General features: G+C 39.3%; 7 protein-coding genes across 37 annotated transcripts; 5 read left to right on the forward strand and 2 right to left on the reverse strand.

The window, feature by feature from the left end:
- Positions 1–37,806: 37,806 nt before the first annotated feature.
- Positions 37,807–43,269, forward strand: fzd10 (frizzled class receptor 10). Its single transcript, XM_032578757.1, has one exon. The coding sequence runs from the start codon at positions 38,621–38,623 to the stop codon at positions 40,370–40,372; it is 1,752 nt and encodes a 583-aa protein (XP_032434648.1). The 5' UTR covers positions 37,807–38,620; the 3' UTR covers positions 40,373–43,269.
- A 21,496-nt stretch (positions 43,270–64,765) lies between these two features.
- On the forward strand, positions 64,766–72,691 carry piwil1 (piwi-like RNA-mediated gene silencing 1). Its single transcript, XM_032577621.1, has 21 exons — positions 64,766–64,837; positions 65,061–65,365; positions 66,322–66,424; positions 66,685–66,813; positions 66,924–67,138; positions 67,410–67,531; positions 67,612–67,692; positions 67,966–68,163; positions 68,290–68,398; positions 68,593–68,719; positions 68,988–69,105; positions 69,312–69,426; positions 69,507–69,694; positions 69,870–69,942; positions 70,334–70,534; positions 70,742–70,845; positions 71,004–71,074; positions 71,178–71,331; positions 71,563–71,688; positions 71,769–71,916; positions 72,349–72,691. The coding sequence occupies exons 2-21, from the start codon at positions 65,297–65,299 to the stop codon at positions 72,463–72,465; spliced, it is 2,568 nt and encodes an 855-aa protein (XP_032433512.1). The 5' UTR covers positions 64,766–64,837; positions 65,061–65,296; the 3' UTR covers positions 72,466–72,691.
- Positions 72,692–72,730: 39 nt separating this feature from the next.
- Positions 72,731–168,717, reverse strand: rimbp2b (RIMS binding protein 2b). 14 transcript variants are annotated; one of them, XM_032578495.1, is made up of 29 exons: positions 168,652–168,717; positions 168,438–168,566; positions 153,563–153,685; positions 119,021–119,104; positions 110,959–111,048; positions 108,514–108,636; positions 104,300–104,404; positions 101,584–101,634; positions 101,177–101,197; positions 98,237–98,441; positions 97,841–97,989; positions 96,524–96,603; positions 95,725–95,834; positions 94,764–95,636; positions 91,537–91,688; positions 89,868–90,539; positions 89,527–89,676; positions 88,477–88,638; positions 86,399–87,178; positions 83,998–84,106; positions 83,428–83,553; positions 81,897–82,078; positions 80,978–81,146; positions 80,741–80,803; positions 80,054–80,157; positions 79,588–79,614; positions 78,979–79,050; positions 77,398–77,532; positions 72,731–74,800 (listed from the first exon to the last, which is right to left on the reverse strand). In XM_032578495.1, the coding sequence occupies exons 1-29, from the start codon at positions 168,715–168,717 to the stop codon at positions 74,603–74,605; spliced, it is 5,310 nt and encodes a 1,769-aa protein (XP_032434386.1). In that variant the 3' UTR covers positions 72,731–74,602. The 14 variants fall into 14 exon arrangements, with proteins under 14 accessions (XP_032434386.1, XP_032434387.1, XP_032434391.1 ...); XM_032578503.1 differs by adding an exon at positions 76,472–76,516 and having other exon boundaries at positions 74,687–74,800; positions 168,438–168,667; XM_032578496.1 differs by having other exon boundaries at positions 110,959–111,045; positions 168,438–168,666.
- Positions 168,718–184,321: 15,604 nt separating this feature from the next.
- Positions 184,322–190,674, reverse strand: stx2b (syntaxin 2b). Of its 3 annotated transcripts, none has more exons than XM_032577472.1 (12): positions 190,578–190,674; positions 190,259–190,420; positions 190,111–190,185; positions 189,928–190,027; positions 189,020–189,094; positions 188,869–188,942; positions 188,534–188,642; positions 186,731–186,804; positions 186,402–186,539; positions 186,211–186,321; positions 185,983–186,102; positions 184,322–184,949 (listed from the first exon to the last, which is right to left on the reverse strand). In XM_032577472.1, the coding sequence occupies exons 2-11, from the start codon at positions 190,286–190,288 to the stop codon at positions 186,007–186,009; spliced, it is 882 nt and encodes a 293-aa protein (XP_032433363.1). In that variant the 5' UTR covers positions 190,289–190,420; positions 190,578–190,674; the 3' UTR covers positions 184,322–184,949; positions 185,983–186,006. The 3 variants fall into 3 exon arrangements, with proteins under 3 accessions (XP_032433363.1, XP_032433362.1, XP_032433364.1); XM_032577471.1 differs by having other exon boundaries at positions 184,322–184,952; XM_032577473.1 differs by having other exon boundaries at positions 184,322–184,952; positions 190,259–190,513; positions 190,578–190,658.
- A 2,969-nt stretch (positions 190,675–193,643) lies between these two features.
- adgrd1 (adhesion G protein-coupled receptor D1) lies at positions 193,644–232,368 on the forward strand. 4 transcript variants are annotated; one of them, XM_032579328.1, is made up of 26 exons: positions 193,644–194,075; positions 194,153–194,192; positions 194,515–194,631; positions 195,723–195,821; positions 196,121–196,243; positions 196,613–196,789; positions 199,978–200,235; positions 201,413–201,480; positions 203,833–203,982; positions 204,101–204,151; positions 205,158–205,278; positions 205,437–205,544; positions 206,725–206,800; positions 208,369–208,510; positions 221,107–221,180; positions 221,769–221,892; positions 224,507–224,610; positions 224,786–224,897; positions 225,496–225,649; positions 228,054–228,120; positions 228,341–228,407; positions 228,508–228,599; positions 228,695–228,821; positions 228,913–228,954; positions 229,502–229,594; positions 229,687–232,368. In XM_032579328.1, exons 1-26 carry the CDS (start codon positions 193,968–193,970, stop codon positions 229,780–229,782), a joined length of 2,790 nt encoding a protein of 929 aa, XP_032435219.1. In that variant the 5' UTR covers positions 193,644–193,967; the 3' UTR covers positions 229,783–232,368. The 4 variants fall into 4 exon arrangements, with proteins under 4 accessions (XP_032435219.1, XP_032435217.1, XP_032435218.1 ...); XM_032579326.1 differs by having other exon boundaries at positions 193,645–194,075; positions 205,155–205,278; XM_032579327.1 differs by having other exon boundaries at positions 193,645–194,075; positions 194,153–194,189; positions 205,155–205,278.
- A 1,504-nt stretch (positions 232,369–233,872) lies between these two features.
- Positions 233,873–248,822, forward strand: ulk1a (unc-51 like autophagy activating kinase 1a). 3 transcript variants are annotated; one of them, XM_032579434.1, is made up of 26 exons: positions 233,873–234,368; positions 234,462–234,554; positions 234,649–234,690; positions 236,292–236,324; positions 236,468–236,504; positions 237,708–237,881; positions 237,969–238,042; positions 238,128–238,229; positions 240,169–240,227; positions 241,405–241,487; positions 241,571–241,621; positions 241,700–241,791; positions 242,547–242,688; positions 242,790–242,850; positions 242,956–243,045; positions 243,162–243,379; positions 244,536–244,636; positions 245,000–245,124; positions 245,299–245,414; positions 245,555–245,653; positions 245,823–245,977; positions 246,072–246,247; positions 246,860–246,978; positions 247,404–247,561; positions 247,673–247,808; positions 247,909–248,822. In XM_032579434.1, the coding sequence occupies exons 1-26, from the start codon at positions 234,267–234,269 to the stop codon at positions 247,956–247,958; spliced, it is 2,688 nt and encodes an 895-aa protein (XP_032435325.1). In that variant the 5' UTR covers positions 233,873–234,266; the 3' UTR covers positions 247,959–248,822. The 3 variants fall into 3 exon arrangements, with proteins under 3 accessions (XP_032435325.1, XP_032435327.1, XP_032435326.1); XM_032579436.1 differs by having other exon boundaries at positions 246,075–246,247; XM_032579435.1 differs by having other exon boundaries at positions 241,703–241,791.
- Positions 248,823–248,996: 174 nt separating this feature from the next.
- ep400 (E1A binding protein p400) lies at positions 248,997–280,128 on the forward strand. Of its 11 annotated transcripts, XM_032577787.1 has the most exons (55): positions 248,997–249,171; positions 250,972–252,320; positions 252,675–252,782; positions 252,897–252,981; positions 253,240–253,347; positions 254,965–255,344; positions 255,553–255,682; positions 255,770–255,846; positions 256,153–256,338; positions 256,431–256,571; positions 256,654–256,726; positions 256,840–256,859; positions 256,972–257,029; positions 257,112–257,201; positions 258,272–258,385; positions 258,486–258,673; positions 258,759–258,936; positions 259,009–259,145; positions 259,261–259,430; positions 259,521–259,695; positions 259,808–259,944; positions 260,337–260,523; positions 260,757–260,923; positions 261,013–261,200; positions 262,511–262,813; positions 265,340–265,516; positions 265,831–265,983; positions 266,125–266,195; positions 266,695–266,984; positions 267,331–267,533; positions 267,684–267,853; positions 268,120–268,316; positions 268,485–268,596; positions 268,720–268,995; positions 269,109–269,183; positions 269,274–269,411; positions 269,490–269,534; positions 270,754–270,907; positions 270,989–271,218; positions 271,325–271,498; positions 271,573–271,620; positions 271,719–271,855; positions 272,271–272,327; positions 272,408–272,486; positions 272,987–273,154; positions 273,241–273,286; positions 273,370–273,476; positions 273,620–273,818; positions 273,910–274,022; positions 275,746–275,946; positions 277,393–277,537; positions 277,664–277,815; positions 277,993–278,157; positions 278,255–278,329; positions 279,075–280,128. In XM_032577787.1, exons 2-55 carry the CDS (start codon positions 251,004–251,006, stop codon positions 279,375–279,377), a joined length of 9,177 nt encoding a protein of 3,058 aa, XP_032433678.1. In that variant the 5' UTR covers positions 248,997–249,171; positions 250,972–251,003; the 3' UTR covers positions 279,378–280,128. The 11 variants fall into 11 exon arrangements, with proteins under 11 accessions (XP_032433678.1, XP_032433670.1, XP_032433675.1 ...); XM_032577779.1 differs by having other exon boundaries at positions 255,553–255,846; XM_032577784.1 differs by having other exon boundaries at positions 255,553–255,846; positions 273,379–273,476.
- The last annotated feature ends 8,230 nt before the right edge of the window (positions 280,129–288,358 follow it).

Genomic DNA, 288,358 nt, shown 5'->3' on the forward strand with positions numbered 1-288,358 from the left:
ATATATTGACCATTTTTGCAACATGCCATTATTAATTGATGTCACAGAGCAAACAAACAATGTATCCAGCATGCAAACTGCTTAATTTTGGTGACCAAAGATGATTATGTAAAATGTTTTAATTAAAATGAAAAACATTCTTTTAGAATGTTTCAATCCAAAGTTTTACTGACGCTTTAACAAAGTTGATTGTCACTGAAGTACTGTAGACAAAAGGCCTCGGTTTGTTTTGGTAGTTTTGCATAAACAGGTTATTGAGTCCAGGGCAGATTGTCCAAGAAATCTGAAAAGTTAGAAATGAAACAATAGAGAAAGTAGGCCATTCTGAACATTTGCAAAGCAATGGATTGCTGATATTTTACAGTGAAGACTATAATTTGCTTTACAAGTCTTTCTTGTGCAGCTCCAATCTCCAAAACATGGCTGCTGCGTTCTCAAGTTGTTGAAATATGCCTGGTTAACTGAGCTTCTGAGACGCTATAATCTATTTTCTTTATTTCTTAATGTTGCTTAGTTTTTAATATCCAATTTATCACTCACAATGTTAGTGTTAATTTCCTTTTTAAAGGGTATTACTAATTATAGGACTGATTCTTCACAAGTTCCCACAAATGCTTGATTGTGTTTTTTACCTGCAATAATGGCACAACCAGTATTCACCTGAATTACATTTTTTATATAGCATTAGTAAATGGCTTTGCATTTGTATTTATTCTTTTGTATTTGATATAAACAATTCTTTAATTGTGTCAGTATGGCAGAAGATGAAAATTAATAGAAATCTGTATAACAAACATAGAAATTATGTTTTTACAGCACTGTCGATCAAGACAGTGTCGATCAAGAGACACTTTGTTTTAACATGAAGATAATCTGTTTATTTTAGTTCGAACTTAGAAGCAAAAGAGGCAAAGACACTAAAATTCAAACTTTCAAGTCTTTCCCTGCTGGCAGTCTTTGAGTTACTCTGAAGACCAGAGGAACTACGTATCTTAAGCCCAATTTCCTTTCAAAGATAGGGTGCCAAGTTCCAAGAATTACCTGGCAAACTGTGATCGGGTCTGAAGGATTAACGGAATTATTCTGTTCCAAAAGTCAGATTTATTTTCCATTTCCACAGGCATTTTTTTTTTTTTTTTTTTTTTTTAGGAAAAGGCCAATGAAGGGATGTCAGTGCACTCAGCTTTAATTTATGCACAGTTCTTTTCATGCAAACCCACAACAGCAAGACATGCAGGCTGAGCAGCTAGTCAGCCATGTTATTAGATTTTTTTCTTTTTCTTTTTCTTACCGGGGATGACGGCATGCACGTCAGGAGTTTTGTTTTTTTGACAGCCAACATGTCACTCCAGCAGTAGGTGAACATGTGGATATGACTCTCTGTGTGTAATCAGGTTATGTCATATAAATGATCGGGTGAGATGTGTGGATGTTTAAATGTGCAATCAGTCAGAGGTGCAGCAGCAAAGCTCTGCTGCCATCTAGTGTTGCAATACAAAACGCTTAATAGGACAAAAAGTATAATTTCCCCCTAATCTTTCTCTCTTTCTGTCTGTGTGTGTGCGTGCGTGTGTGTGGGTGTGGGTGTAGGTGCGTCTGCGTGTGTGTGTGGGTAAGAAATATGCCTGAATGCATGCTTTTATTAAGAGCATCTCACAGTGCCAAAGAGTAAACATGTCTCTAGTGAGGGTAATCCCAGAGGGAATCAAAGCTGCAGTTCTGGCAGAGTTTCTACGCTCTATCCATTTAACTTCACAAAGTGCATCTGGGTTAGTCTTTTAGATGTTTGCCACCTCCGCCATATATTAGAAATAAAATTGTATAAAACTTAATGGAACAATTTTTTTTATAAAGAAAGATAGTTTTCACAGTGCTCTTGGACCATTTGCTGTTTACAGGAATGTCCAAAGTCCAGCCAGGGGGGCATCTGTGAAATCTTAAAATGGATCATTTTAGGAACAGCACAACTTATTCATCTTTTAGTAGTCCCATTTGTTGCTTTATAAAAATAATTATGGGAAATAGGACCTCAAATGTCATGCAACTTTGACTCAAAAGCGTACCTGGGTGGACTTAAATGTGTATTAAATTAAATTACTATTCTATGGTAATTATATTACACTTTTTTGAAGAAAGAATGATTCAAATAGACAAGAAAATAAAATCTGTCACCAAAAAATATATGTGTAAGTTGCATGCTTTTCTAAGTTTTTAGAGCTGCTTTAGGATTGTTTGCCGGAGAACCTGGTATTAACAGAAGAACCCTGACTGGTCTATCTCTATGCAGTAACTTTGCAAATACAACAAACTGCGACACACTTTGTTTTGACACTTTTCACTGAGAACCAGCATTAACTTCTCCAGCAATTTGAACTACAGTAGTAGTTCATTACTACAGATCTGTTTTGGTTCAGATCCCACCAACCAGCCATTAATTCCCATGTGCATTATTGAGTCTCTGGCGCACATGACCCCACTGGCACTGCTTCACCACCGCCACTTCTGATATACCAACAAGGACTCCACAGTATAATTAAAACTCCCAACTGCAATATTGGGAAATATTGCAATGACTATGTCCCTAAATTTACCTTACTATTTTTTCCCCATCACAATGATCCTAATCGGTGAATTTTGGCATGTCAATCCCTAAAAATACAAAATCCATTCGGTTGACCAAATAGCTTATTGGCATGTGTGTGGTCAGTGTATATAACTCAAAATATCTTAACCAATGAGATGTTACATTCTAGCTGTGGACTGTCAATCAATCAATCTGTTTTGCTAGCTAGCTGTCTAGCTATACCTGTTTGGAGTCACAAAATAATTTCTCATTAAGCTCTTAAAAACATTTGAATGCAGTGCTCTGTTTGAGCCATTAGACATCCTTTGCCACTGAAGTCAATGAACAGGTGTCCAACGTGCTCAGAGGTCAACACTGACTGTCCTCCACTTCTTTTTTTCCCCCTCCTAAGCCTCCAGTTTAAACACTATGTGAGAGTTATTACCACTCCGGCAGAGGCAGAAGTCCTTTTTCTAACCCACAGGGGGAGAAATTCTGCAGTCACCTCAGGTGATACAGATGTCGCCTTGACTTCTGTTATTGCTCCGCTGGCCTCCACACGCCGCTATTGTATTGCGCCTCCGCTGTGTGATTGACTGTACTTGCAGCAGGCACCAGGACAGGGCCACTTATCACTCCGGGGGCAATGGATGACCCAGGAGACGAGATGCAGCCTGGACCGCACGCTGCTTCATCAGTCACCCGGCCACATAGGTGAGGCAGAGGAGGAGAGGAGATGAGCACGAGTGTGATTTAAAGCCAGCCCTCCTAACATTATCTCCCCTCGCTCCATCGCTCATGTTGTGAAACTGTAGCTACTGCTAGAGCCACTAAAAAAAGGCTCTAACTACCGGGGGAATAAAGGGGACAAATAACACCGTCGGGGGCGTCCTGCTTTGATTGCGTTCTAATTACATTTAGCCTCAAACTCTCAGGGTTCACCAGGTTTAATGAAAGTCAAAGATTTTGTCTCGTCAGCACAGACGCAAGGACATATTGACGCCTCCGCTCTCGACATGGCTTGACAGATGTCACAGCATGTAGTTTAAAAGGAAAGCAAGTAAAAGTTTGATGATAAATTTCACCTCTGTCCTCAACCACCTATTTTCTGTAATTAAGTTATTACAGTGGGACGGTTTTAATGGCCCTCCGTGGGGAGTCAATGTTCCATCCCACATTTATATCACGTTACTGTAAACTGAAGAATGTAAAAGGACTCTGTCTTCATCTGCCTGCACATGCAAGCCTGTTGGTTGTTCAGTCTCTTTGTTTGTGTGAGCCAGATGGCCACTTACAGACCCACAACATTTCATCCAAAGAGAGCAGAAGGAGGGATGTGGCGCGTTCACTGGAGCTGACAGGTACCCATCTCTAATTCAGCATGATTCATTCCCACAGCAAACTTGGACCTGGACGGTGCATGAACAGCTCAATTTGGTTTGGGCAGAATAGGGACTTTCAGGTTGACAGAAAGGGGGCCGGTGGCGTTCTTTACGCTTGGCTCCCTCTTCATTAGGGCGCCCGCTTGGGCCGATTAATCCTGTACGTCCAGGACTACTGCAGGTGTGTGCGATGCTTCGTATCTGACCTGAGACTGCCTCCTCCTGGAAGAGAGGGAACGTGTGGGCGGGCTGGTCGTTTTTAAAGAACCCAAGGAAATGAATGGCATACGGTGGCTTGCAAAACTATTCATATGCCATTACCTCTTTCACATTTTTGTCACCTAAGCAAAGTGATCAACGAGGTCCCATCAATGAGAGTTGGTTATTGTGAAGTTGAAAGAAAATAGTGCAAGGTTAGCAAAATGTGCTGTGAATGAAAATCTGAAAAATGTCAAATGAATTTGCATCCAGCCTCTTTTAGCCAATACCTTGAAGAATATACACTTGCAAAATATTCCATACCCCAGCACATTAAGACTTATTTATTTTATTTGCACAAACAAACAATAAAGGTAGATTTCAAAGCAGCTTTGCAGAAAATGTTAAAGGGGCAGTATTACGTATAATCAACTTTTTTGAGCTTTGCATCATGTTATAATGTTATTCCTTCATCATATACATACATGGAGTGTTGCCTTGATTTTTTCATGCATGTTTGGGAAATCCTTCAATCTCCTGCGGCAACCATTCAGCTGTGCAAAACTACTCGAAGCTGCAGTATTAAGCTCCTGCCTCACAGAGCACCCCATCCACCACTCCGCTCCTTCAGACTAGCCAGCAGCAATTAGCAAACACCTGGTGGAACTCCGCATCAGCTGAGCTCATTATATGAGCAACTTCTAAGTGCAACACTTAGAAATTTTGTTTTTATACTTGTGCATATGTATTAATTGTTTTTATCTTGTAACCAGGTTTCTATGTTTTGCTAATTTTTTGCCCAGGTCCCTCTTGAAAATGAGATCTAGATCTCAACGGGGTTTACCTGGTTAAATAATAATAAATAATAATAATAAATAATAAATAAATAATAAAACCCTTTAACAACAGGACGTCAGGGATGTGCTGACTTCCTGAAGATGGAGTTTCATAAAGAGTAGGCGTTTTTTAAAGAGGCAGAGACCCAAATTTAAGCCATTAAATCATGAAGTCAATTTTCTTTTAAGTCATATTTGATATAGCTATGTAGCATTTTTATAACCACTGAAGGTGACGTAACATTATTTGATTGTACTCTATATTGGCATGATGTGCCTGGAAAATACTGCACCTTTAAATCATTCTTTTCAAAACAGAAACATGCATAAATGTGGCTACATTAATATAAAATACAGGTACTTCTCAATAAGCAGAACATTTAAGATTTAAAAAATAATTTTTGAATATAAGGTATAAGAGCGGAATGAAAACTCATTATGTGCATGAAAACACGATTAGCACTGGAAACAATGTAGTACACATTGCAGGCCTGGTGGAGGCAGTAAAGCTTTGTGAACTTTTTGATCCATCTGTGTTTTTGTAACTCTTTGCTTGTTCAGAGATGCTCAAAACAAAAACCTGTGCATCATAACGGTCTTAGATAACAATGACTTTGTCATCAAACTGAACATGATGTTGCAAAGTGTACAGTTAATGACCAGTGTGTTTATTTCAGGTGTTGCTCACATATTCCACCTTGTAACTCTGCTGTTCATGAAATTTGCCGTATATTTCACCTGGTTAAGCCAGACTCTGAGTCAGTGCAGGTTTAAAACTTGTTTCTGCCTAAACACTTCTCACGCAACAGAAGTCAGCTTTCCTTCGCTCCGTCCTTAAATTCCTGCAGCACCTTCAGCAGCAGCCAGTAGCTTTTGCTCTTATTGTTCAGGTGCATCAAGCCAACAGTTGTGTTTCAGGGGAAACTGAAATATGAATATAGTGTCTTGCAAAATAGTATATTTTATATGATATAGCAACTAATTGTGAAGCGGAAGGAAAATTTGACATGCTAGTTGTTGTTTTTTGTTTGTTTTTCTTAAATAAAAATCAGAAACACATGGTGGGGATTTGTACTCAGTCTCCCTGAGAAGATACCTAGTTGAAGCACCTTTGGAAAAATTAAAGTTGCAAGTGTTTTGGGTCATGCTGTTTCCAGATTTGCACTTTGAAGACTGACATTTTTGCCTATATTCTTAAGCGAAGCACCTCAATCAGCTCAATCAGATTGGATGAAAACATTTTGACTGCCAATCCATTGTAGCACTCAATGTATATTGAATAAATTGTTGTCTTTCTGCAGAGTGACACCTATTTTCTTTGTTTGTTTTGCAATCTCTAAACTATGCTCTCCCTGATCTTTCCTGTATTTAGCTATACATACCTTCCCATCAACTCACCAGCTTCCCTGTCCCTGCTGTGAAGGGGATTCAGTGCTGCTAGCAAACTGCAAATAGGACCTTCTTTAGATTACCTTCAGCAATTACTCTTGCTTTGGCATTCTTGTGCTAAAAAACACAAGCAGAGTTTAAGAGCTACATCTGAGTTGATGCATGTTGATATATTTTTTTCTTTAGCCAAGCTTCAAATTCAGTTTCTGAATCCTTGGAGCTTCTTTACTATCTCCCCTCAAAAGAAGCAATCTCTATGGTGCAAAAGCCAAGGTCTGGAATCATTTGAAATTTCACCAGCTTTGTGGTTTTCATTCAAGCAATCAAGAAGACAAAAAACATTCCCCCGCTTCCCAAAAGTGACTCCGTAGCATCTAAAATAGGCAAATGAAGCAGAGCAAAGTGCTGCTGACTCTCTCCTTTATCAGTCTCAGCAGCAATCGCTCTCTCCTGGAGCCTTCTCTAAGAGAAGCACATCCTCAGCCTGGATGTGTTGGCTGAGACTTAACAGGATCTCTGCCCCTCCTAACTTCAAGGCTCGGAGTGGTCAAAGTGCTGCCTGACGTCCCATCGACCCGGCCCACCTCTGAGTATCCCCCCATGGCTTTTTTTTCTTTCTTTTTCGTGCAAACGCCACCCCTTAAAGGCTCTCTGTCCCCTCATCCAGGCATGACATCAGAACTCCAGATCAGAATTAGGATCACTATCAAGATCAGTTGTATCAGAGATCTATTGAAGCATATCTCTCCATCTCTTTCTCTCCTCTTTCACTTTGCTGGCCTAACCAAAAAGACGTTTTATCTCGTGTTCTCCTTCTCCCCTCTCCTGGAGATGACTGACACATCAGAGATGGCCTTCAACTAATCCTATCCTTTATGGTCCGCGAGAGTAAGTTGCGAGCCTGTAGCCCTTTTGCTCGTTATTTGTTGCCGTTTGAAATCAAACCTAATGTCATGCTCGGCAACAGATGGAGGAATCTCTGTGCTCTCCTATTTTAAATCCTCCCCCCCCCCCCCCCCCCCCCCCCCCCCCCCCCCACACACACACACACACACACACACACACACACAGCTAGTGAAGAACTACTCAGGAACAGAAAAAAAACTTCCACACTTCAAAGGAAGACGAGGATCTTTCCTTGTCAAACTGTTTGTTGTTGTCAAAGCTGATTCTGGAGGAAGCTAATGAAGGGAGCAGGCAGAAACAAAACACAGACTCAATTTCCAGATTGTGGTACTTTACAGTATCATGCTGTAGGTTTTGGAATAATCTGTGCTTGAACTCAATGGTAAACATGCAGATCTCTCCAGCAGATGGTGCTGCTGAACTGTTTTTTTTTTTCTTTTCTTTTCTCCATCCACACCGCTGTATTGAGAGATTGTGGTTGCATCCCCAGAGCTTTCGCTGACCTGCCATTCCCCCTGCGCTGCACACACCTTGTCAGGCAGTTGAGCCTTATCTCTCTGTGACTGAACTCAGCCATTGAGCACACACTTGACCTTGTCATTATCTTGTACCTGGCTTTGTTTCCACTCTGCTCTCTCCCTTTTTTGTGTGCCTCCTGACTTTCCCTTTCCACGCTATTTGAACAAAGATAAGAAGAGAGCCTATTTGCCCCCACTCCACCCCGCCCTCCAAACACACGCACACACTCACACAGAAATGTGCTCTCTTTTCTGGTTCTCTTCTTTTTGTTTGTGAAAGAAGCCCTGTGTTTTTCTTCTTTTCTTCTTCTTCTTCTTTTTCATTTCCACAAAGACAGGCTGGGACTACGACCTTTCATGGTGGTTTGAGGTGTGCCATTCAGCACCGCCACATCTTCTTTCTCTCGTTTGCAACAAAGAGGAAGGACACGGGATCAAACTTTTCATTTGAAGTCCAAGGCGCATTTAACGTGCCATAAGGATCCTCTTCCTGTCAAACGTTTCGTACAGTCCCTTGGACAATGAAATAGATTTAATGATAAAGAAAAAGCGGAAGAGGAAGAGGAAGGAAAGTTAGGCCTTTAATTCCACCCATTATGAACGGCAAAAAAGCCCAAATAAAGGGAGGAAAATTATTTTAAGTGCTCACTATAGCAGACACAGATTCTGCATTTGGAGTAGAAGATTGTTTGATTATAGTCATAGTTAACACTGAAAAGTCTAATACCTTCATGAAAGGGAAAAGTTTGACATTTTGTGAAATGTGCTTATTTGCTTTCATGCTGGGAGTTTGACGTAAAGGTCGATGCTGCTGTCATGTGCGGATCAAACAGATGCTGCTAACTAGGAATGGCTGATATAGACTTAAAAATTTTGAAGTGTTTGATAAAAGTTGTGATGAGAAGTAGCACGAAATCCATCACTGTCTTCTGGGATGATTTGCTCGCTGTGTAATACAGCATAGAGCCTAAACAAACACAAATATCAGCAGGGTTGTCAACTTCTGAGTGGAACTTGGAGTTGGATGGGGGATACGGCTGGTATTAGTGTTTCCAAAAAAAAACAGTAGTAGGATGAATAGATTTAAGCTACAATACTTGTGTGTGTTACATAAATGAGAAGAAAACAAACTGCATCAGATTCGTCACATTTAAGGCACAAAGTCAACATGCACAGATAAAGAAGCTGCTCATAAGATGACAGAGTTTATGAGCAGCTGGGATTACAGTGGTATCTAATATAAGACAGCTTCTACTCTGCTATCTTTTGATTTTTGCTTTATTGTCACACTTGAATGTTTCATATTATTAAACCATCTACCATATCAGACAGAGGCAACGACAGCAAAAGCAACCAAGCACAGCTCCTCCTGGGAACTGCATTTTCCAAGCAATCCTGACTCACGACTCTGCCACTCAGCTCCTTCAGACTAGCCACCAGTAATTAGCAAACACCTGATGGAACTGAGCATCTGCTGAGGTCGTTATACACTGGTAAAAACATTGTTAAAGGGTTAATGCGGAATGATGTTGCCATGACTTCCTGGAAGCGGAAAGAGCAGGAGTTTTTAAAGGGACAGTGGCCTGATTTCAAGGTGTTATTAACCCTCTGATGCATGAATTATGATCCTTTGTGTCAGAATTTTTTTTCCATTTTTTAAAATTCTTTTCTTAAGGCATAAAAAAGGTAGGAACATTTTTTTGTAAAAATATTTTTTTTTTTATTTTTTATTTTTATGTGATCAATTGTAATTTTGTCCAAATACAAAGTTGTTATTTGAAAAATACATCAGTAGTATTGTTCCTTAGGGGTTATCTGATGTCACAATATTTTTTTTACTTGCAAGAGTCGTCTACAGTAGAAGGAGGACCGGGTCGGTTCTCATGCTTTTTTGTCTGTCGGCCATATTGTATTTAACAAAAATAATTTCTTGCATTTGCAGCTGATGGCCAGTAGTTGATGGTATATTTTATGATGCATTAGTGTCCACTTCAGTGGTCTGTGTGCATTTATAACATAAAAATCCACAGGAAGCACAAGAAAATGGCTTTTAGATAGCTGTCCACTGTAGTGACCACTATGCATGAAAGGGTTAACTTATGAAGTAAACACATTTTTAAGCCAAGTTTGATATATATAGCAGTTTTACAACAACTGATGGCAACATGGTTACTTGATTGTGCTATGAAATGCCACTATATGCCTGGAAAATACATAATACTGCCCCTTTAAGTTAAGGAAATCAAGGGAAACTCAGAAAATGTTCCTCACTGTTGCACATTTTCTGAGTTTCCCTGTGATGGACTAACAACCTGTCCCCACCTCTTGACCAAAGACCAGCAGAATATTGAATACATCAAATAGCAGACATTGTTTCAATTTGGTCGTGGCACATACAGCCATTTTTTTATAGTGGACTTCTCATATATGCTGAATTAATTAAAGCAGTGATATCACGGTGTAGAAGATTGTTCCAACTGTAAGCGAGGGATGTAGCCGAGTTTTAAAGTCGCTTTCAGAATCCTAATACATATGCTGCTCATACAGCCAGCCTAAAAAATATCTGTCCATCAAAAAGCTCACTGACAGCAAGAGGAGGGCTGCTGCTTGCCTTTGATTCTAATGCTAAGAGCATAATTTATGTAAGATGTTTGAATGGTTTTTTGAGTAAGAATAGATTAAAGGAAGTTTCATGTTTGAGGAGCCAGAAAAAAAAAAAACTGCATGCAAAGCACTGTTTTTTAAAACTCCAGGGGCTGTGAGGAGGGTTGATGAGCGGGGCAGGTGCAATAGCGTTTAGCTCAAGCCACTTATTGCACCAACAAAACAGTTTGCCAATCACAGCCTTCCCTTGAGTTTTCCTTTTTTTCTCTGTAAATATGAAAGGCCTTGTCCCAACACTGACTTCAAACGTGGCAGCAGCAGGCCCCATACCAGGCCATGGCGTCTCCCTAAGCACTTCCCCTCCACACATCAAGCCCCAGCTGACAAAAGCAGCTGTAGGTGGCATAATGAGATGCACTGCTCCTTTCAACTATATGTGAAGTGTGACATTTTCTGTCTTCTAGCCTTGTGTGTTGACACTGCGGCCTGTGTGTAAAGAGTTGACCGGGCCATCCGCAAAGCCTCCCTCCCATTGGACGCTGGCCACTGAAAGCAGCATCAAAGCCCTGACAATTCCTCAGGTCAACAGTCAGGGCTGTGTACACACAACGCCGACACAAAGGGAGGTCTGAGTGGTTCCCTCCCCGCTGCAGCTTCCTCAAGACATAATTGTTTCAGACGGTTCCAGAAAAGGTTTCCGTCACACTTTTTTCAAGCGGGTAACGCTGGAGTATTAAACTAATCTGTTTATGTTTCAGGTGACGTGTCTTTGATTTTAGATACTTGAAGGAACGCTTGTGTCTTGTGACTGACTCTGGTATTTTTGGAGATGATGAAAGCTATTATCAGTGGATTAACAGAAACTAAGATGGTGATCTGGACTCTAAGTGTTGGAACATGTTGCCCAAATTTGCATTCACCCTTATTTAATGTATAACTAGAGTTTTCTTTTTCCAAGCTAGCAGTTGGAAAACCTCACGAAGCTAAAAGCTACAAGATTCCAGATCTATACGGACTAGCACAGGATTTCTGTAAACTGTTGTCATAACTTTGCAGAAGGATGCCCAGTTTAAGAGGCAACTATAACAAATTTCAACAAAAATATATATATACCGTTCTAAATTTGAGAAAAACTTTAAAGTGTTTTTTATAATAGTAATCTTTGACTTTTATGTGAGGAAGAGAGAGAAAAGGGTTATGTGTCATTTCACAGTTCATACCATGTTTAAGTATCTGGTATCAACTACATATATTACTAACAATCAGAAATGGAAAGATCAAGCTATGAAATACAATAGCCTGCAAAATATTGCATCATGGCAGTCATGTGACATGGGGATATTGCTCACATTGATTCTGTGGTGGCGATAGCAATTCAATACATTGTTCTGATGTAACGCTGCAAGAAGCAGGTGCTCTGAAATTTACAGCCAACTTCAAGAAACGGAAAACAGAGAAAGTCTTTGAACCTGCTGAAACGTGCATTAAAAATGCCACAAACTCATCCAAAACAGCACTTTCTGCTCCTTGGACAACATTCCCATTCAGAGATCATTCATCTCAGCTCTCAGAGTAATACAGTCAGACAGGTGGATTGATAATCTAATATGTCTTCTTTTTTTTCCCATCCCATTCCTCTACGTTTTTTCAACAAAAAAAGAAAACGTTTGCTCTGAGCCCGAGGGTGTGAGCCATCCCGTTTTCTATGGCTGCCGAATTACCTCAGAGCGCGCACAGTGCCGAGCTCGCTGCCAGAGAGGGAGGCGAGCATTGTTTCCATGACAGAGATCAATGGGTGGGTGAATGTGCTTTAATTCTGCAGGAGCTCTTCTCCCAGGCTAATAAATGCAAGCCTCCCCGCTGACTGGGCTGTCGTGCTGAGCCCAGCGGGGGTCAGGCTTTTTGTGTTCCTGTGCCCAAATTATGGAACCATCAATACGCTCCCTGGAATCAGTCAATGGAAACCCGCTTTGTGGCTGAGGGGAGACCAACTTCAAGGGAGGAAAAAAAGAAATAAAAAATGAGAGAGAGAGAGAAAAAAAAAATCCCTAAGCTCTGACACATTTAGCGGAAAAAAGATGGCGATAACTGCTTTGTATGTTATATGTTTAAAATGCTGTACTAGTTATATCCAGTGCTGCTGGTGAATTGTTAAATAACAAAGAATAAAACCTTCTATTCTTTTGGAAGGATCAAAATGGCATCCTTTCATTAAACTTCAAAGTCATGCGTTTCCATTTAATCTTATTTCAGATGTGACATAACCCACCACAGTAGGATTTTTATGTGCAGTTAGTACACCGACAATGCAGACGCTCTTTGTGCAGGCGTACCAAACAAAATTATTATCCAGTGACAGAACCTAAACAATACAGTATATGGACCTAATCCAAAAAAACAAGGAAACGTGAAAATAAACTTCAACTCAAAATTGAAAAAGTACTAGTCTATGGAGAAACAGGAGCTAGTTCTCTCAAGAAACCTGGTTTAGATCACAAAAACATCACTCAAATCTTTCTTTCATTTCCATAATTCTTGAAAAAAACAATACCTCAACGTCATGCTCATCTATCTTGGAATAATTTATATAAGCCAGTTTCAGCAGCTCCACAGAACTGAAACAGCACTCCTCAAAATCACCAATGGCCTCCTTGCTGCTGATTCTGGTTCATTATCCATGCTGCTTCTGGTTGATCTGACTGCGACCTTTGGCACTGTTTCACACAACATCCTTCTGGACAAATACGCCTCTCTAATGGTTCCACTCATACCTTTCTGTCTGTTTTTATGTTAAATGAAAGGCACCTACAAATAAAATGTATCATTATTATTACTATTATTATTAAATGTGACCGCAATTAGAGTTGTATGTGAACAATTTACGAACTCGTAAACACAAAAAATATCCATGTTTAGAAGAAGATTGTATGTTTATGGAGGTAATGATGGATGCTAACTGCTATGGACGGATTTTAAAGCTGTTTAGCGATGGGAGCCGACGGTGTTGTCACGAGAGCAAAACATGGTGAAGAATGCTAAGAAAATAAAAGGAAACGCAACTAACAGCAATGGCATTTTGTGAAGCATTGCAGGCAGCTTCTGGAGAAAAGTCGGTTTGGATTTATGGTCAGATTAAGTAAAAGTCTAACTAATGCAACAGGGTTGCTCTGACTGCAGACACTTTGAAAATTACACCAAGTGGCACAAGTTAGATTTTTGGGGGGGGATGAAAAGATTGGAACTGGACATTTCACACTTCCATGAAAAAGTTGATTATAGGCCGCATATGGGCAAAAACAAATTGAATTCAAGTAGCATTTTCCTGCCCTCTGAAATTAGACTTATTGGTTAAAACATGAACATAATTTACTTGATCAAATTAGCAGTCAGCTGGACTCAGAGCTTCTCTCTCCACCAATGGATGACATGCACCAGCTTCTTTCCAGCCTGCTAATATGATTTGTCTAAATGGATGAAAGCCTAAATTTAAATTTCCTGGAGAATCAGAGTGCTCACACACTTTACTGTCAAAAATTAAGGTTAGGGTTATCTCGAAATCAGATCGTGGCTATTGATCATAACATTTAAGAACCCCTCACATCCCTGAAATGTGAAGCTAGGACTAAACGGGGACTTTAGTTCTTTTGATTTTGAGCTTTTAATGATGTTTCTGTTGAAAGCCGACTTGCTTTGGAGGATCCCTGAAATTAAGTCTCTCATCGAAGTGCCACAGTTCTGTCCCGAACCGGAGGTTGTGACAAACTTTTCTTTTGACGCCACACAGGCACTGAGGACCGTTGTCACGCACGGGTGTGCGTCTCCACGATGCCTCACTGCTGCTTGTAGCATCAAGTGAATTATTAAGCATCCCAGCTTCAAATAGCTTGTAAAACTCTGTCCTCCTGAAAAAAAAAAAAAAAAAAAATCTGAAACTTTTCTCCCCTCTTCTGCAACCCTCTTTTCTCCCTCTCTCGCCTTCTTTTATTTTTTTTGTCGACTCCTCAAACATCAAGTTGTCTCCGGCTTTTCAAACGGCTCGAAAAATAAGAGTTTCCCGAGCTCGCGAGCACGCTCAAAGGCTGCGCTCCTCAGATGTGCCACCTTGCAGCGTGGTGGCGGCTGCGCAGGAACAGGATCATTCAGATATGCTAATGGAGCAGCGGGGTAGCTCCGAGCGCGGCTTACCCCGTTTTAAAAGACAGCTGCCTTCTCCCTTTCTTTTCATGCCCTGCTCTGAGCCTAGCTGCCTCTCTCTCTTCCCCCCCCTACATTGATACCAGGTTGAAATTTAATAACCATTACATTTCCACTAATTAGACAGATAGAGCAATTAGCCCAGTGCATGTAAATCCACGTTGCGAAATATGTCGGACAAAGGGGAGTTCAGGGGATGAGTTTGGGCAGCGGCTGAGGATGGTGTCGGCGCGGCGCAATGATATCATGCTCAATGAGGAGAGCTGCACATAATGGAGCCAGTTGCCCGGCGGCCCTCCCCCTGGTGAAGTGGCCCTCTGTGTCAGTGCCTGTGCATTCGCCGTTGGCTCTGCCGCTGTCCCACACTCTCCAGGGCCATCTATTCTCTGCAGCCAGAGTCATGCTGCGCAGGAATCCTGGGTGATTGGGTTTCTTTCAGGGGCCTCGTAGTCAGTCATAAATCGGAGGGGAACCTGCCCGGCCCCTCGCTCTCGCCCCTAACCCTGGCTCCAGCTGGCAGGGGACGATTGTTGGAGAGCCGAGGTCATTGCAGGGTCGCTTTCTGTGGTGTTTCTTAACTCCCTTTGCCTATTTTTTCTACCCCTCCTCTCCAGTGCTGCCACCCCTCCGCCCCCCACCCACTCCTCTTTTCTCTGTCTCCCAACTGAGGTTGCTAGGGCTTGGTATTTGCTTTTTAGGACCATGTTGTAATTACAGAAGAGCTCTACTACCCCTGCCGTCTTTGGCTGTCTACTGACGCTTTTTTTTCTTCTTCTTCTTTTTACCACTTCTGATTGGTGCTAAGAAGTTATATTGGGGGCTATCTAAAAGCTCCACAACTGGCTTTTGTGCTGGTCTAACAGACGACTGACTCATTCACACCTACTAACCTTTACAGAAGTAGAAAAAGCTCGCCACCTCCTTGTCCTGAACAGCAGTCAAAGGAGAGTCTCGCACAGCTTTCTCCTGCAGAGTGAGGATGAAAAACAATCATCATGTATTATGACTGTAGGCTTAAAGTGAGCGGGCATTGGTGCGTATCACTTTTTACGAATATACTGTGGTATAAATGGCACAGCTGGTTTAAAAAAATTTTATTTCCCGAAAAAGGACCTAAACCGTCTGCTGTTTTTGCATCGTGAACATCGGCTTCTTCAGCACCGGTTGATGTGGATTCTGGTCCAATCTGGCTCTTTACGTGAGGAATGCATCTTGAACTCAGAAAACATCCCAGATGTAAGGAGTTAAACCTTTTATACTTGGACCTCAGCATGACTATAACACTTTGCAAGCCAGCTAAAGAGGAGGCCAAGGCTGAAGCGAATGGTGACCAATGCATGTCATATCAAAATGGTTCACGCATTCCACTCCACAGTTATATAACACCCTATAAAATGCGTAAACTCAACGGGGAACTTAATTTTGTTATGTGTGAATCGTTAAAATCGGTGCTGCAATTTAAAAATTGGAATAGCTGCTAAACAATTTAAGACTTTTATTTGGTTTTCTTCACTTTAGCGCTGCATTTTTGAAACCAGACCAAACCAGAAATTCACTTACGCAGCAACACGACAACAGCTTCAATTTACACATATGATCGAAACCAGATATTCACACAGCAATGAGAGAAATTGTTGTGATTTGAGTTTCTCTGTGTGTTTGTTTTGAGTCCCTGTGTCTCTGTGTCTCCGTGTTGTCCTGTCTCCCCTTGATTATTCCCAGGTGTGTCTTGTTCCCTGATTACCTCCTGTGCATTTAGTGTCACCTGTGTCTCTGTGTCTTTGTCGGGTCCTAGTCATTGTTTCGTGTGCTGTCCATTCGTAAACCCTGTTGCTACCAGTGCTGAGCCTTTGCCTTGCGCTCTGCTGTGCTGCCAGGATTTTGGACTTTGAATTGTGTTCTTCCCTCATTAAAACCATCATTTCTCACTTCAACCTGGGTCTACAGCGTTTGCCTCACCGCCTTCATCCACCATTTCATGACAGAAATATAACCTTTCACTTTTGGCAGGATTACCACAATTACTTAAATGTCAAAATTTTTATATGTCAAAATAAAAAGCGAGAGAGGATTATTTTAGAGTTCATCTTCTTCCGTTTCTTCAAATTCAGAAGTTCACATGCCTATCCTTAGGACTTTAATGACCTCTTCAGAACTGACTGATCTGTTTTTAAACCACTTTGCAGCCAATGTGGGTCATTGTTCAATTGGCAGAACCAAACTTTAACTTTCTCGCTGCTGTCTTGATATGTTGCTTCAACATTTCCTTTTTTTTTTTTTACTTGTATGATGCCATTTATTGAGTGAGGGTCACCAGTGCCTCCTGGATTTGCAAGCTGTAATCAGCCTTTTTTTTTCTTATATTGCTCTTGGCATGTTAGAGTGGCCCTCAGCAGCTGGATTAAGCAGGAGGCTTGAGGCAGAGATAAGTTACAGACACACTGGGTGTTTATTCACCAACATCAAAACAGCGACACAAACAGGCAGAGAACCCTGCTCTCAGGTCAAGTAAGGTCACAGTGGCAGGATTTTAACAGGCAGCCTTATATGGCCTCCAATTAACAGACCTGCCATGAAACAGGGTAAACAATATATGTATACATACAGGATGAGTAATGACACAATGACTTCTTCCTTCCTGGTTGGCCTTTCAGCTCCTACATGACTCATTTCACTTTGCATAATGAAAATATTTTACCAGTTTTACCCAGCGTCTTTATATGTTGTTTTGCTTTTGTTCTGTGGAGTAAGATGCAAGTTTTGCGTCAAAAGTGGTTAAACTTTTCTCATTCTAAACATGGCTGGACGTTCCCATGGGGTTTGCTTCTGTATATCTGTTTAAATATATGAACATCGAGGCATCTGGACTGACAGAGGTCCACAAATCTCGATTTCCAGCCTTATTTCTTTGGATTTTTCTATTAAGTCACACAAAGGAGCAGCGTGTTTGAGGTCTTGTCTTAAAATACATCCACAGGTGTTTCTCCGTTCAACTCAAGTGTTGTAAACAGAAGCCAACAAATTCATCTGCTCATCTGGGTTTTCATTAATTGCTTAAAAAGATTGTAATTTTAGAGTTTGTAAACGTTTGACCCAGTAAGAACTAAAAACAAATCTCTAAAAAAATATGCCTATTTCATTATTCTGGGATTTAGTATATAAAAATAGTATTTATAGCTAAATAAACTGAAACAGAAAAGTTTCAGGTAATGTCAAAAAAAAAAGTGAGAAAAAGAAGTATGCGTATGCTTTTATGCGTTTTTATAGTCTATTTAAATATCTGGTTCCAGGCGTAAACACATAAATCATGCAAATAAAGGACGTCATTTCCTCCCGGCAGCCAAGTTCACTTACAAACTCTGCTGCAGAAGAGTTCTGGTTCTTTTCAGCCGGGCCAGAACTCATTTGTTTGTTCCAACCGCGCTTTGCATCTGCCTAAACGAAGCAGACGGTCTGAAGAAACAAGCGTCCCATTTACAACATGCCAGACAGCTCTGGCAGGAAAGACCCCAAAATATTAATAATTATTAACAACATAACCTGGATCATATTTCATGAGCTGGTGTGGTTGTGCTTACCGTTTTCATTGAGGCCTTCAAAAGATGCTGGGGAAGTGAGGATGGATGATGGATGCGGCAGTTTTGCAGATCTGAGCAGGAAATTGTTAATTTGGCACTTTCAGTCCACAGCCTTTCAGAAAACCAGTAAACGACACTGAAGAACAAACGACATGCAAAGTCATACTTTGAGCACACAAGACTAATATTTTTCTGATTTTACAGAGGGTGAATATTGTTGTGTTAGTTTTGTTTATTTTGAATCAAAGCCTGGCTATTATATTTAACATTTTGCTGATTAAAAAAAACTTGCTGATTTGGTGAGCAAGGCACACACAATGCCATCACATTTGTTTCTAGTAAAAAATAACAAAAATAAAAAAAAACTTTGGCTCCAGGTTTTGGTTTCGTGCTAGCGGATGGGTGTTTGTTGTTTTTAGCAGAACTTCACAGCAGGGAACACCAGAACTGTTGTTTCTGTGGGATTGCACCCCTCTGCCAACATCTGGGGACATAAACTAAGATCAAAAACCGACAACGAATACAGAAAGAAATACCACAGTGACAACAAACAATCTCGCCATCGGACAATGTGTGTAGGAAGGGTCACCGTAAATCACACTGCGGCTGGGAGGAGGGAAGGATGGCGAGGGGGGGCTTACATAAAAGACGAGAGCATTCTGTGAGCTATCAGACCTCTGCAGTGCTGACTCTGTTATTCGTCTTCAAGATCATTTCAATTATGATTAAAAGGAAACTGGGCCACGGGTGGAAAGTGCAAAACAATGTGAACAACTCACATTAGCTGCAGCTGCTGTTCAAATTTTCCTAGCATAGAGGCCAGAGAGACAGCAGCTAATCTCAAAAAATACTGTACATATCATCCACTGAAGCGCAGTCTGGAACTAAATGATTATATCCGCAGCACAAAATCCTTTCAAATAAGTGAAGCATTTGATGCTATGCAGAGGCGTGTCTTTTCCCCAACGCACTTCAAAGCAAACGGAACTAAAATATCACAAAAATGCGCACGGAGTATAACTAAAGAAGCATGCCTTGCCTTTCATGTGAATGGAAAAGTGCCACAAACAAAGCATTGTTCCCTGTGAAATGGGATGCGGGATTGGAGAAAGCCATTGTTCTATTTCAGTTTGCTTGAATCTCCTCTGTCGCATCCTGGCCCGCTGCTTCACCATTCTGACTTCTGACAAACAGCATCTGCACCAGGGATGCCACTTCCTCCCAGGAGGCATGTGGGAACAAACCCAATGTAATCACTTCAAATAAACAACAGGCTTTTTTTTTTTCTTCTTCTATTTTTTTTTTTTTTTTTGCCCCCTCAATTGAAACACTCCTCTTGGTATTCAACAAGAATTTGATTAAGCTTTTTTGATGGTTTGACATATTTGGTGACGTTGAGTGGAGATTAAGCGTCCCATAAGGAGCTCACTGATGGCTGGGAGCTAATCTGAATCAGCAAAGTGGTTGGGACGTGGTAAAACTTTGACTTTCTGATTCGTATTCAGCATCCAGTGTTCTTGAGTTTGCACCTGAGTAATCAGAAAAACGTTGAATATTTCAGTTTTTTGTTGTTTTTTTTACATTTATATTCTACAAGGGATCAAAATGACCTCATTAATCAAAGGTATCAGTCAAGAGAACTTTATTTACATATATACTGTGGCAGGATGAAAAGTCGAGACAAAACGTGGTCAGGGTGGCTTCCATGATGCTTCCATGAGGCTGATAGTAGCACCAAAGAAGCTGCAGGAAGAGTATTAGTTGTGTTCTAAATGTAACAACAATCTTCTGCTTTCACTATGTGTATAAAACTTAACATGGCTAAAATCTTCCTAAACCTTGTGGAAGTACGGACAACTGTGCTCTGATAAAACAACAACAACAACAACAACAACGGCAACTTGAAGTTTTGTTTTTGAAACAAGAACATCATAGGCACATTGAAAGATGGAGGCGGGAGCACCATGATTGTCGATACTCACTTTCAGCATCACTGTAAGTCGCATCCTACATCCAATTATCAAAAAAATAACATCAAACGACTTGGATCCTAAGATCCGTCCCTGTGTCGCTTCAGATTACAAAACTCCTGTGAACGTCAACAAACAGCACCTTCCAGACAGACGTGCAAACAGTTATCTAGAGGTCTGTGTCGGACTTCCGACACAGACCTCGTCTGTTGCGTCTGCCTGCTCGGACATCATCACCGAGGCAATCTAACACCTCGGCTAAGACCAGACGACGCGGTCTTTGACGCTTAGATGAAAGGGCCTCGCCAAGATGTGCTAATGGAAACGTCTGAGACCCAAAATGCCAGCCTCGCTGTTAGAAAAGGTGGTGAATGAGAGAGCCAGAAAAGAGAGACTGCATTTGTTTGTCCAGACTGAAAGAGCTGCTGTTCTTTACAGCTTGATTGCTGGAGAGTTGAGAAGAGTGAAAGAGTCGCAGGAGGGCAAGAGGGGGAGGATGAGGAGACACCCACTAGTTTGGGTCAAAAGTTTGAACCTCAGTAGATAGCTACCAGTCTAGTGTGGATCTACACTTGACATCCAACATGGCGCTTAGTTTTGTTTTGCTCCAGCTTTTGTTTCTCATCTTATACAGTAAAGGTGTATTTCTTTTCCCCTAAGGCTGAAATAACAATCATAATAACTGCAGTTGTTATTAAGATTATTATTAATAATAATATTTTACTTCAACAAAGACTGCACACATCAGTCTTGAACCACTTTCATCTTTGGAGCAAATATAACAAATTTAAAAATTAGATATTTAACCTTGTTAGCATAAATATTATTGGCTATTAGAGTAAAGTCTGAAACTGCCCAAGCAAATCAAGCCGGTTTTTTGTTCCAACAAATGCGGATGAGTGTTGTCAGATCAAAACTGGGATCCGCTGCTCTGGGTAATTCCTCCTCCTTCGTTGGCAGATGCAGATTAGAAACGGGCCGATCTTATCTGTGTGCATCAAAGTCGGATATCTACTGGACAAATATTCAAGCTGACTTTTATCCTCTGTTCTATGTGATCTGCCTGGATCATGTCTTCATGAACATCTCGCAAATCCCGTACATGAGCTGGTAAATTGGATGATTTCGAGTCATGAGACCCGAGTTCAAGGCAGCTACATTTATGCTTACTTTAAGGGAGAGAAAAGGCTTCTTTTTTTTTTTGAGGTGCTGAGGGCTTATTACAGCAATTATCTCACTTCAAGTTGATAGCTCTTCTAGCATCCTCACTTTAATTAAACATATATGCAGGCGAGATGTTAAAAGCATTCAACTAAGGATATATTTTATCTCGACGTTGGATGCTATCGCCTCCTGACAGAATGGGAGTGTATAGTACTCTTCCAGCTGTAGCATCTTGTTGTGCGTTGCCGTCCTGTTTACTCAGGTATGGAGACAGACTGGGAGTTCAAACTCGATGAGTAAAAACTGTTTGCATGTCTTGGTTAGACAGTTTGTTGGCAGCAACTGCTATAGACACACATGCTGTAAATATTCGCTTGATTTTTCGATGCTTGCATGTGACCTCAAAGCACCTCTGTTAGTGAAGGAGGTGCACACTGTTACATCATACCTCTTGCTAATGAGAACATTGATGAGAAACAGAAGAGCAATAAAAATGTTGGTTAATTGCATTGCAATATTTATCGGTGACATCAAAGCTAAAGTTTTTCCTCTGCGTTGTGCAGTTTCATTCTGTATGACAAAAACGCTTTGTCTTCTTAAACCTCAGGATGTGAAAATTTAATTCTGTTTTACCTGTCTTTTCTGTAGAAGATGAAATATTTAATTTTACTGCATATTCCTTTGTAATTCTAACACTGGATTTCTGTTTTTGACATATATATCAAGCAGTGTAATAATCACTTGGGGATGTCCAATTAATCATTCAAGAATAGTGCTGGTGTTTTTCATTGACTAAGGCACTTCTGCCTTTAAGGTAGGTGTAATTTTGTAAAGTCTATGATATACTAAAGCTGCGTTGTGAACATTTCCCAACTGAGCCTATAGTGAACTTTATGTTACCACTGTCTGAATAATGTGACAGAACATCAAAACCCAGATTCTTTTTGGAGGTTATCATTTGGGTGGACAGACGACGACCAAACATTACCAACCATAATAAAGCATTGACTAAACTCTATTCTGTGTGTATTGTGTCTGAATAGCTCATTTAGGTTTTATGCCTAGACTTTGTGGCACAGACATGTTTCTTAAGGTCGAATGAACAAAAGCAGCTGAAAGGCAGGTGAGGAGTGCAGACATCCTCTTTGCTCTGTATGACTTAACACTTTCATGTCTCAGTCTGCCTAAACGCTCAATTGATGTTTCACATGTCTGAGGAAGACATGAAAGTTTACAGTATCTGACCTCGCACTATCGCTGCCATAAACAGAACATGTCAGGTCGGCATTTCACAGACAGAACAAATTCCTTCATGCAGCTGCTCTTCTTTTTTTCCCCACTTCGCTTCTACTGTTTTTCATTGCAGATGTCACCGTTGCTAGGTTATGTAGGCAGCTAGGATAGAGTTTGTATTCGTGCATTCTTGTTGTAAATCAGTTATTCTATCTATCTATCTATCTATCTATCTATCTATCTATCTATCTATCTATCTATCTATCTATCTATCTATTTATTCTAGTTTTTAGCAACAAAAAAATGTCAGCCCTCGCTGTTGCTGGTCAAACTCATTATGCCACTCTAGCACATGGCCAACTCAGAATAACTTCAATAATCTGTGGTTTTATTGAGCTGAGCACTGCAGATTTTACCAAATCCATATTTACTCCTTACAATGTTTACCTTGTTTACATTCGGACCACTTTTCTGAAGTAATATGCTTATGCTAGCTCGGTTTTCACTTGTTGTTGGTCAGACATGTTTATTTTGACCCAAATTCACAGACGCCAAATAGTTGCAGTGGCCCAATCAAAGTCAACTTGACTGAAATACTGTGGTGAGACCATATGCTGAAAAATTATCTTCAAACCCCATGGAACTGATTTAATATTGGAAATAAAAAGAAAAAAAAGACAAAAGCAGGGCACAGATTAGTTAATTAATCTATTAATTAATTACTAAAACCTCTGGATGTCAGATTTAAAAACAGAGAAAATGACAAATTGAAATTACTGCTACTAAAAGTGAATCAACAAAGTTTTGAATGCCAACCTTACATGTTAAATTAGCTGAACAAGGAGTTGAAAAATTCGCAAGCACGTGTTGCATTTTTCTACTGATGGCTCTGTCTTACATATGGGCTCTTATCTTACATTTACTTTGCAACAAAATTATTTAAAACAAAATGAATGAACTCCTCTCAAACTTCTTTGAGTATTACACACCCAGTCGACAACTTCAGATTGTCACATTCAGCACGTGTGAGGATTCAGTATGCTCTCTGTCATTGTTCTTGGGGCTCTTTTTGCTGAGAGCCTGGACCAATAAAACAGCTTTCAAATCCACTTCTTAAGCCTCTGCATTGACCTCGTTTTCTTTAGCATGAAGCAGCGTCGTTCTTCTCCGCAGGAACTGCGACGCAAAAGGAGCAACGCGTGTTGGAGATTGAGATGAATACATATTGTTTAATCTTTTGTTTAATCTGAGGAAAAACAACCGTTCCCCGAAGACAGGATCTAGCATGCTTTAAAAACTGAAGCGTATCAAATAGGACGTTGGAAACTTGCATGTCAAACTGCTGTGAACCGGATGGCTTTCAACTGGCTGTCGCAGTGGCTTCTTTTGACAGACCTGCGCATGTTGCAGGTTCCCTGTGCGATCACTCGGGAGCCGCTGAGGCATCATGTGAAATGGAAATCATTGGAAATTTGGTTTGATATTACTGTCTGAAATGTTCCTTTAGCAAGATGGATGCATAAGTTAAACAGCCATATCACTTCTGTAGAGTGTCGGAGGGGGGAGCTCAGAGGCACATCCCATAACTAGGTTACCCACAGCTGTCTGTTTGACAAAGGCTTAGCTTTATTAAAAAGAGACAATATTTGGTTGTCCACATGGTTTAGTTCAATTCTGAACCAACCATTTGCTTTTCAGTCTTTACATTTCAAACACAATGTACTGAAAACAATTCTTTTTAGATTTTTGCTCTCCACAGCCACAACTTAAAACCTTTGTGTATTTTTTATGTGACTGTCTAAAGCAAAGTACCGCACAACTGCAAAAGGAAATGAAAATTGTACATTTTATTTCACAAACAAAAATGTTTGCTTTTTCACCCCCTTTACTCGGACACTACTAAATAAAATGAAGTGCAAGCGATTGTCTTCAGAAGCTACCAAAAACAAAATTCCCCTGGGGGTTGTTTAATATCAATAAAGGGGTGGATTTTTTTATGACGTGGTCATGTAGGGAGGTCAGCAAACATGGAATGAGGTGATCTAGTCAGATGAAAATTTATATTTTCATCCTACATGCGAACACTATGTGTGGTGGAAAGCGATCACTGCTCATCCACTGCGAGACGGTAGTGGCAGGATCATGCTGTGGGGATGCTGTCCTTCAATTCTGAAAGAAAACCTGGAAGAAGCTCCTAAAGATTTGAAGTTGGGACACGGGTTCACCTTCTAGCATATTTATTTTTGAATGGCCCAGTCAAAGTCCAATCCTAACTCCAGCTGAGAAGCAGTAGTAAGTCAGCAAACCAATATTCACAGACATCCTCCACTGGTGTCCACAGTCTGTTTTCACAGGCTAGTGTCTCACATATTCTACTGGCTCATGCAAACACCTGGAATATATGTTTGTCAAACAAACGCTTCAAATAACCTGAAACATGGAACTTCCTTTCCCTTGAGGACTGGAGCTGGACACACCTGGTTTAATCTGACTGAGATTGAGCTATTTCGAAAAGAAGAAAATGAAAAAAGTCAGTCTTTAGATGTATAAAGCTGATAGGAACCTAGGATTTCCAGACATAAATGTAGCAAAAGACTATGAGAATGTTGACTCATAGGAGGAAACATATGTGCACCGAACCTTTGAAAACCATTCATCCTTTTTCTTCGCCTGTAAAAATATCAACTACTTTGTATTGGTCTACTGGTCTGTAATATCAGTGAAAAAAACCATCAAAGTTTTCTGTTGTAACATGAAAACGTTCAAAAAGCATGATTACATTTGTAAGACATTGTAAAAACACTTTTTAAAAATTCTTATTAGGATAGAAATCTACATTAAAATGTTTACTTCTTTCAGTGGAAAAAAAAAAAAAGGACAGCGCGCTTCATCAAGCGGCAGTAACATCCACGTTCAGAAAAAGACGACTGACAGATGATTTAGTTCTGTTTTGATATTTGAGCCTGAGGAATGCCTACAGATACAGCAACGCCTCTGTCTGAGAGGGAAGCTTCACAGATGAGGTAAGACTGCTTACAGCTATGAAACAAAATCTGAACCAGATTAAAAGACATTTTCCTCAGCGTGATTCATGTCTCTTGCAGTTTGCCCAGGTGTTACACCTCAAAACAACAAAAAAAAGTGAAGACAGCAGCACAGATCCGCGAGAGCTGTTGAAACGTTATATTTTCTCTCTGAGGTACATTAATCTGCTGTTTAAAAAACAGCAAATATATATATATATATATATATATATATATATATATATATATATACAAGACTGTGAGAGGAGAATTACACCAGGATGACATCTAGCACAGTGGGTCCGTGTGCTAAGCTTTTGTCTTGTATTCAGCACTATTATGGTTTCATTGCAATGCATGTCGGTAACTCGCAAAACTTCAAACATACACCTTAGTTCGTCCCTCTACACCTCACCGACAACCTGCAGCACAAATGGAGGAATGCTAAATTACCCATAATTACTGTCATTTGGGCTGAAGTGACAAAGACATGTTGCTAGCCGTTGTGTTATTATCAGAGCATCACGTTGCGGTGAGTCCTCCCTCATTAGAGAGACATATTTCTAATTTGACACTATGAGAACACTTTATCTGTTCCAGTTTTGTGTGTGTGTGTGTGTGTGTGTGTGTGTTTGCTCTGAAAATTAAATAAAAATGGTCGGAGTCCCTCTTCTGTGGGTCAGACATTTAGCAAAACTGCACTGAAAAGAAAATTTTAGTTGTCTTCACAATGAAAATGCTGCTCGATAGTCATTCAGGGGGTAAACTTATATAAACCTGCTCTAACATCAGTTCGCGGCTGTTTTGGGTAAAACAATACAGCCAGAACCTACAGATCAAAGGCCAAGTCCAACTTGAAGCATGTAGGCCGCCTGCTAACGTTATTTATCTCTGCTGTAACTGGAAAATGTCAGAAAGACTTGTAATCTCGCTCAGACATTTTATATTCTTTTGCAGAGAGAGAAAAGAGGAAGCTCAAACCGATCATCGATCATAATGAGCAAGGATCAAATCCCCGACTCCAACATCACACTGTCCGGGTTTTAACCACATTTACAGAGATTTAAAGAGGAGTGGCAAAAGCAAGTGAGGTGGATCAGCAGTGCTTGACAACAACTACCATCGTACAGGACATGCTACTGCGCAAGTGGCTTCCAAGATAAGAGTTCATCCTGTAACCAGTTGGTTACTGTTAGCTCAACATGAGCCATGCAGCAACAGTCTTCAGTCAGAGGCTTCTTCAGATTTGTTGCAGGACTGACTGTTACCAGAGAGATCCTTCCTGCCCACAGCATCACCATCCACAACAACGTTTTGATGATACTTGGCTGATATGAGCAACGACAACATTTAATTTCCCTTTGGGATAAGTAAAGTATTTTTGAATTGAATTTGAATTTGAATTGAAATATGACCTTCTTCATTGAAGGACTGCCCAGTTGCTGCCAGGGGCAATTATGTGACCCCATGACCCGGTGACATCATATCAAAGGTAAGTAATACTGTACATTTATCAATCTCGATCCTGATACAAACACACTATTCAGAACCAAACATATACTTCAAAGACGTCACGGGACTTGATGTTCCACAACATCTCATGTTATTCGTCTTCTTTAGACACTAAAACGCGCCTTTTTCAATTTGGCAGCATACACCGCAAGACAACAGCATGACAGCAGTTTAAAAACATTCGTACAAAAAAAAAAGGATTCATACAAATCCACATAAATGTTAGAAATGTTTCTCAGCCCTCCTTTGCAAAAAAAAGAGGCTTTTGTATGGGATGAATAAGCAAAAGAAGAAGAGAAAATAGATCTTCTCTGCATGCCTTTCTACATCCAAAAAGATCAAGGCTAACTCGGTACAAGTCGACACCGCTCCCATGTTCAGTCGTCACTGCCACTCTCGCACACTGACCATTAGAAGCTCTCATTATTCTCCTCTGCGTCTGTGAAACGTGGAAGCGGATTTGGACGGCGACAAAGCACTGACCAATCTCTCAGATCTCGGAACGCTTTGAGAGATCTGTTTATTCCCGATCATTACGACAGTGTTTTTTTTTTTCTGTCTGCGTCGACAGTCATTTCCTTTCTCCCCCTGCAGCAGCCTTCAAGTCTCCGACGCTGCCGCTGAGCACAGCACAGCCAGCGCAGTCCCATGGAGTGCGGAGCAAAGAAGGAAATCAATAGAGAAAATATCGCTGCAGGCTCACACATTTTTATCTTGCTTTGAACGAGTCAGCTTTAATTTCCCTTTGATCTCAATTTGCGGCTTTTGGGATAGCTTTGGCTGCACACTGAACCAGGAGGAATAAGCTTCCACCAGGGCTTTCTTATGAAAGACCCTTTCAACTGCAGGGGCCTTTATTTTTGCCTATGTGCGTCACTGTCCATTACTGGCTTACAAGGAATAAAGACATAAGAAATCAAAGCAACTACTACTAGAGGACTCTGTTACATTTCATGCAGACGGTTTTGACGGCTAAATCGACTTTTTTTTTTTTTGTTTACTTCCGGGAGGATTTACGGGAAAGCACATCAAAATGCCGGACGGTGTTAGCGAGGGGGGCTACGACGGAGAGAGCCGCCGTTGGGGAACCTCTCGGTTTCGTCGTGGCGTTAAAACGGGTTGATGCGACGCACAGCTGGCGTGGATCTCACTGCGCCAAACCTCCTCCCTTCGCCCCACACCCCATTAGAACCGACACACCAAAGAGGACGGCGGTGTTATCGCGTCACCTCAGGTCCGCTAAAGATGTCTGCCCTCTTCTTCGTACTTTACCTAAAAAAAAAAAAAAAGTACTGAGCATTCTCTTGAGAGGAGTTGTTTGGGAATTTGTTTCTCTTTTCTAAAGCTGAGACAAAAGCAGAGGGTAGTGGGGTTGGGGTGGAGGGGGGTTGTAGGATAAATGACCAGGCAGAGAAAAGACGAGCGCCTTGCTGGGGAGAAAGGGAAAGGTCTAATCTAATTTGGTTAGAGGAGGACAGGCGTTGGTGTGTGCGTGTCGGCGTGTGTGTGTGTGTGTGTGCAGATGCACGGCCGTGCTGCACAGTGTGACAGGACTGTGGGAATGGGACAGGAGGGCCGCGCTGGTGAATGGAGCCTCCAGAGCCAGAAGCAGTGGGGAGTCTCCCCAGACGCGCTGATTCCAGCCCGGCCACTCAAAGAGGGATTAGACCAGAGAAGGCCTTCCTGATTAGCAATTCACACTCAAGTGTCCCCCACAAGGACCTGGGGTAATAATATCAGTGTCCTTCAGTGATACAGGCAAGATTTCTTTCTCCTAAAAAGCTGTAATGTAAAAAAAAAAGAGAAAAGTTTTCAGAAAAAGCAGACAGCTCTTGCACAGACACCGTCGGACTTTCTTCAGCCAAACTTGATTTTGCAAGCAGCTGACAGAAACAGTTTTGGTTCATTGCTTCATCTAACGGACTCCCCGCCACCCTTCTCCCCCTTTTTCCTCCTCTTCCATTGCTTCCTCCTCTCTTCCTCTCGTCTTCGCTGTTAACCAAGCAGCACTTAAAAGAGTATGATGTAAGAACACCGCACTAAACTAATATTGCTGTTTCAAAGCATGCCATTGCGCAGATGTCGTTGAGCCTCATAACAAACTAAATTCATTACAAGTCTGTTTATTGCAGATTGGTCAACACTCATATAAAAGTCCTCCAAGCTAGTAATTACACTGATCTAGTCCATAAACCCTCGAAAAGTTCACAATAATGAATTGACATGCTCTTATCGAGGGAGGGGGGAAACAAACAACTGACGCAATGCTGCTCACCACAAAAATAAAGAGGATTCATACATGACTCTACTGAACCGTTCAAACTATATGAGAAAGGATTAATGACGAGCTTTAATGTCAGCAGGACTCTTCAGTTATGGATTGTTTTGTTTATTGGCGTTTCCTCAAACGTCCAGCCTTTTTACACGAGCTGTTGCCTTCGACACTGCTGCCTCATTTTGAAGCACGATGAACAAATAACGTGTGCTGTGTGACTGATTTGTCTTCATAGATGATGCGAATAATGCCTTTGCTATTCAAGTCTCATTTTTATGGCGTTAATTGCTGTTTGCTACTTCTGGCAATGAGTTTTAAATAGACAACGCATTGTAAAACTTCTGAAGTTTGTTAAATGTTTTGTCACATTGCGACAACAGACTTCAGTGTTTTTCTTTACTGAGAAGTGTCTGGTGTGTTTGTTGGTGTTTTTAATGTTTTCGGCTCACCGGTGTTCTTGCAGAGACTTATCCGACTTTCACAGAACAGCTGTATTAATGGTTTAGTCTCTTTGGAAGCTGGAAATCCCAGTTGGAAATACAACAATAGTACTTCCTGAAGTCAAAGTTCCAGCTTGGATAGTTGGGACGTCCCACATCAGTCTTGAGTTCTTGATTCAAAAAAATGAAGCTCGCAAGTATGAACTATTTATTACAACTCATAAAACTTAATGCATCTTATTCAACCAGTGGCACCAATATTTAAGTTTTACCAACATGTTTCTTCTGATGGCGTTATTACTTTTGGAGAGACTCGTCCCGGCTTTATTTGACAAAGTATCTGTGAGAAAAGCTACAGGTGGTGGTGAGGAGACCTCCCAACCTCTGAGAGGTGGAGCTCATCACCAAAGACAAATCATCTGAGTACCAGTGGAAACCTGCAAAAAGTCAGTCCACAGTTATAAGAACGGTTTGTTTGCTGCAAGGCCCAAAAAGATTTTCCTATTGCTTATTGAGTGAGGTATAAATAACTTGAGACATACCATTTTTTTTAGAACGTAACTCAAAGAATTTTTGGGTTAAATGAAAATAAATTTAAATCTAAATTTATCAGGATGTATGAATAAGTTTGGGCTTGACTATAGCACTGTACGACCTCTGTTTGGGATTATATTATTTAATGTTTTTGCCACATAAAATACACAATATTCTATAATGCTATCGCACTGTAGCAAACTCCACAGGTTTTCTTCTGAGCTACGTCCCAAAACTGAGCTCTGCCTTCTAATACCAATTAAACACACCATTATGCCAGTAGTTACTTCTGAAGTTAACTCCTCACACTGGATTCTGTTTGGGGGTATCAGATTAAATGGGGTTGATTATAAATGCCATTTATAGCTCTACTTGAAAACAACAACAACAAAAAATAAAGCCATGTATCTTTTCCACTTCTTTGTGTTGGTCTGTTGAAATTTCCGATCAAACTCGTTGAAGTTTGTGGTTTTAGTGTTGGAAAAAAAAAAACTGGGGGGGAAAAAGTTGTTGGAAGACATATCGCATATGTTTTATGGCAGCAGCCTCTTCCTACTGCTGCATAACAAGAGGGTGGGGGACAAAAACGCCAAAAAATGTTGATAAGTAGGATCCGCCAGAGCTAAACGCCGAGTGCATGCGAGCGGGAGGAAGAACAGGATCCCCGAACAATGTGCAGGGCATGTGGACAAATAGTCTCACCTCCAGCTGAGTGTGTTGTTTCTTCTCATTGTGCCCTGTGAAAGAGCAGAGGAGGGCCATGGTTAAGAAGATTATAGACCTACCCCACCCGTACGTTTAATCAACATGCCCTTTCAACACCGGCAACAATGCCAAACATGTCTGAAACGTCTCCCCCCTCCATCCCCCCCTATGCCCTCCACATCTTCGCCTGTAGCATACCTCACATGTTGGAGCAGCAGCGAGCGAGTCATCTGCGCAGCACAGCAATTAGCAGAAATACGAACAGCCCAGCCCTCTGTGATGCCGGGCTGGCGTGAGCTTATCGGGTTTCCACATGAAAGAGCTCGACGGCTTCACTTTTGAAACATTTTTTTCCAAAAATGTCACCATCGCAGTGACATGTTTGATCTTAATTTCAGGCCGGGCAAACAACAAGAAAAGAAAAAAAAAAAAAGGAAGATTACCTTCAACTCATTTTATTTCACTGATCAAAATTCCCTCAAGAATCGAAGGAGCTTTGCTTCCTCACCCTTTATTTCTTTCATCCGTGGTTAAATATGTAAATAAAATGTCTAAAGTCATTCTTCAAAGGGGAACAAAAGAAAAAAAAGAGGGCTGAGGGAAAAGACAGCCATAAAATTCCTCCGATTCTCCATAACATTAGCCAGAGGGGGGCCAGCTTCCAGCCAGAGCCTAGCAGCAGGGGAGCGAGTGAGCTCCATAGAATCACACATCTTAAATCCCCCCCACCCCCAACACACACATACACACGCATCCACACACACACACAAAAAAAATAATAAAATATCTTTTCAGCTTCAGCCATCAAAGGGCCCTCCCTTTCACTTTATTAGTTACAGAATTATCTCACAGTTGCTGATTTCTCAGAGATGGAGCCACACTGCTTTCCTTCATCGCACTGTTGTGCTTGCACAGATGAGATAAAGTTGCAGCGTGTGCAAAGAAGGGGTGTGTGTTTCATATATGTAGAAAGTGAGAATATGCTATAGGTGGGGGTATATGAACAAAAAAACGTGTTGGGAAAAAGTGTGGGGGGGCGAATCATAAAAGAAAAAGGCGAAGGAAGCTGAGGCTGTAGATGCAAAAGGCTGGACATGCAAGATTCCTCTTTTTTTTCCCCCCTCCACCCTCATTATCAAAGCAATATCATCATGACTGGCAAAACAGTCATGAAAGGAAGGCAGGCTGGAGGAAAGACAGGAATGAGATCAGAACAAAGGCGATGAATTACAGCCAGCAAGAAGGCTGTGTGTTCTTATTAGACTCTGTGACAATTGTATCTTGTCTGCTTTATTACACCAAAAGACAGCGATAATGAGGACAAATATTTATTTATTTATTTGCTTTATTACATGCCAGAAGTGCGTTTTCTGAATATTAGGAGGGAACTGACCTCAGCTCTGTGAAGGAGATTGATGTTACATTCGTCCTTTTCAAATCAAAGCTGCCATGTCTGTTTTGTCCTAGTCCTACATGTCAGCCATAATGAAACTCTAGTGCAGAGGGAGGGACGGAGCAGGCATTTCAGCTGTTATCTTTGTGTTGGGGCCACAATATGCTGGCTGAACTGCATCTGGACTGACGTTTTTGTTTTTGATTGTTTTGTTTTGTTTTCCATCATGTTTGCATTTCATTCATAATTACCCACTAGGACGATGCGAACGAACAGAATCTTTTAAAAAATTAAAAAATAAAAATCATGTATTTTAGTCCAGCTCAATCCTCCTTCACTGTTTGACAGCTGGATATGCGAAATGCGAGGCACACATATGGCAGAGGGTATTGTGTTCATGACTGTATTCATCCCACAATATTTATTCTCCTGCCTCACACGCTGAGCACCGACAGCTGAAGTGCCACCGCTAAGATATGCTGCGCTTAAACCATTTAGGCACGCTGGTGCCAGGTTTCTCATCTCTCCCGAACACATTTCTGAAATACTTCTTAGAGCTCTTTGGTGACTCTTGTAAAAATGCAGTAAATGCTCCCCCCACACCCCCAATCTTCCCCCTGTTTACAAGCGATCAGTGTTTGGTTCTTGATGAAGACCATGGCCAGGCTGCGGTATGAATCTTACAGCCGCAAACGTTTTACAAGGTAACATGAGAGAGGTCTGGAGAATCTCAAACGCACAGACATTAGACAGACAGAAAGCCTCGTAAACACTTTTTTCCTCCCCAGTCATCACCAATCTGCCCTCACATGATCAAGACGCTGGTTTAAAGCTACCAGCGAGGCCTATCTTAAACTCATTTTAGATGTAGTTTGTCATTGGTAGAGCCACATGTCATGATCAGATTTTAAATGGTTCTATTTTATAGGAAAATTAATTTGCTCAGGAGGAAACCTGCCCTATATCAAATACATGTCTCCGATGACATCACACAAGGCACGAGGGAACCAAGCACCGTTCTTCTAGTATGTCTGCTCGTTTTCTTTCTTCTTTTGTCCCTCTCTGTATGTTTTTAAACATTTTCCTTCTTTAAAGTTGCAGAAGAAACAAAGAAACAACCTGGATTTAAACCTGGACTGGTTATATTACATTATCAAATATAACCAGCCTGAGCCAAGTTGTTAGGGAAAAAAATCAAAACACTGGTTGGTCCTTTTTGTTAGGGTGCTCTTCCAGTTCCAACACTATTTCCTGCAGAGCTGGAAATAGATCATTTTTGCAACTCCGCCAAAAATGATCACTCAACCATGCTTACACCCGCATCACGGCCTGAGCTACCACTATCTTTCCAGTCAGTATCAGAGGTAAGAAGTATTGCTCAGTTCATGCAAAAAGAAAAGGTGTTTGCGTAAGTTACAGTAAATTGTGTACAGGCAAATCGCAGAAGTATTTAAGGCGAGATAATTGTTAATTAATTTTACAAGGAGCAAAATATGCAAAGAAACTCAACAGATGCAACAACCTGAACAGGAAAGTAAACACATCTGTACCTGTAAAATACTTAACACAATTATTGCTATTTTCACCAATTATTGTATCCATTATAGTATCAATCAACTCCTTGCAGTCCATCACAATGCATGGACTGCAAATGCATCTGAAAATGCATTTCAGATGTTTCAGAATCCATGCTGAAATTTCTCAAAAGTGGCTCTGCTGCCATTATGATTACTAATGCCAGTAATTAGTAGTCATCATTACTACTGAAATCAAACTGGATCAGTTTGATTCCAGTACTTCTTGTGATGTCAGAAGTACACATAAACCAGTTTGCAGTCTTTTTTTTTTCATCTGTGTTCAATTCAAAAGCCTCCACATTTGTCATCCAATTATTTATTTATTTATTTATTTATTTATTTATTTATTTTTGCTGTCATTGCACATTTGTTAGCGGAAAAAATACGCTTTAAAATGAAACTGACAGTACTACCACGCATCAACAAGTTTAAATCTCCATCATATTCTTCATGCTATGACCTTTATGACTTTTAAATTCCTGACCGTTTGCTCTCGTCTGTGCTTAATTCTTTGTCATGTCTTACTCTATTTCAGTGACACACATGCATGAACCAAGATGCATACAAAGGCAAAGACAGAGCAGCACATGCATTTTCAAAGAAGGGGTAAAAAGAAAACATGCCACTACAACAAAAAGTGCAGGGACACCTGCGTGGACACAGGGGAAACCTGCAAACTCACTGAAAGGACCCCACTGACTAGAACTGAGCTGACACACACAGTTATTTTGAAAAGACATTCCTTGAAGGAACAAAATAAAGGAAGAAAATCTGCTGACCCCAACAGTGACCACATGTTGATCGTTTGTTGTCAGCAGGGTGAATGGAACAAGGTTCTTAAGCGATCATATGTTCTTCTTCCTTATATAGATAAGGATAGTATCAATCTAGGGTAAACTCCTCCTGGTTCTTCTACTTCACCGTCATCATATTATTATCTTTTTTACCTTATTATTCTAATATATTTTGCCTCGTCAGTCAATCGCATTAATAAAAACACAATCTATACATAGACGTATAAATAAATCACAACTGCAGAAGTGGATCTCTAAGCAAAACCACAAAGGCAGTGTCCAGATCTGATGAGAATACAGATCTCAAAGTTACAAAAAAAAAAAAAGGCTAAGCAATTCCTGAATTATTGATGTAAGCTTTGCCTCTCTGGGAGAACAATGTCACTGCTTTGAGGCTGACATATTCAAAAGGAATGTAGCCTACTTCTTCTTATTTGTTTGTGTGTGCAACTTCCCTCATTGGAAAAGAAAAGAAAAAAAAAAGGCAGGAAATGAATGCAAGGTGTTGTTGAAATTTTGCAGTGACAATGCTGGCAAGAGCACACCGATCTGAGACTCCTTGAAGTGGATGTGGTTTAATCAACATCCTTATTTCTGCGTAAACGCTTTTGCTTGAACTGTTACACCTCGGTAAGTGTAGCCTGGACAAGAAGCCAGCTCGAGGTATAAGCAGTCTTTGCAGCTGCAGACAGAACAGAACACATTTACCAAAGCAGAAGTTGTACATGTACTAAGAAAAACCCTTTATAACTTCAAAGTTAGATTAAAATAACTGTATTTAATGTAGCATAAATGACATGTAAACCTTTGGGGATTTTTGTAGAGGTTGCCATCTATGAGACGGGACTGTACATTTTAAGGGAGTTTTGGTCCTTCAGCAAAATATCACATATCTTCTGCAAATGTGGTGTGGAGGTTTGCACTGTCGTCTGCCATCTGCTGTGGTGGCAGCACCAGAGCTAGTGACTTAAAAAGCCTCAGCAAAGTCTGGTTTGTTAAAGTTTGAGATTTTGTTTTAAAAAAATGCAACTATTGGAAAACGATGGAATCACAAACGCAAACCTAACCCTCGGCACTGCCATACTGGATCTAGTAACATGCTATGGGCTCGTCCACCACATCTTCCTTTTCTTTTTCACATATTTCAGTGTTTGGTTTATGTGGCCACACAAAAGCCTGCAATATTTTATTGTTTTTGTATGGCTGAAGACATTAATGCTCCACCTCTAATCGTCAGATCAGCTTTTATCTTGCAGGCCTTTCGGAGCTTAGACCTCCAAGAAAAGGTTTGTTTATACCAAAAGATCTTGGTCATGCTCAAAAATATTTTATTTTATTTTATTTCCCATCCTATTTATCTAAAATTTGATAAAACTTTGTACATTCTTGTCATTTTACATGTATTCACAAATGCTTTGATCTTCATTGTTCTGGTTACTATTTTCGAATTAGATTGTATCATAAGTTTTGTTTTTTATTTGTCTCCTCACAGTTTCATGTCTAGAGTGTTTTTCTATGTGTTTTTCAGTGTTTACATTTTGTGTTAGAGATATAATGGATCCCCAAAGTCTACACACTCCTGACAAACTGCCAGGGCTTTAGTTGTGTTGTTAAAAAAAAAAAACTATGATTATGGAAAATCAGTTTGACTGAGAAACAAAAATTCCTCACAGAGAAAAATCACAAATTATAAATTATATGGATGCATGTGGATACTCATACACAAACAACTCTCTAAGTACATTTTGACCTTGTGCTTTATCGTCTCAGAAACACCATTGACAACAACTACAGAGAATCTCTAGTTTCTCTAATTTCTGCGAAACAGATGAAAACACAAGAAGAAAACTAGTCACAGAGGCTCACAGAAATATCACAGAATCTGCAGGAATTTCAAATGAGCACTTCTTGGTTCTAAGTGTAACTAAGAGTCGTGTTTATTCTCTTTAAGTCTGCACTGAGAAGGGTTGAAGACTGAAGTCTTTTCTTTCAAAGAAAACCTCCCAAAATCTTGTAGGATAATGTGGTGTAATCTTATGAAACCACATTTAAACTAACTTAAACTGTTGGGTCACAATTCCAAAAAGCATGTTTGGTATAAAAACAACACATCATACCCAGAGTGAAACATGGTGGTAGCAACACCATTCTCCAGAGTTACTTTTTTTTTTTTTATCTTCAACCTTTTGCTGACTTTTTTTTTTCTTGTCAAGGTGGATGAAGTTAATTACCAGTCAGTTCTGACCCAAAACTTTCTTGTGTCTTTTAGAAAGTTGAAGATAAAACAGCATTTTATTTACTGAGTCCAAGATGCATTCAAGTCAATAATAAAATGGCTTAATGAGGCCATAATTAAAGTTTTTGGATGGCCTATCAAGAGTTCAGAACACAATCTGACAGAAGATTTGTGGGGCCTCCTGAAGATTGTGGAAAATAGATGTCTCATAGATTTTGAGAACTTTTGCAAGCCAATTGCGCCAAGTAAAGATAATTAAAACACACTTTAAGGATGTGCATACTTATACTTACTGCAGTTGTTTTCTATTCATAAAATATGAAACTGTGGCATCGTTTTTCTTTAATGTATCTGTTTGTTTTTGCTTAAATTACATTGTATATGTTTTATTAAGGGTTAAAGGTATTTTAAAATGATATTAGTTTAAAAAAAAACAAGAAAAAGAAAAAAAAAACAAGGTTGGTTTGGGGACCTAAAATGTCTCTAGCCCAGGGACCTGAATTCTCTTACATCCGGCACTGTGTGTGTGGATTATTAAAAACTAGCAGTTTCCACCTAAACTTTAACGTCGGCGCGCCTTCGAACTTGTGCGCATCCATGCTGCGCAGCATTTCGGGTTTCTGCGAAACAAGCATAAAGGAAAGCCGGGAATAAAAACGCTTCTTGTATCATTTTATTGACCGAGTTTCTTGCAGAGAACAAACAAACAGAGCGAGTAGGAAGTTTGCTGCGAGGCTTTGAAAAGTGCTGCACTGAACAAGCTGTTCCGCACGATTTGAAAATAATCTGCGTGTCAGTGTCATCTTTCTTATGCAAAGCAGCTGTCTTTGAAGGCGGATCTTTTGGCAGGTTAGACCGGGACGGAGACTCTGACCAGCTCAGACGAGCACAGCCACCAAACGCATCGAGCGCCTGACACGGGGAGGAGCGTAAATCCTTCGTTTCTTGGAAAACACTTTACATGATCCCGGAGGATTTTTCTTTCTGTCTCACTTATTTAATTTAGAGTGCTTCGCACAAAGGGCTGGAACAGCTTTTATTATTATTATTATTATTATTATTATTATTATTATTATTATTATTATTATTATTATTATTATTATCTTTTTTTTTTTCTTTTTCGGGGGGAGAAGTTGTTTCTCACGGACCGAAATCGCACTGCAGCAGGCGCGGAGGAGCACCTAAATGCCGATAAAGTGTCAGGAAGCGTGGAAGCGGACCGAACCGAAAGGAAACTAAAAAAAAAAAAAAAAAAGCGCATGGGGAAATTTCATGCACGGTGTCAGAGAGAAGTAACGAGGAGGCTACTTCAGCCGCCAAAGTGAACGTTTTGGGGAGAGCATGGACCTGACAGCGCGCTCGCAGCCAGGAAACACCGTCTTTCCATCGCGGGATTTCTCTTTTCATTCAACTCTGCAACTCTGAGCTGAGGAGAGGATGATGTTGCAGTGGATAGTTAAGTAAGTTTCTCTACGCAGCACCTGCTCTGTTTCGGTTCAGACTTTTTTTTTTGAAAGAGAGAGAGAGAGAGAAACTTGTGTTTTCCTGGTTGCATTGAACAGTTGACTGCATTTTTCTTCAAACTGAGGAGGGAGAATGTGTTCAGCTGTGATCCCGGTGCCTCTGCTGCTGCTGCTGCTGCTGCTGTGGAGCAGGGGCAGCTCCTCCATCAGCTCTATAGATCCTGACTGGTCAGGAGAGGGAAGATGCCAGCACATCAACATCCCTATGTGCAAGGACATTGGCTACAATATGACTCGCATGCCAAACCTCATGGGTCATGATGATCAGAAAGAGGCTGCGCTGAAGCTGCAGGAGTTCGCAACGCTCATCCAGTTCGGATGCCACAGTCACCTCAAGTTCTTCCTTTGTTCGCTACATGCGCCCATGTGCACAGAGCAGGTGTCCAACCCCATCCCAGCGTGCAGGGTCATGTGCGAGCAGGTCAAGCTGAAGTGCTCCCCGATCCTGGAGAGGTTTAATTTCCCCTGGCCCGACTCTTTGGACTGTTCGCGCCTCCCGACCAAAAATGACCCAAACAACCTCTGCATGGAGGCACCCAACAACGGATCGGACGAGCCCCCCAAAGTGTCCCACACTCAGCCTCCAGATTTTAGGCCGCAGCAGCCTCTGAGTGGGCAGGACCTGCACCTTAAGGACAGCGGTAGCAAGCAGACGTGCAATCCCGGCAAGTTCCACTTTGTGGAAAAAAGCCAGTCTTGTGCCCCAAAGTGCTGCCCCAAAGTGGATGTTTACTGGAGTCAGGGAGACAAGCAGTTCTCCCTGGTGTGGATGGCCATCTGGTCCATCCTCTGTTTTGTCTCCAGTGCCTTTACTGTTCTTACTTTCCTCATCGACCCGCAGAGGTTCAAGTACCCCGAGAGGCCGATCATCTTCCTCTCCATGTCCTACTGTGTTTACTCCGTGGGCTACCTCATTCGGCTTTTTGTGGGAGCTGACAGAATAGCCTGTGACAGAGACAATGGCGTGCAGTATATAATTCAGGAGGGCCTGGAGAGCACCGGCTGCACCATAGTGTTCCTCATCCTGTATTATTTTGGCATGGCCAGTTCCCTCTGGTGGGTTATCCTGACTCTAACTTGGTTCCTCGCTGCCGGGAAGAAGTGGGGCCACGAGGCCATCGAGGCCAACAGCAGCTACTTCCACCTGGCGGCGTGGGCCATCCCAGCCATAAAGACCATCATGATACTGGTGATGAGGAAGGTGGCCGGTGACGAACTGACGGGCGTTTGCTACGTGGGCAGCATGGACGTCAAAGCTCTCACGGGCTTTGTGCTCATTCCTCTTTCCTGCTACCTCATCATCGGTACGTCATTCCTGCTCTCCGGCTTCGTGGCCCTCTTCCACATCAGGAAGATCATGAAAACCGAGGGGGAGAACACGGATAAGCTCGAGAAGCTGATGGTGCGCATCGGCATCTTCTCCGTCCTCTACACTGTCCCCGCCACCTGCGTCATCGCCTGCTACTTCTACGAGAGACTCAACATGGACTACTGGCGCATCCTCGCGGAGGAGCAGAAGTGCGTGGACAGGAGCGGGCCGGAGTCGGACGAGTGCATCATGAAGGCCTCAATCCCCGCCGTGGAAATCTTCATGGTGAAGGTCTTCATGCTGCTGGTGGTGGGCATCACGAGCGGTATGTGGATCTGGACCTCGAAGACGCTGCAGTCGTGGCAGAACGTGTTCAGCAGGAAGCTGAAGAAGAGGACGAGGAGGAAGGCGGCCAGCGTCTTCACCAGCAGCAGGCCTTACATCAAGCCTCATCCATCCCTCAAAGGACAGAACACCAAGTACGAGCCTACGCGGCAGCCCCCGACATGCGTGTGAAGCGAGCCCAAACAGACTTTTAAAACCCTAAAAGCAAGACTGATCCAGAGAGCCATTAAAAGCACAGAGGTTCATGTTTTATTTATGCCTCAAGCATTGAGAACATACATGTTCTTTGTTTTTTTTTGGGGGGGGGGGTGTATTTTCTGCAGTGTCACCCAACAAGAGCAGCCTTTGTTTGAAAAGAAATCTGCTACTCCTTCATTCACTTGTTCATTTGAGGAACTTGGAATAACAACAAAAAAAAAAAAATCCTATTATTTCCTGGACAAAAAGAGTGGAGTAAACCGTTTGGATGTGCCACGGCGTTACTTGAATAATGTGCAATAGATGTTTTCCTTTCTGGCTAAACGACACTTGTACTGTTGGTGACAGATTACAGACAATGTTAGGGCCCCAGTACACAATGGAGGCAAATGGTCAGAGAGATGAGTGCTGTTTCCAGGCTTTTTTCATGGAAATTCAGCCTGTTTTCATATATGTTTGAACTGGACTGAAAGCAGCTGTTGAAAGGCGCTCGAGATCCTTATGAAACGCCCATTGTGAGGCGAATCCTCGCCATAAATTAATCAAGCACTCGATATTGAAACGATATTTGTCCACTGTGTTCTTCTTCTGTTGTTGTTCTTTTTTTCATTTCTTTGCTGTTTTATAGTGCAAAGGAGTGTTTATATATGTTTCTAAAAAAAAAAAAGCTGATATTTTATAGAAAAATTAATAATAAAAAAAGAACTAGTTTTCATTGTTTTTTCAAAGCTGGAATCTCTATTTGAGTGAGTGTCTGTTGATCAGATGGCCGCTAAAAGCTCACTGCTTTAATTGGAGTTATGCTTCTGCCACTCAAAATATTTTAATACTTTGCTTAAAAGATTACCTGTATCTTTTTTTAAAAAAAAAATAGAATAACCATAAACATAGCTAATGAGGGCCTCCAAAAACCTATTTTGGCTATCTGGTAAATGTTCCAAATGTACGCTGGCTTTCTGAAACAGAAATGGCAGTTCTGAGCTGAATATCTCGCCTCACTTTGTAGAAAATAGGACATTGTTGCGAAATGAGCTGCAGGCAAAGAGTGGCATCTCCATTCTTGTTGTCGAGTGTTTGAAAAAGAAACTGCTGTACTTTTGTACTCATTCAATTTTGGCCTTATCCAAAGGAAAAAAAAAAATCTAAAAGAGAAAAAAAAAAGAAGAGAAGGCCGAGTGCGGCCTTACTTTGTTCTCTGCGTCAGACAGATGGTTTAATTTCTCCATCATATTTTAATATCACACAACATAATGGCAAAACAAAAGAAAGCCTTTATTCCAAAGAAATCTGGATCATCCTCCTGTCAGGATAAGTGGCATTCCTTTAGATGTTGAAAATTATTTATTAATCCTTAACAACATGGATGACTGTTACAAAGGTGTTTCCCATTGTCTGGATCGCATTTTTCATTCAATATGACATTTATGGGCGTCTTTTTTGGGATTTTTTCTAGTTTCTTATTGGATCAGCACAAAATACAGTTTTAATTTAAATCTTGTTTCTTTCTCTTAAACCTTTGTTTCTCTTTTATCGACTCATCCGCATCCGTAAAGCGATTAAACAGTTTTCCTCATGTCACTCAAGACCGGATTAGAGTGTCTGAAGTTGGAGGAACACTTTAAAGCTGAATGTGTCGTTTCTTATCAGTGTTTGTGACATCTTAAAAGGAATCGAGCATTGTTTTAAAGCAGCTATTTTAATTATCCACAGGGATTAAATAAACTAAATAAGTTGATGTTGGCATCGTCACACTGATTCACATGCTGAGGGGCCACAAGTCTGGTCTTGAACGCACGTAACGGCAATTGTCTCTGTGGTCCTGTCGGAAAAGCACGGAGGCTTCATTCATATGTCAGCTTTTCTTTATTTTATTTTTTTTACACGAGGTTTAAAAATATGCAGGGACACTGAGCGTTTGTCAGAAGGTAGGACTCGTTTTGGGTTTTTGATGTCCGAACGACCTTTTCTTGAAGACGAAGAAAGAAAAAAAGAGGGTTTTCTCTGGTTTGTTAACCTTTCTGAGGAGTAGTGTTCCTCCGTCCCCGAGGGCATTCAAGTTCCAGCGTCAACCCGACCAGTTTCAACAGTCAAAAAGCACATGACTCACAACCTCTATGAGGCTGAATCAAAGTCAGCCAGTGTCTATTGATACTCTGAGCAGCAGAAAAGGTGTGAGCGTTCCTCAGAGCCTCAACAGAGGCCACCTGGATAAGAGCCCCCGAGGTGTCTGCGAGGCTGTAAATTTAAATGACAGTTACCACCCCTCTCCAGGACTTCACTTCTCTTCTTGTCCGCTCTTCAAAGGAGGGAGGGAGAAAAAAAGTCTGCTCAGAGCAAGGGCATAACACTTTTTTTCATTTTTTTTTTTCAGCTTAATTCACTCTCAGCTGTGCTTGGGCTTTTAGAAGTAGAAATGTTGATTTGTTAACCCGACGTTATCGAGATGGGAGTGTTTTTCAGTGGGTTGGTATGAATTTTAAAAAGAAAAAAGGTTCAAGCTGGGCTTCTTCCAGGGACGTATCAAATAAGATGTTACCTTAGGAGGGAATGAGGGGAATCCCAGTTCAACCTGTACATAAATTACGTACCCATGATTTATATCAGTCATCTGCAGCATGTCAATTCACCTCTCTCTTTTTACCAAACTAAAGAGAAAATGGCAGCTAAATGGTGTGTAAAGTGAAATATTCTGAATGAAAGAGATTTGTTTGTAACAGGTGTTGCTAATCATTATTTGATAACTGAAGACAACGTTTCGGCTTTTCACCAGTGACACGCCTTTGCAGAACCGAGTCATTTCTTGAGAGAAAGTCCTACAGAAACATAATCCGTCCCTTGCTTCCGTAATAATAATAAATGACTTAAATTCTGCGGTTCTCACAGGTCCTTTTTTTTTCTTTTTATGACAAGTACCACAACGGTACATGTCAGAGCCAGCCCAATATTTTAAAAGCCCCTGAGCAGATTTTCATTCGAGGGCACACTTCCAGACAAACTTGGTAGAGTTGGGGAGGAGGAGCAGGTTTTTATGTTCTTTTGTTCATGAGCAATCACAGTGGAAAAATGCTGAACAACTGTGAAACACTTACAGTGTAAATGAAACGTGAAACCATAACACGCGTATTCACCAGAAATACTTAAATTAGCTTTAATATATGACGGCAAAATAAATGAATAATACAACAATAATACAATAATACAAATCACATAGATAGGCAGCAGTTTACCTTTTGCCATTTTATGATAAAATTATTTCACAGCTCAAATAGGATTGATCTAGCCCAGTTTTCTTTTTCAAATATCACTTTCTCGAGAGACATTATATGATAAAAATGACTTTACAGTTCAAATGATACAGAGTTTGCTTATATGTCAGGTCAACTCCTGTCCGTTTTATAAAAATGTAATAATTTTGAAAGACATTTCAATTCTGACTTTTCCAATTTACGCTGGTATTATGCAGAAATATGAAAAATATTCTTAGCCATTCACACTCCTACAATGGTTGAGAAAAATCAGTTTAATATACACTAATTCTTTAACAAGAAGTACATTTTTTATGCATTTTGATGTAACTTGTAAAATATACAAGTAGATCCCTAAAGTGACCTCAAAATCCAATATGGCTGCCTTGTATAATCAACCATTAGCCATAACTGCAGTGAAAAAATGTTTTGTTTGATGTTTGAATCTTACTTTCACACAAATAATAGTGCTATGCACCCTCAGTTAGTGAAAATGCTGAAAGTACAAAATGTATTGATTTGCAAATCAATACAAGCTTGTTTATTAGTTTGTATTGTCTGAGGTGTTAGTGAAGACATCAGTTAGGAAATCCTACTGGCTTTCTAACTTTTCATTTGACTACTATTAATTGGAAACTACGTCATCCAAGTTTGGACTGCAAAGGTCAGTCTGACTCTTACCACCAGCACTTGTTCCTGGTTCTCTTTTTTTTATATTCTGCTTAAGTATATCATCCTTTTTCTATGTAACGACTCCTGTATTCCAAAGTTTTTTTCAAGGAAGCCAAAGTGCCGCTGGCGGCCATTGTTCCACAGATTTAGGGGCGTGGCTTTGACCTTTTGTTGTTTCAGTCGTTGTATGCAAGGATTTGCGGGGAACTTGTGTGGTTTTATGTCCCTTCTTGCGAGCCGTCATGAAGGCCTCCAATGGCAGTGGCATAAATCAAGCTACTGGGGACGACTGGCAACTGAGACGACCTCACTTTGATCTGACTCTGAGGCGACGCCCCGTGTCCTCATCCTCAGCTGCTCTGCTCCTGCAGCACCTGTTTGCCAGTTGAGGCTTGTCTGGTTTGAAGGCAACGCTCAGCCTCTCAATGTCATACGCTCAAACGTGACGCGTGTATACACGCTCAACGCACGCACAAAGGAATGCGGCTGGTCTTCCGGGACAGGCGGGTTTGCTCAAATGCTCCGGACCCCGATTGATTCAAAGGGCGGTTTTTGTGAAATGATGAGAGAAGCGACCGTAAGATGTCCAGGTCCATAAATACTGAGTGTTGTGTGTGAAATGTGCTTCGCGCTTTGAATAGGCACTCAGAGTGTTGAATCTAGGGCAAAGAGCACAGTATATGTGCGCAGTCTGCAATGAGACACACTAATAATAGCTCAAAGTCTCCAGCACATCAGTCTGATCTGGAGGTAATTGTTCCCAGTCACATGCTGAAGGTGAGAGTAATTACATAAAACCCTGGCAACAATATGCTCTCCCCTTTCTTTTATAAATGCATAATGAACTGGCTCACAGGCCCTCTGCTGATCAAACAAGTGTTTCATAGTGGCTTTGGTTTGAAAGAAGCCTGAATATGTTTATTTGCATGTGGAGGAGCGAGTGACTTTGAGGTGGAGATCAGGCAGATTAGCGTTAACTGACACAGACCTGTGCAAACAGACACTCCCCCTGAATGCAGGCGCTGCAGCGGCACTTCCTCTGAGGACCGGAGCACGGCGGCTCCTGCTCCTTTTCAGACATGTCTCTTTATGTGCAGCCTCCTCCTCTGGGCTTGATGTTCTTCGTGTTCGGTTTTGCCTCATTTGGCGTTTCGTAGGGTACTGGGTGCGAACTGATGAAGTGGAGAACAGTGCGAGAGAGGGGATTTTTTTAGTTTTGTTTTTTTAATGATAATTAGGAAATAATTTTTTTTTTTAAATAAGACTTGGAAATTTTGACAAGTGAAACATCTTGTCTGATGAATGGCGCTCAATTTGGCAAGTGCAACTTTTAAATCGGTTGTCTCAGCCTAAATTAAAAAATAAACGAATAAACATAGCTGTGCAAATGTATTTAAACAACATTTCACAACCAAAAGGTATTGCTTGAGTTAACATGAAATTGAAGTAATGAATGATTTCGATTTTTTTCTTTCAAATGATCCAATTCTCTGAATTATTTCTTTCTGGAGCCATCTTTCACTGCAATCACAACGTGAAGTGTTCTGGGTTATATCTCTAGCAACCTTGCTCATTTAGAGACAGAAATTTTCGTACTTTTTTTGGCGAAAATACTCAAGCACAGTTTGATTTTGTATCTGTGAATATCGACGTTTGACATTCTGGCAAAGATTCTCGATAGGATGCTGCAGGTGTGGCCTTTGACTGGATAATGAACCACAGCCCAACTTGTAAGTTGAGAAGGTTTTTTTCCAGGATAGTCTGGCATTTAGCTCCATCCATCCTCCTATCAACTCTGACCAGCTTCCCCATTCCTTCTTAGGAAACACATACCCACAGCATGATACAGCCACCACTGTGTATTCCAGTAGGGATAGCATGTGATATGCATTTGTAGTTTTCCTCCAAACATCATTTTCCCTGTTGGTGAGCACTGTGGGGGGTTTCTTTTTATAAACAAATTAATATTTTTAAACTTGTATTCTGATAAGTGAACTTAAAAGCTTTAGTAATCATGTTCTTGCTCTCCAGAAAACGTGAATTTCGCACAAGATATCACATCTAAACAGAAAATATTACACACCATGGTTGCAAATATGTACAATTTCTTGTTTCTGATTCAAATAAGGTTGTCAAACATAATAACTAATCTCCATGCCACTGATATATTTTATATAGAAGAGATATTACTCCTAAATTCTTATACTTGAGTGTATGTAAAAAAAAATAAAACATTAATGCTTCTCAGTAATGTTACAAAGGCAGAGACACGTCTGGAGCGGGGAAAGCAAGCACAGCGTGAGATTGTCCACATTTGTATATGTTTATGTTTCTGTGTGTGGGGTTTGTAGGCAGCATAGGAGCTATAGAGAAATTTAAAAAAAAAAATGGATGATGAAGAATCTGGCAGAGCTCATGAACGCCACTGAGAGAAAATGTCTGTGGTTCAAAGCCTCTTCTCGGCAAACTTAACAAAGGAAGATGGCACAGAGGGGGAGAACATCAATGGGAGCTACACAATCAGCTGTCACATAAACTGGGAGAAAACCTCCCAGCCTTTCTAGCTGACTCTATTGCATGGCATTTGACTATTTTTATAGTCAGTTAACTCCATTAAATGGACCTGGGGCAAAGCAAGATATGAGATGACACATTTGTAGATAAAACAGGGAGATGTATCAGAATGCATTAACTCTAAAAGAATTGCTGTGAATTTGCTCTATATTTTTTGGTTAGTATACGTGAATTGTAATTATTCCAGTAGGGAGAGTAATATCAGAAGACACTTTAATGTCTGTACAGTGTCCGGTATTCATCCAACATACCATACAATAAAAACCATTTGGCCAGACTTTGATATTTAAACAAGTATGGAAGTTACATTCTTCATCTGCGTCAATCAAGAAAAGGACAAAACGTACAAGAAAAACATAGATTTGTTTAAGTGTAACTTAACAGAGAAAAGTAATCACATCCTTTGGCACTTGACACATTTTGCATCGTTAAAGTCACATCCAATAGACTGACAGGAAGAAGTGCATCATAGTGAAGTGGAAGGAAATCAATACATGCTTTCCAAAATGTATTTACAAGTAGTAATCTGAAAATAATGCTAGTATTGGTTTTGAGAGCTCACTGCTGTCCTCATGACAATTAAGGGGTAGTAAAAAAAATTGGCAAAAAATGTCAGTGTCTGGGTGTGTAAAGGAGTGTTTTTAGAGACTCACACTTGTACCTACAGCAAAAGGTTGTTTCCACAAAGCATAGACTCACGGGGGCTCAAGACAAATGTACGCCACACTTTTCAGGTTTTTGTCTGTCGCAATATTTTGAAAACCAAGTATTTCTTTCATGATATTGTACTACATAAATTCCCAATGAAATTTGTGGTTCTTAAACAGCCAAATCTGAAAACATTTAAGTGCCTTAAACTCTTATTGAGGCCCTGCATCGCAAAGGGGATACAAAAGCACTTGATGACAAAGTAAAGCAGAGTTCAAATGAGCCTAGCTAATTAAATGTAGACTAATTTACTTATATTCCACTAACAGTAGCAACATGCTGAGTGTGTTTAAGTATTTTGACATTTCTGCTTATTAATCACGGTCTTGATTAAGAGATTAGAAGCAGTTTAGATCACAAGTAAACGGTTCAAAGCAAAGCACAAAGTAGCTTAACTCCACCATTTATCAGCTTGATGTTTGTGTTTTGCCACATTTTTGTGGCCAAATGTTATGCAGAGTATCGTTTTTTTTTTTTTTGGTCTCCCCCTTTGAGACATCAGCTTAATAAGAACGGGCACACACAACACATAACATGTGCTGGGCTACAGCTGTCCGGGACTATGTCTCGTTTTGCTCCCAGCTTGCTTTATGGAGTGACAGGGCTGGAAGCAATTTGCGGTAAGCGCCGAGGAACAGTTGGGGAGATTATAAACAACTCCATTGTTGGGCATTGCAACTGTATCTGATAGTACATGTGTTCCTTGGAGTAATCAGGCTATAGGCTGCTTGAAGAATCTGGATTTCCTGGACACTGGTGGCAGACGAGATTGTCTGGTCCTGATAAAAGTAATGGGAGTGATGGCAGAAGCGACTAATCTGCCCAAGGAAGGGGTCAGGACCCACTTATCTGGGCTGAGTGGAAAATAACAGCCCACTTCAAGGGCCAATCTGTGAGTTGCAGTCAGAAAACTTGGTAAAAGAAGAGGAGAAAAAAAGCACTTTTGGCCAACCGCCGTTTTTGTTTACTGTGCCTCATTTCACACCAAAATTTGTCTTTTGAGCTTTTGACTCGAGACTGGAGGCTGCGGAGGGTTTGTTTGAATTTATAAGCTTGTCAAAACTTGAAAAACATACAATTGTGTGTTCTTTCTTTTTTTTTTTTTTTTTTTTTTTTTCGCTATTATGGCTTAGGAAAGTTCCATAAAGGGTTTGCTTCATTTTTCATGTCAGATTTTTTTTTGTTTGTTAGTTTTAGAACAGATGTGGGAATGGCCAAATTTAAAAAAAAGAGGAAAAAAACATATATATTCTTACTCATAAAACAGCTGCAGTATCACAGGCCTGAGCCAAAGCCATCACAGGCTGCGGTAAAGATGGTTCCACAGTGGCATGTAAACAATGTGGCTTCATATGTGCAGCAGAACACCTGCAATAGCTTGTTTACGAACGCTTGCATTACAGTAATCCCATTAGCAACTGTATGAATATAAAGAGCTAAATTTAGCTTTGCATGGGATCATTGCTTAGGGTCAAGGCATTGAGCTGGGATAAAAAGATTCACTAAGCAACATCAAGGGGAGCATCCGTTCTGTTCTCCAAAGGAGAAAAGCAGGCGGTTAGCGGCACGGCCTGTGAAGCAGGAAACTAGTGAATAAATGTAGGCCGGGATGAAATGCTGGGTGGTGCTGCTACAGGAATTCTGCTCTGATTGTAGTTTTTGCAAGTTTCTCTGTACATCTGGCAACGACTGTGCTATATCCAATTGTAGAGAAGTATTTTTCAAGTTCATACCAATGTAGAAGCTTTCTTCTTTTTTTTTTTTTTTTACATTTAATCCATTGGTACGATGAGTGATGACATGTTCTTGAAAATGATGAAAGAAATTTTAAAAAGCACACTGGTTCCTGCGTGTGCCACACACACACACACACACGCCCACACCCACACACATAAAATAAATAAATAAATAAATAAATATAAACATTTCTTGTGCTATCATTGTCATTGCTTGATTAAATTGCAGATTTTACGTAAATTGTGTGTTTATTCAATTTATACATTAGAACACTGCTCAGTTCTATGTAATATTGCTGACCAGAGTTATTAGGAGTCACAGTATAGAGCCTTTAGGAGCCTGAATTTATGGCAAAGCATATTCATGTGGTCGAATGGCCCAGTCAAGTCCAGATCTAAATGTACTTTAGAACTTGTGATAAAACTTTTTACATTAAGATTCAAAGATGCTCTCAGTGCTGTCTGGCTCAACTTCATTTATTTTGCAAAAAAAATGAACCAAAATATCAGAAGAGACATACAGGGAAAGACCAACTTTAGCAAGCCCACTAGGTTTCCCTGTGTGGAATGCCACTCCACACGCTCCTGTACTCACCAGCTCTCTGAGTCCTAACCTCTGCATAAACCCTGAGAGGGATTCACCAGCTCCCTCAATACGTGAACTGGGCTGAGTGGAGGCAGGAGGCAGGAATGCATGCGCTCTGGTTGAGTGTTGTTTAACCCCATTGAATCAGTCACTCTGGTCTGAATGCAGCAAGAGACTCAAAGCAGGTCAGCGGAGGTCAGGCAGGACACCGAGCGCCTGTAAAGTGCCGGACAGTCCTGAGGAGCACTTTGAGGGCCACTCAGTCAGTTCATTGATATTCAAGCATTTGACCTGTTGACAACAGGGATGTCACTGAGGTTAAGACAGCACATTGTACCTCGCCAAAAAGCCAGGGGTCCCCCCCCCACACCGTCCCTCTCTCTCCCTCCGCACGGTTGTCATGGCAAGCACATGAGTCTGTCCGCACTATGTCACACTCATGTGGGCACATTCTTCTTTTCATTCCCTCTTTCTTTTCTTTCTCCGACTTTCCGTCATGCTGTTCCACAGAGGAGGAGGGGGGACGTCACCAAAGAAATCTCTCTGAACGCTTACAAAGCCCAGTGTGTCACAGACATCCGCGTGGTACACATACAGTGCAAAGAGGAGCAAGCACTGTAGATTCAAGGAGTTTTTTCCTCCCCCACCAAAAAAAAACTTCCCTGGCAACAGATCCTTTCCCCAGTCCGGTGGGAACAGAGACAGTTTTATATCTACGAACGTGTCAGGTCAGGTAATGACTCAAAGTTTGGAGGTCCAACAAACTTTCAGCTACGTCTCACCCTGCTTAAGTGTGAACTGTTGCCGTAATTCCAAATGAAGAGTGACAACATGTGCAGCGTGTATCCTTAGATTTGTTTAGCAAAATCAAACCATGGCTGCCTGATATGATCAAAAATCCTTCAACAAAAGTTAATTTGCTTTGCTAAACCTACCCACTCATTAACTTCATTCTGTCTTCAGCCTGAAAATAACTGACACGTGTTTGGCAGTCGGTATTCGCAATCTCCTGTTGTCACACAAATATGTCCCTAGAGCCAGTGTCAAGGAGATTAGGCTGAAAAGAAAATTGCCGCTGCATTAAACGGCCGAGTTGGCGAGTCTGTGCTCTGAGGTGATGGGGCATGTCTGTGCCTCACCCCAACTGAACCTTGAAGGCTGCTGCTGTTGGCACTGTAATTACAGAGGTTAGGCATAAATCACAGGGAAAGGAGGTGGGAGAGTGAAAGACTGAAGCCATGCTAAGAGGGCAGGGAAAGTTGAGAGATGGGGAGACAGCCAGCCTCGGGGCTAATGGAGGCCCCTGACATTCAGAAACAAAACTGTTCCCTCCCAAATGCTCCCCCTGGTCTCTTCTTGTTTTTTTTTTGTGTGTGGTTTTTTTTTTCAGCTCTACCACAGCCAAACACACACACTGCTCAGGTTATACATGGCAGACGCGGCTCAGTGGACAAAGTCGTAAGACGCTTTGACGGCAAAGTGACAGTTTGCAGAATACTGCCAGATGTCTTTGACTTATTTATTCTCTTTCTATGCAACAAAGGCATTTGAGGCTGAGAGCTTTATGCATACTTGTCATCATCTATTCTATTCTATTCTATTGTCATCATGTTAATTTAGGACTTCAACGGAACGTTTGATATCAACAATTGGGTGAACACCATTGAATTCAAGCTATTTGAGCAATCTTCTTAGCTGAAATGGTAGCTAACTCATTGAACATTGGCTAGCTTCCAGACACAGACCCAGCTTTTGTATGTTCTCCTCAAATTTTCAATAGGGTTTATTTCAGGATCATTCCAGAAACTTAATGTTTGCCTGCGTTATCATTGCAACAACCGGCTTTGATGTGCGTTTGAGATTATTGCTTTTTTTGTTTTGTTTTGAACACCCAGAAGAAAGGAAACCAGTTAGGCCATTTGCAAATCAAAAGCCAAACACCAGCGGCACTGTCCGCAGTGAAGATAGTTCGACATGAACATGAATTTAAAGAATGCCAACTGAGAAAAAAGCTCTTTCAATACTCATCTTTCAAGCTTGACTGTATTTGGTAGCAGTCCACATTGACAAGCCAAATGCCTTCTGAAGAAAAGTTTTGTGTTTAAAATAAAATAAAAAAAAGATTGTACTAATTGGGCAGTAAATGATGTAGATTCAAATGGATTCAAAGTGGAATAAAATACCAGCATGATGGTGGTGGCATCATCCTGAGTTTCACGGCCAGCTTGGCACAAAATGAGTGCCAGAATGAAGAAGGAGGAATATATCCAAATGGTTAAAATCAACAACTTGAATAACAGCTCAATCTAACAGAATAGGCTGTTCAGGACAATAATCATAAAGACACCCAAACCAATTTGGCAATGGATTAAATATAGGCAAATTTGTCTTTTTATTTAATAAAGCTTTGCATCCCTATTGAAAATGCATATGCTATGTTCAAAAATCCTGTTCCTGCCTAGCAAAAAATATAAACCCAAGACATTCTTTGCCAGTTCTGTCAAGAGCAGTCCTTAAAAATTGGACCTGAATCATCCCAGAAGCTTGATGATGGCTGCAAAAATCACAGAGTTTCTCTTCAATTTGCTAAGAGCATTTATCCAAACATTGGTGTGTATGTGTGAGCCTGTATGTATAGTTTTGAAACTGTATGGATAAGAGAAAACTCACAATAAATTCAAACATTGTCACCTAATCTTAGTTTTTGCAAACGTTTGAAGTCTGACACCTTGCAGTAATCACTAGATGAGGAAAAACGGGAATAGACAATCGATGCATGGTTGGGTGGATGGTGTTACATTTCTTTTCTTTTGTAAATAACATAAAATATAATTCTATTCCAGTAAAATGTCAGTGTGTTGAAGTTAGAAGCAAATATATCTTCTTATATCTTAACCAAATAACGACTTATTCTACAGACGTTGAAAAGTAACAGAGCACACACGCAAACCAACAACATCAAAAAACTGACCTCTGTCAAATATCTAAACCAATAATTATATACAAATTAAACGAATAAGACGTTTGAATAATTGAAATCTAAAATTGGATTCATTTTTCCACATTTACAGAGAACTATCTTTGTACGCAGATGTCTTTCAAAACACACACATCTCACAGACAAATAACATGGCCTCAAATTAAAATCATAGTTTCCTAAAGAACAACGTGTTTACATTTGAGCCTGGTCTCGCATGCTTGTCTTAGCAAGGCACATATATGTACTAAAGAAATCTGGACACATCACATAATTGTTGAGGAGAATATGGAGTCTCACTTATGTTTTTTTCTAACTTTGACTTTCACTTGCCCTTTCTGTCATATTTTAAAAAGCCGTTTCTACACCTAACCATATCCAATTACTTTAATCTTAACTAAGTCCTAAATATTGCATGAAACAGCAACATAATTTTTCATCAATGGTGATTGAGATGTCACAAGCCCCTTCACTTTTCAGTTATTTTTCTTTTGAAATGAGTCTCAAGCAGGATTGCAGTAAATGATGCTACTTTTGGGTCAATTAACAGGAAAATGTTGCTGTCTGGGGGGAAAAAAAACATAGTTTGTGGTTTTCCTCTTGGTAAAGATGTTTCCCTTCAAAGTAGCTTGCATAACAATTAGTGTGGATTTTGGTTAGTTAGCACACACTCTTAGTTGTAAACAGGTAACACACTAACTGAGCTTTCCTTTGGTCATAGCCAGAAACAAATCCAAACCCGTACTACTGTTGACATGATTTCCCTGTTTCTGCCATGCTTTTTTATCCTGCTGCTCCTCCTGCTCTGCACTCACTCAAAGCGACACTGTCTGGACCTCACAGATTCTGGATGTGTCCTGCCTGCCTAATTGCATTTAAAGACTATTTGACAAAGTAAGGGCATTGAAATACCTCAGCAGGACCCTTCTGTAATGTGAGAAAATGGGTAAACATTGGTGGGGTGTGAAACGTTTGCAAGCTATTACACGTAGAATTATTGTGAGTCCACATCTCCCACGTCCACACTGAAAAATAAGCAAAATGCTTCTTTTTCTGTGTAAAATATTTTTTTCCAGCAAAAACATTTCCTCAGAAAAACACGAGTATGCCCACAAATTAGAAGTTTAAAGTTAATATACACCAAGATATTGGAAGGAGTTTAATGTTCTGGCCCTGTATGGTTTACCTGATGCATGATATACTTGTACCGGTTATCATGCCTTTTCATTTTTAACCCGTGTAATGTTTGCAAGCCAAACAAAATAAACAACTATAAGTAAAGCAATATTATAGACGTCATTGTAATACATGACCTATTTTTGTGTGTCTTTTTGTGTCTGAATTTGCTTTCAAAAGCCACTGAAAACAAAGTATTTTTTTGCTGCTAAGAGAACCCCGAAAACTGCAGCAGAAGAAGCTGGGGTAATATTTAATGACAACTTTTTTCTCTATTGGAGCAGCAACAAAGAAGCCCTGATCTCTGAACAGAAACTGATCTGAGAATCTCTGATGAGACAGTTTGGTGCACTGGCTGTCAATGAAGGGTCGACAGAGTAGGTGAGATTTGTTTTTTTGTTTATTTGTGCCGTTTAAAAGACAGTGCAGTAGTGTTCTGGATGAGCTGCAATTGTAAAAGAGAGATCTGACTGATCCTGATTGTCTCTTTAAAAAATCCGGCTCTTTCTGAAACTCCTCCTTCAGGAAATGCTCACGGCGTCGCTCCTCTATTAACCTTTTTACAAGGAAGTAGCTCATATAATGAGCTCTGCAGATGTGCGGTCAAAGCAGGTGTTTGCTAATTGCTTTTGGCTAGTCTGAAGGAGCTGAGTCAGGGAGTCGGGTGGGAGGGGTGCTCTGTGAGGCAGAAAGCAGAAACTACAGCTCCGAGGAGAAGGTGTGCCTTGATGGCGGTGCTAGGTTCACTCAGGCATTTAGCGCAGCTGAATGGTTGCCACGGGAGATTAAAAGATTTCTCAAACATATATTAGTGAATTAAGGCAACACTCCTGTTTTTTGGTAAGGGAACAACATTATGACGTGATGTAAAGCTCAAAAAGTCAATTTTACATGATACTGCCCCTTTGACTTTTTTAAGGAGCTGTTCAGATAAAGGCACATCAAAACCCAGAGCTAAGCGTTCGTCAAACACAGAAAATGACAAAAATGAATAGAAATAAAACTAAAAAGGGAGTAAAACATTTTCAAATATTTTTCATATTAAATTTTATATCTTTATTTTTATTTTTTCTTTGATTTTATGTTAACAATGCTTTGCATCCATGTAAATAAAGTACTGTACTATACATCTAATAATAGCCTGCAAGAAAATTAGGCCTTATGCTACTTTGAAGTCAACAAATGTTTTATTCTTTGAAAAGACCTAAAAGCAATCCAAGCCATAACAGCCATAAATGACTCTTATGGTCACAGTCAGCTAATGTATGAACAATGTAAAGTTAGCAAATGAATATGCTTTTAAAAGTCTTAACAATATTTTCCCATCATCTCGTATCATAACTTAATCAGAAAGATGCCATCTCTCAATGTCTGCATGCCTGCAGTGTATGCTCAATTAGGAAATATGGAAATGATCATAACCTCTGCTGGAGCTCCAGTACGATCTGTTCACATCAGACTATCACGAAAGAACAGCAGTCAAGGTCAGCACTTTTTACCCAAAAGCCAACGCTGCAAAGAAGACAATCATCACTTGTCGTTTTTAAAGTCAAAGACCAAAATGGGACTTCCACTGAGCCATAAAGTCATTAACAAGAACCTTTTAACAGGTTCCAAGGACCCTGGCTTACTTTTTAAATAAAATATAAACAAGGGAAAATATCAAACCCATTAATCTTTCATTAAGCTCGCTGGATAAAAAAGAATCGCTTAAAGTATCATTCGCTACCATCACTGCAAGTGCAAAAGCCCCCTGCTAACATCAAAGGCTTCTCAAAGAAACAGAGCGGGAGAGAGTCAGTTAGCTGAGTCTGGCTGAGAACCAGCTTCTGGTTGGGTTTTAATTTGGGACTGACTCATAATGGCAGCAAAAGGGAAATGTGGAACCAGTCTTTAATGGTTTTTGTGGCACTGTGGCCTTTCTAACGCAAAAAAAAACCAACACATCCATAAACAATGCTTTGTTGTCCACAAACGAGCAGTAAACACGGGCGGGAAGGAGACAAAGGTGGAGAACGCGTCCCCAACAGACGCGAGGCTTTGTGTCACCAAAAGATCAAGAGACTTCTCGTGGCAAAAACAGAATGAGGGAGAGAGTCCGCTTCAGAAAGGCACACATGCACGCACTGTTGCGAAGCAGGAGGAGGCGTAGGAGGAGTGGTTGGCATATTTGCGAAGGCTATGTAACAGCACTCTTCAGGAACTTACTGATCCAGCTTTGTGTGTTTGGGTGTGGCATCCTGAAACTATTTAAGCAGCTCTTTAATGCAAGATCAGAGAATCATTTTTGAAAAACACTTTATTAAAGCCTAAGCGCTTCCACGTGACTTCAGATGCAGCGGCCCGAGACACGCTCGGCATTTGTGTTGTTCAAAACGCAGACGGCCCGCCGTTCAGGATGGGCCGGTGATGCTCTAGGTAGAAATACTACATGGTTTGTCACAAAAATTTGAAAACAAACATGATCTAATTGCTCTTATTTAAAACAGAATACCAATGGGGTTTTTTCACTATTAAACATATTGGTTATAATAACTGTTAAAATAATGTGACATTTAAAACATTTCTTTTATTGGTTTTGATCGATTTTAGCAGGAATGTGGACTAAACACCTCTTAAGTTTACTATTTGTTATGCAGAGTATTGTTTATTTATTTATTTTAAGTTTATTTGATAGGGACAGACACACATCGACATAGACAAACTAAACAAAACAGCAGTCCCATGTTTGCGTCAGTGCAATAGCAACAGCTAATTCGCAGCACTTGTCCCTAGATGGGCTTTTAAAAAGTACCTCTAAAAATTGAAGTGATAATCATTTAAAATGGCACAGCATAATGTTGACATCTACAAACAAACAGTGAAATAAAACATCAAAAATGGGTACAGTTCTGTTTTTGACATAACCAGAGTTTTGTTTGTTTCTTGAATGGACTAAAACTGGTTACAGACTTTAAATCAACAGGAAGTGAGTTCCAAACTGCAGATCCAGAGCACTTTGAGCAAAAGTGGTTCTTCAAAAGGGAACCTTACAATTTCCATCTGAAGCCGCACTAGTAGATCTGCTATTGCCCTGCAGTTTCTTTATGCAATCGCTTAGTGGTGTAAGTGCATATCCATTTAAACACTTAAAAATCCATTTTAAAAGATTATAAGTTATAGAATCGGGAAAGTCCAAAATGCCGAATTTAGCCAAAATGTGACAATGATGGAATCTGATTGGCTTTTGATATAAAACCTTCAATGCCTGATTATAGAGACTTGCTAATGGTTTGAGTATAGTTTGAGTAGTTTGAGACCAGACAGTAGCTCCATAAGAAAAATGTGAAAGGATCATTGAGTTCAAAAATATCTCTGCACAGTGAAGTGTTAAACAATTTCTAACAATTTTAAAACAGTTTATATTTGATCTAACAGTTTTGCTGATTTTATCAACAAGGCTCCTAATATTCAACTGAGCATCCAGAATTATTCCTAAATATTTTTCTTGTGATACTTGCTCAATAGGAACCCCATTGATCTGGATATTCACCGTTTTCTTGATTGAAAAGCAAATACACTTTGTTTTCTTTGTATTGAGAATTAAGCGAGAATCATTTAGCCATAATGATAATCTATGCAGGCTGTTCTGAAGTTTTTCACTGACTACAATACTGCTCTCGTCCGATGTGTAAACAGTGGTGTCATCAGCATACATTTGCAGGTTAACTTCAGGACAAATTTCAGGAAGACTGTTAACATGCAGACTAAAATTAGACCTTTTTGCTGTTTTGATTTTTATTGAGTAAAGCAAGCTGCATACATTCACCGGTCCTTTTATTAGGTACACCTGTTCAAATGCCTGTTAGCACAAAAAGTAACTCAGCCAATGATGTGGCAGCAACTGAGTACATTTATGCATCTAGAGGAGGTAAAGGTGAATTGTCTGAAGTTCAAAGTGAGCAAACGGGAAGAAAGAGATTGAATGCTTCAGGAATTACTGATCTACATGGATGTTCATGCACAACCATCGGCAGCTGTGTGGACAAAAATGCCTTGTTGATGTCAGAGGTCAGAGGAGATTGGGCAGACAGGTTTAAGATGATAGAAAGGCATCAGTGGCTCCAAAAGCCACGTCTCACAAACAATGCATGCAGAATACCATCAATTAAAATGAAACGTCAAACCTTGAAGTTTCTTTATCTAAGAAACTGAAACTTAGGATACATCTCACACAGGCTCACAGGGAGGGAGTTCTTAGCACACTCTGGACCCATCAGTTGAGCATTGTTTCAATGAGCCTACCCTGTTAATGTCCAGCTCTTTATGCGTAAATCATCTCAAATTGGTTTCGAGGACATGACAGCTAGTCTTCTGATCTACTGAGGTCAACAGTCACCAGACCTCAGTTCCAGTCCGCCCCTTTGGGATGTGGTGGAATGTGAGATTATTTTAATGGATGTGCAGCCAACACATCTGCAGCAACGGCGTGAGGCTATTATTTCAATATGGACCAAAATCTCTGAGAATGTTTCTGACACCTTGGTGAATATTTCTGTCGTTCTTAAGCCATGAGGAATCCAACCGGGTGCAAGAAAAGTGCAGTGAATAAAATGGCTTAAGGGATGTAAGACTTAATGTGAGTTGGTTATGCTAAATATAGTTGACGCAGAAAACTGGGCCTGAAGGGGCACGCACCAAACATGCCATCCATGCTCTTGCACATTTATCTTGCACACTGTCTTATCGATATCTGACTTTTTACAACTCGGCACAGATTGTGTACGCCATCTTTTACTCAAAACGGACGATTTGGAAGGTGCTCTTGGAGTGCTGGTATGTCTGCACTGACATTCATACGAACTCTCTTTGAGGTCTCATTTCAGAGAACAGTGTACCAAGTTACATGTCAAGTACTAAAGCCACACCGCTCACTAAACGCAAAGATCTGAAATGTCCATCTATAACTCAATTTTGAGTTAATTGGGTCATCTGCTTGTATGCTCACATGTTCACAGATTTTTTGTAACAGATTGTTTTGGCACTAGTGGCCTTTACCTGTCGCTGAAATGACAGGAAAGTGGGTTTTGAAAGAGGGGGATGACGTGTGGCAAAGCTCCAATTTGCCGGGATTTGAACCTGTGACGGTCGCTTAGAGGATTAAAACCTCCGTACTTCGGTTGTGCGCTTTACTCCTGTGCTAACCGACACACCAATGTTCACAGGAGTTTCAAAACAGCTTTAAATTAATGTGTGATACTTGGATTGTCCATGGTGATTGTCCATGTTTTTCACAAGAATTAAAAAGATTTTCTTTTACCTAGGTAACAGGAGGTGTGCAGCAATAGGTGGGGATGGAGCATCACTGTATCACCCTATGCATCATACTCTCCAACCCTTTTTCTCGCATTACAATAACATTGGATTGTATGAATAGCATTTTAAAACTGGACCTCTGCAAAACTCTGATACCGGTAACCACCGCAACGTTCGCGCTGAGATCTTGTCCTCTTGCCGCCGTTTGAAAGCAATAAATCATCTCAGCGGTGATGCCAAGTAGGTTAATAACATGCAGTGGATTGAGGTTTGAATATCTGCAGTGCTGCAATGGAAGAAGAACTGATTTAAAAGCCGGGAACAACATAAAGCTATCAAAACACATCTTCCCGACTAGCAAGGCAGTGCTTAGATACATCCTCTCCAGAATCCAGTGACATGTTCATTTCTGTCTCTTCCAGGCTACACAAAGCAGGTGATTGGCTTCAGAGGCCCGGTATATTATATCAGTTAGTCATGGCTCATACTGAATTAAACATGGGAAAAGAGTTTCTTTTCATCCGCAGCCAAAGTGCTAAATCTGACCACTGCAACCGGTCCTCACCCACTTCAAATCCTCCCTTTGATACCGAAAGCGTGGGAGCTTCAAATGTATCAGTTTGTGCTCGTTTCTTCCCCCCCACCACCGTGTTTCCCTTGCAAATAAAGGCATTCGCCACCGAAAACAAAATTACACAAAAGCAAAGAAATAAAAAGAAAAGAACAAATTTTCCAGTAGAGCAACATTGTTTTGTTTTCTGCAACAGGTACTTTTAATCAACAAGAAAGATTTACCGTATTTACAACTGAAGAATGCAGAGACACGCTCTTTTTATTTGGTTGGTGAGACTCATCCTTGCTGGTGGGGAGTTGTGATATTTTCGGACAAGTAGGATGAAAGCTTAAGGTCCTGTGGCTAACGAGATACTGAGGCAGTAGGAATGATGGTTTTAATTACTGCCCAGGACTAGTCCACAGGGGGCGATTGCTGAAGAGCATGCTGAGTGTCCTAGGTTGGAAGTTCAGCCTGATGCCAGTCATGCTGTGCCTGGCTGCCTTTGATGCTTGCTCCCCTCTGCTTTATTCCCACATTGCGCTTATTAGACTCTTTGCCGCGGATGCTTCGCTGCACCTTTGTTCATACACAATGATTTAAGCAAAAAGGCGGAACGAGAATTGAACCTCAAACTTCTGGGAAGTGTCTGTGACGCAGGCAGTCAACTTAATCTTCTTTGGGTTGCATATCTGCAAAGTAGCCTGCAAGGAAGAGGTGGTGTGGCCTTCTTAGCTGGGGGGTTAAACATTTAGCGTTATTGTTTGAGGTAGAAGAAAACTAACACGAGTGCTAAATTAAGAGGCTGCTTCTGTGAGGGTGGTTTCCTGTCCGGCCATATGCTTTGCATCGGAGGAGTACAGTATTCTCTCTCGCAGACCCAGCGACTCAGCAGGAGGGTGTTGCTACGTGGCTCCTCTCTGTTCTCCTGTGGCCCAGCTGTGGACCGAACCTTGTTGACTTTTTCCAGAGATCACAGCGAGGTGTTCCTGACTGAGGCCAGCTCTGAGGGGTTTCTGCCTCTGTGGTCAGCCTCGTCCCTGTCCAGCCAACTTGACTTCGGGTGTCTCCACAAATTGGTGGAGATTAAAAAAAAAAAAAAAACATAACAGCAAAGCTGAAACATTGAGAACAACTTTCTTTTTTTTCAGCTGTTTTATTTTCTAACATTTGCTTCCCACATTTTAGAGGATTTTCAAGGGACCAAAAATTTGTGAGTTTTAAAATGAAAATAATCTGTTTCTGCGCAGACTTCCTGTCTCTGTGCACACAAACTCTACAAGCCAAGGCCACGAGTCGCTAGATTTTGTTTTGAAATGAGCAGGAAGCGGAGTATTTGCCAAAGCGTTGTGTGAACAAAACAAAGCTGTGCGCCTTATGTCCCTGGGGCTCAAGTTTGCAGGAAAACTTTGGAAGAGAGTAAATAATTTTGGAAAATCCTGTTATATATTTTTTTGGCTTGTGGGAGGGGTTGCTTTTAAGCACTTCACCATTTTAAATGTTCTTGCTTACTTTGTGAATTAATAAAATGGAATGACAACCGTGGCTTGGATTTAAATGTTAATTGTTTTGCAGTTAGCCCTCTCTAAATTAAAACCACTCAATAAAATCGAGTGTCATCCGCTGTCATCAGAAGACACCGATGACAGGAGTCCACGTATGTGTAGTTTAATCTCAGTACGGCTCCTATGTGAAGGCCTCAGAGGCTGTTTAGAGAACATCAGAGAACAGACAGCATCTTGAAAACGAAGGAACTGCAGCTGACAATAATCTCTTCTAAATACGTAATTTCATTTTACTTCTTTAAACCTCTTTTAGATTATAAGACGAAATGTATTATTCTTTTATTTTAAAACATGTGTTTAGGCATTCACTTTCGTCCAGGATGGACTACGATTTCTTATTTGCTTGAAACCCTGGCAAAGACGGGGAAAAAGCTCTAAAATAAATGAAACTTTTTCGCATTAGCATTAGTCTCATTATAAAATAAAGCCTTCAGTGCCAAGACAGTCATTCACTGACTGTTCTGACTGTCCACACGTCTAAGAATAATAATTTTAAGAATAATAGCTGAGGTAAATGTAATAAACTCATTTTTTAAATTATTTTTTAAGTGATTGACGTAATTGATTAGAGCTCCAAGGAACTTTCAATTAATAATACTTTGCATTCTATTTAATTTGTACCTTGTACTTGCTGTGCAAGGTAAGTAAGACATTTTTTTTAAAAGTGTAGCATCTTTTAGTCCCCCAAGGGTCCATAGCAACCACTAACCTCTCCTTCTTTCCTCTCTCACATGCCAACTGGGAGTTTTGCTGCATAAATACGTTTTCTGTCCTACCATCACAAACAGAAACGTGTGGAGTTTTCCCAAGGATAATTAGGATTTAAACAGAATTGTTTGCTACATTCAGATGTGACATCAGATGTGTCCAGAAGACACTGATCCACAACATGATTTTCTTCAATGAATTTCTCAACTTTTGGATCCAATCCCTACGAAAAACCTACGAGGTGAGTAAAGGAGAGGACAGAGAGCTCGAGTAAAGAGAAATGCTCAAAGATCCCCTTCTGCAGGTTCTCCAACCTTATGAAATCTTGCAGGAGATGACCATGTGCCGTTTGCTAAGTTGGGGCTGTTCAAAGTATTGAAAGCAGAGATGTCAATAGGTGTGTTACTGGTGATTTTGTTCGAAAAAATAAAAGTGAGATTTAAAAGGGAAGTTTTCCTAAAAAATTTTGTACAAGATTCAAAAGATGCATTTATTTTTGGGCTCTTCCTAAATATTTACTATTGGTGCTAAAAATGTAAATGTAAACCATTTTTCTTTAATTTCTTTCCCCCCCTCTTCAAATTTGACATTCAGAAGTAAAGATTTGTATCAACTATTATGTACGCCTACAGGAACAAATAAAAAAAAAGAAATGTTGCAGTGTATATGAGTTTCACTGTATAAGTGCCATAATTAGCTTTTAAACCTCATGCTTACACTAATAGCTTATTTTCCAAAAGCTTTAGAAGCCCATGATGTTGTTTGTGTTATGCACCGCCTGCGTCTTCTTAAGAGAAACACACTGATGCGGAGCAGATTAGGTTCCATGGTTGGAAAGAGAATAATCTAATTTCCATAACCCGCTTACAGATATCATGCTATGGTAGATACTTATTATCCGGAATCCCCTCTTGCTCTGGTTTTGCAATCAAGAGTTCAAGCTTAATGGAGTCGCTGTGAATTATGTAAAACGGAAGCTTTGATCTTGTTTTGTTTTTAATGATTAAACCAGGAAATTAGGTTGAAAACAGACGCGGGAAATCGACACAGAAACATGTTTGTGAAAGCTGTGTGTTTTGCGAAAGTGCAGCCGGTTTGAGATACTAACCGCGTTCCGTGTTCCCTTTCATCAGCTCTGGGCCGTGGTATCTCACAGAGCATGATTACCGTAAGCGTGGAATCCACACGGCTGGAGGCTGCGGGGCGAGCTTGAAGCCTGAAGCGCATTCATCAACGTCCCTGGCAGGGTGCACCTTTCTCAGCCTCACACCACTCAGCTTGCAGTCCTCTCACTGGCCCTGTTTTCTTCTTTTCCACAAGCCTTTGTGGTTGTATTTTTTTCTTCTTCTTCTTCTTCTTCTTTTTAGGAATAGAGGTGTTTATGAAGAGATCTCACCCATCCTATTTTATATCAGTTTTTACAGGGCTGCGTTTTTTGTGGTGGCACAATGTGTTGAATCATGTCTCAAACTGCTGCATTCCCAAAATGTGCTAAGGGAAATGTTTTGCCCATCTTTAGCTCTATATATGTTTCCTCCTTTTGCACAACAATCGGGCTTGATGACATTCAAGTCAATGCCTTTTTGCTTCATCTCCCCTCAGTCTCCTTCCAGCAGGTAAACAGTAACAAAAGCAGGTCCTCCTAGATTCGTCCCTCAGGTTTGAATATGTAATCACTCTTAGATCTCAGACATGAAAGACTTGCATACATCCTCCCAAAATGCCCTCTGAGGTGCCACGTTCTCTTTCAGATAGTCGAATGTAGAGCAGAGTAGAAAAGTTTGTCAGGAAATAATAACTCATGATGAGGCATATCTTAAAAGAAGAGCCTTAAATTAATTTCTGACTTTATAAAATGATGTATTTTTTTCCATCTCTTCCTTTAGAAATTTTCAGTTAACTTTTTTATGTGTTGAACATTTTCTGAAATAAAATAAATTCTCCTAATAAAAAAATAAAAATAAAATTGGGTCTTGGTTCAAATCTAAAAATCTTAGGTCACGCTTCCATCTTTGAAGTTTATGGCCCCGAATAAGATTTTTTTAATACCATACTCAATCTTGATTCATTTTTTTCCACATAGTGGCATTTTGACAAATATATTGTCACTAAGATGCGTTTAGAAAGCTAAACAGATTATGAATTAGCTGCTAAGTATTCATTCTTGTGAATTATGTACCGCCACAAACATTTGCTTGCGTTCTGGGCTTCATCAGAACCTCTATTTATTAGATTAAGTTTGTGTGCCTTGGCCACAATTAAGTATAGACGGTTAGTTATTTCTTGTCTTTGTCTCCATCTAGTGGCGATACAAGCGACAGCAACTACTTAAAAATTCCACAGAGAACTGCAAAATGTTGAAAAGACTAATCCGCCAGGAAAACTAGTTCCTAAACTTTACGTGTGTTTATGCCTTCATAAGTCCTCGTGTAAAGTCTCTGTTATGGTTTTTAAAAGACAGACATAACTAACGACACAATATTTAGTTATAAGGCATATTACAAGGAGGAAAATTAAATCCAAGAGGCGTATTAATATATGTTTCATTGGAGTACTAAAGCAAATTAGCAGCAACGTTTAGTCTTTTCGATTCTGGATGGGATCCGAGTGAAACGTTTCTGCTTGCGAAGAATTATTTAAAAAGTAAGTAAACTTTAAAGATTAAAACAGACAAACAAAAAAAAAACATTCTGACAATGACCAAATAGCTTTCTGAACGAACTTCGCTGCCGAGTTTTAAAAATATATATATATATTTCAAAATTTGTGAATTTTCTATAATTTGCCTAGAAATTTGTTAAATCAAAAACATATTTGAAATAACATACAGTAATGTATGTTTATCTTTTTTTTTTTTTTCCCCCAGTTTCCAAAAATTAGCTTGCACCTGGCGAGCTAGCAGCAAGTTAGCCCTGAGGCCTTCGTCTCCCTTCAGGACCCCGTAGTATGCTACTCATACCAGAGCGCTTTTGTTAGTAAAGTACATCAAGTTGTTCGCTAGTGTGCTTTTGGAATTCCTCATCCACAATAAAAAAAAAAAAGAAGAAGCGAAAGAAATCCCCTTTTTCCTCTAGCAGTTGTGCCGTTGCAGAGTAACCGAAAATGACCGGTCGTGCACGAGCAAGATCAAGAGGCAGAGCACGCGGTCAGGAGACTGCGGCGCCCGGAGCGGTAAGTTTCACTTCATTTTCTAAATACACGCTGCACTGCTGCCTTCTTTTGGCCGCCTTTAGTCGAGACCCATTCAAAGGACTCTATAAAAAAAAAAAAAGAGTTTTACACTGTACATGTTATTTAGAATATGGTCCATAATATGAACATTTGGCTTTGGATGTGTAAAAAATATTCCCATTTTGGTTGTAATAAATTAAAACATACTAACTTTATATATATATATATATATATATATATATAGTACAGACCAAAAGTTTGGACACACCTTTCTAATTCAATGGGTTTTCTTTATTTTCATGACAATTTATAAGGCAATAAATCCCACTTATTAACCTGACAGGGCACCTATGAAGTGAAAACCATTTCAGGTGACTACCTCTTGAAGCTCATCAAGAAAATGCAGAGTGTGTGCAAAGCAGTAATCACAGCAAAAGGTTGCTACTTTGAAGAAACTAGAATATAAGGGCTATTTTCAGTTGTTTTACACTTTTTTGTTTAGTGCATATTTCCACATGTGTTATTCATAGTTTTGATGTCTTCAGTGTGAATCTACAATGTCATTAATCATGAAAATAAAGGAAACTCATTGAATTAAAAGGTGTGTCCAAACTTTTGGTCTGTACTGTATATATATATATTTGTGCATAAAAGTTAAGAAAGTTAAAATTCACATTAGTACCCGAGAAGTTGTGACTGAAAATGCTTATATTAAAAAAATCTTAGCTCCTTAGATTGTGTAGCATATTGTAATTGAAGAATTATCTTATTAGCATGTTTACATATTCTGGAATTAAAATAGATGGAATCCAGACCTTGTTGGCTATTAAAGCACATTTTCACAAATCAAATTACTTGATTTTTCTTTATTTATTGTATACAGGTATGTGAATACAGTAGGCGTCTCCAACTCCAGTCCTCAACAGAATTTTAACATGTTTGAAACTTTATTGCAGACCCAGGCCCATGAGGTGGCACCATCACCTCCCCCTCCAGCAGAGGGCGAGCTGGTTGGCCGAGGCAGACAGAAGGGTGCTCCTGGAGCCATAGCCAGAGAAGGTGAAATAAAGCTTGTGGATGCTGGAAATAGAGGGATTTGCAAACAAGTCCTATAAATCTGTCAAAAGTTAATGCTTTTTACATTTTAATCCCCTGACAATGGCTATTGTACAATTCAGTCTACATTTACAGTGGATCTGGGAATCTTCACTTTTTCCATATTTTGATAAAATGTGGATACTTCCCGATTGCACTGTACTCTGTATTAACTTTCAGTTTTGTCCCACCGTTTTTGTTAACAGTTTAAATTCTGTTTAAAGCTGTTCTGCAGATCTCAACTGGATTTCAGCAAGTGAAGCTTGGAGAACGAGGTGGACGCCGACGGGACTTTCATGACATAGGAGTATACACCAGACAGGCGATGGAACATGTGAAGGAATCAAAGACTGGTCAGTTCATTACCACAGACGTATACCAATATAAATATATGTTTATATATTTGTTAATTTTTTTTGTGAGAGGAACATTGTTAAGGTCATATGTGTGCACACTCCTACAGGAACATCCGGTGCCGCCATCAAGTTGACTGCAAACTTCTTCCGGATCCTGTCTCGCCCTCAGTGGATTCTGTATCAGTACCATGTGGACTTCAAACCCCCGATGGAGTCGAGGCGCCTGAGATCAGCCCTCCTCTTCCAGCACTCAGAAGTCCTTGGTACAGCTCGGAACTTCGATGGCGCTCTGCTCTTCCTGCCTCACAGACTGCACAGCAAGGTACAGCATGAGTCTCTTCAGTTCTACCTCTAGCACCTCCTCCAGATGTTTTAATGGTTTTAACTGGGTCAGCCAGTTTAAACCATCTAATAGACTGTTTCAGATTTCAGTAAAATAGTTAAACCGTTTCTGCTGTCATCAGTCATGTATAGGAAAAGAATGTGCTCTTACAATAATATTAAATAGCTGTTGTCCTATTTTTGCACTTTTATGAGCTTTCTGTTTATTTGATTATTTAGCTTTTTCGTTTAATGATTTGTTGAATTTTCAGGAGACTGTCCTCTATAGTGAGACAAGGAATAAGGAGAAGGTTTTGATAACCGTCACCTTGACAAACGAGCTGCCACCCACATCACCAGTGTGCATTCAGTTTTACAACCTCATCTTCAGACGGTAGGTCAGAGGGGTAAAATAACACCAGGAGCCTCATTGAGAACTTGTAGTCGTCTCATTTATTGCATTGAATTTCACAGGATCCTGAGAGTTCTGAACATGCAGCAGATTGGACGCAACTACTACAACCCCAATGAGCCACATGAGATCCGACAGCACAGGTATGTTGGTTGTGTTTTTGCCTGCGATTTTTAAAATCAACATGTTTCAAGATTAGTAAAATTAATTTTTATCAGTCACAATACAATCAACTGACAAGAGCAGAGCAAGTGTTTTGTCCTTAAGTGAAAAATGTTGTCTTTTAGTTAATATGTGTTTAAAGAAACTGGTAAGCATATAGAAACTAAAAGCCGATTAACCAATAAGGAGGAAAAAATAGTTTTAAAGTTTCTTTCAGATTTATGATCACCAGGGCTTTTTTGTTTTGTTTTTAGATTGACAATTTGGCCGGGGTACTCCACCACCATCCTCAATTATGAGTCCTCCATCATGATGTGCACCGACGTGAGTCACAAGGTGCTTCGTAGTGACACGGTGCTCGACCTCATGATCAGCCTGAGGCAGCAGTGTGGAAGAGAACGCTACACTGACGCCTGTGCCAAGGAGCTTATTGGTCAGATCGTTCTCACAAAGTAAGACCCGACACATCCTTGTAGTTGTTTCCATGTTTTTAAACTTTAAGCGGCTTCTATTGGAATAATTATAAATATCTTTACATATACAGATCTGATTTCTACATAATGTTTTTTTATTTGAAGGTACAACAACAAAACCTACAGGGTTGATGACATTGCCTGGGATCACACTCCCAGCAACACTTTCACTAGAGGAGACACAGAAATCTCTTTTAAGAACTACTACAAGAACGTAAGCGTTAAAACACAAAATGCTCTTGGTTGGTGCACATGCACAGTGACTAATGTAGGCACCAGACAGTGTTTTACGCGCTGGTTTTGATTTAAAGACGCACCCACAAAAAGAAACGTTTTCTGACAGTAATTGTGTGAGTTTAAAACAGCCCGATTCTTTTCCTTTCCACTCTGGATCTTTTCTTTCCGTAGCAATACGGTCTGGACATCATTGATACGAACCAGGTGCTGCTGGTTAGCCATGTGAAGAAGATGGGCCCTGCTGGAGCGCCCCCTCCTGGCCCTGCTATGCTCGTGCCAGAACTGTGCTACCTCACAGGTGGACCTGCTGCATAGTCACCTTTAAGCTGCAACATTAGAAAGATGTACTGTGTCATTTGTGACAGGAGTGAAAATGTATTTGCAACTATATAAAGCTTCATTGACTGTTGGCACAAATGTATTTCAGTGTCTTTATTGGCCGTGCTGCATAATGTCCGGTAATTGAGTAATTGCTGAAAATTCTGCTGATGATTTTGATTAGTCAAAATAACCCTGATGTAATGCATAATTTGTTGAACATGTAAAACGTGAATCATATTTTACAGGGTTGACTGATAAGATGCGGAATGACTTTACCATAATGAAGGAGTTGAGCACGCACACCAGACTGAGCCCAGACCAGAGGGAGAGGCAGCTCAACAGATTTATAACAAGCATTCACAAGTAGGTGGAAATAAAGTCAGCTTAAATGCTTCATGACCTCATCAAACATTGCAATAATTCCAAGCCTTAAAAAAATTACTTTAAACCTGTTTCATAAAATTGCCTTAATTCTATACCAGTATGTTAATATTTTAATTGAAAACCACAAATTTTGTGTCAGCCATTCTGCAAACATGTTCTCAAACTTAGTTTCTTTTACCTCTAAGGAACCCTGATGCGCAGTCAGAGATGTCGAAATGGGGACTCAGCTTTGACGAGAAACTTCTGAGTCTGACTGGCAGAGTCCTTGGAGGAGAGAGGATTTTCCAAGGATCAAGATCCGTGTGTTCCCAATCCAGAACTTTGCCCTTAGAATCAATTGAATTCATCCTGAGTTTATGTATTGCTATTATGTCCTCTAGTATGATTACAATCCCCAATCAGCTGACTGGTCCAGAGAGATGCGTGGGATACCTGTGATAAGCGCTCCCCCACTGGACAACTGGCTCTTGTTCCACTCCCGCCGTAACAGCAATGAAGCGCAGTCCCTCCTGCAGACCCTGCACAAAGTCTCGGGGCCCATCGGCATCCGGATGCAAAGGCCTATAATGTGAGTGCAACCCTTTGTAAATGTTTCTACTTCAGATTTCCATCCATCACATTTTGTTCCTTCTAAAATGTTGTGGAATAGCTGTTAATTTTTGGTGGCAATAAACTAGATTTTTAACTATTAAAATGTTGCAAGGTAAGTATGACCATTTAATTTCGTTTTTCTTTCTATACAGAATTGAGTTTGAAGACAATCAGCTATCTCTCCTCAAAGCTCTGCAGCACAACGTGGGACCACAGACTCAAATGGTTTGTTCTGGAATAAGATAAGATATAACTTTATTAATCCCCATAGACGAAATTAGAGGATCTTAGACATTTACTGTTAATTGAATGGGCCTGAATGCAGAGCATATGCTATATGACTATAGACACTAACAACCTATATTCTTTTATTTGACTTACTTTTTAAGTCCACCCGTCAAGTGTTGTAAAATTTGCCATTATGTAAACTGCAAATAATTTAAATGTGAACATTTTTGCCTCAAGTATAAGGCACAATACTGCTCCATTAAACTTGCATCGATACAAATTTAAAAATGTGAATATCTTCATTCTAACTCTTTTTTTAAAATCTTTGTCTAGAATAGTTAAATTATTTTCCATTTTCTAACTTCATTTCTGTAATTATAATTTCTAGGTGGTGGTTGTCCTCCCCAACAGCAACAAGGACAAGTACGACAGCATTAAGAAGTTCCTTTGTGTGGACTGTCCGACTCCCAGCCAGTGTGTGGTGGCCCGCACCCTCAGCCGACCTCAGGCGCTCATGACCGTGGCAACGAAGATCGCCCTGCAGATGGCCTGCAAAATGGGAGGAGAGCTGTGGAGTGTGGAGATCCCTGTAAGTCCAGGAACATTTTTGACTTTCCTGCCTCTTGATTTCTTCTTGTTGATGAGGTTTGTGGTTTTTCTTTCAGAAACATTATTAATTTGTAATGTTTACTAGTTTTAGGTAAAAGTAGTGTAGTGGTTTTAGTGCTTTGTGTTTAAGATTAGCATTAACATTTGATCTAAATATTTCACTGAATGACCAAAATGATTCATGCAGCTCAAACAGCTGATGATTGTGGGCATTGACTGCTACCATGACACGTCTGCTGGGAAGCGGTCCATCGGCGCTCTGGTGGCAAGCCTCAACCCAACCATGAGCAGGTTAGCAACCGCAACAGAGACTGATCCAGCTTTATCATACTCATAGTTCAATTGGGCTTACCATTTGCACTTTATGGCATTGAATTGGTTGTTTAAAAGACGCTTTAATCTTTGTATTCAGTTATTTAGTAGGATTTTTCTTGTTTTTCTTCTCCAAGATGGTACTCAAAGTGTGTCCTGCAGCACAAAGGTCAGGAAATAATGGATGGACTGAAAATGGCCCTGACTGGTAAGGTTCTATTTTTTTTTCTGCTCAACACCTTTCTACCGTACTCATTTGTACTCTATGAAACTGTTGTATATTTAAAAGAAGACTGCCCTTTTTTACCCAGGTGCCCTGAAAGACTACCTGAAGTTCAATAACTGCCTGCCATCTCGCATCATTGTGTATCGGGATGGAGTAGGAGACGGCCAGTTGCAAAGTGTCGTCAACTACGAGGTGGCTCAGATGATGGACTCGATCAAGTCCCTGGGGGAGAACTATGAGTAAGTTTGTTGGCTAAAAAAGTTTCCTCAAAAGCTAATGCATTGTTCATTTGGAAATACTATACAGTGGTTTCCTCTGTTGAACTAATGTATCATGGTTCCTACATAGTTTATAGGGAATGGTATAAGAGCATTTCACAGATCTGGTTTATCGGCGCAACATTTACTGCATACATTAAAACCTAGACTGTGTTCTTTGTGTTTATAATGAGCTTCATCTCCTCATTGTAGGCCCAAGTTGAGTGTGGTGGTGGTCAAGAAGCGCATCAGCAGCAGGTTTTTCACCATGATCGGCGACAAGTTCACCAACCCACCACCGGGCACCGTCATTGACACAGAGGTCACCCGTCCAGAGTGGTACGCTTTAACTGTCCTTCTAGGCATGTATTGATGCTGTAGTTGGAAAATAAAACGAGCTGTACTTTTCTCCCCACCAGGTACGACTTCTACATCGTGAGCCAGTCTGTCAGATCCGGAAGCGTTTCACCCACTCACTACAACGTTGTCTACGACACCAGCGGACTGAAGCCTGACCACATGCAGCGGCTCACGTACAAGCTGTGTCACTTGTACTACAACTGGCAGGTGGGCTGGTTTAGACATGGATTAAAGGATTTTTCAGCAGGAGAAATGATACGTGGATATTTCTTTGGAGAAATCGCCTGATAGTTGAAATAATTTCTCAGCCTAATCAAGTTGCTCTGTTAAGGCTAAATGGCATTCAGGTTAGTTTAAAAAGAGATTACGCATTTGGGTGTTCCTGCCGGCTCAAGCTTTGATTCAGATCTCTGGTGTTGGCTAAAACTGGCTCAGGTTTTATACATATAAAACCTGAATCCATTTATTCCAGGTTCAGGTAATGATGGCTAAAACAATCTGCCCAAACATGATGCATTCTTACACCTATAATGTAATGAAGCTCCTGCTAAATCTTGCATATGATTAATCTTTTTAAAATGTCAGAAATGATTTGTTACTGTAGCTCATGTTTGTTTTCCCCTCTGGTTTGTGCTTCAGGGAATCATCCGTGTTCCTGCTCCCTGCCAGTACGGCCATAAGCTGGCTTTCCTGGTTGGGCAGAGCATTCACAAGCAGCCCAGCGTCAAGCTTGACGACTACCTTTTCTATCTTTAAAGGACCGTTTTTTTGTTCTTTTGTCACCCACTTAAGTTTCCTATAAGAGTGTGTGATTTTGTTAGAAAAAAGCAGTTTGTATGTGGTCCTGCATACTATGTGTAATTAAGTTACACAGTTTTGTTTGTTTTGTGTTTAAAAAAAAAAAAACTGTCAAGAGAAAAACTGTTAGAATAGTACAGTTCAGAATTACGTTGGTTGTTCTTAATAAATGTTCAGACACTTTGGTGTTTGTAATCTGTCATTTCAAGACAAAACACAAGCATTTAAAAATATTAAATTTATTTATTTTTAAAAAAGATTGCACATGCACACCCACACAATAATTTGTAACCATCAGTATAGGCTGATAATTTCTTCTCAGAAAGCTAGCACACGATTGCAGACATAATATGCTCTTAAAGACACCATGGGGAAAGCTTGCACTGTCTGATTAGAAATTTAAATGTACAAAAAAGGCAGTTTGAAAATCAAGTATAAACATTTAAAAACAATTTTACAAATGGACAAAGTACAAAAAGAGTTGCAGTCACTCAAATAAAAGCAATGTCTGTGGACATGGTCCATAAAGAGGAACGTATGATCATAAGTTTGCTGCAGATTATCATGGCTGCTTGGCCGAAAATTGTAAGAAAGTTAGAATGTTTTGCATACATTCTTTTTTTTTTTTTTGGCAGTTTAACTCTTGTATATAGAAAACAGGCTGAACTTTAAATGTGCTGGAGGATGAAATGGGAAAAACGGCACGAGGAGATGGGAGGAGACGGACTGATTAGCTCATGCACAAAGTCGGACGTCTGCACAATCCTGTTTGGGCAGCTCGGATAATACATTGGCTTTCAATTCTTTGTACATTCACTACATTAAGGTGTAGATATCTGAATATATATTGACATACAGTACTTGTATCCTGCAGCAATGGAATTTGAGACGTACAACAGGCATCATTGACAGACTGGTGTGTAAGAACACAGTTGGAGAGATGGGAAGGGCAGCATAGAGGTAGCCTTGTGTCTCATAGTTTACTGCTGTTAAGTAACTAAAACCTACAGTTCAACGGTTGCATGCAGGAAATCAGCTGCTGCACAATGATGTTAGTGCTAATGTAAAAAAAAAAATCAATCCTAAGGGTTTGTTTGTCAAACTAATCCTATTATTTTGCACTGCATCAATATGGTGGCACAACTTCCCTCTTTAATCAGTCTAGAATTTGCTATGAAGGGAGGATTTTATTTGATTTTAAACGACAACATGGGAATCTGACAGCTCTGTAGAAAACAGGACTCACCCTGCATATCCAGTTAGGAATAACATCTGCTCGACATATCACTAACCATTGTGCGATTATAAGGCAAATACATGGAGGTTTGATCAACAGGTATTTACTGCAGAGACCCTGTAGTAGATACAGAATGTGCTTGTTTTCCAAGTCTGTGGGGGAGGAGAGGCATGCCACTGCCACAGCTGTTGAAATGGAGCGGAAGAGAGACTTTTTTGTTTTGTTTTGCTGCTGATTTGTCCGTATGCTGCGTGCCCCAACTTTTAACAACGAGCCCGACACCTTTTTGCGTGTGCTCTGAAGGGGGAGTCAGGAGGGAATGTGCTGAAGTAAAAAGCACGTAAACCTCCTGTTTCAACTGGCTGCTCTCTTCCAGCTCCAATCCACACGCTCCACGTGTTGCATTTGATTAAATAAGAACTCCAAGCTGTAATTTAGCCCTCGTTTTTTTGTTTGTTCGTTCGTGAACATTCTGCTTTCTGAATGCAGACACACAACTCTGACCTGTGTGACTTTTTTTCTTTGTTTTTTTCTTTTCTTTTATTTTTATAAAATGCAGGGCTTTGAGCATGTGCAGAACGCTCGGGGCTCTGTCCTGGCAACCAGCCGGCGACGTGGAGGTACGCAGCACTGCACAATATGTCTTCCAACACTTTGAGGTCATGGGCCGATAATATGAAATGCAGTATTGAAAATATGGAGTTTAAACCCATAACAAAATACAAATAGTCTAATATACAACAGATGTAAAATAATAAAACATTTGCTAAGCTCGCAAATGCCACCTGTGCACCGGTATTTTTTTTTTTTATTATTATTTTTTTTTACAATATAAGTGGATGCCTCTATTTCCAAAATTTATCTTACAGCGCCAAGTCTTTGAAATAGTTTCTTCCCTTTGGAGAGCAGTCCCCTTTTCTTTTTGGAGGAGCATACGTCCATAGGGGCCCTGAAGGGACTGCCGGGCCCCACGGTGGCGGGGCCAGAGTCGAGGATGTGTGGACGCACTGTGGGAGAGGGTGCTCTTCTGTGCGGACCCGATTTGTCCAAAGGAACCTAATGGAAGACCCGTAAGGGACAGTTGAGGGTGTTAAAAGGCCAACCGTCTCTCTCACACCACAGTCACTACTCCCCCACCTTCTCTTAAGTCCTTTCTGTCTCTGCAGGGCCACCATACAGCTCTTAAGTCTACCTCCCTGGATGCTGTGCTGTGCACTTGGATAAACATCCCCCTCCCTCCCTCCCACTCCCTCTGCCAGGTGAGATTTATTGTTGATGTCGCTATAGAAACACATCACAATTTAAGGATGGAGTTAACCAACGTTCACATAAAGGTGAGATTTTCTCAAAAAAAGAAAGACTATGAAAGAACAAACAGATTTACATTTTGGGGCATATTGATATCACATTCACTTTCTTGCCTCTTAAATATAAATATATACTGGTGCAACTGAGATACAAAGATACTACTAGTCACCATTACTGTTCTGTAATCATGAGCTAAAAGGCTCTTTTCAATTGCACTTCAGAGGAGGAGACGTTTGTCGAGGCGAACTCCAATTTGCAGTGCAGTAAATATAAATAAATGAAACTTAACACTGAGTCTACGCAGTGTCTTCTATTCAGGTGGTTCTGTTGATTAGACGCCTTTTTTCCACAAAAAGGTATTTTAACATACAGTGTCATTCCTCAGCAACAGCAGCTTCACTTTAATTTGACGTCAGTTTTTTTTTCATAAATCCATTTTCTGCAAAACTATGGAAATTCTGAAGAAAAAGAAAAACGTAAATCAACACAATTTCCAGAATTCTTTTCTTATTTCATAATCATCACCTTTCCTTACGTAGATATGTATTCTTTATTTTTTTTGGTATTTGCCTCATCACACAATTGAAGTTACTCACTGAAAACCCACACTATCTATATAAAAAATTACAAGCGGGTTCAGATGCTAAAAGTAAGTTAGTCGAGATTTATTGCGCTACATATAGATAGAAACCACATCTCCGAAGCAGAAGCTCACTTCACCGCAGTCAGTTAACGATTTTGTAGAATTTGAGCTATGGAGTGTGTGTAATTTCCTACTGACGAGAATATACTTTAGCCGAAAACAGAAAGGCCTTCCACCTTGAACATAAATGTGCATTTCAAGTAAATCAGAGAAAAACTGTTTGGTTTTAGATGTTTGCTTCCACAAAAAAATAAAATGTTTGATTTTATCAGGATAGGTTTTACTTAGGTCTTGTATTCTACCTTACTGCACTGTTAGAAGTCGAATTATTTGCTGTTCTTGTAATCGCAACGTTTTCTTTTCCTTTTTTTTTGTCATTGTTTACAGTGCAATTGTGGAAGAATGGCCTTTCAGCATATCATGAGTTACAGCAGGAGACTTTTTTTTTTTTTTTTTTTTTTTTGCAGGAGACGGACATTGTAATGTACAACACTCAGAGAAACAACTGAAGATACCACACTCCTTGTCTAATGCGTTGGCTTAGGGTAAGTGTGTCCGTGTAAGAAAAAAGCTATTTTTTTTTTTGCTTTGTTTTTTTTTTTTTTTTTTTTTTTTTTTTTTTGGTGAAGCGAAGAGATCTGCCGAACCATCTAGAAACGGTACAAGTCCAAAAAGAATGAAGGCCGCACGTGGTCCGTACCAGGAGCTAAGCATACCCCGGTCATCTGCATTAGATGAGGAGAGCGTGACCTTGGTATCCTCAGTTGCTCACTTACGTGACGGAAACAGAGCCGTTAAGGTGTGAAATGAACACTCTTCTTCTGTTTTGCCAAGCAGGTGAAGAAAAGAAATAAAAAACAAAAGTATATATGGTGATGGCATTTCAATAGTTAGCACTACGAAAATGGCAAAGTACAACATGTGGAAAGAAATATCTAATGACACCTATAAATATTCGAACAGTTGCATCGTTTTGTTAAACACAAAGAAATCAACATCACAAATTTACATTTAGTAAATAATCACATCTGAAATGATTCTCTTGTTTGGTAACATAGGCTAAGTGACCTTTGCTCGCTACTTTACAAGAAAGCAATTTACAAAACAAGGCATTCAGGAGTAGATACAAAAAGTTGTACTATGCTAGAGTTGAAGTCTTTTTTTTTTATATAAAATGTTCGAGGGGTCATGCATCTGGACTATTATACCATGCTGAGCTACAGACTACATAGATCATCTTTCAGTACAACAAAACTATTTACTCTAATAGAAATCAATCAGGTCAAACACAGAATATATTCATAAAGCATCTGTTAGAATGTTACACGGGCGTCTGCAAAATAGTGTTAACTGTTGTTGTTTTCCGAGACACGGGTAAAAAGTCACAGGAGGAGTGTGTGTCTGTTCGGCTCACTCTCTCTGAGAATGCTTTATGAATACAGTATTTCCATTGGTCATACAATGCACACCCTTTCACAGTAGTAAAAAATGAAAAATAAAAGTACCTCTGTAAGTTTACTCTTTAGTTTTTTTCCTCATAGATTTTAAACATCTATTTATTTACAGTATAATGCGCTGAAGTGAGAAATCCCTTTTAACCAATGAGAGACACACACTCACAGACACGGAACTGAAGGAGATAGAGGGAACAGAAAAGAGCAAAATGGATGACAGAGGGCTAGTACTGCGAAGGAGCATGTACCCTTTTGGTCTTTATCCTCGCCGGAGTGTCCTGGGGATACCGAGATGGGGAGTCAGTGAGAAAAACGTCTACATCATCAGGCACTTCTTCTAGAAAGTTGGAAGGAACAAGCCCCTTGTGTCCATTGAGCTCGCCCTGCGGAGCACACAGCAGCGGTTAGACGCCAGTCGCCCAAAACGCCAGCCACCGTCGCGACCGTTTGCGCATTTCTGATGCAGTGACTTAAAGAGAGCTTAAAAGGCCAGATGGGAAACTGATGCGGATTTGCGTCGTAAAGAATTCATGTCAAAAAAAAAAAAAAATAATGGAATCAGAGCGATTGCATTGTCAGTCGTTTTGCTCTGTAGTAAAAGAAATAGCAAAGACTCAAAACAAACAAAATGTTTTCCTTTAGCAGCAGACATAAAATAAAATAAACAGTGTTGCAAACGATGGAGCATGTTTTTCGTGTTATGAACCATAAGGGGGGGGGACAAACAAACCCAAAATGACAACTTTTTTGCACATTCTATAAATTATATAACGACTTTCTCTGGACTACAGATTTTAGTAATGAAAACCTTTGGAAATATAGACTGTTGGTTTTAACACGTGAAATGACTTAATCACCTCTAAACTGGATTCACGGAATGAGGAAAAGAGTCCAAAGTTCATGTTTTAGTGACATTATGTTGCTTTTGAATAAAATGGGTATTTTTCCATGACTGTGAATGGTAAGCCTGTCAGTTTTAGTCAGCAGAGAGATTCCAGGTTTGCATCTTTGAACGTGAACGTTTCTCTAGGCAGGAGATCGTATTTTATTTGCAGGTGTGGATTGTTCCCATTCATAGATTCCTTATGAGTTTAACAATGTGGCTTTAAAAAAATATAAAATCTTATTTTCACTTTAATGCAACATATACACATATTTTCATAAGTCACCTGATCAGGTCTTCAGGAGATTCAGTCTGGTCCTCTAAGATGTGAGGTTAAAAACATCCAGACCACAGTGAGGTGTTCTGCTCCGTCTCCTCTAGATGGTTTTCTGGTGCTAAAAGACTTTGAGTTTCTACATTTAGTCCAAACTATTTACCATCTTAATTAGACAGTGAATAGATAATACTTTGATAGTGTATCTATTTTTCACAAAACATTGCTTTAAATGTTTTGAATCTTTGCGCTACCTCTATTGGTTTCCTCTCATTCACTTAGATCATTTGGAAATTGATCTTAATGTGATTGATTACGTGAAATGACTTGATTAATGTAAAAGATATTAATTAAAAATAAATATGCAAAAGGTCTTCACTTGTTTAAATGTCTCAGTAGACAGCAGCTAAATGAATTATCCTTCAGAATTGATTGATCAGTTATTGGATTGGTTTTATATCAAAACAACCTACAGCTACACATCACAGCGGTCACCGGGGCGACTTGAGAGCAGTCTTTTCACCAAGACACTGACTCTTAGTGATTAATTTTTCAGTTTTTGTTCAATAAATATCAAAAAACTCCAGCAGCCTAGAAGAACATTTTAAAGACATCAATTTGTGTGTGTGTTTTTTTTTTGAGAGCAAGGCGATACAATTATGAAGTACTTACATAATAAAAACCATCTTCATCTATTTCACCAAAAACTGTGATTACATCGCCGGCACAGAAAGTCAGCTCAGCCTGTCGAAAAAAGAAGAAACTTTGAGATAGAGTCGACCTTTGCTCCTCACACTGCTGCTAACAGCAGACTCCGTTTTTTTGGTTTTTTTTCTAAGACGTTCAGAGAAACACCAAGTCTACTGGGGTTCGATGAGTTTGAAATGTTGTGCTTCCTTCTCCAAATCAATGTGATGCATCTTAAAGTTTGTCAATTCAGCCTCAGTGAATGGACCACTGCACGTCTGCAAATGCATCAGATGTTGGAACTTGAAGACAGGATCGCAAACACGCTTTGTCGGACCTGGCCGACGGGACCACACAGACCAAACACGTCTCAGATAAAGTAAATAAGAGAAAGATCGACACAAAAGAGCAAACCGAAGGAGAGGGAGATGCATGGGGAAAGGGGGTGGTAATTATGATCACCAAGGACAAAAGGGCCGTGGCCTGTCATACGACGCCTACCTCTTCCTTTGCAGTTCAAAAATCAAGGGAGGAAACACACACACGCACACACACACAGTAGACGGTAGCGTACCCTCATCAACCCTCACTCACCTCCTCATTCAGTCTGCTGCCTTCATACTGAGTCGGTGGCAGTGCCAATAGAAAGGTGAGAGTGAGTGAAACCAAGAGGGAGGGGCCAAATGAAACAGCATGGGAAAGTATTTTCAATACCCAAAGTACAACTACAGAGGTTAACGCCTCTGTCAGCTGTGAACGTACCTACAGCTACACATCTCTGTACGCTCTGTCAGAAAACACATCTAACATCGTAGCCACTTATCATCAGCCAGGGAGGAACACGGTTACATTTATCTGCTTTTATATGCAAAGAAGCCCAACAAAGAAACACAGACATAATATTATTATCTAACATATTTGCTGTTTTCTTGAAGTTGTAAACTAAAACATGGAAATAAAATTGCATTTTCTCAATTCCTGGGCATTTTTGTTCCCCCTGCTTTATTATTTCGAATAGAAAAAGTTTTTTAAAAAGTTGTGATTTTCTAGAGATCGCTACCTCGACGTCAACGTTCGGGGAGCTCTCTCGGGGGTCGTAGTCGTACAGGGCCACCATCCTCCGTGTTGACATTGGATACTGACGGCCGCTCCGTCGGTTTCTTTCTGTGAAGAACAAGAGTGAGAAAATGTAAAGGTTTTGATTTTAGGAACGTTGAAGCTTCTCCCACCCTGGTATAACAAATGTGTACACTGAATCATCGCTGAGCTGCCTCCCCCTCGTTTCTTTACAATTTGCTTCTAAGAAAATAGATCATGTTGTTAAATAATGTAATATATGTTGTCCTGCTATTTATGATATACCCGCCAAACGAAGGATATGCTAGCCCTCTTGAATTATATATGATTTTTTTATACTTTTAAGCTGTTAAAAATATATAAATTTTTGACATAAAACATATTAAGTTCTGTTAACTGCAAAAAGTTTGAATAAATGGAAGCAACAAAGGTGTTTGAACCAGGCCAAAAACAAAACTTTAAAGAGAAAATTTAGGCTTTTTTATATTCAAAAAGAAGCAAACTATATTAAAGGAAACAACATCACATGATCCGGTTGTGTACTGTGACAAAGTATTAGTCAGCAACAGCTTAAAGCAGCCAGTATAGGAGGAATTTCATGGTTGGGAAATGAAAAGGAGAGGGGAAAACAGCACAGAAGAGGCAGAGGAGTGTCTCAGTGCACACAAACCTCTTTTGGACTTTCTGGACCTGCGATTTATTGAACGTCCATCTTTAAAACGGTCGCAGTTCACTTCACAGGAAAGAAGAAAATCATATTTAGGTTGGAACAACAGAGGAAATAAAAGGCAGGTCGGTCGGTAAAAGGCAAGCTAGCAGCAGCGTCGAGTCGGCCAGATAGCAGCGGAGCATAGGAGGGGGGGGCGGAAAAAGCACGGGGAGAAAAGAAAAACAAAATCGATCTCACCTAACTTTTCCACAGGTGTGTTCAGTGGAAGGTAGCCCTGTCTGAGGAGCTGGTCCATCATTTCATCGTCTTCTGTTTGGATCTCAGAGACCATGTTGCAGGGGATCAACCCCACACGACCTCTGATCTCTGCCCTGTAGAATCCGTCCGTGTCTTTATTGCCAAATACCTAAATAAAACAGATTTATTTGGAAGGTGGCATTAAAAAGAAGAGGTGACACAGAGAAGTTAGGGCTGATAAAGCACCTATTTACAGAAGAAAAATCTTTGAATCCTTCAGTCTAATAATTTGCAACATTACAAGTCCATTTGCTGCAGTGATCTAATGGTGATTAAAACAGGTAAGGGTGCTTTTGGCAGTGCGGACAGTTACCAAGTTCTGCTGGACGATGGAGAAAAAAATTTGTGGGGGAGATCGGCTCCGACTTTGGACTTGATAATACACAGTGGTCCAACACCAGCAGATGTCAAGGCTCCTTAAATCATCACAGATTGGGGAAACTTCACAGTGGACACTGAGAAACTTGGGGTCTCTTCTCATTCTACAATCTGGGCCTTGATTTCTACAACTTCAGACCCTCGAGAAATAGTCTGATCTATTTTTTCTTTTTGCTTAACCCAGGTAGGACTCTTCAAGCTGACCCGCAAAATTCCGATATTGGCCGATACTGATTTTAAAAAAAAAACTATATTTGCCTTTGCAGAGGCAGATAGGATAGGTGGCTGATCACCAATCTCCCAAAATTAAGGAAATCAGGGTCAATTCATCATGCACTTATCTAATACAAACATGCAAAAAACAATATCGAATTTTCCACGAAAATGTTGACGCATTCAGCATAATCTAATCACAAAAATAAATTTGATCATTTTCTATATCACATACAAATGACTGAGATGTGGAGAATGAAGCCATTACCTTAATGATCTGGCCCTCCTTGAACGGCAGCTCCTCGTCGGCGGCGTCCGGGTTGGGAGACATGGACAAAGGGTCGTAGTCGAACAGAGCCACAAACACTCTGGTCAGGTCCTCCGATTCGGACTCCTCAAAATAATCCGGGGATTGGCGTCCCCGGCCGTGCCTGTGTCCGCCGTAGCTGTCTGAAACACAGAGGAGGCCTCTGCTGCTACTACCAGCCTTATACAGCCGCGCGGGCTGCAGAGGCAACGAGAGCAGAAGATATCTCTTTGTGGCTGACAGGGGGACAGCGTAATGAGACGTGTGAAGAAAGAGCCAGAGGTCGAATGCCGTAATGAAGCTTTTATTTGTTTCCATTTGGAATAATTAAACCCCTGTTGTGTTCAGACACTTACAGAAGACTACTTTCAAGAAGAAGAAAAAAAAAAACACATCAAGGTTCTTAGTTCACACATCTTCGCTTGCTGGTGTGTCAGTAACCAAAACACCACAAAGCACGCTTACAGCACAAACAAACAGAGGACGAGTGGTTTTTTGGGGTGCAAGGGAATGACACATCAAGACACGAGTAACACTGCAGTACTGTTCATTGCTGTTTCACTGCCTTATCTCACAGAGGCTGATCGACATGCATGCTTTTTAAAAAATTTTTTTACTGGGACTACACGTAACAGAAGGAGCATTCCTGTGCCACATGCAGGCATAATGTAAAACACATAGGCCACGTCTAAAAGCAACATGCAGCAGAGGACAGGCGACAGGATGTGGCGTGCTCTGGTGGGAGGTAACAAATCAAATGCCCCGGTGGTTCCTGGCAACGCAGATATCAGGGACAGTGAGGGGGAAGGGATGAACCTGATATCAGTTTTTTCAAGCAGTTCATGGATCACCATGTTAAATGTTTCAATGGCAGATTGGGAGTCTGACTAACTAGTAACTTTGAAAACTGAGGTGTGTCGTGTGGGAGATGCCAAATGGTCTTTGTTTTAGATGGCAGCGGAGTTAATGAATGTACAATTGAGAGTTTGTCGAAGCAATTCATTCAGTAGTGCATCAGTTCATTCAATACCGGCTTTCCTTCTCACTGTTTTGTTAAAGGGGAGCAAAGGGGGGAGGTCATGCAAAAATGAACATAAGAAGCTATCTGCTCCCCTATAAAGGTGGGGGGAGAAGGAAAAGGTGATGGCTGCTGTAGTGGGAAGGAGGAGGTACACTGTCTTATGGTGGAGAGTTGCTTTGATATGGAAGGTGAATGGGAAGAGTTGGTGTGTTAGGGTTCGTGGGGATTACAGGTGCAGGGGCACAAACAGGAAAGAACAGGAAAGGGATAGTCATTCTCCAGCAAAGGGAAAAAGTGGCCAATCTTCCCCAGTCAGCTTTATTCAGCTAAGCTATGCTAACACAGCAGCTAACTGTCCTGCACAGAATAAAGGCCATCATGACATCACTGCTTGTTTCCGTTAGGGATTCTTGGCCTTGTCTGGCAATGTTATGGTGATTTGCCATCCTGAGGAGAAGCTGCGCCACATACCATATTGATCCTCTGAGGACAAAGATCGCCATATCCTGCGCCGAGCTACACTGCCATAGTAAACATCCTCCTTGACGGGTGAGAGGTTCCCCTCACTCCCCTCACTGTTACTGTCCATGGTGATCTCTACAGAAGACACCAATCACAACGTTATGATCAGAGATCCCCCACTCAGACACTCCGCTCAGAACCACGGCCCATTCACTCATGCTGAGACAGTAGGATGACGAAGGTTTTCACTCTGGAGGCTACGGGTGTAAAACAGCAATGTTTGCATTGAGGGCAGATTGGATGGTCATGTAAACATGTTAACCCACAAAAAAAAAAAAAAAGAAAAAGGAAAAACAGGCTTAGAGAGTGTGTCTGCGATAACCTCTCGGGCAAAACTGCATGTGAACATTTGGTGAATCCGGCTCATGATGATGGACCTCTAAAGGGCACACAAACACCCAACAAAAAACAAAGGGTCTATATGTTTTTAAAGCTCTATGGGGGGGAAACACATGGTATAACTAGCACAAACATCAGTCGCCCTGCAGGTGGAGATCCTTATATGGTGACCTCACTAACCAATGGATGGGATGGGTCGTCGCTGCGGAGGGGTGCCGATGTGAACCGGCCTCCTCCCTGAGTGATCCAGGCGATCGGGGCTTCCGTGTGATGGCGAGTTCCCAATAATCTTAGGACACAAAAAATAAAGAAATAAGGTATCAGGTATCAGAAATGTAAACCGTCAACAATATCAAGACAATAAAACATTCAAAATAACTCAGAATATTTTCACAATCTCTTTAAAAAAAAAACAACAACAAAAAAAACAAACAAGCTAAAAAAACCATAAGAGCAAATGATATATCTTCCATTTGTCCTTAGGGAGGCAAAAATAATGATAAAATGACAAAGAAATCCACTAACCCAACATTAAAACAATTAAAGCAAGCAAACCCCAAACACAAGGATGTGGACTTCAGATTCAGTTAGGGTTAAATGTGAAGCTAAAGACCATTAATTTGGTTTGTTTTGTTCTGTGCATGTCAGCTTCTCGATGAGAAAATTAAGCAAATGACTGCAAAAAAAACAAAAAAAAACAGGTTGGAATAATACAGATGAGAGAAATAAAAGTGACACTGACTGACAAATGAATAAAGACGCTGTTGGCCAGCAGCCAGCTTCTACGGGTGGCTGCTGGCAGTCACAAAAATCACAACATGTGACGTATGAAAAAGGTATGAGGATTGTTTTTGCTTAACTGAACAAAGTAAAAGACACAAGCAAGAGGTAGAGATGCACCGACAAATTGGCGAGCGATTGGAATTGAGCAATTTACAGCTTGACCAGCTCTGACCGGTGATCGGAGCTTTGGAAAGTCAAATGTCCCACCGTTTTTCAATCGTGAACACACCATATCTGAGCAAGAGCAGTTACTGACGATACTGAGTAGGGTTAGCCATTTGGTGTCAGAGGATGAACAGAGATGCAAGAACATATCTAAAAGGAAACTAGCACTTGAGCGAAAATAACAAGAAGTTGTGGTAATTTCTGGTCGAGAGAGAGCAACACTTTAAGATAACAGGAAGCCACGAAAGTGACTTTTTTCCATCCTTTAGATTTTTTGACATCTGCAAAGGAACATAATCCTTTTTGATGTAGAGGCAGCAGTGTTGACGACACTCAAGCACCTGTTTGAGTAATGCTAACAAGCTAACCGTGTTATTCACTGGCATCGGCTCTTAAACACGGTTTGAAATGTAAACTCCATAATCTCTTGTCTTTGTTTTGCAACAACTACTCCTGTGAAACTGGAGTCCTAATAGACAGTAACCAATACATGACTGCACACATAAACTAATAATTTCAGTGTCGCTCCTATGTCTTCAAAATGCACATATTCCTGTTAAGATACTGGGTTTTTGTGAGTCTCAATGAATTTATGATTAATAAATTAAAAGCTTTTTCCACATGTGACATCTATCCTGTACAATTCAACTGAAATAAAACTCAAGACAGATGATGTCACATTCAGAGGAAAAATAAACAGGGAAACTTTACAAATGCTGCAACCTAGTTTGGTAACAAACAGATTATTTTTAAAAAATCTTTTCATTTAATTTGAGTTAAATTTAATGACCCCTATCCTTTGCTCTAATAAATTTGTTTTTCCACTTGAATTATACAGTACAGTAAATATGTCAAATTATTATGTGGAAAGGTGATATAAATAAAATTGCCATTTTTTTAAATCTCAAAAAGCTACCATCGTAACAAGGGTGTATACAGTTTTAAGAGATTTCCTAAGTAGAAATCAGTACCGGTTAGTACCAGCAGGTCAAACTTTTACAAAAAAAAAAAAAAACAGAGAAAGAATTGGTTGTAAAATTCTGATGGGTGCATCTCTAGGAAGAGATGATTTTTATGGACTGAAAATTAAATCCTGCAGGAAGCATAAGCCTTGACTTAGCCTCCCTCCAGCCCCCCTAACTGTAGCAATGAAGGGCGAGAGATGCTGACATAAAACTCCAAACAAAGGATGGAGCGCTATGGCTGCAGCTCTCGTGAGAGGGACGAAAACAGCAACATATGAAGGCGGCAGCTGGCAGAGAGAAGACACAGGCAAGCAAGAAAAGGCATGAGCAGCACGTCCCCCATGCACTGCACAGAGACCTTCCTTCAAATGGAGCCTTTTCCCGCAAAGACATGAGGAATCCAAACCTAAAATGGCCTTTAGGTAATTAAAAACGCTACTCCAAAATCAGCTGACGTTCTGAATACAAACAAAGTAATTCACACAAAAACAGGAAATCAAATAAGACCCACCATGAAACATGACATCTCGTCCAGAAATCAAAAACAAGAAGGCAAACAACAACAAAAAAAAGATAAATAAAAAGGGGGGGAGCTTACATAAAATAAAAAAAAAAGAAAGGTTGCAGCTTGCTGATAGAAAATACAGCAGAAATTCTGATTCACACACCAGCGACTGGTCCCGGTTGAGCCTGGACAGAGACTGGGTTCTAGCCTCCCTGTGGGGGCTGTAATAGACCCTGTCCAGCTCGTTCAGCCTGCCCTCGCTCAGGGCTCCTTCCCTGGAGTAGTTTCGTGGCCCGACCTCCCGACCAGACCCCATGTGCTCCCTGTTCCTAAAGTCGCCCGTGTGTACCGATTTGTCAGCAGTCACCGGGGCGTCAGAGAACTCCTCCTCTACGCTGCACTGACGGGTCAGAGTTCGTTTACGGCCCATTGCCAGGGCTCGCCTCTCTACCGGGCCCTCACAGTGGATGATGCGCACAGGCCCTCGAATGGGGCTCCCGTGGGTGTAATACCCTCGGTGACCCCGTCCCAGGGACCCCTCTTCCTCGCTGCCGCAGTCCAAGCCGCTGTCAGGGCTCTTGGTGTTCTGCCGGTTGGGTCGTCCGTAGCTGCGGTCGTCCGCACTGTACCCGTAGCGGCCATCGGTGAAGCGAGGGGAGGAGCGCTGGCGCTGTAGACGGATGTTCTTGCCCGGGGTGAGGTGGTCGCGCACGTGGTGGCTCTCCTGGGGGTACCACCTCCGCTGAGTCTGCGGCGTGCCCGGCCGCCCACCCTCCTCGAAGCTCAGATGCTGGCCCATGCTGTCCAGGCTGTCCGACTCCTCCTCGGCCACCTCCGGGATGCTGTGGAGACGCTTGCTGCGGAGCGACCTCTGCTTCACCACTTCCCTCTGGAGATCCCAACAGTCTCTCTCTTCAGCTAAGTCCTGACGCTTGTAATATGCCTATGTCGTGACCAGGAGGTAACGTTCCACGATTTTATAGTTCATTCAGGGTTTCAATTCAAAAGTTTCAGTTTATTTATTCATTTTTTTTTTGCGATGGGGTGGGGGAGTTTGAAAGTTTTTCGAAGGGTTTAGAACAGGCAGGAAACAACATAGTATGTGAATAGAACAAATGGGGGGAAAAAGACAAAATAAAGACAGAATTAGTTATTTGTGGCAATGTAGAAACACATGCAGTCTCATTCCGTGAAGAGGAAATGGCATGCTCTGAACAGGAATCTGTGGAGACTCAAAGATGGAGCAGCATCTTAAAAGAACAACACGGATGTGGACAATGTGAAATATCAGAAAGAAGTTAGGACCATGGATCAGAGACAAACGAGAAGATGAGTGGCTATGAAATGAAATATACAAATATTTTTGAGATGAAAAATATTCATCTCATTTATCTGCAGCTAGTCCTGGAACAATATTTAAAGAGAAATTCTAAAATAAAGGTATTTAATTAATGAGGATGAACATAAGGACAAAACTTTATTGCAGATTAGGACGGCAGAATGAGACACGGTACTAGTGCTCTAACTGGAAAAGAAACCAGACCTGAATATTTTTGAGTTCCCATAGCAGTAAAGGTAAATAATGCTCAGCTTAAATCATTCAGTTAGTGAAGTGACTCTGACTCTCATGGCTTCATGTTCTTATCATGATGACAGACTGTGCATCCACACACTCACAGACTGAATGAAGAGACAGGATTGTACGCCAACAATGGACACGCTGAGGTTAGACATCCAGACACGATGGACGCAAACAAAAGTGAAAATTTCCATTTAAGTAATCACTTAAATGAGATTCCCGTACGTGCTCGATATGCCATGACCGTGATACAGTTCAGTACATTATAGTTTGCACTGGTGTCTCATACTTCAGCATTTCACTTTATTACTTTCAGAGCCTCCTGGGTGCATTACCAACAGCTTCAACGGGCGTTGCAAACCATAAAAAGCTTGTGCTTTTAGTTTACGCTCCTCTACTTCTCACATGCATATTTTGTTTTGGGTTTTTTTTCCACTTATGTTTGCAAAGCCATCTCCATGAGAACAGCCTGGGATGAATGAAGCAGGACAGGAGAGAGAAGGTGTGTAGCCACAGGCTGGGCTGATTCTAGGCATGAAGAGTACAGCTGGGCAAAGCCACCTACTGCACTGATGCAACGCAGGTGATGGATCCACAGCTCCCTAAAAACGCTGTCCTTCATTCAACGTCTGACTACGGCAGGTGTGCAGTCAAATGTGTACCTTAAGGGTGCTGTGAGAGTTGATGCTGCGCCTGCGACCCTCCTCCAGCTGCATCTCGGAGTAAAGATCCTCCTCGTCCTCCTCCATTATGTCCGACAGGTCGGAGCCCCGGCTACTCTCGGTGTGGTACTCCTCACTGTGGCTGTAGTGATGATGGTGGTGCTAGACAAACCAAAAATAAATAAACAAATAAAGGAGAAAGGTGACAAGCTTTTACTTTTAGTGACATACAAATATTTGACACATTGTAAGGAGTATGTGCTGAAATTTCCCTCTTTGAACCTTAAAGCTTTTTTAAAAAAATTATTTGTCATTTTATAATGACTTTAAATGGATTTTGCAACACAGCATTAAAGTTGACTAAAGAAAAACTCTAAAGAAACCATAACAATGTTACACTAATGCTACACAAAAAAACTTGTGGTCTGTCCTTTACATCCAAATAAAATGTGAGTTTGACAATTTTTTGGACATAAAAGTTGTTATTATTTTCATTATTAACCAGTGGCATGTAAGTCTAGATGTGATGGTCACAATAGTTAAGTGAAGTCTAGTTACGTAGCACATTTCAGCAACAAAGCAGTTCTTAACACCATAAAAACATAAAAGAGTAACTAATTATGAAGCAAGAAATAAACATTATTTTATTGTCAAATGCCATCGTCCATAACATCAAGAAAATGTAAACCAAATATATTGATCAATGTTCCAGTTTTTTATGAATCAAAGACAGGTGTTGAAAGGAACTCAGTGTTTTGGCTGCTTTGCAGATTTCTGGAAGTTTGTTCCAGATTATTGGAGCATAAAATTCCAACTAAAATCTTGTGATTTATTTAACAAAGAAATGCACTGAGAAATCAGCTGAATGTATTTGAGATCGTTTCGTATTTTATGTGGTACATGGAAGTGTTGCGACTTTTCTACTTTTATGTTTACGTTTTGAATCGAAACTAAACAAAACTTTCGAAAAATCAGTCAGAGACGAGTCATTAAACGAGTCTCCTACAGAGAAGAGACGGACGGGCAAAGCTTTGAATTTCTGACAGGTACCTGTCGGCCCAACTCTGAGCCCCTGAGGAATTCGTCAACTGAGGCTCCTCTTCGTCTTGCACGCGGAGAGTCATAGCCGTCCTCTTCCTCGTCCGAGTTGAGTGGATGCAAGGCGTTACCTCGATCGCTGAAGATATTGCGCTTCTCGACCTGTCAATAGCACCGTTACACTATCAGAATTTAAAGAGGAGAGCCGATAGAGAATATATGCACAGTCACATCTTTAAATAGTGTTCTATGTTTTTATATTGTATTTGAACATAATTTTGAATAAGAACTTATTGAAATGTTCTAATGTAAAGGACTTCTAAATAGTGAATAGTGCAGAGTCAATCACGCACCCGATTACCCTCAGCAAACGCTCTTTGAGCAGCTTCCCTGGCCATGACCTTGGCGATGGTGTTGGGTATAGGGACTCCCTGAGGCTGTGGCAGGATCCTCTGAGGAGAGGGGGATCGCCGTGGTGGGAAGTGCGGAGGCTCCAAGTTGGCTCCGTGCATGGGCGGCAGCGGAGAAGGGGCGCGCTCCCACGGCTGGGCCAGCCGCAGGCCCACCTCGTGCTCTTTGGTTTCTGGCTCTCTGGCACTTATTAATGGTTTCGACTTGGGTATGGAGTGGCGCTGAAAGTGGAGCTGAGGATGAGGAGGAGGGTGACAGACGGGCTGCGAGTGCGGTTGCGCGTGGGGCAACGTGTGTGGCTGAGCTCGGGGCAGAGGCTGCACCTGGGGCTGGGGGTGGTTGGGGGGATATGTCGATGGATAAGGAGGATGGGTCTGGGAGTGTACTGGATGAGGCTGTGGCACCGGATGGGGCATCGAAGGGGGAGGTGCAGTGACTCTGTGGGAGAGGCGCGGAGAGCCCAAGAGGTTGTGTGGGATCGTGGCCACGGGGGAATCCTGGGACTCTCCTTGGGTTGATAACGTCCTTACAATTACTTCTCTGGCCTCCAGGCCTTGAATCCTGTTTAAATCCACGCTCACATAATCGGCTGTGGGGTACAAGACCTCTGCTATCTGCATTTGAAAGGAAGAGTTTTTAAACCAGTGGGTGAGTCACATTTTGCAGCTTCCGAAGGACACATTTCTAGTAGATAATTAAAGATTCGTATATTTTTTAAAAAAATCATGCATGACTGATTTATCAGCGTCCCTGAATACGTTTAAACAACACCAAATTGTAAATCCTTCTGAGATCTTCTAATCCTGTTCTATTCTCAGGCTTAATAAAACTTAACTCTATGAACTTCAGTCTTTCATAGATCTTTTCCAGTTAAATCAAGAGAGATCGCATTACAGCTAGAGTGATGCTTGGGAAGGAATGAAGTCCACAGGATATTTTTGCCAAAAAAACCCATTAAACTTGTTGAGGGCAGTGGTTTAAGGTTCAAGCAGAAGTTATCTATCATGTAACAGAAGGTTTCCTACACAGTCAGGAAAAGTCTACAAAGGTATAAAATGTGATTCTGGTTTTTGGCAGGTCTGAATATCTACAGAAAGTAGAATATGGACAAATATTTCCAGAGCTGTTTTCCTTTTTTTTCCAACCATTCGTGATTTTTGCAGGTTTTATAATTCTACTATGATGGCTAAATTTTAGAATTTCGACATAAAATAGGCAACCAGGGCAAAGAGTAATTGTTTTCTGGATTTTCCTCTCTCTCTCTCAGTAAGTTATAGCACATTATTCAAAGTTAATAAGCATATGTAATTCATGGACTTTCTTCTCCTAGCAGTGTAGCTTGCAATAAATTATCCTCCTAGTTATCAGACAAGTGTGCAGAAATTGCAAACCAGTAACTGTCAAGGGGATAATAATAAGCACAGCAGGGACTGATGGAGACTGTTCTGTGGATTCATATCTTTTTTTTCTGGTCCCAAGAGACCGGGTTATCAACATTTAGTCATTCCTCCAGGAGATGGCAACAGAGATCTACCCACAGTAGGAGCCCTTGAGGAAGCTAAAGCAGCTCAGCCTCTACAACCTGCATTATAGACTAACGAAAAAAGGTACCTTTTGTCCCTTTGTGCAAACAGCATAGCCAATTACACTAGCCCCATTAGAGGTTCCTGAAGGTGTCAGGGGAGGCGGCTTCCATCTGACCTGCAGGACCCCAGGAGTCTGGCCACACTGGACCTGTACCTCCTGAGGAGGGAGAGGGGGCCCTGAGGAGGACGACACACACCGGTTAAAGGTCAACAGTCTCTGAAGAGATTTGAGTCAATTTGATCAAACCTGATGCAAACTAATTCAATCATTACTTATTTTGCTCTTACTTCTAAATAGGATATTATGATTGACGTGTCTCAGTTCAGACCAAAAGTTTGGACACACCTTCTCATTGAATTCAATGAGAAAGTGTGTCCAAACTTTTGGTCTGTACTCAAAACAGACCAAAAGTTTGGACACACAGTTGTGTCCAAACTTTTGGTCTGTACTGTAATTGTATAAGCCTTCATTTTTTTCCACTTCAGCTGTAGCTGTTACATACAAAACAATAAATCAAGTTAGCCAAGATTCAACCATAATTTCTTTGGAAACCGATATCTCGCTGCCAGAGTTTGCTGACAATTTTCAAAGAGAAACACAGTTAGCAATTTCTACAATCTGTCAGCGCTGGCTGCATACTAAATAACGTACCATCTGTGCAGTGCTGCTGCTCACCTGGAGTGGAAGTGAGGAGCGGCAGTCGTGGAGAAGTATCTCCATGCATCAATGTGCAGCTGTGAGAGTCTCAGGATGGAACTGACAGGCTACATCCACACATTCTAATCATGTTTCTACTTTTCCCGCCAGCAGACGACGCAGCCGTGGAAAAAGGAAGAGCTACTGCTTGGAGATTCAATTTTCTCCTGCCATTTTCACGCTCCCAATATCATAAACAACAATGTCCTCTGCTAAACTGAAATGAGAGTTTAAATAAATACGTCCCTCCAGCTACTTTCATTAACTCTGGTAACCAGCGGGCACACAGTTGCTTCCCTTTCAGGCAATGAATTGCAGCTCCGGGTGACTAATATCGACAAAAATGTTGTATCACTAAGCACTAATGAAGTGGCTTGTTTGAAAAACACATGCTGGGCGTAAAAGCTTAATATAGGGCTTCAAGAGATTGTCTTTCATATTGACAACAGCTCTCCGCCACCCCAACTCACGCTATTTCAGGTGGCTTTAATTAACACATCCAATAGATAGATCCGTTAATGAACTCTCAGCATGTAGCTGCATCAGCTGCCAGCACAAATATCAGCTCCAACTTCCAGCCTTGACTTATATCTGTCCGATAGTGTTGTGTTTACAATAAGCTGACCTCCTGCTTGCCTCGAGAAGTGACTCGCACCAACGCATCTGAATGATTATGCTGAATTTAAACATTGCGGTGGTGAAGAAGGAACCTCCTATTGAGTTCCCTCTCAAAAGCTTTGCCACAGCCAGACAGCTGGTGACAGAAATGCAGCGAAAAGCCCTGTGGTAGAAAAGTCTGAGAGATCTAAGCCTTCTGTAAGAAAGTCCTGTTTTCAATGCCGTGCAGTTATGACCTCTGGCTCTGAAGCCTTCTGATTAGATTATTCTGAATGCATTGATATCTCAGTAAGTAATTGCAGACATCACTGGTGAAGATGCGTAAAAAGCCTTAAACTAAATTCATCATTTATTGCATTAGCAAAATCTCCCACAGAAGATTTTACAATAATCTAGCCTTGATTTTGGTGTATGTTTAGTGGCAAGTAGCATTCCCACGCTAAGAAATAATTGTTTCTAATAAAATAGCAACACGCTGTTGAGGCCCATAATAATTCACTGAAACTAATAAGAATTAAGTCATGTTTTAAATGTATATCTGACTTGTTTTAATTTCTAATTGGTAATTCATGCAATTCTTTTCCCTGAGATATAAATACAATGTAATACAGATGTTAGAATAGACGACGACCCATAGTTATCTCGCCACCACACACAGCGAGCAGGGAAGTAAAAAAATAAAAATCTTCAAAACCCTTTGGAGAGCTTGCTTCTTGATAAGCAAGTCTCAATAACACCCATCAAACTATCTGAGTTCAGGTGTTAGAACTGATCATTTTTTTGCAAATCTGCAAGGCACACTTAGATACTGAAGAATCTGCAGTGCTGCCGTTGTATTGAAATTATGTAACACAATCATTACACATAAGATACATTTCTTAAGCCGGTTCTAAACACTAATTAATACTAGGCAGTTCTAGTAAAGAGTAACTGAAGCAATTTGGGACTAGAAAGCTAGAGAACTGTTTTAGGTTGAGCCTTAAAAGAGAACCAGCTGGAGCCAGAAAGGGTATTCAAGTTAGTTTTGCATTTGAATAGCACCTAATTATAAGTATTTAAAGTAGGGGAAATAAGTCTGCTTTCATTTCAGGGTCTCTTTACTGATTCCAAGTGGCATGCACGTTTAAAGGGGGAACATTATATGTTACAACTACATTGTGCCATTTTACAGCACAATCAAGCAACTACTGTATGTGTCCTTTAGTTGTTATAAATATGCTGTATATATCAAATATGACTTAAAGGAAATTTGATTTTATAATTTAATACATTGAAATTGGATCTCTGTCTCTTTAAAAACTCCTGCTCTTTCTGAAATTCCGCAGTCAGGAAGTCATCACTAGACCACTCCTCTATTAACCCTTTAACAAGTCTTGCACTGAGAAGCAGCTCGTATAATAAGCTCAGTAGATGCACAGTTTCACCAGGTGTTTGCTAATTGCTGCTGCTAGTCTGAAGGAGCTGATAGGGGGAGTCGGGAGAGGACTGCTCTTTGAGGCAGAAGCTCCGTAGCTTGGAAACTGCAGATCCCAGGAAGAGTTTCGCCCTCAAAGGCGGGGCTAGGTCCAACCAGGAGTTTTGGACAGCTGAATGGTTGCCAAGGGAGATTAGCATGCATGAAAGCATCGAAGCAACACTCCATGCCCTGTGCCCTGTTTTTGATCGGGGCATAATATTCTCTACCATGATGTAAAGCTAAAAAAATTTGACTTTACATAATACTGCCCCTTTATCGGCTTGCCATTTAAACGTGGACTTTAAAGCAGTATGGTAGTGATATTGTTGTGCTGAGAAACTAGCCATTCAACCAGCAATGCCATTTCTGCAACCAAGAATCCGTGTCATTATCAGAGGACGTTATGGCAATACAACCAAATGTGACAACCCCAAAAAATCTTTGCTTATCAATACTGTGAGTTTATGTGTCAGAGACTGACCTGCAGGCTGAGTGCAGAACTCCACAGAGATTTCCCTCTTCTCCCGCTGATCACCTGGAAGCTGCCAAGGCACCTGATGTGGCTGTGCGACAACCTTCACCTTGTAAACTGTCATGGACTTCAAGTTGAAAAACTTGTACCTGTAGCCCCCAGCCTTGACCATGTCATACTCTGCACCGTTGAGGAAGATAGTGTGACTGTAGTTGCTGTTGCTGGGCATCCAAGACAGCTCAGCGGAGCTCTGAGCAATGCTGTCCACCCGCAGGTAGTATGGTGCCACCACTACATCCTTCCCCACAAGAAGAGTGCAGCGGAGTTCATCTGATGGGCCCCGGTCTGTGATGCTCTGCACGGAAATGCGGTACGTGTTGGTGGCAAGATTGAGCTTTTCGATTAGAGACTTTGTCCTGGCCCCGTAGGGGACACTCATCCGGACCTCTTTATCAACCAGTACATTGTAGCCACTGATTGGGCCCCATCCCGGTGGCAGCACAGGAGGATCCCAGCCAATAATCACACTCTTGGCTAGTTGTTTGATCAGGTTGATGCGGCGGGGATAAGGCACAATGTCTTCACCGACCTCATCAATACTGACGTCCAAGGTTCCGGTCCCGTTGCTGGAGGAGCCCAGGAGGTCCATGCCCAAGCTGCTGGTGCTTAGACAGTCTAGCTTACTGTCAGAGAGCAGGCTGCTTATGCTCGGTCTTGTGCCGGTGCCGCTCGAATGTCGCGGAGGCCCCAGGCTACTGTGGTTGAGGTAGCCTGGTTCTTTAACCGTAGTGTTCCTGTGTTGGGCAGAGGGCGTATCGTCATCTTGGACAAATTCCACAAAATTTGATGGGACGAGCCCCCGCTGTCCATCCAGCAGCTCTCCTGAAAATAAATAAATAAATAATAATAAATGGTCATACAGTTGTGTGGCAAAGTAGAAAAGACTAAAACATTTTATTGAGTGTTAAACCTTCATAAAAGCCATCCTCATCCATTGTTCCATAAACATAGAGGTACTTCCCTGCCACCAGAGGGAGCTCTGCTTCTGGGTGATCATTAGGCCCATCATAAGGATTGTAACTAGAATATTAAACAAAAATAATAGAACAAGACAAATTAGAGAGATTTTTTTTATACATATTTAACCCTTGGTTTGCTTTATGACCAGGCACAAGATTATGACCAGCATGGTCACTCTGACTGGTCTGGTCTGTGCTTCAACAAGCTTTTATCACTCATCCTTCTATGGAGCACTTGGGATAGACTGTCCACTGCAGACTAGGCATGTCTCACAAGACCTGCAGATTTGCAAATACTCTCCATCAGGCATCCCATTTGTATTGCCTTTAACACAAACGTGGAGGATAAAATATTCACATTTTATCCAATAGACCCCACCAACAAACAGGTGCCATGATCAATACATAATCAGTGTTATTTACTTCAACTCTTGATGGTCATAATGTTCTGCCTGATTTGTGTATATGATCATTTTAAAAAATTTACTCTCTGTAGGATTACCAGAAAATATATCTTCTGCAAATATTCTCAGGTCCTTCATGATTCACACTAATACAGCAGTTAGAGTTTACTGTAAGTATTTTCTATGAGGCGTCCCAACATTTGCTTCCTCTTTTAAGATTCTGAGAGTTTAGGAAGCAAAAATTCCTAAACTTTAAAACTAAAATGACTGAGCAAAAATTTCTCCGGTGTAATGATATAGCTGAACTGCGAAAGGCTTGTGAAACGTTGTCTTCTATATTACCTACCTATATCTGGCAACACACAGACGGACTTTCCCTGTGAAACGTGGTTTGGACCTGGTAGTTGAGCTCAGCCCTTTGTCCATCTGAAGAAGCATCACAGACAAAAAATCATGTTTTCTGCTCCATTGTGAGCTCTCCTTCACTTCACAACCAAAAAACCAGAAAAACACATTTAGAGAAAATTATATGCTATGTAATGGGTGACAATATGATAACAGGTGTAACAGTTTGTATTGAAATAAAGTTTTAGACGGAGAAGAAGTAAGAAAATATACCCTAATGGATCCATGGTGTGTGGATATTCACACTCTTTTCTTTGTCAGTAACACATATTAAAGTGAGTGCCAGCTACACAGCACTTATGGATAGCAGAGAAATGTCTGGAAAATAAAAGTATTGAAACACTAACAAATCCACTAGTGGCCAGAATTAGCAGTGTTTACACTTGATTTGCTCTGAAAGGAGGCTGGTATGTCACTGATCAGGTTTTTCTAACAGAATGCGCTGACAACATTCTCCTCTGAAGAGATTTTCACTAAGCAAACACGGTAAATATTTCCAAATAAAAGAAGACAAAAAAATTAGAGGTGTTCGAAACCTCAAGAAAATAAAGTATTTACTGTGTTGGCATGTTGGCTGTTCATTTAGACTGATGCTTAACTTAAAAATGGGAAGGGAGACATCAGCCGAAAACAGAGATGCTGATCCAAGAGCAATGCGGCTGTGTGTGACAAGAACTCAAATATATTATAATATAATATAATTATTGTTACTGACAAAAAGCAGCAAAAGCTTCCTGCACAGTTACAATATATTAATTCATAATTTATTAATCTATAAAAGTCTGAGAGTTATCATTTCAAATATTGGCAAAGCTGTAATTTATTGTGAAAAGTTTTCCAAGAAGCCACATCCTGTTTTATGGCGCTTTTCTATATTTTGAGGTGTGTAAAACAAAAGCCAGCAATAATCTGTCTTGCAAAAGAGTTGAGGAGCAATGCTGTAACAGTTTACATTTTAGTCTTGTTTGCACAAAGACCTCAATCCCATAAGCAGGAAGATTTTATTGCAGCTGTGGGTTTCCAGTAATGCAGAAAAAACCACAGTAGCGCTTTGCAGTAAGGATTACGTAAATACTTTTATTTTTCAATTTCTAGAATTCCATCTCCACAGCCTCTAGTTTAACGGATGAGCTCGTCATTGCTCTCAGATCCGATGTGTCCAAATTGTTTTTTTGCGCTTTGGAGAGCAGACAGGAAATGGAAGAGAGAGACACTCAATAAAGGACCACGGTGGATCAGAGTGGGCACCGGCGGGTACCTCAGAGAGGAAAGCTCGTGCTGGGCTGCTGGCTCGACTGCGACTGAGGAATGTTGGCTTGACGGAGAGGAGCTCGGGCTTGTCTCCACTTATCTGGAGCGGTCGAATGAATTCAGATATCAAAGATCTGCTTGTTGGACCCTCATTGTCTGTGGAACAAACACGCCTTCTCATCAGATCCTCGTAGCAAAAAACAACAACACAAGGTGCAAGGAAAAATAAATATACCGCCAACTAATCTTTTGACACTTGAAACTGTTTCTTTTTTTTTACCAGACTGAGTGCAAACAATACAGCTACACTTGTATATTTATTAGATAGTTAGCAGTCCAAAGTTTTTAAAAGAGAAATGACAATAAAAAACCAATTCACAAACCTCAAAGATTTTCTCCATACCTTTCTCGATTGGAGCAGCCAATCCATTGAGGAGCTGTGATAAGGATTTGTTGGGGGACCCCGGAGACTCACTCACAGTTAAGGGTTCAGTGCTAAGGATGTCGAATTTCCCAGCCTGAAGCCGGAACTTCTCCAGCTCTTTTGAGAGAAGGTTGAACTGCTCACTCTGAGACCGACATTTCTCCTCCAGCTCTCGGACTTTGGCCTGACGACGTTGGGCGGAGGAGCGTCATAGAGCAGAAACAGGCAAAGAGCGAGGCAGGTAGACGTGGACACACGAAGAGGCAAGGTCAAAGGGAGGGATAGACAAAGAGAAAAGTAAGACGGGTACAAAAATAATGCTGACATTATTCTGAACGTTGCACATGCCGAACCCATGCCGAACAGCAATGCATGCATGCAAATAAAATGTTGAGTGGTATTAAATGTTGGACTGATAAGAGCAGTTGTAATGCGTCACACCACAAGTGACACGATACGAAACACTACAGAACAAAAACTCAAGTAACCAGGAAAATCAAAAAAAAAAGCAACCTTTAAGTGATTTTGAATAAATCTGGACGACGAGAATGAAAATGTATATTTTTCTTATTGAGCTGATCACAGGGCGAAGATCAAAACCAACAATTTGAACCTGAGAGTGAAACATCAAAAATGCATTCGGTAGTGACCCAATAAGACGTCTACGTTTATTCCACATATACCTGAAAGAGAAATGTATCGTCATCTTAAAAATTGTTGGTTGTGGTCTTTACAACAAAAGACTACAATAAGAAAAATTTCAACCGCTTTCATATACGTAAAAAGGCGGGAAAGGCTGAGGTACAAACTCATGGAAAGTCCAGGCACTGCAGCACGTTTACAAAAGCCTAATGATGAAATTAATCAGCAGTCATTTCTCAGCGGTCTGAGCCAAAGACACACCTTAAGGCACTTGATTTTTTTTTACTTTTCCTCATAAACAACTCCAGTTAGTGCTGTTTTGGACACGCTGAGACCATTTTACACATGCTACAAACAGCATGCTACATGAAGACAAACACTGAGATTTCTACAAATCTAAGAGAAAATATAAACAGACATTCTTCACACACATGCAGAAAAACGTTCAACATGCCATTAAAAAAATAACATGTAGAATTATTTTACTATCTTTATGATTTCAGGTTAATGTACCAGAAACTAAGAAAATTAATTTTATAATTTGCCAAAATGTTCAGCTGCTAGAGTCTGCCACAGATAAAAGTCTTGAATCAGCCCCTATTTCTTTAAATATTACTTCAATGTAACAAACATTTTTTGTAAAGTACCGTAGGAAAATGGACAACCAGTGGACAACAGAAAAAGCTACAAGCCTTATTGTGAAAGACATTTCTTTTAGGAAATAAATGAATAAAATGTGCAAGTTTTTTAACCCGATTTATCTCAAGGCACAAATCTTCACCCCGATGAGTCCTCTGGCCTCCATCATTTTTAAATGTGAAGAGTTTGGAACCATCAGCACTTTCCCTTGAGCTAGATGGCCATCTAAACTGAGGGATCAGAGGAGAGGCATCTTATTCAGGGAAGTGATCAAGAACGCCATGCTGATATTGCTCTGTAGGAGAGGAGAACCTTCCAGAAGGACAAACATTTCTGCATCAATCCACCAATTTAACAAGAAAGTTTTTGAAGGACTCCGACAATGACAGATAAAATTCTCTGGTCTGATGAGGCACAGATTTAACTCTTTGGCAAAAAACAAGGCATCACGTTTGGAGGGAAGATATGCCTAATATCATTCCTACAGTGAAACACGGTTGTTTGCGGCATCAGGCTGTAGGGATATTCTTCACAGAAACGGGAAGACTACTCAAGACGGAAGGATAGACGAATGTAGGAATGTAGAAACATTTTGGATAAAACCTGTTCAGAGTGTTCTTGACCTCCGTCTGGGCCTGGAGTTTGTCTTCCAGCAGGACAACAAACCAAAGCAAACAGCAAAGATAATAACAGGGTGGTTTGGGCGAATGGGGGAAACCGTCCAAAAACAGCTGTGCCAAATTTATGGCTTCATGTTTTACAGACCTGAATCTGTCATTGCTGCGCAATGTGCATCAACAGTTTGAATAATGGCTGTGAATACATGGGAAGTGACATGTTTTAAGTATAAAAACAAGAATTGAATACATTTCGGAATATGGCTTTAACATAAGAATGTGGAAAAAGTGAAGTATTGCGAATTACTTCTGGATGAACTGTCTATATAGATGAATCACTGTTTTCTCTGCAAGAGCTTTCTTCATACTTTGAAGATTTACAACTTGTTGCTAAGTGCTGCGCTGTCAAAAGAACATCACAAAATCTATCCTGCTGTTCAACAAGACTGCACGAAGAGATGAGTCAGGCTCCAAGGATTTGAAGACGTAAAGAAATAAGGGGCTGCACAAGATACTTTTTTCATTCACATGTAAACAATTAGGATTTTATTTTTATAAATATGAAGTTTGTGAACAATAACCTGATGGGGGAAAAAAAAACATTCAGTGTGCCTGAATTTTTCTTCATGATCAAGCAATACTGATGCAGCAGGCTGAGTTTCCACTTGTAAACTCTCTTCGCTCAGTGAGTGAAGCCAAATAAAGATTAAAATGAAACTCTCAAATGAAACTCAGAACACTTTTGAAAATTGACACCTCACAATTTCCATCTGGTTGTACCAGATTTATGTTACTTCCCCCCCCCCACCACTAACTTTAGCAAATTTATAAGATATATAGCACCTAATGCTAAATTTCTAAACCCAGCCCACACTGAATAACAGTTTTTGAATTGTGGTGAAACATCATTTCTATTACATGTTGTTTTTTTTTTGACTGCATAGTCTATTGTATCCTATTGTATTTTACTAGTGTAGTTCTAAAAAGCACAAGGAAATAAATAAAAGCAATTATGAAATACCTGCATGCTGTCCAAGTGGTTCTGTTTATGCATAAACATAGACCCATACAGTAAAAAGAGATGCAGGGAGAGAAATCAAATATGTGATCACTCACACATATCTTGAAATTATATTAATATATATATATAAACATTTCAACTTGCTTCATGCTAACATATAGCCAAAGGTCACTTATATGGATCCAAAGTGCATATTTTCATTTCAAAAACAAATGAAAGAATACCAAATATGAATATATATTCAAATAGAATTTGTAGAAAGAAATAGCACGATTGTCAAGGTTTTCTAAAATGACTAAGTAAAGATCAGAAAATTACTCACAACCTGATCTCACCGAGGTACATTCTCATGCAGCACCCACACAAAAACACACAGCCAACCCCCACCCCCGTGTCCAGACGCTCACCTCTAACAGATGGACAGCGCCTTCATGTTCCTTTTTAGCCTCAACCTGAGCCTGGGAAACACAGGGGGCAGTTCACTCATGTAGCACTCTTTGTTGATGTTTAATATCACTTAAACCAGAGAAAGGCTTTCACAGACAGCATAGAGGCATTTTAAAGGCACAAGAACTCAACAAGACAACGAGTTACAGAGTTTCCTTTGCTACAGATGCCGAGCCAATAAAACCTAACAGGTTATTAATTAAATTGATAATTCAGATCGTACTTAAATATTGTGGGTTTTCCTTCTACTGTTTTCATGTTTGGAGATTTCTTAATTCCCTGTTTGAATCTGCTTATAAGAGAACAAAGTCTCTCCAATACAGTGAATATACAGTGGCTTAGCATAAATACTCATACATTTTAAGTATTTTATCAAGATTTTTTTTTTTTGGACAAAAAAAAAAAAAAACACAAAGCAGTGCTTAATTTTGAAGTAAAGAGAAAAAATACTGTACATGGTCTTCAACATGTTTCACAAGTAAAGGAAAGGTGTAGTGTGCATTTGTATTTACCCCCCTTTACTCTGACAGCCTTAATTAAAATCCAACTGCCTTGACAAGTTGCCCAATTAGGAAATGGAGTCTGCATGTATTTAATTTCATTTAATTTAATTTCAGTGTGAGTTCAGCAGTTCGGTGAAGGCCTCCAACGCTTGTTAGAGAACAATAGTGAACAAACAGCATAATGGAGACCAAAGAGCAAAGCAGGCACAACAGGGAGAACGTTTTTAAGGAGACAATATCAAGACTATGCTGTAAAACAGCGTCCCATCGCTTGACATTTTAAAGAGCTCTGCTGAATCCATCACACCAAACATGTAGGAGAAGGGGATCTGATCAGATCAGAGCATATCGAAACCTTTGGTTCAGTGTGACCTTAAGAACGTTCCATTGAACAAATTAAATCTGAGTTGAAGCATGGCGCTGGTGGCATTATGATTTGGGTGATTATTTTTCTCAGCAGTGAAGCTGCTCAGAGTTGATGGACAATGGAAGAAACTAAATACGGTGCGGTGCTGGAAGAAGACTTCTCAGAAGCAGCACGACAAACAAACCTAGAGCAACAGTGGAATGGCTTGGACCACTTTAATGTGTCGCATTGGCTCAGCTAAATTCACGACATAAATCCAATGGAAAATCTTTGACAATCCTTTAGATTGTCTATCAACTCTGACTGAGATCGAGCAGACGTAATCGCAGCTGGCAGGAAGTTCGACAAAGTGTTGACTCAGAAAGGTTCAATACAAATACACGCCACACTTTTCAGAGTTGCTTTAAAAAAGCGTAACATAACTCATACCTATACTAGCACTTCACAATTATGATACTTCACAACGTTGTGTTAGTCTATCGCATAAAATCCTCATAAAATGCATTGCGGGACAAAATGTTCAAGGAATAATTTTGTATAGTTAATATTACAACTCGCACATCTAAACCGTTTTGTTTCTGGTTTCTCTGAAAACAGAAACGGCGCAGAATGCCGTTCTTTGTTCACATTAAATACATCATGAAGTGTGTTCATAGACTGCTGACATATCTGCAATGCCCCGGTTATATGTTTTACATTGATTGTTTGCGTTCCATTTGTTATTGGATAATTGCCTATTTTTGAAAAATCGCTCTGTCACCATTGAGCATGTGGAGTAATTGAAATTAATTGCTTTGTCTTTTCTAAGGCTCTGTGCAAATAAACATAGATTTAATTCAATTGAGTTTTTTGTTTTCAAAAGTAATTAGCAACACTTCTGTAGTGCCTGCGAGAGGAATGAGCTTTTACATAACGTAAAGCCCTGTGACTGTGGGGGAACACAGCAGAATACATGACATTTCTCTTTGTAGGAGCTACAAACATCTGTTCCACGTGAATATAAGAGCAAGTGTGGACTTTACAGTATGATAAATCTCCTTTGCAGTCCATCAGTTTGGGAGAACACAGAGAGCAGCCCGTGTCTGAAGGAAGATAAGCCCATAATGAGCTTCTGTTAATGAGAGAGAGAGAAAAAAAAAAAAAAAGCTGAGAGCTACAGCCTGTAAAAAGCTGACTGTGAAGTTAGGGTGCTACAGCCACGGCAACACTGTGGTACAAACTGTTTTTCTAGAGATGGCACTGGTGACAATTCCTATCACGTTCACACCATCAGCAATCTCAGCGACTGCCGGGTTCGCTTTGACATTACAGTCAGCTCCAGTGCACAGAAGAGGAAACTCGACCATCAAATGGCCAAGAAAGGCTTTTTGTTTTATTATTTTCTGTCATTTCTACTCTACGTTACAAATTGCCAATGAGCTTGCGTGTAACAAACAGGAGTGTCCAAGGAGGGATAAAGAGGATGAACTTTTGGGGGGGTTTGGTGATAAAACAAGACAGGTAAGGGTTGCAATGTATTGATGGAGTATTTTAGGGAAGTTTGACCTGTCCAGGGTGACCCCGCCTCTCACCCAGAACGTTAGCTGGAGATAGGCACCAGCACCTCTCCTGACCCCACTAGGGACAAGGGTGTTAGAAAATGGATGGATGGATTTTAGGAAAGTTTGGCCTTTGCTGCGCAGTATGTGTTCCAACAGTGTTCAACTAAAAATGCTCTTTGACCCGTAACACGTACTAAGATCAGAGCAAAAACAAAAAAAGGCCAGTCCTCTGGCGCTGAGTGTTACACAATCAGACTTCTCTTACCTTCTGAAGAAGGTCAATCTCCTGCTGCTTTGCATTGAGTACAGCCAAGGCCTGCTCATGCTCCAACTCTAGCTGCTGCCTTCGCTCTGCAGCCTCACGCATATGCTGTCCGCAAAGGACGTAGGGATGGAGAGCCAGAAGGAGAAGAGGGGGAGTAGAGAGGGCTGCTGTTAGTGGGACTGAAATTAAGTGACGTTCTACCTTTTAAAAAAGCATCTCAGATCTTCAACTCTGTATTTACTGAAGACGAAGAGGTTACCATGACTAATAGTGGATCAGAGGCCAGGTGCTGATGCCTAAATCTTTGAAGAATGATAAAGGCGTGAACCTTCATTTGTAAAATAGATCATGTGAGCGGGTGAATGATCAACAAAATAAATCTGAATGAATTTAGGTTATAAAAGAAGACAGGAGATGCTTTGCATTTTAAACAACAACAACAACACAAAACACTGTCTTGTAAAAGTATTCACACCCCTTTTTTCACTTTTCCACATTTTGTCACCTTACAGCCACGGACCTCATCGTTTTAGAAGAAAACGTCACATAGCTCAAGTGGAAGGAAAATTATACATGCTTTTCTACTGTTTAGTTCATATCTGAAAAGTGTTGCTTTTGTATGTTTAGCTCCCGTTACTCCCTTGCCCCTAAATAAAATCCAGTAAACTGCCTTCATTGTTTACAGTAAACAATGGCAGTAATTAGCCAGCTTGTCTTTAATTGAAGATCCGAATAATCCCGTCGCTATGCAAAGGTTTGTTGGAAAACATTAGAGAACAATCAACATCATGAAGACCAAGGAAAGTACCAGCAAACCAGCTGAGAGAATCTATTAACACAGTTTTTCTGTCGCTTTGGTGCATTTCTCAAGTAACTTTTGACATTTGCAAAACAGCAAGTGCATTTCTCAAAACAATTTGCACAAACAGCAAAACACCATGAATTACCTGCAAAATCCAGTTTATTTCTCAAAATCCTTAGTTAATCTCTCAAAATTACTGTACGTAAGACCATCTACGTAAGGAAGACTGTACTTGAAGTGCTGTAGAAATGACAGTAAAGTCTTTATATACTTTCTATCTCTAACTAGCAGATGTCCTCAGCCTCTTCTTCTCTTCCTCTGTTTTGCCTCCTATCTCCTCCGCCGCAGCCTCCTTTTCTTCTCTTTTCCTTCTTCCTGGCTGTTGACCCTGTCCAAATCCTTGTCCTTTCATTATCAGTAATGTAACATTGTGTTGTGCTCTGGCTATACCTACTGTATTCCTACCAGCTGATAGTACATGAGATGTACCTTCAATCTATTTCAGACACCTGGTTGATCGTTGGGCAATCTAATGCTTCATGTACATTGGAGAAACTCAGTGTTCGCCTGGGAGCAATTTACCAGTTCAGGTCAGATGTAGAATAAAATCCAATGGAAATGTCTAGAAATATGCTTGACATTTTATGATAACCTGTTCAAGCATTTTGCATCTTGAGACTTGTACAATAAACTTAAGATGAACTGCTGTGGAGGTCGAGACAATTCAGAAACCAGCATAATACATTTTGATTAACATGACAAAAGTAATTGAAAATGTAGGAAAAAGCAAAGAACTGTACATAATACAAAAGCATTTGTAACTTGCTCAAATGTATGAGAAATGGCTGTTTTGGTGTGCACACAATGATTTGAAGATTGAACAAGTAGTTTGACTGAGAAAAACTGTATGCATCCCACAAATCTCTGCTCTTCCTTGGTCTTCATAATTGTGTTTAGGCCTGTTGTAAAATAATATTTTAGCAATCGAATACTCTATCGATTATTCTTACGATTAATCGAGTAATCGGATAATGAGAGAGACAGAGAGAGAGAGAGAAATTTCCCAGCCAAAACGGGAGACTTGACAGGTATTTGCCCGCAGTGTTCAGTTTATCTGCTCACCTGTATAAGCACAACTGCAGAACTTTTCCCACCACTCGCTTTGAAACAGTCACCACGAAGTTCCAGGAGGAGAAAGGCTGTGTACTCTAAGCATCGCGCCAGTCAATTTAAGGACACTTATTGGTCTCCCGAAAAATGATAAAAACCCGGACAATTGGACGTTATGCTGCTAGCACTTAGCAACAACTCATAGGCGGAAGTGAGAACTCTGCCCAACACAAATAATGACCTGGACAGAACACAATAAAACATAATTTAACGAAGCTTGGAGATAGATAAATTTTCCTCGATGAATTTTAATAATCTAGGTGCTTGAATCATTCGAGGAATCATTACAACCCTGACTGTGTTTGTTCACTAATTATGCTTAATAAACCTCTAAGGCAGGGGTGTCAAACTCATTTTCGTTTTGGAGCAAATCAAGTTCATAAATGCTCCTAACGGGCCGGTTGTGCCTTAATGTAAAGATAAAACCTGTTAAACTGTTAAAAATATTTATGAATTCTTAAAATTAAATAATATTGAACATCGTTTTAGTCCCTCCAGAATTTTGAAATTGTTTTTGTGATTTTTTTTGCAATAAGAATCAAAGCATTTGCGGTACTAATTTGGAAATATTTGCGCTTATTTATGACTGTAAATACGTCTTATTACTCGCTGCATAGACTATGGATTATAATCTGACATCAATTAAGGCTAATGCATCTGTTTAGTACAAGTAAGAAAGTTTTTGACAATTTTTGAGAAAAATCTGCAGTAAACTCCCAATTATGTATTAGCACAAAAGAGTGCAGCGATTTGTTGACTGCGTGAATTTCCACGACAATTCGCCAAAAACTGGAGGGACTGAGTGATATAAATTGGCAGTAAACAGATAAAAACTGCATTGATTTGATTGATAACATAACATTTAAGCAGACTTAATATCTAGTCTATAGAGGGCCACATAAAAAGCTCCGGCGGGCCGGATTTGGCAGACGTGCTTTGAGTTTCACACATGCTCTAAGGCTTACACAGGACAAGTGGACTTAGTTTGATAGTTAGATGATTTTTGAAGGCATTTAGATGGACTGCATTTCATGGCATTCGGGGTAAAGGCAGCTGAACACGGATGCACCCTGACTTTCAATTCACTTCTACCTTCCACTCTACAGTTATACACCAACTTGTTGGTCAATCACCTAATATTCAAGAAAACAAAATGAAGTGTGTGGCTGTAACGTGACAAAATGTGAAAAGGTTTTCAGCGGATATCAATAATCCTGCAAGGCAGTGCAAATATACTTGGACCTCCAGGTTTGCTGCCCCCTTTATGCATCACTATGCCTCTTTAAAGTCTTGTTAAACAGGGGTCTTTAAAAGTTGTCCTCAGAGAGTTTGTCTTTAAATGATCAATCTGGAGGCTTTTATGTGACATTAAAAGGGTGAACAAACTCTGTCAGCGTGCTCACTTGCTTGTGATCATCCATCTCAACCAAAGAAGCCATCCAAAGAAGGGACTGAACGCTAGGAACTTTGTAACACAGGATGCCTGTGACATCTAGTCGCATCACTGCTTCCAAAATGTGTAAACCGCTGACACGCAAAGGTGAAAGAAGCAAATGACATTTTCATGCTAGTGAAAATTAAGTTCTAAAATCGGCAGTGTCGTCAAACTCATAGGTGACATCATCATCGTGGATGGTGACCCAGGTTTTCTCTTTCTTCTTCCTCCCCCTCTCATCATAAAGCCAAACTCTTCATCCTGCCTCATGCATATATCACATTCCACAGTGCTGTTTGTTGAAGCCACGTGATTGTTTTTTTATGTCTGATAAACATCGCGCCGATAAAGGGAGACAAAAAAAGCACAGCCACTGACATGAAACATTCAGTACGGGAATAACTCAGGCTACTCCCAAAACAGGTGGCCATAGCAGTGATACCTTAGAAATCTAGCAGGGGGGGGGAAGAGGGGACGAGGGAGGGAGGAAGCAACAGATCCAGTGAAGTTGGACAACATAAGAGTGACATAGGTAAGAAAAGAGGGCAGACTGCTCCCAGCTTGTGCTCTTTCACAGCTCCAGGTCAGACCTTCCCAACACGACACTGGAAGGCAACAGACATGTCGAGGACATTAGAAACCATAGAGGAGGAGGCTAGAGTGGCACAGGTAGGAGAGGAGGGGCTGGAGAAGAGGTAGGCTCTATAGAAACACCTGCATCAAAATCCCAGAATGAATGAACTTCAAGATCTAGAAGGGGACACAGAATGGACAGATGGCGGCATCACCCGGGTTGTGTTTTCTTACCTTGAGCACCTGCTCTAGGTTCTCCAGTTTGCCTTGGAGCTGGTTCCTCTCCCACAGGGCTAAATCTCTCTCCTGCGTCACAACACCAAGCCTCTCTTTGAGCTGGGCATACTCTGATTTCACCTGTTCAGATGGAACAAGTCGAATCAAGGCAGAGGAAGATGACAGTCCAAAGGCAAAAATGTTTAGATTCTTGATCTAGACAGCAATTTACGGTTTCATGAACAGTTCCAGGCCAACTCATCCATTGGTCAAATCTTATCCTCGTTTCATATCATTGCATTGTCATTTAATTTCTTTCTTCAATTTTGAAAATGTGAACAAACCATTTTGCAACCCATGTACTTAAGCTGTTGTGTGTCAGTTTTCTTTCTTCGCAGTCAAGTTCTTCAATGAATTTCAAAGATAAATAGGCATAAAAATGCTAAAAACTCACATACAGTATTATATTGTATATCTAAAATTGCTTTGCTATTTGAGATATAAACACCAGGATGTTTCTCAGTAGTTAAAACCCTACAACAAATCGATAACTGCGCAGTTCTTTCACTCTTTTTCTTTTCTGACATGCTTTTTGTTATGGAACCAACTGACTACAAGATTGGCCATATCATCTTCACACCTGAATTGTTTTGTGACTGTATCAAGCACGGCTAAATGCTACGATACTGACAAGATCTGTCAAAATCTGTCCTCTGGCAGGCAAACAGGTGCAAAACTCCTCATTCATCTTTCTGTATATATTTCTATCTGCGTTTCCACTTCTTTCTCACACCTTTCCTTTCACAGGCAGAGCTGCTTAAAGTTGAGCTGCTGCTTTTGACACAAATAATTGTTCACCTGTTATCTGTGCCTTGGAAAATACTCAAACATGACTTTCCACAATTTTGTCACAATTTTCATTTAGCTAAAGTAGTGCATAACATTTTTTTTTAACAAATACGAGTCTGAAGAGTGTAGTCTGGATCAATGCAAGACTACAAATATAGTCTTGAAATAAATAAATTTATAAATAAATAAATAAAATTGCAAATATGTTTCACTCCAATTACAATAAGTCTTTTGTTCTCTTCTAGCTTTGCACACTGAGAAACTGAAAAGCTTTCTAATTCAAACTAGCTACAGCTTTTTTGAATTAGTTTTAACGTGTTTTGCTTAAATGTTTAATTGTTTGAAATGACTGAATAATAAAACAATGAATGAAAGAAAAGAAGAAATCTGTAAACAGCAGCTCTCAAGTCATACCACTGATTTTCAGGTAACTGTAGGTCTAGACTTTAAGATCTTTTGGACAGTGCAAAACAGGTTTTATACCAACTGAGATATCAATGCAAAGGATTAGGAATATATAGTAAATCCATACTACACTTTTCAGATTTTATTTTTGTGGAAAAAAAAGAAAACCATGTATAATCTCTCGGTCTGACGAATAAAGTCATAAGAAAATACATTAAAGTTTTGGAGCTATAAAGTAGACAAAAGTGATAATTTTGATGAGGTGTGAATACTTTCACAAGGCGTTGTATGTGATAAATCAATGTGTCTGATAATGTGATTCAGACACAATTCACTGAAATAATTTTTTGAGCAAACACTTTCTTTAGAGACGGTATAATATTGTGTGAAGAAAGAAACTGAACAAATTCTTAGCAGTTTTTTCACTGCTTCTAAGGACGGAGTACTTAGCACTTTTAATGGCCCCTAATCTCCACTGAGCTGACTAGCTCCTGCAGCTGTAATGTGGTAAAACCCCTTCCTCAGAGCAGCCATGAATGACTAATGATTCCTCAAGGAGATAAACTGTACAAACACTAACAAATCAAAACACAGACTAGTAAGTCTGCTTGTCTGCAGTGCCACAACACAGCACGAAACCAACTGGTGTACATTAACCCACCCATCAGACCTAACCATGACGCACTGATCCAAATTACACCAGATTCAGTTAAAGCCAGTTTATTACAAACAGGACCTTTCCGACCAGAGGAACCCGATTGAAAATGTGTTTTCAAAGGACAAGACTTGAACTGTACTGCACTCTGCTTCTTTTAATATCAGCCTGATATGAGAACGTTGCTCCCAGAGTCATTCATATCCTGATAAAATAACATTTAACCTTAGTGGCAAACACCTGCCTCTGAGCTACTACTACAGGAAATTGCCTTGCTCATAGAAAGGCCCAAGGTCTCTGTTTGCTAAACTATTTCGACTGGGTGTCAATATCTCAACAACATTTTACTTCCTTCAGTGATTTCTTTCACTACAGTAGAATGCTGGATATACAGTAGCTAAGTTCATGTAAGACCCAGAAAGCTTCCATGCTGCATCAAAGCGAAGAGAGGAAGGCCATGATGTACGAAGAAAAACACACCGAGAACCGAGTGCCAAGCTAAAAGCTCTGTGAAGATGTATTTAAGCCTTCTACAAAGCCTTTTCACCTCTTACCTTTTCATACTCAGATGCTTTGTGGCTGTTGTTGAACCACTGAAGATTCAAGTGCTTGTTCTCCTGCAGGAATTCTTGAAGTTCATTCTCCTAGGCAAAGGAGTCAGAAAGAAAGTAGCTCTTAGAACCTGAAAAGTCACCATGATTAGACAAGAGGAATGCACTCAAACCCAGCGTGTTGTCAGCAACGACCCATGCATTATTCATCTAAGGAGACTGCTTCAGGTTCTGCAGTTTGTGGAGGATAGAATCACTAAAAGAAGCAGCTGCCATTTGCGTCACTACAGCAGTAAAATCATATTGACATTCAAGTGGCTTTTATGTGAGCATTTTAAACGTACAGCACTGTTTGCAAGAAGAAACACATATAGTCTTCAGAGCTTTTCTTTTTTTTTGCTCTTACACGTGCGTACCAAACTTTTTCAAATCATGTGTGCCCAGTGCAGCGTAAAAGAAAACAATCTCTTCACTGTAGAAGGGGAAAACTAATTATATTCAATCAACAATTGTGAAGTGTGCCGTGGAAGCAATTTGCAGTGTCAACTGTTGGGTTCTTCACGACGAGTAATTTATTGCAGCTCCAGCAGCCAAGGGTTGTTGTTGTCGGGAGCTAGGAAACCCACAGGCTCATGCATGATACATTTACTGTATAACGGAACCCCTTCGTGGCCTGCGATGGCGGGTCTGCTCCTGGTGCCTTATGTTTAACTTATGAAGGATGCTTCAGAGTTGAACTGAAGATTAAAGTGAACATGAAAAGGCAGATCTATTCTGAAGAACACTTGTTAGACGGATGAAAACATTTTTGCTTCGTTATTGTGGCGATTTGAGTGACGTTCGTAAATGGCAACATCAGGCCATCGTGTGTTTGTGGTGACTGGCATTCAGTCTTTTACATCATTATGGAGGACATTTGACCAGTTCTTGTTCACCAAGTAGTTTTAATTAAGCCACACTGGAGTGTTCTTGAGCACAAACAAATCAAATAAAGTAATACAAGGACATCTCAATTGGATTTAGGGCTAAACTTTGACTAGGACGGTGCAAACATTTATTTTATTTGTTTTTTTTGCCTTTAAGAGGTGAACTTTTGGGTGTTGTGTAACCCAAAGTCATCTTGCGATCAAAATCAAAAAGGGATTGCTACTTTAGCAATTTCTGGAAATCATGATTGCATTAATTAAGTTATCCAGAAGACGCACAGCAGCCCCAGACATTCACACTAAACCTCATGCTTTTTACTGATGGTACGATGTTTTTCTTCTTCTCCAAATCTCATGGAGATCATCAAGATGTTTCTGGCAATGACGATAGAGGTCTTTGTGTTCCTTTGATCTGCACAGGTTTTCACCTTGGACTCCATGTTTCTTTGCCCAGTATCTTTTCTACAGATGAGTCATTAAAATGATAAATTGACAGAACTTATGTAGTACTTTTTCAGTCATACTGACCACTCAAAGCGCTTTACACCAGACCCACATTTACCCATCCACACCAATTTATACACTGAAATGCAGATTGGCAGGCAACCCTGGGATAAGTGGCTCGAATTTAAAATTGATGTCTACTCTGCCCACTGAGCCACGGTCATCATTATCACCGAAACACTGGCCTTAACTGAACCATGTTGTGTTACAGATTTTGGTTTATTTTGCGAATTACTAGTTTACTCATCATTGAGTTCTTGGAGAAATTCTGATAGGCCAGACAAATTTTGGATGTGATAGCACTCACACATCGCCACAGACAACAGTGTCAATAAAATCAGCTATGCCTTTGTGCTGTATTGTTGCCGCGTTAACGCTTTAAACAGATCAATGTAAGTCATAATCCCTTGGCAAGACACATTTTTTGTGGCGAGTCTGTGAGCCTACAGATGGAACAAATACCAAGCAGAAAACACTGCAGCCTACACTGAGCTGCATTATTCAGCTGAAAAACTGGGATTTTCTGCTGAGGCACATTTGTTTGAATACCAACGTGAGTGTACAAAAAAAAAAAGAAAATGCACACACAGAATGGTACTTTAAAATCAATCCAAAAGTCCAATTACTAAAAGTAAAAATCTTCATTGTGCATTGGTTTGCAGACATGTTCTTGCCACAGAAACCTTTACATGTTTCACAAGCCTGTTTCCCTATTGGACTGGAATTTTACATGACAAACCAACATAATGAAGTGCATAACTGTGAGGTGGAAGGAAAATGATACATGGTTTTTAAAATAAAAAATCTAATAATGCCTATCTATCCAGCAGCAATCTTTAGTTTGATGCTTCTAGATAAAATGCAATGAAACTTGTTGAAGTCACATAGCTGGTAAATAGCGTCTATTGTATGTAATTTAATCACAATTTGAAATACATTAGATAACAAACGTCATCATGAAGATGATAAAACCCAAGAGACAGGACAGAGTTTCAGTTGTGGAGAGGTACAACACAGGTTTAGGAAAGGACAAAAGCAAGGATGGAAAAAAATAAAGAACATAATGAAAGAAAAAAGTTATAAAGAAAGGTTAGGGAAAAGAGGGAAGGAAGCAAAGAAGGTAGGAAAGAAGGAAGGACACAAAGAAAAAAAATTAATAAAAGAAGTAACAAATGGAAGAAAAGAAGGAAGGGGGAAAGCATATAAAGAAATAGTGAAGGGTGGAAGGCTACAACATTTATATAATTGCATTGGGCATAAAGTCTGGAAAAAGCTAAATTTTTACATACTCATACTTTTGTTTCCATACTTATCTCAAAATACCTGGAAAATAGTCAAATCAAATTCCAAACGTTTCCCAGGCTGTTTAAGAACGTTGTAGTGTTTTTCTTTCTTTCTTTAATTCAAACACGATAAAAGTATAAAATCACATACATGAACAAGGAATGCAAAAGACACATATTTTTGTACCTCAATAATCTTAACACGCTCGAAAAGGAGTAGGAAGAAGTAAGAAACTTATGAACTCCCACCCCATAAACTCATATCATATTCTCAGATGGACCCTCATTATTAAATGAAATATTAAAAAAAAGAATAAACATGGGTTAATTAATTTTTCACTTTATCTGGGCTTATATTATTTATTATTTTATATTATTTGTTAAAGCCAGAACAGCTACATGATTGATATACAATAGAGAAAAAATATATTGGAGCAAAGAGGGGCCATTTTATTGTCTATCACTGTATGACTCAACCTGGTCCGAGACAGCAGCATGGTTAATTTTAATAAGCCTGACAGATGAATCAACCCCGTCATTTAACTCATAAGCAATCCAAGGATTTCACCCACTTACTCTCTGTTCAGTATGGGAGAGCTCATCATTTGCTCTTCTTTCTTTCTGTCGCTTCTGTCGCTTTCTTGACTTTATTTTTAACCAAAGCCATTTGCGTCAGAGAGGTAAATGAAGGAAGAGTCATCCATGTTTCTTTCCTACGGATGACCTTTACATTTTGATATCATTAGGCAGCTGTGCAGTAGGAGGCATAAAAATCGGAACATTTTAGGACAAGAAAGATGTTCCATCTGACACTCGAATGAAGTCAACGCAGTTAGTTTATAGCTACATAGCACACGTCTTCATACTTGTTCCTATTTCTTAATATTTACTATTCGAAATTTAATTGGTAAGCTAAAACACAGAGTCCACACAATCTGTATTTTCATACGAGAACGTTGTTAAGTGTGTCGCCGTTTTCTTTACCAAATGATGCTGGTGTTACTGAGTGAAGTTGGTAAAGGCAACATCAATCTGCCTCATCAGCTGCATGTTGTCAGTCCACTCAGATTCTGCCAAGGGAGAGGTTAACTTTTTCTTTTTTGTGTCGGGATGCAATTTGTGCAACACCATTAAATTATGAAAGTCCATATGCTTCTCCGGGTCTAGTCGTTCTTTGGAAAACACTCCAAGAGACTGACAGCTGATTAAGCAAATTGATGCAGTCTCAGGCAACTTTAGCGTAGCAACATTAGTGTGACTGCTTGACAGAGAAAACAAGACGACAACAGTGTCTTTACATTAGAACCCAATAATATAGTATTTCCGGTGAGTTGTTTTTTTCATTTTTGTTGGAAAATGCATCTTAAAATGTAAAAAGAAAGGTGGGTGGGTGGGTGGGTAGGTAGGCTAAATTTAGTAATATTTGGTTTAAAAGACAAAGTTTAATTTGATCTGTATAGACCTGTTTTAATCAAAACTGACTCAAACAAAAAAGCAACACCAGTTAGTTTCCAACTTAGGACCTCTTAAATATTAACTGAAAACTTTACTAGTTGAGCTATCCACCTGAATGCCTGTTCCTGAGCAAATAATGTGTCAATCAAGGACAATTTATGAGTATTATAATTTATAAAAATTATATTACAGAAAAATAAACTGTACACATGGACAAAATTGTTGGCACCCCTCTGTTAATGACTCAAAACCCCACAATGGTCACTTTGAAACCGACAAAGGTAATAATTACTAAAAATGTGCTGAAAATTAACTAAAACAAATCATACATTGCATTTCTGAGAAGTGCTCAAAAAAAGCCTGAGGGCCGGAAAATTTAAATAAAGTGGAATGCGTCAGAGAATGTTGCTGTATTTCCACATTAACATTTCACATTTTTGCCTTCGTAAACTCACGTACACAAATTTTGTTTCAAAGCTGTAATAGACGAAGAGAGAGGAGTGCATCACACACTCCAGCTCCATATGTATTCCACTTTATTTAATCAATGTTTCAGCCTTTCCTGTCCTCCACAAGTACACTAATCTTGAAAAACGCCAGAGGGCTGGAACATTTAAATAAAGTGGAATACATATGAGGATGTTCCTGTATTTCCCTAGCACATAAAACCAATGACAGATGCCAGGCATGCCCTTTCTAGAGGATTTTTTTTTTTTTTCTGTTTACAGCTATTTGTGTTTCCAGGTATTTCACCCAGCTACTCCGGGGAAACGTCGCAGAGACACACCGGATCTTGTCGAGTCCGCTGGCGGACTGCCCTTGTATTGATCGTCAATAAACATGATACATATTTGAGCGATGCTGGCAAAGCTACTGCTTGTCACCATGGCAACAGGCTTTAAACGCAAGCCGAGGCCGATGATGTGACGGCCGGTGGTTGAACATCAGATACGCGGGACAGTGGAGGTGCCAGATGGCGGTGACAGTGTTTACTGTCATTTCTCACATTCGCTCTGCGTGTTTATATACATGACGGCTGAGGTGAATCACCAGGAGGCGTTTACTGACCCTGGGATTCCAGCACTCAAGTCAGAAAAAAAAAAAAAATTGGTGTATATTGATATATTAGCTGTCAGTGTTCATAAAATGGACTTTTAAAATCTTTCAAAAAAGTGGGTGAAGTGCTTGGTTTTGTTCGTACACCTTTTTTTTTAAACTTTTGAAAAAAAAAAAAAAATCTGATACAAGGAGGGAGGCGAGTCAGTTTAGAGCAAATTGCAAGTGACATTACTGTCAGCTTGCCATCCCAATCTCCTTCATTGGACTTGTCTGTGTTTGTGTCTCTGTTCGCCGTGCCAGGTGCAGGGAGGCTTCAGAGCCGTGTTGCAGTCTGTGGAGACCAGCCTGTCAGTCCCGCTCACCATGTGGGGACAGTTTGTCCCTCGGGTAGCTTCCCCTGAACTCAGTAGGCTGACAATGGGCGAGGAGAGACACGCTGGCTGCCGTGAGTAGGGAAGGTCGGAGGAGGTCAGCAAAGAAAACAGTCCTAATGGAGTATTTATTTGGGGCAGAGAGCCACACACAAAGACAGCTCATCTAAAGGGCTTGAAGCAAGAGTATATAAACTGAAATGATGTTGGACCAAATAGTCCCATTACTGCTCAATCCCTCCAGCTCCAACCTTTCATAGGAATAATCCAGCATTATTTTGTTCCTGCTTCTGTTTCAAGCATGTTCAATTTTTTTGAACCAACCTTTATCAAGGATTACAGGAGCCCACATCTTTTCTCTCAGATTAACGTTGATCAGCGGTCCCCATTTGGTTAGGGCTGCTTCTGTCCTGCTAAGCTCTCTGAACTGACAGCAACAGTTGTCGACTCGACAACTGTTGACAACTCGACAACCATCGACTCGAGGTTTAAACACGATCCCAACCTGACTACTTAAGGAGCTTCCCTCCTTCCATCTTGGATCGCATCAATCCGTCCTGTTGACTGTGTACGATTTTCTCTCAATCTCAGGCTGGGATTGGATCAAGTCACTGCATTCTTTCAAAGAGTTTTGAGGAATAAAAGAACAGCACATTGCCTGTTTAAATATGTATTTGTAAGACACTATTATTTGTAAAATAGATTAGAAGTTCTTTGGGGGTTTCATTCATTTCACACACAGAAATAAGATGTAACATTATTTGTCCATCCACAATTCAGGATTAATCTGAGCTACAGTATCTCGTTAGGTTGATCTGACACATAACCCGGCCCTCACTCCCCACATGCATCATGGAGTCTTTGCCATCCTGGTCCTGGCACCGGTTCACCACCGTTTCTTCCTGGTTTGTTTTACTTGAAATGTTCTAATAACAGTCTAGAAAAATTGCAAAAATGCTATTTCAAGAAATCTAACAAATATGGGCTGAATGTATTAGCCTAGTGGTGGCATCATTACTTTAGTCTGGGAATTTAGATTTAGGAGTGAGTCTATGGAAACTTCCAAACATCATTCCAATAGTTGTGAGGTCAGACACTGATGTTGGACAAGAAGGCCTGTGCCACAGTGTCGTCTGTAAATTATTTCAAAGGTGTTTAGTTAATTTGAGATCAGGACAGCCAAGTTCTTCAACATCAAACTCTCTCACTCATGTTCTAACGTACAGTATATTATTATTATTATTATTATTATTATTATTATTATTATTATTATTATTATGCTGTGGTGCAGTCATATTGTAACAGGACGTGCCTGTCTCCATATTGTTTCAAGAAGTTGGAAGCATAAAATGTCTGAAGTCCATACATTGCTTAAACATTGAAAACAGTATTTATTTTGAATACATTTCACTGTGAGTATATATAATCATTAACCTTAATGCAAGGAAATACTTATTTTCTTTAATACCCTCACAATTTGTAGTTCATTTAAATTTAATAAATAAATAAAAAGCATAAACATTGTAAGTGAATTATAAGCAGTGGACTGAAATAAAGTGTTTTTAGTTGAATTAAGTGGTTTGTCAATACAACTAAGAGGGGATTAAAAAACAACATGTCTGGATTTGAATAATCATCCAAATCCAGACATGTCAATCCTGACCACTCTCCTTAAACAATACAACTTCCGCGTACATGCAATCACACTTGGTTTCAATTAAAACCTCTAAGTCCAGAGAACCATTTAGCATTTTCTTGGATCTGGCTCATGCTGTTGAACATATTTTCAAGCAAATAATGACTGCTTTATCACAGCCACAGTGCCTCATAAAAGAAAACAGCTATTTGGAAGCAGTTCAGTCATTTCTTTCATCTTCTCTCCACAGTTTTTTTTTTCTCCTTTTCTGTGTTTGTTCCCTTTAGCTTTTGTATCGGGTAAAGGCCACTCCAGCCGCAGGAGTGACATTTCTGGGGCACTGTAAAGAAAACGTCCTTCAAGAAACACCAAATGAAAATGCACAAGCAGTGCAACACAGCTGACCTTTTACAGTGGTATAAAAACACAGATATTGCAGTGTACCTCTGGATATTGCAAAGTGGCATGGTGTGGAGCCACTTGATTTGTTGTGTGTACAAAAGAAACCAACAAAGTGACAACCGAGTATTGGCTTGAACAATGTGAATGTCAACAAACATGAACAATAACATGACTCTGTCATATTCATATGCATCAGGCTAGATTTAATGCTTCTGATTAGAGTGTTTTTTGTTGTTGTGGGTTTTTTTTTGTCATTTCTGACAACCCACTATCTTTTGAGAGCCAAGCTATCTTTGTCACCCATTCTCTCACTCTCTCTCTCCAGGGATGTTTGGCTGTGAAGATAGTGGGGAAAGGCTCTCGGGTGGAAATCAATTTTAACCATCATCCTTTCATTCAGAGGCCAGGATATATTTTTGGAGCACTTACCAAAGTCTGACATGTTTGATTCTTTTTCTTCACCTCTGCTTCGAGTGCTTCACACTCCTTCCTTCTGGTGCTGATCTCAGTCTCCTGAGAAGAAGAAGAAGAAAAAGGAAGAGAATAAATGTCAGGAAATTAAGATTTTAGCCACGTCAGGACGAAAATAGAAACAGGACCTCTCGGTAATTAGGTTTTTTTAAAAGTGTATGTATATGTTCACATTACCTGCAAAATATATGTAAATGTGCTTCATTCAGACGGACAGAAAGGACACTGTAAATCTTTAAAATGAATGAATAAAACAAAGAAAATATAGGATGTGGAACTTGATCATAAAGAGAAATGTTTGTAATGCAAGCCTTCTTATATTTGACCCCATATGTGAGTATGCACACAAGGTACAGAACCAACGGGTGCTGCTCCTTCAGGGTAAACTGATGCAAAAAAGAACTGGCCTCATCTAAAACAAATGTTAACATTTGTAAATTTGAAAACACACTCTGGTGGAGAAGTTTCAACAAATCCAACGGGAACTTGAATGTGTGAAAAAAAAAAACGACTGGCCCGGTGTTAAAGCACACTCAAAATATATTAAAATACCCGATCAAGGGCGTGCCGTGGTGGCGTAGGGGTTAGCGCGACCCATATTTGGAGGCCTTGAGTCCTCGACGCGGCCGTCGCGGGTTCGACTCCCGGACCCGACGATATTTGCCGCATGTCTTCCCCCCTCTCCTTCCCAGTTTCCTGTCAGCCTACTGTAATATAAGGGACACTAGAGCCCACAAAAGACCCCCTGGAGGGGTAAAAAAAAAAAAAAAAAATACCCGATCAAATTCTCTGTACTGTTACAAATTCATTCATTAAAAGGAAATATTTAACTACAACAACCTTCCAAGAATCCGCTTTAAAAAATCTCAACATGTTAATATGAGTGAGCGTAAAAAAATGTTATTATCTTAACAGAAAATTGATCATTTTGCTTTCACTTGGCATAACAACAGGACAAAATGGCACTGTCCACATAAGGCGAAGACGGTGCTGAACTCAGCAATTGCGAGATAGCAATTTTGTAAATGTTTTAAGAGGCTTGAAATAATTCAGGTAGAAATATGATTCAGTCTTAGGTGGCCTTTAAAAAAAGAACAGCTCCAAATCACCATGTAAACAAATTTTCCCATCATCATATAAAAAGCAAAAAGAGGTAATAAATAAACAAGAGGGGAAAAAACAGCAGTTTTAAAATTTTTCTTTACAAAACACTAATATTTATAGTAAAATGGACTAATGTTAGAACAATTAGCTTCCCTGTGAATAAGTGAATTTCAGTTGTAACCATATTTGCAGAGGACGGCTTGTCCAATCTATAAGTGCTGTTTGGAAAAATCCTGAAGCAGGCAAAGCTGGTTCTGATTGATTGTTTTGTTAGTTTTATCTTCAGCAGGTTTGTATGCTTTATTGCATGTCATTAAATGGCAGTCAAGAGGTCCTTCTGCCCATTTTTATCTTATAGTGCACAGGTGTCAAAGTCCAGTCCTCAAGGGCCGGTGTCCTACAGTTTTTAGATGTGCCACAGGTACAAAACACTGGAATGAAATGGCTTAATTACCTCCTCCTTGTGTAGATCAGTTCTCCAGAGCCTTAATGACCTAATTATTCTATTCAGGTGTGGTGCAGCAGAGGCACATCTAAAAGTTGCAGGACACCGGCCCTTGAGGACTGGAGTTTGACACCCCTGTTATAGTGCGACCTTCTAACACGGTTACATCACCAGAAGTTTACGTTCATAGTTTTTATTTTTAACCAAACGTATTCGGTATCGAGTCTGAGGTTGAGTGTTCCAAGATTAAACTCTAATATTAAACAGGATTTTATCTGTGTCTGTGTGTGTGAGCGGTGCACACATGCGCACGTACTCCAGCAGCAGAACGCCACATGCCCCTGAGCAAGACTAAAATAGGCACCACTGGAGCCACCAGAAGCCCTCAGCAAATAATACATGCTGCGCGTGGGAACGCGTGATTGTGCACAGCTTGACTGGACTCTGAATGAGGGATATTGGAATCCATTCAAATGGATGAAATTTTCATTTTTGCTCCATCTGCTGGTTTCACAATTCACAAGTGCATAATATTAAAAAAAAAAGAAATCTAATAAGATAGTGTGCAATGAGGTCAGAGAACAGTATGCGGTGAATGAAGGGAAACACCCTTTGACTCTGTCTACACCCTTCTGAGCTAAGCATCTGAGCTGAGGCATGTTTGAGTCTTTGACCCCCCATGTCTCATAGCAGGACTTACAGATTAACGGTGCCATGCTGTGTTAACATTTAAACCTTTCAATCTGATAAAAAGAAATAAACCGTATTCTGTTTTCAAGCAATAAAGTGAGAAGTAAAGACAATGTAGAGTTGTGGTTACAGTCATTTTAAGGTTAATCTTACTGATTATCATCTGTACTTTAGATTTTATAAACCTGCTGAGTACATGTATTTGTCCCCCTGGCAGCAATGTTTTAAAGTCCCTCAGATAAATTAATCTTTACTTTAAACATCCCATTTTTGATTTTCATTGATTCATTTGGGGAGTAGTCATGTCAAGATGTCAGGAAGTAACCAATGGTGCCACAAATGTCTTTATTACAGGACATCATTTAGTTCTCTGTAAGGATGGAGCGATAAGAACATTTAGATATCGATACAAGATATTAATATCGCTGGTTTGCCCAATGACCGATATCATAGATATTATATATCTTTCCCTATCCTTACAAAATGACCACACTGCCTACTTTGCTTCAGTTAAATACCCTCAGAAACCTGAGCGGCATCACTATCACTATCACTGTCACATAGACTAGAAATAAAAAACACCACATAGATAATCCTCCCCAACATAAACGTCAACAAGATGAAAATACACATTGGTTTTTATGATTGGTCAGTTTTACTTATCGTACCAATAACGCTCAATTTAAAAGATTAATAAAATTTGCCAATACTGATCTCTGGACATAATTTTTGAATCTTTATCTTGTTCAAATACAGCAAAAACACTAATTTTTTTGTCTATTGTCAGATTTTTATTTCGCATGTCTTGCTACTTCAGAGGTCATGTTGTCATGTATTCTAATATGGTTTCCAGGACCTTGGAAAGGGAACCAGACCCACAGGACCACATGGAGTGTTTCCATATTCATCCTTTGTTTTAACCCATGTGAGCCGTTTGGTCCTAGTCCCACCGGATCAAGGGGAGCAGTTTCATCACAGCTTTTGCACACGCCGCATTTATGGTTGTGATGGTAGGGCAGAAAATACTTCTCTTTTTCAGGTGTTACTGTTTTTATGTTTATATCTTCTTCAGAGAAGAAACCACCAGCACAATCCAATGAAAGCTAACAAAGCACCTTTAAGCAGATTCCTGCGTGTGAATCACTCAGAGCCTCCACAGACAGCTTGCTTGCCCTCTCCTGTGTGGGCTCATATCTAATATGTACAATTTTCTGAACCAGTCAGTTACGGCACTGATGAATATTTCACACACCCATTTGTGCGGGCGGAGACTCGTGCACACCCAGACATATAGACACATACAAATACTCCACTTGCAGGCTTGCTGAGGCCCATTTGTTTGGAGCACATTCGCCAATGTTCAATTAAAAATCTCTCTGATAAAAGATTCAAATGGCTGCCATTGTGAGTAATGAGTTCTTGTATAAGTGAAGAGGCGTTTACAGCACAGCAGATGAAGACAGATGCAAAAGACCAACCCCTTAGGCTGTGTCTAGCATTTGTGCCTCTGTGGCACTAATGCAAATGTATCCATGAGAGGTGTATCCAGAGAAATCTATACTTCTGTACTTTTGCAATTTGGTCCTGAGATTTTATCCTATGGTTTACAGGGTTTTTTTTATGTTTTCTGTAGTATTTTTCCTCTGGATTTCCACAATCGTGCCTTTTCTTATGCAGGTTTTGTTGATCTTGTTAAAGTATGGTCATGGACAATTATAATAATTATAATCATTATTATAATTGTCTGATTTCCTTGAATTTTTTCCCTGGTCTGTTTTAGTTAGTCTCTTTATGCTCTTCCAAAACATAGTTTGAGTTATTTAATAGCACCTTAGATAATATTGTAATGTTACATTAGACAATGATTAACACTTTTCCCAGTCATTCTTGATAAATTGTCTTGTGTTTTTTTTCCCCCACTTTAATCCTGTTTAACCGTCCACATTGCCATGTTACGTTTTAATTGTGTTCAATACTGCAATAAAATCAAATACAAAGCATTTGGTCATGTGTTCATTTGATTAATGTATGTAAATCTGCCGCTGCAGAAACAATGATTATGTAACCAAAACAGTGGCACATTAAGTGCACACCAACTGCACGTAGCTGACATACATGTCTCATATGTAGAAACATATTTCATTATCCATTTCATAAGAGAGCGTGATTGAAAATCAGTATTTTGTCAAAAATATAGTAGAAGCCCCTTCAAATTGGACAAAAGTCAGCCAGAGTATGGATGGTCCTTCAATGACTGAACATAATGATTTTCAATTATTACTGCAATGGGGAAATTTCTGCTAACATGTTCATGTCATAACTTAAACATATCTAAGAGGAGCCTGAGCTACAAACACAGCTGACTTTGTGACCGGCACCCTGGACAGTTCCTCAGAAAACCCCATGGAGGGTTTTATAGAGAAAATACTCGAGCTGTTTAACTGTTTCTGCTGCTGATGGCTTCACTGTGGTTTCACTCCACCGCAACATCCTGATAGGATGAGTTTTTGATGGGTTTTGCTATTATTTCTGCAATGAATAATTGACACAAGAGGCTTTCCCCATCCTACTCTCAGTGATCAGCCTTTTGATCTTTCTGAGTTGGGAAAGCTGTGTGTATAATCTCTAATGAGCACGGGTAACCTCATTATGCTCTCTCTCTCTCTCCTGCTTGCGGCATTGAATATGGATGACGGGTACTCATGGATGCTGTAATAAGCCCGTCTATGAAACAGAAAGAAATGTTTTTCGACAAAAAAAAAGAAAATAGATCATTCTTCACAAACAGGATATAACCCAGACATTTATAACATAACTAAAAAGCAGGACTCTTCAGTGCTAAATAAACGCATCACATACATAGCCATTAACAGAGCTGCCACACAACTTTCGACATGGAACTGTCTCATATTTAATTAAATTGTTTGTCTGGGTTTTGCTTAACACAGCACAGCATTTATAGTGCATCTGAATGCACCATTATTTTCTCCACATTTTCTATGAACAAGCCGCAGTGACCAGCTAAGACATTTACATAGAGAACGTTTTTAAATGCATTTAAAAATCTCTGTCAACTGGAAACAGTGATTAACATTTTAGCTAAAACTTGCAGAAACCTTTCAGGTTAAATAAAATCAATGCTACCTTTTACACATTTTTTATCTGTTTGTTTTGTGAGTTAATATAATTTCACAAAATTTCACGTAAACCCCAAAAAGTGATACCATATACTGTAAGTGTTGACTAAAAATTGGCAGACATGTGTTCAAAAGGATTTTATTATCAATTTAAGTTTTTCAGTACAATATTTATAGTATTTTTCCATTTTATTTACATGTCCACAAGATGTAAATAGAAGTCTGTATTGTAAGGCTTTCATTAAGAAAATAAATAAGATTATATTGAATGACATACCATCACTGATGTGAATTTACAGCTGCAAAGCCTGTCTGTGACTTTATTTTTCATACTACTTAACAATTGCAATCAAAAGCATGAAAAAAAGAACAAAAGAAAGCACCCAGACTGCATATTAAACTCTAGAAACTCACAAAAGACTGGCTCATCAAACAAGCTTTTCAACTACGCCAATTACATGGAGTACAACTGAGGGGCAAACAATACACATCGATTCTACTGGATGACTTTTAACTTAAATGTAGTATTTATTTACTATGTCAGGACAAAAGTTCTGAAAAAATATTTCCCATTTCAAGTCAGCGTTCTTAATATCCATGCATGAAATATGGCCGCCCCAGCCATTCATCTTGCTATGACCCAACTAAGGATTACCTAAAAAAAACTGATAGCTTTACAAATTGCTACCTCTAGCTGGAGCATATGCTACGAAGATGATTTTTACCTCTCTAAATCCTCCAAGGTAAACATCCTTCTATTATATTTTATTTATGTATCTTGTCTGTGGTTAAACTTCTACAAGCTGACCAGGCCATTAAAGAGGCTGCAGGAAGGATGAGACAAATGCAGTGTCACACTTTTTTTCAGGATGTTCTCTAGACGACAGTTCCTCTTAGCATATGTCTATGCTGTGCACACACTCCTGGCCCAGACACACAGTAATCTAGTCCAGCGTTGTAAGCGCTTGCGAGTTCAAATCATTGGAAATGGCAGCGTGGGTTACATAATCAGTGCAGCTTAGGTTTTAGCTGTGTGCAGACACAGGATCCTGCACGGCGCTAATAAAGTACACATCAGCTGTCTGCAAGTGTAAAATATTTGCCCGTGTGTACATGTGAATCTGAGCACAACAAAATACAGACTGAATGGTAATTAACATATTTTCAGAAAATAATAAGGTCCCCAACTCCCACACATTCGACAACCACATTACTAAAGACCCAAACGTGCACAGGACTAAAGGAATAACAGACATTACGGATGAAAATCCTAATGATGGATCAGAAAACGGTGACAGTGAATCAACTTGTGTTCATAAGTACGAACTAGACTAAAATAAATACTTGTTAAATATCAGGATGGAAATGTGAGTGACAAGAAAAATGCATCGATGCAGACTGCATGGTGGTAAACTCAAAAATACCACGTCATGCTGACAACACTGTTCAGTGTGGATTAAATTATTGATTAAGAAGACTTAAGCTGGAGAAACACTGCACGACTTTTTTTGCCTGAAAGTGAGTCGGCACAAAAATTTGTTGATGTGAGAGTAGCATGTTGACATTTTTTTTAGGCTGATCCAGATGAAGTCAAAGAAAAACAGAGCCTGGGACAAGAGAAAGGTAGTTTCTACATGTCTCGACTTGCTGAGACATTTTCATTCAAGTGAGTAGGTGAGCATATAACATAGCTGAACGTTTTGCTGCCGAGTTGCTCTGTTTATTCGTTTGAGCTTTCCACTGCTGAGTGTCAAGGAACATGCAGGACTGGAAAAGTTTGGCAGCCTTTAGGAAATCTCTGAGTTAAGATTAGAATCCACATTCTATAGGGAACATACAGAGGATGCTGTTTAAGCAAACACTTAATCACCACAATAAGATATTAAACATTTATCTTTGTTTAAAAATTTTTGATAAACACTGTTTTACACCAATTACTCTCTTGCACCAATGGCTTGACATTTCCTCTGCTCCTAATGTAAATAATTAATTTCTTTTCATGGCACCAAGCCTCCAAAAAAATTTCAAATGCTGCCCACATATCTTGCTATATTTCAAAGAGAAAGCATAATTGGGGAGAATTGGAACAAAATTCTGATCACTTCATTGCTAACATGAATGCTTTTCCTTCCGCTTCAAAATCAATCATTAGTTTGTCCGTGAAATCCTAATAAAATGCAGTGACGTTTGTGGCTTTAATGGCGCATGGGTAATTTCGCAAGATGCTGAAAAGATGAAAGGAAAAAACATGAAGTGAAATAATTTGTGCAAAGCTATAGAGGGACAAATCAGGATATTGATTTTAAAAGCAGAATGTGAAACTATAGCCTACAGCTGCCTCAAAGCTCAATTATAAACTGATTGATTAAAATATAGTGATATCTGCAGAGCAAGGGAGGGTACAGTGGGATAATAAACTGTACTAATACCAGCCAGGCAAGGTTAATTTGAAAAAGAAGGCCTGCATATTGGAGAAGAACGACTGTAAACCTAATAATCTCACTTCATGGACACAAAGATGCCAGATGAGACCTGAACCTGGGTGGAAGCAACAATCCACAATAGATTTGTATGTAAAAATAGGTGTGGTGATGTGATATTCATTCAATTCCCAGTGATAGAGCTGAGTCTGACGCTGCCGTGTTACACAGAGAAAACCTCGTTACAGAGAATAAACAGGTTTTATATTCATGCATAGCTGAAGCCATTTCGCTGACTTAAGGGCCGCTGAGAACATGATGATTACTGCTGCAACTGAGCAAATGCATGAAGCCCAACGCCGTTGCCCACTCAGACACGGAGAGGCTTACTCATCCCCAGCTGGATTTGCTGGCAAGCCTTCCACAGACTGTGATTCAGTTCACATGGTAACCTTCCTCTCTCACGGCAGAGCAGTAAACAGCTTGTAACACAAGACAGTTCTCATAAATATGCATCTTTTTTTATTCTGACTGTGCTCTGGAGAAGGCTCTGAAGCAACTCATAAACCATGCAGCACAGCTCACCATAAAACATGTGTTGGGAGGAAGTTATGATTTTTGTGTCCTGCTGTAAACTTTAGATTTTGACTTTTTGCACCTCGGGTATTGTGGTGATTAGTAGCACTTTGTCTTTAAAGAGACTCCTGTACATCCTGCACAGTCTCATAGAAACGACTGGGCTCTTTTGGTTACCAACAGGAGTTAAATTATCATTATGAAAAACATAGAATAGAATGAAGTTGAAGATGTTTACTTCTCTTAAATAACATATTATATACAGTATATGCATATATAATATTTCTCCCGAGAGAGTAAAGATGTCAAGGAGGTTGGACAGACTTAAATAAAATGGCCTTAAAAATCAACTGAAATTGAAATGGCAATGAATGTAAGATTAGTGGTCTGATGTTAAACCTTACATCCAAAACGACCAGATTATGGAATTTGCTATTAATAATGCCAGTAAAGAGCTTGTAAATTTGGCAAATGCTCAAAGTCAACAACAAGTGGAAAAAATGCAAGAGGGAATCCTGACAAAAAGATTTTTTTATGTGTATCGCTTCAAAGACAAAGAGGAAAATGGGAATATACTGTACCAATAAAACTCAACAAGCAATTTTCTTTTGAGAGGTTATGTTTAAATTTTACTAAAATACCTCTTCAGACGTGACTCAGTGTTAGGGTGCACTACCAGAAAAGGGTGATTTTGTGTTTCTATCCGACTATCTATCTAGAGTCTACACCGACTTGTCCTTGGTTCCTATCTCCAGATGTTCCCGGGGTGTTGGTGGGCTACACCTGTCCTTTACAGCAGTGGTCCCCAACCACCGGTCCGCGGACCAATTGGTACCGGGCAGCGCAAGAAATAATGAACTACCGCTGCTTTACAGGACATCACAGAGACACAGGACAACCAACCACGCACTCACACAACACTTAAACCAGTGACCAACTCAACTAATGTTTTACAAGGAAACAAGAGTACCCGGAGAAAAGACACGCACGCACTGGAAAGGTACACAAACTCTGTGCTGGAAGACACCATGTCGAAATTTCAACCGAGCACCTACTTGCTATTTTTCGCATTATTTGTTGCCAACATTTGTACAATTATTGTACAAAAAAGAAAAAAACACATAATTAAAATATATTTTAAAAAAATTTCCAGTTTTGAAATCTAGGAATATCAAAATCAGACAAAGCTAAGTCCGCAGTGCAACATTATGTTCTGCAACTTTAAAAAGTGATACAAATCAGGACAGAGAGGGAATCTGAGAAAACAGACATTCAAAAAAAATCTATACATTAATACTGAATGTTTTCAGTTGTTTGATGTTTCTTTACGGATACTGGATATGCCTGCTTATTCTTGCTTCTTGTTTGTTTGTTGTCAATCAATCAATCAATCAATCAATCAAATTTTATTTGTATAGCACATTTCAGCAGCAAGACATTTCAAAGTGCTTTACATCATTACAAACACAGAATCACAATGCAATATAGAATCAATAATCAAAACAAAGCATTAAGTCAAGTTCCATCCATAAATTTGTAATTGATTACATTTCAAATACAATTCTAAACAGGTGGGTTTTTAGTTGAGATTTAAAAGAAGTCAGTGTTTCAGCTGTTTTACAGTTTTCTGGAAGTTTGTTCCAAATTTGTGGTGCATAGATGCTGAAAGCTGCTTCTCCTCGTTTGGTTCTGGTTCTGGGGATGCAGAGCAGGCCAGAACCGGAAGACCTGAGAAGTCTGGAAGGTTGATACAATAACAGCAGATCTTTAATGTATTGTGGTGCTAAGCCGTTCAGTGATTTATAAACTAACAACAGTATTTTAAAGTCTATTCTTTGAGCTACAGGGAGCCAGTGGAGGGACTTTAGAACTGGTGTTATGTGCTCTATCTTCCTGGTTTTAGTGAGAACGCGAGCAGCAGCATTCTGGATCAGCTGCAGCTGTTTGATTGATTTGTTGGACAGACCTGTGAAGACGCTGTTGCAATAATCAATACGACTGAAGATGAACGCATGGATGAGTTTCTCTAGATCTGGCTGAGACATTAGTCCTTTAATCCTGGAAATGTTCTTCAGGTGATAGAAGGCCGACTTTGTAACTGTCTTTATGTGGCTCTGGAGGTGGCTCTTGTCCTATTTTTTCATCTTGTCAGGTAAAGCACCTTGAATTACCTTGTTGGTGAAATGTGCTATACAAATAAACCTGCCTTGCTGCTCATTCAACATGTTTTGCCCTGACCCATCGCTCGGCCTACATAAACGTTCGGCAGCAATTCTAGGAGTATTTCTCTCTAAGTGAAATATTTCTATTGACAACTGATTGTTAGAGCTTCCATTTGGCCATAAAAACCAACAAAGGTGAATATAAATTTTAAAAAGCTCATATTGGAAACTGGAGCATTTCTCTAGCGAACATAATGCTTGGTGGGATTTTATTGACAGTCTTTTTTCCCTGAAGAGATCAACATTAAAGTTTGAATTGGAACAAAACATGCAAAAAGATGACTAGCACACACTGAGTTTCTTTAATTTGCACATACTGTGTGTATCACTGGTAAGCAAGTAAACAATTATCACTAAATCAAAGTGATAAAGCTTCACATTTAAGCTTTTTGAAACAGATAAAAACAGGTAAATATGAACCAAGAAAATAGATGAATTACGTGGCTAAAAGGTTGCATTTTTTCTTATTGTAATATTTAGTTAATATTGTAAAATAAAAAGATACACATAATTTATTATGCTGTAACCAGACCAGATTTCGCTCACCTCACAATTAGAAACCCTCATGACTAATTTGACTGTTCGTATCTCCTGACTTCCTCTGTTAGGGCAAGTCTTCCCGTGAGTAAATAAAATAAGAGAGAACCTCACAAACCTGCTCTGATTACATTAATTCTCCATAAACCAGACTGGCTGTTTGTCTACACACTTGGGCATACCACCAGATAAGCTGATTATAACACAAAATATTACATGCTGTCCCATTTGTACTGATCCAGTGTTATCCTGGTGTCCCTAGTAATAAACAATCACTGACCTATTAAATGTCAAGGTAGACTTAGATGGATAATTTCAAGGTATGTGCAGTTTTAATTCCTTGACTGGAACTGCTATGGAAATGTATAAAATAACCAAAGCGGCTATTGAGACTCAGTTGGTGGTGATGTGAGATTATTACAGCATTGATGCAGCAAACTGATTGTTTATTAGTTTTTCCCCAGTTGAAAGCTCAACTATACAAAATTGACTGGTTTCTACCAATTCAAGCATCTCGGCGCTCCACGCATAGATAATTCAGGCTTTTATGAGAGAAAGGGGGCCGTTGCCAGCTGAGGTGGCTTGTCTCCCGCTTTGATCCTGTGCCAATGCCACAGACATATGCTGCTCCATCCTGCAGGGAGGAGCTACACTGGGTGCAGGGAACAGGTCTTCAGTGCCTTTCAATTCATTAAGCATCTCTTAACAGCTGGTGATCATCCAGTTTCCTCTCCTTCACTAAATCTAATTAACACATAAATTCTACACCCTTTTTTTTTTAATGAGCGAAAACTTCCTTTTCAGAATAACGGCATGTGAAAGGCAAATATTTATCAAAGACCAGCGCAGAAGCTCGGCGTTCAAATAATTCAACGGATCCTTGCATTTAGCAAGAGGCACCAGGCTTTGACATCCTTTTTCAAACCTGTTTTGAACGTCTGCCGAAGGCTGCTGTCAGCCTCGAACCATTAGTGTCCAACTACGGCTCTTTAATGCAAGAGAAAGGAATAAGAATGAGCCCTGTTGTACAGGCCCATTTGAATTGTTAATAATGAGGCATCAGAGCTGGCTTTTTGGCCTCGGTGAAGCCAGACAGAGTCTCGTGTACGAAGCTCTTGAATTAGGCTGTGGATATGGAGATCCTGTGTCCAGTAATGAGAGACAGGTGGTGCTCAGGAGGAGATAAAGAGTAAGGTTCTCACACCACAAGATTCTGGCACGGTCACATGAGAAACAGACGTTTTGCCTTCCAATTGGGGTTGGGAGGGGGAGATAAACACTAACCATCATGGCCAGTTTACAAAATCCTCGATTACTGGTCAGCCAAAAGTGGTGAACACAGGACCTGCTGTCTGAAACCTTTCGCTCTAAAGCAATACAGGTGGACTGTGTTTAGTGTGGGTAAAGTTTATGAAAAATAAACAGGTAAGAGGTTTAATGAAGAATACTGGAGCAAAATACAGAAATTAAGTTGCTAGAGAATGGTACCTCTTATTTACGTGAATGAAGTTCTCTCATTATTGTTTCATTAGGGGTAGGAAGTCAAGTCAAAGTCAATGTTTATTTACATAGCATATTTACAACAGTCTCATCTGACCAAAGTGCTTTACAACAACCACATGGGTATGGGTTGTACCCATACATGTGTATGGGTACACCATGTATACATGGGTATTTATACCCATGTATACCCAATTCTAATAAATAGATTTATTATTCATCTAATAAATCTAATAAATAGATTTATTATTCATCTATTATTATTCAGATAGATGAATAATAAAACAAAAAATAAAAATGAAGTTTGATCAAAATAATGGGACAATTATAACATTTGCAGAAAATATCAAAAACTAACATTATGAATAAAAACAAAGACATTCTTAATTTCAGCTACAACAATTTACCAGAAAGAAATGTCAAATCAGTGAGGTTTATATCCCCCTTCTTGTATTTTAATATTTCTAACTGGGAGAAACCTGTAAAAGTGATGAGAGTAAAGGCTCCGTTTCCCCAACTAGTTTTTCTGTGCCTCAGTTTTCTAGAAGGTTTGCTGCACTAAAGCTGTGTGGCGTACTTTAACAACTGGATTAAATGCAAGACCAGTAACGGATTTATGCTGGATGTATTTGTGTCAATAGAAATTTATCTTCAGCTGTCTGCCTACAGGACAAGTGCTTTCCTAATATACTACTGTACTTTTCAGAAAAAAACAAGGATTCAAAGAACGCTAAAACTTCTGTACAAGAATTTTACAGTTCCAAATTAGAAAAACAACAACAGCTAAATGCAAAACTCTGTCAAGAGGATAGCATGCGAAAAGACAACTTACAAAAAGTACAACAGAACTGCGTTGACCTCAGCTGTCACCTCAAAAAACACTAACATGTCAGAAAATGGTCCCAAGAGGACACCGGTGTCCTTGTGACAGGTAAGAGGTTAAAACAAAGTAAACACAGAAGTGAGGATGTTAACTATAGAAGGAAAACTGGGATACCTTACTCCTTGATGAATAGGTGCAAAATGTAAAGGTGAGGATAAGAATGAAGTGACAAGGAAAAACAGACCAACTTGAAGTAATCTTAATCCGAAGTAGACATGCCACCATGCAATAGCAACATAATATATCTGAAAAAATGAAAGGTGGAATCTAAACTACGTGAATTTGTTTTTGAAACAGGAAAGCCGAGTTGCTGTAACAGGAGGCAGGATGGCAAAAGTGACAAAGTGGGAAAAAAAACAAAAAAAAAACATTTTCTAATAAAGACTAAATTAATTATAAACTTGTAAATTTGCTGAATGCTGTGATGCTACGTAATTTTTACATGATACATCATTGCCCGTTATGTTGCTGTCAGTCAGCCACACTCATTAGCGAGTTTGGTTTGAAAAGAAAATAGAACAACTCGCTGTCAGACTCGGTCCGGTGTTAGCATATAAACAAGGGGCTGCAGTAGACGGCTGGTTCTTCACAAGACTCAGCTGTCAATATGTTTGCTGGTCCCCATCCAAGGATCAGAGCGGGTCTGTCAGGACTTTGATTTCTTCACTCCAGGAAGAGGATAAACAGCAGAAAAACAACCTAGGAACCAGTCAATCACTCGACTCCATCACCATCAAATCAGAAGCCAATTGAACTATTCTGGAGGCCTGGAAAAAACTCTGTTTGCTTTATTTGTACAAGGGTGAGGAGTTCTGATGCAAAACATGATATAAATGGTTATATTCCAAAAATTATAAAAATATGTTGAAAAGAAAGACATTTAAAAGAATGCAAAGCTGAGTTAAATTTTTACGGAAGATTAGAAGGGACAAAAGGAATTAAATAAATACATGATTAAATTATTAAGTAGAAGACCATGAAATAAATAAATGTTTAATTAAAGGCTTTAGTTATTTATTTCATATTTACTAATTTAGTAAATATGTCATTAAATTATTAAAACGCAAACTTATAATAGCTGTAATAGCCGATGCAGAAAATTAATTAAATATGCGTTTAATTATTTCATGGCTGCTGTTCCTGCAGCATCACATTGAAATATTTTTTTTCTGTCAAACTCGCCCAGGGGCGGGGCTATGGGCGGGGCTAGCGTTGGCGCTGTGGGCGGGGCTAGAGTTGGCGTTGTGGGCGGGGCTAGAGGTGGCATTGAGGACAGGGCTGTGGCGAGGCTAACAGTAATTTGTTGAACTCCACTAATTTAGCCTCCTCTTTGAATTCATGGCAGACGGAAGATTTTGACGAGCTTTTCTGTGAGCTAGAGATTTTACCAGAGGTGGGGACTCGAGTCACATGACTTGGACTCGAGTCAGACTCGAGTCGTTAAAATCAGGACTTGAGACTTGACTTGAAAAAAATGCTCAAAGACTCGGACTTGACTTTGACTTTCATGCCATTGACTTGGGACTTGACTCGACTTGAAGCTGTTTACTTGAAAAGACTTGATATTTTTTACTCAAAGTCTTAAAATTTAAAACACATTATTTATAAAGTGGCGTCATTAATTAATTTCACCCATTCCGTATCAATATGCGCAGACCGTCACTATGGTTTTCCTCTCTCCTTATGTATGTATGTGTACGTAGCTGCAGCACAACCAATCAAATTAACAGGATTTGGACGTTTAAAAAAACGCGGCAAAGCTACAGAGCTCAGGGAACGAAATACGAAATAACCGCTGGAATATGCTTCCGCGAGTAATTTCTTTTGGCTACGTAGGTTATGAACTTTCGACTAAAAAACGAACTGCAACTTGTAAAACATGCAAGAAGAGAATATCGGATGGAGATGCCACGACGTCCAACTTTGTCCGGCATTTGAAGCTTCACAAAGATCGGTAGGTGGCACTTTTCTTTTGCTGTAAGATAGTTGACTATAGCTAACTTCATTTATACTTATTTCATTTTTTGAAAACTATGATTGTTGTAGTGTTGATGTTTATTTATGAATAGAAGGAGTAAACTGAAGTCAAATGTAATTCATGAATGGCTGTAATTTATTTTCTGACATCTGTTTACTTCTGACAGATTTGAAGAATACCAGATGAATAAGAGGATCACAAATGAACCTCAAATACATATTTTAAAAAGAACAAATGGTCTAATATTTGAATTTTATGTATAATTGCAAATTATTAAAAAAAAAAAAAAAAACGACTCGAAATGACTTGAAATTAAAGGTTCCTGACTTGAGACTTGACTCGACTTTTGCCTGTCTTTACTTGAGACTTGACTCGGACTTGAGGACAGAGACTTGAGACTTACTTGAGACTTGCAACACAGTGACTTGGTCACACCTCTGGATTTTACAATTAGCAAACAACACTGAAGATGGAGATTGTCATCCCGACTACATGGCAAATAAATCATGGTAGTGAAGTTCAATAAATCCAGTGTTAGCCAAACCCATGAGCCCACCCCTCAATTTTGATGGGTCAGATTGACAGACAGAATTATTTCACACTTTTTAATTATCTGCATCAGCTATTATAAGTGTGAATTTTTATGATTAATGACATATTTAATTAATTATTAATTATTTTTAAAAACGTTAATTTTCAAACTGGACCAGCAAGTAAAATCCCAAAAAAACTTATTGACAAATATGATAACTGATAACAAAAGGTTACCTGTTAATATGCAAGCTGGGAATATTTAATTTTTTGCTTGTCTATTTTTATTCATTTGCAGTTTAAAATGAACATGCGACATGTTGACAGTTTTTAAAGAAAAGCACTAGTTTGAAGAAAAAAATCTTATATAGTCTACTTCTTCTTTCACTCACTAAGCAACTAAGCATCAATCTGCCATCCAAATAAATACATCTTTAAACACAAAATAAGCAATGTGTGTATGTAAAAATACAGAAAAAATATGAATATGCATTATTGCTATCCAAAGCATTTTTGTCTGAATATTATACACAAACATTACTCATTGAGAGCACAAAAATGCCAATACAAATGCAAGGAACCAACTTTTACTCTGGTTGATTTACATTTACTCCTTTATGTGTTCATGGTTTGGTCTATTTCGATATATTCATGACATTAAAGTATCGAAACAAAATGCCTCTCTCTTTTGCTGTGCGTGCACTAAGGGGAGCTCTCTCTTGAAAGGAAATAAGCTCCTCTAAAAACATGATTCAAGAGATTTTTTTAAGAGGTCTCTGAAATATTGATGACATGCTATTTCTGCCATGCATTTCTATTTTTCATGGATCATGTGTAAAATCATGTGTAATAAAAGACCTGCTCTCTGCAGTACTCTTTTCCTAAAACAGTGCTCTACCTTCAACTGGTTTTACTTATTCTTTGCATGTATCGTCCTCCACACACTCATTACTTTGTAAATAATAAAGTCCTGATGCAAAATATGGTTCCATATTCCTGATGCACAAATATGGTTAGTGAGACACACATTGTCAATCAAAATTCTGCATCTAAAATGTCAGACAAGAATCAAAGTCTCGGTCTGAAAGTAAAAAAGGCATTAGCTGTCGCCAAGCATCTTCAGGTGATAATCTCTAGTGAATGCTTTGCATATGATAATTTCATGTCATTTTGCAGGCACAGACGAATAATGCTTGTTTACTGTTGCAGTTTTGCCAACTAACACAGACGCTGCGCCGTCTTTGGCTCATTAGGTGACTCACTCTTCTCACTTTTCCCACTTCAAGCAGCCACAACAAGCCCGTCTCTGTGTTCCACTACCTCTTGATCAGCCTTATTGACATTGACATTCATTCGCCTGGCTACGTTTCTCCTGTGTAGGCCAGCCTGAAGCCAATCAAGGGCAGTGTTTCTCTCTAGTATAGTCAGTTGTGCAGACACGCGAGGAACATTTTGCCTTGCTGTCCAATGCATCTGACAAATCCAGCACTGCTCAACGCTTCACAGAAATTTACATTTTCTTTTTTGCAGAATGAAAGGAAACTGTCATTAAAATTAGGCAAATATTTATTTACTTCAAGAAATTAAATACTACTCCTTCGAATTCAGAAGCACTCAGCCCCAGAATGGGTCTATATTTGGACACATTGCAACCACACATCTTAATGTGCTTCACTGCGATTTCATATGATGGATCATTAACAAGTAGTACACAATGAGGAGAAAGAAGTTAAAACGATACATGGTCCAACTTTGTACATCTAGAGATTACAGTTTCTGCCCATTATCTTTGAAAAAAAAAAAAAAGTTCAAGCTTGGTTGGACTCACTAAAACATGTGTGAAAATGTCAATTTTGAAGTCTTGCCACAAATGTCTCAATTTGTTGTGGGCATGGACTTTAAAGCATAAATATTCCCATCATATGTATTAAAATTAATATTCTTAAAGTAGAGAATCTGAAACCGTTCAATTCTCTACTGCTCTTCTTGCTTGGCTTGTTACCTTAGGTGGCCAACCCCCTGAGAGATCTGCAGTTGTGCCATGACATTTCCATTTTCAGATGATGGATTGAACGGTGCTCTATGAGAAGCTCAAAGCTTAGAATATTGCTTTACAATCAAGCGCTGCTATCTACAAATCCACAGCTTCATTCTTGACTTGTCTGCTATGTTTCTCTGATCCGGTTTGCTCACTCACATTCTCTAACAAACTCTGGAATTTGTGGCCATGGATGGAAAATTAAGTAGACTAATGAGAATACAAACATCACTGTAAATGAGACAGGAATGAGACGTGCCAATGTTTTGCATATCTGATTGCCACCATATTAGTAGACGCTGAGAAATAAACCTCCAATAAACTCTTTGGTAAACCAGCCTCACCAGCAGAACAGAATCACAAACAAACAGCACTGCTGAGTGTGTGTACTCAGAGGGCAGAATCTTGTGAAAATATAACCTTTTGCTCAGTTTTACCAAGAGGAACCGCCTACAGTAAGACCATTGACAACAAAGGACAAATCACTGATTCTTTCTTCCACTGGCCTCCATGCCTTCACACTCAACCAGAGTCAACTTTGCTCTGACCTAGTTACATACCATAAATCCAACAAACTCTCCTACAGAGTTGCTGATGCAATCTAGTCAGGGAAAGACCACAATTATCTTAGAAAATATGCACTAGAAAAAACCCGGAGGTCAGGATGAAATGGAGAATGAGATGGACGCATTAGACAAAGGTAAGACGAGGGGGAGAGTGGTTGTACGGATTCTCCCATTCACGCCTAGCAGCCCGGCGGCTGATGAACGGGGTTGTATAATGGTACTCCATGCAATCTCAAGCAAAGCAAACAAGGCTACAGCACAAAGAGACCACTCAAGCCCTCTGGGTAGAGGGAGTTATTTAAATGAAAACACACACAGAGAAAATGAGACGGCCATGTTTTGAAACAGATCACAAAAAATAGCAATTTCTAAAATAGAAAAAAAAACCACACACACACAGAGTAGCACCTAAATCTAAGCCAGCCTAGAGACACAGCTTTTTTAAAATTTATTTTATTTTTTTGCATTTAACCACAACCAAACCTCACAGCTGTAAGGGACATGAGTGAAAGTGAGAGAGAGGAGAGACCTACTGCACAGTTAGAATCTGAAACCGTTCAATGACTGTGATCCCACTCGACATCCAACTAACCAGACCATGCAGCCTCATTAGCATGCAATAAAACGAACAAAAGCAATTGAGGAGCTCGGACGGCTCCTGTTATGTAATTGTCAGCCTGTGGGGTGGTGTTCTGGGAAATGGCGGCAGACGGGCCGTTATGTTTTCGGCTGCACATATATAACAATTAATCACGCTCCGTCTCCTTGGTCTTTTTCTGTTTCCAGAGAGCCAGAAGCCCAAAGCCAGCTGACCTCAGGCAGTGCAGCACGTGCAGGGTGGACCTCAGCATCACTAAAAATGTCGCACAGTATTAACTCACATGCTGGAGAGCAGCCTAAGGTGAGAAGATCAGAGGGAAAACCTATAAATGGCAGTGTTTTCACTCACCTCTTTACGGATGCAGCGTTTACTAAAATGCTCAGTGCACTCGGCTCCTGCTGCTAAAATAATGCTAGCATTTGTTTTTACTTTTCTTTTTCAAGGTAAGTGGAAAAGCACTCCTGAAACTGAGCCAAATTAGTTGCACTTATAAATTACAAAATTCACTCGAGTATAGTAGCTCAACTGACTTCCCACCCTGTGGAAAACCACAGGGTTCACTGATGAGCGATAGCTGGTTCCCTAAATGTGCAAAACAGGTAGATCAGGACACATGAACAGAAGAACTGGTGCTCTGTATGCTAGAGCCACATGAAAGTGGCATCCCTCTTTTCTCTTCCTTCCCATCTCTCTCTCCCACCGTGTGTTGAGAGCACGAGAGAGGATTTCTGCAGGGCGTGTTGGAGTGTGAGTCATCGTCAACGCGGAGAGAGAAAGTCGAGTGAGGGAATCTTTAAGTCAAAGGCGGCGCTTATGGCAGCGATGTGGTAAGGAGACATATAATGCCCTTTCCTTCACCAGGGTTAAAATCCTCCGCAAATGTCAAACAATGCGAAAGGACACACATGACGGCATATTCATCCCGTTATAGGAAGACCTTGCTATCTCTTCGTAGCACAGAAGCTCCAAATTAGCCACCCACAAGGAGGGTGTGAAAAGTCTCATGCAATTGTCTGATCAGAGGAAGTAAAGAATAAATGTAATGTCTAATTCTTTCAGCCATCCATCCACAGTTCATCATGCTTTCACCCTGAAAAAAAAAAATCCAATCACAGGAAGAAAAAATAAATAAAGAACAGTAAGACACTGGGCCCCTGCTGTTACATTAGTTACATTTTTCTTGTTATTTTAGCTGTGAAATCCTTCCAACAGTCATCCAGCTTACGCTCAATCAAAATCAGCTTTTCACTGTAACTTCCTCTCTGTGTCTTGAATATATATATCGGGTGGGCGGGCTATTCATTTTCCCAAGGGGCCACATGAGTAACTAAGATTGTAGTCGATGGCTGGATCATCAGCTGAATTAAATTGAACAAAACAATACTTTTAATGAAAACCTCTATATTGGGTTTGTGTTAGAATGGTGGTTGCGAGCAGTACTTTTTGCAACAGAATCATTAAATGCCGCATGTCCGACTCTAAAATGAAACTGAAACTTTATGTTTATTATCATGTAAAATAATTCCCCCAAAAATTTTAATTAACAATTGCTTATTTTCCCCTCTATAATTAGTCTGATAACATTAACAGTGTATTAAGTTATTTTATGTCTGCTATTTAATGGGTGTTCATTAGATTTTTTTACTTTATTTTTCTATTTGAATTCCTATTAGCTCCTGGGTGGTGGCATCCATTATTACTGTGAGACGTCTCCTGTGCATGCGGGTTGCACCTTTGGGGTCATGCAGAAGTCTGATTGCGGTCGCATCATTTGAATCACATGAATGGCCACACACACAAAAAATCATATTTCAGCAAAAACTAAGAAATGAGCATCGAGACCTGGAGACGTAGACTACTTTGTGCGCTGTGCTTAATGTTCTCAGTACGTGGTTCCACACACAAAATAAACAAACAAAAAAATGTTTCCCATTTTTGTTCTCCACAAATAGATTAGCTTCACCTTTGACTTTAGTAAATATCAGGAAATTGTGTTGTGATCATATTGCCTTCAAAACTCTCTGTGACCTTAAGTACAGTGGACACTATCAGGTTTGGGTATGATCTCCTTATTGGTATGGAAAGTGTTTATTCATGAAACTGTCAAAATACCAACAAAAAAGTATTGCATTTCAAGCTGTCTTTGACAAAATGCCTACATGGATTTTTCAATAAGTGGCCCTTACTTATAAGCCTACATATTGTTATAAGTTCTACATTTTTAGCTTGAGTTGATAATGACTTACATACTAGTGTGCCAACAGAAAAAAAACTCTATAGGGTTGTTTCTTTAGAAATAATTATACAAAAGCACAATCTGATTTTCATACAAAATATAAATTTATGTATATTTAATTTACATATATCTCAGATATATTTCCAGAGCTGAAACCAGCTGTAAAACGTATAGAGTATAGTACAGAGTGGTCTTTACTGCTCTTTTTGAGAGGCCATAAAAATATGGGACAAGTGAAATCACTAACATCGTTGCAACGTTCAATAATAACACAAAAATGTTTTCTCAATATTGTGCAGACACATACAAATCTACACAACATTTTCATATTTGACGGGCTATTAAAGGAGAAAGCGGATATGCGGAATTCATTTTGTGTTGGAACATTATGACAAAAAGTCATTAATTATGAAAAACTAAAAAATGCTAATTGCTGGCATTATTAATACAAAAGAATCATCCGAAACCGTTTGGCATAAATTTCACTGCCTTTCTCTGACATCTGCCCCTATTATGTCTCTTTCGTAGTAATGTCTGATTCAGGATCCTTCCACAATGGGTAAGAAAACTCCTGACTACTTGCACTACAAGGAGGCATAGCTGTCCATCTCTGCTGTTAAGTCTGTGTTAACATGGAAACTTTGTACATATTACTACTTTTTGCCTCAAACAAATAACTTTATTACCACATCAAAACTTTAAACATTTCAGTAGAGTAAGTAGCAAAGCCCCAACTTAAATGCAACACAAACCTCAGCACTATAGCGAATCATTTCTCTAAATTGTCTCTCTAGAATGGCCTTACCTTCTCCCACACAGAGTATGTGCAAGCTTTAAAGACTAGTTCCCTCATATCCAGCTCGCATTCGGGTAGCCAGTGACAGATTTCCACATCTATGTCTGCGCCTTGAAGCTCGACGAACTAGTCTTCACTGAATTCTGAAACTGCAGCAAAAGACTGCAACGTGATCCTGAACATCAGCCGAAGGCTTCGCTGTCATCCAACCCTTTGTATTAAGTTACAGAGTGTGTATAGGTAGCTGCAGCTAGCCAATGGCACAGCATCGCAAACAGCACCGATTAAATTATTCCACATATTCAGTAAACTCCACAAAGTATGAGACGCATTTGTTACTTGTAGCAATTCAAGTAAAAGTCTCAACAAAGGTTTCAAGGTTTCTTAATATTAATTAATGAATCTAGTTCCAGATCAATACATGTTAACTAATCAGTATCATTGTCCTTAACAAAACTCACCTGTTACTCTGGGATTTTGTCAGCCGTATCACCAATGAGCAGTGTGGCCATTTTATTTCAACTGCAGTATATTTTCATATTTTTATGTTTGCAAAGCTGTATGTTAGGGTGTACATATTTGAGATAAGGAATGTGGATTTCCCTTAATAATCTTATGGGTTTGTTTTTTCCAACGATTACAATGCAGTTCACAATGAGAGATTTCAGTAGCTCCCTGTCCGTCACTTTGATGTGATCCGTTTTCAACTCTGTTCAAATACTGAGAGAGACCTGAGCAAACAGCAAGTGTGAAACTTATCCCTTGCTACATTTTATTACTGATAGGAAAACTAAAAAAATCTGGAAAATAGAGAAGGATTAGTTAGATTTTGTTTTGAAGGAATACACTGTCATTATCATTAATTGTTCTTTTATCTGAAGTAAGAAGTGGTCACAAAGCTGTGGGTTTGTTAGAAATAAGTCCTAGATGGCCAACAGCTGGTCACATAGACCCCAATCTTAGCTAATTTTAGCAAATTAAGGCAATTGGTAAATGATTTACATCTAAAGGATACAAGAGCATTTTAGCTGACATTACTCAACGTTTTGCTACACTAAAGTTATGTCGAGTGAAACTGCACAAAGCATCAGTCCTCTTTAACTGGAACTGATCAGTTGTTCCAAGTCTGCAAAGGGTGCAGCATAATTTGGACTGTGTAACAGGCTTTTGCAGAGCATTTTGAATGGCACTGTATACCTGTGCTTTTCTTGTCACGATCAGATAATTTGGGCTAATCACTTAAATACAAGGCTCTATCCTGTCAAAATGCACATTTTAGTCCAAGTTACAGAATGGAATCTATTACTAATAATAACATTACAGAACATCACTTCAAAAAACCTAAACTCTAACAAATAAAAGGACAAGTGAACAAACAAAAACAGAGATTGAAGCATGATCTAAGGAATCTGCACGAATCCCCCTGACAGCCACTTTTTTCACATTTCATTGAAGAAAAAGTAATGCAACTTTGAGTCATCTCCACTTAAACTGTCAGAAGCACTTGCCCCTAACACTTATCAAGAAGAACCTCCTAAGAACAAAACTCCTACAACGGTTTCAAAATGTAGCGAGAGGCATGAGTGTCAACAACAAGCTTTCAGAATAAAAATGCTGAAAATCCGAGCAAAATGCTCTGATGAACAAGAAATTGTCAACTGCAACAGGAGGGAAATTTGAGAAAACAGCAGAGGGCTTTGCAGCAAACAATAACGAAGCTCATACCATGTCTGCTTATCAGCTCGAGCCTCTCTGTCTAGGAGAAATGCTGGGTGCTCTCAGCGGCCTTTAATTTCACCCCAACACCACTCTAATTAACGGGTACTTGACTCTGGTCAATTAGCAACCTCCAAATACTTTATATCCAAACAAAACAAAAAAAAAAAGACATGTTTTCTGTAAATAACCACATTTTTTAAAATAATTAAAACAGTCCAATTAGTTATACGGTCCTTTTCTACTCTTTGCCAAATAGAGCCACAATATCTAATGTGTGTCGTTTTTGGGGGGGGTTTGTTGCAGATTTTTCTGATTCTGTGTTGGTAAAGAATCTCTTTACCAAAGAAGCTTTTGAAATCTCTACACCTGACTGAGTTGCGGATGTAAGGTGTCTAAAGCCACATTTTGGCAGTCAACGGCCAAAACGTCAACGTATTGACGTTTTCTGAGCTACTTTGTTATTTCTTTAACATCTCGCTGTAAAGTGAATTCTTCATCGCCAAACTTCTCCTGAATCATTGGCCAGATCTGATTAATCACGCATGGCGCCATAGCTGAGCAAGCTCTGCACTAGAGGTAGCCCTACTCTTTTGCTAACTCCTTTTAAGGAGACACTCAGTGGACATTCTTAGACATAAAAGCTTTCTTCACAGTACCTGAACATCTCTCGCTCCTGGAGGTTCTTCATGATTCAATAAATAGTTGATTAGAGTGCATTCATATAACAAGTATTAATATCTTTGCTTGCGATGCCTTTTTCAGGCAAAGCAATAAGGTCAGCACATAATTACATGCAGGTAACCATGACTAAGAGATTCATTTAAAACATCTCCTTTTCAAAGTAACCACTGAAAGACACGTCAATAGATAAGCTTGAACTAAAAGAGCAACATGTATAAAAACAAAAAGAGAAATAAACATCAACTAAAAATATCATAAAACACCTTTTTAAAAAGAATAAATAGCACTTTGAGACAAAAAGGCGGGTTTTAACTTGATGTAGGTACGAACTACTCCTTGAAGCACCTCGTTTACTAGATATTGAAGCTTAGTGATATAAATAACAGGCATTGTAATTAGCCACCATGTAATGAGAGTGACCCTATTAAAGCTGATGGGTCACAAGCTGATTTAGGTTACCAAATCACATGCGCTATGAATTGTACTTTTACATCACATACAAATCCTTGTTTCTATTCTCACTTGTTTCCCCTCTGCTGGCTCTCAAGACAAGCTCATCCTCCTCCCTCCAGAGCAGCAAAAGTATCAATATTTATGCACTGACTGTGTCCATAAATACCAACGGCCAATCCAGAAATCAATGTACGCTTGTTACATATTTTAATCTCCCCATGAAGGTCACATTACTCAAACAATGCCTCTAGCTGCCGAAGCGTGCACGCTACGGCAGCTAGAGGCATTCACATGCACTTTGCCTTCACCCAGACCTGACGACTAATGTCACCGAAACACACAGTGTGTGTAAAACCAGAGAGGAATCGTCAACTACAAACTAATTCATAAAAAAAAAACCTTTTGTGGCAGATGCTGCATTTGAAGGGAGCTTTGTTTTCAAGATTTATACTTGTGTAATTTATGTACCTTTGATATGAGGAAGAGGAGAAGAGGAGCGATCATTAAAGTACTCTTAGGTTCCAGAAGTGTGATTTAATGTTTTATGTCATACTTTTATTTTATTTCTGAGCCGCAGTTGCAAGCAACTTCTTTGCAGAAAGCTGTAAACTTTGGCAAATCACTCAGATCTACATGGAGGAAAAAATATATAAATGATTGATGGACTGCCTCAATAATTCCTGCAATCTTATGAATTTGTCACTTTGCTAAAAGAGTCTATGAAAGTTAGATGAACATTTTACAATCTTGTTAAAACCAGTTACATTATTAAAAGGCCACATTCATCCTGTGAGGCGAGAAAGGGAGCCGGTAGCAGATTGAAAATTTAATAAGCTCGATGCAGGTCTTGGAGATTGAGAAACTTGGCAGTGACTTAGTTTTGATAGACTAAATATTGGCACAAGATGATTTAGCTTCATTGTGTCATGCATGAGCTCAGGCAGATAAAAAAAAAAACAGGGTGATTGTGCAAACATATGATAAATCCATATAAAGGACTTCCTCCAGCTTTTAATCAGAGATAAGAAGCAAATGTTTTTAAAGTTGTAGCTAGTTCGGCTCGAAAACCTTCTATGATTTCAACATTCAATGCACAATATTTGGTGTTGTGTCACAATATGCACGCTTTCTAACATTATAACCTTTGGCTTTACCTTGGGATGCCACGGCGCTGTTGAATGAATAAAAAGTATAATGTGACGCTTACATATGTGGCTATCGTGACAGGCCAGGCTGCACATGAAGGTGGCTGGTGTCAGCTGAGCTCAAACACACCTGACCATGAAGGAGACCAAGCAAGGACTCTGATAACACTGACAAATACTGTTGCTTTGTTTCTAGACTGAGCTATTCACTGGTGCAGAGAAAACAAAACAACTGTTAGGTATGCATGTGAGCTATGGGCGGCTAATCACCAAGTTGTTTGCCAGCAGAAAACAAAAACACGGCGTAGATTGTGATGTAATTATGTGATGCAATGTGGAGCCATTACGCCATGCTGTTGGCATGAAGCAGTGATGAAGCACTTCTAGGTTTCATTATGAAAAATGACTGGCAAGCTATTACTGAGAAAACATCTAGGTGTTACGTAAACATGCAGGGTTTCCCCGAGTGTATTATAAGCCTGGTGGGCCACCAGGCTTTGCTTGTGCTCCCACCAGGCTAAACATTGCTTATTTATTTAAGTCTTTTTTAAATGTTTGCATGTTTTAGTTGGTGTTCTTCCAAACTTTCAATAACACATGATTATTGAGTGATATTTTCACATTTTCTCTCAACTTTAAACATTTTTTTTAACTCAAAAAGTATAATTACACGACGGGCGGCTGGATGAATGACTGCCCTGGCACCCAACCACCAGGCTTAGCGAGTTTTCTGAGGGAAACCTTGAACATGCAAATATGGAATTATGAGAAAAATCATATGTTATGAACAGGATTCAGTTCTTATTTTTCATCTCCATGAATGATTAATGGTTCATATAACCACCTTATTTTCAATACTGTCAATGTAGTCGTGAACATGCGCATTATTTCTATAAAAACATACATTGAAGAGTGACAAAAACATATGACTAAACTGAGGAAAACCCAAAACTCTGCTTATTTAAGTGACAGTTCCTGTTCCTCGTCACACCAATGCAGAAACCCTTGATCTCAGTTACTTGGATTTTCTCAAATGTCCCAAAATCATCAGAACCTGATACTATCCTCTGAAGATTTTTGTGTCATCCTGACACAGGAGGATTCATGATAGATAGTCATACTCTGCTGTCAAGGAGAATCCTGGATAACCCACGTGCATCAATAAAACAAAGAGAACTAATCAGTTCATTAGAGAAGAAAAAAGGAGCTGTTGAGTGAATGGTGCGTAGCTAGGGAAGAATGTGGTCCTGGGTCAGCCAGCAGCATCTGAGCGTTAATAAGGGGAGTAATTGAATTAGAGGATCAGTGAAGGCCCGTAGTGTGGGCGCCACACAGCTCTAATTTCATTACAAGTGATGTAAACATGAGGTTTGCTCCCAGCGCTTAAAGCCTCCAATATTGATACATGCACAAAAACACAAACACGTACTTACAATCCAAGCTCATTGGCAAAGGTAATTCCTACTCAGTCGTTAAATTATTTTAGATAAATAAAAACATAACCCCACTACAAAGAGTGTACGGTGTGCTGCAACAAAACAATGTTTTTAAAAAGTCTGTAAAGTCCTCGCAGTGGTTTTCATATCCCACAAACTTTGCCACATTACAACCATAAACTTCAGAGTCATTTATTAGGATTTTAAGAAATCGAACAATAAAAGTGGTACATAATTTTAAAGTTGAAGGGAAATAATAGAAAGCAGTTGTAGAAATGCTGTTTGACATGGTGCTCTTGTGTGGACAGACCACAACTGAACAGCTTTTGACTTGCTATGAGTCACATAAAACCAACACTGCACCATGTTAGCATGAATATGCTATCATGCTAACATGGTGATGGTGGCAGCATCACCATTCCTCAGGAGGAACATGGAGGTTGGACAGATTTGATGATACAATAGACGGCTCTACAGTGTAATCCTGATAGTAAGTCTGTTACAGGCTGAAAAAAAAATTGAGAACATTTGAAGGTTCCCCTTCCAATGTGAAGTGCTACAATGTAATGGTTTAGGACCAAACCATATTCATGTATGTATTTAAAGTTTAGGCATAAATCCTATTCAGAATCAGTTAACAATACCTAAAAGCTGCTGCTTACAAACACATTTTATTCAATCTGACTAAGCTTGAGCTATTTTACAAAATATCTGCCAAATATTAGTCTCTATATGTGCAAAAGTGGTAGAGAGGTACCTCAAAAAAATTTCTATTGCAACTGCAAACAAATGTGGTTTGTTTGCAGTTGCAGCAAACAAACTGCATTGGTAAAAAAACAAAAACAAAAGAAGTGCAAAAGCAGACATAATTTACCTATTATTTCACAATTATGCAGCACTTCATATTCACCTATCACATCTATCACAAGTTCAAGAGGTGTAGTTATGTACGCAAGGTGATAAGGTGATGATAAGGTGCAGACACTGCCAGTAAATCTTATGCTGCATAAGCATTTGGGATGGTAAAAATTATTTCATGACGTAAAACATTTTGAACTGCCTTGCTGCTGAAATGTGCAAAACTTGAAACGTAAAATACACTCAATATTTTTAGCTTTGTATGATGTCTCTACTTTGCCATACTGGGATTGGGGTGTTAAAGGTTCTTGGCCTGATGATTCACTTTGCCATCAAACTGAATGCAGCTCAAATAAGCCCTCAGTTCTGACGATAAGCCCCGAAAAGAGACGGCTTCCATATCAATTTTCAAGTGAAGCATAAAGACCACAGTAATGAAGCAGAGAGAAAGAGAAACACGTGTTTCGCAAATGGTGTTTGGAGAATCGCCTTGCCAAGCATTGCATATCACATTATAACACAAGACACTAAATTGCTAAATTATCTTCACAACAGACAGCAAATCTGCTCATGCAACCCACATATCGAAAATGTCTGAAAAAGGATATTTCAGTATAAATAGATACTTAGTCACTTCACTAACGTAGCAGCTCCTTCCCCTTGTGCTCTATACTCCCTAAGAAAATTGCAATTTTTACCACATAAGTCAGTGTTCAGTCAGGGTTGCATGAAGCAAAGAGTTTCTTTGTTTTTGTAGATGAGGAGGGAACCTATTCCTGGAAAAACTGTGCTTTGCTTTGTATCTTGTTGCTCATCTACTCCAAAACAATAAATAATAAACATCAAACTCTCTCATATTGTACCAAGAAAAATATCTGTTTCTTAACTGTTAAGAAACAGATATTTTCTTAACAGAAAATATCTGTTTTTTTTATCTCACTACACTGACATTAGATGAGAGGTCATGAAAAAGCAAATAAGATGAACTTTATGTCTCTGGAGAAATAGACTACATTAAAAATGCAAGTGATGAAAGTGAGAGCTTTCCTGTGAAGCAATTCATTTCGCTTTTGTTTTACAATCCGTATTTTAACACTTTTTTAGGTCTAAGAGCAAAACGAGGATTTTCTATGGGTGTTTTCACACTTGATAGCTGATGTTCTTTTGCTATGCATCTTTAGCACTTATGGCCTCCATATGCTTCTCCCCACTTGCAAAAGCGCATAATGCATGGGACTCTGTAACACTCATGTTCCAGTCACAAGTGTACAAGTCTTACTGCAGCCTCTAATAAAAACAAAATGACCCACAAGAGAAATGATAGTGGGCATTAAGTGGCTATTTTTTATTTTAACTGAAGTATAAAGACTCAAATAATTTCCTGTACAGTGGACCCCTGGTATTTACGGGGATTAGACACTATAGCTACAGTGAATAGCAAAAATCCTGTCAATCTACCTGCCTATTTTAATATGTCAAAGACCAAATATACCTTAGTCTGCATTAATATTGTACACACAGTTGAAACAGTCTTAGCCCTGCACAAACATATACCTACAGTTCTAATTATTTCCACTCTTGCAGGGTACAGCCAATCAGTGCCAAGGAAAATAAATGCAGCTACCGGATTGGCTGCTTAAATTGCAAACGCCAGCCAATAACGGATCAAGCATAATATCACCCAGTTTTTTCAGTTTCCCAAACTGCAGTTTCAATCGAATAGTTTAGACATACACTATTAAATTTTTTTTTTACTTTTGCAGAACTTGGAGGAACATGTCAGAATTTTAAAAAGTTTAAATTACATGAGAATGCAGATTATAAATCAGTCCCAGGTAAATGCGATCTGTATTTCTCTGCATTATTGTTCCGTCTTATGACCCCTCTGACATGGCTGATACCCACACAGATACAGAAAGATCTCACTATTATTTATGAGCCTGTCAGACTCTTTCATTTTAATTAACTCCAAATGATGCCAGTCGGCCAGTTCCCTCCCATCAGGATGCTGAATGACTAAAACTTTTTGTGGCTAAAACAAACATTATTTTTACATCAACTTCTAAGTTATGTGAAAATCCTTTGAAGGCTCAGAATCAGTCCAGTACCGGTCCACATTCCAGGGGAGAAAGACTCACCTGGTATACATTACATTTTTAGCTATTGGAGTAACGCTTAAGAGAAATTAATTTACCTGCCGATTTTGATTTTGGCTGATATGATTTTTTTTTTGTCTGAAATGTCGCTAAATATAGCAAGAAAGTCACTGAGTTGGCAACAATGGAGTGAATATTGTTAACTCCAAACGTTCAGACCTGACCTGGTGGGCTGGTCTGTCAGTCAAACCTCTCACTGTAGAGCAGAAAAGGACAGAGACTGATTTTTAAACCTTTGCTGACGAAGATATGATTAGGGGATAAGATCAGCTTCACATGTAAGTATCGGCCGATCACGATCCCCCAAAATTAAGGAAATCGGCGCCCAGAAATCAACTGGTCGATAAATCAGTTGGCCAATAAATGTATCCTATATTATACATGTATATAATGTAAACAGCACTGCCAGAGAGATGCAATAAGTTTATAGCAGGTGTGTGAATGACCTAATGATCGGACTGCTGATTGCAGCCGGTCCACGTTGTTAGCAGAACTAGAGGGCCTCAAAACCAAATTTCGCTTAGGGCCCCATGGAGTCTTGGGCCGGCCCTGGTTGCCGTGACGGGAGCACACCAAAATGATACACATACTTCAAATACATGAAGTTTGATGTTCTGGAAATTCCCCATCAGTTCCTCCTGTTTGCACTCACTTAACTAAAAAATGCCAGTATACTAAACTGTGTGACAGCAGTTTAATACACTGCACACTGCACAATAGACAAATTTAGCTAAATGTATGTAAGAAAGTACAAGGTTTCCCCCAGACAACTTGCTAAGGCCAATGGTTGGGTACTAGGTCAGTCATTCATCCAGCGGCCAGTCGTGTTTTTGAGTTAAAAAAATGTTTAAAGTTGACAGGAAATTTGAAAGTATCACTTGATAATTATGTATTATCAGAAGATTGGAAGATTAATACCTGAAGACCAACTATAAAGTCTTAAAAAATACAAACATTTTTAAAAGACTTAAAAAATATGCAATGCTTAGCCTGGTGGGGGCACAAGTAAAGCCTGGTGGCCCACCAGTTTTATAATACACTGGAGAGAACCCTGAAGTAGATGTGCTTAACCAAAGAAACTCATTGGATTATTTTCTTTACATTTTCAGATAGTCAGATTTTTTTTGTCCCCAGACTCAAAGCATCACTTCTATTAAAACCAGCGTTTGTTCTTCAAACTTTTGCTCACAAATTTGACGGCGCAGCAACAGTCAGCTGCATCAAAGGGAAAACACCATCAACAGAAGTTCGCTGATTGCATCTCTGTCGTAAAATACCAGTGCTGCAGGCTAATGGAGTTTTCTGAAGAAGTCCCCCACTCTGTCAGTTTTTCATAATCACCTCACTCAGTGTTACATAGGACCATGTAATATTTGTAATTATTGACGCTGTGACAGACTTTTTTGAATTCATCATCGTCTCTTTTTTTTATTCCTGAGGGACCCAACATCACTGCCTCTCATCCACACTTTAAATTACTAAAATTCCTACTTTTCCTTTCCATTATCTGTTGCCTGCCTCTAAAGAATCAGACATATGGTTACTACAAAGAACTGGCGATTTTTTTGTGATATTAGATTCCTTCCAATATTATGATAATATGTGCCAGTAGATGAGGTCTGGCACATATTGGTCAAAGATTCTTGCTAAATAAGTCTCATTAATCATCAAGTCTTTAAACAATCTTCATGTGAAATCATAGAAAGATCTTTGGAAATAAGAAGGACAAATGTTTTACTTTCCACTTTATTTCTAGCCATGCTCAGCTGCTTTGAGCATCCTGCTGCGCGTGACTGAAATGCCAAGCAAACCCTGAAGACATGCTGACAAGCTAATTATCAAGCAGCTCTGTCACAAGTGGGCAGAAATTTTAAAAATAAGGTTCACACCACCATCATTATGTAAACAATCACGGTACTTGGTGCTAACCTCACACCCCACCAGACTACAGCTGGCGGACTTTAACGCAAGGGGGTCACACTCTCAGCGCGAGACAAGAAGGTTTGAGGGATCTGCAAGCCTTTTAAGAATCCAAGCCTTTGTCTTTTGCCTTTTATCTGAACTAATCTTAATTAGCATGGCATTAAAATTTGTGATCAAGGCAACAGCTTTGTTATTTGGAAACCATGCAGCCAAAATTGTTCCTCAAACTCATCACACCATTAGCAAATGTCAGCTCCATTGTGAATCAACACACAAAAACTGTTAATAACAAAGCTTCGGTTTATGGCTTAGTGAAAAGATGTCACCCATAACATGAAAACAACAGTCTGCTAAGTGCTGACGAGACATCGGAAGGAGGGCCAGCAGCCTCGTGGGCACAATTACACACATAAATACTCAGCTCGTTCTGTTTTGCTGCACTGGAATCTAATTAACAGAGATTATTTAAACTGGTCTACACACATTGGGAGAAATCAGCAGACTTACCACCAGTCTATGTGGGACTACATTGCCAAGGAATCCCTGAAATAGACTAAGCCTGCAAAAGCGCTAGAAAACTCATTTAAAAACCTTAAAACTTTGAGCAACATGGCTACCGGATCAGAATAACAACACATGGAATTACGGGAAGCAGACAGAAGCAATTCAATACATTTAGTAATCTATATGTGATGCAAGCTACTTGCTGAAGTTCGAAGAAGAAATCGGATTTACATAAGATTGAATGCAGCATAGTTGTCAGTGAAAGACTTCAGAAACTGCTGATCTATAAGGGTTTGCACGAACAACCATCTCTTCGGTTTATTGTCAGAAAAAGAGAAAGTGAGGAGCAGTCCTGTGGAAAAAAAAACTGCTTCGTGGTGAGAGGGTTTAAAGTGGGATGGGGAGACGGATGTGAGATGAGAGGAAGACAACAGAAGCTTGAATAACCACTTTTAACAACCAAAACACCTGGGAGACAATCGCTGAACATACAACTCATCAAACTTTTAAGGAGACTGATTAAAGACCATACTTGATGCCCCTCCTTTCATTTAATAAGAGAAAACTGAGTCTAAACTGAGCAAAGACTCATCACAATTAGACAGCAACAGACTGAAAAAACACTGCCTGATCCGATGAATATTAAGATGATGAGACAGAAATATGCATGGATTCCCCTCACCTTTCATCAATGCGTAAAGCTGGAGGTGGTAGCATAATGTTGTGTAGGTTATTTTATTGAGAATCTCTGAAACTGTAAAACACCACAGCCTGCCTAAGCAATGCTGTTGATTGTGTCCATGCCTTTATGACTGCAGTGAACCCATCTTCTTACAGCTAATTCAGCTGAATAGTACAACGTCACAAAACTAAAATCATCAAATTGGTTTCTTGAAGAAAAGGTAGTTCTAAAGTAAAAATGGTAGCCAAACCAGTACAAGCCAGTTGGGGTGGTCGATATGTGTGTGGTAACAAGAAGCACCTTCATCCATAGTTTACCTTTGAGTACAAAACTGACGATCATCGCTATCTTGTATGTAAGTACATTATATTATTTTATATAGGAAATTACATCTCTTTAAACATTTTCACTCATGAAAATACCAATAAATCTGCAAATTTAACCTCAGTCGGTACCAGGAAGGATTCAAAGAACATAAACAGAAGTAGGCACAGCTCATTTTAAAATTAACCCAACTACTGAAGGCAAGATTATTTGTGGTTCACCAGTTAAAGGGAGAGCAAAATAAATTCAGAAAAAAGCTGAAGGCGAATGCCTCCAGAGGAGACTCCAACTGCCCCTAATAGCCCATGATATAGTGAGCGTCAACAAGCCTTTATCTCCCTTTCACACAGAGCACTCACCAGTAACTTTTGATGGAGCTTTTGGTGGTTCAGGGACTCTTGGTGTAGTTGTGGAGCTCTGCTGTTGTCCTCTAGTGGATGAACGTTGTCCACACAGTGAAGGGGCAAAACATCATTTTTCAGCTGAAAAGATCACAAGAATGAAGTCAATCACTGCTCACTGGTTACGTTTCTGTAATCCATGGAAAAGAACTGTCCTTGTGTAACACATATGTACTTGGAAACAATATCTGAATTACTGGTGTTACTGTTATACTTTAAGGTTATTCTGGAAACGTGAACCGTCAGTTCACATCAGTTGACGGCATCAAGGTGTAAAAGATGTTTAATGAAATGCAGTTTCAAAACTGCTAGAATTTTTCACCGTACTGTTTCTATGGCTTAACATCACTTTAAAGTGATGCTAGGGAAAGTGTTAGCATGACCAGAGGTTTCTCCAGAGCCACACTGACGCTACCTGTTGTGCACTGTTGGTTAGTCTACTTAAAGGTGGCTGCTACACTTTGCCCTTGCTCAAAGAAAATATTAATTTGACGGGAAAATTTGAAGTGAAAAAAATATACCATAGACATTTATGGCCTAATAACTAAATTAGCACAAATTGTCACTGTTTTAAAACTTCTGTAATCAAAAGTTAATAGCTTGTTGTACTTGTGATATTTTAAAAAGTAGAAGATGATGTGTTTGAATCCCAGCCTGTACTTTTTTCCCATGCATGCCCTGGCTCTCTCCAGGTCCCATGTTAGGTTAATTGGTCTCTGCCCTTAGGTATGAGTGGGTGTGCATGCACGGTCTTTTGTCCCATATATGGCTCTATGGTAGAGTAGTTGTCTTGCGATCGGACGGTTGTAGGTTCGATTCCAGCTTCCTCCTGCCACATGTCGATGTGCCTCTGGGCAAGGCACTTAACCCCAAATTGCCTACCGATCTGCGTATCGGTGTATAAATGTGTGTGTTTGTGAGTGCGACTGGGTGAATGTGACTCTAGTGTAAAGTGCTATGAGTGGTCAAAATGACTGGAAAAGCGCTATATAAGTTCAGTCCATTTATTTATATCTTGATGCTGCCCTGTGTTAGACCGCTGACTTGTTACCCGAGGTTTATAACCCTAAAATTCAAACTTATCTTCATTTCACAAAGAAGTTTGTTTATGACACAAAGTGAGTACATGATACTTTCACTCAGTGTGTTCACACCATGAGAATTTCATGCTGGTCCCCCAGACTTTTCAGCAAAAGCAGTGAAGTGATTTGACACCAAGCAACTTGAGGTGTGCAAACAAAATATGTTTTCACCTCAATGGATAGCTTCAGTTAGATAAATGAACAAAAAACTTATTGATGCAGTATTTAATTGTAGATTTCAAGTGATAAAAATCAAATAATAGCGCTGTCTCATGAGAATTTTGTTTGGGAACGCTTTCGGTGAGTGGCATCAGGGTAACTAGATTGTGGCCTCTATCTTGATTGTATTAGCTCTCCTCAGTGCTTAGCACAGCTTTGTTTACCCAACAAACACTGCAAAGCGTACTACTTAAAAATAACACTGAAGCACTCATTCAAGCAGATACTCACAAACCCACTAAAGTGTAAGATGCCAGCAAGGTAAAAATAACATCCTCTCTCTGTGTTCAACCACTTAGCGATTGAGGTTGATAGCACTACCTAAGTCGCATGTTATTGCCAAGCTAGTGGTGCTGGCTGGAAATAATAATGCCCACTATTAAATTATTCATGGTTCCAGTCAGGTGGAACCAGATGCTGCTTTTGTGTCATAGAAGGAGAACTGTAACTCGACTCAAGTGTAAAGGGCCATCGCTGCGTGGAGACAAGCACTTCATCTAACAAGCATGGATGCTGCTGAGCTACAAGCAAAACAACACGGATGTCATGACATTCCCTTGGCTGCTTCCATGCAATATTTTCCTGGGATCTTTCAGAGGACAGTGGTTCAGTAAGGTGGGCTATGGAGGGACAAAGCCCAGGGTGCAGTTTACTGCCCCAGTCTGTTGTACTCTGTTGGTAGCCAACATTAACATTTGTGACCATGGCCAGAAGATGACCTTTTTTCTTTTTTGTTTAAAATCCACTCCGTGTTTCAATGCTGAATACTAATGCTGCGCTGCTTTGTGCCCGCCACTCATGGGAACAAGTGATGCTATTTTTAACCACTTGTCCCCAGCTGCACATCTCCAACCAGGGGCCAGTGGGCAATTAGTGTTTGTTTCTCATGGCAGGGGCAGCGCTAGATTCTCCCTAACCCAGGAAGACATCTGGAAGTGGGGTGTTTTTGTCCTGTACCTTACCCAGCCGCAAGGCAAGGCTCTCAAAGCAACAACTGTGCCTTTGAACAGCTCCACATTTTATTGCACGCAGGTTGCTGTATCGTCTGCAGCTATTTATGTGTTGCAATATCATTTTGCATGTTATTTATTTTTGTTGTTCATTGCCTTTAATAAATTTTTTTAAAAAGGACCGTTAAATCCTAGAATAACAAATTAGTATAAAGTTGGCCATTTCTGACTGCTTTTTAAAAAAACTTTTTTATAAATACGTTTAAAAACAAACAAAAAATAATTTCATTTAAATTCACTACTGGAAGTTTTGCCTTCAGAATAAATATATAAAATCTCAACAAATCTCCAAGATCTAAATGACTGCTTTAAAGAATAACCAGCTAAACAGACACTTGAATGTATATAGTGTTGTGACACTTGCAGACAAGTTTTACTTATAAGAGAAATAAAGTACAATCAAATAAAATATACATGAAGGAGGAAGAGGCTATGAACTCATCAACAATAGTACGGTCCACATTTTATTCTTGAGCCCCTTTTATATTTTTTCACTAATCCACCTTTCCCTTTCTGATGTAAACAGATTACATCTCCGATAGCTTTTAGTAAGAATTTTGAAGATTATTGATCTCTTCTCTCCGTTTTGACGAAACACATTTTAAAGGTTATCCGTGCACGGTCTTAAGAAAAACATAAGCCTTTCTATTTCTCAAACATCCTTAATGTTGGAAAGTGGCTCCACCGACACCTGGCGTGGGTAATGAAATATTTAGTAAAAAAAACATGGATGTCTATAAATCCGGGAGACGGAAGAAAAAAGTTTTAGATCATTTGAGTCAGAAAGTGCAGTAAGAAATATTTCTTCCCCTCTGTAATGGGATCCTTTGCGCTTTTGCATGTTCTGCCCTACATCTCATATCAGATAATGGTTAAAGCTTCGAAGGGCCGTCACGTTGGTCAAACATGATGTTATTTGTTGAAACTCCTGCTAAATTGTTGTGCTTAACTGACAGCAAATGATGCAGTGCATTATGCTATATTTGGATGAGCAGCTATAATGAGTCTGTTTAGGAGTCTGCATGTCATGATAACCTCTTTAATTTATTTTTGTTAGGGCAAATCTAATCCAATTCCCCTTATTACAGCTTCTTTATGCAATTATCCTGCGCCCCTGCTCATTGATGGGCCAGCATGGAGACAATGGACTGGGCAGCAAGCCTACTGACCTAACCTGAAGAGACCTGTAACATAATGTACCTCATCAGCGAGTCAACAAATACGAATCACTGCACAACAGAAGTCACTATGTTGTAGAGGCCACTGGACAAAAACATATTTGGTTTTTGTTGCAAAATATTACTTTTCTGGTCTAATAGAATAAAATTTACCCCAACATAAAAAAATAAATAAATAAAGAATGGATAACTCTGCAGCCACTTTACATCCCATTATTTATTCCCAGCATTAGCAGAGGTGTGCAATGACTTCAACTGACTGGCACAGTGTGTCTGTTGCAAAGCCTGCCAATAACATTTCATCAAAAAGCAGCCTTTTAACCTCCAATGAGGTGGACAGTACACAAAGCAGAATGTAACTGATTTGAGGACATGAAAACTGAAAGTGGTGTCCAACAAACACGCTACACATTAGAAGAGTCTTCCTTTGTTGTGTTTGCAAGCGGTGTGAATGGAACAATGCGGAGCCTGCTGATGTGCATATGAAAGGACGGTAATTCAGCAAGTTAGCAAGATGTTAATTTAAAATCAGTCTGAAGCTGTGTGAAGCACAGCGTGAATATGGGGGCAGACACAATAACCTAAACCTTTAGCATAAGCACAAAGGCAGGCACAGACTCCAAGATTAAATCCATGGAGATAAGCTGTTTTATCACAAAACAAATCCTGACAAATAATTGTCAGTGCCTGTGGATTTTGGCAAGATCCACTTAATCATCCTCAGCCCCCACCTTCATGTGTGATTGGCCCGCCCATCAGAGCAAATTCAAACATAGCTTCAAATCGCAAGAACAAACATAAAAACAAACCTGTTGACTCAAAAACCACTCGACCTCTTCTGCACACTGCCTTGCACAGTCATGCTTCCTAAGCTTTTTCTAATTTTGTCACATTACAGCCACAAACGGGAAAGCATTTCATTGGAATTTTATGTGACAAACACAAAGGAGCACGAGATTGTGAAATAGAAGAAAATCTTTTACTCTCATAAATAAATATCTAAATTGGTCTGTAATCAAATGTACAGCTTCCTGACTCAGGACTAAATAAAACAGCCTTCAGCTAAATTTGATCTACAAATCTTCTTGGTTAGATCTCCAATAGATTTGCACATCTAGAGTTTTAAATGTTTGCCAATAGTACCTCAAGTATAGTCAGATAAACAAAGATTGAACATCCATCCATCCATTTTCTGTTCACCCTTTTCCCTAATGGGGTCGGGAGGGTTGCTGGTGCCTATCTCCAGCTACGTTCCGGGCGAGAGGCGGGGTACACCCTGGACAGGTCGCTAGTCCGTCGCAGGGCAACACAGAGACATACAGGACAAACGACCATGCACACACTCACTCACCTCTAGGGAGAATTTAGAGAGACCAATTAACCTGACAGTCATGTTTTTGGACTGTGGGAGGAAGCCGGAGAGAACCCACGCATGCACAGGGAGAACATGCAAACTCCATGCAGAAATTGAACCCAGGACCTTCTTGCTGCAAGGCAACAGTGCTACCAACTGCGCCACTGTGCAGCCCTTAAGATTGAACATCAATTATTAAATCTATAGACCATCAATTGAATTTAGGTCTGAAGTTTGACTGGGTCATTCTACACATAATTATGCTTTGGCCTAAACTATTCCATTGTAGCTCCACCTGTATGTTTACGGCCATTGACCTGATGGAAGATGAATATCTGCTCTGGTCTTATGCAGCCTCTAACACTTTTTCTTCCAGGATGATTGTGTATTTATCTTTCAACTCTCTTCCAATCAACTCTACCGCCCTTCCTTATCCTTACTAAAGAATAGCAGTTCCATAGCATGATGCTGCCATCACCATTTCACACTACACTGGGTATAGTGTAGTTAGAGTGGTGTGTAGGGGACGTTTTCCACACAAACACACATGTACAGTAATGTTTTCCTCATCAGACTTATGAAGAAACTGCGGCTGAAGCGTCTGCTGAATTTAATAGATGGAGGAGAAAGGGGGGGGAAAACTGATTTTGTCCTGTAACTTAAAAGGGGCGACATAAAACGCTCTGAAGTATCTGTTCCTTGAACTCAGACTAGAGCACAGCCAAAATCTTAAGTGAAACTCTAAAAAGCAGCTTTTTAAACAGCTCATAAATCTTATATTAAAAGACGCTTTCATACAGGAACACATCTCTTCCTCGTACAAAAAACTGAAATGTAACTCACCCTCCTCCCTATGTGAAAAACAAACAGGAGGATCATAGAGGCAGCAACATTCAGTCCTTTCGTTGCTTGCATGCAGCTCTAAGCACGTTGGTACCAGACCATGCTGATCTGGATCACGCCAATCTTGCAGTTAATAAATGTGGGATCTTCTTTGGAACAGAGTCATATCTAAGAGTGAGGGACAGCATATAGGATCACCAGTAGTGACAATGATAGCTTACAGGCAACTTACGCCTGTATTAATTAATCAATTTGTATTATTTAATTTAATTTTACTAATATTCAGATGCAAATTTACATTTACTTCATATGAAGCCATCTCTACAAAAAAGTCCAAATCCTGCCTGGTATTTCACAGTCAATCCATTTCTTTCAGTGTAACACAAGCAGGTCCAGCTTGTAGTTCACATCCAAGTCATTGTCTCCATTCTGTAAACTTATGCTGTTACGTTCATCCATATGTTTAAAGTTGAGATTTCCTGTGATTTTTTTTGTTCCTTTCTCGAGGACTTTTGAGCTTACCTCCAATAAAAATATTTAACGTGCATTTCTGTCTTTTTTTTTCCAGACCAACAAATTCTATTTTATATTCCAGAAGCAATAGACCAGTAATGGATCAAAGAAAATCTTTTCAATTAGAAGTGAGAGCCTTCATCTTAAGTCACAACTAATTTGTAGTTCTAGCTCAGCTAAATCAAGAAGAGTTTAGTTTCATCTAGTGCCTCACAGCAAGAAAAAAAAACGGACGGGGCCCGGAGTATGTAAATATCTGGTTTTGACTGTGTAAACGGTGAAATGTCTCAATTGGAAGCTGTGTTTCAACCTTAAGTGATGTCAGCAATATTCACAATTATAAGAAGGCAAGAAAAAGTACTCAATAAAATGTGAGTAGACAAGATAAAACCTAGAGGCTTTGAAGCCAAAGAATGTGTATATAAAATTCTGATTAAATAAAATAAAACACCCTGCAGACACATTAAAGGCAAATGCTTAAATTACCATGCACAGAACAGACCAGCATTCGGAGCCGGTGATGTGGATGCTGACAATGATAATGCACTTTCACTCTGCGGTCACCGTCTCCTGAAGTCATCTTCACAGAGATTTCCCAGTGAAGACGATGTTATGTAACAACCAATGTGGACCCTGCTGTTCATATCACTAATGCCTCACACTGTGGCAGGGTCACGTGCTTTATCCAGGCCACATCCAGGCGCCAGCAGCAGCACTGTTCCAGCTGTTACTACAGCGTAGCCTCAGTCACTCAGGACCATGCTGAGCCATGCCTTACCCACACTGCTAACCCTCCACTTAGCGGCCATGTTTAGCTGTACGGGTGTCCTCGACACCGGCACCGGAGGGAGCGCTGATTGTATTCTGATCATCAGTGAACACTGTGTCCTGTATTCTGATTTTGTTGCTGTAAAAGAGTGTCCACATTTATTTTTTTTCATCGAGGATATGACTGCAGATACTGAGAACTGTTCTCCAGAAGGTTTCTCTCCATTAAAAGCGGGTCGTCCCTTTCCACTGTTGTCACATGCTTGTTTAGGAGAAAGGATTGCTGCAATGCAATGACTTTATGCCACTAGTTGAGCCCTCCTAGATAGACCACTTTTACTGATTGTCATTTGCTATTATGAGCAACTACATTTCAATTGTATCTCTGTATACTTATTTTTTATGCCAGTGCTATTTGCTGCAATATGTTCTTTTGCAACAGCAGCAGGATAAAAGGAGCAATTTTGTCAAAAAAGCTCGACTATTTAAGAAGGCTGTCATGCTTTGCTTTGCAAAGTATAGAAGTAATATCCAGCTAAGATGCATTAATGTAGTTGAAGCTGGAACATGCTGAAGATGTCCTGGACATAAATGAGTTGTATCATTATGATACAGTGCAGAGTCCATTCAAATATCCATCTATTGTATATACCAGCTAATCCTTGCTGTTTCCCAGAGTGGGGCCGGGCTCTATCTTGTGTGGAATATATATTATAAAGACATTTGCTAAAAAAGCAATACACTAAGAGTAGTAAATAAGCCAAAACTGTACAAAAATGTGTATATTCTGCATTTAAGATAAAAAAACCCCACCTTTGTCTTTAAGTATGTTCTACCTAAAATTCCTCAAGTGGCATAGGTTTAGCTTCACCTGGTTCAATAATTATTGATTAATTTTTGGTTTTAAATATCCAAAATGCTGTCAAACTGGCCTTTGACAGTATTCATCGCACTACAACTTTTTGTGACTGGTTGTGCTCATGTGAATACTGTTTCCTCCCAAGCAGGTTCCGGTGCGAGTCAGAATGCCGTGTGGCTCTGGATCGGAGTTCAGTGAAATTATCAAAATTCTCGAATGTATTTTTGATATTGATCACATGGTAGATATCATATTGCTTTACTGACCAGCTCTACTACTAAGCACCTGGTGCGATCTAATTATCAGTTGGCTAATCCAGAAATAATCAACAGATAAGCACTACACTGTACTGATGTTAAGTCAAACAGAAAAGGTGGAGCTTTTCACAAGTATTGTTTTAGCTGCAGATGCAACCTTTGCTACAAAAAAATCAAGTGTTCACAAAAGGAATGCAACATTTAGGTAATAAAATATTTTATTTTAAAAAAATAATTGAATTATTTGTTCTTGCATCTTTAAAATAATCTAACAATAACAATCGTTAGTTGTAGCCCTAATACTGTATATATCTGTTCTACACTCTGAATACAAAACAGACTGTATAGCAGTGATTACAACATCATCAATATCAGATAAATTGGATGACAGATTTGGGACAGACTGCTGGTCAGCAGCGTGTGGTAGCCCCTCAGGTCAGGAAATAAGGAGCAACTCAGCATGGAACCGAGTCATACAGCTGTTGTATCCTTCTCTCCTGTAAGTCCACACAAAGCTCTTGTGATTTAATGGTTAAGTAAGCTTGCATCAAAGTTTTATAAATGCTTGACACACTCCCTTGGTGTCAGCCCGTCTTGGGGAGACAGAAGCCTTTCATGTTTGCCCTAAATGGCAGATATTCTTACCGTTCCACAACTTAGCCTCATGCACCCCATCAAATTCCATCAAGCTCTGTTAATACATTTTATCATGTCTATCTGAGATCAACTGTGTCTAGCAAACCTCCAACAAATGCCTGACACACTCCATTAGCTGCTCCATTACTGATGGCACCACCTAACGCCTTCTGGTGAACGTTCTACATATGCCAAAGATTTTAAAGTTTATGGATTTACTCACTTATTGCTGGTGCATGTTCAACCACTCATTTTGTGTAAAAAAGTTATGACTTTGTTTATGTTGAGTTGTTTATGTAAATTTTAAACTATAAAACAAGAGTTTATCATAAATTTATGGCATAATTTTCCTAAAGTTTACAGGCTTAAAAATATGTAGTCTGGGAAAACCAGAGGACAGAAGGAAGGAAGAGAGCCATAACTTAAAAAATATGTTCAACAGAACTTTCTCTAGTTAAATCCCCCGCCCTCAACTCACTGAAGAGACAAGAAATTTGAGCTTGAAAGATGACTGCTTGTCTCTTGTGCATAGTGAAGACAAAAGCCACTTGCTAGCACCTCAGGGGTAATGGTTGAAATGATGAATGGCCATGCCTGCTTGTCAAGGTGGGCAGGATGAGCTACAGTATGAATGGGAGGCGAGCGTCAGAGCACTCTTTCATATCAGGAGGTGTGAGACGGGACTGACAAACCCAATTGTGGTCGCCTTTTAAGTAATTGACCTTGGAATAAAAAAGAAACTGCTGTTTGTATGTGCAAACGTGCAGAGAGAAAACATGAAATGTTTTTTTCCACAGAAAAAAAACAAATAGTTCGGCGTCAATCGTCTACTTCCACTCCTTGTATTCATTCTCATGGCTGCCATCTATAGGACTTAGTATCACTGCAAAGTGAGCTCCGGAGCAATTGGTAAAACATACATGTGCACAGACACATTTATTAAACCTAAATGCCCCCCTTACAACACATGCTATTAAATGTCATAACAGAGAGGTGCAAGCACACACTCATACAGACACCCCTACACACCAGTAACATAGTATCCGCTGCTGACTTACAGTGAGCTCCTATAAATCCCAGTTTTGATGGCTAACCTTGCATATTTGGTTAATACTATCTATCCAAGCAACTTGCTCAGTTTTAGTTGAAAGTTCTCTTTAATAGCCTCAGTCTTGGTCCTTTTCTCATATATTAAAACTGACACACATCTTTAGCATCCACAAGATGTAAAAACACTGACATTTTATTTGAGGATTTTTAAAAAATTCACCAAAAAATATGGTTCATTACACATAAAGCTAAAAAAAAAGAAAAAAAAACAGCACTTGCTATTATAATTGAATGCTTCTTTCCATATGCTGCAGCATTTTGTTGCAGACTTGAAGCGATTTAAAAAAAAAAAAATAAGGCAATGAGTTATTGCTTGCAAATAATATCCAGTGTCCTCTGGCTTCTCTGTAGACTGTCAAGCCTGCAATTCCTGCACAGCACAGACCAAGACTGGCTCATTCATCTCCCAAGAAATGCATACCAAAGTAGGCTATGAGTGTAAGCAAGGAAGCAGGGTGCATTTCAATTACCTTTGCCACTAAGAAATGTTCTGAGCATCCCTCTCCCTACACCAGCGCCAGCACCGCGAGGAACATGCAGCAGAGTCAGTACAACAATCCGAGGCTCAGCGAAACATACACGGCTTGACAGCAGACAGTAGATGGTACATTACCTTTGCACAAAGTGGCGATGAAATGCCATGTGTTTCCTAATGTACTGGGAGGACAGAAAAGCAGCGATGGCTATGGCAGCTATGTTGCATAAAATGGTTCATCAGTGCTCGGCAGAAAGAGGCACAGCCAGGCAAGCACAAGGAGAGAGATAGAGAAAGGAAGAGAGAGAGAGAGAGACGGCCAGCGAGCATCATTCAGCTCACACTACCGAGGCTGTGCAGCAGAGAACACACATCAACACGCCCCCTTGCTTTCTCCCTCTCTATCACTTTCTCTCACACACACGCACGCTTAGTCACACAGACGCGAGCACGCAGGGGTGCAGAGGCAGTGCAATGCGCAGCAGCACTGAGCAGCACTCCCTCTCCAGGACGCCTTTGGTTTTTCTTAGATCAGAACTGGTCATTCTCCATCTTATTCTCAGCAGTCACAAACAGTCCAATCAATGAACGCTCCCAGGAACATTCTTCCACGCACTGCCCCGTCAACCGCTGTCGATGAGCCATCAGGATTTAAGCTCGCAAGGTCACATAAGTTCCTCAGGCATCCCCCCCGACCCAACTATATGCTCCTGATTCTGTTGCAGCACCTTCCCTTCTAGGATTTTAATTTTCTTTTTTTATCCTTTTTCTTTTTTTTTGCAAACTGACACCGGGACAGTGCCATGCCTCGTCACAGGTCATTATGCCACCAAGACCTCCCTGGAGGCTGAGCTTGTGAAACCCTCACTCACTGCACAGTGGTCCAGACCAATCAGCTATCACAAACAGCAGTAACATCATTACCATCCAATCTCAGATCAGGAAAGTGCAGAAGGGTATTAAAGGAGATTATTTTGACCATCCTGGTGTGGGTTTTTTTTTTTCTCTCCCCAACTGCTTAGATATGGAGCAGAGAGGAACATCATGTACAGTGTGGCTGCCCTCTGTGGCTGACGATGGTGTTGCATTTTTCTCTCAGAAAAGCACAGAGGAAGAGCCGGGCCCAAAAACAAACACTTTGCTGACTGTGGATGCTTAGCAACCACAGCTGTCCCTTTATGACTCCCCCTTCCCCTCCAGCGGGACAATCTGTATAGTCCCAGTCGGGAGCATATATTGTGCAGCACCTGTTAAAAGCTTACAGACATACTACACTAGGTACACAGTTGATGTCAAAGCGTCCCACGCATGTCTTCTAACTGTGGTTTAAACATTTATCAAAAAAGGTGCTGAATCTGAAAATTACCAGGAAGGACACCTGATGTTTCAAATATAATGGCTGCTTTCAGCAACATCTTGGGATATTCATACCTCTTCTATCATATTGACTAAACAGGGTTTTTTTTCACTTTTTTAAAAATAATAAATAAACAGAATCATCTTCAGGAATTAGTTTGTTTTTCATCGTGGAAGACAGTAGTAACCGCATGTAGCGTCTCAGCTAGCTATGCTGCTGTTGGACTTGCGTTATGGATTCTTTAAATAGTACTGCAGTGGATGCCTGACTACCTTCGAATGTTAAAAGGGATCTAAACCTGTGCAGACAGCTGTCAACGGATGTCAGAGGGCAGCGCAGCAGCAGCTCTGGGCCTGCCTCAGCCAAACTGACTTAGACACGTCTGGAGGTGTAAACAACTGCTTTGACATTCCCTTTAGTGAAAGACTCGCGTTAACTAAAAGCTGAGTGTGGAAACAAGAAAGAGCTGGGCTTACATCTGAAGGTGTTCTGAAAATTAATAATACTGAAGCCAAACATGTATCTAATAAAATGGCTAACTCTGAAAGTAAAAGTAGTTTCTTCATCCTCATTTCAGAGGAGAGTAAAATTGCTGATCTGAACTGCACCAGACAGGTAGAACAGAAGTCAGTCAATTAAAAAACTTTTTTCTTTCTTTACTTTTTCTTACGGTGTCCGTTACCCCTTCTCTTCCTGTAGGGGTGCACATATTTAAATTGTCTGACGAACAGTGATATGACACATTTAGAAAACTCTACATGTGATCCTATTAGAAGTGCAGAAGAAGAGTAATAATATAATGTGTTATTATTCAACTAAAATTGTACATCAGATCTAGACAAGAATGTGCCATTTAACATGAGCCCAAAGGCAAACCGAGCAAACTGTCTGTCGCAGTGGAGAACTTGGCTATCTTACCATTACTTGGCAAATGTTAATGCCGAAGGTTTCGTCCACATAACTTTGTGAAAAAACTCTTATCTGCTCATGGAAACAGGTGTAAGTTTCTCAGACTATTTAAACAACCGTAACAAATAACCTTTGCATGTTTTACACAGTAAACAAGGTCATGGGGCAAGAACGAATCAAAACTTCACTGTTTCACTTCACATTTGAAAAGTTAAAAATGACATGGATTTAAAGAAGTTAATATATTTTTTGAGACTCTTTTCTATTCTTTTTGTAGCTTACGTTCCAAACAGCTGCCTGCCTTGTAGAAGCTAATGCTTTGAGGTGCCAAGACTTTCAAGAAGAACAAAGCACCGAACCACAGGAATGTTTCGATTTGGCTGTAATTTGGTGGACATACAGATAGACAGATTCAGATTCAATTACATACTGTACAATTCAGTTGTAATTTTATTATGCAGTCTAACTCAGTTGATCACAAAATGCTAGCTAAGAAAGCCAAAACAAATGCGGCAGCTCAAACTGGCTCTCTTCCTGAGCTAGCATGTGGCAGCAGTGGGAAGAAAAATCTCCCATTAAGCAAAAGGCGGCCTTCAGCAGAACCTAGCCCAGCCAAACTAGCCATCTGCATTGTTTTCAGAAGCAGATAGAAAAAAGGGAAACACATCAGCACTTAGTTTTAATGTCTATGGGAAGGTAAAACTAAGCACACAAAAGACATGACAGTAGTATCTGTGTTTTTGGTTTCATCTGGGAGAGAAATACAGTTAAACAGAAGAGCTCAGTTAGGCATTAGATTTCTATTGCACATCATATCTGATGACAAATATGTATGTGTTTGGTGGAACCAAAAGGACCAACTCCGTCAGTGCTATTGAGAAACAAACCTGTGTTACTCCTCTCACCGTAGTGTAGGATTACATGGTGTATGACTTTAGGGCACCATGCTGTATCAGTGACATAATGGTCCCACATGCCTCACGCCCTCTGAGAAAGGATTGTCTTGGAGTCTTAGTAAATCCACACGAGACACTTCTATGTACTAAGGATGACATGTTGAGGTCCTCCGCCTCAACATCAGGTACCAAGATTTTTCCAATCTTATACAAGGTTGTGAAGAAAGCCTCCTCCCCACCTTAAAGATTTCAAATAATGATTTGGTTTCATTTAATTTATTAAGGGAAAAAGCTTTAAAAACGACCTGGCCCTGTCTGGAAACGCCATGATGTAACAACTACATTTTCTTGGTTCAATTTCTCTGGTCACACTCAGGATGGATTACTACCGAACCAATTGAAATATAAATCTGTTAATTATACTATGTGTGACAACATGAAGTAGGCCAAAAGAGCTCACAAACCAACACCTCATGCCTTCATCTAAGGAGTCAAGAGCTGATGAGAAGTCAATAATCTATCAGTCTGGAAAGGATCACAAAGTTATTTCTTATGTTATCAAAACTTCAGCAAACCACAGTTTGAGCCATTATCCTCAAGCTGGGAAAATATGGAAGAGTGGCCAGTAAACAAAATTACTCCAAGTGTGCATGAATAACTGATGCACAAAATCTGCAAAGATAGGAACTTAAAGTTTAATATGAAAGATGTGTACGATATGTACTATGAAAGATATGTACTAATGATTCTCGGTGCAGACTCTGAAATATGATTGTGCTATTTATTTTATAGTAATTTGTGTAGTTAACACAGTCCTCTCTGAGGAGGAAAAAAGAAAAGGGAAATCAGTGTTTCTTTTTAACCTTTGTGGAAATATACTTAGCGGCAAACACAAATAATCACAAATAGTCTTGGATCCTAGGACCTATTGCATAATTTTTTTTCTAAACTATCAGAGTTATTAAACATTTCCTAAATTTTTAGAAATGCGGACATGCATATCACATAGTTGTTACTCACGTGTCAAATCTGCCCACAGGCAAATATCTCTGTTTAGTAATACATTTCTTTTAATGCACATTACATAATAACATGTTGGATAATCTTTTAGTGACAAGGAGAAGCACAGGAAAAATGCAATGCAGCTTATGTTTAGTAAGTTATTCAAACGTTAGTAGGAAACCAGATGTGCTGAGAAGTCTGATCTGGGCAAGATTGTCGAAAATGAAGAGCAGTCGCTGAATCCTGATTACAGCTTCAAGCATCAACTGTTGCTGATCCGGGCGGTGCGCAGACCCGGTTCAGTCAAAGCCTTTCCTCTGAAAGCTTACCAAACGGCACACTGACAAACAGCACACTATGCCCACCTTATCTGTGCTTCTCATCCGACTGCTCCTCTTTGCTGTGGCTAACCTCTGTTTCTGGCTTTCCACCACTTCCCTGTGAGGTCTCAGGAGTTTCTCCGCCGCGCAAGTCTTCTCACAGCCCATTGTCCCCTGGTACATGACAGCAGATAAGCCACCTATCAGTCACATTATACGTCTCAATGATACTTCCTGTTTGTGAAGAGCAGTAACCCACCATGACAGAACGGTTTGCATGCTTCCCCCAACGCTGGTCATGGTTAGCAGTGCCGGATGATGTCATAACTCCAGCATGCTCAGATTATAAATATCTGTATTCTGCAGAGTTACATAATAATGGATGTTGGATTATTGTAGGCACAAAAAGACACAAAAGATAGCACAGCTGCCACGGGATATGTAAGGATGTCTACAAGTGCATCCTAAATAATCCTAAACAGAAACAGAGATGTGAAGTATAGTGCATGAAATAAATTCTTTTGGTCATCGGTCAAAGGATTTCAGATTTTATTTTAAAGCTTTCTGTGCTGTACACTAACAAGAGAATAGTGTATTATAGTTAAAAAGTCAGAAAAATATAGAAATATACTGTATTTATACATTTTATTTAGTTTTATACATGCTTAAATTTATTGTCTAAAAGACTGGGTTCTTTATCGGACCGGATCCTAAAATTAAACCCTCCACTGTCATTCTGATCCACACTAGATGCAGGGTGTTATCTGACTGAGAACTAATGACACCGTACAGAGCACAGTGGTCAAGTAGTCATCAGTACAATTCAGCTTCCACTGTGTCGTCTGTGGAAACACGTGTTAAATACCCAGGGCAGAATAGATTACTAGCCGGTGAATTTTTATTTGCTCTCAGCTTCGATTTCAGTTGGGCTGCAACATTTGAGCCGTGAAAAATAAATAGGTTATGACCTGGTTGCGTTATTTGCACACCCTTATGTCTGTTTTATGCAACCTTTGATTCGGTTTTAACGTTTATGTTAGAAAGACACCTAACAAATTATAATTGATTTACTTAACTAACCTGAAATAAACTCCAGCTGTCCTAGTGAAACATTTGCTTAGTTACTTCTTTTAGTAAGAGCCACAATTAGAAGAGATGAAAAGGATCTTATTGCACAAATGTGTCAATTGGGCTAAATGAACAAAAATATTCTTGTATAATCTCCATGGCAAAGTGGAAACATCAAACAATCCATCATCTAAACCTACTTATCCATGCAGGGAGTGGGGCAGGAGGCATGGTGCAGTCTGAACGGGTCGCCAGTCCATGAAACACAGAGACTTAAACATACATGTCCACACTTGACCTAACACACATACTGTTGGACGGGGGAAGGAAGCTGGAGAACCCAGAGACAAAGTATCTATAAAGGGAACATGCAAACTCCAAGCAAAAAGACCTCAGGTCAAAATTTGAACCTGAATCTTGTAGCAGTAAGATCTTGGAGATCCAGAGGAGCCAAGTATGAACATGGCATTGTTAGGACTTAAAGAAATAAAAAACACTAAATAAGCTATTAAAAAAGATGCATTATGCTTCATATATCGTAACATCACTGTTAGACCTTTTATTGTAATTTTACAGTAACTTACTGGCAACACTGTTGCCAGTAAGTTACTGTAATTACCATTCTACAGCACCCTTACTGGCAACAGTGTTGCCAGTAAGTTACTGTAATTACCATTCTACAGTACCCTTACTGGCAACAGTGTTGCCAGTAAGTTACTGTAATTACCATTCTACAGTACTCTTACTGGCAACACTGTTGCCAGTAAGGCAACAGTACCCTTACTGGCAACAGTGTTGCCAGTAAGTTACTGTAATTACCATTCTACAGTACCTTTACTGTTATGATATTTCACAGTTAATTTTTACTGTGAGTGTGCTTTACAGTTATAACTGCATTACTGTAAATGTAGTTTATAGTATAATACAGTAATTGTATTTTATAGTAAAGCTGGTCTACTGTAAACTTGTTTCACAACATAATGTCAGAGTTTTACTGTAAATTAAAGTTTACATTTCTTTAAGATAAGAATATTTTACCATAAACTGAAAAATTTCATAAAAGAAATTTTAGTCCAAGTACTGTGAATAACAGGTATTTATTTTCAGCAGATTTGTAGAAATAAAATCCATTACATATTCGCAATGTCATAAAAAACAATGTCACAATACAATATAATGTGCTATAAAACAACAAAACCATAGAACACATTTCCTACATCAGAAGAACTTTTATTCCATTCGCCAAACAAAATCAGTGGGATCCATCTTGTGGAAGCTGAACTGTAAAGAATAAGACAGACAATGTGGGAGGTCATGAGATGGTCAGGAAGTTATCTACATTTTCAAATCGACAGGAAGTTGACAAATTAAGCTGAAGTGACAATGTTCACATGCATAAAATCTTTGTCATAAAGCAGCATTAAGTTGATAATTTGTTTTAAAAAAAAATCAATTGGACTGAAGTGATAATAGAAGCTGCATAAAGAATGAGCAGGACTGGCTTCACTTCAGGTTTTTGGATTGTTTATGGCAAAAGCAGTCAGTCAGTCTTCAGTAATTCAAAAGATCGTGTACTACAAATGTCCCCAAGGGGACGATGAAGTACAACAATCGTTTTAGTCATTTTGTTGGTGCTGACGGATTACTGCAAAGGTGTGCCTAATAAACTGAAAACTGCATAGTATAAAAATACACCACACTTAAACAACTACACACTTATACATTTCTGTGATTTATTAAGGGATGCAGCGACATCCACTTTTTACCACAGACACAGAAAAGATGCAGGCTACTCTAAAGGGCTATTGTGTAGGAATCACATGGCATTTATAAATAATCATTAAAATCATATTAAAAAGGCTGAAGTAAAGTCAGAGCATGCAAGATAGGAGGAAAAGACAACAAAATAATAAACATTTACATTTGGTAAAATACTTACCTAGTTGGAAGTCCTCCATTCAAATTCAGCAAGTTGTTGGAAGAAGGTGGTGATCTGGGAGTTGACACTGACTACTTTCCTCTTGACAAGACTTCCCGTCTTGCAGCTTGTACCGACTTTGGCAGTGCATTTGGTACCAACATCTGGATTGATCCTCAAAAAGAATCTTTTAACAGAAATAAAATATATTAATTGTATTTTTTAATGAAGACGTACAATACAGCAATCAGCTATGGTTCTTCATCATCAAACTGTCATTCAATTTAATTCATATATGGCTTGGTGTAGAGTACTTGCCATTGTATCATCTCCAGCGTGGTGGATGCTGACTCCTGATACTCCAGATTGAAGACAGAATATGACCCAAAAAAGACAGCAAGGACGCTGGCAAAGTCATGTAGTTGCTCAGGCTGGAAAAATACCTTCTCCTCCATACTGACCGTCCACCGGGTTGCAGACATCAAGCTATTTCCTAAAATAGACAAACCCTTGTCAGGCTAACGCTAGTGAGTAAAAGTACAGACTACCATAACAATTACATACATTGCTACGAAAAAATTATAGTGATAGAAAATATTCCTCTTACCAAGCATGATTACCCTTGGTGTAGTGGGTACGGTCATTTCCATTTCAACAGACATCTTGGTGGAAGATACCTTTAAAACATAAAAGGAAAACTCTCTTAAATATGAATTACTGGTAGTAATTTATATTTAAAGGGCCAGTTCACCCAGATTACAACAGGTTTTTGAGAACCTCATCCTGGAGACTAGACTAGATTTTACCCCTACATCCTGCTACCACTCTGAAACAGCGGATGTGAATGACAGTTTGTGGCGCTAAATGCATTTTTTAAAGCATTACATTCCACAAGTGTTCAGTCTGACTTCTGCAATGGCGGTGACTCCTGTGCATGTGGGACCTGAATGCAGAAAATGTTCTGAAGGAAGCAGGACATTGCTCTATTCCACATGCAAACCGATAATTAGCTGTGTGTTGATGTTTCTTCACATGACTACAAAATTCTGTAAATTCTGAAGTACAAATGCTGCAGAATTTACACCTGTACATAGTTGCACCTGTTAGTACTGACTTAACTTTAAATTTACAGGAGCATGGTTTAAACATGTGAACAGTCCTTATATGTAACCAGGGTTGGAAATTAACTTTTTTGTCCACCTGCCACTGTGGCTGAACAAACTCAAAAAATAACAGAAACCACTTTAATGTTTTTCACCTTTGTCCTCATTTACAGACTCTTATACACTATGTTGGAGATGTAATGGTACTTTAGCAGGCTAACCAGCTGTAGCAAGCTCAAAGTTATAGATTAGGTTAGCTGCTCCTCTACATTTCCAGACTATTTTGTGGCTTCAAATATGTTTGAAGAGCTGTCTTTTTACCTGTTGTCTTGTCTTTTGAAGAGATGAAGCTATGTTAGCAGTCAGCAGGACAGAACTGCACAGCCACTTGGAGGGAAAAAGCTTGGGAGTTAAAAAAAAAAGGTCATCTGAAGAAAAGGAAAAAAAAAGAACAATGTTAGAAATTCATCCTTGCTGACCTACGTAGCTAATCTGCACTTTTAACATTTGCAAGATCATGGTTTAAACAAATGAACAGTCATTAGATGTATATAAAAAAAGAAAAGGGGGGCGGGGGGGATCAATTATCAGTTAAGGTTATATTGTTCGACAAAGGATGTAACAACAATGCTAACAGACACTCAGCACTGAGCTCATCTCAACCCAAAGCCGCCCGAGGAAGATTAAGCGGTAAAAGTCAAGCTAAAACCTTCAACGGTAAAATTAGCACCTTAGCTAACGTTAATTCCGAACCAGCTCAAAAACTAACACCATCATATTTTCCTTTCTTTCACCTCATTTACAAACACGTAACTTATAAGGTTGCAATATGCCAGTTATATAAAACACCAGAGTTAGTAACGTAAAGGTAACGTTATGTTACCAGGCTAACCAGCACAAACCAGCTCATGCTATAATGCTAAGTTATAGCATTATAGCATGATGCTATAAGTTACGTTAACTCCATCTAAAATGTACATTTCCAGACTAGGCTTTGGCTTCAAACAGTTTTCTAAGAAGTGTTTTTTTTACCTGTCTTGAAGAGCTGAAGCAGTGTGAGCCCACAGCACGGAGACAGAGCTGCACTTGCACTTGGAGAGAAAAAGCTTCGGAGTTTAAAACAAACGTCATCAGAAAACAGTTGGAAGCGAAGCCACGCTTGATGACGTAGCTAGATAAACTGCATGTTAATGTTAGTTAGGATGTGAAAAAACAAAAGTACATGCTCTCTTTCTGCCTTAAAAATATGTTAACCACTAAAGGAGTAAAAATACAGAAACAGGGAACCACGATGAAGCAGCTATGATGACCGTTGGAAATCAAATATAATTCTTACTGTATATGATAAGTACAGTACCACTACTGTAATGTGTAAACAGTAAATTACTGCAAATTCAAAACATACAGTAAGTTACTGTAATACTATGTACTATACCCATAATGCAATGCAAACTACAGTAACTACTTGTAAAGATGTCTTATGGTAGGGTGACCAAACGTCCGTATTTCCCGGGACATGTCCGTATTTCACGTCCTGTCCCGGGCGTCCCGGGTTTTTTTTAGAAAGTGAGGAAATGTCCTGTTTTTTAAATTACCTTCATTGGACCATTATATTTACAGGCACTAGGGCACTGCGCACGGCCCTGCGTGTGACGTAATCCCTGAGCCGCGTCAGTGCGGGCAGCCCTGTTCTTAATCAGAAGATAGATAGCGTGGCTGTCAGTACGAAAACAACATACGAAAGCGCAAATGTATGTTTACCTACTATTTACAAAAGAGTTTCCCCGCTTTCAGACCCCCCCCCCCCCCCCCTCGCTACAACGTGTCCTGGTTTTCCCAACTGAAAATATGGTCACCCTATTTATGGTAGTTTTACTGGGCATTTTGTGGTATTTAACTGTAAAAAACACAGCAAAGGCTAACAGTGTATGATGACCGTTGGGAATCAAATATAATTCTTACTGTATATTATAAGTACAGCACCACTACTGTAATGTGTAAACAGTAAATTACTGCAAATTCAAAACATACAGTAAGTTACTGTAATACTATGTACTATACCCATAATGCAATGCAAATTACAGTAACTACTTGTAAAGATGTCTTATGGTAGTTTTACTGGGCATTTTGTGGTATTTAACTGTAGAAAATACAGCAAAGGATAACAGTGATGCTTGTGCTCTTCTTTGTGCACTTAGCTGGATCTCTGTATACTAAGGTGTCAGGTCTAAAATACCTATTAGAGACAATTTAACAAACACAAGAAAGACAAGAGAGTTAGATTCTTTTATACTCGCGAGGAGAGCAGACAGAGAGATGTTTCCAGTTACAAATCTCCGACTACTCTGGAAACACATCTGTCTGTTCCTCTCTTTTATTGATCTTTAGGAAACCCTGCCACACGGGGCGCTGCAACTCTAAAAGGGTGGAGTCAAAGCATTCATCACATGGTTGCAGCGCTAAATAATATTCACTTCTAGACACATGTTATCTATACTCTAAATCTTTCTTGCTCCAGGCCCGGTGTGAAACAAGACACATTGCATAGCTTCAAAGCAACGGCTTTGTATCACAAAGCAGCACAGAGCAATTAACACCTCTGTCTTGTAGGAAGTCCTGCAGGGCAACAGCTGCTGAGAGTAGCTGTCACCCCTATTTCCCAGGGCAGTCTCAGGATAGAATCAAAGTTATTTAACACACAGAAACATTATCTAAATGTAACTACAAGGCTACATGATACAACAAATATTTGATAATTACTAAAAATACAATTTACCTAACATTTCCCTCCTGTTTAACAAATATTTGGTGTCGTCTAATATCCCTCCAAAAACAGTCACTTCAAATGATTTCCGCTGGGAGTTCATTTTTTGGAAAGCAAACATTTTTACACTCAGGGGTTATACCCAGTCCAAAAATTAGGATCTGGATACCTGTCAGAAGAAGAGTCATCATCAGAGTAGGCTTTGTCAACATCAGATTTTTTCTCTAATAAAGGATACATCCGTGCCATCTGGTCCTCCATGGGTGAAATCGCTGTGGTAATGAGACGGTTAAACAAAGAACGCAGGCACAGAACAAAACAACATCCACACAAAGTCAAAATTGCAGCAAAACTGCAATTGATACTAAGACAGAGGACACAAGGTTTCTATACTTCCCAAAGGCATCCATCCATGCATCCCACATGGAAGTATCCACTCCAGAGTGTTCCTTCATTTTGCCATTAAGGGTGCAAAGCCCTGTAATGGCCTTCGTTAAGCTTCCATCAGCTGCTGTATTGTTTGGCAAAAATGTGCAACATTTTTCTCCAAAAATCATGCACACCCCTCCTTTCTCAGCCAGCAACATGTCAAGAGCTATACGGTTCTGGAAAGCCATCAGTGAAGTAGCAGCCAGCTGTTCATGCACTGCCTCGAAACCAGCCTGTGTCCAATTTCCCAGTTTTTGCACATTGTAATGGATGTAATTTATTCTGTCTACGTTTTTGTCAATCGTGCACCACCAACAAATTGTAGATTCAAAACCAGCCCCGACCTGATCAACTAATTTATATTCATCAGGCACTCCACTAGGGACTCCGATGGCATCGATGTATGTCGGATCAGTATCTGTATTTTCCATGTCACTTCACGTTTCTGTAAGTGTTGCCTCTTCTGAAATAAAACACTAGACAAAGAGAGTATTAGATCTTCAGCAGATGTAGGATATACAGATACAGGTACTAACAGAGAAACTAATGCACAAAACCCTGTTACCACCAGCTTCAAAAGACATGTTTCCAAAGTAATGTTTTGCCAAAATGTTAAACATATGCAGATCTTTCTCTTAAACCAATCTTATAAAATAAAACTAAACAAACAAAACAAAACAATAAACAAAAGCTTAAAATTTGCTGCAGTTGTACAGTTTACATTTATCATCAAAACAATGAATATCAATGTGAATTAGACAGTCCAGTTTAAATTACTTTTATAGTACAAACTAGATCTTACTGGTTATTTGTCTAAAACATTCAACATGTTTTCCTTAAACAAAAATTCAAAAGAGTTAAACTTAGAGAAATTATAATGTCATTGTATAATTTAACAAATCTAGACATTTTCAGAATATATCAATTTTACCTAGGTCTTTTACTTGTCGTTGAATTTAACGTTTCATTCAAAATCGTTTTAAATGGATGTAAATCAAAACAAAAATCAAGTTTAGAAAAATTATTATAATCCCACCTGAGTACTTTTACTGATTAGTGATAACTTTAATCAATAACAGATTCTTCAAAACATTTCTTTAAACATTTTTGCTCCATTAAATTAATGCTCTGAAAATGGCTAACACAATAATATTTTTAATTTCTATAATTGTTTTCCTAAGTTAATTTATCAAAATATGCTTCAGTAATTGCTATAAATTTGTTATCTATTGGTTACAAAATATTTTAGCCCCCTTGTCAGAACATCTTTTAATGGAGAACGACTCAAAACCATTCAAAAGAAACATCTTTCACCCGACCATATCTTTCCTTTCACTTTTTATGTGTAACACAGATCAAACATGTTCTTCAAAAATAAAAAATTTTATTTAAGTAATATAAAAGATAAACCTATAACAATATTCTCCCCCCTGTTGATGCATTATCTGCTAATGCATCACATTTCTACGACTTTTAAATAACGATGTTGATAAAACAGGTTTATGATGTTCCCTGAGAAATTCTACCAAATTCAATGCTGCCTTTTTCCCAAAAGGTAAACTCGTCAAAACAAACAAAACAATTCATTTTAGCATGCTTTAAATCTTCAAGATTACTATTTTCCCAAAACACTTCATGTTACAGTTTTAAAACTCCTTATCTCATTTAACTCTTATGATTGTCAGATAATTTATTTTACAAACTCCTCAAAAATTTTCACTAGTGTTTGACAAGGCGTGTGTACCAATTTAGACTCTGTGAAGGTTTCGCATTAACCAGCCAGAGAGACGTTGAAGAAAATTCAAAAACTATAGTCTACAAAGAAAATCCAAAAATGATAAATTGGGCCCAAACTAAAATCAACATAACAAAGTACAATTCAGTCGGTAGCAGAACAAACTCAAGCACAAACTGACTTAACAAACAAGACATGAGGGGAACTTAAATAGTGGCTGATCAGACCATTAACACATAATAGGGGTAATTAACACCCAAAAACCTAAAAAATACTGGTCAAAATATCACTAAATCTACAAATGAAAGAAATTAAAATAAAAACCAAATTTCCCCTCCCTGGGTGAACAAATGGAATGGCCCGCTAAGGAAGTTTGACACCCATATATGGACACCAATCAGCTGGAGCTCATCTGTATGATGAGCAACAGGTCCAGAGGAAACTGGTAACTCAAAAGAAAGAAATTAATTTGTTATATTTAACAAATATAAAGAACGGACACTTACAGTTAACTAAATGAGTGCACAAACAAATAGCCAACCAAAAAGTCAGACCAACGAAAACAAATTCAAAAATAAAAAGATCACAAAGCAAATCTATAACCCCACCATAAAATCCCTCCCCCACTTCTCGGAGGGGCCGACTTTATGGCAGGAAAGAGAGCCGATAAGGATCTCAAGAGGAACTCCTAATTCTTTATTAGGCTTTTGGCACTCGAATCATCAGATATGTTTTAGTTTCTTCTAGTTTTAAAATTTGAACTTAAAAACCTTTTGTTGTTCCTCTACTGATATTTTGTCAAGAGGTACTTTTAGATGTTGGGAGTGAAAGTGATTTACATCACACCTTCCCGTTCTGTCTTGCTGAGTTACTACAAGTGGGGGTTGCTTCGCACTTAAAAATAGTGGTATGCTAAAGGCTTCACATGTTAATTAGTTGAATCTAGTGGGGGTAGAAGTTACAGCTCAACTCTGTGGCCCCCCTGCGGAGCTGCTACAAGGGGGGGGCTGCAAGTCTCCTGATCTACATTATTCTCTACAAAAGTTCCACCAGATCCACTTTGATTAACCCATAAGTTATTTCTAACTTAATATTATCCTTCAACAACAAATTTGTACAGTGTAGCAAACTTTTTCTATATTCAATCAATTTCTAGTCAACAAGTGAGTTACTTCTATTTTATTCTGTCTTCTTCATCCATAATTCCTGTAGATTTAATAATATTTTATCTATCCTAAAGTTTTGATCAGTTTAAAAAGACTGATTTTGAAACTATCTAGAATCGGTTGCATACTGCAGTTTGTTGTTATCGGAGCAATGCCTCTTACAGTTAGAGCCTGTTTCTATTTATTTATTAACTTTATTTCCTTATTTCATTTGCAGCCCTCTCTTCTTTCTGTAGGCATTTTTTGAAATGAAATGACCTTTTGTAATGCATTAAAAGTTCTTAAAAAAGAAATAAATCCATAAATAGAATATTTTAATAGGTCTGCACGAGTTACTGGTTTTCCTGTAGAAGTTATCATACCCCTATTTTGCCAGTACTGTGCAAACGTGTGTACTGTTGCAAACGCATATTGACTATCGGTGTAATCGTCACTGCTTTATCTTTCATTAGTTTACAAGCGGTGGTTAGCGCTATCAATGCTGCAGCCTGAGCCGAGTAGTGTGAGGGAAGTTTTTCAGCTTTTAACACTATTTTTTTTTTTTTTTTTTTTTTTTTTTTTTTTTTTTTTTTTTTTTTTTTTTTTTTTTCAGTCACTACTGTATAACCGGTTTGAGTTTCCCCTTGTACATTTTTCTTTGAGGAACCATCAACAAAAAGTATTTCACCGTGATCTAATGGTAGATCTTTTAAATCATTTCTACTCTTTGCATTTTGTTCTGCCATTTCCTGACAATCATGCTTTGTACCATCATCTGGAAGAGGTAACAAAGTTGCAGGATCTTAAAATCGTGCATCTTTCAATAGTTAGATGAGGTTGTGATAATAATGTACTCATACAGGAGAGATGCCTCGCAGGCGATAAGAAAGTCATATTTGTTTGTAATAATAGTGCTGAAACTGCATGTGGTACTTTTAATGTTAATGGATGAAACAGTACAATAGGAGCACTAACTTCTACTGCCATAGAAGCAGCAATCACTGCTCTCACACAGGGAGGCTGGGTACACGCCACACTATCAAGTTTGGAAGAAAAATATGCTATTGGTCTCATTTTATCACCATGTTGCTGAACTAGCACCGAGGTCATATACTGACCTTTGCAATCCACCATCTGGAAAAAATGTTTTTTTTTATAGTCTGGTAAGGCGAGCGCAGCACTTGACACTAGGGCCTGTTTTATTTCACTTAGTGCTGTCTCTGCTGCCTCTGTCCATTCCAAAGAGGAAGACATTTTCAGATCCTTTTCATACATTAATTTGCTTAAAGGGGCCACAATTTCTGCATAGTTAGGCACCCAGTTTCGACAATAGTTAGTTAACCCCAGAAAAGACATCATCCGTTTTTTTTTTGTTTTTTTTTTTTTTTTTTTTTTTGCGGTTTTGGTGCCTGGAGAATCGTTATTTTTCTATCCTCCATTATGGTCCGCCCTCCTGCACTTAAATTATGACCCAAATATTTTACTCGTTCTTTACACAGTTGGAGTTTATTCTTATTGACCTTATGACCTTCCTCAGCTAAATGTTTTAGAAGCGCTAAAGTGTCTTGTTTACAGATTTTCATGTTTGGAGATGCTAATAAAACATCATCTACATATAACAAGACTTGGCTCCCTCCTGTGCATCTGTTTTTAAAGGATAATGCTTAACTTTTGGTCTAAACTCTGTTTTGGGTATTGTTAAGGAAATATGGCTATTTTTATGGTTTAATATAGTTAAGCTAATGCCATGTGCGTTTAAATAGATCAACATTCCTATCTGGACAAGCTGATGCAAGGTAGGACTTCAGAGCCTGGCAAGGCTGTAACTTAAAGCTGCCATAAAACAAACATGCTCCTGAAAGGCTTTAAATTAGGAGGCCATAAAGAATATCTTCCCCGGCTCACAGGTCAGAGGTCGGGGGTTTCCCAGGAGCGTAGAGTTGCATCTGGAGTTGTTCACAAACTTAGGAATCTTGGAAACACTTAGGTTTAATTTCTGATATACTTTGTTAATATTAATAGCAATAGTGTGTTAGATTAAAGTATATTACCAAAGCTCCAAGTACTAATCTAGTATATGGAATGTATTTGAAAATGTACTAACTATAACAATATCGGAATCAAGAGAAACGCCTTCACTAGAAAAGGGAATGCTCAATAATAAAAATGCAGACAACTGTCCTGTTTTTGCTTTTAAACATCAGCTGTCTCCAAAAGCGCCTTTTTTATATCCTCCAGGGTCCACGTTCTATATACCAGAATCGTGGGCGCTGCTCCATCGTCCCTTACAGTAGGATTTGCTACTTGTATCATAGGATAAAGATCAGTGTGTGTGTGGCTGACTATTTGCCTCTTCTGAAGGGCAACATGGGGGAGGGAGAAAAAGCCCAGTGGGAGCTACAGCTCCCTGCACCAAAATTTCTCCCCAGTTCTTAGACCACTTAAAGTTTGCTTTTTGTGATCTAGTAATAGATCCCTCACTACCTTTTTCATATTGTGGGGGTGAGGGCAAGTCGGGGTATAGTTTTGCATTTTGTATTATTTGTTTCTCACCTTCTGTTTTGTTATTTTGGTATTTGGTAACTTCAGCTACGTCCCCTCCCCCTCCTGCTGCTCCCTGCTCGTCTGCCTGCCTTTTCACACTTCTGAAACTTGTCTCATCATCCTCCCTTCTATAAAACATCAAATTCTTTGATTTCTGTGGGTTTGACTTTGTTTTTATTTTATTTTATCCTGCAATACTGTTAGTTTCTGTGAATTTAGACGGCCGTCAAAGTTGTAGTTTGTTAACCATTTATCTAAATATTTTATTTTATGCGGATCCTGATTTTCAACATATTTCCAGTCATTTGATTTCAAACTGTGTGTTGGCTTATTCTTGCTTATACTTTGCCCATTTTTTTTATTTATTTATACAATTTAGCCCAGTTTGTCCGACTCATAGGGAATCCTATAAACTGGAGATCTTTTCAGCAGGCCAGCAATTAAAAATACCTGTAGTGGTAACCCCCGCTTCAACTCTTTCGAGTGGGGGGTTCTTACCTCTGCATCCAGGACAGGTTTGCTGGTTACAACCCTACTGTTTTTATATGAGATAAAACACCAAATGGTATTTAAATCTCCAATCACACTCACAATCATACGTTTGTTGCGGAACTTAAGCGCCTGCTCCGCCGGACTCCGCCATCCGTTCCAATTACAATTTTACTTCCAATTTATTAAATTTTACTGCAGGTTTATACTAGGCTCCGTGCGCCTGTTGTTTTTCCACGAACTTTTGGCCAAGGGCTTCGGACGCCCTTCACGGATATTATGTTTTATTTTTACCTGTTAGAGTCTAGAATGTCCAGGGTTTTCTTATTCGCGCAATGACCCTCAGTCATTCGCCACACATTTAAACAAGAATCTACTCACCCTCTCCTGTCTTCCCCTCAGAGCCGTCAACCGTAAGATCCCAGCAGGCAGGCAGAGCGCCAGCCCTTTAACAGGTTCTGATAAGCTTCCACTAGGAAACTTGCCGTGCGCACGGTCTTTACTGGGGTCCACCATGCCCGCTGGAATCCTTCCGGTATATTGGCATCCGGCTGCGAAGGACCAAATAATGTCAGGTCTAAAATACCTATTAGAGACAATTTAACAAACACAAGAAAGACAAGAGAGTTAGATTCTTTTATACTCGCGAGGAGAGCAGACAGAGAGATGTTTCCAGTTACAAATCTCCGACTACTCTGGAAACACATCTGTCTGTTCCTCTCTTTTATTGATCTTTAGGAAACCCTGCCACACGGGGCGCTGCAACTCTAAAAGGGTGGAGTCAAAGCATTCATCACATGGTTGCAGCGCTAAATAATATTCACTTCTAGACACATGTTATCTATACTCTAAATCTTTCTTGCTCCAGGCCCGGTGTGAAACAAGACACATTGCATAGCTTCAAAGCAACGGCTTTGTATCACAAAGCAGCACAGAGCAATTAACACCTCTGTCTTGTAGGAAGTCCTGCAGGGCAACAGCTGCTGAGAGTAGCTGTCACCCCTATTTCCCAGGGCAGTCTCAGGATAGAATCAAAGTTATTTAACACACAGAAACATTATCTAAATGTAACTACAAGGCTACATGATACAACAAATATTTGATAATTACTAAAAATACAATTTACCTAACATAAGGTTCTCGTGTATGTTCCTTAGATGTTTTCTTTTACTTCTGCAGGTGCCAAGAGGTTTAAACCCTTTAAATGTCTATTTATCTGCATTATTAATCCTATCTGCCTTAATAAAGATGTGATTTCCTAGTCTACTCGAGCACTGGGAAATAAGTTGTTCGTGTGTTTTTGTTTGGGAAATTTTATTGAGAGTAAACTAATGGTAAAGAAAATTAAAGTACTCCCTGTTTTAATTTCAAGGTTGTAAGAATCTTATATAAAATTTCAAAATGATGTAAAGATAGTCCAAATTTTTGAAAAACACACAACATATCCCACTTTGTCATTTTTTTTTAATAAATATAAACTCAAAAAAGAAACCACGTACTTTCCGAAACTCTGACATATTATATACACAATGTATGAAATACTGGAACCTGACGCCTCTTTTTAACATAATTGGCCTCAGAAGTCAAACTGTAAGCTACAATATTTTTCAGACTATCTATTGCATTTACAGTGTTGATGTTACCATAGTGAACTTAATTATAACAGTGATTATTTGGAAAATGTTATATTGAGACACTAAACATGTATGAGTCCAGAGGGCCCCAGACGTGGTAGTCCTTTTTTGCTCACAGGCACCATTTCCATTATACTTTAAGTAAACCCAAGGATCCTAAGGCTCCACCTTCATCATTTCTCATTACAGCTTCACCCTTTATTACAGATATAAAAGTGAAACAGCGATAGAACACCTGCTTTTTAAAGAAAATGTAAAACATATTACAAGTAATTTAACTAAATTCATAATAACCATCCGCTTCCAATCAAGAAAAATAATTGGAGCTCCTGTGTGCAGTGATAACAGTGATATTCAGGTGGAAGTAAACTAAATAAAGAAACTATACGTTCGGCTCCTTATCAAACACGACGTTTGAAGCCAAAAAACCTGAAACATATATAGGACCAACCACGAGAGTCAATTTATTTAATTTTAAACTTAGTTTCACGCAAATACAAAGCTGCTGGCATAAAAGTTTGGCTGTTGAACTGGACCGTTCAATGTTGCCATCAAGCTATTGGCAGCTCTACGAAGCATTATATTACAAAGAGACATGCAAACATACCTTTATCTTTGCTTTTCTTTTTCTATTCTTCCGCTTTACTTTCTCTGTCCCAGAAGAACGAGTTCTTTTTTGCGACATTGTTTTGCTTACTAGATTAGATTAGATAGATAGATAGATAGATAGATAGATAGATAGATAGATAGATAGATAGATAGATAGATAGATAGATAGATAGATAGATAGATAGATAGATAGATAGATAGATAGATAGATAGATAGATAGATAGATAGATAGATAGATAGATAGATAGATAGATAGATAGATAGATAGATAGATAGATAGATAGATAAGCTTGGATGCATCCAAGCATCCAAAGCGCCGGTGGGAGATAATATATATAGATATATCTATATATAGATATATGTAGAGAGATATCTATATCTATATATATATATATATATAAATATAGATATAATTTTAAGCTGTTCAGTTTTAACCCATATGTTTACTTTAATCAAATTAAATCAGCTAAGCAATGAAAAGGAAAAAAAATAATTCTGCACAAACCTTTTATTCTTAATATTTTAAACAAATGACTCAATTATTTAGTTTCAGTACAAAATACAGAACAACTCAAATGGGTGCTCCTGAAAGAATTTTCCAAGAGTACTGCATTAATGCATCACTTTTTTCACGATTATTTCAGTCATTACACACCATATAAGGTCAATAAGTTTTTCTATTTCAAAAGTACACCAAAGTCATAATGGTTTCATACTCTATTAAAATTAATGAACATACAGCAGTAATACATAAAAAGAAGACAGACAACAAAACAAGTTCACATTAAAACATTATCCAAGAAGATTGCAATGTTTGAGCCTTTTAAAATTAAATAAAACAGTTTCCGCTCACAAAGGGCAGAGAGGCTAGAAGAGGTATTTTGAGTGCAGTTAAACAGAAATCTGAATCTTGTGCAAACTGCACTACATTACTTCTCTGTGCTATGGAAATGAATCTTGTAATAGTACTAAATGGAAGAGGGTAATCATATGGTGGAAGTGGTCAAAGCGTTTTTCCTGACATCTTGTGAACCAAGAAGTCCATCAGTCTTAGACTCCAACCTTTCTGAGTAACAGTAAAAGTAGGATCCTCCAAACAAGACGAGGTAGAGAAATGTCTGCTAAAATCAGGACAAATGGGGAAATCAGTCACTGTTGCATAAAAGTAGCACTAGAAAGTAGTACTTAGAAAATCATTAAACTTTTCAAGCAGAAATGAACAGAGAACTTGGTTGTTCAACTTTGTGACTGGCCAGTCTGAAACTCCAAAATCATAAACACACTCATAGAATTACTGGTTGCATTAATAACAACACTCCTCAATGTGGAAGCTGTAACTAAAGGAAGACTCAACTTTAGCTATTTTGGTAATAGTGATGTGTTTAAAAATGAAATCAGAGGCAGCAAATTATAAGCTGTACCTTCTTGTTAATTTACTTACTAGGATGAAAGAGCTACACTTTGGACGGTGCTGCTCATTTTGCCCCTATGCCGTTCTGTTCCTCTGCAGTTGTTTGACTTTATCAAGTTCAATAGGAGGCACTTGCCACAGGACATCAGTTCACACTTGTCTTTGAACATTTTGTTCAGTTAGAGAAGCAGTGGGCTGACAAGGAGCCAGCTTCACCAGACACCAGGACCATTGATCATATTACAGCAAATATGCTACTTTATTCCTTTGAGTTTACAATACTGGAAATGCTGAAAGCCTTGTAGGAATATTAGAGTTAAGGTGAGGTTGCGCAATCTATATGGAATACAGACATAGACTCCAGTTTACTGTTTGTTATGTTAATCATGTTAATCACAAAACTTAGACTTTTAAAATCTCATCTCCAAGTGATTTTTGTCTTTGTCTTTCAGAAATGATTCCGACAGAAATGAAGGAGCCTGGGAACCTAAAGTATGCAGTTTGTAATCTTACAGGGCTGGAAGGCTAGAAAAGTTATTTTGACTGCAGTTAAAGAGAAATGTGAATTAGTAAAATTGAAAATTAACTAAAAATCCTACCTCTGAAATTTGATGCAAGTCTTTAATTGCTGCATCCTTACTTTTATCAAGATACTACATGACCTTATTTTTAAAAAATGAATGGCTAAATAAATTTTCTGCTCAAAAAACTGAAGTTTGTGGCTGTGGTGTGTCTGTTACCTCATGCAATGATGACAACAGGCCTCATTGAGGGCGTTTGGTTAGTCCGACAGACAGGCCAACAATTAGTGCGATGACAGCAAGAAGGATCAACAGGGCAAAGGCAAGGATCATGTATTTCTGAAAAGTAAAGTAGTAACGAAAACTTGAAATATTTTGTAATTGAACATAACTTCTTTGAACTTGCATATTTTATGTTTTTATGTTAGACATAAAAAGAACACTTACCCTACGCGATTTCTTCTGGTATCTCACTGCCTTTTTAGTCTCTTCTTTTGCACGATAAATATACTCAGCTGCATTAGAGACATTATTCTCAATGTTGTTCACCATATCCCCCTGTTAAAAGTTTGCATTAGCCCTAAAATGACAATATTTGACAGACATTGTGACATGGAAGAGTCCAGGTAAGCTAATACCTGAGTTTCTACCAGCATTGCCATGTCCATGAACATCGCATGAAGCTCCCTGATGCTGGACTCCAGACGCATGATGTCCTGGTGACGGGATTCGATCTCATTTAAGGCTTGACGAGTGATTTGGGAATCAGAAATGATCTGTAGGGAAAACAGGAAAACAAAACTATTATGGACTTTCTGAAACATGCCTAAAGGAATTTCCTACTTGTATAAAAAAAATGCAGCTGATATAAACCTCCATCTAGCCAACTGATCTCAACAAGGCCAAATCAGAAAAACAGACTTTAAATCAATCAGAATAAGACACAAGTATGAATTAACAGACATACATCGGATGTGAAGATTGATGGATTTCCGCTCTCCAGCATCTCCTCCAGTTCTTCATTGGTGGTCACTCTTCCAGCTACAAATGACATAATTTAAGTCTTTTAAAGAAATCACCAATCTTAACTCACCAAAAAAATTTAACAGGGATTTCAGTAAACCCTCATTGCTGACATGATATATTAATGTGCCCCCATGTTGTCGTTTTTTTTTGTTGTTTTATTCAGTTGAAACTGCAACTACAAATTGCTCCATGATTGCTTTTAGATATTTATAACAACTTCCCCTGAGGTTAATTTTTTGCTTCTTTAGTCTATTAATCATTACTATGTATTAGTCTGATTTTAAGTAAGCTGTGATGGACTGTTTTTCACAATGACTGCTGGGGATAAACACATGTGGCTGAAGTACACCCCTTGGATAACAGATGTTTATTTAGAGCTACAAGAACACACAAGTAAGAGACTGCTGTGTTTTTGTTATTGATCAACTCCATAGCAACATCTTTAAAACCTAGATGGATGTAATCTGTGCTGACAGCTAACATCCTTCTGTCCAGACCATAAAGGTCTGCTGTGAAACCTACGTCCTGCTGCTGTAGTCCATCTCTGAAGCAGTAATGAAAGTTATGATGATGATGGTCATAAGTGGGTCAGAACAAACAATTATTTACCATGGAGACTAAACAAAGGCCAACAGAGAGACATTGCTGCTTCAGGAGTTACAGTGATTTCTTAAAAAGTGCTGCTTCAGGCTGAATGTCAGGTATTGCTCCACTCCCAAGTGCTATCTGTTTACCGTACTTAACATCTAAAGAAACATACCGCTTTGCTGATATCCTGTGGACAACAGAAACAAAATTTTATTTCATTTACTTGCTACTAGTTTTTTATAATTAGATTTTATTGCCACTTGTAATTCTGACAGAACAGTAGAGGTTCTATTTCTTCCCAAGATTGATAACGTTTTAGGTACAAAGGACCTTGACATTGCTCACAAAGAAGCTCCAGCTGAAACACTACAAACAGAAAGCTTTGCCTCCTGTTGTGAAACACTCTCCCTAGAGAGCGAGATCGCTGTGCAGGGGCTTATTGTGTCACACCTCTTGCAACGCCTATTCCTCAGGGACACAAACCGAGCAAAATACACAGAGCAAAGAGCCCGACCTGTCATCTGGTACAAACTCTATCCATTCAGGGTGATTTAAATAAACTGTGTAAGTCTATGTGAGCAGAGATTGAAGATTGTGTGTGTGTTCTGTTGCGCAGGTTATTCTGAGTCCTCTGCCCATTTCCCTGGCAACCTAAACACAGGAGACGTCTCCAGTATCAGTATCTTCTGTCTGCGGTGTGGAGTCATGGAGCCTATCATTAAAGCCACAGGGACTAAGGAAAACAGCTCTATTATATACTTCTCATTATTGTTATGTTGTCAATATGGACATAAAACTATAGATTTGACTGTTAGCTCTAACAAAGAAAGTCAAATATTCAGTATGAAATTCTGGGAGATGTTTAATAACTTTAAATGTTTGCATGTTATATAGCTCATAGTGTACAAATTCTACTGTACAGAAATATATACTATGTAAGTCTTCTTAAATATTTTGTTTCTGCTTACATTTAAAAAATTCTGTTCCACCTGTCAACCTTCAACCTGTATTCACTTAGTTTTCATAAAAACAACACATCTAAAGTTTGCATGCAGTTGCAAGAGGAAATTACCGTAAGCTAATGTTTTGTTCTGTACTTCATAAGTCAATGAAGGATGCACATTCAGAGAATGCACATCTAATATGAGTCCCTTACTTATCTCCAGTTGTCTCTGGATCCTTCCTTTGCTTCGTTCCCGAAAGGACACTTGAGTCTCATTGTATTGAGTCATGACTTCCACAAACTTCCTTGACAGCACAGAGTGCTGATGAGAAGATAAAATATAAAGGTAGAAAGTGAGGATTCCCCAAAAGTGGTTCACATTGAGATTTTTAGAATTTAAATTGTTGATTTTGCTTTCAGAAATGCTCTGCCAAAAACTGACTGACAGCACTAAATTATGGTAAGCAACAGCTCAATGGGTGTGAAAGAAGCCACACAGGATTTGTAATTGTTTTTTCACATATCCATCCATTGACTGGCTGTCTGACCTGTGTTTTCTGGATCCTGAAGTCGACAGAAGCCCTGTTAATGACGTCGTCTTTTGGCATATTTTGCTCCATGACTAGCACAGGGACGACAGCATTAACTGACTTCACACAACACATGACAGAAAAGTGCAACAATCACAGCTAAACTCACATTTTAATTTAGTTCGCACCACATTGGCATTCCCTTTGATATCGTTGGTCAATCCATCTAGTTGAGTCTTTGTACCTTCATATGCAGAAAGGAAATACATCAGGTTGTACTTATTGGCAAGAAAAGAAAGTGTCATACTGAATTACTATCTTTATGTACAACTTGAATCTCCTCTAATTTTATCCTGACACCTAGCAACCATCCTAAGATAACAAAATGCACAACTTCTGGGTTTTTCCCCAGTTATCAATAAACAAACACCGATGATGGCAAGACATTTTAATCTGTCATGGATTGTCTTGCTGTTCTCCTTTTTATGCAACAGGAAGACTCTCATGTCCTTTTCAGGGTTCCTATCATTTGTTCAAAATCAAAATGTACACATTTCTTTCAGACAGAAATCTCCAGAAAGTAAATACAGAGGTTTACTGTGGATTTATGATAGATATTTCCGCAGGATGACAGGCAAATCAGTACATAAGAACAGATAATGAACGGACGGACGGATAATAACACCACTTATCAGAAGTTACCCATCACGTGGCTTTAAAACACTTGATTTAGTTGTTTATTTTTAATAATAAACAATACTTTCCATACAACTCCATACATAGCAGTGTGCACAGACTTTGAGTGGTCTGTAACAGTGACAGGTGAGATCTCAACCTATAACGGCCTCAGATGTTTGGGGCTGTTTTTTGTTCACAGGTTTCCGTTCCACAAGCTTTTTATTTCTATCCAGAAGCAAAGTAAATCTGTTGGCCAAAAAACTCCAGCTGAGCCCAAAATAGTTTTGATTACTTCAGTCTTAAGAACCATCAAAAATACTAAAGTCTACTGAACATATGAAGAAACAAACACAGCATTTTTAAATACCTGTATAAAAAATAAATAAATAAAAAACTTACTGTGATCTGGATTGGGCGCAGACAGGATCGTGCTGTGCAGCTTCTTCACCTCCTCCACTTGGTAGGAGATTTTATCAATGAGTCCCCTAACTTCCTCCACCTTAATTAGTCGAAAAAGCAGACAAATAACTCATTGTTGTGTGAAGTTAACCCCAATCTTAATACGCATCCAGCCATTCCTACCCTCCTGAAATAACTCTCCATGAAGTCATCACTGCAGTCCTCAGTGACAGCAACCTCCGCTAGTTGACTTTTATTCTGTGAACATTTAAAAACAAGAATGCATTTTTGTACAACTTGCAGTGTCGGCCCAGGCTGAGGTAGCACTTACAGCAGCCAGTTCAGCCAGACGATCCTTCATTACACTCTCCTAGTCCGATCCTTGCATCTCCTTCTCAGGTAATTTCAGCGAAACATATCCCAATCCTTCTTAAAAACCTCCATGTGTGGTCTTACAGCAGGCCCACCATTCCGAGGACTGAAGCTCCGGTGACTGTCGGAAAAGTTCAACTGATAAGATCTCCTTTGACAAGACAACCCTCGCAGAGATGTTGAAGTTGGTACTCAAAGTGGGTTAAAGCGGCACCTTTGCAAAACAGCCGATTAAAATGTATCTGTAATTTTTTTTTTTTTTTGTAGAGTATATTTACCTCACGACGACGCTTGAAATCCGCCACAGATCTACAATACCGCCCCACCGTGAATACGCTTCCTTTCCCAGCTCGGTTTCACGTACATAGAAACAACACTCCCCACCTCCACACAACACACACCCACTCTGTCTGCAGAACAATTAAAAGTCACCCCTCAAAAACTGCTAAATAGACAGACACGACCATTTTGTTTTGGAGGTCATCAAATATTGGGCAATAAAATTCTTACAATTTTTGTTCAAGCAAGCAAGTTTATGAATGTAATCTATAAACGGTTAAATTCTATTTTAGTAACAAATTACTAAATATGCTAATGTATAATTATGCTTAAACGACGCGGGGCCGTTTGTAAAATTACACAATAAAAAATTAACAACTCTAAGTTGTGATAGAAAAAACATCATTTTTTAAAGTTACATTTTCACCATTTTATTCAGACATTTAGCAGAATTTTAACTAAATATTTACTTCACAAGCTAACTGTTTAGTTTACAACCTAAATATTTAGCTCCAAATTAAATATTTATTTTTGCAAACTAAATATTTAGCCCGAAAATACATATTTTGTCAATTGAACGTTTAATTTTCAAACTAAATTTGCTTGATAACTAAATATTTAGGATGCTAGTCCAAGCTAAATATTTAGCTAGTATGCAAATTAGCTTGCCGATAAGCGGAAGTGAAATATCAAAATAAATGTTGGGTTTTTCTCACTTCTGGATGAACTCTGGCTGCTTGCGGAGCTGAATTGCTTCAGTCGTTGCTCAAGTAATGTGTTGTTGATGTTGTTTTGTTGTATATATAATCGATTTTTTTTTTAACACGTCCGACGCAATAGTTAAAAACACAGGACTTGCCGATTTCTATAGCAACAGTATCTGAATCAATTTCCGCCAATGAGATCCAGCCAGAACACTTCCGGTTCATGTTCGATTCACTGTTTAGATGTTGGATAATGCCAACATAAACTCGTTAGCGCAACGTTTAACGCATAGTCAGCATAGTCTTCCATCCATCCATGTTTACGGCTGGGCCGTAGTCTTGTGGTTGAGAAGGTCTCTTTCTTGGACCAGGAATTTAAGATTTAAGTTTCCGCGCAGCTTTTAATGGGCATCAGCTGTGATAAAGAGAATCCAAAAATCTGAACCGGAAGTGATCCGCGCCATTTTAGTAGGTAAGCGCATGCGCTATTCATTGCAGACCTATGACTTCCGAGACCAACAAAAAGATAATATGTGGACATTCTTGACCAATGTTCAAGAATAAGATACACGAACAAAGTCGCTGTTGTCAGGAACGAACCGCATTAGACGCAAAATGAAAATATTTCATACAAGCTGCCACCAATCTCCTACTGAACTTGAAGAGTGAGTACACCTTGTGACGTCACACTAATGACTGCAATGTTGAAAGACTATTTTAGAATAAGCAAGACGGCAATGAATGGATGTCAAACACCTGATATTCATGTATTAATGAGCTACTGATTATGCAGATGTTTGTATTTCCATTAAATAAAATATTAACAATAAATCTGACTTTATTTAATTTACCTACCATTTAAATAACGTAAATAAATGTAAAGTTGGTTGTTTTTTTTTGGCGTTTCCAATTGTAATTAATTAATCATCAAAATCTTTCTAAATATGTATGCAAATTGTTGCAGCAGTGTTAGTGGTTAAATTTTAGCAGTGCACAAAGAGGAAAATCTAATAAAACAAAATAAAAACACAAACAAACACTGTTGTTGAACTGTGTCTGATAGGTCAAACAATGTGAACCCCACCATTTTTAAAAGCTCAGCTGCAAGGACACCAGTCGAGTTACATGAGAAGGTTTTATAAATAAATAATAAATGTTCAAAACTGGATTGGATTAAACGGCCAGAGTATTATTTACCTGACCACAAGGTGGCACTGTTTGCCTTGATTTGGACTCCAGATTGGGAGACGGAGCAGGTGTCGATTGTAAATCTAAAAATAACAACAAAAAAAAACGTATAAGTTTCAAAAATCTAAAGTAATAGTTAAATATAGGTCTTTGTGTTGACACATAAAAGTCATGGTATCATGTTTTGTTGTTTGTTTTTCTTTTTCCCTTTAGTCCTTTTTAATTTTATTTACTTATTTATTGGTGCTGTTCCTTTCCATGTTCCATGTTCCTGCGTCATTTCATACCTTTAACGTTTTGGTAATATTCTACCCCACTCTTTCTTGCTTCGACTTGCAAGAGCTTGCTTCTACAAGCAGCTGGAGGCTGCTCCGAGGTAGTATGGTGGGTCCTAATGGGCTTCGTCAGTGAGACACTTTCTCGATTCATACCTCCACTTATTTGTTACCATTTCGTCCCTTCCTCTTGCTGTTTCGTACCTATCACACCATCTCGTACTTATGCACTGAAATCATTGCTTATGAGTCAGTTTTTTTGTTGTAGCTCTTCGTCGAGGTAAACGACACCAATTATCTCTCACAGACATTAGAAAAGCAATGTACATACGGTGTAGCCTTATATAAATTGTACAGAATATAAAAAAATACGGTTAAATAATACTTGGCAACTGAGCATTTTCACGATTATATAAAATGTTATATAAAACAATCAGAAATACCGAACTATACAGACAAATAAAACCACTTTTATTTAGATTAGAAGAAAATGAAGTTGTTTACGGGTAGCAAACGGCAGTAGTATTGAAGATGTGGCAACACGTGGCTACAAAATGACAGTGAAAATATGCAAATTCACTCGGATGTGAAACGTCAGATGTACTTAGCGATATTTATGGATGGATGAATATTTTGTTAAGCTTTAATTTCGATAGCTCTGCCCTTTTTATGTGGAGGCTGCAAAAAATATTACATAATGTGTTGTACTCACATAGAAATTAAATCCAATACGGTTTTTTTTTGTTTTTCTTTGTACGCACTCGTGTGTCTAAAATTTGGACCTACACTCTTTCACTTGCCACGCAAACTTCAATTACGCACAGATCTCTCCATTTACGCACAACCTGAACGCCCCTTCTCATAGGGTCCAACAATGACATCACATTTTGCAATTCCCACGTAGAGTCCAGCCAGCCAGTGCGCTCCCGCTGAGCTCCACTACACCTCGCTGTTTTCAGATGCAAGGCGCAGAAACTTAAAGAAGCAGCTGAATGTGTGGATGACGGAGTGTAACTTTCTGCGTGGGACTTTTGGCTTCAGAACTTGCCATTATGACACAATAATTTGTGAAGTGGGCTTCTTTTTTTCCTCAAGATATCTAATCTGGGCCTTTTTTAAACATTACTGTTAGAACTTTTATTGTAACATCTATAGGATTGGACACATGGACTATTTTATCCTCATCCTGGGACAATGACTAACTGCTCTTGGAGTTATCTTTATGAAGGGAATTAGGCTGTTTCAGAAAGATAACATTGTACAGTTCTCAAGAGCAATGGAATTTTGTTTGCATATTCAACTTCTTACTGCTTTTGTCTTGTGCTTTAAGGTAAGATAACTACTTCAAGCGTTCAGCTCCTTTTCTGCATGTCAGACTTTGTTAAACATCAGATTTATCTTTTGCAGGTCTGTGCTCAGGTGGTGCCAAATGAGAATCAAGCAGGTAGTGGCAAGTTTTCCAAATGCACATTGTGCTACACTTTTGTTTGCTATCAGATCAACATATCAAATGGCCACTTCCTGGTTGGGATATATACAATAACTTGAGGAAACAATGTGCTCCAGTGTCTGTTTCTATGGAGGGATGTTATTTGTTTATGTCTCGTTAATCAGAATGGTCTGCCACATAAACAGCTTTTGCAGCTGTTTTTATTCATCATCATCAATCTCTTTATCCCACCAACGTCCAAAACTGGATGCTGGCGTAACAATAAACTCTGAGCAATGTCCTTTAGGGACACTTGTTTACCTGTGATCTTTTTGTCCAGGCCTGCAGGTGTTGGCCACGGCTTCACATTATTGGCCTCTTGATGCAGTGGATGGAATTCATGAGCTGCTGGACCAGATTGGAAGCAGTCCGCGTTATGTCAGCGGCAGCGAAATAAGTACGAGCATACATGGTCGCCGTGTTTACATTCAGGTCCTTCCCGGAAAGACCTTTTTGTTCACTCCTGCCACGGTTATCCTGCCTGTTCAATCAAATTCAGTGTCTTGCAGAAAGTATTCACGCCCCTTAAACTTTGTCACATTCTGTCAACTTTACAACCAGAAATTGCATTCCTTGGGTTTTGATGTGATAGACCGCCAAAAAGTTGCGTATGATTATGTTTTTAGTTACTTTATAGAAATAAAATTGTGAAAATTTGTATTCAGTCCGTAGCACTCTGCAGTTATTGCGATAGGTCTTTCGTGGTGTGTCTGTATGAACTTTCCACACCTATTATCTGAAATGTTTGCCTTTTTTCCTTCGCAAAATTGCTCAAGGTCAATCAAGCCAGATGGATATCATCTTAAAGAGAAAATGTGAGCAATTATTACAGACTACTAATTAGATTTAGATCTGACCTTTGACTGAACCACTCGAATAAGAAAAATATACTTTTATCTGAAATATTTTATTGTATCTAAGACTATGTGTAGATTTGTATGGAAAGCTGCTTAGTCTCAAGTCTTCTGCAACCTCTAAAAGATTTGCTTCTAGTATCATCCTTATGCAGTCACATTTAATAAAGCTGGGCAGTATTGAGAAGTTAATTTATTTTAGTAACTCAATTCACTAAGTGAAACACATTAAATTGATTAATTACACACTGACTGATGCTTTCAGTTAAGCACGATGATTTTCTCCTCGCATCTAATGAAAACACAATATTTAAGTTTAGAGTATTGCTTCACTCCATTAAAAACATTGAGGTTTATAGTTGTTATGTGACCAAATTTGAAATGCCTAAAGGGTGTGAATACTTTTCCAAGCCACTCCATGACTTCAGGTTTGCAAGCCAGTTGTACTGAGTGAAACGCCATAAATGTTTAAGAGGGATCAGGTATGGATGCGAGCATGTTGTGTGGCATCACTCTGTGTTTACCTTCACCAGCATCACTCTGTTTCATACCTGTGCAGCACGTCCCTCCCGTTGTTCTTCTGTCACTTTTCCCTTGGTGGAAATTATGGTTTTTGTCTTCTCTTTTTGTCCAGCTGTGAGAATCCACAACCACACTGTGCTCCCTTCTTCCCATAACTCTTCCTATGTGTATACCAATGACTCTGCCTACACTAACATTTCTGCAATAGTAGGTGAGAATCCATCACTTTCCTCTCACACAGTCATTTGTGCATCACACACTGCAGCAAATCATCGCACACCTTTTGGTTCTTTGCTTGTTTGTCCTTGCAGCACAAGCTCATAGCTTAACTGTATGTTATACATCCTGTAACTTTATCAATAGGTGTTAGTTAGAAGTCATTCATGCTGGTTAAATTAAAAGTACACAGAAAAACATATAAAACCATGATATGCGCATCAAACCTTTTACTAATCTCACAATATTAAATCATGAAGCAAATGTGTTTCTGTAATTTATGTTTTGCTACAGACATTGTTGAAGGCGTACACAATAAGGGTATCTTTCTGGACTGTGATAACGGCGGCCTCTTTCTTTACTTTGGAAACTACCAGAACTCCTGCGTCAGTGATCTTAATCTCTGTGCTCTGGATGGTAGGTGCAGTGCATTTCATACGTTACACTTTCAGTTCTGTCTGGAGCAATGGGCCAAAATTCTAGAAAACTTTAGTGAGAAGCGTATGAAAGGATGTCCAAAACATTTTCAAGTAAGACAATTTTACCGTGACGATGGAAAAGTATGCTTTCAGGAAAGAAATAAAAACATTGTCTTTAATAGTTTTAGCAAATAATAACAATTTTGGTAATCCTAAAAGAACCAAAACTGAATATGTTTAGTCTTCATGTTAGAAAGTATTAAAAAAAAGGGAGTGTGTCTTTTTGAGCTGAATATAGCTATACGTGTTATACACTATTGTAGGTTTTTGGAATAATATTTAATCCATTAAAACAATCTTTTTCTAGGCGTGACCTTCTCCTTTTTTTGGAAAAACGAAAAGCCAGATTCCAACTTTGCTGTGGCGTCTGGAGCGAAAGTTATCTCGAATACCTTCACAGTCTTTGCAGACTCTCACAAGGGATGCGTGGAGCTTTACACTCGAGACGACAAACACAGATGGAGAGCGGAAATTCCCACTTCAGGTACTGCAAAAACAAATACTCCTTTTATAACATAATACTAATTGAGAAAATGATTCCTACACATCCATATGAATTGTGTTTAATTTGATCAAATCTTATAACTACACAGATTTATTGTTCTCATGGTCTTAACTGGCACCATATGCTCTCACTGTTGACTTGGCAAGTCTGTTTGCCGTAGCAAAAAAAAGGTGCATCTTATTCAATATGCAGCCATTTCCTGTGTAAAATGAAATTATGCCTGATGATTATGACTGGTGGACATAGATTTGATTTTGATGTGTGAAAATGCAATAGAACTTGACATGTTAACAAAAATGTTTATTTGCCGTAGAGAATTGATATATATATATATATATATATATATATATATATATATATATATATATATATATATATATATATATATATATATATATTAATCAAAAAGATTATTTTGTCAATGTAGTATTCAAGCTTGACTAAATCCTAACAACATAAGGTTTGATTAGAATTAATTTGAAAATGTTGGGTCAGTCATATTCATGGTGTGCATTGACAAAGCTCCAAGGCTGATGTGTTTATATGGGTTATATTAAGAGTAAACATACAGCATGAACTTGGTATCAGTTAATATTGCCAAAAGATTTTTGCCTGAGGTCATTTTTGAGCTGGAACAGAAATATAGCTGAGCTTTTTACCTCCCTTATGACTAGAATTCAAGCGACTAGAATTAACTCTGATTTTAAGGCTATGAGGGACTCCTGGCATTTTCCATCCACGCTAACTTGATGGTAATAGGAGGGTTAGACCTGCGACGTGTTGTCAATCAACAGAACATCTTAGCTGGGATTACCAGGGAAAAGGTTTACATGCGATCTTGTTAGGACAGATTTAAAAACTGTATTTCTATTGCAGTAACATTTTGTGCCTTAACCATAAATGTTTTGCTCTGGCTGCTCGACATTTCGTGAAGAGGCATCATAACTCAATCTGGGTTTGAATTCGCTGTTCCAGAAGATCAAAAGCTGCCTGATTCTCACAGGGTGTCATGCCAGACCTGTAGCACAGAACGTCCTAATCTGTCAGCTGTCCCTCTTCCACTTCACAAGTGCGAGGAAAACATTAAAAGGGTGATTTAATGAACCCCTGGGCGTTATGTGAACAACTTTCTTAATTAAAACTGAAAATAGAGCGGTACTCAGAGGGAATTCTGAATGAGTTGAGAAGTGGTGGAGGTCTTGGCACATATGGTTTATATTGTAAGCAAAAAGGAAATGTATTGTGGTCTCCAGGCAGATGTGTTTTCACACAGTGAATGTATTGTCCTGTGGGACCTTCTTGTTGTTCATTTACTTCCTTGCACTTTGTAATAGCAAATGTTTTGGGAAATACTAAGACACATATGTTGATGAACTGCGTAAACGATTTCAATCGCAGATGTTTCATCAACAAGAAAAACATGTTGACTGGGCTCAGTAAGGAGTGCATACTAATATTTTCGCCTAAGCATTTTGTCAAAAAAAGAAAAATCCAGTCTATTATGAAAATGTCCACTTCAGTTTTTAATGTTCAGCTTTAGCTCTGGACCTATTAAAATGAACACCACACAGAGAATAGGGCTGCTGATAACCTTTTCAGAGTAACCACTCTAATAGTTTTAGATGAAATCAAATTTTGTAAAGGCAGACGGAGAACCTGGGACTAGCAGCTGAGGCCTCTGCTGATATCACATAGACCAGCCTTTTGGTAATAAGTATCACCTGAGTAAATGTTGGTTTTTAAGCAACAGCATCTTTGTAATATGACTTTGTAAGATAAAAGGACAAAAGAGCCTTTTCAGATTGTTGTGTTATGATATACATTTTTGAAGCGTGGAGTTGTTTTATGCATTGTATTTTAACCTAAAGGCAAAAATTTACACAAATATAGTTTGAGAAATGATCAGAAAGATTCCCAAAACTCTGGAAAGTCTGAGGTTTTTCACCAACTCTAACTTCTAAATCCAATATTGCTTTGTATTAGAAACCTTTTCTGATACTTTGAATCTGAATTAATCAGTCACACATTGCTGTATAACGCCCTGACTTCAGAGTTTAGTTGCAGACAAACATATTAGTCATTATTTTGACAATGAGAGAGGGTAGTCTGGCCATTTAGCACAATAACTAAACAAATTCTCCTGGTTCTCCAAATTGGAACTGGAACATGTTTACGTTTGGCTGCTTAAGTATATGGGATATAGTGCAAGGGGCCTCCACCAGCATAGCTTTTTATGAAATATCAGTCATTAGATTGGAATTATTATGCCTCTCTTCACTTTATGAATAACTAATGCTAAAATTTTATCATTTAAGGTGGACCGAGTTCCGTCAGTGTTGCTTGTCACAGTTTGAGAAGGCAGGACTGAAATGCATTTATTTTGGGGTTTGTATAGAAAAAAGGCGCTGTGGCATTAGTACATTGTTTCTATGATTCACAACAAACATAGAAAATAATTATATAATAATATAATAATTGTAGGCAATTTGCTAATTGATTTCATAGCATGACAGAAGACTCCTTTCAATACATAACATGCACATTGAAGTATTTATATCTTACAAATGAGTCGCTTAGCTAAAACATACATTTCCTTAAAGAATAGTTTAACTAGTTGAATCTTGACATTTAACCTGTCAGCATATCAACTTCAGGAGGCCATCTTTTTGTGTTTTTGTCTTGAGAAGACTGACTTTTGAGAGCAATATGGAGGCACCATTATATCTTTTCCCTTACATGTGAGAACAGAACGGTTAATTGAACTAATAGGAAATCCAAAAACTACTTTCTGTAAATAATTTGTTTTACAGCAGCGTTTTTTAAAGAAATGTTTTGATTGATCTCTATAATTATTTTTACATAAGTATTCCATTTTGAAAAACAACAAGACATGACATTTTTGCAACCTATCATTAAATATTACTGCTATCCCTTGATGCCTACTGTCTTAATAGTTTGGTTTGTAAACTCCCTACAAATTAAACTTAATGCTGATGTTAGTTTTCCATCACGCCATAAACAATTCAATAAAGATATGTAGACTTCCTTTTGAAAAGTAGATCAACCCGTAAAAGCATTTTTATCTATGTGAGCATTCGTTGAATGCTGTTTAATTGTAATTTTTCAGTAAATAGTTTTGGTTTTTTTTCTAATTTTTTCTATTTTAGGCTCATATTGGACACATGTTCTGTTCACCTGGACCAAGAAGGACGGTCTAAAGGTTTTCATCAATGGGACTTTGTGTGACGGTGATCCCTCCGGCTCTACCTCAGAGAGTTCTGCGGACTTCGGTTCTGACGTTTTCCTTAAAACCGAGAACAACAAGGCGCATCGTCGTTATGTAACGCGGGCTTTCGATGAATTTGCCATCTGGAAAAGGGCCCTTTCTCCCCATCAGATCAAACTCTATTACAGAGCAGCTGTAGGTAGGACAATGTGCTCTCTTGGAAAGTATTTCCTGTCTTTCTAGCACATGCAGTCTTGCAGTCTTTGTCTATTAAAATGCTTCCTCCCTTTTGACTCTGAGCAAACAGGGGTTAACGTTAAATTACCTTCCATCTTGACAAATCTCATCCGTGACGGACAACAACAATACAAACTGTGCACAAGCACACGCCCCTCTGCTCTCACACAATTTAAGTCCGCAGCTGAAATAGTTCTGCCTTTTAAGTATCTAACCAAGTGTAGAGGCATGTTGAGTCGCAGAAGGCAGATCGTTTTAATTTAATGTGACAAGTTACAACATGCAAGGAGCTAACCTCCACACTCCTGAATGTTTCTGTTCTGTTTACCTCCTCTGGTCAGCGGAGGGCCATAAATGGAGATGGAGGAGATTTTTAAAAATAACAACTTTCTGTCGAGTGTTAATCCAAATTAGAAAATCCTAGCGCCGCCTTAGAAATTCTCAGCGCAATACGATATGCGCGGTAAGCTGTATCTCATTCATTTGTGTTTCACATTAATTCCTCAGGGTGATTGGTAGCTGCATATGCGAAGTGTTACTGCTGTGCTGTGATACATGAAGCATTTAAAAAATGCTCTGAGCTTTCTCCTCTTCTCTGATAATAATTCCATAAGTGATATAATTCACAGGTCATTTCTGGACACCAAATAGACTGGCTGTTCTTGCTAACAATATCTATTTTTAGCTCTCAGTGACTCGCCTACTATGTTAACTTTTTCTTTCAATCAAAGAAGAGCAGAAATGATTCAGACTCACATCCCTAAAGCGCACCCAAACATGGTCATTTTATAGTAGCTTGTAAGAGCTGGCTTCATTAAATAAGTGTAAAGACTTTTAAAAAAATTATCTAAATCCTGTGCAGTCTGTGTAGTGGCAACATTTGTGTTTGATCATTCATGTCTAACAGAGGTTGCAAGGATCTGGCATTTGTTCTTTTATGACTGCCAAGTGCAATCAAAATGTAAGCTTTATGCTGATAAAATCCAGCTACAGAACAACAGCCTGATCTGGCTAGGTTCCCAAAGCACCAGAAATAACAAAATATCAAAACAGGAACGAATACAAAAAAAGATAACCAGATATGCAGGTCAACAGTCTGGTGAGTATTTTGTACTTCAAAAGGTCCTTTTTCTTTTTAGGTCAGGATGTGGTTTCTGCTACAACGCACGGAAATGCTTTGGATGTCCCTACTACTGCAGCAACAGGTGTAAGTGTCTTGGAAGTGTTTCTACCCCTTTCCCAATTCTTACTCCAATTAATACCAACACATTGCCACACTGAAAAATTCAACATTTAATTCAAGTGGGGGAAAATTCTATGTTAATAATTAATAGTGCTCACAAAACCACAGTGACAGAATTATTGGTACTCCTGCTGTCATTACTTTACCTTATTTACCCAGTGCCATGACGCTTAGTCGTCTAACAGCATTTGACTCTTCCTCTTTGAACAGTCTCTACATCATCCAGATTCCTGGTGCCTCGCTTTTCCTTAATTGAACCCAGGTTTCCTATGTGTCAGGAGAGTGGGAGGTCCAAAAGGTAGATTTTGTGCTTGGTGAACCATTTCTGTACTGATTTGGCCATGTATTTTGGATCATTGTTCTATTAATAGTACCTACGACAGACCATTTTTTCACTTTTATTGGTTGAATTCAGCAGTTCTTTACTTAAAACACCCTTGAAAGCAGTTTAGGGTGATTTGTAATCTAATCAATTTTTCATGGCATTTTGGAGGGGAATAGACCCATAAGTCCTATTCTTGTCTTTTTGCACATATTCATGTCACTTGGTTTGGTTATTATCAGGAAGCTCAGTGTAAATTTCATCTGATCAAAGCACGCTGCGAGTTGAGGTCCCAGGGGAGTTTGTGTTTGTGATCGTAGTGCAGATAAGGCTTTTCCTGCAATCACTCCCACGCAGCCGGTTGGCTTGTAGATGAACCTTTGGTGACCCCCCAAGATGACACACTTTGCTGCAGTTCTCTAAAGCTTTGGAGAGTTATTTACCCCCATTATCATCCTGCTACTGTGCATGGTGGCAAGGTAAATATGTGTCCAGCCCAGTAGCTTAAGGGCCTGTGTGTTAAGGAGTGCTTAAACTCCACGGAAACAGAAAATGATCCATTGGTAATTAAACATAGAATTCAAGATAGTCAGGAAATTTGTGTTTGGTTGATTCACTTGTTGTAACAAAGCTTTTTCCAGATAAAATTCCATCCGATAAAAAAGCCAGTTCATTTGCCTTCAAAAGGAGCCGCTGTTGTAAGGAAGATGCATTTGTGAGTTGAGCACCAAAGATAAGATTGAGCGTCATCTCTACCAATGCTGAACAGCCTATTCTGCCACTGACTCGTTTGGTCTTGTTTGTTGGATTGGAAGATTGACTGGTTGATTGATTTCACTAACTTGACAAACAATGGCATCAGTAGGAGTACAACAACTTGGCACCCCCTCCTCATGCTTATCACCATTTGGTCAGACACTGCTGTGGGATGGCATCCCATTCTTTAACTGGCATTTGTTGCAAGTCAGACAAAATGCTTTTGCTGATCAATCTGACACAAACAGAACGGGAAAGCTTCTGTGGGTTGACAACTTGAAGAACAGAGTTTGCCTCTGGTTGCAGAGTCCAAAGCTTTGGCAGAGAGGATTTGACACATTTTTCATTTTAGAATTTATTTTGTTTCCACACATCTGTACCAAATGCCAGTAAACGTGCCTGACGATGTCCTTCAGTTTTTTATGTTGTTTATTTCTGCTGGTGGCCAAGTATTTAGATCAATTGTAGGTACAAATCATAGAAACATTAATAAATGTCTCTCTAGATATCTTTTTTTTCCAATGTTTAATATCACTCTCCTTTTGTGGGCCAGCAGCAATTATAAAATATGACAAATTATGACCTCTAATCAAACCAAATTGACTCTGAATGACCTCCAGCTGGTGGAAAATGTTTATTTTGGTCAAACAACCACATTGCCTTGCATTAGACTATGAGCAGATTGTGAAAAATCACTTTTAGACATCGGTTGTCATCATCAGTTTTAAACAACCAAAAACTGATAAAGTACAAAATGGTGTCTCTGGACTCAACAAGATAAATGATAAAGCCTTAATACAGCTTAACATCAACATTATCTGAGTTTTAAAAGGAAATGCAGCAGCTACAAAGAAAAGGGATTGGGAGGGAAATAATCACCAAAATAAACACCAAAGTCGTCCCAGGAGTGGGAAATGGGGGTCTTTTGCTTCAAAATGCACAAACAATTCATTACTCACTGAGGCACTGTTTTCATTTTGTCAACACATAAAAAGAAAGATATTGAGACCACATGTGAAGAGACCTGTTTATGACTGACTTGGGGGTAGAAAACATACTCAGAAAATGGCTGCGTCTCATCACAGGAGAACAGCTTCTTCTAACGCACTGTATGGAGAAACAGCGATGCATTTACTTAGAGTATTCCCCTGAAACCAATCACTTCATGTTCTGTGTATGTTGGAGCTCCGTGTTTATTCATAAACTCCCTCCAAATGATTTTTGCGCTGTCTCCCCAGAGAGCTTTTGAAGTGAGTCCTCCTGTGATCAGCGGTCACCAGGAGATGGTCCAGAGCTCCCAGGGGCCGAGCACCAAGCCCGTGCTGGACTTCCTCAGCACGCTGCCCAACAGGACAATTCCTCACAACGCTGCCGACAACCTCACCCAGGTCCTGCAGCACAGCACGAAAGAAAAAACCTAGCACTACGCTTTCAAAACAGGATCACACACAGACACAGAGGCCACCCATGTGCAGATGATGATGTCGTCCGCTCTCTTCCTTCTAGGCTTTTCTCAAAAGTGTGGAAGAAGTTCTGACTTCTCCAGGATTGCCAGAGGTAAACGAGGCCACTCTGTTGTTGTGTAAGGTCCAAACGCAACAAGATATAGCAGAAGCAATCGGACTGTTGCTTAGAGCTGAGACACAAAAGCGGGTCACTGACTCAGAGTTTTTAACGCTGCATATTTTTGGCATGAGAGGCACTTGAAACTCTGACAGTAAAAGACATTAATAGTGCTTTCGCTTAAACAGAAGTGTTAAAGGAGGTTATTTCACAGCACTGCCAAAAATAAATATGTTACTAAAGCAACATATTTAAAGGAAATATGACGCTTCCTTTGATCAACAGTTATCCTGGTCAAATCTCACTGCTCTGATATTCAAAAAATTCAAGTGAGAATCTGTGGAAATATATTTGCAAGCCACATTGGCTGTGCTAAAGTTACTTAGATTAGGCAAACATTTCAGTCTCTACACTCAGAAAAGAGAATAATTGATCCAATTGCTTCAGTTTGTAACAAGTAACTAAATTAAGTCCATTCACGCTAGTTTATCATGTTTATTAAACTCTCAAGTTGACCAAATTTAATAAATAAACTTGGGTAAACTTAATTGAACTAATTGTAACCAATTGAAGCAATTTGTTGAAGTTGGAGCTGAATTCTCTTTTTTTCTCGGTGTAAATATGTAGAGTTGAGATATATACCAAAAACTTGCAGCTGTGGCTGCAGTAGAAGGTGGTTCTATGAAGTATTGACCCAGGTGGGAGCCCAATTTTTACTCGTTGGAAATTTTGAAAATCATGTATCATTTTCCTTTAACTTCATATTTATCAAACATTACTACTTTTTGTGACACTGATTGGTTTTTAAATTAATTATTTGCAGGTTAGACTCAAATAAGACTGCTTTCCTGTAAAGCTGACATGTCTTTAATGTGAACTACAAAATACAAAATTACCTTTGAAATTCAACTTAATGTATAGAAGAAATCTGATAAACTGAAGCAACACATTAAAAGGCAGCAAAATTTGACCTTTTCCTGTGTTAATCATTCGTCAGCAGGCCGACCCGGTGGTCAGCAGCTTGATTGAGACAGTGGACATTGTGATGGGACAAATGGTGACCAAGCTAGAGTTCAGCTCTGGCTCTCCCTTTTCCCTGGGCGGAACGTCTTTGGTTGCAGGTCAGAAAGATGTCAGCTCTCCCTCTGCTATATAGACCAACTTTCACTCCCCAAACCTTTCTCTTTACAAATCACATTGGTTTTATTGTTTGCTCCTGAGTTTATTATTCTCTCTTTTTTTTTTTTTCTAAACTCTGATCCCCGCATCCCCCCCACAGATTACTCCCTGATGAAGCTGCCACAGAACTTCAATCTGCCACATTACCGCTTTCCCACACAGGGGAAGAATTACATCTCAGTGCCTGGGGAGGCATTTGCAATGCACAGTAAGTGTAAATAACCCATGTTCATGTTTTAATGTTATTTTTTTCCAATTGGCGAGGTAGACTCTACCATTTAAAGTGGACCACCAAACATTGAATTTGCAAAACAAAAATATCAATCTAGGAAGTTCTTGTTACAATAAGCTGAGATGTAAGACTGCTAGCTGCATGCGGTCTAAGATGGGATTAGGGTGAAAGCCTTTGTTTGGATTTATAATGCCCCGCAGAAAGCCACCTATGATTTTACTGTAGGTAGTTACCCTTTCATTTAAAACAGAACAAATAAAAGTTGTTCCTCTTTTTTTTCCACTTCACTTCGTCATTAAAAAGAACGGGCCCCTGCAGTGGACTGAGGGAGAGGAGTAATTACACTGGGCATTAAAGCGTTGTTTGTTCGACTTTGCGTTCAGGTCGGATTCCCCCGGCTCCATCTGTGTTCCTCCATGCCGTGTTCTGGCACACAAACACAAAAAATAAACAGCTTAAATAATTCATTTACAAACTCGTATCGAAGAGGAATGAACGTTATGGCTTGACACACCAGAGTCGGGGCCAAATTAAGTTATAGGCCTGAATACCTGGCAACGTAAAATGCTCAAAGGGCAGCTTTTATATCCTAATAGAGCACAGAGAATGCAACGCATTGGAGTGTTCAGACGGTGTTTTCTTTGTTCATTCTTTTCTTTTGGAGAACCGAACAAGGAAACTGACCAGGACGTGGTCCTCTGTGAAACTTGCTGGGAGGCATTCGGTTGGAATAATATTTCTATGAACTTTTCGTGCACATTTGCTTGACATATTCAAGCCCTTGTTGTCATTCTCAGCGGGCTTCAACCTTTGAACAGAGGAACAGGGTCATTAGGAATTTCCTCCGATTTCACTTTTTATCTCGTCGTATGGAGGTGGGAACGAGCTGAAGGAAAGGTCAGGGGAGGGGCACCGGACCACCTGGTCTGCCACTGAAGTTGTGAAAATATTTCATAAGTATTCCCCGTAACCATGTGGCATTCTCCCTTTCACCCTTGTGAGACTATACTCCTCTCCCATTAGCCGGCTAGTGCCGGCGTGCGGTGGCAATGTGCCGTTAATTAACTTCCCTTCTTTGTGAGCATTTTAGCGATCCTGTCGTACATTCCCATTCCTCCTCTCACTCCGCCTCCGTGTGTCTACTTCTTGTCTTCAGCTCAAACCACCATTGTTGGCCTCTTCTACCACAACATGCACAAGTACTACAAAGAAATCAGCCCAGCCAAGACGAGGTAAGAGGAAGGACTGACCTTTTGTGCTCCAGCTTGTGGGAATTGTTTTTTAAGTTCAAGCTATTTGAAAGAAAACTGAACCAAGCCCCTCTCTTTGTGCTAACTGTGTGGGAAATTGTGTCCAAGGGCCTCAAACTTCCTGACCCTCAGAACAGCTGAAGCCTGGAGCCAGGAGCTTATCTGTACTTTTTGCCTATCTCTCATCTCACCACTCAGCTTCCACTGACTGATACACCCTGCTATTAACACGCCATATCTGAACCCCCCCCACCCACCCACTTACTCTCTCAGTCATTGTCACATCACTGTGGCATCTACTGTTGCATCTACTGTCTCGAGACATCTACTGTTGCAGTTATAATCCACTTGATGAACATAAACACAGCAATGAGGCGACTTTAATCTTCAGTAAAACTGATGTGACAGTGACTTGCAGAAGTATTTATAAGCCACTAATGTTTTGAGATTTTGGGGGCAGATTTACTGTTGTAAGTTTGATCGTTTTAATTGTGAAGCGGAAGAAAGCATACACATGATTTCCCAAACCTCTTTGCTCTTCTACCTCTACAAAATCTTGTACCCAACTTACTTAAGAAAAGGCTAGAGTCTTGTACGTAACTCGGAAAGTAACACTGCACATCACCATGAACATACCACCTCCATGGCAGTATTATGGTATCGAGATGTTTTTTCTTCAGCAGTACAGAGTTGTTTGGAAAAATGAACGGCGCTAAAATACAGGACAAAGGTGGAAGAAGTTGAGGTTATAGAAGACTTTGCAGAGATTCACCTTCCAGCAGGAAAACAGCATACAGCCAGGATGGCTAAGATTGGTGCACATGAAAAATTACCGAGTGGCCAAATCAAAGTATAAACCTAAACTGTGGTGATACTTAAAAATGCATGCTCATAGATGCTCTCCATTCAGGTCAACTAAATTTGATCTATTTTGGCAGGAAGATTGGGCAAAACCTTCAGTCTCTAGCTACACAAAGCTGCTATGCAAATACTGATAGAGGTAATGGAGTTTATACACTTTTCAGATTTTTAATAGTAACATGTTTTTAAATTATGTCTATATTTTTCATAACACTTCACTAGTTATAGTCAAACCCCCCAAAATCTCAATAAAATCCAAAGGATTTATGGCTATAAAGTCAGACAATGTAAAAAATAAATAAATAAAAGTCCAAGGGTGTAAATACTTTTTTTATGGCACCATATAGCAGCCCATTTCCAGATGTTTGTGACCTATGGAACTTTTATGTGGATGAAAATGTTCCCTTCCATCTTGATGCTGGTATGATCATAATGTCACATATCAGATGATGCTGGAAAAACTGGTGGCTGTCAGTTTAATTCATTAAAAAGACAGATGGCCAAAATCCCATCTCAGTGCTACTGTGCTGTTTCTCCGGGCTTGTGTGTGACACTCATGTGTCAGTAGCCAACTTTTAGTATGCTAGTTTAAAATGCAAAACGCTCTTCAGTGTTGAGCTATCAAGTGTTGAAATGTATCCTTATTTTTACTGGGTTGTTGTTTTTTTTTTTTGCTTTTTTTTCTCCAGGATTACCGAAGCAGCTGACTACAAGGATCACAAGATCCAGATAGCAAGCTGCCTGATTTCTCTGAAAGTGGAGCCTTTACCACCATTGTTGGTCAACCATTCTGGAGCACCGCTCATCAAAATTGTCCTCACCCACCTTCTGGTAAGAATAACCCAGTTAAGTTCTCAGACTCTTCTTGTTCGACTCATGTACTTCCCACTTAGTCGCACTTCCTTCAAATGAGTAACGCTGTCGGTCGAGAGACACACCTTATCAGACGCTTCGTGGTTTGCTTATTGCAACAGCAGTTGGATGCGCTCACAGGAAATCTATCAGCTCTATTTATGGCGCTCTCTTATGTAAGAAGATGAGTGTCCACAACTGGATGAGGCTCGTGGAAGCAGGACCCTATTTTGGTTTTTCTCAGCCTGCTTGAATTATTTTATTTTTTTTCCACTCGCAGAGCATGTGGCGTCCAGAAAGCAAACTGATTATAGATATTTTGAATTGCAAGCTTGTGGCGCTTTGAAGCAACAATGCCTCTCTTTTACGAATAACGTTTTTTTTCAGGTCCTTTGCGAAGGAAATCATGCCAGTTTAGCGTAGCAAATGTTATTGAAACACATAATTTCTATATTCTTTGAAAAGAAAATGTGTGTTGTATTAACTTTGTCTCCCGTGGTGGCGTGTTGTTTTTTGGTTTTAGAAATTCTCAGGCCATGCTTTTTGCCCTAATGATGTGCGCTCATAAGCATAGGCCAGCCAAACGATGGAATTGATAAAGGAGTTATCAAACCCAGTTGGGCAAAGCCCCCATCTCAAGCCCCGTTGTGATGCTGTAACTCATTTAAAAGTCCCACAAGAATTACTCAGTTTCTATTGAAGTACATTACTAATACCCTCCTTTCCTCTCTCTCATAAAAGCGGGAAAGAAGCTCATGCTGTGTCATAAAACTGTACTAACGTTGCTTTGTTTGCCTTTACCCCCCACCCCTCCCCTTGGTGAAATAAATATTGATGCTGTAATTATATGGCCTGACTCCTGTTCCAGTGATTCCTCTGTTTGTTTTAGCAGACACCACGGGGGTGTGAGCAACGCTCACCAGTTCAGCTGTCATTCCAGTTCAGGCGTTTCCATTTTCGTTGGATATAAATCTGCTTTGTGGAATTTCTCTTCAGTGTTCACGCTGATTGAAACGTTCAGTGCCAGCTCATTTCGACCTGATCTTAGCTGAGATCATTCATCCAAGTAGAGATGTTCTAGAGGTTCTGTCATGATTACGCGTACAACCCTTGTGGCCAGGATTATGTCCACAAAAATGAGCTAGTATGCTATAACTGGTTTGCTGCTCATAGCTGTGGTCAAGAGAGTTAAAGAGAGACTATTTTTGGAGCTTTTATGTTTTCTGGCTGTTATAGGATGCTTATCACCTTCTTAGCTTGGAGGTTTGGAGGAAATTTTAGACAGTACAGACCGTACAGTACAGGACAATCACACAGTTCCAGTTTCCAGGAAGGTTTGAATGTTTGACTCATCCAACAAAAATTTAAATGCATCATTTTTCAATCTGTTCTTTTGATCGTTTTAAAGACACAGTCATTACGGCTTTGTCTACTTGGATTCTTTTCAGGGTTTCTGGGCAGAAAACGTCAAAGAAACCGACAACACTGAGTGATTTTTATAGCCATTTATTTGAAGACCAGCAACAGTGATAATAGATACTCTTATAGAAATATTGCTGAAGTCTATGAAAGTAATTTTGAACATCTTCTGCTGTGAAGTATTTAAAAATACTTATACTTTACTATTATGATCAATATACTTACATCAAATCAATCGATTTGGTATGTTTGCCTGATAGCAGCAGTTTAAAAAAATTACCTTGTTTCTGCCGCAGCTTTGAAAGAGATGGTGGAAACAGTGTGGTACTTCAGCTCCTCTCACCATTTCTTGCAGGATCGCCTAGCCTGCCATATTGCATGAGACGTAAACAGACTTTCCACCACAGCCCCACTATAGCTGCTTTTCTTACATGAAAAAGTTTCAAATCACCAAAAAAAAGCACCCAAAAAAATAGCTAAGATAATTAGAGTCAATTCATAACGTAACATTATTTATTATCTCTGGATTCTAATATCTGGTTGTGCCGCTTCTGGTAGCAATATCTGCCATCAGCCATTTGCTTAAACTGGCAATGAGTCTCCTACATTGCTGTAGAGGAATTTTGACCAGATTTTTTTTTTTTGTCACATTATAGGAGTGTTGAGCATGTGGCCATGCCGCAGATTCCTGATTGGGTTCAAGTCTGAACTTTGGCTAGACCATTACAAACCATTCAGTGTTTTTAAAGACTCGGTGATGAACATGCTAGTGTGCTTCAGATCACTGTCAGTCCAAGTGTAGGCCTAAGATCACAAACTGGTGACCGGACTTTGTCCTTCAGAATATGCTGGCAGAGAGCAGAATCCATTGTTCTCCTTATTATGGCAAGTCGTCGGGATCCCGAAGCAACAAACCAGCCCCAGACCACCATACTACCCACTCCATGTTTGACTGTTGCTCTTTTTTTTCCTGAAATGTTTCACAAAATGTCCTCTTTTTTTATTAGTCAGTCTAAAAAATATTTTCTCAAAGGTCTTTGAGATTTTTTTATTTTTTGTCAAATTGAAGCCTGGATGGCTTTTGTGTTCATTTTGGTCAGCAGTGGTCTTCGCCTTGAAATTCCCCAAGGGATGCCGTTTTTTCCAACAGTTTATTTTTGTCATCTATGAATCATGAACATCAGTTGTAACTGAGCCAAGTGATAATTGCCCCGCTTTAGATGTTCCTTGTTTCTTTTTCTGATCTCCTGGATGAGTCACCAGTGCAATGTTTGAGTAATCTTGTTTGGTTAGCCACTCTTAGTTAGGTTCATCACCTTTTCATATTTTGTGGATAATGAGTGTCGATATCGTTTTATTACTATCCCCATAGGGAACATTTACTGCCACCAGATGAAAAACATACACAAATGCAGACACGGATATGGCTCTCATTTGGGACTTTGCTAGAGTCCCAAAAGCCTCAGAAATGGTGTTGTAACCCATTCCAGACTTATAAATGGTGCTGGCTTTGGTTTTCATCTGTTTTTGAATTTATTTAGATTGATGCGTGATGTGTTCCTTTTGGAGATCTTTAGACACGTACTGCTTCTGTGACTGCAGTTTATGATCTAACGGGTGTTGATTATCAGAAACAAACACTGCACAAACAAAAACTCACTGCACACAATCGGCCTCTGTATCCAGAAATGTACGCTGGAGCTGTGTGACACAGTGGACTGCCATCTATCTCTGAACTCCGTGCAAAAATATATCCGACTTCTTAGAGCATGAGCTCATCTTGTATAAATAGGTGTACAGTGGACACATGCTCTTTGGCTGGATCACTCTACATTTCAGTTTTCTTTAAGTAAACACAATCAGTCTTTATCAAATGCGTACCAAGGATGAAGTTGCAAAACCTGTCAGCAGAGATGATACTGGGCTACATCGGTATCCACGGCCTCGCTGACCTGTAAAGGTTTTTCTCAGAGATATGTTGGAATTTAAAAGAGAGAGTTTCTGTCATCAAGATGATAGCTTTTCCTGGGAGCCTGGAGTGTTTTTTTTCCCTTTAGGACAACTCCATATTTCAACTGTAAGACTTATAACAGCATAACTTCAAAGATTGATGTGCTGCAGTTCAGATCTAAAAACTGTTTGCCGACCATGAAACTGAAAGTTAAATGGTGACAGAATTGCCCGGCAGAAATGTTACCTTACAAAGAGGATGCATGTGTACACCAATAAGATTATGTTTTTATATTAAATTTTTTTTTTTTTATGTATTTAGGAGTAAAAGCAGTGTAAGTTGATAAAAATTTATTCAACCAAATAGCCCCACTCTAGATAATGTGCCTCCAAACAAATGAATATAATATATACATCATAAAATATGCTTTTCTACAGAAGATTGAGTCTTTATGGCCTGCATTAGCTAGCTTAACTTCAAATTTGTTCTGCCATGGCACAATTTCCCCATCTAAATTTTGTATTTTATCCAACGTGCTTCTGTAGAGGAGTACTCAGCAAGTCTATTTAAACATTGTGGATGTCTGAAGCAGAAACTTGCAAACTCCCTTATTAGTCTTTTGTTGTTGCGCAACACCCCCCCCCTCCTTTCTGTCTCTACTGTCTCACTCTCTACTTCCTCTTCTGAGAGGGGAGATGTGCTACCAGCTCTCCTTCTAACGGGTTAATTGAGTTTCCTAAATCTGCCGGGATTTACCCTGTCCAGAACTGAAGTAAACTCTGTTTAAGCTGGTTTCGAGAAACGATTCGCCTGGTTTTCTGACGGCCTACATCCAGGTGTCCCACCCTTCTTCCCCCTGTGAATTAGCCAGACTGAGCAGCCTACAGCCAACTAGTTTCACAGAGCACACCTGTTAACGGTCGCTCGTTCTCTATTTTACAACTTGCATTTGTTATTGAACCAGGTAGGTTTTAGTGACTCGGGCGAGTCCCAAGGATGACGTTTTAAATTTGGGCTACCAGCAACCTAAAAACATTTTAAACTTTTTCCTCTCCAGAATCAAACATCATAGCTATTTTACAACCATCAAAGAACTTTAAGGTGACTCATTAACTGAATGTCCACAACATCTTTTAGATTTTCTTTATGCTAAATATTTTATTAATAAGGCATTTTTGCAAGGGTCAGTACAGCTTAATTCAGTAGCAGAAATAATCAAATAAGTAAAATCAATCATCTAGTCTGTCTTTCCCTACTGCTGATACTAAGAACTAAAAAAGAAAACCTTTGAGAGAGACGGACGGAGTTTGGTGTTTCGAACCCCAGACCTGGCTTGATGATGAAGAAGGTGCTGCAGCAGGAGGAAGATGTTGATCGGCGAAGGCAGGAATCTCTGTAGGTCTGATGAGCCTCCTCTCCGCATGGATGGTGAGGTCACACAGGACTTGGTGCTGGCAGGAAAAAAGGCACCAGTTCTTCTTCTTTGTCTTTGCCTTTGTCTTCATCTTTGTCTTTGGGGTCTGAACCCAGCCGATGAGAGAAGTGCGATTTGAAGCCACATGTTGCAGGGCTGACGGGTTGGTCTCCATGAGAAGGTCAGTCTTCGGCTCTGTGGCCCCGGCTCTTCTTCAGCTGCAGAGTTCTTTGTCCATCTCTTGGCTCGAAGCTGCCCGGAGGATCCAACAAAAGGTTCCTCTTTTGCACCTACCTTTTATAGGGTTTATCCACCCTTTTGGTGCGTTTTCATTGGCTGTCTGCTTAGACAGATGACCTCACATCCATCACTGTCTTACAGACATTATGTCCTGATGTCTGTGCTAATGTCTCAGGGTTGCTCAACCTCCTATGTCCATTGCCTGCACAACCTTTTACCTAAATAAGGCGTTGATCATCTCTGCTCTCCTGTTAGTTCCTTGCCACACAGTACTTTCACCTTTCACCTACTCTCTACCTCCAACATATCAGTGATGTTTAATTGCAGTTACACCTTTTGCACCATTTCAAGTTCAATGTCAAAATCACATTTATATCACATTTATTTTTTTTTAGCTTCTCTGATTTAGCATTCATTTATAATTTTATAACCATAACTTATATCACATTTATTTTCTTCAGCTTCTCTGATCTATCATTCCTTTATGATTGTATAACCATAACTTATTAATTATCCTTATTATAATCCTAATGTGAGTTATTACAGATGTTTTCTGAAAAGAAACCAAGAATAATCCATGATTCTAACTATTTGATACCAAAGTTACAGTTACTTGTTTTTCTTGTAAGTGTTCCCACAAATGTTCGTGTAAATATTATTACAAGTAAACCATTATTAATATAAGTATTTTACTTTGAATCTTATCAAATTACCAAAATGTTTAGATTTCATTCTTTAAAACTTTCATGCTTTAAAATAAGGAATAGTCTCATTTATTTTTATAAATCTGCAGGCTGGAAACTTCCTCTTTTTCCAGGAAACCTGCTTTTCCTGTTTCATGACTCTCTCTGTCTGACTATGATTTCTTATGATTAGATAGAAAAAAGTAAAATTAAAGCAAAGTTTGCTGGAGACAAAAACAACACACACAACCAGATTTATTTTATTGACACTTAAGTCTACTGTTGGGCCTTGAAGTCACTTGAGTGATTCATTTTAAAGATAACTTTATTTATTATTACTGTTAAACTAAAATCTCCAGCATGGGGAAGTGGGATGAGCTCGGATTTTCTTGACACTTTCCATGCTGCCATAGCTACAGGTCTTGTGTGCCGTCTGCAGTATAAACAGTCCAGATCTCTCTGTCTTTTATCTGACACTTGCTTTGATAGAAGGAGAAAAAAAACCAGAAACTAGATTGATGGGATCGGCAACCTGTAAATAACTTTGCGTCATGGCAGGTGCTCAGTCGAGCTGAGGTCAAAGCCATGTGGTTGATGTCGGATCGACCCTGCTCTCTTGATTAATGCCCTTTTGATTCAAAGAACAGCTCAGCGGAGCAAATCAGCAGCCGACTCGGTTGGAATTAAGTTACCGTTGCCTCTAATATGGCGCGGAGCAGATTCAACAAACTGACAAGGCGTTAGCAAGACCGTTGGATTCCCACATGCTTTTCTCACTGCATTAATCTGTGGCGTTGACTGGAGTCTGTCACCATCACTGATTTATTCCTGCCATTTGTGGTTGTGGTTCCGTTTGGGAAACCTTGAGTAGAGAACAGAATTAAGGATTGTGAGGCATTGGCGTCTGTAGGTAAACATTAATAGACTCGTACAGAGACATACAGCACTGTTTGGTCCTCTTCGTCCATCCTAACATTGCTGGTATTGTGTAAACAAGCTGAAAGGCTTATTGTACCATAGTGTACGGTAAAATGAAAGATGATTTGATCAACAGATTTCGATAAGGGTAGCTAAATTTTATAGCAGTAATGGTAATGGTTGCCTCTCTGTGTCTTAAGTCAGGTCAGCCAGCACAATGCTGAAACTGAATCAAAAGATGCTTCAGCTAAGAGATGTGCACACTTTGCAACAGGGTTATTGCACCATTTTTTTTTCTCCCTTCAAACTTGTTTTTTTAAAATTGTTTTTCAGTTAATCTGTGCAGGATGTACTAAAAAACTGGTGTAATAAAATGTGTTTTAACAACACACAAAAAGAACTTTGTGTGCTGATGTCGCGCGCTTACCTGGAACATCATGCTTAACTAATTATGACATTCAGAATATGACAAGGCTATAGCTCTTCCGTTTGCCATGTCACGCACTTTTAATCTATAATTAAAAGCTTTGTGAAAGAGATTTGGCAGGAGGTAACCATGAATGTAGCTGCAGAACAGGAAAATGCAACGCTCTGTGTTCATAAAGACGTCTGCTTCCTTGAAATCTAGAAGGTAAAAAAACTGCTTGGTTGCTAAAATAAGCGCAGAAAGAGAGCTTAGCCTATCTGATACCCACAGTTAATTTTTGTACTCAAGCTGCTGATATCAGCTCTCTCAGTCAAAATAATGCTCGCGCCTTTCTTTGTCGGTCTTTTTATAGCTTCTAGAACACGCCTAAACTTAAACCTTGTGGGCAAAATACTCTCCTCCGCCTCCCTCTCCCTCAGCCACCCACACCCATCCATACACCAACACCCACAGAGAAACACAAACCGTGTGAGCCAACACACTGATCAATCGCAGATGGAGCTCTGGTCATTGCCATTCCTCACTTGCCAGAAGTATTTAGAGACTTTCATTATAGTCCCTTTCTCAACACCCCCGTTCGGCTATATATCATAACTCAAATGTCACAAATGCTGTTTCTGAAAAAATCTACATCCTAAGACATTAGGTTTTCTGAGTAATTTACTACTGTTATGATAAAATTCAAAACGTGTCTTTGTGGTGCTCTAGTAAGTTTGTGGATGTAACATTTCCTTTTCTTAAAAGGTTAGAGGAAAACGTCTCACGCAAAATAATCTGGCTCTCCACCCAGGACAGAATTACTCTGGGGACATCATTACCACAAAAAAAGATGCAATTTGTAATTTCCACCCCAAACCAGTTTTCTTTTGCTTCATCACATGTCCAGTCAAAGAGAACTCAAGTAGCTGTCTAATGGCTCTAAGGGTAGTCTGATCCATTTGTTCAAAGCTGCTTTAAAATTCAAAATATATACTTGTGTAGTGGAGTCATCTATGAAATTCATTTTGGGAAATAAGCTAGTTCTGAACTTTTTTTTTTCCAGATCAGGGAAGTGGGTTATTTGTGGGGACCGATAGGATGAAGAATGAGGGACCGTCAATAAAGACTGTCCCTGCTCTTATTGGACAACTTTAATACCAATATGAGGAATTTATTAACATCTTTTCTTTGTTTAATGTCGCCACATTTAATATGCAAATGCACAGCACATACTGATCTTTTAAGCTGGAGGTAATAAGGTATTTACCTTATTTACCCCACATAAAAAAATTACTTCCCTATTGCTGAACTTGATGCTGAAGGCCTTAAACTACCAAAATTTTAGCATGTTATTCCTGGGAAAAAGTCCAAAGTAAAAAAAAAAAAAGAAGAAACGTGGGAATTAAACACACAAACTGATGCATCCAGACCACCACTTATAACTTTATTTTTATTTTTTTTTGTTGTCCCTGCAGCAATAGCTGTTTTTTATTTTTGTGAACACTCACCACCCACCCTGTATGAATTACTCCTAGACTTGTTTAATTGTCCCCAGTTTTCCTCACACCGCATGCGAATCAACACGTCTTCTTGTTTTTAGTGTCCACCACAAAGAGTGAGCAGAGCCCACAGCTGCATGTCTTTTCACACGTCCCCTGATGCCATGATCTCATTCAAGCGGCCGTAGTGTTTTCTGGATGGATTCGGGTTGTTGCTCTGCTCTGCTGTCTGCAGACCAGCTTAAGGGCCACCACTGCCGAAAAGCTCTGTGCTCAGTCAGCCACGGGCCGGGTGATGTTGGGGCGTCAGACGCCTCAGTGAGCGCTTTGTGTTTTAACTTGACACTTTTCTTTCCTCTCCAGATTTACTGCTGCACGGTCTTTACTTCCCTTGCAAAATTTAAGAACTCCAAAAAGTCCTACCAGTATTTTTGGTCTAATTTCTACCGCAACCGTACCGTACACTTGAAATAAGACAAAACTAGCTAACCAGTAACTTCTCAACATGAAATATGAGCTTGTTTTAAGTCAATATTGATTAAAAAAAAAACTATTAGTTCCACTGCCACATTATTTCATTTAGATCCCGTACTTTTTTCATAAATATGAAGGTACTATTCACTTAAACAAGCTCTTTCATCTTGCTGAAAAGTAACTCGTAATTTCATTTTAAATTACAAATTGGCTCACTTTGCCTTGAAGTATTTGGAGAGTTTGAAGTAAGGGGAAACAGTTTCTCCTTTTCACTTCACCCGTCATGCTGTTGTATATTTATTCAAGTTTTTTCCTCTTTTTAAACTTAGCAAAACCCAAGTCTTATTTCAGACCTCTCTGGTGTTAGATTATGTCTGCCTCCTCCTGTGGCTTGTCATAGTTGTGCCAGGGCTGGGTGGAAACAGAGAGAAAACCTTGTCATCAAACCAACAGATGTCCTTTTCAAGCAGGATGGAATTTGTATTGTATTCTTACTAGAGCTATTGTTTACATTTATTGCTCAATAATGAATACCAGCAACTATATTAGACTAAATCTGGGACACATTGCATGTAGTACACGGTATTTTGACTCCTTACTTGAGTTCTGACTGTTTAGCATTTGTCACATTTTAGTGTAGAAATGATCAAAAAAAAGACAACCAAATTATGGAAACTAAGTCAAGACAAGTTTTATAATGTTGTGGAGACGGCAGATAGAATTTATGTCTATTTAGGTTTAGGATAAACTGTTTCAGAGTTGTAGATCTGTTCTGTCGCTCCAGAATCTACAGACTCTGTGGGTCAGAAGACAGATTTCCAAGCTGAGCTGCTGGACGATGTGTTTTCTTTACTGATTTGCTTGTTGAATAATGGGACACGTATCTGCAGTGGAAGTCAAAGCAAAAAGCTTTGACAAGAGCAGATGTTTAACCAGGCGCCGTCAGTGCCTATTACTCCACCCGATTCAAAGAGATGACGGTGGCTCCAGCGGAGTTGCATCATGGTTTACTGTATTTGGATCGCCGAGCAGCTGTTTCAGCTGGCAGCTGACACTCGATTGTCTTTGCAGCCATTTGTTCCCCATTTAGGTCTTTGCCCGCTGCACTGAATTTGTAGCTCTTATTTTGATTGATGACATAGTTTTAAGTTTAAAGTCTGATCAAAGCGAAGTATTGTAGAAGATTATCCCCCAAACTTAAAATTTTTTCTGGGTGAGGGGTTTGCTTGCTTTTTTTTTTAACATATCTACTTATTGCCTGTAACTGTGACTTCTCTTGACATAAACTGTATTTTATGGTAACAAGAATAATTTGGAGTGCAGGAAATATAATTGCTGTGGAACTCTTAAAGGGAATCATGTCCTTCTTACTTCTTGGCGTCTTTTCAACCACGAACTTAAGTAAACTCTTTTGTGATTTTTGTGATTAACATAACGTAATGCATATTTGAGATAAATAAAAGATTACACCAATACTTTCTAGAATCACCTCTGACTGCACTTACACTTTAAAATCCTCTCACTTCCTCAGCATTGCACTTGTACAAACTAAAAATATATCCTCTCCTCTCTGACATAATTGGAGCTTGGTAACATATATGTGACTACGCTCTGATCTGAACTCTGTTTGGTGTCAAAGGTGACCCTCTAGTCTCTTACAGGATTCCATCAAAGGTTGCTTTGTTTTTAGCTCCATGCAGCCTCCCAACAGCTTCTCTGTCTCTAATCAAGAAAGTATTTCAGCCTCATCTGGTTTGTGGCAAACTTTATACTTGTAAAAATCCTCCATCCTTTTTCATTTCACTTAACAAATGTCACACTGCTTTGTGTTGACCTACCAGATAAAATTTAAATGAAATACCTTGAATTATGTGATTATAATAAGGCAAAATGTGAAGAAGGGTTATTCATACATTTACCAGGCACAAGCACTCACGGGAGGCCTTTCGAGATCACAGTGGCTCTCAGTTAAGTTGAAAATGAGATTATCCCCACAATTTTCACCCGCTGCTGTGGAAAATACACGGTGGGTCAGTAAAAAAAGCCCGGCCACTGAAGCTCAGTTTCACGGCCTGCCAAATACCACACCACAACACAGAAGCACTGGAGACACTCTGACAATGATTTATCATCCTCTGTCCCTCAGGTTGTTCTCCTTTATCAGCCTGCCACTCTGCTGTTGCTAGCTCTCGCTCTCTCTTTATTCTCCCTGTCCCGCTCCTCTTACGAGGCTCCGGTTGATTTCCTGGGCGGGTGTTTGTTGGCCTTCTGTTCTTAAAGAGCTGGAGCTCCAGCTACAACCTCGACTTGTACACCCTGAAGCCGTAGGACTCAAGTGCGTTATCTTAAATAGAAGCGATTTGAGCCTAGACGCTCAAAAGTGACAATCAGGTCGTTGAACTCCGCTTAGATTTCGACTGGCAAAAGCAAGCCGGGTTTACCGTGTGCACTTGTTAGAGAGGAAGTGTGTGATGGTCCGTTTGTTGACCGACATGTCATATGGTGTGTTGTACATATCGTGGCGTGACAATGATCCTTTGTGTAATCTTTTTTGTATAATCGAAAAAGATTTCTTTGCAAAGAAACATCAAAGGTTTTGTAAGAGCACATGTGACACCATGATGAAATGCGTACTGTCTGCCAGCTGCATTTTGTCTCTCCTTAATGTTCTTTTTTTGTTGTTGTTTTTTTGTTTTTTGTTTTTTTACATATTGCAAATTCCTTGAAATTAGCCAGCAACTGGTGATGATGGGAATGGAGTGACGGGGTCCATTAGGCTCCAGAGCTGCATTAATGAGCTGAATGTCTGTTGCGTTCGTCTCAAGTGTGATGACTAAAGAGTTGCATGCGCAAAACCGACAGAATAGGAGCAGCATTTTGATTGCAAAACGAGATCAAGGGATTGTGGTGTGCTTTTTCGGTGCTATGCAGCAGGCTCAGGGCCGGGTACCAGACAACCCGACTTGTCAGTCGCACTCTCAACTTTTTCCAGTAGGAAACGGTGCAGACACATAGTCCATCTCATGCAGATTTTTGGAGCGTGCGGAATAGGGAGACGTGTGCAGTTCCGCTGTATGCACTTTTCCAGTCGGTGTGAGTGTTGTTTTCTTTCTCAGATTACAGATTGAGAAGGGTAGTGGTCTGAACCTGAAACCAGGGCCAAGCCCCAATTACTGCATTCTTGCGCTGCAGCCATTAGCTCACTGTCTCAGGAGATTCTAAATCTCATAACAAGGAATGACATGGAAAAAGTGATTTAAAATCAAATAAGATTCTTGAGGGACAGAGGGATTTTTTTTTTATATACTGCTCAAGTGTTTGAATTTTTACACAGTACCTCTCTTCTGGCTGTAGTTATGCTCGAGCAGAGAAACTCTGTTTTTCATTTGGTTTTTGTATAAAAGGCAACATCCTGGATTTTTTTTTTGTAGTTTTTTAAAGTAATTATCTTTCACTCTCCCCTTTGCACACTTGATATTTTGACATTTAAAATCTTTATTTTTCTTTTTTCTTTGTTTTTCTGATTTTGAAAATATTAAAAGGTTCACTCCATTTCACCATTCTTTTTCAGACTAAAGAACAGCAAGACCAAATGCTAAATCAGAGCCATAAGGTTTTCCTCTACTGCGCCTTTTTGGACTACAGGTGGGTCTGTGTCTGTTGTCCCGATGCTAAATCTCTCTTTTAGACGTAGCACAAACCCGTTCTCATCTCTCAAGTCCTTTTCTTTTTGCTTTATGTTATCTGGTTCAGCCTGCAGGGCTAAAAAATTATATGGAGGAGACAGAAAAAAAAACATAGGTTTGGAAAAGGTCTATTTCCTTTTTACTTATCCGAACCGAAAACATCCAGTGATAAATGTGTTGCTGTTCCTGTTTTATATTAAGCAACAGCCCTCCGCTGAGATATTGCCTTCTAAAACCTGGATCCAAAAAGCTGTTTGAAGGGCATAAATCATTGTAAAATGAAGTCTGATTGAGTTGGATTCAAAGACTTCCTCCTCTCGCTCCCCTTTGCCCTGAAGCTCACGAAAAATGTGAATTATTAAATTATCCCGACAGAGTCAGCAAATAGAAGTGCGCTTGCCTCCCACGCAGGATTAGATTGAGTGAACGCTGCCAGCAGTGCTCAGATAAACTCTGCCTTGTCTGCTTATTTGTCCTTCAGGTTTTAATCTTTCTGCTGAATGCATTTGCTATGTAAATAATCCCTACATTTTGTCTTTTGTCTTAGCACTAATGAGGGAGTGTGGTCCAATGAAGGCTGCGTTCGCTCAGATGGAAACTCGTCGTATTCTGTGTGCATGTGCAACCATCTTACCAATTTTGCCATCCTCATGCAAGTTGTGCACTTGGAGGTATACATTTTTTTATTGCCCTTTAAAGCTGTTTTTTTTTAGCTATCCACATTTAAATACTAATAATCAAGTACTTTCTAGCCTGAAAGTGTTGTTTTAATCAAAACATTTAAAACAGGTTTTGATCTTTAGAAGATTATCATGCTTTAGCGTCTCATTGTGTATTTACCAAAACCAAAGCAAAAATGTCAAAACTAAATAAGAATAGCAAACCATCTATATTATAAAGAGTAATATATTAAAATTCTGGTCCAGACTTGCAATTCATCAGCCAACACATGTGAATCAGGTTGAATTCTGGACTTTAACTTTTCCGCTACATCAGCTTTATTCATTTAACCTTCTACAATTCTGCAGTAGATGTGCTGTTGTTTGAATTTTATTGTCTTGTTTGTGACCACGTCAGATGGTTTCTAAAACCACAGCCATACCAAGGAGTTCTGATTTGACTCAATCACTACAGATGCCCCTTGTCTTGTGGTCGCAAAACAAGCCCAAATCATTACCCTTTCAACACCTTGCTTGACATTTGATATTATTATTATTCTTATAGACGCTGATCTGATGGTTTTGGTTTTTGCCCAATCAGACATCTGTGCTTTGGTTATGTTTCTCCCTGCCCCACACACACACACACACACACACACACATCGCACCCTTTATTCACAAAGGTAGTTCAGATGGAACTTTGCAGTCTCACTGTGCGTTCTTGTGTGGCAGCTATTACCATCAAGTCTTACAAATCAGTTCATTTTCCTGGAACTGCCATGCATTTTAATACGTTAGAACCTTTAGAACCTGAGATGTAATCCATGGGTTGCAGTTTCTGTCAGAGCATTTGATCGAGAACACCTGCCCGCTGCTCAACCTCTGCATTCCAACAGAAACAGCAAGAATAACATTCATTTAAAAGATTGTTTTCACCTTGAGCCAAATGACTTTGTTAATAAAACGTTCATCTGAGCTTCAGCTCTTTGCAAAAGCACGGCGCATGTGTTTTATGGCCAACAAGACTGAATCGACACTGCTTACCTGCAGTCCGAGAAAAAGTTTTGAAATTGGCGCAGCCTTTTATTAAATTATTCACTCCATACAATATATCCATAATCATACAGATAGCATGCATGTGTCTTTCTGCGCAAAAAACCCCAAAAAACAAGCAGTTAAGAAGGGAAATGTTTGTTCTTAATCACCAGCTGTCCACTCTTATTCAACAATACACCACATCCTCTGGATTCCTGAAAAAATAAGTCTGTTTTCAAGAATATAATTGGACTGGCCGTTGTGGTTTACTCACTGGTTTGACATACAGTAACCAGACCCACAGGGACGCCCCGACTACATTTTATTGTCCACAATAGGCCACAGCGACTTGCGAAACATAACATTTTTCAGCATATTGTCATGTTACAATCGCCAACCACATTGTATTTTATTGGGATTGTCTGTAATTGATTAACACCATAAAGTGCATAATTGTAAAAAAGAAATTAAATAAAAAAATATATAGATCTGTAACATGTGAATTTGCATCTTTCTTCTGCCAAACAGTTGTCCTGTCAATAGATTCCCACCACCAGAGCGGCGTATCTCAGCAACTTCTCCAGAGTTACTGCGGACCTCAGAACTAGTCTTTTGGCAGATTTTCAAGCAATGTTGTTGCAGTAGATTTCACAAAACAGAGGGGACTGAAGACAAAATGACAGGAACATGTTTCAAATTTGTAAAAACATATAAGTATTTTCTACACGTTTACTTCAAAATTATGCTTTACTTTGCGTCGGTCTATCACATGAAATAAACTTCAAGGGATGTGAGTAGTTTTGGAAGGAACTGAATATGATCACAATGCCATTCTTAACTTGTCCTTCATTTTTAACTGTGGTTGTTTTGTGCCTCACGAGAACAGCAGTAATCTCTCAATTACTGTGTCCTGTACAGTATTAGACCCCTTAGAATCCAAAGTTTCTATAATATGCAAGCCTTTGTGCAATGAAAGTATGGTTAGCATTCACAATAAGCTTCTTTTTTTTCTTCTTCTTAAAGAGGAAAGTGGATTTCTTATTGCAGCGAAGTGAGCCAGTTTTCTATTTAGGCAGCAGAAGTCAATTTGATGCTATACTTTCTTAGAGTAGGTCTCTAATTAGTGGGTTGCTTCTTCCCTCAGCTGCAAGGGATCATCCCACGTTTCCTTTCGCCTGAAGCTTGAGAGTCCTCTGCTCTCATAATAACAAGGCACATGCGTAAACAGTTCATAGAGAATCAAAACCATACTCTCAAAATAGCCTGAGCACCAAAACAGGATTAGAGCACTTGGCCAAAACTCTCTCTGTTTATATAGATATTTATATATGTACAATTTATACAGTTCATAGAGATTAAACCCATCTTCATGCAGATATCATGAAGTAGTAATCTGTCAGATTAGAGTCAGTTTTACAAGCATTATTTCAAACATTTTTGGCTTCCTTTAAATGTAAGGCGTAGCAAACCGAATTGAAGCCCTCCCAATTACGTTTTTGTCTTTTGTGTGAGTGTAAGGGATGCACTAGTTAAGCTTAAGATAATATGCACATCTTGTCCAGTGCTGACATTGATCTGTCTCTTTATACAGCTCACTCCTGGCCACAAGATGGCACTATCAACCATTGGGTATATTGGGTGTTCAATATCCATCTTCTGCCTGGCCATCACTCTGGTTACATTTGCAGTTCTTTCGTGAGTATTATCAACAGTTATTGTGATGTCATTTCTTTAAGCATCAGGTTTTTATGTAATCAGCTACACACTTATTACTTATTAATAAATACATGTCCACATTTGCACAAATTTATTACATAATTATGAAAGTGTTACATTGACTTTTGTTTTTGCATCCGTGTCCACGTTGCAGGTCTGTTAGTACCATCCGTAATGAGCGCTACCACATCCACGCCAACCTGTCCTTTGCCATCCTGGTGGCAGAGATCTTACTGCTCATCAGCGCTCGCTTTGAGCCGGGCATGGTCAGTGCATTCTGCAGCAAGTTTAACTATACGGATGATGCTCCTGATGCCGTATATAAATCAATGCAAATATCACTGTTCCTACCATTTTTCCACTTCAAAGTTCTATCTTTATATTCTCTAGTTTATCAGTCAATTTTCAGTTAGCGTTAGGGTTAGCATGTTTTGACATGATCATACAAATGTTTTTTGTTGTGTATTTTTCTACAGTGTTTTGTTTTTGGTGTCATGTGTTTTTTTTATGTTCTGGAAAATGAAACACAAAAGAATCATGGAAAACAAAAATATGTGTTTTCCATACTCAGCTATATTTTCCTGCCCTAGTATAGACTTAAAAAGTTCAAAAAAAGAAAAATCCACATTAAAAACCTTTGAAGACTGTTTAATGACTTTTAAATATGAGGGATGATGATCAAAACATTAACAAAATCAAAAGGTTTTGACGAATAGTGAAGTTTTACTGAGGTCCTGTTAAACTGTTGTTATACAAACTATCTTGGTGTTACTTGGTAACACTTTTTCTTTTATAGTCATTCATAAACAGGTAAATCAGAGGAGGATCTAACTATTAACGTTCTGATTTTCTTCCATTTCGCAGCTGCCCTGTAAGGTCATGGCCGTCCTGCTTCACTTCTTCTTTCTGAGCGCGTTTGCCTGGATGCTGGTGGAGGGTCTGCATCTCTACAGCATGGTGGTGAAGGTGTTTGGCTCAGAAGGCAGCAAACACTTTTACTACTATGGCATTGGATGGGGTAGATGTTTTGTTTTTCTTTTCTTCCTGGTTTTAAGGATTTCTTCCACATTGTTTGACTGACTTTAGTCCTACGTCATTGTATTTAACAATCTTTTATTTGTATATAATGAAATAAATGACCATTATTCAGTCAATGATTAAACCTGCATTTAATAATGATATTAGGTAAGACATTCGGCTCTTTAAATGAGCTGTAAATTTGCAAACAGAAAGAGACATTTGTGTTATAAAGCTACATTCTTTAATTGGTGATTATGTGTAAACCATTATTATTATTATTTTTATATTGGACCTCTTAGTATGACACAATCCTATTTTATGTTTTCCTACCGGCCAGAGCAGTTTGTCCTTTTGTGTGACTATCTGAAAATTATAATTATGAGACTTGTCTGGCAGCTAGAAGTAAAGCTGTAATGGAAACAAAACAAATATGCTCATTAAAAAAAAAAAAAAGAAAGACAGGAAACTAAATCTGCTGTTGGCTGCAATTAAAATAAATCTTTTCTACTTTGTGTCTTAATACCCCTCTTATGACTGGTTCTTTTTTTGCACAAAAAGAAGCCATTATTTTCTAGGAAAATTATCAAATTCAACCGTTGTAGAAACTAGACTCAGTGCTGACGGACACGCAGCAGCCCGACTGGGGTGAGGTTTTGTAGACTTAAGAGTACGTAAAGTGATTAAAGTCTTCCTGTGGACTCAAAGCTACAAAGAAAGACAAACAGCACAAAGCAAAATTAGGCATAAAAGCAGCAGGCTTTATGTCAGAGATGTGCAACCTGTAGCTGTTTGAATCTTCAACAACAACTCTTAATAACTTTGGCAAAGAATGATAAAAGTTTGGTTTTCAAATATAGATATAATGACGAATGCAGTTTTAGCAGTTCTTCAATGCATAGTTGCATTGAATTTCCACAACAAAAAGTATCATTAATATTTACCACATCTATTTTTTGTTGTCATTACATTGGAAATGTCTACGTTTTGGTCACATAATGTTCCACAATTATCAACGTTCTGTAGAATAAAAAATGTGCCTATCCTCTTTATTACCTCAAAATTTCTTTAGAAGACATATGTAAAAGAAATTATAAGTTGTCTCTTATTGAAAGGTTGTGGAAAATTAGCAGACTGGATGTAGGGCAAAAATGGCTCTTTGGATTAAAAATACTAGAGATGTAATATTGAGGTCTTGTTGTATAGTAAGTTAGTTATATTGTATGTTCTTGTGAAAGCCCCTTGATCTACTATTACTTTAAATCATGGTTACGTTAAGGTGTTGTGCAGCATGTTCGGCCTGCTTCTTTCTAATTGCTCATTTTCGCTGGCAGATATGTCACAAAGTTCTTCCCGAATAGAGACTTCATCTGGTTGTGCTTAATACATATCTCAGGTTTGGGGTGTGTTATTAGAAAATAGTATTTTCAAAATAACAGAATTAAGTTACAGTCAAAGATTGTTATCAGAAAGGTTATTATGTTATTAAGTTGTTGAAGTAGGGACGAGTTTATGCTCTGCTTCAAAATACAACAGGGAAAGAAGCAGAGGAAAACGTGTATTCTTTTCCAAAATATCATAAATCTAAATTCAGCTAAAAATACAATTCGCAATCTTTTACACAAAGACAAATTAGTAGGTTTTATGTGAGTTTTATTTGTAAATCCAATGCATTTCCACTAATTTGCATCCCATGTAAAACGGCCTTAAAATGCAATCTTTTTTATTGCTGCATGATCACACTCTTTTTATTATTATCTTGAGTATATTTATTCAGTGGAGAAAAAAAAGTTAAATGTTTAATACAGCACATAGTCTTCTTCTCTAACATTTAAGACAGCTGCAGCATACAGTGAAAGGAGAAGCAAGTATATGCAAATGTATATACTTGTTGTTTTATTGTATTTATTTTCTTTATATCAAAGTCTCATTTAAATTGCTTATAATACCACACTTATGTATATATTTTTTGATAAATTATATATCGCTTATGGTTATATTTGTATTTGGTAATATTTAACACTTTGGATGGAGCAGCATGTCAACAAATTAGCTAAACTGTCTTAAAATGGAAAAGTATAACAAAAAATGCTTTAGTTGAAACATTTATTTTAAGGATTGATAGGAATAAAGCACCACATTTGCCCCGTTTTAAAGTTTGCTAGATATTTGTGCAATTCTTTTTTTTTTTTTTTCTTAGTAAGTGCTTTAATTCTTCATACTTCATACTTCATTTCACAGTTTGATACATGTATATGTTTATGCAATATGAATATGCGTTAGATAGAAAATGATCGGTGTAAATTTGGCCACCTAAACCTATTAACCCCCCATCGTGTTTCAGCTCACGTCAGTCATGCCTAATGCTACATTAGTGAATGTTTTGTTATTTTCTTTTGTCCCAGGTTCTCCACTGCTGATCTGTGTTGTGTCTGCGACATCGGCCCTCAAAAGCTATGGAGAGACTGTCAAGTAAGTACGGCCTCCGCATGTGGGACTGTGAGGACTTTAATTTGTTCCATGGCCGCCGTTGCGCAAGAATGACATCACCTGTGAGAGAAAGTGGAAACAACAGCTTTTAATGTTATGTACAACTGCCTAGATTAGCAGCATAATGCCTAAATTTGCATTAAAACATTGTAAGCTTTTTACTGGTTATGGAAAGCTTTGTACCTTTCCCTTGTTGTTTCAGCTGCTGGCTGTCGCTGGAGATGGGAGCCATTTGGGCATTTGTGGCACCTGCTCTTTTCGTCATTGTGGTGAGAAACTTCCTAAAAATATGTGTTTTTTTAGCACAGTTTTGCATTTCCTGTGTATTCTGCGTTATTATTTTTATTGACTCAAATCTTTGATGCCCAGGTTAACATAGGCATCCTGATATCCGTGACGAGAATCATATCAAGAATCAGTGGGGAGAATTATAAGGTTCACGGAGATGCTAACGCGGTCAAGTGAGTTTGTTTGCACGATCAGAATCTTTCACTTACACAACATATTTATTCTACTTAAAAGCCGTAATCACATTTATCTTTCGGTTTGCTTGAAGGCTGACAGCCAAAGCAGTGGCAGTGCTCCTGCCCATACTCGGCATTTCCTGGATCTTTGGAGTTCTTGCCTTCAACACACACACGACTCCGTTTCTATATGTTTTTGCTGTATTTAACTCATTACAAGTAAGTTTTCCACTTTTCAATTTTGTTTTCATATTAAAGGCACCAAGCTATTTGAATTTCATAATTTATTAATTGTTCGCTTTCTTTTTAGGGGTTCTTTGTTTTCTTGTTCCACTGTCTTCTCAACTCTGAGGTATGGGGTAAAACACGTGGCATATGTACTATATTAAAGCAATTCATAACATTTTAACTCCTTCATACTTTGTCTTGTAATAATCACGTGGATTTTCTGTGATAGATAAACACAAAGTAGTCTGTAATTGTAAAAAGATAGGGGAAACTACGCACATTTCAATATTATTTATATATGAAAATGTAAAAAAAGAATGGCATGCATTTGTTAAAAAAGCTCTCAGGAATTTTGTTGACACAACCAGTTATTAGGTTTAAGGGCAATTTCATTCTACTTTTTTGACACAGGTGCGCATTTGTCCATTAATTAGTAAAATAATACAATTTGTTAGATGATCTGAAACATTCAGCAGTGACAGAAAAAGCAAAAGCATAAGAAATTTGTACTGTAGGAGGAGGGAAAAGTTTTGACATATCTTTATCACAGAAGATTTTATTGGCAAGAAGCAGCAATGTCTCTCTTTTACAACATTACTCAGTTTGATTTTTTTTTTTTTCTTCTAATACTTTTGATTCTTGGACTTCATGGTTTCTGATTCTTTCTGCAGGTCAGAGCTGCATTCAAGCACAAAACCAAGGTTTGGTCTCTCACCAGCAGCTCTATAAGAAACGCCAATGTGAAACCGTTCAACTCTGACATTGTGAGTGTCAACATTGATGCATATGCGCCAACAAAACTGGACTGTTTTGCTCCTAAAAGCCTAATGTTCCCTTTTCCTGTCTCACAAAACAGATGAATGGAAACAAGGAGGGTGTAACTCCCACTAAGATGAACACATGGGACAAAAGCACCAACTCGGCCAACCGTTTTGACCTCTCCGCTGTGTGACAGGAGAACAATGTGTGGCTCACTTGGGTGGAAAGGCAAACACTGGCCAGAGAGCTCTTCCACTCTGTCATTACATGCAGTCAATTTGAAGTTGTATAATATGTTCACGCTTGAGGACAAACAGACTTGTTGGACTGTGCTTGATATTCTCCCACAGAGAATGTTCTGTGTTGCTCTCAAAGTAAAAAAAAAAAAAAATCTGATTTTTCAGGAGAGGTCCGCAGGATTAATGAGAGTAACTGAAATGCTCCAATAAACAGCACGGCACATGCAGGAAACACACCAGTAGCTAGTGGAGAGTTCGGCAGATGAACTGAATCTGCACATTTCTGAAGCAAGACCAAAATGAGCTACTAGGCTGATGTTTGTGACATTGTTGTCTTAGTTTATGCTAAATTAATAGATTTTAGAAAAACATATTTTCCATCTGCTGCAATATTCCCTAACCAATGTTTCATCTTGCAATGAATGTTTAAATTCACAATAACGGCCTAAACTTTACACTCCTTTCTTACGTACAGATATTGTTTTTATTACATTATGTGAAGTTACAACTAAGTGATTGGTGAAGCCTAAACGGACTGTGAAGCGGTTTCCCAGACTCTGTATAAATGGGACAATCAAGCCCCCCTTCCTTCAATGGTTAACCCTTATTATCTTTGCTAAGCAGCATAGAAACAAGACAGTCAGTTCAGGTAAAACAAGTTTCCGGCTACATTTGAAGAATAACATTTCATGACAGTTTTTTTAAAGTACGGAAGACAAAATATATGAATTAGAATCAGCCTTTATCTGTCAGTGTACTGAAATGAAATCTGCTTCAGGATAGCCCATCCAAAGAACAAAAGAAAAGACAAACGAACAACGTAAGGCATGTGTAGACAGGTACCTAGGGCTGCTGCCCCCATGGGAGGCGCTGTCCTTCCCTTAGTAGGTACATGATGTACAGAGCTTTACAACCCCTTTGTGTCTTTAGATGTGGAGCAAATGTATCAATCTTGTCTGTTTTAAAAGTGTTAGAACTGATCTCACCAACTGTAAAAGGAATGAGAAACAAACGAAAAGATTAATCTTTCAGAGGACCGAAGAATCTGAAAAAGTTCAGAAATGAGTATAAACCCTGAAGAAACGTCTAAAAGAAAAACTCCTTCTCTCCTTTACATGTATTGTTGGTGATTTCTGGTGCCAGTATGACTTTTTGCTGCTCTCTGATGCACATCCTCCAGACAAAAATGAATACCCGACACCGGAGCACACACCGCTGCCGATGTCCGACTTTACATCCGCACAGGCCAAAAAAACTGTGAAATGGTTTCCTGCTACATTTGAAGAATAACATTTAATTTAAAAAAAAAATTTAAGTACAGAAGACATAAAGAACCAGAATCAGAAATGAGATTCTGAGATGCTGTCTAAATCTCACCAAAGAAGACTGAATGGTGATATTGAATCAAAACAATCAGAGCATGTGAACACTTAGGCAACCAGACTGTTGCCATTTTTCTTAATCATATAAATCAAATTAACAGTGGAAGAAAACTTTTAAAAGTTTTTTTAATTTCACAAAAAATGACCATTTTGATGGGATGAAACTCTACCGCGTGTATTATTGGAATAACAAGAAAACGAGACATTTACTTTGAGCAAGATGGAACCTAAAAGAACCATATTTATGCAAATGACGAGCTACATAATCAGGTGACTAGTTATCTAGATCAAGTCTTTCTTTTTCTTAATTGGTTGAATATAATAAAAGTAGATTTCTTTCAACGGTAAGACATAGGATTAGTATTGATCTTTTCATCAAAATGATTTTGGTTTGTACAGTAAACGGTGTTATGATGACACATGCTGTTATTTGCAGGCAGGAATTAAGCACACTTTATTGTGTTTAGAAACTAACTTTCAGAATGTTCTCAGAATTGTTTGCATAATCATGAACGAAAGGACCAAGAACACATAGTGTTAGTTATAAATATAGTGTTATTTTATACTTTTAAAACAACGCAACACCAGCTGTTAATCTATTGTACATCACAAAGAAAAAAGTGCTGACTTTATCTACGTAATTATGTAGTTGACACAGTACTGATATAGTTTCGGGGACAGCACAAAATAACATTACAGAAGATTCTATGGCAGAGAACCTAAAAGTCTGTATTTATTTATGCTGTGACTCTGAGTATTGTGTAGCCTTGGAACTTTGTTATAGCTGCAAAATTACTTTTGTTCACAGTGTTTATTTTTTTATTTGTATTTTTTTTCTTGAAAAATACTTGCTGGAATATTATTATTATTATTATTATTATTATTATTATTATTATTATTATTATTATTATTGCAAATGCTTTTTAAGGAACAGTGAATACTTTTAATGTGTCCTACAAAGTTCTGTGAAATTTTTGTTTTTTTTATGTATTTCTGCTACATTTTGCTAGATTTTCATGGTACAAAAAGTATGAATCGTGTTTTACTACAAAGGGTTGAGATTGATTAGGGTTGGTGTTTTTGTTCCTAGATACTTACTTTGTTAAAAATGTCCTTTATTGTACACTGTGCCAAAATAAAATTTCTTATTTACTGTAAGTGGTTCAGCACTCACTTTTTTAATATCAGAATAAAATTTAATATTTTAGCATTTGTGTGATTTTGGGTAGTTTTTTCCTGTAATGTTACTTAATTTGTATATTCAGTTCTATCTTATTTAAAAATATACAGTATATTTATGTCAAGAATTTGTCATTTTCCTTTTATTTAGAATTTTTACAATGATTTTCAAAAGTTTAATATTATCCCTTGCATTTTGCAAAGCTGTAAGTAAACATTTCTTTCTTTTAGGATTATAATTGTTATTTCCAAACACAGTAGTTCATAGTTTTGTAGTGAAAGAAAAAGGGGCAAATGGATTTGACACATTCTTACTTTAAGGTGAAGACATCTATAAAACAATAACCCAAGTTTCACAATTTTACAAAGCACCTTTCATCACTGATAGGCTGTGCAAAAGCAGCTGAGGAAGAGCTGCACAGATGCACAAATATAGAAAAAGACTGCTGGAGAACCATTAGTCATTCAGTCCATAAATCTTCTTTAGGGAGGAGCGACAAGAAGAAAGTTATTGCTAAAAGAAAATCAAGATAGTTGTTCTGAGTTTCCCGCAAGCCTTATAGTGGACACAGAAAACGCAGACGAGGCGTTCTGATTAGATGAGACCAATAATAACATGTTATGGAGCCTGCAATGTGCTTCATGCTGAGCACACCATTCCATGGTTAAGCATGGTGGTGGCAGGATCATGCTGTGTCAGAGTGATGGGAAGATAGATGGAGCTAAATTCAGGGAAATCCTGAAAAAACAGACTATTAGAGACTGCAAAACACATAGGACACAAACATAGCTATATATACAATCAAAGCAACAATAAAATGGTTTAGACACAATCTTGTATTAGAATGGCCCAGTCAAAGGCCACACCTAACCTTTAGTTAAAAATTTGTGACTTAAAAAATGACTCTCACAGGCCCTATCCCATCAATTTGGCTCAGATAACGATCTTTTGAAAGGACAATTGAGCAATAGTATCACTATGTAGACATATAATGCTGCTATACATTGTCCCACAGACTTGCAGATGTAACTGCGATCAAAGGTGATCCTACAAAATACTTACTCAGGTAAACTGAACATAAAGGCATGACGCACTTTTCAGATTTTCATTTGTTAGAAATTCATGTTTTTAAAAGCATGAATCCTTTTCCTCCCAGTTCACATCTTTGTGCTACTTTTAACATATAAAATCCAAAATCTCAAAACGTTGGTGGGGCACTATGCGTATAAAAGCGAATCCGGGGAGACTCAACAACAAATAACCTGAAGTTTTCTTATAATCAAATACTAGAAATTGATACTTGTCATCTATACATTTTCAAAACGTATATTAAATCTTAAGAGCCTGTTTTCATTTGACATACAGGTTATATAAATTGAATTACAGCTAAATGTAGCTTCTGTTAAAGGTTGAATTTACGAGATGGCCATGAAAGCACCACCAACAAAAACATCTTCAGCTGTTTGCGCATGCTCATCATGAGGCAAGAATAACTTGCGGATGGTTGGAGAGGTGAGAGGCACAACAATGTGTGAGCTCAGTGTTTAAATACAAACGACTATACATACAGGCTTCATTAAGACGGCTTTTTATCGAGAGACGGTTTTAAAGAAGCGGCTGGGACTTAGTTGGTGGACCGCTTGCATTTTACCCGCATGCGCTGTTGCTTACTACTTCACGTTGTTACTACTTTTTGTGTTGACGGCTATACTTCGTCATCTTGTCGACAATTTCCACCAATATGAGGCTTATGAAACGTGAAGGCGGCATCTTTCATCCTTGACATGGGACTCCCCGGTGTTCCGGCGAGTGTGTGCTTCAGTTGCAAAGTCATTCTCTCCCAGCTCCTCTGACATACTGTACTGTACATAGTTTTATGTTTATATCCATGGAGTCTGTTGGGAAGTTTGAGTTCAACAGGAAAGACTTGGTTGGTCACGGTGCCTTTGCTGTTGTGTTCAAAGGCAGACACAAAGAGGTAAATTTCCCCATCTGTGGCAAATTCAGATCAGCCTCGAAAGTAGTTATTGCTCATTTTACTTATGTTTTTTTTTTGTTTGTTTTTTCTAAGAAGCGTGACTGGGAAGTTGCTGTAAAGTGCATCAACAAGAAAAACTTTTCCAAATCACAGGCTTTGCTTGGAAAAGAAATCAAAATATTAAAGGTAATGTAATTTTTTTCTGATGTTATGTATTTGTTTTTGTGACTGTCTTCTATAGCACCTTTAACAACAATAGTGTATTTTAAACATCTTCCAGGAACTCAGACATGAGAATATTGTCAGACTACTTGATTATCAGGTAAGGATGGCGTTTCTTATCACTGCTCAGTCTCACATGCATCTCCAAACACACGTTGTGTTAGAGTCTTGACTCCCAGATGATGAAACTTGCTGCAACATTTCATGTGAGATGCTAGAGTCAGCCCCGCACCAGACGGGCCTCTAAACAGAATTTGATTTGGTAACTTTCCAACCGTGATCACCCACCACAACTCGACATCACTTTTTTTTTTAATCTCATCTTTACGTGAACTTTTAAGCATCACACCTTTGAGATTATGATGGTGTCTGGAAAGAGACAAAAGAAGAAAATAATATTGCTTGACTATTGGTTGACTGTACAACCAAACCTGCATTGCTTAAATCTTACAAGCCACGTGATTCACAGTACCTGGAATTACATGTTTAGATATGTGAGAGCATCTGTTTTTATAAAGAAATTCCGATTGACATTAATACTAAATAGTGTAGGAAGGCTATGATATAATATTTTCTTCTTTTATGTAATACAGATTTCTTAATCGTACATTCATAAATCTGGCTTTTTTGTAGTTTTGTTGCTCTTGGGGGCCCTTTGTTGGTGTGCGGGAGCTTTAAGCAGTTTCTTTGTTTGCTTATGCCTTTGGCCAGTTCTGCTAGTTGCTTATTTTGTGCAACCACCATGCTGTATTATAATCTTAATCATCTAAGTGACATCCAAAAGTACAAAGCTGCCTTATCTTCATTGATTGTTTAGTCTGTTATGACAATTGCACAGCTAATCTCATGTTTTTTTTAACTGGACACATATTATACAGCACAAACCATGTGTTGGATGTGAGTTTACCCTCGGTGTGCGCGCGTTCCTCTTATCACCTTACTGACACCTGCCAGACAGTAGGCACGGCTAAGCTGATCTCCTACAATGTCTGACAGATGGCAGGGGGCAGCAGGTCAAACAATGGCTTAGAAAACACAGTCTGAGTAAATCTATGGAGCAAAGACACACTAGGTTTATGGCAGTCTTGCACTTTTATTTAAAGATAGTGGCCATAAGGTGTTTTCAACCCATTTTCAAGTGGTAAGCATATGTTAAAGTGAAACTCCAGGCAAAGTATCTTTAACTGGATTGTGTAACTTGCTTTTCTACTCGTTGCTTTTCCCTCTAGCCATGTTGTACTGACACCCTAAACTTCTCGCACCTTCTACCTCACTTGATATTGCCTCACTGGTCTGCTGCTGGTGGATTTTTTTGCTTGTAATGGCAATAAAGAGGGGTGCTGAATCGGGAAAGAGTCCTGGATGATTCGAGGGCTCGGTGCTGAACGCCAGCTTTAGCTGGGTCAAGTTTCAGGCTCCTGAGTTCTCTGCTATGGCCGTCGAGAATTTTAAGAAGTTTTTATAAGGCAGGCCAAAAAAACCCCAGTGGGGTCCATCTAATACATGAGGTGTTGTCACTTGTTGTTTAACCTGTCAGTGTGCCTTCTAAGACACTGATGGACTGTTGTATAATTTTCCATCTCAGTCCATTAATCAAACATGGATTCTGTCTATTTGTTCACTCATCTGATCAGGTTTTAGTTGCTACAGCTGTATTTAATAAAACATTCAGCTGATTATTTGTGTTTTCCATGTCAACAGGAGATGGGTGGATGTATTTATCTCATAATGGAGGTGAGTGGAGACTGAAATGGTGCAGACTGATTTATCTTTATGTTGAAAACCAGACAGAATATATATATATATTTTTTTTTTTTACATTCACCATGCAAATGTGCCTAGACTTCTGTTAAGACTTGTCTGTGACTTGATTTCAGTACTGCAATGGAGGTGATCTGGCAGAGTATCTCCAAAGTAAGTGTACCCCAACACAGAGCTTAACGCTCAAGCACCCATACCTTTTTTTTCCCATTGTCTTCCTTCATGCTACGATGCAAGGCAAAAAAGGAGGATTTTAACTCCATACTCTGAAGGGTTTTACTAATAGGTTGGAGCACTGTCACATGTTTCTGAGATTTTTGGGGATCTCATTGTTGCAAATATATTGCAATATTTCCTTTTCTTTTACATTTTAATAGAATGTTAGGATTTTAATTCAGGGACCCCATTAAACATATTTTAGCTTCAGATGATTGCAGGGAAAATTTACCAGCCTTTTTTTAAAAAATAAAATAAATGACATACCTAACTTTGATAAATTAAGCCTCTCAAGTAGGCATTTCTTGAGTTTTGACTTATTTTTTTTCTGGAGATGCATGGAGAAATTAGTTATTGACCAGAATTAGACAATTTTGGATGATTGTCCAACAAGATAAAAACTCAAAATTTCAATCTTTTTGTACTGACCAGTGAATTCACTGGTCATGTTTCATTCAGGCTGAAATGGTGAGGTGTCATCTCTGCTAATAATTAAAGTATTTATTAATGGCTTGCCTGAGGACGGCCAGAGTTAAAACCATCTTGAGTGCTGTTAGTTAGGGTTCTTAAAGAGAAATTGGTCACAAAACTTTGGTGGCATCTCGACTACCTTTTGCTAATTATTTGACAATCAACACAAAATGTGTGGCTGTATACAGAAATCAGGTTGCTATTTCCCTATTAGTCAAAAGGTTGGGACTTTTGAGCTTTTACTTTCTCAACACTAGCCTTTAAACATGATTTTACCACGGAGGAGGTAAAATTTCCCTGCTCGGTGTTAATGTGCATCTATATGTACTGATGTGCGACCTTGGTCTAATTCTGCTCCTCTTCTTTATTCTGTAAACCTCCTAAGTTCATGCCAAGAAAAGGCACATATCGCTATTTACAGCACAGCACTTTTGGCAAGGTTGAGGGAGCACCCATATGACTCATAAGACCTCACCCATCTATGAGCCTCAGTGGAACAGAATAGATGGGGGATGAGCTCAAGAATAAGATACCTTAGTTTTTTTTTATTATTATTATTTGCAAAGTAATTATAGCTCTACTATAAAATACTGTGAAGTACATAAAATAAATAAAATTCTGCATTTTCCACATTTGAACCAATATAGTGTATTTCTCTCCTTTTAACAGCCAAAGGAACACTTAGTGAGGATACCATCCGGGTATTCCTTCAGCAGATTGCTAAGGCCATGAAGGTCCTGCAGAGCAAAGGCATCCTCCATAGAGACCTGAAGCCCCAGAATATTTTGCTCTGCCACCCAGAGGGGCGCAAGTCCAGCTCCATAAATACCAGCATTAAGATCGGTAATAACTTTAACTCATACCGTTGCGTTGACAATGTCTTTCCAAAAATGGGTTGCAGACTCATGCTAACTCCGTATGTCCTTCCAGCTGATTTTGGATTTGCACGGCACCTGCAATTAAACACTATGGCTGCTACACTGTGTGGCTCTCCCATGTACATGGTAAGTTTTCACTCTGCCTTTCTGTGCCAGCAGGTTGTAATGTCACTGTGCCCTTAAGCTGTAAACGACGTTTGTGTGAACACAGGCTCCTGAGGTCATCATGTCCCAGAACTATGATGCCAAGGCCGATCTGTGGAGCATAGGCACTATTGTATACCAGTGTCTGACTGGAAAAGCTCCCTTTCATGTGAGTGAAACCTCTAGATGCATAAACACAAGAGAAATAACAGCTTTTAAATGTCCTTTCCTTTACTTACATGTGTGTGGTAACTAACCCTAGCTCAGGTCTCTGTCATTGTTTTGATTTAGGTTTTAGAGAGGGCGTACTACCTACTGTCATAACTTGCTGTCTCCCTTTCGTAACACAAACAACAAGATGATCCATAACACAGCTATGACAAACAACATGTCTATGGGATGAGTGTTGTAAGATGGAAAATGCTGGTGGAGCTTGACTGCTTCCAAGTAATGAGTCGTTTTTATGGAGGGGGGCATGCGGAAATGGCCACGAGCCACTTCTCTAAACCCAGAATAAACAGCGTTTCACAACCCCACCTATTACTTTCTTCTATTCACGTGGCTGCTGTAGTCATGCTGTCAAACTGTTATTTACAGACTGACTCAGATGTAACTTAAACACAGGCACAGGTTTAAACTCAGTTTTGTTTTGTTTCTGTAGGCCTAAATCATCCAATTCTTAATGCGTGGCGCAGATTAGAAATGTTTAATGGCTGTTTGTTTTGCTTTAGCACCCAAGCCTATTTTTGTTCCACTTTCTGAGGTTGATAGGGAAGTTTATACCCTATGGTTGCCTCTGAGGTCATTGGGTTGTGTTAAGTCCAAGGGTTAGTCTATAGCTAGCTGCTGCTTCTGATATCTTTATGGCTCCCTTGGTTGGGAGACCTTCCAATTTGTCATGTCTGTGTTTGGAGTATCTTTTACACAGTAGTTATTGAAAATAACAATAATTAAACAGAGCTATGTTGGGGATATCAGATTAGAAATGTCTTATGTTGAATGAGGTACGGTAACATATTTATTTAGTACTACACAAATAATAAGCAAGTGACCAATATGGGTATTTTCAGTAAGAACGCACAGTTGTACACAGTTCTGTCATATTTAACAATTAACAGACTTACTTTAGTGTAACTGATGGTACATAAGCATTGTAACGCCTCACATATATCCTTGGAAATATACTTTTATTAGAATTAGCATAGGTACAGTAGTGGATTATTTATGTAATTCAAACTGTGTTATCTATCTCTAAATCCAACACAAATTAATCTGAAAGGACAATAACAAAAAATAGTGTGTAGAATTTTATTGCATCATATACTGTTCTATTGTAATGTATTATTCCTAGGGTTTCTACATACTCTTTAAATGTTTGGATACATATGGAAAAAAGAAAACTGAGTTTGGAAAAAGAAAGTTTTGGTTTACAGACATTTATATAATTCTAAAATCTAAAACTTATCATTTTTTGTCTTAATTTGTCTTAGTTTTGCCGTATTCCTGAATGAGTTAACGTTAACCAATTGAAAGCATGGAGCTAAAAGCCCACTGAAGAAACCAGAAAGGCAATTTCTCTGCTTGTTTAGGTTCAGGACAAGTTGACCGTTTAGAAACTAGATCTGATTCAGATCCCACTAAACAAAGCATTCAAACAGTCTTTTTTAAATACATTTTTCTGAAATAAAATGTGTTGAACATCACAAATTGTGCTTTAAAGAATCTGCATTTAGACCCATTTTTTTGTTAGGTAGATCTGAGTTAGTCTAAATGTCCAAAAAGCAGTCATCCTCCCAAGTTAGGAGCCAACTGGAGCTTTGTATTTTTCCTTGATTTATGAAGCATAGATGATACAATCTAACTGTAAAAATGTTAACAAATTGCCAAGGTGAGTGTTTCAAACTCAAATGTTCATAATGTTGGAAAAACTGAGACAATTTTAAAATGGAAGAAATTCCAATCTCTTCAAACTGCATCGAATCCTGAAGTCGTATTGAAACACATAGAATCAGAATGTACTGCATCGTAGGTTCACTATGATCCCAAACAGATATTTTTCAATGGTAGTTCATTCTTTGTTTTAATTCAAACTTTTCTTGTTTGTTCAGGCCAGTTCGCCACAAGAGCTCCGTCTGTTCTATGAAAGCAACGAAACTCTGCTACCCAGGTGACTGCATGGCTTCCTGACCTTTCCCCCTACGCTGATGTACAGTCCAATGCTTGCACACACACACCCACCCCAGCACGTACACACACACAATGCGTGGAAAAGACGATAGGAGCCGACATCGCTGAGAACCCTGGTCATGTCCACACTCGATTTGCTAATAAATAAAGGACATCTGTGCATATGTGACCAAGGTGTAAATGCATTCAAGTCGGCAGACACATGCTGCCACTGTTATATTTAGAAGTCAGTAAATAAGTCCTCCACCAACACTAAAAATAGTCCTGACGTGGAAGAAACTGATACGGACACCTGACAGGATCCATCAGCTATTTTCCATGATCTATTAAATTCCGCAGATGTACAATGATACATCTTGTGTCCTTTTAATCTAAAAATCATTAATCTGATGAACTATTTTCAGGAACTCAAGAACCACAAACATATTTTTTTGACACTGAAACTCTTATTTGAAGAACTCCAACCTGGGAAAGCATCCAGATAGATTTATGCGCTGTTGGCCTACTTTGTTCACGCTGTTTCTTACTGGCTGGTCTATGGCCCACAGCCACATTATCTGATGCAATGAAACAGCTGGGTGATAAGATGGGTTGTGTTTTTGTATGAGGAGGCATAGTTTGTTTTCTTCTCTTTCTATATATAACCTGCCCTGAGATGCCAGCTAATGGTCTGTGCAGCTATCTTTTTCCACACAGCTCACATAGCTCGGCGCACGCACACGCCTACACACACACACACACACCCCGTCTGACAGTGCACACCATGTCGCCAAGAGCTGTGGTGCTGAAGACGCTAATTAGATTAAGAATTTCCATATTTGTGCAAGATTTACACACTGAAGCAGCATTTTCTAAATATTTATATATTTATCACGGTGTAGGCAACATGCACAAATGGAACAGAGGAAAATTGCTCAGTATATCCATATTTATGATTTATACTTAGGAAGGCATTTGAATTAATGAGGAAAACGGCAAAGGCACACATCAGTTTAGCACGAGAGTTTGAGTGCACATATTCAGAAAACACAGTTTAAAAAGAAAGGCTTAAATTACGTTAGATGAAGTCTTTGTAATGGCTTGGCTTTACAATTCTTGTTTTGTTATTGGTGTATTGTGAAATGAAATAAGCAAATTTGACTTTCAACTTCTACTAGCATCCCAAAGGAGACTTCAGCTTACCTAAGGCACCTGCTTCTGGGGCTTCTGCAGAGAAACCACAAGGAGCGGATGAGTTTTGGTAAGTCCGTTCCTTTTAATCTTCCAGATCTGTTTTTTTAAGTGTGACTTTTGCAAACGGCACGTTAATCTTTTCACTTGCAGAAGAGTTTTTCCACCATCCTTTCTTGGAGTCAAGTTCGCCGGCAAAAACATGTGCGTACTGTGCCTTGTTGTAGTGCCAGTAAAGCTGCTGTACCTCAGCTCCTAACACAGCAGGTGCGTGTTTTTCAGCAGGTTTGCCTTCTTCTGTAATCTCCTACACCAACACTGGATCAGGCAGCTCTTCCTGCAGCTCCTCCACATCTCAGCTCGCCTCGCCACAAGTATGTTCTCCGATGAAGAGAAAGTTCTCTGTAAAATAAAGAAATGCGTATGATTTATTTGTTTTTCTGTGGAAGTATGCCATATCAGCGATATGCAGGAGCCTTAAGCATCCTTTCTGTCATTGATTATTTACATTAGGAACAGATGCTATGTAACATTGTAAATGTGTCAGAGGTAGCAATGTTACACAGCTCTGCAGTTGGAACAGGAGTTGGCTACTAGTATGTTCAAAACAAAGACAAGTAATTAAAGTTGATATTTTTGGCTGTTGTTTGAATCTTATTTTTGTGTTTAGCATGATTAGTTAAGTCCACCTTAAGCCAAACTGTAAACATGACTGTATGTCTGACATTAAGTGAAACTAGACATGTAACATGAGATTTTCAAAAACACTTCCAGTATTTCATAATCCAGCATGTTCTGTTCCAATTCTTGCCGTTCATGTTCAGAAGCAGCAGCCCGAAGGAAAAGTTGACATGCCTTATAGAAAATGGCTTCATTGCTAGAGGCTTCTAACAACGTTTGTGCTTTCTCTGATTTTATTTTTAAACACCCCACTGATGCAGAAAATAATCTTCCCTAAGTAACAACTTCCACACTGAAGATTGTCAGCATGGGTTTAGGAGTGGTGCTTTCATTGACTGGAAAAAAAGATCAGACTTTTTGGTTTCTGAGCTGCCAGCTGTTTCTCAAACCTGATCAAGCAAAACATTTTGCCAAATATTTTTGTGTATCTCTTAATTGTTTAACTCAGCATTCCGATGGAGAGCTGCACCTGCGAACACAAAACGCCACCGGCTTACAGAGCAAAGCAAAAGCACCTAAAGGCTGTAGAAGCCCACCGTCATGTGCTGAAGATTATGTCATGGTGCCAGCTGAGCTGTCCAGTGTGACGCGTGAGCATCCCTGACCAGATATCTTGGTTATTTAATTTCTCGTTTATTCCCCCCCTGCTCATCTGATTTTTGTGTGTTTTGTTGCTTTTTTTTTTTTTTAGATGAGTACACAAGGGAGCTGGAAGATGGGTCTCCCACTGAAATTTTCCTAACAATCAATGGGTGAGTTTCCCCTTATTGTACAGTTATTTGATTTAAGATTTAGTTTACCACTGTCAGAAATTACTACACAAGTTTTTTCTAAGCAAGTCTTACCAATCTTTTAAGGAGGTGTCCACTGACCAGGAGAGGTTCTGAACCCTTGAGAAGGACACCAGCACATCCTTCACTTCTGCACTCTCCCAACAAGCCCGTTAGGTAAAAGGACACTATGAAGATCTAGATTCATATTGTTTTTCTTTTAGTTCATTTTATTTCTTAGTTATCTCACCCTAAATCACTCCTAGGCACCCATTTTTTTGTGTCGCACACAGCAATCCAGTTGCATTAAATGGCCGCAAATGCAGCCCGTCTGTACCGATTCCCGTCCCAACTCAAATTCACAACTACCAGCGCATGGCGCGGAATCTGCAACCAGTCAATGTAACCCCACTGCAGTGTGGACGGCGTCGAGCTTCGTGCCCAGGTGTTGTCGCTAACTTCCCAAAACTGGCAAAAGGAGGAGCGAAGCCAGAACAGTCCTCCCCAACAGGTAGCCAAACAGTTGTGTATTTTTTTTTCTTCTTGTGTGTAACAAGGTCTATGCAAACTTGGTATATACTAAATAATATTGTTAGTTACAGAAAGCCCCGACAGTGACACCTGTCAAGTCAGGTTTATTAGTATAGCACATTTCAGCAATAAGGCAGTTCAAAGTGCTTTACACCATTTAAAACATAATACAGTAACCAATTTTATCAAATGCCATCATTAAAATCATCAAGCAAATACACATCGAATATATTGATCAATGTTCCAGTAACTAGAAATTAAAAGCAACTCTAAACAGGTGACTTTTTTAGCCTTGATTTAAAGTTATTCTGTGTTTCAGCAGTTTTGCCATTTTCTGGAAGTTTGTTCCAGATTTGTGGTGCATAGAAGCTGAATGCTGCTAATTCATGTTCAGCTCCGGTTCTGGGGATGCAGAGTAGACTAGAACCAGAAGACCTGAGTGGTCTGGAACGTTGATACAACAGCAGAAGATCTTTAATGTGCTTTGGATCTAAGTGGTTCAGTAAATTATCGATTAACAGAAGTATTTTAAATGAACAGAACCATGTGCCATACAGCCAATGGATATGCGTAGAAACAAAACAGGACCCACAGAACTTCAGGCAACCTGAATGGTTGATTCAGGAAACCTTTGGAAAGCAGAGCAGAAGGAATATAATTATTCCTATCTCTTAATAAGAAACAGATTTCTTTTGTTGTGCTGTTTTTTTGGGGGGGGGGTTGGTATGAATGTAAAAAATGCAGCAACTGGTTGTCAGATTATTTGTGTAGTTGGAAGGGTAACCATAGCTGGTTAGTTGCAAAGACAATTACGCAATAACTGATTAATTTCCATAATTGAAAAGGAATTTTGTTAGATGTGTTCTGGATCATCTTTATCAAAAATGAAAATTTGGTTCACACATTTTGGGTGGTAACAAATTTGTCTGACACCCAGACAGATCTAATTTATGACACTAAGTGGACTTTTAGGTTTATTTAGTGATAAAATCTTCCCTTCTCCATGTGCTCAGTCTGACGCATTCAATTTTCACAGCACTTGCCTTGCAACTCGTCATGTCTGAGGTATATGAGGAAAAACACTTGTCATCTGATAACCAGAATGATAATAAGTTATGTGATACTCTCTGCTTCAGCTGGAATGACCCCAAAGACCTCTGAGCAGATTTTCCCGCTCAGCACAAGAACTGGACTGCTGACTGGTTCCCCCGATGCACAGGTCACTGCAAGCCACAAGGTCAGCTGTGATGTGTTCCTAGACATGTACTTATCAGGATCCCCATGGCCAATACAACTTTAAAGTTGTTTTAGATCTCAAAGGTCCATTCTAAATGTTGCTTTTTTAGAGATTATAACACATAAAAAGGGGGGAAAAGGATATGCAGCTGCTTCGATAGAGGCAGTAGTTTTGAATAACACAGACAATTTAGAACTTACAAGTGCATCCCCATTTATGCAACCAAGCCTATGTATCAAACTTCTACCTCATGTTTATTAAAAACAAAAAAAGTGCACCAATAGGCATCCAGTTGGTTAGTGAAAGCTCTTAGCTCTTATCTGGCTGGTTTTAAAACTTAGGATGTTTTTTTTTTTCTAACAGCATGTTCAACCCAGAAAGCCAAACCGAACCAGGACAGCGTCAAACCTGCAATGCCTCGATCAATCTCCTGCTTTCCAGAACAACATCAGCAGGAGGCCGGCCATTAAAAAGGGTCCCTTTAAAAGGTATCTTTTTTTATTTAAAAAAAAAAAATCATTTTAAATGATAATGTAATAGCATTGTGCCAAATTAAATACCCATTTGTAATAGTTGATATGTGAAGGAGGTCTGTCTTCTATCTGAAAACATGTTGTCTGGTGTGTTGCACTGCAATGTGTCTGTCTGCTTCCAATGTTCAGGTCCCTCAGCACGGGCAGGCTTTCTGACATGCTGCTGAAAGCGGCCTTTGGAGCTAATCTGTTTGAAGAAGGATGCGATCGTGGCTTCAGCTGGGAGAACAGCACTGATACAACAGGTAAAACGTCAAAGTATCACAAGTATTACCAGTTTATGTACTTCTAATCAAATTCACTAAGTTATTGTCTGTTCAATTTACTGGTTTCCTTCGTAAGGGTTTCTGTCATCTGACTTCTTTTTTTGTTTTTGCCTCTACAGCTCCACCTACTGGATGTTATAAAGTTTTTCAGTTTTCAGACAGCCCGCCTCCTGCAGTTTTTGCCATGGGTTCTCCACCACAGGGAAACCTGCTCTCATGTAGGGGCTTTATTACCTCCCTAAAAACTGAATAACTATTTATTTTTGAGTTTTCCTTTGGGGAGTTTGTAAATGAAGCAGGTGTTGTAATGTGTTGGAACTGTCAATATGTATCTCAGATTTCTTGCCAGCCATCTTCATGGCAGTAACACTGTTGAAACTTGCATAGGCTCTCCCACCTACTTTAACTCTGGTTGGATACTGAACGCTTGTCCTCTCCAACGAGGAAGCCGACAAAAAAGTGAGACTGAAGCAATGGATGCCATCCCAGAGAGCGGTTTGATTTTCCACCCTCCAGAGCTCCCTGAAGATACACTGATGGAGGTAAAAATGAATAGAATCTGTCTACAAAAATGACAAATTCGACATCTGAGGTATTTGGTATTCGTGGAATTTCATACCCACTGTCTTTTCTCAGCAGGTTCATACAGATGCTCTGAGTGATTTACGCTTCACTTTGGCTTTTGTCACTTGTGTTATGGAGTTGGCTTCCTCAAGAGGCCCAGCGCCGGAGGACTTTGGCAGTCCTGATATTTCCTTTTTAGAGCAGAGCATTGTGACAGATCAGATCAGCCTTCTGAGCAGAGAGTGGAGGTAAGAACCATGTCAAATTAATAAATGTGAGTCACCTCCTGATGATGTATGATGCCATTCCCTGCTTGTACAAAGTCAGTCATCTTTTAAGTAGGTTATAGGAAAGCGTTCAACGGAAATAGTTAAGATAGAAGATAGTATTCAGAAGCTTTAGATTTTTAAGTCTTATTGAATAAAACCACATTTATGTGTGTTTTTTTATGCTATAAAGCCAGACATAAATGAATCATTTCAACCTAGATTTTTAGTGATTCCATCTGCAAACAGTAACGTTTCAAAGCCAGATTTCTAGGCAAACATCTTGGTAATATGATGAGTTGCTTAAAACTCGTGGCATGTTCTGCTTAGACTTGGAAGTTAGTTTTTCCAAATTTCAAGTTGTAATTGCAGCTAAGACGCATCAGCTTCAGGTGTGATATCATTGTCGTATCTCAGCCCTGACTCGCACAATATATCAAACACAACATTCGCTGTAGTTTCACATTTTGTTTCATTACAATGTGAGATAAGTGTCAGGCATTGACTTACTTAAAAATTATGTTCTCTCAGCATGTGCAGGGGTTTTATGCTTGTAAGCCTTCTCTTTACAAAATATTTCTTGTCTGCTGCCAGCTATGCAGAGCAGTTGGTGTTGTACATGAAAGCTGAAGAGTTTCTGTCCTCTGCACTGCATACTGCAAAGGAAAACATAAAACAAGGCCAACTCCAGACCTCTTCGTCAGTCAAACAAGGTGAGATTATTGGCATGGAATAGAATGTCACGCATGCATTTTTTCCCCCAATAATTTCAATTTGAGTGTGATTGATTAAGGCCATCAGGAAGAATCTGAGTATTTGGATGTTATTGTCTTATTCAGAAGTTGAAGTAAGGGAAAAGCAGACAGAATCGTCCAGAATAGAATATTTAAGATTTTTGTCAAATTTGGTTTTAAACTTTGTTGGTGTTACACCTGTAGCATGTAACAATCAATTATGCATACATATAGATTATCTCTGGTTGTATTTTGTACTTTTATATTTTACTTCAGATGCCACAGGGGTCAGAGACTGTAGACTCTAAATCACACACCAATTGATCAAACACATTTGATTTTATGTTTTTGAACAATGCATAAGATGTTAACATTGAAAAAAACTTTCTTTTTCTATTTTTCAGTGATCAGGAAGCTCAACAACTTGTACAAGAACTGCGTGACCTATTGTCGCTCCCTGAACGATCGGCTCCAGACCTTCTTGCTTGACAAACAGAAGCTCATGGACCGCTTCAATAGCCTCACAGCAGAGAAGCTCATCTATGGCCACACTGTGCATATGGTGAGCTCATCTTATAGTGCCAAAGCTTATATCACATCAGATTCTATCATTTCTACATCATCAAGGGATGCCTATATCAGTCCTTCAATTGTGTGTACTTACAATATTTAGATTCAATCTGCTGCTTTGGATGAGATGTTCCACCACGGTGCAGCGTCGGTGCAGCGCTACAATAAAGCTCTTCTGCTGATGGAGGGTCTATCCCGAATCCTCACAGAGCAAAAGGACATTGACAGCATTGAAAAATGTGTGTAGACACTAGCAAACCAATATTTATCACATTGCTAAATTAGACTTGAGATGGGTGCATTTCAGATGTGATCATCTTTTGTTTTACATCTTTTCAGGTAAGAAGTGCATTGAGCGACGCCTTTCAGCTTTGCAGACAGAATGGTAACCATCTCCCCTCAATCTAAACGGTTCATTCAACACACAAGCACTTTGATCCCATGTCGGAGAAATGACCACAAGAGTATCTGATGTTATCCTACCATCCCATCTGTAACTGTAGCATCACACCAAAAAAGCTTATTTTTCAGCTTTATGTTCTTAAACACATATTGTGTGAATGATTTTAAGCCATTTGTTATTTTTATTGTGCTTCTGTTTTTGTAGATCAGATGAGGAATTTGTTCTTTAGAGTGGGCCTTTGTCTGAAATGTTTCTTAATGTCCACTTTGGTGGGTGTATATTTTTGGATGAAATGACCAAATATTGCGAGTGTGTAGCAATATTAGGAAAATGTGCCTACATGTATATAACAGGCAAAAATGAATGTAACTGAAACTAAAAAGTGCTTTGATGTCATGGAGAAATTGTTTTATGACTGTCAGTCTTAAAGACTAATTTTTGGATTGTATTATAAAATGCACTAGACGTCTTTTAAAATGAGTTTTGTTTGACCAGAACAAATTTGTTTACTCAGGTAGCGATGCAGTCATTTACATGGTTATTGCATGTAAAATTGCTCATGTTTGTGTTCACATTATTTTATGTTTGCTGATGTTGCTTTTTGATGTTTGTTTGAATGAATACAAATTTTGACAAATTTTGACTTAAAGTTTTTGTCTTTTAAAGGACATAAGATTTTAACAATTTAGTATTTTGTGAAGATATTTTAGCAGAGGAGTGATAGAATTTATCCAATTACCTTTTCTATTTTCAAGAGTGTTTCGTAAAATTGCAAAAATTAGTTGTAACACTGTGTGATGAAAATAAATGTCATTTATTATCTATGATAATAAAGGCAATTTCTTCTTAATCTCTTTTGCGCTTTTTGTATTATTTTAAATAAACATTTTAACTTCGGTTAAAGTAGCATCTCCTTAATTCCTGTCAGATTTAAAAGTTAACCATAACCTCTCAAACTGAAGAAATTGTGATTGTTTTGCTACTTATTTTCGTTGACGTCAGAATGCCATCACATCCGGGTCACAGGAGGTCGCCGCCGCCGCCATATTGCTGAATGAAATTATCCTAGCTTCAAAACATTATAAAGCGGCTAGAGTGAGCATTTGTGAATATTTCATGGAATAATTCTCGTTTAAGATTTTGACCTACTGCAAACATGACTTAGACCTCATGAAACTAACACAGACGGCCCACACGGTGTAAGTAGCAGAGTTTAAATGATGTATGTATTAATTCAGTGGCTTCTGGCCTGCTAGCGAAAACAAGCTAACCGCTAGCACGCGCTCCGTAGAAACGGTCGTTTTAAATGCTGAATGACAGCTTATGTTATTGTAAATATCAAACTATAGCAGCTAGTTGTATTTTATTTTAAGTACTTAATTATGTTCTAACTAAAATATTTTTGTATGCAGTTTTATTTTGGAGTAGACTGTTTCATCCTTTATTTTAGCGCTGCAGGATAGCGATACGCCCCAGAGCAGATGGTGATGTCTGCGTTACGGGTGTATAAAGCAATCAAAAAATATTTGTTGGCTCAAGTTGTCCGTTTCCCCAGCTATGAAAAAAACATGCCTGATAATTGTGCTTTTTTTTTGTATACTTATAAAAAGTGGTATTCAAGGCGCATATGTTATAACGGTAATTAAACCCAATGTACATCTGTAGTCAAATCATTATCGGTAGTGTCATATGCGGGAACGTGCATCGTCTTTGTTTGCATGTTGTGTTTTTTCTTCCATATTTGAATAATAGGATGCTGTTGTTTTCTACCGTTCTTTCACGGTACAAACGTGTCAAGACGGGTTATAACTCAAACATATAATACTAATATTATTATCAGACAATTGCATTGTAAAGGTTTCCGGAAACCTAAAAGAGATACAGTTTATAATTGTATAATTTGTATCACATCTTGATTAACGTCCTTATGTTTGTGTTTATTATTATGTATGGTTTTTGGCGGCCTCTTCTTGACTGCAACTTGGTTATGAATATTCTCTATAACCCCCTTTAACTAGGACACTTAATTTCTTAAAAGAATTATTCCTTCAGGGTTAAGAGTTGCGTTTAGCACTTGGAGGTATAATTGAGTCATATGAGTCAATGATATTAAATACATTAATAAAATTTTCCAAAGATTTGATTGTTAATGTCAAAGATCATTAAAAGGTTTTTCAAATTATTCCAAGCTCATGTATATGTGTAGCCTTTTTATTCATTTATAATTTTGGTATAATTTGTCTCACAGTCCTATCACTTATCACAAAACATTGACATATTTTCTCTTTTTATAGATGTTGCAGGAATATATATGTTGCCTGACATTGTGAAGAATACCTTAACAAAGTAAGGCAAAATATTTGAGAAGGAAAAATAATTGAGCAAAAAAAAAAACAGGAAAATTGTATGATGATAAAATAGTAGGTACTTTAAATGTTCCCATTTTGTTCATGGGATAATGTGGCAGACATGTTTAAATCAAAAGATTAAAGTTGATATATTTGCTTAGTTTGTTGAAAAGCTACTCATACAATTGATTTTAATAGCACTCGATAATAGGTTCTTGAGATAACACTCTGCATACAGTTTTTGAAATTTCAATTCAGTGACTGGAACTAATTGAAAAATAATTTCTGGTGAGTGAGGATACATTAAGATATTAGAAAAAAATGCATTTGCAATATTATTTATAAAAGTTAAGATGACAATATTGGTTACGTTTAACTGACATTTTCCTTACTCTGTAGAGTCTCTGCCACTAAATTAGTATCAAACGTTTGCATTGCTTCCAAGCAAATCATATATTGGACAATTAAATTGTAACTTATTGTGTTTAATTTTGCCAAAATAAGAAGTCCATTTAATTCTAATTGTATAGATGGGCAGTGCACTCTGAAACAAGTCAATACTTGGTTGGCAAACCAGAATAAGATGTCTGGGAATCCTTGTTTTCAGTTCCTTAGGTGAAAATAATTTTTGTTGTTGTCTTGTTTCCATAGATTGTGTTCACGAATAGCAACAGTGTCACGCAATGCACCATGGAAGTGGATCACAGAATATTCAACGACAGCTCCAAAAATCCAAGTCTGTTTCTGGGTCAGAAGCTGAGGAACAGCAGCAGCAGCCGTCTATGGCAGCTACACAACAACAAGCTACAGTTAGCCACCCTCAGTCTCCTGTGACCACCTTTTCCTCTGCTGCCAGCCCTTCAGCCCCTCAGTCACCCAATTATCAGATCATCATGAGTCGGAGCCCAGTAACAGGACAGAACGTGAACATCACATTGCAAAACGTGGGACTGGCTGCTAATCAGCAGATCACTTTAACTCCGCTCCCCATCCAGAATCCAGCATCGCCTGGGTTCCAGCACAGTGCATCTCAGTGGAGGTTTGAGCATGCTCCATCCTCCTACATTCAGGTCACCTCACCCGTGCCCCAGCCTATTCAGCCCCAAAGTCCTACACAGCATAGCCCCGTCTCTTTACAAGGTGTCACAAGGCCAGGGGCTCCTCCTACAGCATTGGGAGTTCGTGGTCAAAGCCCCACACGGTTTGTTGAAGCTAGCATGATAGTGCGACAGATCAGTTTAGGCAGCCAGGCGGGAGGAAGCCACTTTGTTTATCAGGACGGGACAGCACTCGCCCAGCTTGCCCCCCCACCCGGGCAGGTCCAACTTGCCTCTACAGGAGCCCCAGGCTCAGTGAGGGAACGGAGGCTCTCTCAGACTCATTCTCAGACCGGTGGTACAATCCACCATCTTGGCTCTCAAAGTCCTGTTGCCACTGGAACAACACTCCCCACTCTGGGCAGCCCTGGACACATCACCACTTCCAGTCTACCGCCACAGATTAGCAACATCATCCAAGGGAAGCTGGGGCGCCCCATCGTCTTCGAGAAGACTGCACAAGGTGTGGTTACCGGAGTGGGCACCCCAGCTACAGCGACGTTCAGCATACCTTCCTCCATTCCACCCTCTAGTCCTTCCCTCACGAGTCCACCGCTAGGGATCAGCAGCAATCCTCTCACACCCACCGGTATGATCGCTGCTTCCATTAAGAAGCAGGCTCCCAAGAAACTAGAGGAAATTGCTCCTGCTACTCCTGAGATCGCACAGCTGAGGAAGCAGTGCTTGGAGCACCACACCAAGAAGATGGAGAGCCTGAAGGAAGTGTTTAAAGAGTACATGGTTGAACTGTTCTTTCTGCAGCATCTTCAGGGGAATATCATGGACTATCACGCCTTTAAGAAGAAACATTGTCACCCCTTAAATACTTACCTGAGACAGAACGATTTGGATCTTGATGACGAGGACGACGAAGAAGAACAGTCGGAGGTTATTAATGACGAGGTATCAAGTGTTGTTTATAATTTTAGATTGTGCTCACTAGAGATTCACCAATCAGGTGGCCAGAGACCAGAATAAGCCAATTTGTGTTTATCCCCCACTGTGATCAGCAAGTCAAATACTGAGGGATATTGTTTTTGGTTTTTTGTTAGTCTAAGAAATCCCACCATTTTGGTGTGTAAACACAGTAGCCAACAGCCTTTATGTTTATGCACTTTCTTTAGTTTATTAAGTCAGATAAACATCTGGAATATTTGTAATCTTATAAATCTTTTACTTTCCTTTGGATTTCAAAGAACAGGTTCCCAAAACACATTTTTCCCAGTAACACATTTTTCACTGCTTTTCCTTCTTAAGGTGAAGGTTGTTACAGGAAAGGATGGTCAAGCAGTGACACCGGTTGCTATAGCAACACAGCTCCCTCCCAATGTTTCTGCTGCTTTCTCTACCCAGCAGCAGTTTCAGGTGATACAGGAAATATTTATTTTCAAAACTAGTTACATAGTTTTTCTACAACAAAATTAAAATTTACATACATCAGATATAAACAGCCTAATCGCTATAGATGTTATTTTTCAGGTACATCAAGGGGGAGCTTCAGGCTCCATCACAAACCCTGGAGACATGGATGCCTTTAAGAGGCAACAGGCTATGGTGCAAACAGGTAGGGCAAGAGTTGCAGCCTCCTGTCTTTCTGATGTTGCTTTGTTTCTCCCCACCCCCGTTTGCTTTGTTTTTGTTTGTTTTCTTTTCTCCTTCTAATTGCTTCTGCTTTTAGATATTTGGCATCTTCTACTAGCGCTTCTGTGTTGAAGGCTTAAACCGAGGAAGGAGAGGTGACCTGTAAGGTCTTCGGAAGGTCACTGCTCTGTGCCGAGTGCCTTTTTTGCGTTATGAGGGTATTGTGTGTTTTAAATCCCAGATCAGGCTAAGAGGCCCCGGATTGACGTTGGTCGCCATGGGCTGATTTTCCAACATCCTGGTGTAGCTTCTGGCGTTCCACTTCAGCAGCTAATGCCGACCGCGCAAGGTAGGAATGCCACCACCAGGCCGTTGTGTGTTCTGTTCGATGCTGCTGGACCTAAGCCCTTCCTCATACTTAAAAAAAGTGAATCCCAAACAAACCCCAGGCAGCATCATCAAATTGATCTTCATCCATCTGCTGGATTTCTCAGCAGTCTACAGGAAGTTCAGGCTTAGCTGTACCAGCACCAGCTGTCTCTGTCAGGATAAATGGGGAAGAAGACAATCCATTTCTGAAGAAGAGTAGCCACTCAGTGGGAAGATGCCATGTCTTAAGATTTTTTTTTTCTTGTTTCTTTGGGTTTCCTTGTTGATCACCTGATCATAAATCATCTTCTTTTCCGAAGTTTGTTCCTGTTTGTCATTTTTGTTTGGACAGACCTTCCCATGCTGATGGATTGACATCTAATTTGGAGGTGGATCACAGAAAGTGGCAACCCTGTGGGATTTTTTTTATCACTTTGCAATGGGGTTTCACGAGTTTTTCCCCATTGTAAGAATCCACCCGACACTTTTTGGTTTCCCATTGCCATGTTGTCACAAACCCATCTCCCATCGTCTTTATCTGTACCGGATTCCGAATCATCTTTCATCAGCCTTCAGGAGTGTCTTTATCTCATCTTAGTCTTTTTGTTGGTTTCCTTCCTTATTATCCTCATGACATTTTGTTCTGACTTGGCTTCTTTCCCCTCAGCCTAAGTAAGAGGGGAATCATTTCGGAGGAGTTTTGTTCACGGCGCAGGTTTTTGCGATTGTGGTGATGTGGGTGTGTCAGGGCCAGGTGTTGATGGCGTCTAGGCAAGGTGATGTGACGTGCAGGGAGGTAAGGCAGGTGCTGCTTTAGTGTGCACAGCTCTGCTCAGGCCTGCTGTCTGCAAAACCCCATGTGTGTCCTTTATGCTCACCTTTGTGATTTGTCTTTGTGAAAGGCATCCAGATGCCTTGGTTTCTGCACTTACATCGCTTCATGCATGCTAAACATATGCTGTCCTTGTGAGTGTCTGCTCTCCTTATTTTATTTCGCCTCTCCTTTTGCTGTCTTTATGTTTTAGAAGTTCTTTTCATGTTTAGTTTGAAGTTTGTTTTGTCTCTAAAAACCTTTTATTGCATGTACAGTTTTATTTCTGTTTTTTAACCACATTCTCTCCGCATTTGAAATGCAGTGTTTTGGTTTTGCATTAATCAAAGTAGTGTTTCATTTGAGAGACATGTAGATTTTCATATTGGTTTCATTCTTCTGTAATCATTTTGCTGTATGAGTTTCATTAGTTCTGCTCTGATCATCAGGCAGTAGTTATTCTACTGTTAATGAATACGTTTAGTTCATTAAGCAGAGGTTTAAAGAGCTCTGAATTCTAAAGTGCACACAGCCGTTTAAAATATAAAAGTGTAATTGCACCAGGTGTCACTAGATTCAAATTATTTAACTTGGATTTAAGGGTCTCTCAAATAATTCTAAAGGGAAAACTATTAAAAAACGTTATTTTTGGTATTTTACTTTCAGAAAAAAAATGCGAAAAACTAAAATGTGAACATTTACTTTTTGACTTATTTTAAAAGTTTTTTCTTTGTTTTGCTCTCTTTACTACTCTTTTGTTCTATACTTTGGTTGCCATGTATCCAGGTGGTATGCCACCTACTCCTCAAGCAGTCCAGCTCGCAGGACAGAAGCAGAACCAGCAGCAGTACGATCCATCCAAAGGACCGCCCGTCCAGAATGCAGCCAGCCTGCACACCCCTCCTCCTCAGCTACCCAGCAGGCTGCCGCAAGGCGCCCTACCGATGGCAAGCATACCCCTGGCTCTCTCTCAGCAGGCTCAGTTAGTGGAGAATTCGACTCATCCTGGTGTGCAAGTCCACGTGCAGGCGGGCGGGCCTGTGCTGGCTGCCATGAATCCCCACACACAGCTTCAGTCCCAGCTGCAGCAGATGCAACCAGGTGTTCATATTCAGCTGCAGTCCCAGCAACAACAATCCCAGACAAATCTGCAACCAGGACAAGCGGTCAGTATGTGTGGAGGATAAAATCTGATGTGTATGATTCTGGATCGATTAACAAACATTAAACCTTGCATGGTTTACATTTGTGTCATAATTTACTTTATTTACTTACATTTTGTTTGACAAATTCAGTTGTAATTTACTGCCAGCAAGTTTTAATATTTAAAAGCTATAATAATATTTGAAAATTTTCGTATTCTTATTTCCATAGACGGTGGCACTTGCTCGTCCCGGTACTGATCCGAACCAGCCTGCTCAGAGGATTATGACCAACTCGGTATCAATAACATCCGTGGTTCCCGCTCCCTCGTCTGCTGCCAATTCAAATCCACACACAGCAGGTTCTCTTCGTCCTCTCGGCTCTAACGTCAACCCAGGAACCCCGTCTAAACTGACGGGAACCAACGGAATTTCTTCTGTCAAAATAGGCGGCTTCAGCCAAAACACGACCGCTCAGACCCCACAAGAAGGCTCCCAGGATAGGCAAGTTGAGCAGGCCAAACTGGTGAGTTACAGAAAGTTGTAGCATCATGAACTCTTTCATATTGTTAGAACCTCTAGTTTCATCATATCCCGTTTTTTATGCCAGTTTTTGAAGCAGTCTTCCTGGAAGAATTTTTTTTATATCTTTAAGAATATTGAGCAAGTAATTGGGAAGCAGCACGGTGTATTGGAAAACTTCTATTTCCATTCTTTCTCAAAACAAATAAAAAAGAAAACAGCTGTTTAGCAAATGTCTTTCTCCAGACATTTTTGGACTGGATGAAATAGTTCTGATCCTGACTTTTAATCTGCGCTTTTTTTATTTCAGGAGAGTCAGGTACACCAGCGCATTTCCGAGCTAAGGAAGGAGGGTCAGTGGTCAGCCAGCAGGCTTCCTAAGCTTATGGAAGCTTCACGTCCAAAGTCCCACTGGGATTACCTCCTGGAGGAGATGCAGTGGATGGCAGCGGACTTTGCTCAGGAGAGAAGGTGGAAGGAAGCCGCTGCAAAGAAGGTTTGACACCGAGCAAAATGTGAAACTAAGAATAAATCAATTCAACTACAGAAAATGCCTCTTTGAACTTGTCTTTGGTGGCTCTGTTCTAGCTTGTTCGTACATGTGCTCGTTACCATCAAGAACAGAAGAAAAATGAAGAAAGATCACAGAAACAAAGGGAAGTTCATCTTCGTCATATTGCCAGTACGATTGCCCGAGAGGTGGAGTTCTTCTGGTCAAACATTGAGCAGGTAGGTGTTTATTTACTTATGTATTGCTCTTATTTGTGAATACTTTTGATACCAGTCTAAATAAAAGATTTTCCTTTTTAAGGTGGTGGAAATTAAGCTGCAGTTTCAAATCAACGAGAAGAGGCTTAAAGCACTTGGCCCACAAAAAGCAACAGGTACGAGCCTACAAGCCACTTAAATACTGATAGTAAAATAATTTCATAGTTTTGTGGTGTACTTTCTTTATTATATTCACTGTGCTTCTCCTTTTCTCCTGGTCAATCAACAGCAGAAACAGTCGATAAAACGGTAGGTGCTGTCCTGATGTTTAGAACATTGTAGGTCTCATCTCAGATAAACTTTGTCTGTGTGATGAAAGAAAATCTGTATGAATTCATGGGTTTTCTTTTCCATTTTATAGGAGGCGGCTAACACTGGTAGAAAGAGAAAATCAGGTTTTTCATTGGTGGATGAAGAGGGTTAGTTTTCAGTGTTATCTAAAAAATAAAATAAAAGCAGAACAACCATAAATAATTCACAATCTGTCTGGGTTTCTTGTAGCCACTGATGAAGAAAGCACCATAGAGGAACAGGAAGTCATGGAAGGAGAAACAGACCACAAAGCAGAATTGATCGACCTTGCAAAAGATGGTACGTGATTATAATTTCTCATTAAACGTTTTTTGACGTGCTGTTTGAGTCAATGTATGTTTTTATTTTTTCTAAAATTCCAGTCAGTAGTAAAGTTAGAGGGAGGTAGGCCCACGGTTGCACATTAAATATTGAGGATAATATTTCTAAGCATTTTAGCAGAATTGGGATTAACATGGAGAACATTTATATTCTCCTATATCAACCATATAAGTTGAAAACCAAACTTTGTCTGTTTTTATTTATGTTTCCTAATTAGCAGATTAACAAAATAATGAAAACATTTTCTACAAATTTTTCAAAAGAAATTTTATGTTTATCTAATCCCATTTACTGATGTATTTTTACTCCCCTTAATGAGTATAAAATAATCTTGATAAAATGTTATCAATACTAATAATTTTATTTTTAGTTCAATAAAATCTCATTACTAATCATCAAATAAACATGACTTTTTAAAAAATCAAAAACAAAAAGAATTCCTTATTTAAATGTGAATTAAACATAAGAATTTAAAAAAAAAAAATTCAGATTTTAGACTTTTGCTACACATTTACTTTAATAATCCATCTTTACCACATTAAAATTAAATAATAAAAGAAAATATAATTTTGTTTTACCAGTGGTATCTATGTGTCTGAGCCACACAGGCGTTTCAAATCTATTTATCAGATTCTTCTTTTTCATGGGGTGTCTCAGAATTTAGATTCCTCCTAGAAACACAACTTCCTGCTTTATTTTCGTCCTGGTTTTGTCTGTTCAGTTTATTTTTTTTATTCCAGGCTAACAGTAATATTACCTAATATAATAATATTTTTTAACAGTAGGCCATAAGTGATTCTTGTTTGTGCTGTAGTCCAGTTAGGCTTAAAGTAACAGACCTATTAAGCAACATTTTAATGGCTACACTCCCTACTGGTCTAAAGCTAAGGTAATAGCCTACATGCTAATGATAAAAAGCGAACAATACTTGCACTGTATTATCCATACTAATATTTTTCATGCCAAACATGTGTTAGCCAATTGATATTGTTTTGTTAATTTTATTCTTTCTTCTTTTTTTTTTAAAGCTGAGATGTCTTTGGATGCTTTAAAGAAACAGTATGCCGGTGCCTATGCTGATGACTTTGAGTGGCCTCAGCCTAGTTCTTGCTCCGATGAGGATGATGTGGAGGAGACTGAAGGTGCCTTTTTGTACTTAAATTGGGGTTTTCAGTCTTTTTTTTTCATTCTTACCACTGAGCGGTGTCCCTTTTTACCATTCTATATCCATTCTTTTTACAGAAATGGAATGTGTTCCAAGCAGTCCACCGGAAGCAGTGGTAATCGACTCTCTGCTTAGCATGGACCAACAACGCAGTACAGATAAATCTACGTCTAACTCAAATGGGAAGGCTGGTAGAGACATTGCTGAAGTGGCAGCTGCTACGGAGCTCCTCCTGCCCAAGGGCAGCCTCAGAATCACTACGTCTGTAAGAAAAAGGAAATACCGCACTCAAAAAAAACGTTTCTATTATTTTATAACATTCAACTGATGTTACTATTCCATCTCACTAGACCCGCAGTCCAGCACCTGTTCTGTTGCATGGGTTGTTGAGAGAATATCAGCAGATTGGAGTGGACTGGCTGGTAAACCTTCATAAGAAACGGCTCAATGGCATCTTGGCTGATGAGACGGGCCTTGGCAAGACTGTGCAGACGGTGGCTTACTTGGCCCACCTAGCTGGTCAAGAGGGTATGTGGCACTTCAAAGTTGCTGTAGTTCTTCTTTGTTATTTTGCATTTTAAACACTACTTTTCTCCACAGGCATTTGGGGACCCCATCTGATTGTAGTGAGAACTTGCAAGTTGTTGAGTTGGGAGCTGGAGTTCAAGCGCTGGTGTCCTGGTCTTAAGATTCTCCTCTACCTGGGTAACAGAAGGGAGCGCAGATACAAAAGAATGGTGAGACTTTTTGTATTTCATACCCTCGTAGTTGACATTGTTCGTTATTTTAAAAAAAAGTTTCACCTTCACCAATGGCTGTTCATATAGTAACATGTCATTTGATTAATTCCAGTTATGGGAGGACTCCAACAGCTTTCATGTGTGTGTGACGTCATACAAGCTGCTGATGAAAGACCAGAGACATTTTCTGAAGAAAAGATGGAGACATCTGGTTCTAGACGAGGTGCAACTCATCAAAAACATGACAGAAAAGCACTGGGAAACTATCTTTGCTCTCAGAAGGTACTAGATGTGTTCAAATTGTCTCTGTTAAATTATATTCGCAGGATATTTTCACATAATATCACTGACATATTTCTGTGACTCTCCCAGTGAGCAAAGGATACTTCTTATCCACACTCCGCTTCAAAATACGCTGAAGGAGTTTTGGACCATGATCCACTTCCTGTTGCCAGGAATTACCAGGCCATACTCGCACTTTCCTATCAAGGCTGACTCAGACGAGAACCAGGACTATTGCCACAAATTGGTTATCCGTCTGCATAGGGTGTGTGATGTTCCTGCATATTCTTCTGATTGTAAAACTGTCAAATGGGATTTTGATCTATATTCCATGAGTACATATTACTAATGACAATCTCTCGTGTGTTACTCTGCAGATGATCCAGCCATTCATCTTGAGGCGCTCTAAAAGGGATGTTGAGAAACAGCTTCCCAAGAAGTACGAGCACATTCTGAAGTGCCGTCTCTCAAATAGACAGAAGACTCTCTACGAGGACATCCTTACACAGCCTGGGTGAGATATGTGACTGTCAGCTCCTGCAGAATAGTGGCAGCACCAGTTAGGAAACGCATAGTAGAACTACTGCTGCTGCTTGTCACACAAACTTTTTCTCAGTCCAAAACTTCTGAGAATGGTTGCTAAAAAGCTCGATAGAGGAATGTTGGGATTATTTGCTGACGGAAAGTCAAAGTCAAATTTCCTTTTAAGTTATGTTTGATATGTGCAGCATTTTTAAAACAACTAAAAGGTTACGTAGTTACTTGATTGTCCTAGACATTGACACTATGTTTCTGCAAAATACATAATACCCTCCCGTTAATGATTGAAAGTATCTAACTCTACATCTTGTGAATTTTGATTTCTGAAGAGTTTTTTTTCTAATCTTGTTGTGTGTATTCCTCCAGGACACAAGAGGCACTGAAGTCGGGTCATTTTGTCAGTGTGCTTCAAGTTTTGATGCAATTGCAGCGAGTGTGTAACCACCCTGAGTTGGTGGTGCCCAGAGAAAGCAGCAGCTCCTACTTCTCCGCTTCTCTTCAGTACAACGTGCCGTCACTGGTTCTTGGAGCTATTGAGAAAGACTCAAGCCAGGTATGCCCTTGTGTTGCTTTTGATCCTCAAAAAGTGCTTCTTTGACAATTATAAAAGTTATTTATTATCAAACTGTAAAAATGTCTTTCAGTGTAAACACATTAGGCTTAATTAATTATCTGTCGTGTCATTTTCAATTTTCTCTTTCCTTTTCTAATGGTTAAAAATCTTTTCTAATCAGTTCAACATGTTGACCTTTCACGTCTCAATCTGCCTTGTCATTGTCATCCTAGACTGCAAACCTGTCCCTGTTCAATCTGATCAACGAGAACAGACTGACTCGTTACCAGACAGAAGAAGCAGTACCTAAGCTAAAGGTCACTCAGCAGCTCATAGAGGAAATCTACACTGCTCCTGAGCCACCACCGAGACCCAAACCATATCCGATAAAACCCATGAGGTCCGAGCTAAACCTTTCTACATTGACATGATGGTATCATAAAATGTGGTAATCTTATTGCTATATAGTTGTTGGTTTGCACTTTTCAGGTTGTTCCAGCCAGTGCAGTATGGTACAAAACCAGAAGGTCGATTAGCTCCCATTGGGAATGTAGCGGGTCAGCGCCCCCCAACAAGCTCTCCGCCTACAGGCACCTTAGTTTCCACTGTCAGCCAGTCTGGCCAGGCTAGAGGCAAGTCCCCTGTTACTGCCCCGACAGCTGCGCCAACTTCTCATGGTAAGATTTTTTTTTTTGGAAAGCGTTTGTCAAATGACAGAAAGTCCGCCAGTTTGAGGACCCCTGGTTGTCAGTACCTGTTTTAATTGGAATACATCTCATTCCTTATAGTTGTTTGGTCGTTGCTTTTATCCCCATTTGCTAATAAAACTTTCTCTGCTTGTCATGTGTGCATTATGCAGTGTTATGCTGCATGATTGACACACTGTTTTAAATTCAAATGACTCTGATTACTGTGTCATGCATTAAAACTTACACCATGCAGATATTGTCATACATGATCGTTAGAATGTGTACCCAATGGTATGCATTTACATAGTTTGCTGCATGTTTGAAAGATCAAGGCTTACTGTTGGTCGATATGGATTATAAGTTATTAAAGGGATAGTTCAGAATTTTTAAGCAAGGTTTTGGTAGAAGGAATAAGCAGTTTATGTCCTTCCTGCTATAGATAATTCTCTTGCATCCTCATTAAGATTAAATTCAGATTAGTGGGTCCTTGAGGCTCAAGCAAAAGCTAATTCGGGAGTGGCCAAGACCAATGTTGGCTTATACCATCTAAAAAAATAAGTATATATGTCAATAGTTTATGTTGACACTATTTTATGAACTTTAAAAAAAAAAAAAAAGATTTCTTACATAGGAATAATTGTGGGTAACATGTCAAGCATTTTCTGGTACAAGTCCCCTTAACTTCAGCGTTTGGGCCCAACCAGTCTGGATCAATATTAAATGAAGATGCCCAGAGAGTTATCTGCTGCAGGTAAATTATTAACTGCTTCTGTCCTTTTCTCAGATCCTCACTGTGTTTAAACCTTAACTTTCTTGCAGCAGTGGTTGGTGGACAATATACATAAATATATTTTTTTCCTGACGCCTCCAAAATCTTTATGGCTTTTATTCGGTTTGCAAAGCTAATTGAAAAATTGACAGATTTGATCTGCATGAATTTCCTAAAACAGAAAAAGAAAAATAATTTTTAAAATATTATCATATAGGATATAATTTATTGTCCCACTGGGGAAATTTGTTTTGAAACTGCTCCACTCAACAGATAGGCAAACGAATATGAGTGTGTCCATTGTGCCCTGCATCATAATGCCATACAATAAATGTATGTAAATATTTTTAAAAAGTACTAAAAATCACTTCCACGGCCCGTCAGAAACATCTTTTGTACTACTTCCTGTGTTGGCCCACCACTGCTGTATGTATAGATAAGAACAAAACACTTTGATCTCAATGATTTGACTAAATATCGGGTTAGCCCTAACATGGACTCCCACAACCCACTGCCTTGTATTTCGCAGCCGTTGGAACAGCTACTCAGAGACTCCAGGCTACTCCTACTGTCAGCAGCAGCAACAACAACACTGCATCTTCCTCCATTGCCTCCTCTGGGAACAGTGGCAACGGGCAGCATGTTTTGGGAGCTACTCCGTTGGCCTTGGGTCAGACCTTAGCTGGAACAGTCGTAGGCTCGATGACTTCCATCAGCCAGGCTGGAGTAACCCAGGTTTCAAGGCCAGGTTTAGCCCCCAGCCATGCCATCCAGCCCAGTCTTTTGTCCCAGAGGTTGGTTCTTACATCTCAGGCCCAGGCACGGTTGCCTAGTAAGTGGCCAGCCCTCCCATCTCTGCATTCCCGCCCCCCTCCCACCTCCAGCACAAACGTTTTGGCTGCTGTACACCAAGGCCTTTACTTGAGGCACTGCTGATATATGTTCAGTCCAGAGAATGTGGCTCTGTGTTAGCATGGTGGCAGCAGCGCCGCTGTTGCAGAAATTGCTCTCAGATGTCGTACATCAGCAGGCCGATGGAAGAGATGCGTCTCTGTAGACCTGCAGCCATATCAGCAGCATCTCATTGTCTTGGCATACCCAGTTTCTTTTCTTTACACCTGCATGTAAGCTGCATACGACCCTCTTGCTGTATGTCACACCTGGTGTCACTATGCTACTTGATTTTAAAAGATCATTTTAGGATTTTATATTTTTTCTTAAATTGTTGACAGGCACAAAAATCTTTGCATTGGGACGCCTACTGAGAAAGAACACTGACTGGGGAAAAAATGGAAACATTTTATGACACTGGGCATAATTAGAGGTGAAGTTCCGAAATTTGTAACTTAAATGATGCCTTTATTTTGGATTTTTAAGGTTATGAGAATGTTTAGCAAAGTTTTGTGTAAAGAAAGCTCAAAATTCAAGACTTGTAAAGTGAGGCTTTTGCAGAAATCCGCAATATATTATCATTAATATTCCAAAGGACTCATAAGAGTAGATGCCCAAACCTGACACAAATAAAAAGTCACACACAGAGTTTGAAGGATTTTAATGGATAATAATGATCACTGAAGAAAATGCATTTATGGCAACAGATGTCATTATTGCAATATTTAACAATGACATCACCATCATATAATTTTCTAATGTCCAGCTGCCCCAGTGGAGATGAGACTCCACTCATATATAGAATACAGCGAGAGAAATATACTTAAGACAAAAATTAAATAAAATCTCAAAACAAATTTTTTTATATTAAAATATTCTCTACACTCTTTCAAAATTAAGTACAGATGGCCAGCAAATTAGTACAAGGCTTTTAATAACTTTCTGAAAGTCTTGAAAGTTGTTTTTTCTTTGTTTTTCCTGTATACAATTTTCTGTTCAGTGTTGTCATTGTGTTCTTACTCAGTATGAGTCCAGCTATATTTGTGAACCCACCCATCAACATTTTACATCCCGATGACAGGAAAAAAAAAAAATGACTCAAGTAGAAAAGTCCAGGAAACACTTCATTCCTTTTATGTTCTCCTTTCCATTTTAATATTTTACACCCCAGTTTATTTACTAATATATCTTTGTGTATTGCATCAACCAAGCTATTAGGAAATGACCTAAAGCTATCTCTTATTTTTTTCCTCTCTTCTTTTGTCTAATTTTGAATGTTAAAGCAGAGCATGTGTTAGCATCTCTGCAGATTATCCAACTCTTTACGCTTTAAATTGTCAACTTTTTCAGTGACACACAGTATTTGTACATGTGATAACCGTTTGATTGCAGTGAATATAATCTTCAGGTTTTCAATTATTTGGCTTCTGAGTCAAAGTATAATTTCACCACAGAATGGGTCAGAAAACATTTAAGGTAAAATGCAAGTTCATTGTGTAATGTAAATATAATATTGGGACCTAAAATACGCTTAAAGTACAAAAGATGTTGCACTTGCCTGCATTGTTCAGTTTTTCTGTTGGCAGCAAGTCAGAATTTGGGCACCCTACTATAGTTATTTTGCTGGGTAGTGAATGTATTTTCCTGGAGAACAGAATATGATTTTCATCTTTGTTTGAAATGAATGTCTTTTACATCTGATGTAAAAAAAAAAAAAAATAAATAAAGAGAAATGTTGCCAGTTAAGCTAACTGTAGGAACCTGGCATACATCATCTGATGTCAGACGGTAACACATGTTTATCTGACATCTTTGTTTGAAATTCCAAACAACAAAACATTTCAGTGTATTTTTACTCCAGATTCCCTTTTTAAGATGGATTCTATTTACCTCTATGGTGAAGAATTTACAAAACACAGTTTGTTTTTCTTTTTCTTTTGTTTTGCAAAACACAGAATAGCTTAAAAATGCCATGTATGGAAAGGGAAGGTTTTATCTGGTTTTAAGATATACTAAAAATAGATTTTTCAGATTTTTATTTAACTATTCAGAATACAACTTCTGAGTTTGTTTGTTTTTTGTTTATTCTTGTTATAACTACATAATTACATACTTAAATATGGTAACATTAGTGAAAATATCCATATACATCATATTCAGTAGTTAGAGTGAGATATTTTCTTTTACTGTAGTTTGTGCTGAGGTGTGTGTTGTCTTGAAAAAGTGTTTTGTGTTATATTTCAAACTTTCTCCCCCAATGTCTTTATTACAAGCTGCTTTGTTGTTGAGAAGAGATGTGCTTTTTCCATCTGATTAACTCACCTTGGTTCTGCATGTCCTGCCTCCTTTTCACCTTGCAACTAACGAAATACATTGTTTTATATTTCTGACCGTAGATGTGAAATATTTTTATTATTATTAGTATTACCATTATCTTTTTTTACTGTTTGTTCTTTTCTTTCCAATGAAGGTGGAGATGTGGTGAAAATTGCCCAGCTGGCCAACATGGCAGGAAGTCAGAACCGCATCTCGCAGCCAGAGACTCCGGTCACCCTGCAGTTTCAGGGGAACAAGTTCACTCTGTCCCACAGCCAGCTCCGCCAACTCACCACTGGACAGCCCTTGCAGCTCCAAGGTACACTCGGTAATGTACATCCCATTGTCATATTTTACCTTTCCATCATTTTCTCTGCTTTCTCCTTTAAAAGTCTGTGTTTACCATTTCCATTTATTGTGTGTATGTTTTCTGTTTTTTTATTTATTTTACCACACAAATGTTATTATACATTTAGATATTAGTAATTAACCGTAATAATTATCTTAAATGCTGTTAAATTGATGCTTCAATATTTCTGTTTTGTATTCAGTTAGCTGTGGCTAAAAATGTAGCTGAAAGTTTTTCTCTCCTGTTGGTTAGAGGGCACTTTTTAATTGCCTCCATGTTTGTGGTTGTTTTAGGCAACATCCTGCAGATTGTGTCCGCTCCAGGGCAGCCGATTATACGACCTCAGGGCTCCATGGTGATGCAAACGATGCCTCAAACCGTTCCTGCCTCTAGCACTGCAGCTACACCTGGAACCCCTCATCCTGGCTTCTCAACAGCTCAGCAAGGTGACTTTTCTCTTCTGATTGTTTTGACATTCCTGTGGAATAAAAAGTGCTACTTTTTCCCAAACGTTTTGTTTATTAATACTGAATGTGTGACACTGGTGTTTCTGTAAAATTATCAAATTATTTTCTTTCTTTCATAAGCATTGGGTGTGACTTCAAATGCAATATCATCTCCATCCAAGCTTACAACTGCAGGTCATGCTGCTTCACTGGTGAGTATGTTGAGGTAATGTCACACATAGCAGAAAAGAGCTGAAGCCCAGATAAATGATGCAATCAAACTATGGAACTTTATTTTGTTAAAAATGAAATTCAGTTTATTTCAACGAAATAAACACTGACAGCAATATTGGAATGCTTCCATTTCTTTCCTGCAGTTTGGAAACATGTTTAATGTAATCACAATTATTTGTTCCTTCTTTAAATCAAGAAATACTTTGTCTGTACTTGTACAGTATATGAAGTGAAACATGGATCTGGATAATTCTCTTTTTGCTTGTAGAGTATTACCCAAAACTAACGACACTTTAGTTTCCCCTAACGTGTTGAGTTAGTTTATTTATAAGATTAGATTACTTATAAATAAGTAAGTAAGCTAACTTATAAATAAGTAAGCTGTTGTCAGAAAACAAAAAAAAAAACTATTTCTTATGATGGCCTTAATTTTTTTTTAATAAATTCTATTTTATCATGTCCCGCTACAATCTTTAGGAGGCATCAGAAGAAAAGACTCAGCAGCTGAAGGAGCGCTTGAGCCGCTTGTTTGAAGCAAATGAGCAGCGCTGTAACCGCAGAGTGCTGTATGGGTCCGATCTGCTGCAGGCATGCACTTTGAGTCCAGAACCTGCTCACACCGCCCTGACTGCTGGGGGCTGGAGGTGGGTGGGCAGAGAAAGCTGTTCTAGGGCTCAGAGAACCTGTGTGGGTACCACGTCTGTGCTGCAGTCTGCTTTGCTGACCGTGGAGAACCATCATGAAGCTGCCGGAAGCCTGATCAAGAGGTATTTCCACTTTTGTTAAAATTTGTTCCTAATTTGTGGGTGCTGTTGTGGCGCAGGGGCTACGCACAACCCACATATGGAGGCCTTAGTCCTCGACGCAGCTGTCGCAGGTTCGATTCCCGGCCTAGCGACCTTTGCCGCATGTCTTCCCCGTCTCTTATTACCCTCTTTCCTGTCAATTCACTATCAAATAAAGGCCACTAGAGCCAATAAAACCTTTAAAAGAAAAAAAAACAAAAAACTTGTTCCTAATTTTTGTCTGTTGCTGATTAAATTCATTGAATTTTTTTTTTTCACAATCAGTTCTGAGTATTATTATTACTATTTTATGCTTGTTATTTTGTAGGTTGACATGTGTGGTGCCCGCAGCCGTAGCTCCGCCTCCTCATCTGTATGCGGCCAATCCTTCAGTTCCCTACAGGGTTCAGCAGAAATCCTTTCAGCAGCGACTGCTGGAGGCCTCTGAGCCTCACAGTGCAGACATCCACCATTTAGTCTCCAGACATTTCTTGGGCCATCCTGACTTACAGTTAATGCAGATGGACTCGGGTAAGTCTCTTTGTTCATCTGTCTAAACACGAAGGGTCGCTTTTGAATTACAAAACCGTCTTAAAGTTGCTTAGGGAGTGTAGTCATATTTAACCATACACTGGACAACTGAAATAAGAAGAGCATTAATTATTTTTTTTTTTTGCAAAGGTAAACTGGAAGCTCTTGCCATTCTGCTGCAGAAGCTTAGGTCAGAGAGTCGACGTGTCCTCATCTTTACTCAGATGTTTAAGATGCTGGACATCTTGGAGGCCTTCCTGGATTACAGGCAGCTCAACTATGTGCGCATTGATGAAAGCCTCACATTTGAAGAAACACAGGTAAACCATCTCAAATCATTCAACTAAATAAAAGAATGCATCTAGTTATTTTTCTATACCACTTAAGTGTGATGAATATCTTTTTGGGTTGGCGTCAGAGATGAGAAAACTTATTTCTTTTGCTTTATTATCAGTTACAGATTTCTCTCTACAGGTTATGTTTTATTAAAAAAACATGTAAATTTCTGACCTCCCAAAATGAAAAAGTTGTGTTGCTGGCAGCTTTTTCTCAGCCAGTTACCTTCCTTGTTTGTGTGTTTCCACAGGAAAATATGAGGACGTTTAACACCAACAAGCAGGTGTTCTGCAGCATCCTGACCAACTGCTGCTGCTCTGAAGTCGGAACCATTGTTGACGCAGACACAATCATTTTCTACGACACGGATCTCAACCCAAGCATGGACGCCCGCACTCAGGAATGGTGTGAAAAAGTGGGGCGTTCCAAGGATATTCACATATACAGGTGATTTTTCAAATACAGCAACATCTGTTTATGATGCTTCTCTATTTGCTGAAGTAAAGACCACTTTACTTCAGCAATGCTGCATATTTAAATGCTGAAATATGCAGCATTTAAGGATTCTGTTGTTTTTGTAACGGCTGGTTTTATTTCCTGCTTTGTTTTGGTCAGGCTGGAGAGTGGCAACTCAATTGAAGAGAAGCTGTTAAAAAATGGGACCAAGGAGCTTATAAGAGAGGTAGTTGCACAGGGTACTGACTACAGTTTGGCTTTCCTCACACAGGTAAGACAAACCTTCAGCTTCAAATTTTATAGTCTGTTAAGAAATGAAAGCAAAATGTCATTTAGAAGCAATTGTGATTAATAGCGCTTAAGTTAAACAACTGACCTGATTCTGTGTCTGTAGTCGACAATCCAAGACCTGCTGGAAGTAGAGGCAACTTCAGGGGTGAAGGTGGAGGAGTTTGTGGTGCTTCATCAGGAACCATCGGCCTCTGAATCTATTTCTCCCAAAGTAGCAAGACCCTACATCCAGGCTCTGCACAGTATAAATCTGGATGCCCAATCAGAGGAGGGAAAGCCCCAAGAGGAGGAGTTGGGAGCCAGATCGTCAACAGAGTCAGAGATCCAGACTAAAGAAGAACCTGGCCTGCTAGAGGAGTTGAACGCAGTCATGGAACAGGTAGTTTTAAAGTCTTCAAAGTTTCTTGGGAACCCGATTCAGCTCTGTGAAATAAAACTGTCTAAAATACAATTGCCTTTCTCACATTTTTTAAAATTCTATCCAACTGTCAGCTTACTCCTATTGAGAGATATGCTCTGCATTACTTGGAGTACCTCCACATCGGTGACGATGAAGCTGCTCTTAAGGTATGAGACGTGTTTTGTTGATTTAGTTCACATTTGTGTTCACCTAGTACAGACATCTTTTCTATGTTTGACATTTCTTATGTCCTCTAGGAGAGGTTGGAGTGTGCAAAGAGAGGCTGGGAGCTACAGCAACTGCAGAAACTGAAAGAGGAGGAGGAGGAGAAGTGCCAGCTGATGGAGGGAGAGGAAGACCTCTTCACCTATACCAGAGAAGATGCATACAACATGGTGGGTGGATGCTGTTATCAGATAAACAGGAAGTGGTGCACTACATGGAGAATCAAATTTTTTCTGTGTGTTTAACAGGAATATGTGTTTGATTCGGAGGATGGTCATACAGAAATCATGCCGGTAAGACACTAGATGTTCTGGAATATAAGTCACTGTTCCTGTGACAAAACAGGATTTCCACACATTCTGGAAAAGTGTAAAATAGGAATTGGAAAAAAAAAATAAAGCAACAAAATGATTGTTGGAAAACTATTTATTGTTTTAGACTTAATTCAGTATTCTGTTGGCTAAAACTTATATCCCTCTAACCATCCCCACATTTGTCCTTCATCCATTCTTACAGTTCACAGTTTTTAGTGTTTGTTTTTAACCTCTACAGAAACATCAGCAGTAAATCCTTAGTGAACTTCCCTATTTACACTTCAGACAGAAAACTCAGCTGCACTAACTCTTAAATATTGAAGTTTTCACAAGACACCCTATGAGAATTGCATCATATGCAGATATTGCACAAAATTCTGATTATTTTTGCATTCATAAAATAGAAACTGCCTCTAATGTCCCGCAAAGGGGAAATTTGGGTGTAACATCTGTATAAGATATAGGTTCACACAAAACAGTCATTAAAGTATTAAAAACAACATGTAAAGAACAACATTAACAATACCAACAATAATAAGAATAATGATAATATACTGCACAAGACTATTTCAGAAAATACTGTGCAGTTATTAGAAATAAAAATAGCAAACTCATGAGCCAAGGGATGGATAACTCTTTCAAAAATGGACATAATGTGCATGTACAGTACAGACCAAAAGTTTGGACACACCTTTTAATTCAATGAGTTTCCTTTATTTTCATGACTATTGACATTGTAGATTCACACTGAAGGCATCAAAACTATGAATAACACATGTGGAAATATGCACTAAACAAAAAAGTGTAAAACAACTGAAAATACCCCTTATATTCTAGTTTCTTCAAAGTAGCAACCTTTTGCTGTGATTACTGCTTTGCACACACTCTGCATTTTCTTGATGAGCTTCAAGAGGTAGTCACCTGAAATGGTTTTCACTTCATAGGTGTGCCCTGTCAGGTTAATAAGTGGGATTTCTTGCCTTATAAATAGTCATGAAAATAAAGAAAACCCATTGAATTAGAAGGTGTGTCCAAACTTTTGGTCTGTACTGTACATTGAACATTAAATAAGACAGACTATTTACAATTCAGCATATTGGTGCAGAAAAAAAATCACTCACTCCATTTATTTTATAAGTATTGTAGCACAGAATGACCTTCTGCCTTGCTATTCCCTCTCTGTTATTATTCAAAATAGGTTTGGACCCCGCCCACGCCACCACAGGATGACAATGATATTTACATCGATTCAGTCATGATGCTGATGTATGACACCACACCTATGCCGGAGTCCAAGCTGCCTCCTATCTACATTCGCAAGGAGCACAAGAGACTCAAGATGGATCCCTCAGGTAAAATAGCTGTCAGAGAGGATGCTGGTCATAGGTGGAATTGTTCCACTTTATCTCAGCTGTACCCGTTTTGTCTTGCAGCAGCCAGAAAGAAGAAGAAGGGTCACGGGGAGACGGTCATTCCTCCACGCTCCCTCTTCGAAAAGGCCAGCATGCTCAAAGTTCGGCGTGAAGGCAAAGACCAGAAAAAGAACTTTTCCATCAAACAGCCTCCGTTTGCCAAACCGCTGCCTTCTCTGGCTAAACCTGCCATGGAGGCTGGTCAGGATAACCCAGAGTGGCTCATCAGTGAGGACTGGGCCCTGCTTCAGGTAACGGCTGCGCTCAATCCTCCCATATCTGTTTCTACTTTAAAAGAAAAAAAAAAAAATGTAACTTTTTATGACGCTGATGAAACCTCCTGCTATTGTTCTTCAGGCTGTGAAACAGCTGCTGGAGCTCCCTTTGAATCTGACAATCGTGTCTCCTGCCCACACACCTAACTGGGATCTGGTGAGCGACGTGGTGAACTCCTGCAGCCGTATCTACCGCTCACCCAAACAGTGTCGTAACCGCTACGAGAACGTCATCATTCCTCGAGAGGAGGGCAAGGTACTGAACGCACAGTCACCCTACTTTAAAACTAGACTGCCCACATTTGCTGATCGCGTTCTCTAATTTTCCAGTTGGTGTATGAGCCCAACCCTAAGAAGAAATCCAAGAGCATATATAAGGTACCCTTTCTTTTGAATTTTGGGTGAATAAGCATTTATTTACTGTTGAGGTCATTGTTTCACTTGCGTTAATATTTGTCCTTTTCGCATACGTTCAGTCTAAGAACAGCCGTCCTTTGCGGACCTGCCAGATCTACACACAGGATGACAACAGCTCACAGATTCAGCTGTACAGCAGTCGCTTTGAACTCATGAAAATAATCGCCAGTAAGCGGAGCCCACCTATCAAACCGCTGTAAGTGTTCAGTGATTAGACTGTTTTTCCTGCTGTTATTTTATCAGTTGGCATAAAAATCTAAACTGCATTTTATTAAATATTGGGTCCAATTCACATGTATGGAATTAATTTTAAATCTACATATGATTGGAATGATTTATTTATTTTTGTGTATGAATTGGACCTTTTTGTTTTGTAAATATCTTTAAGATTATTTAGTAATGAGCAACATTTAAAGAAATTCATTTGAGGGAATTTAGAGAAGATTTCATCCTCAAATTGATTAAAAGGCCCTTATATTCAGTACACAGTAGTCTTGTAAAGTTGAATGAGTTATTGTTGTTGTGGCACTTATGTACAGTGCAACTCTGATGATTTTTTTTGAGATCTTCATATTGAAATGTATTTATACTTTTATTCATATTATTCAAAGGCTTGGAATGAATCCCTTCCAGAAGAATCCCAAACATGCGTCGGTCTTAGCAGAGAGGTATGTTTAATATTCCTGCTTTCAGGTTATTTTTAAATGAATATACAAAAGTTCCAATCCACACTTATTTTTTCTTTCAGTGGGATTAGCTACGATAAGCCCCTACCTCCCATTCAGGTGGCCTCTCAGCGGGCTGAAAGGATTGCCAAAGAGAAAAAGGTGAATATCAACAGAATGATTTTTTTTATTTCCAAGCATTTTCATTTTGGGACACATCCAGGTCAGGAATGTCCTCAAAGGGCTGGTTATGGCAAAATGGGTTGTTAAAACCAATTCAATTGTTTAAATGTCTATAAATAACAGTCTCTCCATGCTATAAATACTATTTTAAACGAAATAATATTTAACATCTTTTCACACTAATGTAATTTGGCATAAAAACTGCTTTGATTTGACTGTTAAAATAAATCTTTGAGAGAAATCCGAATTTTTGTTTTTCATATTATTTACAGCTGGAATCAGCTACTGCTAATCTGTAGTCTTGGATTTAGCTATTGCCTACTTTATTAGTCACAAATAGGAGAAAGGATTGGTTTACATTTGTTTACCAATTTTCTTGACCTCCACACTGCTCTCATATGAGTATTGCATCCTCTAGCTTCCATGTTTTTATTTAGATGTTTGCAGTTGGTTTAGTTTTTTTGTGTGTGTGTTTGCAGGCCCTTGCAGAGCAGCAGAAAGCTCAGCAGTTGGCCCAGCAACAAGCTGGAGCTCCCCAGACTCAGGCTGCCGCCGGTCAGGCCCAGACTCCTGCTGTCGGCCAAGCTCAGGTTCCACAGGCTGCTGGGGTAACTGGAGCTACTGCTGTGCCCAATGCAGCTGTACTGGTGAGAAACATGTTTTGTCAACATTATTCTACAAATTATCCTATTCCTAGCCAAAGTTTAACACTATTATGTTTCCCGTTTTTTAGGCCGGGGCGATTAAAAACGCCACTGTGGGCACCACCATTCAGGCCGGTATGTTGACACACACATGCTTCTTAATACAGTGCAGTTGTTGTTGTTTCTGAAGTTAATTAATTTCTCTGTGTTTCTCCAAGCAACTGTAGGAGGGAATGTGATTGTGAACACAGGAGCTGGGATTCCCCAGAGTCCCTTCCAGGCCAATAAACGCCTGGCATCTCCAGTCATACCAGGCACCCTGTCTGTGAGTCATGTTCACTTGTTACCGCTTCGCCAGAATTAATTTACTGTAACACAAACAGCCTTTATTCTGGCAGAAACCAACCTTTGTCAATAGACGGGGGCCCCTTACGAGCTTTCTTCACTGTGTTGTCATTATCGATCCAGCCTGCAGGCATGGCTGGAGCCCAGGTGGTCCACGCGCAGCAGAGGGCCGTCGCTGCTACCGCTGCCCCGACTGAAGTGGTCACCATAGCTACAGGTGGTGTGAGAGCCGTGACCCCGGTGACAGCTTCTGCTGTAGTCTCTACTACGTTGAGCCCTGTACAGTCACAGACCCGCCCACTGGTCCCCCAGGTGACACCAGGTGTGAAAATAGATTTGTGCTCAAGTTTTTGTAATCATAGCATGATTTTTATTTTTTTGCTGAATTTACCCATCTGCCGTTGTCCTTCCAGCGCCAGGTATTCCGATGGCAACAAAGTCCCTTACTCCAGCCCAACTGCAGATGTTACGACAGCAGCAGCACCTGGGAGCTCCTTCTCAGATCAAAGGTGTAGGCAAACCTCAGGTATGCTGGCCTCATTATGCTATGGGTTATTCTGAGTTTTTTATGTATGCTACTGAATGTTACTTCTTTTTATCCCCATGTAGAGCAAAGCTTCATATGGACAAGTGTTGAAATTTACAGGGTGTCTGCTTAACCTTAAAGACTTTAATTTGTGAAACTGAAATTACAAAACATCTTAAATTTGTTTGCAAAAAATTAAGTTGGCCTCAAATTTGTTAATCACAACTCTTAAATTTTGTTGTTGGAGGACTATTTCACTCTCATTCGTTGTGGTTTCATTCTCTCACTGAACTTTTCTGTTAGACTAACCTTTGAGTTGCTTGCAGTCATTGTGATTTTGTTCTTTGACTCGAGGTGGTTGACGCCAACTGTTGGCTAGCTACCTAGTTTTTTTTGCATCATGGATAAGTGAAAATTTATGTTGACTGGACAATGTTTGTTTTTGCCACCAGGCTAGGTAAATTCTGTGCTTAAAAAAAAACAACTTTTAAGCTTGGCACTATGGGGGTTAAAGACCCATAAAGACTGTAACGACCCATATGGAATGTAATACAGAAGATTAAATCATTGTTTTTGGATGCTACTGCACACTTATTGTGTATTTTTCTTTTTTGTATTAATTTATTATTATTATTATTTGTTTCACTATTACATCAAAGCAATTTTCTACCATGTGAATGTGTTTACTAGCAATGGAAATAAAGTGATTCTGATTGTATTGTCCATATTAAAGAAATAAATTCAGTATTTAGATTTTAGCAGACTCTTGTTGCAACAGTACCTTGGAAAGGTCTTCACAACCCTAAACCTTTTCACATTCTTTTGTGGCACAGTCATAAACTTTAATGTGTTTAATATGGGTTTTATGATGCAACTACCCCTGCTGATTTGTAAAGCAGGGGTAGGCTAGTTTCTAAAGCATTTAACATCTCAGGGAGCAGTGCTCAACCGGTCATCCAAAATTATTGAAAGAGTACAGCAAAGCTACCAAGATGTTGCCTTGCACCTTAAATGAACCAGAGACGCAACCAAGAAAGTAATTTTAAATGTTTGCCACAAGTCATGAAAAGGATACAGAGCATATTGCACTGAGCAAGGCAAGAATTTTAACCTACAGTACAGACCAAAAGTTTGGACACAACTGTGTGTCCAAACATTTGGTCTGTACTGTATATGCCAAAAAGTATTTATTATGGAAAATTAACACTGTACAGTCCCTTTAACACACTATCTTAGCAGTGAGTCATGTTGTGAGGATGCATTTTTTTAATGGCAGGCGTCCTCAAGTTCAGAAAGAATGCCTGTTTAAAGGCCAGAGTACTTGAGAAAGTGATGGAAGTTCACATTTTAGCGGGACAAAGATACTAAACATACCGGCGGAGCTAAGATTTAATTGTTTGAATCACTTTTGCAAAGAAAAGTGAGCAACGCTTTCAGTCTCTAGCTGTGAGACGAACCTCGAAAGACGTGAAGCTGTAATGAAACACATATACTGACTGTTTCTTCCTTCCATTTCACGTTTATGGTCCATTACACACAATCCCAAGAAAACACATTGAAATATGTAGTAAAAATGAAAAACAAAGTGGTATGAATGTGATTAAATAAGATAAACATGAGGCTACACTGTAAGCAGTGCAACAGATTTCTTTGTGAAAATTGTAATTTTCAGTGTAAAACAAATGCATCCTTTTCCTAAGTCTGTTTCTGTTTGTTCTTACAGGAGTTATTAAAAATGCAGAAGCATAAGGGGCCAGGACAGCAGGTAGCGGCGGCGACGCAGGGTGCGCAAGCTGGCGTGGCCCAGCAGCCCAGCCAGGTGCAGCCCGCTCAGGCTGGCCAGGCCAGTCCTCAGCTAGCTACCGTGGCTGCAGCCAGACCTGGAGCCGTTCTCGCTGCAAACACGCTGCAAGTGACCAGACTGGTAAGAGTATTTAAAAAAGAGAGAGAGTATACTCTCCAAAGATACTGAGCTGCTATGAATGTCGCATTTAACCAAATTTTTCAAATCAACATTCCATCAAATTTCAAAACCATGTTTTTAGGATGCAAAACCCCCAAAATGCAATCAATTGATACAGGATACCTGTGGAATATACTTGTAGCGGCTGGAAAAAAGGCAATTACAAAAAAATGGATGGTGCAGAAAGAACCTACTGCTGGAGAATGGGCTCAAATAGTGGCAGATATTTACAAAATGGAAAAGATAACCTTCACAGTTAAACTTTTTTTAAAAAACATTGGAATAAATGGGAAAAATATCTCAATATATGCCAGAAATAATCTAGGATTTTTTTTTATATGTGCTTTTATTTTAATTTTTTGAGATAAACAAATAATTCAATATGAAAGGATGCCACCTGACTTTAGTTTGCACTTCATAAACAAAACTCATTGATTCAAAGTAATGTTTTGTGAATTTACAGTTTCGTATATCGATACACCTGTTATAGCTACACTCTCTGACCCTGTTAGTTTGTTTTTTTTACTCTCTTCTTTCTATGTATTCCTTTTATGCTCCCACAAACAAAACTTGGATAGAGATGGAAGGAAATGATCTTGTGTAAAAGCCACATAGACTTGAAAATGAGCCATGCTTACTTGGCATAGCTTTGGTTAAGCTATACCTACAAATTCTGTCTGTGAGATATGCCAGGCAAAATGTTGATATCAGTATCTGATCATTGAAAAATAAAAAAATCAATATGAAAAAAAAAGAGAGAGAAAGAGATGGAATAAAACCTCTAGAAAACACAACACAGATCAGCCGTCATCACACTGCATATTTAATATAGCCAGTATTTTGGGCATATAAGGAGCAGATATGCATCAGGGGAACTTTGAAATTTTTCTGCTCCATTGTCACTTTGCTGCTAGCAGTGTGTTTCTGTACTGTCATTAAATTCCTCTGGCTTGTTGTTGGAAAACTCTAGGAAATTACTTTCGAATACTGAAGAAAGTGCAACCCGGGGGGGGGGGGTGTACAGAAAAATACATTTTGCATTATCGTATTTTACTTTCCCTTTGCCTATGACACAACAAAAATAAACAGTTCAACTGTGCTGAATTAGTTAGTTAATTCAGCACTAACTGAATCCAGCAGTAATTCAGTTAGTTCTGGATGTTTACGCCAAAACGTTTTAGTGGCTGCAACAAAAATCAGGGAGAAGAACTACGTGTACTTTAGTTTTTGCCAGAGTACTTACATTAACATAATTAATCCGAACACGTTCTTCAGCAGCATCTCACTTTTTTAAAAAAACTTCACACAATCCTTGCTCATTTGAGGAATGTTATCTCCTTAAATGAAAACGCCAAGCTGGTAGAGTAATGGTGACATTTTACAACTACATCCGTTGTGCTTGTGCAGACTCGAGTGCCCACTCAGGCCCAGGCAGGACAGACGGCTCAGGTGACCCTCACCAAGCCTCCGGTGGTGTCTGTGCCGGCAGTAGTCTCTGCGGTGACGACGATGTCAGGACTAAGTGTGGCTATTAATCAAGCACAGAAAACTGGTGAGTCTTAAGACTTTTGATTTCTTTTCCCCAGGAAAGCACTTTTATTCTCTTTTTAAATATGCTGCTATGATCAATTCCACTTGATTTTGTGTGTTTGTGTTTTGTTTTTTAATCTCGTTTTAGGGGCCCCAGTGCTGACGACCGGCTTCCCCCAGATGCAAGTCCAGCAGCTGATTCCGATGAAGAAACAGCAGCACCCGGCAGCCATCCAGGCCACCGCAGCTCAGCAGAAAGCAGGGCAGCCTCAGCAAGGACAGGCCGCTGTTCAGCAGAAGGTAAAGACGCCACAACTACAAACCAGGGGATTCTCAGTCATCAGTGCTGTCAGGGTCTTGTTTATTTCATCGTCAAAGTCAGATTATTCAGAAGTGTGATGTGTGTAAGACAAATCTTCATCTAGCATAGTCAACCTAAACTCTGTGTATTTTATTGACTGTACCTTTTTTGGGTAGATTGGTGCCCAGCAGGTAACGATGCAGGCGGCCCAGTCGGCGCAGCAGCAACAGAAGGTGACCTACGCAGCAACGCAGCAACTCCAGCCTGGAATCAAAACCCAGTTCTTCACTACTACGTCCATCGCCCAGACCCAAAAACCAGCCGGAGCCCAACAAATCCAGGTAGATTGGTGCTGTCTGATGATAAAACACAGAACATAAGGCTTGCAGGTATGCAGTCAGTGTGTGTGCTGATGTAAGAGTTTGCTTTTTATTATAGGTGGCTAAGCTCCCACAAATAGTGCAGCAGCCGGCTGTGGCCAACATTCAGCAGATTGTGTCGTCTCCCCAGCAGGTGAGGGTATACTGACTGTTAATTATAGCTGCTAACTTTCCCCAAACCTGAAGTATTCCGTTAATAGCAGCGTAGTACGGACTAGAGTGTTGGTCGGACCTAAAAAATCCAATCCAGCCCATATGCACTGACCTGACTAATTAACTTTAATTATTGGCCTGAGCCAGCAGTATACCTGACATATTTTAGTTACGATTTTACTGTTCTCATTTTTAGACCACCATTATGTAAACAGTGTAAGTTCTCCCATTTTTAGCTTTTGTTTAACGTTTGTATTTGCTGCTGCCTCTTGTCCAGGACTCCTTTGAAAAGAGCTTTTTAATCTTAATGGATTTTTATTCTAGTAGAAAGGTTAAAAAGAAAATTGAAATAAATTCTTCCAGCTCCACCGTGTCTCTTGTAACCACAGGGAGAGTCGAGTGCAAGTCGTCTGGGATGTGTGATTGAAAGGATCGGAGCAGCGTGCACGTTTTATTTATTACTTTTTTTATTTCCTCAACAGGTTCAACTATCTACTCCTCCATGTAGACTATAAGTCGATGAACACAACTTTATGTTGTGCATTCTCCTTTGGATTTCTCTATGCTGTGTGTATTGCAGGCTTATGAAACGCCACACAGAAGCCAGAGCCCGACCCGACCATCAACAAAATAATTCGGGCCCGACCCGGCCCATAAATCTAAATTCCATTACGAACCACATCACCATGGTGATAAACTACTCTTTGTTTGTCTCATGACCCCAGGGTCAGCCTCAGACGGTGACTCTGGCTCAGGCTGCTACGTCTGGTCAAGTTCAGATGATTCCTACAGGGACGCCCACAGCTCAGGTGGTTCAGCAGAAGATCATCCCACAGCAGGTGGTGACGCCCGCCACGCAGATCCAGCCGCAGAATCCGCACAGCCCCGCCCATCCGCCCGCTGCCCCCTCTGCCGCAGAGTCCCCCGGACAGCTGCCCGGTCAGGCCCAGCAGCCCACCAAGAATCAGGCTCGCCAAGGGGGCGTGAGAGCCAAAACGCCCGCCAAGCCCAGCGGGGGGAGCAGCTAGACATGCCGTGTTATGAAACCACTCTCCAAGTGTTTTTTTTGTTGTTTTTTTCCCTCTGCAGGTCACATGAGGTTGTTACAGATCCCACAACATCTAAGTCCTGAAAACCAGCCACTGTCTTAATCACAACAAACCCTTTGTTTGCCCTCCTGTTTAATTCTAATCAATATTTAGGGTTTGTTTCAGAGCTAATAGCTGATCAGCACTGGAAGATCAGTGACGAAACAGTGATCCGGTCTTATTTTGATTTAAATGTATATTATTTGTTATCAACAACGTCAATATGAACCCTACGATCAGCAGCTCAGTCCACCAAACATTACTGGTCTTTTTTTTAATGAATATATGACCTAACAAGACAGCTGGGGCTGAGGGTCGAGTCATTCTGCGTTTGGGAATGAGCTCGTTATTAGTGTAAGAGTATTCATTATTAGTCCCCTGTACGTCCGATTCTGTTGTCACCTAGATGATCGAGTGGACAACAATGGTCGCTCCTTTAATCTTTTTTTTTTTTTTAATGTCCGTAAATACACTGTAAACATGTACTTTAGTGTTTTTGTGTTTTCTCACTACTTTTTTTTAATTGATGTCAAAAGGAAAAAAAAGACCCTGTAAATATCAACAAAACAACATTTGTACTTGTAAAGTAGTTGTGTTTTCATTGGATTTTTCAGCCTAATTGTAATAAAGTGTTTTGTTTTTATACACAAATTCATCTTTTCCTTTCATTAAAGTGTTGAAAGTATGTAAACATCTTGAGTCTTCGAACTCTATGACAGCACATTGGTTTTATCTTGTACGGCACATTTCAGGTCAGTCCTTTACACTATAAAACATTATGAAACGGCAATAAACATTACATTTTGTCAAATGCTATCAATTAAACATCCAATATATTGATCAATTTTCCAGCTATTATAAATCAATGGTCACTCATAAAAACTCATATTTTTAGCCTTTAATTTCTCAGGAAAAGAAAATGAGTTTAAATTAAACTAAATGCTTAGCAACAATGTCCTAATCATGTCCTTATAACATGACATCCTGTGCTTAATTGTGGCTATTTAAAATGGAAATGGGTGTGGAGGTGTCTTTAATTTATTCTTCAACAGACATAGCTTTTTCTTTAACTATATGTCACAAAAAATATGTTTAAAGAATAGAGTCGTTTTATTCTTGAAATAAAACGTATCAAATATTTTAAAAAGAAGAACAGGCAAAGAATTCTTTTTTTTTTTTTTGCTTGATTGTGTCTATTTCATTTAGTGATATAAACAAAAATGATCAACTTGTCATTTCTATGTAACGGACATGTTTTGTATTTTATTTGTTATTTTGTTTAAGGATTAGAGATTCTTCACTGAAAGGGAGCCACCTTGCAAAGTCTTGAGTTATTTTAAAGCCCTACTGTATCTGACGATGTTGGCAAAAGATCACGCCGTTCTGTATTTGACCACATGGGGTCACTCTTTCACCGCTTTCCAGCTGTCTGAAGAGGCCCTTGCTACCCTTGATTTTCCAGCTCACTGAAATTTCCTGTCTGCTCCTTAGAGGACACCCTGAGTCCTCTCTCTCCGCTGACGCGCCGTAGCCGCTCCACCATCACAACTAAACGAGTCAGACAAGGGAGGTGAGGTGGAAGAAAGGGCTCAGAGATGAGCAGATGGGCAAAGCTGGTTCCTCTGGCCAGGATGTCACTCCGCCCATTCACTTCAACAGATTAGTCAGACACAGATAAATTGCTTGGATTTTTTTGTTTGTTTGTTTGTATGTTTTTTTAGAACGGCATTGAATTGTTAAATACAAAAAGTACTAATTGTGCGTTTAAAGTCTTTGGTCAGATTTGAGATTTTTATTCAATTTTTAGTTTTGATTAATAAGTGGTTCTGTATACAGTGGCCTACAAAAGTATGGAGTAACTTTTTCTCATGTTACACCAAAGCCACAAACTGCAACGTATTTTACTGGTCTAAAAAGTTTGCTGTCTCTTTGTATTCAATCCCAATTTGTCAAGAGTTGTAGAAACCATCTCTTCTCCTGCAACTACAGCTGAAAGTTGTTTACAGTGATACTGAATAAATTAAAGTGTTATTGAAAAGTTTATTTATTTTAGTAACTCAGTTCACTAAACACATAATGTCCACAGACTGATGTGTTCAAGCCTTTATTTCTGTTCATTAGGATGCATTTCTGCTTACAGATAATGAAAACATGACATTTGGGACTAACATTACACGAGGCCAAATGAAAAACATTTTTTAAACAAATGTAGGCTTAAATTAAAGTATGTTTAATACATGTTTAAGATTGTTTTAATCTGACAAACCATCCTCATCAGAACCCATATTCTAATTTTATTGAATATGACTTTCTGTCTGAACCGGGTTTGGATAGACACTGAACATTTTGCATATTCTTTCTTGCTAATTAGCTAAAGCTCTGTCACATTAGATGGACAGTATCTATGAACAACACTTTTCATGCTCTGCAATCAATTTGCAACTTCTGGAATTTGACTTGAGTTTTGCTGTGTTTCCTTCCCTCCTTGTAGTAAATTACAAATGAGAATTCTCGTGTCTTTATTTCATTCTTTATTTTCCATACAGACCTGTTTTAATGCGGTGCACATGTACTACTCGCCCTGTCGACAGATTCTCTCACCTGAGTGATGAATTTCTCCAGGTCTGCAAGTGTTTCCATGGGCCTCATGGCTGCTTTTCTGATTAATGCTCTCCTCGCCTGGTCTATCAATTTAGGAGGATGGCCATATCCTGATAGGTCTGTAATTGTGCCATGCTTTTCATTTCAAGATGACAGACTGAACAGTCTTGAGTTCAAAATTCTCCAAAAACTGTCTAGTTTCATGGACTCCTTGATGCTGCTTGTCCATTAATGTTCCCTGACAAACCTCTGAGGCCAATAAAACACACTGGAGTCTGTGGTTGCATTGTGACTGAATGTGGGGAGAGTTCAAGTGTTGTGAATAATACATTCGCAAAGCGCTGTAAAGCAAAACGGTTACCCGTTGAGTGCAGAGTGGAGGTGGTGGTTTAGCTGTGTACAAAAACACCACCGCAGTCTGCACTGGTAGCTTCACAAATCTTCTGCGAGCAACTGCAGTTGCTAGAAAGAGCTGTCGGAACGCTGTCTCAGCTCTTTTACCTCAGCTAACGGCAGACAACGTTGGCGGTAACTGTTTCTATCACTCACACACACACCCCCACGCCCACCCCCACACTCGACAAAACAAACAGACGCACCGAGTGTTTACTTTGATCTTAAAGGAACTGAGTGACACTTTTAAAGCTGTATGGGTGTGTCTGTGTGTGTTTTAGCATTTCTCACCTTGCCAGGCCTGTTTTTCCCAACAAGTACTACATTGTAAGGACCCACTGCTCCTCGTGGTATCCAAAGCCTGGGCCCTCGAAGAAAAGGTGCTGGTTTTGGGCTAGGCTTAGGAATAAAGTGTGAATTAAATTTAGGTTTTAGCGTAAGGGTTAGTGTCAGGCTATAGAAATTAATGAAAATGATACTTGTTTAGATATTCTTCTTAGGACTATTTCTATCATACGTACTAACTTTTTGAAGACCAATAGGCCTTAGCAGGGGTCTCAAACTCCAGGCCTCGAGGGCCGCAGTCCTGCAGTTTTTAGATGTGCCACAGGTACAAAACACTGGAATGAAATGACTTAATGACCTCCTCCTTGTGTAGATCAGTTTTCCAGAGCCTTAATGACCTAATTATTCTGTTCAGGTGTGGTGCAGCAGAGGCACATCTAAACGTTGCAGGACTGCGGCCCTCGAGAACTGGAGTTTGAGACCCCTGCCTTATAGGAACCAAATCCCAGTCCTAATATGGGAGGACCCCTTTGTTGAGGATCAGGGGTAAAGTTTAGCGGTAAGGTGTGAATTAGGTTTTGGCTAAGGTCTGGGTTAGGATTAGGCTAGTAATGGTTAAGGTTAGGGATAAAGGCAGAGACTAAAATTAGGAGGGTCCCCATAGAACCTTTTCACTTCAGATACCGACTTCGATACTGCCGCCTTTGATCCGATCTGAAATTGAATCTTACATACTTTGATTACTTATTTGAGGCATGGAATGTTAGAAAAGGCTTGATCAAGTGATATTATTCAAACAGAGAACAACAGGTATGAGAACAACTGACCTGATTATTTTTAACCAGTGGGTCTGCGTGCGGGATACAAGCGCTGCTCGCAAGAAATGCCATCGATGTGCTTCTACCGGAGATGCAGGCTGATATAGTTAGTCCAGTTCTTGTTTATTGGTAGATCTCAGTCCGATTTCCAATATCAGTATCAGATAGGGACAATCCTAACCAAAATGAATAAAGGTCAATGCAAAGTCCTAATATGGGTAGAAACACAAACTTGTGTTTGTTTGTGTGTGTGTTTGTGCAGAAAGCACCGACAGCAGTACCTCGGAGTGCAGACAGTTCCAGTAACAATGAAAAGGTTCTTGCACAGAAAGGATTCAGGGTGACACAAACGTTCCACCATGTGTGTGTTTACCCCGACAGGGTTGCACAGCCACTGAAAGGGGCCAAATGTGTGTTCTCCTTTTATTTGCCCAGAGTCACGAAGATGAGCCGTTTCAGCAACAGTCTCATGCAACACGGATGATGCAATTATTACGTGTGGTGTTTGTCCTCATGTACGGTTAAAAATTGCACTAATGTTTAATTCATCACAATTTTAACCTGTTGCTTTCTTTTTAAATTCTAACATAAAATAAACATAAAAATACAATTTTAGGTAAAAGAACTACTAAATTACTAAAACTCATTTGCCTCTTAATAACAAAGCATCTTTGTTGGAATTAAATAGAATATGAAGAAATGTCATATGGCAGTGAGAGATTTTTGGATAAAGACTGATGATTAAATATTGGATCTAGTGTGAACTTTTTTCCACATTCAATTGAAAAGAAAAACTAATTTCTCTATAGCCAAGAGTTTACCTAGCAATTGGTGTTACTTAAAAAAAAACAAAAAAACACACCAACACAAAAATAGCAACCCAAATCATCACTGATTGTGTGAACTCCACACATACTCCACGCGACTTGGATTCTGCACCTCTCTTCTCTTGCTTCAGTCTCTGGGACTTTGATTTTTAAATGAAATGCAAACTTTAATTGAAAAGAAGATTTGGGATGAGGAACGTCCTGAGGAAGGACGTTCTTCATCCTTTCTCCCTCAAGATACTGAGGGAGAAGAACGGTCTGGATCAGAACCACACACCGCGGGCCTTTAGCTGTAGACTGTGCAATAACAATAAGACGCAACAACATTTAAGTGTAGTCATGCCGTCAGCAGCCCGGCTGCATCCATCTGTCAGACAGGTCAGATAAATATAATCTGCATCACAGCATTATGCTGCCATAAACTGCTGGAATTAGTAGGTAATCCTGCAGCTCAGAATTGGCATTGCTGGTGGGTATTACTCGTCTAGTTTTTACTTTTATTTTATTATTTTTAATGTTCTAATTATGTGGACAATGTTTCAGTCATTGTATCGATCCCTCCTTGTCACAGTGACAGCAGACGTGCTAAATACCCAGCCAGCAAATGTTTCTCTATAATGGCCTGTTTTGTTTTTCCTGTTTGGCTCTAAAATGAACCACCGTTATACTGAGGAGTTGTACCTTAGATGTTCATCTCTTAAGTCATTTTATATTTTGTAAGTTTAGGAGCAGCAGAGACATGAAGAGGAGAGGCCTTGAGGAGAGGTTTTAAAACAAAGGAGTGAAAACGTCGGCTGTAAGAAATAGACATGCTTGGCAAATTACTGAATGCAGGGCTGCAAAGTGAAACAGCACACGAGTTGTCGGTGAGGAGCTAAGGTGTCTGTTAGACATTTTTACTTAATTTTGTAGGGCAAACTGTTGCACTGATGTATAGAGTTGTTCAAGAAGTGCAAGGCTTGTTTTTTAGAGTTTATTTTTGTTGGTCAAACGTCTGTATTGAGTTTAAAACTGCTGTGTCCCATCTTACTATCTGTATTTTACTTAAGGTTTTAGAAAGAGACAGAACCAGTTTAATTGCCAGTAAAACTATATCAATGCATTTTTGACCGATGATCAAATGTATTTTGACCAATAAAATACATAAAAATCTGGTAGCAAGCTTGTGTGTGCTTGGAAGTTTCCCTGTGAAAACCCTAGACCTGGCTTTTGGATTTTCCCTCCTCGTGACACTGAATAGTTACCCACTGGTTGCCCGAGTCCCTTCTTCATCTCTGCAGATTAACCATAAACCGTTCCTGGATTACCCAGCTGGCAGTCGGCTCGCTACTCTGTTCTCCTCCACGCCTGAACTTACCTGTCCGCCCTCCGCCACAGCCTCCACGTCATCTACCCAGAACTTACTCAGTCAAAACCTCACTCTGGAACCTGGATCACCTCAAGGACGCCCACAAAGATACCGAAACCACGAACCAACAGTTTCCCCTCTTCTGGGTGGAAGTAACCTGCAAATCAAGAAAGACCAGTCTAATTTCTCTTGAAGTTCCAGTTTTCCCATTCCCTCAAACTCGCCATCTTCCTTGCTGCTCTTCAGTGTGCAGACGACCCCGTGTGCCTCCCCCAAGGACCAGACCCTTTCACCAACATTTTCATATTGTACAAAATAAACTATCTGATTTCCTGTTCTCCTGGTGGTGTTCTGCATGCGGGTTAAGAAACTGGAACCCATCATGACATTAGTAATCTAATGTGTTAGATTAGAGTAACGCTTTTACTAAGTAACGTATTGATGACACCATTATTTTTGACATTTCTGCTCAAGCTATTTACGGATCCATCAGGCTTCCGATATGTGTTTTCCCCCAATGATAAACTCGTTCCTACGCCCTTGCGTGTGGTGACACAACTACAGCAGGGGATTGGGGGGGTACTAGTGAAATGAGGGTTTAGTTGTTGCCTAAGAGACGAGCTCAATCTCTCAGGCTGATACATCGCACTCAGCGGGTCACCCTCTGTCCGTGCTCAGGCATCGATCACGCAGTCTCTGGGTCTCGCTCCCTGCTTACTGTTTCTCCTCAGATGATGCTGGCGATCTTCACTACTGTAAAATACCCAAAGAGGAAAAAGAGAGAGAGAAAAAGGGAAGGCCTGGCTTTGTGGAAAGGTTGCCACAGCAACCAACTGCGACCCCCTTTTTAGTGCACATCACAAGGCTGCTTGGAACAATGGTTTACGTGGCTCACACTGACAAAGCAGCTTTTCAGATGTTGGTCCTTTTTGTATGCCTCGCTTTGGTTTTTTTTTTCCTCTTGAAGACTGAATCGCATCAGGAGCCAGCTGTACTTTTGCTGCCACATGCTGCCCTCGAGCAAGCAGCGGCGACTTTCGCGTCAAGTCACCATAAAGTCGCCTTTATGGTTTATTATTATTATTATTATTATTATTACACACATGGAGGCGTTATATATGATGGCCAGCCTTACATAACGAGACCCCTTTGCTGTGTTTAGTGATCTCCTTGTGCTCCTCAAGCCTCCTACGAGCCGGAAGGCGCCTGAGGCCGATGTGGGACAGGCCTATTACTCCAAATGATGAGTCACAGGTCTGCTGGCTGATTTCACTGAATTGCAAGGAAGAAGGTGTGGGGGGGGGGGGGGGGGGGGGGGGGGGGGGAGTTGTGGTAATTGCTCTGCATGCAAGATAGGGTGAGAGAGAGCCAGAGCTGGCACGCTCCAGTTCCCTTGACACGGTGATGGGAAGTGTCACTCGGCACTTTGAGAACATACCGTGGAGATCTACAGTAGAAGTCTGCCTCCTCTCTCTGCTTCTACTCCCTCTCTTGCATCTGCTTCTTCTTCTCTGTCTACTTCTGTCAGCTCCCTACACTCAGCAGCTTAATTCCTCTTTGCAAACTCCCTTGTGATGTGACTAAATAGGCAATCTTTTTCTGCCTCCTCTCTCTCTCTCTTTCTCTAAGTCTTGGCGATAACCTTGCTTTAGGTGTGGCCCTGCTCTTCCTGTCAGCCCCATTGTCTTCTTCTTGGAAAATAGAATGCAATTTAATTGCCCATCAGCTGCAGCCTTAGGTCTTTCTGAAAGACTTTACCTAACACAGAGGGGAACTCTATGGACTGGGGCGACTTGTGAAGGGGTGTTAGTTGCACTTGATTTCATTTGGGGTATCAGAATGAAGGGGGCTCAATGCAAATCTACAGCAAACTTTTTTAGAAACCTTTAGGAAAAACTTTCTAAAGGTCACATTTCATTTCTTTTCTACCTCACAATCACCACTTGTGCAACTACGTGTTGGTCTGTCCCATGAAAGTGGACAATGAAGTTTATAGTAACGTGATAAAACGTGAAAATGTCACCTCAGCTGCACTCTGCCTGTGACAGTCACCGTTACGCAATGTGCTGAATTCAACCAACAATTTCCGACATCTAAACGAATGTGTCATGTTCCTCCGTAATGCAGAATGCTGGAAGCCCATCTAAACACTTTAGAATCGCTCTTTTGCTTATAGAGAGGCATTGGCCTTCCAAAAATGAGGCCAATCAAGAGCAAAGAACAGACACAAATGTCATCAGTCTTTGTACAATGATATTTTTTTATGAGTCAAGCCTTAGATTAGAATGGCTTTGTCCACATATGCCCTAAAAATATGTTTAAAATTGGCTCTATAGACTACTGCGGAGGTTTTTCTTATGCAGAAAGGATTACGGTTGATGATGCAATGGTAGAAAATGACTTATGAAAGAGAAGGAGCTGGGTAGTTGACTGCAGGCCAAATGAGAACACCAGGAGCAGTAGCATTGCAGGCTTTTCAGAAGTGTGGAGGATTTGAGCTGATTGGAAAGGATGTCAGTTGAACTGCAGTAGAGTGTTTCGAGCGCCCCATTCAAGAAAGAAACACACCACTGCTTTCTTCTGCTAGTTTTTCTCCACTGGTTGGGAAAACAGATTATTTACACACACCAGAACACATCCAGCTTGAAC

This window comes from Xiphophorus hellerii, chromosome 12 (assembly GCF_003331165.1).
Source record: "Xiphophorus hellerii strain 12219 chromosome 12, Xiphophorus_hellerii-4.1, whole genome shotgun sequence".
NCBI classification, from domain to species: Eukaryota; Metazoa; Chordata; class Actinopteri; order Cyprinodontiformes; family Poeciliidae; genus Xiphophorus; species Xiphophorus hellerii.

Coding starts and splice junctions, on each gene's coding strand:
- fzd10 (XM_032578757.1), top strand. CDS start 38,621: ATGTGTTCAGCTGTGATCCCGGTGCCTCTGCTGCTGCTGCTGCTGCTG.
- piwil1 (XM_032577621.1), top strand. CDS start 65,297: ATGACCGGTCGTGCACGAGCAAGATCAAGAGGCAGAGCACGCGGTCAG. Junction 67,693..67,965: donor CATGAGATCCGACAGCACAG/GTATGTTGGTTG, acceptor TTTTGTTTTTAG/ATTGACAATTTGGCCGGGGT. Junction 69,106..69,311: donor TTTATAACAAGCATTCACAA/GTAGGTGGAAAT, acceptor TTTACCTCTAAG/GAACCCTGATGCGCAGTCAG.
- rimbp2b (XM_032578495.1), bottom strand. CDS start 168,717: ATGACATCATCCGGCACTGCTAACCATGACCAGCGTTGGGGGAAGCAT. Junction 168,567..168,651: donor ATGCAAACCGTTCTGTCATG/GTGGGTTACTGC, acceptor GTCATGTACCAG/GGGACAATGGGCTGTGAGAA. Junction 89,677..89,867: donor CGTTTGCTGAGGGTAATCGG/GTGCGTGATTGA, acceptor TGCTATTGACAG/GTCGAGAAGCGCAATATCTT.
- stx2b (XM_032577472.1), bottom strand. CDS start 190,288: ATGAAGGATCGTCTGGCTGAACTGGCTGCT. Junction 188,643..188,868: donor TCAGGATCCAGAAAACACAG/GTCAGACAGCCA, acceptor TCTTCTCATCAG/CACTCTGTGCTGTCAAGGAA. Junction 186,322..186,401: donor CAATGCTGGTAGAAACTCAG/GTATTAGCTTAC, acceptor AACTTTTAACAG/GGGGATATGGTGAACAACAT.
- adgrd1 (XM_032579326.1), top strand. CDS start 193,968: ATGAAGGGAATTAGGCTGTTTCAGAAAGATAACATTGTACAGTTCTCA. Junction 200,236..201,412: donor CTATTACAGAGCAGCTGTAG/GTAGGACAATGT, acceptor TTTTCTTTTTAG/GTCAGGATGTGGTTTCTGCT. Junction 206,801..208,368: donor ATCAGCCCAGCCAAGACGAG/GTAAGAGGAAGG, acceptor TTTTTTCTCCAG/GATTACCGAAGCAGCTGACT.
- ulk1a (XM_032579434.1), top strand. CDS start 234,267: ATGTTTATATCCATGGAGTCTGTTGGGAAGTTTGAGTTCAACAGGAAA. Junction 241,622..241,699: donor AAGTTCGCCGGCAAAAACAT/GTGCGTACTGTG, acceptor CGTGTTTTTCAG/CAGGTTTGCCTTCTTCTGTA. Junction 247,562..247,672: donor ATGGCCACACTGTGCATATG/GTGAGCTCATCT, acceptor TACAATATTTAG/ATTCAATCTGCTGCTTTGGA.
- ep400 (XM_032577779.1), top strand. CDS start 251,004: ATGCACCATGGAAGTGGATCACAGAATATTCAACGACAGCTCCAAAAA. Junction 259,696..259,807: donor TGGTTATCCGTCTGCATAGG/GTGTGTGATGTT, acceptor GTTACTCTGCAG/ATGATCCAGCCATTCATCTT. Junction 273,155..273,240: donor TGCCCAATGCAGCTGTACTG/GTGAGAAACATG, acceptor CCCGTTTTTTAG/GCCGGGGCGATTAAAAACGC.